This window comes from Haemorhous mexicanus, chromosome 6 (assembly GCF_027477595.1).
Source record: "Haemorhous mexicanus isolate bHaeMex1 chromosome 6, bHaeMex1.pri, whole genome shotgun sequence".
Classification (NCBI taxonomy): Eukaryota; Metazoa; Chordata; class Aves; order Passeriformes; family Fringillidae; genus Haemorhous; species Haemorhous mexicanus.
This window is the reverse complement of record NC_082346.1, coordinates 48,169,127-48,457,484: the sequence shown is the minus strand read 5'-3', so window position 1 is coordinate 48,457,484 and position 288,358 is coordinate 48,169,127. Positions and strand designations below refer to the sequence as shown.

At 38.0% G+C, this 288,358-nt stretch overlaps 5 protein-coding genes across 11 annotated transcripts; 2 read left to right on the top strand and 3 right to left on the bottom strand.

The window, feature by feature from the left end:
• Nucleotides 1–22,640: 22,640 nt before the first annotated feature.
• TTC8 (tetratricopeptide repeat domain 8) lies at nucleotides 22,641–63,262 on the bottom strand. 2 transcript variants are annotated; one of them, XM_059850118.1, is made up of 15 exons: nucleotides 63,060–63,262; nucleotides 57,283–57,312; nucleotides 54,232–54,352; nucleotides 49,950–50,013; nucleotides 49,669–49,828; nucleotides 48,211–48,300; nucleotides 44,449–44,493; nucleotides 37,980–38,065; nucleotides 35,833–35,920; nucleotides 32,204–32,314; nucleotides 29,555–29,694; nucleotides 28,167–28,341; nucleotides 26,769–26,891; nucleotides 24,869–24,952; nucleotides 22,641–23,231 (listed from the first exon to the last, which is right to left on the bottom strand). In XM_059850118.1, the coding sequence occupies exons 1-15, from the start codon at nucleotides 63,165–63,167 to the stop codon at nucleotides 23,115–23,117; spliced, it is 1,542 nt and encodes a 513-aa protein (XP_059706101.1). In that variant the 5' UTR covers nucleotides 63,168–63,262; the 3' UTR covers nucleotides 22,641–23,114. The 2 variants fall into 2 exon arrangements, with proteins under 2 accessions (XP_059706101.1, XP_059706103.1); XM_059850120.1 differs by lacking the exons at nucleotides 28,167–28,341; nucleotides 29,555–29,694.
• Nucleotides 63,263–74,755: 11,493 nt separating this feature from the next.
• On the top strand, nucleotides 74,756–166,407 carry EML5 (EMAP like 5). 2 transcript variants are annotated; one of them, XM_059850116.1, is made up of 42 exons: nucleotides 74,756–75,072; nucleotides 93,604–93,763; nucleotides 96,158–96,256; nucleotides 96,823–96,891; nucleotides 99,992–100,177; nucleotides 107,445–107,580; nucleotides 108,933–109,134; nucleotides 110,200–110,337; nucleotides 111,041–111,297; nucleotides 113,267–113,479; nucleotides 114,414–114,581; nucleotides 115,867–115,973; nucleotides 116,389–116,507; nucleotides 122,106–122,292; nucleotides 124,051–124,156; nucleotides 125,409–125,502; nucleotides 127,304–127,404; nucleotides 128,609–128,811; nucleotides 129,884–129,995; nucleotides 130,962–131,089; nucleotides 132,908–133,049; nucleotides 134,781–134,933; nucleotides 135,758–135,889; nucleotides 137,141–137,229; nucleotides 137,941–138,117; nucleotides 138,957–139,158; nucleotides 140,825–140,951; nucleotides 148,298–148,376; nucleotides 149,389–149,518; nucleotides 150,213–150,311; nucleotides 152,162–152,182; nucleotides 154,989–155,162; nucleotides 156,073–156,281; nucleotides 158,195–158,352; nucleotides 160,225–160,339; nucleotides 160,828–161,016; nucleotides 161,218–161,390; nucleotides 162,637–162,799; nucleotides 163,682–163,785; nucleotides 164,164–164,317; nucleotides 165,145–165,245; nucleotides 165,564–166,407. In XM_059850116.1, the coding sequence occupies exons 1-42, from the start codon at nucleotides 74,876–74,878 to the stop codon at nucleotides 165,598–165,600; spliced, it is 5,910 nt and encodes a 1,969-aa protein (XP_059706099.1). In that variant the 5' UTR covers nucleotides 74,756–74,875; the 3' UTR covers nucleotides 165,601–166,407. The 2 variants fall into 2 exon arrangements, with proteins under 2 accessions (XP_059706099.1, XP_059706100.1); XM_059850117.1 differs by lacking the exons at nucleotides 156,073–156,281; nucleotides 158,195–158,352; nucleotides 160,225–160,339; ... (5 more) ...; nucleotides 165,145–165,245; nucleotides 165,564–166,407 and having other exon boundaries at nucleotides 150,213–150,307; nucleotides 154,989–155,153.
• Nucleotides 166,408–174,184: 7,777 nt separating this feature from the next.
• ZC3H14 (zinc finger CCCH-type containing 14) lies at nucleotides 174,185–196,284 on the bottom strand. 3 transcript variants are annotated; one of them, XM_059850121.1, is made up of 17 exons: nucleotides 196,147–196,284; nucleotides 195,352–195,394; nucleotides 192,022–192,136; nucleotides 189,171–189,211; nucleotides 188,827–189,022; nucleotides 188,050–188,470; nucleotides 186,429–186,589; nucleotides 185,240–185,340; nucleotides 184,415–184,570; nucleotides 182,873–182,947; nucleotides 182,275–182,431; nucleotides 180,509–180,732; nucleotides 178,214–178,334; nucleotides 177,160–177,296; nucleotides 176,028–176,122; nucleotides 175,074–175,180; nucleotides 174,185–174,466 (listed from the first exon to the last, which is right to left on the bottom strand). In XM_059850121.1, the coding sequence occupies exons 1-17, from the start codon at nucleotides 196,180–196,182 to the stop codon at nucleotides 174,460–174,462; spliced, it is 2,193 nt and encodes a 730-aa protein (XP_059706104.1). In that variant the 5' UTR covers nucleotides 196,183–196,284; the 3' UTR covers nucleotides 174,185–174,459. The 3 variants fall into 3 exon arrangements, with proteins under 3 accessions (XP_059706104.1, XP_059706105.1, XP_059706106.1); XM_059850122.1 differs by lacking the exon at nucleotides 184,415–184,570; XM_059850123.1 differs by lacking the exon at nucleotides 195,352–195,394 and having other exon boundaries at nucleotides 196,147–196,234.
• A 4,795-nt stretch (nucleotides 196,285–201,079) lies between these two features.
• On the top strand, nucleotides 201,080–245,198 carry PTPN21 (protein tyrosine phosphatase non-receptor type 21). 2 transcript variants are annotated; one of them, XM_059850114.1, is made up of 20 exons: nucleotides 201,080–201,523; nucleotides 204,874–205,247; nucleotides 215,354–215,523; nucleotides 217,380–217,477; nucleotides 219,120–219,187; nucleotides 219,634–219,704; nucleotides 221,021–221,108; nucleotides 221,317–221,405; nucleotides 223,813–223,900; nucleotides 224,604–224,683; nucleotides 225,821–225,922; nucleotides 226,458–226,518; nucleotides 226,819–226,903; nucleotides 229,081–230,546; nucleotides 232,622–232,759; nucleotides 235,074–235,295; nucleotides 236,441–236,569; nucleotides 236,884–237,118; nucleotides 237,779–237,939; nucleotides 238,736–245,198. In XM_059850114.1, the coding sequence occupies exons 2-20, from the start codon at nucleotides 205,068–205,070 to the stop codon at nucleotides 238,862–238,864; spliced, it is 3,660 nt and encodes a 1,219-aa protein (XP_059706097.1). In that variant the 5' UTR covers nucleotides 201,080–201,523; nucleotides 204,874–205,067; the 3' UTR covers nucleotides 238,865–245,198. The 2 variants fall into 2 exon arrangements, with proteins under 2 accessions (XP_059706097.1, XP_059706098.1); XM_059850115.1 differs by lacking the exon at nucleotides 225,821–225,922 and having other exon boundaries at nucleotides 201,081–201,523.
• A 5,185-nt stretch (nucleotides 245,199–250,383) lies between these two features.
• On the bottom strand, nucleotides 250,384–282,386 carry SPATA7 (spermatogenesis associated 7). Of its 2 annotated transcripts, XM_059850112.1 has the most exons (12): nucleotides 282,265–282,386; nucleotides 273,096–273,182; nucleotides 272,313–272,405; nucleotides 271,378–271,425; nucleotides 265,791–265,924; nucleotides 258,606–259,075; nucleotides 257,488–257,554; nucleotides 256,949–257,019; nucleotides 256,093–256,146; nucleotides 254,727–254,804; nucleotides 253,284–253,341; nucleotides 250,384–252,929 (listed from the first exon to the last, which is right to left on the bottom strand). In XM_059850112.1, the coding sequence occupies exons 1-12, from the start codon at nucleotides 282,302–282,304 to the stop codon at nucleotides 252,432–252,434; spliced, it is 1,698 nt and encodes a 565-aa protein (XP_059706095.1). In that variant the 5' UTR covers nucleotides 282,305–282,386; the 3' UTR covers nucleotides 250,384–252,431. The 2 variants fall into 2 exon arrangements, with proteins under 2 accessions (XP_059706095.1, XP_059706096.1); XM_059850113.1 differs by lacking the exon at nucleotides 256,093–256,146.
• Nucleotides 282,387–288,358: the final 5,972 nt, after the last annotated feature.

Here is a 288,358-nt window from a genome sequence, read left to right as displayed (position 1 = left end):
GTGCAGAGCACTTGGATATCTTAACCCTGAACTGCTCTTACAGACTGCTTTGAAGACCAGCTATGAAAAGGTTTGGACAGACATAGTGTCCCCTATAAACATCAGAAACCCAGTCTTATCTTCTGATGGAAAGCAATGGGCTACAATCTGCCAGTCAGGCATGACAGCTCAGACCCATGCTACAATTACTAATTTTAAAAATTAAGTTATGGTGCTCTTGGCAAGTTACATATATTGCCATCTGTAGTAGCAGTTACATAAGTGGTGCCAGGATTTCTTTAGGAATTGAGAGCATTTTATTCTTTCCAACACCCAGAGAAACATTAAGGTGTTGCTAGCAGCTTTGTTGCTAATTACACTTACAACAAAAGAAAAATGAAATAAATAAGTATAGCATGAGATAATTACAAGGAATGTCAGATAAATAAGAGTACAATCAATAAACAAGTATTTCTAACAATTGTCTCTGTGGAAGCTGGAAACTCTGATTTTCTAATGGAGATACCAACTCAGTGATGCAGGTGCTGTGCCAGCTTGCAGATAAATGAGAAAGAAGGGTTTGGCAGATACTTGTCTGTGAGGTGCTGGGATTCAGTCCATCCAGAACCAAGCTGCAGCCATCTCTGGATAAAACATGGCATCTGGGTAAGAAGGAGCAGGAAATTGCACAGCTGTTTCAAGACAGCGTGGCAATCATTGCCCAAATTCAGGGACACAGTGTTGGCCGTGGTGCTTTAGAGGATGTCCCTTGGTCTCCCAGAGGTCCCAAGTTCTGTCTGCTGGCCCTGTGCAGGTGCTCCAGCCCACTGGCACCGTGTCCCAGGCCCAGGTAAGGAGGCAGGAGGGGTGAAATGCAAGTGCATGGTGGAAAGTGAAGACAGCCTGATCCTGTGGAGGTCCCTGACTGGGATGTGGGGGCAGCACAGACAACCAGCAGCACCAGCTGATAGCTTTTACCTGGGGAGAAAGAAGGGAGGGAGGAGGAGGAGGAAGAAAACTCATGGTACTGCATTTAAACGTGAGCCAAATGCTCACCCACAGTCATTTTCAGGCAGAAAATTTAGATGTGGTCTTCAGTTTTTTCTATTTGTACTACAGATGGTGAATATATTACCCAGCTTGTCCTATTTTTCAGCTGTAAAGTTGAAAAATAGTGACTGTAAGTTTTCTGCACGTGTTCCTGCCTTTGCAGAGACTCCTGTGCAGGTGTTAATTCTCCCCAAAACCTGAGCTGATTGGGAGCTACAGTCACACCCTTAGGGATGGAAAAAGTGAGGCATGTTGGAAAGTGGGAAGGTCACAATTTCAAAAACAACTCCATGTCCCTCCTGCTTCTTAATAACCCTTATTTTTTAAATCTTCTTTCTGTACAGAGGCTGATTCTACCTTGTTATTTGAACAGCTTCTGGTATCATCAAGTACAAATGTGGAACCCTTGGAATTAACGTTGTATAAATTCTTAAAAAAAATGTTCTTAATTAAAGACAAAAAGTTTTTTTTTCCTCTCTGTTTATATCTTAAGATCATGTCTCTGACATGTTTTATAATTAAAATATATATAGCAGAAACAATGATTAATTAGAAAAAATTACAGGTTTATGCCTTTCTGTATAAAACATTAAAAACTGTGCAATGAGCAAAGATGTTTCATAGTTCCAGAAATACAATTATATATTACTTCTTAATCTTCAGGTCAATCTGGAGCATTAATATGCTCAGTCAGAAAAGACAGTCAACCAAAGCAAACCTTAGCTCCCACCTTAACATTAAAACCTGAAAAAGAGTTGATTTAAAATAAGGAGGCACACCCTAGAGGTAAGTATGAAATGCCAGTTTCATATGGGACTGAATTTAAGATGATAATATCATGTGCAATACAATACAGAAAACACCATTAATAATAATTTTTTAAAAAAACCTTTTCTAAAGAGTGCTGCCCATTTTGTGTTTGTGCATATTTTAGGAAGGGATTCATTGTTCACAAAAGAAAAGCAGAGAAAATTTATTCCGGGTGTTCGTTGTTGAAAACATAGTACAGGATTCAAGGGAGACAAATATATGCTTTTTTGGTTGGCAGGGGCTTTTCTAATGTGTGATATGTGAGCCTTAGAGAATTGTTTATTTTAAGACAAGTCAAGGACTGAATCACAGGGAGTCACTTTTTATTTTGTTTGATTCACTTCTCTCTGGAGATTTGTCAGGGCAGGCAGGACTCCCGTTCTGTGCTGCTGCTGTGGCTGCTGCTGCCTCATTGCAAACTCATCCCACCCCCCAGCACCAGGCACCATGGCTGTGCCACAGGCCAGCCTGTGCCACTGCGCCCTCTCATTAATTCATGGAGCTGAAGTGTCTCTTTTCCAGACACCAGCTGTTTCTGGCAACTCCTCTGGGCCCCTTCAGGGATGGTGGGGATGGTGTCAGGCGCTTCCCCGTGTGTGTCCCTCTGCCCTCCCTGCAAAGAGAGGAGGAGAGGTGCTTCAGCCTTCTCCACCCCTCCTGCAACCACCCTCAGCCCTTTGCACACACCTCTGACACCCCACGTGTGTCCATCTCTGCTGCTGTGGAGCTGCAGCCAAGCCCCCTTTGGCCACAGCACTGTGGGCAGCACAAGAAATTCCTCTTGCTTCCAGATCCATACAGGCTTTCCTGGTGAAATCAAGCAGTGCTCATTGACCACAAGTTTCCTACAGACTCAGGGTGCCTGGCTCAGGTGGGGTTTGCATTCTTGGTTTGTCTGTTCCTGCTCTGGGCTTTGGGCTCTGGGAACAGCCCAGGGAGAATTGGCTGTGTTTGGAATTCCATGTCTCTGGTGGAGATGCAGCATTCAAGCATTAATTTGTTCTGCATGAATTTGCACAGGAGGCAGACACAGAGGTCAGATTCTGCCACGTTGAATCATGAGGGCCTCTTAGTTCTGCCTGCCTGCCTGCCTGCTGATCAAGGTTAATGAGAGCTGGCAAGCTCCAGAGGCCCAGTTACACTGCTTTGAAATCTTACAAAGGCAACACACAACACCAAGAGTAAAAGAGACTGCCTTGGTCTCACTGGAGCTACATTTGCTTGCCTCAGTTGTCAGTTTATCTATTAATAAACAGATAAACCTGTTGATGAAATAAACCACCTTTTGTATATCAGCATTGAAATAGGCTGAAACTGCATTTAAATAGGGAACAAAAGCATTTGACTAACTGCTGACTTGTGTTGCACTTTCTATATTGCACCTTCAAAATCTGCAGTGCAAAGAAAGTTTTAGAATTGAATCAAATCTCATTCTGCTGTGACTGACACCAGACACCCCTTGTGACATGAGGTCTTCAGAGATCAGTCTTCCCTTCACAATAGAGATGTAGCAAAAAAACCTGTAATTAAACAGAACTCTTGCTCCATCAAATAAGTTTACCCAGCAACTTCTGTGATTCAGTATGGCTCAAAAAGACAACCCTGTGCTTCACACCAGAGCTGAGCTCCTCAGAGTCTGCCTTGCTGAGCTGCAGCCCAGTGACCCAGCCCATACTGTCGCAATGACAGCAGCATCCAAGTTCAAGAGCCCCATAACCATTGCCTGTGCCCTGCACAGGCAGAAATCACGAGCCCCTAAGCTCTTGCTACTGAGGTTTTTTGATGTTCAGCCACTGCCCATGCCTAAAATACCTTCCTTGGTACGTGGCTGTGCATCTCCATGCTTATCTCACTTCTGCACTTGGATTAGAAATCAGAATCTCTTCAGTTTAATCCCCATGAACCACGGATCCACTGCCTGGCAGAGCTAGTACAGATAACTGCTGCCCTGAGGGCAGGATAAAATTTAGGTTGATTAAATTTCAAATCAGTAGCAGTTTTACTGAGTGAAGAATGGCGAGGAATCATCCACATTTTCTAGAGACTGTAACAGCAATTTTAGTATTGTCTGTGCTTTAAAAGAACAAGACCACTGCCTGTTCTGAAAAGGATGGCTCAGATGTTAAAGTCCAAGGTGGGTGCTGAGCTTTGAATACTGGGTTTGCATTGGAATGCCTTTCAAGGGTGAAAACCAGGTTTCTGTTACCCCTTCTCAACCTTTCTGTCTAGGAGGGTTCTCCTCCTCAGCCTGCTGTCTAGCAGGAATGCTGTTGGCAGGTGTTTCAGAGTCCCAGTGCACCGCAGCAGAGCCCACCTAGTAAAGCCAGCCAGGCCTTGCATCCAGAGGATGGGAAGATAGCAGCAAAAATACCATGTGGGAATTCCCAACAGAGTACCTGAGGGCCAGCTGCCCTCTCCCTGACACCAAGACAGGGCAAGAGGATAATCCTCTGGGCTTCATGAGGCTGCAAGGTTTATTTTCACCTGCTGGGCAGAAATAGCAGCACCAAGTGATTGCACAGTAGCGATGCTCTGGGGGAGAGTATTCATGCTGCTGGGTCAGCTGCTCGCCACTGACCTGCCCTCTCAGCCAGTGGGCTGCCTGTTGGCTCACAGACACTGATCTACAAGCAGGCATATGAACCCCAAACTATTTGATGTTGCAGCATTCACAGGCGCTGCCGTCACAGCAGAGGCTCTGCAGCAATGTCAGGCTACCGGGAGGGAGCAGGGTGCTGCTTTGCACTCCGTGTTAATGCTTTGCTTAAGCATAATCCAGCTGAAGGTCTTTTCAGTACAGCAGAGTTCAGCGGAGGTCTGGCTGAGGGTGCTGGCTCAGAGGGCACTAATGCAATTGTGTGATTCGTGCGCGTCTGCGCCCAGTGGGGACGGGCAGCAGGCACGGCCGCCGCCCCGGCGTCCCCGTGTCGCACCGAGGTGACCGCTCGGAGCAGGGAGGAGCCACTGCCCAAGGGCAAATAGTGAGTGCTACGATGGCACTCACCTTTGAAAGACAATCATGTGGAACAAGCGAGGCAATGTCTTGATAAATATTTATTTCAAGGAAACGTATTTGGCTTAATCCTTTTTCCACTGATGTTAATAAAAGTTATGCATTGACAAAAGGCACTGCAGCATTTGTAACGTATTTTGACATCTGTGGATGAAAGGTTCTAAATAATAGCTAAGGATTATGTATTCCTCAGTGGGAACATGAGTTAGCCTGCTGGACAAATTAATAAACACATTGTTACGTAAGTATGGCAAAATGCTGCTGATGCTTCTTTATTAAACTTGACATGCTGACAAAAGGAAGCTGAGGATTTGGTTCATTTTATTTTATTTTATTTTATTTTTAATTTTTTTTAAATCTGAATTTTCAAAACCTTGATACTTGTAGGGCTTGCTTGAAAAATCTTCAAGTAATTTCAGTTAAAAGGCATTACATTTCTGAATGGACACAACTATATTCAGCTCTGTTTCACAGGTAGAGAAATTGAGGCATGCAGGAGATCACTGAGACTTCAATGTCATGGGATCTGTGAACTACAGGCTGCACCCCTGGTCATTACAAGGTACAGAAAGTGATATTTCATTGTTTTAATCATGCAAAAATCTCAAAATGGTCTCACAAACAGAAAGAGACCTACCTGGTGTAAAAATGTCAGAAAGCAGATATTCTTCTGGTTTAGATATTTAGTAATGGCCAAGATTTACCATCACTCATCGTGGTGTATCTTATCTTTTACCCTAGGTATCACCATGAGTGCTGCAAGCATGGGAGATCCCCAGGGCCATTTTTGGCTGTGTGGGTGGGACACAGGCCCCTGGCTCAGGGGGTTTCACCATTAATCCCACCCAGCTGTGTTTGCCCTTGGAGACACTGTGCAGCATTGCTGGCACATGCTAGAGCCTGGGCTGGCACTCCAGCCCCACCACTGCAGCTCTGCTTAGTGCTGCTGTGATTAAGCCAAAGACCTTTCTTTCTCTCTTCTTTCACTGAGATCCCTGATCTGATCACAAGCATTTGTACAGTGGTCCTCACACTGGTACTTGGAAATCATTTAAATACCCCACGTGACCCCCAAACTGAAATCTCTAGCACCTAAAACTGATAACTGGTGATGACACATTTACCAGCATTAGACTGTGGTATATAAGAAATTAATGTTTGCTACTAAATGCTGGAGAGTCTAGTATTGAGTATTTATAACAAATCATGTTTGTTTGTATTTGTAAATATTATGATATATTTATAAAAAAATTAAATTAGAAATTTTCATGGAAGTGGTTCTTTTACTGGGTGCAGCCTACACCATTTCAGCAAAGGAAGCCCATAGCAATGACTAAGTGAAATTAGTTATCACCAAGTTCCAGAGCTTTTGTCTGAGTCTGTATTGTATTTTCTGCACTTTCAGCAACTCCAGAATTATTTTCCTGGACTTGGACAAAGTAAAGATTAAAAGATCAGTTTTCAGTGAGTGATAGTTCCCTTCAGAGCTGAAGAGGATTTGGAGTTTGTGTTTTGTCTTTTTTTTTTTTTTTTCCCTTCATTTTTCCTTCAAATTTAATGATCTGTAACTGAAAAAGTTTAGCACTCTACCTCCTGTTCTGTCCTGCTCTGCAAAGACTACTTTTGGTGTCCAGGCAGTAAGCTGTCAGCCTTTTCAAAGGGTTTTTTTTTTGGTTATAGCTTTATACAATGTGGATGCACTTTTGTGTACAAGGTCACCTTGCAGAAGGTGACAAAAAACCAGTCACATTAGAAAAGAGTGTCCTTGGGAAATAAAGTCTGTCTATGGTGCTCAGGGATCTGCTTGTTCCCTGTCTTTCTGAACTGTTTTATCCACTTAGATGACTCATGAGGACAAGGACTGTCTCATACCTAGCACAGGGAGTACCAGCCTCAGCTGAGTCAAGGGCTCTCCCATATTGAAAGCAATAATGTGCTGATGGAGCCTGCTAGCTGTGAAACAATAACTCTGAGATCAATCCAGCCGATAACTAATCTTCCTTTTCCTCTCTCAGATACAGATAATGCAGATTCTGCCTTCCATTGCTCCTCTGGCATTAGCAGGAAGATTTATTTAATACCACAGGAAATTAAGCCAAAGATGAGACTGAAATTCATTTCAGCATAGTGAAGACTTTGATACTTCTGCAAGTCTCTTATACTTAAGTCTTAAAGCACAAAGAAAGGGAGATGTCAGTGTCATGGGCTGGCACCTCCAGCTTGCACTGCATTTGCTTGGAGGTAAGGAAGTATAAAACCAAGGGTGGGATAAAAGTGGGCATTTCTGTATTGTCTCTTTACAGGAGAGGGAAGTGCCTTCCAAATGCACGTTGTCTTCATCTCACCATTGCAATCAGTGGTGTCAAGTGTGAAGAGAATGTCTGGCACAGCTGGAGATGCCTCCTGGGGGTCACAGCCTGTGAGTTGCTGCAGACAGCCGAGGCCCAGCTGCCTGGCTTTGTCTTGCCATTTGAACAGGTACTCCCTTTGGCGTGGGGTGTTCCTCTCTGGACCAAAAGCAGCCAAGAGCAGTGATTCCCTTCTCATGGTACAGCAGCTATTGTGCAGCTTGCTTCCCTGCGTCATACCCTCTTTATTCCTTTCCAAAATGACTGCAGACAGGAAGCAATTACTCAAGAAATACTGTCAGTAGGATAATCTCTGTGCTACTGACCTTCTCCCAGTCTTGGGAGACCTATCAAGCCTCCTGCTCGGCCCTGCCGAGCACAACATCAGCCAATGTGAGACCAGTCTCTTCTCTACCCAGCCCGTGATGCTCCTCTGCCATTATCACGGCTCTCCATTCCCCACATCGTGTCCTCCCGTCTCCCACCGCCCGTTTCCCAGCCCCATCCGCGCTCGCTGCTCGCCCCTCTCCCTCTCTCCGTTCCCGTCTCCCACCGCCCGTTTCCCAGCCCCATCCGCGCTCGCTGCTTTCCTGCTCTCCGTTCCCGGTGCCGCTCCCGCTCCGCCGCTGCCGCGGGCTGGGCTCAGCCTGGCGGCTCCGTGACCTTTGGAAAGCCTGGAGCGCCGAGTGTGCTCTGGGAACATGCTCCCCTCCACGTGTCAGCACAGCCACAGTCTCCCATAAACTTTTGACCCTTGCTTAGTCCTCTGCCATCCCTGGCAGAACCAAGGGCACGCTCATACGCCTGGGTTTAGTTACCGGCGTCTGGAGACTGCCAGGGAACAGTGTAGCAGCTCTGATTACACTCACATGGAAGAAAAATACTCTTAAGGCAATAGCTGCTATTTTCTTTTTTCTTTTTCTTTTTCTTTTTTTTTCCCTTAGGCTGTTTCTCTCTCTCTCTCTCTTTTTTTTTTCATTTTCCTTTAAAAAAAAAAAATTATTATCATTTTTTAATTTGTCATTCGGTTGCTACTGAGGAGCCAGGTGTGAAAGGCTCTATCCCTTGAGTAATACAGCATGGTGCTTCCTGAGCTGTGTAAGAAGTCTCTGTTATGGATAAAGGCAAGGAAGAGCATAGAAACAGAGAAAGGTGGTTGCAGTCCTTATAGGGGAGAGGATAAAAGGCAGAAGCAGCCTGTCCATATGTCTAACCTGGAGATTTAATGTCAGAAATTATGCCTTCCCTGAGTCCAGCCAAAGAAAAATGCCTCCCCAGTCGAAAGCTACACAGAACACTGTCCATGGCTTTGCTTCTACTAGTAAATAGATAAAAATTACTTTCCAGTGAGTTCCAGTGCAACCTTCATTGCTTCAGTCAGTGGTTTGCTTTTCCTATTTCCAGCACTGCAGTTGTGCTGTAAACAATTTATAAGCTTCAAAGCCTTGCTTAGAAAATATTTTCTAAGCATTATCCTTTCACAGAATATATTTGTAGCACAATCATTTTCTTAACAGTTCCTGTCACTTTATTACATCCACCTCAGTAAGTGACTCCTTGGAACAGCTTCTCACACCAATTTGAATAATCTCATGAAGTTTGGCTGTGCTCCTTTATCCTCCTCTCCTTGTTCCTTTTCCCTCTTTAACCAGAGCATTAATGGGGAGGCTGAAGCCAGGTAAGGTGTCTTTCTGCTTCCAAGTCTTTGACAGAGGATTGTGAGATACCCCTCCTGCAAACAGCAGTCTGAATACATGTCTCCCAGTAACAGAAACCTCTTTTAGTTGCTTCTTTCTTGGACTCTGGTACTGCATCCCTTAAAAGCTGCGGCTTCTTAGCTATTGTGAATGCTGCCCAGCAAAAATCATGGAGATATAAACACCCCTAGTGTGTGGAGATACAAGTAACCCTTCTTGGGGGAGACTAAACCAAGAAATGGCACCCATGCCTCTCCTCACCTGGATTTAAAGCCTAGGTGGCACCAGTCTCTCCTGTACTTGTGTCAGGAACAGCAAGCCATAGTTCCCTCAAACCCAATGGGATCTTGGTGTTCCCAAGGGGCTGCCATTTGCCATCAGTGAGAGAACAAGCTCAGATTTCATTTGAAACCAAATCTACAGGATGTTTCTTGCTATTACAGAAGGTAGAAATCTCCAGATTACCCAGAATATCACAGATCCAAACAGCTTTCTCTTCACAGTTGCTTGATTTTGAAGGTGAGACTAACTCAGGACTTTGTGTGCTTGACTTGGCAAAGCTCACCAGCTTGCACCAGCCTCAGCCTCTGAATATTTGCCTGCTTCACTTCAGGCATGTATCCCTGCAATGCAGATTATAGAGAGCACACACTGTAACTTATTTCTTCCCTCCTGGAAAAATATTTTCTTTTTGTATAGTGGAATGGCATCTAAATAAACATTTGTTGTATTTTTGTGTCATTCTGAAACACAGGTTGATTCTGCAGAAAGAATAGCACACAGCATTCAGTGTTTGAATTATCTATTTTACTCCATCCGGACTCCATAGCCTTGAAACAAATGTGACACATGACAGCATAAACTCACTTTGGGGAAATAAGACTAATTCTAGTTACTGGGTTGAACAAATGGTGTTTACAAAGTAATTGTTTGATTCTTTTAATTTCTTGTAATATCCTGTTCCGTGTATACTTGATATCCTATTTTTTAACAGAACAGGTGCCACAACTTTAATGATTGTGATATGGTATCTCATTACCCTAAAAAAAAAAAAAAATCAACAAAGAAGTTTGAAGCTTATTGTCAGCTTTCATGAGAGAACTTGCAGATAGAGCAGGAAAGCGCAGTCAGGTTCAGGAACCTGATGAGGAATACAGAGAAATGTTAAATAAATTATTACTTATGCATTATTAAAAATAAGTCACACTTCTATAGCTCCTCTCAGATAATGAACTCAAATCCATTTATTATTCATTTCACAACTCCATGTAGGTGAAGGAACTATGCCATGTTGGTTTTATGAGCAAAGAGCTGAGACTTTGAAATGTGACGTGTTTAAAAAGTACTTAATGCCAGGGAATTTTCCCCAGAGGACATTCCAACAGGTAAGTGAGGTAGGCAGGCTGGGTTGGTTTTCCAAGTTTTAGCTTCTGTAGCTGAGACCATGTGTCTGTCTGTCCTGGAGTTGGTTGGAGTCTGGTCCAGTGGGGTCTTCAGATTTGCTTAGTGGGGTACTGACCCAGCACCTCTAACTCCACGGGACAGGGCTGTCAAACTCATCATCCTGAAACTGGGAGTTGCCAAAAAGACATTTCACAGTGCAGTGCTGTGACTGGATGCTGAGGATTCCTGTTAGTATTGCTGAAACCTGAAAAATCATAGTGCTGCACAGTGGGGGCAAAAAAATGCCATAACACAAATGCTGATTTAACTCATGGATGGGGGAGCTGCAACTGCTGAGACTGGAAGCTGTTTTGCCATGTGCTGATGGGAAGCAGAAAGGTGGACTCGTCTGATCTGCTAGCACATGTTGAGGAAAACATTCAGCTGCTGCTGAATCAAATGGAAAATTAAAATCCTACCCCAAATGATTTTCTGACATGGTATATTCCCAGAAAAAGCAATGACATTTACTGGCACACTGACAGTAACATGAGCATTGCACATAACGCAACCAAGTGTTCTAGCAGAACTGAAGTCAACTGTGCAGCCCAGATTACTTCCACTTTTGTAGGCTGCACTGCAGAGTGCTGTGGGAAGCAGTATTTTGGGAAGCATAATGAGAAGATAATCTGAGCCCCGTGCATGCAGGAGAACGTGACTTGCCCTCCTTTCCCCTGCACTGCTTGGGTTTGCAAATGGCAGACATTTCCTTTTCCCAGCTCCCAGCTTTATTTTATATCTCATGGGCAATTGAATCAAGTTGCACTGTACCTGTGGTATCCTATGACTGTGCTCCTTATAGGGCAGTGGCAATCCTTCTGTGAAAAAACACATCTCAACCTCTGCTTACATCACTGCCCTGGCCCACATGGAGGTATTCTGTGGTTGGTACCTTCTGCATCTTCTCACTGCATCACACAGGGAGCAGCAGTGAGATCCTGAAGGCAGAGAATGCTATTTTTGGTTCTGCACTTTAACTGGGAGCTTTTCTTCCTTCTCCCAAAATTGTGTTTATTATCAGATCACGTTTCAAAGAGGCAATGAAATTCTGCATATAAAACACTTCCCCAGAAAGTTGTGGGCTTTCTTGATAAAGAAGCAGGTAGGAAGAACCTGTTCTATTTTAAATCTCTCTGTCAAATTATGTTGCTTCCTTCTCATGTTGCTGGTATTTAAGCTGTCCCAGAGGCTTGTTCTGGCTCTGTTCAGCAGGAGATGCACAGAAGTTGTCTCCAGCATTGGTCTGTGAGGGGCCCAGGAGGTGTCAGGGAGAAGATGATCGTGATGAATGCCCACCTTCTCCTGGGGCCAGCAGGAAATCTGAGATCCGGATGGGGACAACAGGTGATTTGCTATTCATCTAGCACTAGAAAAGCTGTCAGGACTCCAGTTGCTGATGGATGAAATTCCAGTTCTCACAAGGGGTTTCCTGTTTTCTGACCATAAGTTATAGCTGCACTAAATAAACAGTTTCCTTTCTCAAACCACTATCCTTTTCACAGGAAATTTTTTGTTGGCTATTGTTCTGCAGCCTTCTATTGACTTGAGGGTTATATATGCTGCAAAACCTACCCATAAAATGGATTGTATGAATCACAGAATCATCAAGGGTGGAAGATACCTTCAAGATCATTGAGTCCAACCATCAACACAGCACCACCATAATCACTCCTAAACCACATACCTAAATGCCACACCCAGAGGCCTCTTGAACACTTCCAGAGATGGTGACCTCACCACCTCCCTGGGCAACATATTCCAATACTTAACCGCCTTTAGTGACAATTTTTTTTTTCTTAGTATCTAAACTGAACCTCCCCTGGTGCAGCCTAAGGTGATTTCCTCTAGTTATTTCACTTGAAACATGGCAGAAGAAACTATCCCCCAACTCATACAACCTTCTTTCAGATAGTTATAGAGAGCAATAAGGTCTCCCCTGAGCCTCTTTTTCTCCCGCAAGGAATTGAGCCACTCCTCATAAAATATTTTCTAGACCCCTCACCAGCTCCAGTGCCCTTCTCTGGGCACACTCCCCAGCACCTCATTGTCTTGTTGTGCAGGGCCCAGAACTGCACACAGCAGTCCTCACTCAGACCCACTAGTGCCAAATACAGGGGAACAATCTCTGCCCTGCTGGCCACACCATTGCTGATACAGGTCAGGATGCCATTGGCCTTCTTGCCACCTGGGCACTGCTGGCTCATGCTCAGCTGCTCTTAACCAGAAACCCCAAGGCCCTTTCTGCTGAGCAGCTTTCAAGCCACTCTTCCCCCAGACTGTGGGGCTGCATGGGGTTGTTGTGACCCAAGTGCAGAGCCTGGCACTTTGGCTTATTGAATCTCACCTGCTGTCCTCAGCCCATCAATCCAGCCTCTATAAATCCCTCTGCAGAGCCTTCCTACCCCCCAGAAGATGAACACTCCTGTTCATCAACACCAATGTGGATTAGTGTCATCTGCAAACTGACTGAGGGTGCACTAGATCTTCTGTGGGAAAGAGTGTCAAAGGCTTTACTGAAACATCCACAGCCTTTCCCTCACCAACTGAGTGGGTCACCCTGTCGCAGGAGATCAGGTTGGTCGAGCAGGACCTGTCTTTCATAAATCCATACTGGCTGGACCTGATCCCTTGATTGTCCTGCACATGCCTTTGCGATGGCACTCAAGATGATCTGCTCCCTAACTTTCCCTGGCACTGCAGTCAGGCTGACAGGCCTGTAGTTCCCCAGATCCTCCTTCCACCCTTTTTATAGATGGGCATCACCTTTGCCAACTTCCAGTCAACTGAGGCTTCTCACAGTTGTTTTCTTTTTTTCACCAGGAGTGCTGGCAAATGATGGAAAGTGGCTTGGCAAGCTCTTTTGCCAGCTCCCTCACTCCTCTTTGTTGGATCCTGCCTGGGCCCATGGACTTGTGAGTGTCTTATTGGCATAGCAGGTCACTAACCCTTTCCTCCTGGATTATGGGAGCTTCACTCAGCTCCCCATCACTAACTTCCCCCAGGGCATCCTGAGGACAACCGGGTTTGTATTGAAGACTGGGGCAAGAAGGCATCAGTACCTCAGTGTTTCCCTCATCCCCTGACACTCTGCTATCCCCTGCATCCAGCAAAAAATAGAGAAGCCCCTCATCCATTTTTTTGCTGCCTATGTATTTGGAGAAACTTTGTTTTCTTGTCTTTAACAGACGTAGCCAAATTAAGTACCAATTTGGTTTTGGCCCTTCTAATTACCTCCCCAATAACCTCACAATAACCTTGTAGTCCCTCTCAGGTTACCTGCCTCTCCTTCCAGAGGTGATACACTCTCTTTATCTCTCTGAGCTCCAGCCAAAGTTCTCTGAAGACTTAATGAATATTCTGATATTCTTCATAACCTGGTGAACAGCCAACTCTTTTCTCTATGTGTACGTGGAAGAGCATGTAGAGAAGTGCCAAGTAATGGCCACATGAATAATTTCTTTGACACAAAACTATTTTGTTTCTTTACGAACTCTTGTATCCCTATGAAAGCAGAAGTTACCCAGGGAGCACATTTCCCCTCTGGGGCAGTATGCTCTTTTCCTCTATTTGTTTCTTATTTATTTTATCAGGCATTTATAATCACTTCTTAGGAGTTTTCTGACTCTACCAGCAAGTATTTTGCCATCCTGCACTACATATTTTTAGAGTGAACAAAAGCCTATATTTTTTGTATTTTGTAATAAAGATATGGCAAGAAAACATTTATGTTTTTTGAATAAATAATGAGAATGAGGTATGGGTCAGGAATTTGATTGTTGTTTGAGCAAGTGAAACGTGACATTAAGATTAGAAGGGAAATATTTGCTGAAAATAAGAAAAGGTTACCTCAACTTTTTGGAATTACAAGATGGTATTCAAAAGAGGTATTTTTATACCCACAAGGGAGCCATACAGGGTTTATGCAGATTTGACATTTTCTTCTTTCTTCTCTATTTGTATCTGGAGCCCAGGGTGAACAACCTCCTTTGTGTTTGCTCTTGTTAAATATCTTTGTCTGGGCAGCTGTTGATTCAGGCCCTGTGAATAAATAAAATGAAGAGGACCTCCTGCACGATTCAAAAATAAATGCTATTTTCTGAACCCCGACTTGCTATTTGCACTGTTAGCATTATCTTATTAGACAAATAAATGGCCTCATTTCCCTCCTCAAGAGCACATTAGTTTTGCACTTCCAAAAGCTGCAGCAAGTGAACTTTCCTGACATTAATGGGAGGTGACGGCAGGCGAGGGAAGATGTTGCCTTTGTCCAAGAGGAGGAGAAGCTCTGAGAGCTCAGTGTGCCTGCAGCACTCCAGCTTCATGCACAGATTTTATTCTCAGTGCTTGTGAGTGTTACTGAGGGAAATCAAAGACAAAATCCTGTAAGAATTCTGTCCTGTCACCCCCCTGCACACTGCCTCTCACCATTGTTTAGGGAGGACTATTCATGGGAAAACATCAGTGGTCACTGGGTGGAAGCATTGAAAAATGGGGTCGGCTGACAGAAAATGCATTCATTTATAATAATTATAGTAGCAGCAACAATTCCATTAGCCTTATTTTACATGTATGGAAATGGAGATGTAGAAAAGCACAATGTGCTGAAGCTGGGAGCACTAGCTGGGCCTCAGATGTCCATCCTCTCCTTTCTAGGTCTCTATCCTAATGACTAGACCAAATTCTGTGATCCCAACATGTGATTGCTCCCCAGTATTCTTTATCAAATATGACTAAAACTTGTTAGGGGAGCCTCACGCAGCTCTGCAAGGTTCAGGAGTCCCCAGTGACCCTCAGCAGTATTTGTGCCACCTCTTGAGAAGCATCATGCAGGTTGGATGAGCACTCCTCGCCTGGCAGCTCAGTGGCTGTGATTGCATCACTTAGCTCACAAGAGCCCTGTTTCACATCCCATTAGCATGTTCTAAGGCTACTGCACTGAACTCCACCCTGTACCGATGTTTTAGTTCCTTTTGAACAGTCCAACAGTAGGGAGGAGGGTGACAAAAAGGATACAATCTCAATAGGCCACAATGTAAGGAGACATGAGAGCTGTCAACCAGAAAGTGGAGTGGCATGGAAGAAGCCCTGTGAAAGTCATACATACCAATAAGCCCTGTGGAAAATACTGCCCCATGGCTGTAAATTTGAACCACATGTTGAAGCCCCAGGGTCTGCTGCTTATGTGAGCTGTGGGGGCTTCCTGGCTGGGCAGCTGCTCTGCTGCAGTGAACCTGCACTGTGGAGGAGATGGGGCTGGAAGGTGCCCAGATAGCAGGTCTCATGCTTAGCAGGGGTGATTTGACAGGGCTGCTGTGAACTCAGTGACAATTACTCTAAGCAACCTCTGTCCTCACCATACATTTTAGAAACTGAAGACATTTTCAGTGTTATAGAGTTTCCAGTGTGTTAGAACAGGAGGCAGTTCAGATAAATAGAAGTTAATGCTTCTCATGTTTACAGCTGTGGTCTTCTCAACCTCCAGAACACAGGAAAAGGACATCAGATTAAATACAGGTTATCAGGCTGAAAAATGATGACATTTCTGTTAATTAGCATGATCAATTAAATGAAATTTAATTTGCTTTCCAAATGTACCCAAAGGACAAAACCAAAGCCTCCAGATGACAAGCCCAGACAAAATGGATTGTTCTCATTTCTCCTCAAATAAATGGCAAATCTGAACAACTTCCAGAGTTGTTGGTAGTTTTGTTGCAAAGCTGGCCTTGGCATGGTGACAGCTCGAGCGGATGGAGATGAGGCCTGTCTGAGGAGTGCATTTCTTTGGGAAAAGCCAGGCTTATACATTCACTAGCTGGAAGAGAATATTCTGGGGTCATATTGACCAAATTGCCTGAAAACAGAACATGAAGTCACAGAGAGTGCAAGTGCAGCAAGGCAGGATGAACACATCCCAAGAGAAAAAATTAAACTAGGTCATAAAATTTGAGAAAAGAGGAGAAACTTATCATTCATTAGCAATTCCCAGGTTACTTGGCATCTTAGATCAAGCGTCTGGTTCAAGGATGGATTTCACAGAGACCAGAATGGTTCCCATTTTCAGGTCACTTTTAAAGAAAACTCAAATTTTGCAAGTATTACTCCAGAAACTGAAGGAATTTCTTACACTAGCTGCCTGTCATGTGTCAGCCTGGTGTAGCCACACATCTGGGCTGTAACTCCCAGGAGAGGGGGACAGCTCTCTTCTCTCCTCAGTGGCAGCAGTGTGCCAGCCAAGGGAAGTGGCAGCCTCCAAGCCACTGGGAGGCATGCCAAGAGTTGGGGTACCCACATCTCTTAACAACTTTATTTCAAGGGTAAGACAAGTCTTGAAACAAGATCCTGGGCTGTCTGTTGAGGTTTATATCATGTGTACCTTTAGCTGCTTAAGGTTTAATCAAAATGTGCCTTGAAGCTTATCCATGTAAGAGAGCAGATCTGACTGCAGCTGGGAGCACCACAGGGTGGTTGACTTTTTGCCTGGTGAGATGCACTCAGCCTGAGAGTGCTCGTGTTTCTCAGCAGCTATGAGGGGCTATTATATCTATGGTTTCTCTGCTGGAAGCAGTTTCGTCTTCTAAGTAGAGATGAAAACATTAGTACAAACTCCTGAAAACAGGATTGATGAAAGAAAATTGTTCTACTATATAGGTATAATCAAGTGATGGGAAGCACACCACTGGCACCTGCTATGGATATGCATGGAGAAAAGAGCATGAAAGAAGCCCTCATCTTTCCTGTATTTAGCTCCTTTGCTACTGTTAAAACAGATTTGCTATATTCACCAATCTGGTGATATGAACCCCTGAAGGGGTAGAAAAATGTTATGACCCCGTCTAGCACTGACATTCAAATATCCATGGTCACAAAGACAAGGATGGCACAGCTCTCAGGAGCATGGCACTCTGAGGATCCATTAAAGACAAATAGATTTGTGGTATGCTACAAATCTATTTGAAGCCTGTCAAACTACCTGCTGTGCTGCTCTGAACCTGAACTAAAGTGGGAATTCCAGAGGAGAAAGGAGAATTTATTTATAGTATGTACATCTTAGAATCCTACATAACAAGAGTGTTTTTCCTCAGGGTGCTTGAGCACAGACCTGCACGGATAAAGTTTGTCTGTTTGCACATTGTTATAAATGATATTGAGTTGCAACAGAACCTAATCTTGACAAAGTTGGCTATGTTGCTATGGGATAAACTCCAAGAGGCCCAAAGGTACCTTTTAGTATTACATGAAAATATTGTTTTCAATCTAAGTAACACTTTTCCAGCTTCCTCTTACTCTTTCTCATTTGAGAGATTTGTCCCTGAATCACCATGTTTTCCCAGAAATGACAGATATTTAGCCTGAAGGCATTTTGCTTACAACTTCTGTTACTTTACAATGTGTCATTGGCTTATGTTGCAGAACAGTAGTGCTGACCAAGATAACATGCTATGAAGTTACAGGTGATGATGTGACATGAGTATCCCAAGAAACAACTCTCTTTTCCCTTCAGAATCACCTGTCATTACTTAGACATTTTCCCAGGAATTTTAAGTTTTGATCTAACTGGAAAAGTGTCTATTCTGGTAGTGATTTTTTTTTTTTTTCATTTTAAAGGCTTTGGAGCATCTGGAGCTTCAGCTCAATTTGAGTCACTTTCTGAGATGGCTGAGTCTATTTTTTTCCCTTAAGAGGATGTTGTATTCTGGTAGACTGTATGAGACTTGTCACATAATGCCAGTGGTTTGAAAATTTGTGAAATTTGCTTGTAATTGTTTAAAAGTTCTGAGAAACGCATACACATTGGCTAATAAAGATTATAAGGACTGTCAGGGGTGTGGCTGAAAAGTGTAGAGAATATCAGTAATTTATAAGTAGCCACAATTTATTTGCTATTATATTATTTTTGCTAATATACATATACCCCTGCAAAACAGGATCTCCCATTCCACCCACACTTCCAAATGTCCTGTTAGACTGGGGTCTAAGGTACTCTTGGAGAATTATTTCCTTCACTGTCTACAGTAACTCCCTTACTTAAAAACACAGGCTATTTGTGGATGTCTTCCACATATGCAATAATGACAGCCATGTCTGCACTACTGAGATTTTTGATAAATGTGGTTGTCTGCTTATTAACCTACCTTCCCAGGATTTATATTGAATTTCAAATCTCACATTCATTCAGGTAGCTGCCATTGAATACCTTAATAAAGTAATGCTTAGTAGACAGCATGTTAAGCCTATCCATCAGACATTGCAGGACTGCAGGCAGAAGTCAGGGGCTTTCAAAGTTTTTCTACTGGACCTCCCCCATCAGTATCTCTGGAAGAACTAACCACTACATCCTTGAAAACTAGGAAAGATGTGTGCATCTGTTTTTTTCTACCAATTAAAAAGAGAGTCAGTGACCATATAATTTACAACACTGTGGTTTTATCTGAACCCTGAACTGTTGGTTTATGGCAATTCACAGGAATAAAAATAGACCAGGGCTGCTTTTAAATTGGCTTTTGGATGGTTTCTCATGTACCATTAGTCCAGTCTCTTGATGGATGACCCTTGGTTACCATGATCTAAATTTATTGCTGGAAAGGATAATTAGTTAATATGTGTAATGCCTTTAAAGGTGCTTGGTATTATTAAAGTATATCAACTTAGAAAAATATGGAACTGATAGTAGTATAAAATTATATCAAAACTAAATTGCAGAATCTTGCCAATTAGTTTATGGTTATGTAAACTGAATAAGCTGAAAATTAGATGAAACTGTTGGGGTGGTCTACTTGCTGGAACCAAGCTTCCTGGCTCTTAATGACTTTGCCCTTTCCATAGTGCTGAGCAAGGTTTGCATCCTGCTGTTTCTTCTTGTGTCTCATTTCTAATGGCTTCAAGAATAATCTTTGTCATGCTATAATTGGTTTCACTGGAAATACCTGTCAAAAAACAAGCAGGAAATGGGTGAAACTCCCACATTTGTAAGGGCTTATATAGTCTTATACACAATTAACAAAATGCACTATGTGTTGGGAAAAGTTTTTTACAATGAACTCATTGACTTGATTTTTTTTACGTATTTTATTCAGATTTAGGATCTAAATAGGAAATCTTATTCAGCTAAATCCTTATGACCTTTTAGTAAACTAAACACAAGGAGAAGCTGTGCAGTAAGCAATTGCTGTAAGTAATCAACAGAATGAAAGTACATATAGTACCTGTACAGCTCCTTCAGTTACTCAGCGTAATTCAGGGTATGTGTACTTGATAATTTTGCAACAGAAATTGCTTTCATGGTGTATCTTCCAGATTTAACCTGTTTACAGACACTTCTGAGTATATGCAGTTTCTGAGCACTCATTAACTCTAAAAACTTTGCTACTCAGGGAAACTAGTAACACCATCTTACCAGCACAGGAATTCAAATGTTACTGAAGAGTGACTGGAGATACAAGTCTGTAAATGACTTGAAGATCAAATTCTCTTAGCTTTTGCTTTATTCATCTTCTAAGGCACAAAGAGAAACTTAATTTTGTTCTCATTTGCAGAGAAAGGGGCATTTTTCATTCTACACTCGCCAAGTGCTCTCTTGTTCCCCCTGATGGTGGGATAGCAGTACAGTACTAATCTGTGACCCACTCTGAGTACCCAATGATTGAGGGTGTGTTAAGCCTGGAAAGACATAAATGAGCTTGAAAGCATCCATCAGAAAGAAGAGAAACATGTGGTAGGTAGTGAGAGCTACTAAATACAAAATCTTTCACAAAACCTCATGCTGATCCAGTAGGAAATGGCTACACAAGTACAAAATAAGTTCATTAGAAGAAGCTCCTAGCTTAAAAAGCTTGACTTATGTCATACCAGAGATAAGACTGAATGACCCAAAAATCTCTCCCTCTAGCCTACAAAGACAGGAAGCAATCAAAGAAAAAACCCACCAGCAGGAGCAATAACAAAATTGGATAATTATCCAGCCATACACTGACTGAACTGGCACCTAATGGCAAACTGTCTCTGTCCTGTACAACTTCTGAAGCTGCTTTTTGCAACCAAAACCATGCACACCCTTAAGTGTGAATTGTGATTAATTTCAGCCACGGTTTTGTGACTATAACAGCTGTGGCTATAACATCTGGCAGAAGTATCAAACTCCTTTAATAACCTAACCCTACATTATCACTCTTTAATTGGAATCATCTATTAGAAAGACCCCAGCAAGAGGGATGGTCATGAAGAAGGATAAAACTGATGGCAACAGCCATAAACTATACAGACCTTTCCTGCAGGGACACAGAAACTTCAAGACCCCCAGACATCTGCTTCGAGCTTCCTTCCAGGCAGCTTTGCTGTGGAAGAGCTTCCTTCCAGGCAGCACTGTAGATTAAAAAAAAATTGTGTATTTTTTAAACTGTATTCTCTTCTCTACTCTGAAGAGGCTTTGTAAATGCTGGCCAGACATACATGGAGCTGTGCTACAGGTTGGAGGAAAAATGGTTTCTGTGTTCCAGGAATGCTGCTTGCAATGCTGAGGTCACTGCGCTCGCCAGGAGGCTGCTGCAGGGATGAGCAGGGCTCCGGTGCGTTGCGCTGTGCGCTGCCGCCCCCGGTGAACCGCAGGCGCTTTGCCCCCGGGGCTGCCGGTTCATCTGTTTGCTGCGGCTCACACCGAATTAACACACAATGAAATCGAAAGATTCTTCCAGCATGAACGGCCTGCTGATTCATCTGTTGTTGCACTGCGCTGCTGCACTCATTACCACATTTGATTTCATTTGTACCGTGCTAATTGTGAAAAATATACTGTCAGACCCTTGCTTTGGGGCAGGAAAGATCAACAAAGCAAATTGCTGCTGCCTTTTAGGGCAATCAAAATACACCACCTAAGATAAACTTGGAATGGCTTTCAGAAGCTGCAGAGTAGGGAACTAAAAAGGTTTTAATCCTCGTTTAGACCTTTGTAATTTTTTTTGGTGGGGGGTGGGGGGGCTAAAGGTGAAGTTTTTTTAACATCTGACTTGCACAAGCATATTGTGTGAAGGATTCCTTAACACACAAAATCCTTTTCCCCTAGGATCTTCATACATTCCCCAATAAGAATGATGAATTTGGATCCATGTTGTAAGGGGCACTGTTTGCTAGAAGACAGTTACTCAGATCATTAACCTGAGCAGTGAACACAGTAAGTGCCATCTTATAAGTACCTATGAGAAACTACCAAGCAGCCACGATGGATTAAAAACCAGAGTTGCATTACTCATTTCTGTTCCAGTTCATATAGAAATAGGCTTATTTACTATGCAGTTTGAAAATTACTTTGAGTTAATAATATGACAGTCAAAAATTCCCAACAGTTGTGTTTAAACTGCTAAGACAATTTTCTTTCCTGGTACCTCTCTAAGTTTAGTAATGACAGCTGGAAAGACATAAATACCACAGATCAAAGGATGGAACTTTCCTCTAAATTCTTGCATTTTGGCAGCAAGTAAAATCTTAACTAATGAGAATTACTGGTAACTAAGATTCCCTTTTAAATAGATTGCGATGAATTTACCATAATATTAAATGAAAATGGACAAAATAAAATTCCATAAAAGATGCTGCATCTATTCAGCCAATAATGCTTTTGCACTTCACACCATGTGACAGCAATTAATGAGTGTTTCTGTCCCCTACAGAATGCTCTGTGGGGGAACCTGTGGGCACACTTCTCTAAGCTCCCAGCATCCACCTTCACCAGCTACAACCGTCGAAGATGAGGGTGGAGAAATAACAAATACTAAAAAAAAAGACATAAGGTTCATAAGCATGTTTAGGGTTGCCCCTAAAGCTAAACTATTCCCTTAAGATATCAGAGAAACATGAAAAGATTTCAAAGGTCTGTTTCAGGATGTGCCATTTCAGACTGCCTTAACATCCCACATTTCTTAAAGGTCTTTTAAAAGGTCAGGTTTGGAATTCATGCAAATTTATTCCTTTTAGCTAAAACACAAAGTATGACAGAAAGTCGTCATTTGTTGTTAGTAGTAGTATTCCTGTAGTTACATTGATCCAAATATTTATCTAGCAACAGTGTTTATGTGGTAGCACGTATAATCACCCCATCAATGCCTTGTTCTCAACTATTAGTTCTTAATTCTGCAAGTTTCTAAATGCCCTTCCCCCTCACTGAGATCCAGAATAAATTCCCTCCCGGGCAGAGAGGAACACATGCATTTATGTGATTTTGTACCAATTCTGTGGAGTCTTTCAAAATGTTAAGACTACCAACACAGATCTTCATGGAAATAAGAATGTAATTTAACTTACATACACAAATGAGACAAACCATACAAACTGAATTTATTTAACTCATACAGTACAATGAATATAAGAACTTTTGCTTTACATATGTATTTAAAATTCTTTTTAAGTATTTTCATTTTAAAACCTAACATTCAGTTAGAAAGTATACTATCAAAAGCCAGCTTGAAAACCAGTTAGGAAGTATTTTTACTCTGTTTCTTCACAGCCTGTCACATGGGAATGTTTAAAACTAAGTTTTTTCTGCATAAATGTCAGGAAGAAACCCCTTTTCTGTAATCTCTGCAAAGTTTTCTAGCTGCATTTGAATAAGTGTTATCTTTTAAGATGATAAGAAATTGAAAATCAATCTTTTCTTGCTACTCAAAGTAACACAAACTTTGCCACAGGATGCATAAAGTATAGTTCATCTACTTTGAGCTGGTGCTCTCAAAATGTGTATGGGACATTTGCTCTGGCTAGCTTCTTACATAATTAAAGATTTGCTCATCAGAGCATAGCAAAGTGCTCCTTTAACTGTTTGATGAGCTGCTGTGTATCAACATGGCCTGGAAATGCTTCTTCAGACTTCTGAGCCGCTGTGTAACTTCTCTGAAGATCTCCAACCTGTCAAAAGCACACAAACTGATTTAGAAAATCCAAGCACTGCAGTGTTTGTACTCTCTGCATTCTGTGCAGTACATTTCTGGTGCTTGCAAATTTTAAGCACAGCTGGTCCAAAGAGCGAACAGTCAGAGTAAGGACATTTGGAGGCAGGATTATGTCACACTTACATCAAGGGATGAGAAAGACAGAAATGTCATTTTAATGGATGCTTCAAGACATCAACTTAACATATTCCATTTCACCCAACTTCTTGGAGAATGGACAAGGTACACACCATGCCCAGTGCTTGAAGTATGAAGGAATAAAAAATAGAAGTTTTGCTTTTAAACTCCATAGAAGTGCTCTTGTATAAACAAGCAAAACACAACCCATCAGGCTCCTGTAAAATAAACAACTGTGCTTTCCTGCTTCCTCACAGAGACGCACAACAATGTTGGAGAACTAAAGGTGCTCCTCTGTTGCTTTTATAAGAAATTGTTCCCTGTTTAGAGAACTTCAATTTTTCCTAAATAGGCATCATTTTTTGGAAGGATTAAAAGGAAAGCATCTCAGAAAGTGGGTTCAGCAAAAAAGAACCCAAACATTTGGGAACACATCTAGTAAAAGTGATTACTCCTGAATGGGAAAGGAGGAGCTATGGACGGCCAGGAGGCCTTTTTTGCTCGTGCATCACTTAACACAGAGCTTCAGTGTGCCAAGAATTCTCTGAAGGAGAAAAAGCCAAAGTCCTGGCCAGAGAAGTCATGTTTTGTAAACCATGGCCTTACACTGAATTCAAGGATTGCATTACCCTGCTGCACCAACACCTGGCTGATGTGGCTGGCTGTCTTCTCCCATAACCTGTGAGAGTCCTTTGTGCACAATCTATGTAACAAGACATTTGCAGACTAGGATTTACTCCCCAAACAGTAAGTAAAAATGCAATTATTCAACACCCTCTTGTGTTTCACAATGGAGAGGATACACTTACAAATTAATGGGTTATTCTCTTCTAAATGTGTGTACTTCAGCATCTGTAGGAGTGGAGCTGCCCACACAACACAGAATGATAACAGAATCATGAAGGTGTAGGCACAAGCAAAGAAGCAATTTTTTTCTTGTGAAGAAACAACGAAAAAAATTTGTACAAGTTTCTCTTATTAGCAGGAATGCTGGACACTGTTAATACAGTGTCTTATTAGACACTCTGGATGAAATAGATTATTAACACAAAAAAATCAGAGGTTGTAATTCTGAATTACAGATTTTCCTTTTGAGATCAGTAAGATACTATCAGTAAAGGATATTCTTTCTATCATTACTAGTAAATCATATGATATTATTATACTTCACATTCTGAAAAAGCTTATGACTATAAAGACTGTAGATAGAATTGTTCATCTTCCAGGCATTTGGACAATTATAAAATTACTTCATAGCCACCTGGCCTCATTTTTTTCTCAAAAGCAAACATTGGAATGGCTGCTTTGACACACTTCTAGGTATTAAAATGCAAATGTAATTTAGCATTTTCTTTGAGTTTATGCACTCTGTATGCTTTTGTCTTATCTATCTGGAATTCTTAGTAATAACAATAAAAAACCAGCTGCCTCACCAAGGCTCAATTTTTAGATTACAAGAACGGGATAACGCATTACCTTCTCTGAGAGTATGGCAACATTGAAATGGGGCTCATACATGTGAGGTGCTAAAGATGAAGCAGTCTGCAGCAAAGCTCTTGCCTATACAGAGAAATGAAAAAAATAATATAGTGACATCTGGGAGGGAGAGTAACAAGAATCTAATTCATAATCCTTAAAAGAAATCATCCTATGTTTACTAAGTCATTACTAAGAAAGCCATTTTCAAAAAGGTTACATCAATAGTGTAGGCATAACAGAGCCAAATAACATTGAAATGAATAAAGACTTTTGGTTAAGTCAGAAAAAAAAATTATTGGGACATACTAAATTAAGCAATTCAAATTCAAACCCTGAGGACAATACATCACGTAAATTAAATAAAACTCATAGTATTTACAGAACACTCCACTGTATTTATCTGTTGTCTCTGACAGCTCTATCTTAAGGATCCCTGAAACCATAAATTTTATCATATAAATGACAGCTTTCACACTCAAACATCTAAATAAAATTAAGGGTTTTTTTCTCACTAGCAAAATAGAGGCATAAAAAGGTAAAACAAACTAAGTATTAGAGTCTATAGCTTCATGCTGTAAATCCAATGCAGAATTAAGGTCCACTTGTGAAATATTTTACTAAAAAAATGCAGAACTTAATGGGGAAAATTCCAAAATGTTTTAAAACAAAAGTAACTATAAACTGTGGCAAGACTGAGCTAGGAACTTATTGAAACTTCCTACATCTGAAAAATCTGAGTACATGCAACAGTACTTATGAAAGAACATTATGAAATAAAATCCAAGATAAGCAAAATATCATCCCCTTTTTATTCTTCTGTGCATATCTTTATTGCCAAAATTATCCCAATTTCTAATTATACATGTGATACAAGAAGAAAACTGAAAATTTTAAGCTAAAAACTAAAGTAGACAGGAAGCTATTCTAATGGAAAGACTATGCAGTGATAGTTATGAGCAACCACAACTTCCACAATTGAGGGTATGCTCTGCTAGGGAATCAAAAGTATAAAAATGTATTGGCTATGAAACTGAAACTAAACCCAAAGTTTATCTGTCACTGGAAACATCCAGTTCTAGGTTCATTTCAGTGTTTCCATGGTAATGGCTAGGTTATCTGAATTAAGGTAACTTCTGTCTAAGAAAATCTGCAGTTAAAAAAGGTATTTATTATTTATTTTAGCTCTATGATGTATACATGAATCCATCAAATTAGCTGGTTCTCATGAGGTGTAAAATAAGCCCACAGTAGTTCTGTCCAAAATTGTCCAAAAAACACATTTTAATTTTCTCTGCATGTGTCTAAAAATGGTCACATTTATTCCACCATGCATGTCAATTATATATCTAAGCAAAATACACTCAGTATACTCACAATAGGTAAGATAAACCACCAAGCTTATTGATGCAAATGTCTTTATCAAGAACCTGTTGGTTTCTGACAAAATTCTAATGTGATCTCCTTGCTAAAAAGCACCAGCTTTCAAGAGATAATCTGATTTCTCTTTCTGACACCCAACAAAAGTATGTTATCTACATTTCTAAACTGAATATACAGTCAAAGTTGTCTTTTAAGTGAAGATTTCAAAATCATGGGGTTTGCTTTTGCTTTGGGTATCAATTAAAAAAAAAAAACAAACATCTCAACAACTGCAAAGTTATTGGAAACCTTGCTTGTCTTTGATGACTCATTTGGATATGCCAAAGAATCAGCAGTTTAATGGGAGATGGCATGACAATGCAGAGCTTACACTGACACACGTATAACAGTCATCCACGTTCTCTGCCAAAGTAAGTTAGACATTCACATGATGCCTCCACCTCAGAGAAATGACATGTTTGTTAAATACAAAATGCCTAAATGAAGCATTCTCCTTAGGCTGGGATTCAGCACTGACCTGTTCAGTGTGACCTTTTCGCATTTCCAGCACAGCCAGGTTGTTGTAAGCTTCTGCGTAGTCGTTATTGTTGACTAACGTCAGCTTGAAACACTGGTAAGCCAGATTCAGGTCTCCTATGCCCTAAAAGAAAGACTTTGTTTTCATTTCTGAAAAGATTGGAAACTACATGCATCTGTTTTGGTTTTTGGAGTATCTTTTCACCCATAAGTACTACAATGGAATGCAAATTACAATAAAAACATGCTGATCAGAAACATGTGCTTTCTTCCCAGATCCTCTCATTTTTTCCTTATTCTTTCTCTAGACAGAATAATTTCTCTCTAGCAGAAACTTCCATGTTTCAAGTGATATTCACTTCAACTAATTTAACTTTTGGATGATTAAAGTGGCATCTAAAGATTATGCTATCTGCCACTGTCTATAGCAAGGTAAGAAAAGCTGAGATGTCTCCAGAGAGGAAGTCATCTTGCTTCTCTGTCTTTACACATATTTAAGTTAAGGAAGATTCACTCCTCAGATGAAACAGCTGAGTAATACTACTGTAGTGTTAAGACTGACACTGACACAGCATCAGGTTAAACATCAAAAGTGACAAACACTGAAAAATACAGGCACATCAGTTCAAATTTCAATCTTTAAGGCAGAATTAATTATTGTGTTTATCCTAGCTGCAGTACAAGACACAGTTGTGTGTCTTACTCAAATCATTATCAGCAATTGAAGACAACTCATGTTAGAAAACTCATGTCAAAAACTTTATTCAGCAAACTTATTCTGGGCATGTAGCTAAAGAGAAATCCAACACAACTTCTTGCAGAACATCTGCAAAAATAGGCAAGACTATAAGAAAACTTGTGTAGAAATTTAACAAAGTTTATCACACAACTACACAATATTTGTATAGCTGCCTTTAAGACAGAGGAAAATACCTTCTCAACTATGGCCTGCTTAGTGCTTTAGTATTGGCTACTTGGTGCTGAATGTGTGTTTTTACGACAAGAGAATCAGTCTAATTCTCCATGTAAAACAAATAACAGTTCCTAGAAAAATATCTTGAATTCTTTTTTTTTTTTAAATCAGATTAGCTTGTTTTGGAGCCAAGGCCTTCAAGGGCTGGTATATGTTGCAATCTTTCTAGAAAGATGGGAAGGTTAAAGACAGTGGGGAGTGAGCATTTTTTAGCAGGAGAAAGCCACATTCGGTAAAGTACAGAGTTTTTTCTTTTGCTGCTTCTTTCCCACTGAAGTGCAAATAAACATTCTATCTGTACTGGACTTTATCCTGTACACTATCAGGTTTTGTATTTCCAAGAAGGGAAATTACTCTTTCCTAGGTATTTTTTTACATTTTTAATAAATTTTACTTATTCAGAAAGATGGTTAATATTTTTCATACCACAGCCACGTGCCCCAGGTTGTACCAGACATCTGCTGTCTCCTCCTCATTTTCAGCCAAAAACAGTGCTCTTTCAAATGAAGATAGTGTCATATCATATTGCTGGGCATAGAAGCAACAGAGGCCCAGATTGTTAAAGAGCTGGCAGTTATAAACACCCATCTGCAGGAGCCGTCTAGATTGAAAGAAAACATTTGGTTTTGGTTTTTTTAAATATTAATTTCAATTAGGAGTTCTACTCTAAAAGACAAAGTTCTCTCCTTTCTCCCTATTCTGAGAGGGTATAAAAACCAAGTGTTACAGTCTTACACTTGTTAGTTTAATGAAGGACAGTGCAAGGTATTTTTCATTAGAATAACAACTGTGCAAAAGCCTGTGTAAATTAGTAACTTCTGCCTTCTTTACTGGATTACATGGTCTGACTTTACTGTAAGGCAGAGATGTACCAGACTTTGGGTTTCCTCTTTCCAATCCCTCCACATCAATCAAGCTGTAGTTTGTTGCAGTTACTTTATATAATTCTTAAGACTTCAAATTTTTGCTTGATTCCCATCCTTCAGTACTGCTCTAATTAGTAATAGTATATTTAGTGAATGTATATTAATCTTACACATCAAGCATAATTCAGATTTTGATTCACATTGATATTGTTTAATGTGTCTTTTAAAATGGAGATGTATTATAAAAGTTCTATTTATTCATATTTATAGGAATAAACAGAAATGCTATGAGGGCCAGGGAAAAAGAGGGCTGCTGTCTGCAGCATGACTGGGAGTTTCTGAACTTAAAGCACAAAGAGCACAAGTCCAACAGAAATGTGATGATAGTGCTCTTGCTGACTTAATCTGCTCTTAGGGAGGGAATGCCATGCTCCTTTACACTCTGACTGTAGTGAAATAAAAACCAAGCAGCAGTGTTAACACTATATTTTCACTGCTTTCAGTAAAACACGCAGGAAGCCCAGCCCGCATTCCAAGTCAGGGATTTTGTGGTCACAACACCTGGTCACTCCAGGTGGAGTAAGGGCTACAGAGGAAGTCCTTGTGCCTTCTGTATGCAATTGAAGTTGAGGGTAAGATCCACTGTTCTCAAACTTCCTCATGCTGTGAAAGAACTTTCCTTGTTTATTGGTTGAATGATAATCCATGTTGATACTTCTACATACTCCTCATCTAATGATTAGAAGTTTGTAGTGATGTACTTATCACCGTATAAAAAGATACAAAAGTTGGTAAACGGATTCTACGGTAATATTTGTCCAAATGCTCATTCATACTCCTATGTCAATCTGCTAATTAATTTTTTTCCTGCATTACAAAGATCAACCCTTTATATTACCTTCTCACATATTCTGTTCCCCCTCCCTCCCTCTCCATAAGTACAGATACCTGTAAAAGCGCAGAGCTATCTCAGGTTGGTCTGAATAAAAATGGTTACTGCCAATGCATGCAATGGCTTCCACGTGAGTATTGTCTTGTTTTAACACCTCTTTATAGTACTCTGCAGCCGAGGAGATATTGTTCATTTCCTATACAATTGGACAAAAATTCCAATTACTTCTACTTTTTATCACCTATTTTTAATGTGGAACTCATGAAAATGTTAATCTACTGAGTGCTTTATCTATGCCCTGTAGAGTACCCAACTGAGATTAATTATATATACACCTAAAGTTCTCTGATCGTACCATTCAACACCACTGTCTGGCATCTTCACAAGCAACACACATATCCATGAGAGGAATGCAGATTGATTTATTAATAATATCTTTACCTGAAATTAACTCTATGCCACAGCTACAAAAAGAAATTTATTTGGTTTTTATTTTTTAGAAAAAGAGACAGCCTGTTGTATTGAGTTTGGAAGTTGAAGGGGGACTACAGAGGTGGCTTCTGTGAGAAGCTTCCAGAACTTCCTCCACATCAACAGAGCCAATGTCAGCTGGCTCTGGAATGAACCCACCACTGTCCTCAAGGCTGAGCTCATCAGGGAAGGTAGTTAAAAATCTGTGATAACATATATTTTAAAAGGAAAAGAATGTTTTTGCACAGATGTAATTGTGACCAGGAAGAGAGGAGTGAGGATATGTGAGAGGAACAACTCTGCAGACACCAAGGTCAGTGCAGAAGGAGGGGCAGGAGCTGGTCCAGGCACCAGGGCTGAGATTCCCCTGCAGCCTGTGGTGAAGACCATGGTGAGGCAGCTGTGCCTGTGGCAAATCCATGCTGGAGCAGGCTCCTGGCAGGACCTGTGGCCCCATGAGGAGAGGAGCCCACACTGGATCAGGTTCACTGACAGGACTTGTGACCCTTGTGACCTGGGGGACCCGTGCTGGAGCAGCACCACGTGCAATAGACATTTGCCCCTTCTTGCACAATATCTTGTAACTCCTAGAACTGTGCAGACAGTTTCCAGCATGGTAACACAGAACAGACTGACTTCCCCAGACAATGTCTCAACTATTTTCAGTGTTTTTTAAATCAAGTCATTAATTGCTCTGAATACAAATGAGAATATAATTACATATGAAAATCTATTATGCGCCTTTGAAAACAGGAATTGTGAATTTACCAAAACTTGTACTACCTAGAGTATGACACTTAAGAGAACTGTATTGTATATAAACATATGCTTGGATGTGTGCTACTTGGAAGATGATTTAGGGTAGACTCACTGCTATAAATGACAGTGCACTGTTTCTGAGGGGTGCAAGGCCCTGAGAACCTATCCCCTACAAAAAAAAAAAAAAAAAAAATTAGAAGATCAAACTTGCTTCTGTGTTTATACAGGAATAATTTCTACCTGTGTGCTGTAGATACAATGTGCTCCCGACACAACTAAAGAATAAACCTTTATATAACCTCAACAGTGTATTCAGCCACAAAAAAAAAAAAAAAAAGGATTTATTGTGATTCAAGGCAAAGGTAATAAAGCAGTAAAGCAGTCTCTTTAAAAATTACGTAGTTTTTTTAACTAAAAATGCTCTACAACTCTTCGTCCTGTCAAAAGTTAGTGACTGAGAAGAAAAGCTCTGATTAAGATGTCTGAGACATATATTCCACCTGTGAGTCTATATAATGAAAGCAGCCCTATGCTGCAGTGCAAATCTTTGCTAATGAAGCTATAATCCTTCACTCCAGTGTCAGTGCAAAATTAGATCCTGTCCAATATATTCTGCTCTTTAATAATTCCTTAAAGGGTTATGCAATGTTATGTATGGTTCTGCTGAATAACATCTATATTAAAAACTATTCAACAATTCAGAAAGAAAAGCCTCCAAAAATTATGCAGCTGTTTTTTTCTTGCTGAAGGACAAAAAGGATTTAATATGAAAATGGATTAAGGCTTAGGGGTTAGATGAGAATGACAAGAACAGGATAGAATGCCAAGCATGAATACAAACACACAGAAAAACCACATTACTTTGTTTTCAATATTTGTTCTGGAATAGCACTTTACCAACTTTCAGTGCAAAAACAATATGAAATACACCATTTGACATGAAAAGACACAATTTTAAAATACAAAATACATGGTTACCATGCTAAGGTGAAACTGCTTTAATCCTACTTAATACAACATTTACTTCCTAAGTAAGAAACATTCACATTCTAACTGCTCTCAGAGCATTAAGAGACCAATGACAACACATAGTGCTGATAAAAACAACACAGACAAATAAATTATTTTGCTGTTTAATTTTGCTGGTTGATGACTTGAGCAGTTTTAGTATGATGAAATATATATAAACTAGCAAGGACAACATCTGGACAACTTAACTTAATATGGACTTGCTTCTGCATGCCAAGGGCAAATGGGATCTCACTGGTATGACTAATTGCTGAAACAAATAAGCCTGCAGGGCTCCCCTGACATTACCTTGTTACCTTTGTGGAAAGTTACCTGTTTTGCACTAGTGACACTGAAAATCAGCACAGTTGGTTTTTGATGACCTTAGTTATATTCAACTATTGCCTCTTTTCTTGCTCAAGCAGCTACATTTGGCTCCTATAAGGATTGCATAGTTGGGTGCATACCTCATAGATTCTGGCAATTCCACAAATAAGAGTCACTTCTCCAGGAAATCGCTCTAACCCTTGCTTGAAAAGGTTCAAAGCTGTTACTGGCTGATCCAAGCGCAAATACACCTAAGCAAATAAAAAGTGTATATAGATGTCAAATGTCTGACTTTTATACATGTTCTGCTGTTTAACAAGGGAGATAAATAAAAGGGATGACACTTCCATTTACACAGGAAACCATTAGTTGAGATGATGAATAATACAGGGAAAATAATGGAGTTAATACTGAATAAATCTGTGTAATGAAGATAAAATACGCTACTTATGATAATTAAATTTACCTATACATGATTAATTTGAATATTACTAATTTAAAATATCCTGTTATTTATTATCATGTATAATACAGTTTGACACTGAGGTGAAGGCATCATGTTGAATTAAAAAAAAAAGATCACCCTGTTTAATGTATTTTCAAAAACTTGTGTTTTGGCTTGAAAGAACAGGATCTTCAGGTTGATAATGCTGGAATATCAAAATGTTTTACTTAGTTGAATAAGACTGCACTGCACAGAGCAGTGACACTTTCAAGTTTCCTTACTATTCAACCAACCTCCCCTGTCACAAACAAAAAATCCTATGGAAAGAGGGCAGTTTTGCCTCTGTGAGTTTGGCTTCTGTGTTGATTGTGAAAATGTGCAATGTGGATAATTGTGTGAGAACTGGACATTCAGTTGGAACTGGACATGTCCAGTGTTGATAGGGACCACCTCAGCAGCTGTCTGAGAGTACGACTGTAAAGCCCTCCTGCTGTGGCGTATGGTAAACACAGCTACAGCAAAGGGAAAATCCCTGCACACATGCTTTGGGAAACTAGATGGCTAGAATGATTTATCTATGTCCCACTGAGTGGAGAAGGATTTTGTTGGAGAAATAGTATATTAATCAGTGCTAATATTTGACACTACTAAAGAAGAGAAAGAATCTGTGACTGTTATCCTGATACAACCTTTTTGTGATGAAATGTAAAACAAATATCAGTGTTAGCTGAACACCTGAGAAACCTCCAATTTGTACTTTTGCCCTTAAACTTCAAGGACTTCTGACTGCCAACAATTACAACTGTACATTGTTTTTTTGCAATCTCATAGATATATACTGCTGTAGACATTTGCAAAGAATGACCACTCAATGACATTCTTAATTATCAAAGAGCTGACAACTGTGAGTGTCTTCCAAGAAAGGGACTGCCATTCTAAGTTGGTCATTGGCAAAATGTTAAAATACAGGCATTTTTTATATTCGTTCTGCTAATTTACTCACATTTCCTGCATTAGGCTAGAAAATTAATGTCTTCTTCAGAAAACCTATAAAAGAGCAAGGGTTTTGGAGGGCATGGTACTTAGTAGACTAGAACTGCACTAACTACATTATTAACCATGAATGATGCATCCAATTTAAAAAATGGACAGTGTGAAACTCCCCTAGATATGCCCCTTTTTTATATTTTTATCTTTATGAAGTATGTTTTCTGAGCATTAATGACTTAAATCTGCTCTATCTATTGCTTTATCTAGAGGCTGACTCGAAAGATGCACTCACTTCAGATGCTAAAACCACACAGCCACAGTACTCTACTGTGTAATTCCCATATCCAGTGTGATATCACATTAACATCTCTGTAGACAGTAAAGCTGCTCTCTAAATAAGTGGCAAAAGAAATTTAAAAGCAAGTGGGGCAATTTCCATCTATTCACAGTTGCTTTGGGGAGACCTACTCTTTAGAAGCACTACAGCTAATTATGGTCTATATGCTAAAAGCAGAATAGCTCCATTCTCTTTTTGGTCTCCTGCTTGTCTCTTGTAAAAATATCCCATTTCTAGCTCTTCTAGTCATGAAATACTTTGTAACTTCACAGCAGGTCCTGACTGCTTTAAAGATTCTTACTTTTTTTTTTTCTTCTTTTGGTCTTTCATATTTTTGTAAACTACATTTCAAGGGAGAGATAACTTTCAAGAAAATATTAAAAACCCAGATAGCTGTTGCAATGATGATTATAAACAAAACTAACTAGTGTTATAGTATCAGTTTATTTCCACAGAACTTTATGCAATCTTATTATTTTTTAATGGCTGCTTAACTCAAGCCTGATTTTTTCAATTCTGTTAATTTGAGCCATATCTCTGTGTCTTACTCTATTGCCTGTCACTGACAGTCACTAAATTATGCTGTGCAATGTTTTATACTTGAGCAAGCTGGTCTATAGAGTGGGAGGTGGAAGTTCAAATGCAGCTCCTGCCTGAGCTAGTACTGATGTATGGGGATGCAAATCTCCTGTAATGAATCACTGTTTGTTAATCCAATTACTCTGCCAATTGAATAATTCTGTGTAGTTCATGGAGCGAGTCCAGAGAAGAGCCAGCAAGATGATTAGGGGATGGAACACCTCTCCTGGGAGGAAAGGCTGAGAGAGTTCAGTCAGCCAGGAGAACAGAAGGATGTGGGGTCACCTAATTGCAGCCTTCCAGTACTTGACAGGACCCTACAAGAAAGCTGAGGAGGGACTTTTTACAGGGCCATGTAGTGACAGCTCAAGGGGAATGGCTTTGACCTGAAAGTTTGTATGTTTATATTACATACTAAGATGACATTCTTCACTATGAGCGCAGTGAGGCATGGGAACAGGTTGCCCAGAGAAGCTGTGGGTGCCCCATCCATGACAGTGTTCAAGGCCAGGTTGGATAGGGCTCTGAGCAACCTGGTCTAGTGGAAGGCACCCCTGTCCATGGGGGAGAGAGGGGGTATTGGAACTGGATGATCTTTGGCATCCCTTCCAACCCAAACTATTTTGTGATCCTATGTATTTTGCAGAATGACTTGTGATAGAGACAGGAAAATTAATAAACTTCAATGACCTTCAAACACAGTACTGAAGACATGGCTCTAGATAGCAATGATGATCATTTAAATACAAAATATAAATTGCTCAGGAAATGTAAAGCACATATGAATATCTGAATTATCCACTAGCAGTGATGACTTTTGGACAGGCCTGTGACAACCAGCTTAAGGGGAACTGATAAAGAGCAACTAGTTTCATGTCCTTCTAGGGCATGATGAAGAAAAATGCAATTTTAGTTTCTCACAGGCCACCTTTTCTTGTATGTCTTAGAAAACGTTTTGAATCGAACGTGTATCCTGGTAAACAAGTAGTTCTGAGACTCAGCTGTGCCACTTGTTCTTTTAAAGCTTTTAATGCCTTTATTTTGACAGAACATTCCCTGTTTCAAGGTCTCTGATTGCTTCCTTTAAGCTCACTTTGTTTTGATTTTGCTTGTGAAACTAGGATTTTGAGCTTTGCTCTTTATTTACAGATTTATTGCATTTGTTTCCTAGGAGACCATATATCGCCACATTGTTCTTCATACTGGAACTCCAATAATTTTTTGAGCTACCTCATCCTCATTGGAATTTAGAACAAAGAATCCAGTAACACAGAACATTTTTTAAAATCTTGTTTCTGAAATCTGGGAGCTCTAAAACAATTTTGTAAACTATCGACTTCCACTGCAACTGTTAGCATGTATTGCCTCAGGCACGGAGACGACACACTTTTAAACACAATGATGTATCTATGACTTACTTTTGCCAAGTACAAGAAGGTATCAACCATGTCCTGCTGTTTAAGGGCTGACTTAAATTGCTTTTCAGCTTCACGATATAATCCCAACCTAAAGAGACAACAGATACAAATAGAAGGTACTTGTTTACTGGGGTTTTTAAAGAATTTTTTTTTAAGTTTATTAAGTAATGAAGCAGTTCAAACTAAACCAAACATGAACTGCCTGAAAGCACATTTTATGACCGCATATTTGTGTGCACGTTAACAAAAACATAAACATGTCATTATTTAAAGATAACAAAACAACCATTCAAAACTATAAAAAAGAAAAATCCATGAAATTTGGCCCCCTCTTATACATGCAGCCTTCTGGAATGGCTGAATGGCAAATAATGAAGTACTTGTATCCACAGGAATTCCTCCTGCTCTTAAAACAGACAGTAGAAAATGAGCAATTAATGTCTCAACTCTACCCAAACTGTTTCAGACCAGAATTTCCCCACCCATGGCAAAGATCACACAGATAATCTCTGCTGTGAATGAACATCACAGGAGTCTATTTCATCTCTGAGGCATTTATTTTGCATAATTACAGTCAAATGTTTTGCACTAATCTATAAAAGCTACATAACTACAAATTAAGAGGACTGTGCAATTTTAACAACAGAAAACGGTACACTTTCTCATACATAAATTGCTTTTTGTTTCCTTTAGCCAAAGAGCACATACTTGCTGAAGAAACACAAAACACAAACAGAATAAGCCAGCTAAAAAAAAGAAGCACAGCCAATGGGGACATAAGGTAGTTTGGGATCCTGGAAGTCCACGTACCTGCTTGGATGCATTAGGCTGTATAACATGATTCTTAAAAATCCTGAAAGTAATGAATGACCTCTAAGCTCATGTGTTGGGTTTACATGAGAAGGTTTTGGCAGCTGGCAGATTCAGGAATGGCTTCTATGAGAAGCTGACATGTCTCTGATGTGCAACAGAGCCAATACCAAAGGGCTCCAAGATGGAATCATGGCTGGCCAAGGCTGAGCCCACCCACGATAGTGGTAGTGCCTCCATAATCAGCATAGGAATAATGTAACATGCAGGGACAATACATTTAAGGAGGAGGAAAAAACAGTACAATGGTAGGCAGAGAGAGGAGTAAGAATTTGTTGGAAGAGCTCTACATACACCAAGGTCAGGGCAGAAGGAGCAGGAGGAGGTGCTCCAGAAGTTCCTCTGCAACCCTTGGTGAAGACCCTGGCGAGGCAGCTGTGCCCCTGCCCTGCAGACCATGGAGGACGAAGAGGACACAGAGATCCACCTGCAGCCTGTGAAGGAACCCATGCTGGAGCAGGTGGATGCCCAAAGGGGGCTGTGATCCCACAGGATGCCCATGCTGGAACATAGTCCTGGCAAGACCTGTGGCCCCGTGGAGAAATGACTCCACACTGGAGAAGGTCTACTAGCAGGACTTGTGACCCTGGGGAGGACTCATGCTGGAGAAGGAAGAGTGTGAGATGTCCTTCCCCCAGGGAGGAAGGAGCAGCAGAGACAAACTGACTGCAACCTCCATTCCCTGTCCCCCTGTGTTGCTGGGAAGGGAGGAGGTAGAAGAAAGAGAGAGTGGAGTTGAGCCCAGGAAGAAGGATGGGTAGTTGTTTTAAGAATTGCTAATATTTCTCATTATCCTACTCTGATTTGATGCTTGTGTATGGGGTGCCAGCTTTAGGCCTCAGCATATTTTTAACTGGTACTTCTTGGGCAATGTAATTCTGGCAGAAAGTGTCTAAAATGAATATTTTACTCTGTATTATTTCATCAATCTGAAGCCCTCATTGACAGCCTATTTCTCAAACTAATACTGTAATATTTATTTTATGTGGTCTGTTTTAACAATAGTTCTTTGCATTTATTGACCAACTTTTCAAATAAGTACTTTAAAATCTATTAACAAAGGCGAAATTGCAACTAATTCAGTTACTCACTATGGATGCCTTTATCTCAAGCAGTGGTCTCCTTGTACATTAAAGGAGATTTAACTATAAGCACAGCACTTTCCTACAAAACACTTTCTGAGCTATTTCTCAGTGTTCAGCATTGCCCAACACACTCAGCAGTACAGGTCCTGCACTCACAATCACTCACCACAAAAGAAATGAACAATGGCTTACCTATAGTAGCACTTTCCAATTTGGACCTTCCACCACCAGTCCTTGAACTGTGCGTACTCAGTGGCAAGGGCTGCCAAATCTAGAGCCTTCCAAAATAAACCCATCATCTTAAAATTAATGTTTACACAAAGAAAACACAGTAAAGATGTTTGTAAAGAGAAAATGTTGAGCAAAAGTCCAATTAGCTTGAGGTGGAGGCACTGCTTTTTGTTTATTACTTTTACAGTTCAGTCCATAAAATAGCTGTAAGCATTATTTGTCCCTATAAAAATAAGCAATCCAAACAGTTTCTTCTAAATCAAAGAGAAAAGAGAAAATTAATTTGATCAGACTCCTGCAGTGCCTCTTCAGAATACACTATTTGTTTAAGCACAAACACTTTTTCCAAGCTTCCCATCCTTTTTCAGTACAAGTTGTTAAAACCAAGTAAAGATAAAGGAAAGAAATAAAAGAAGAAATAAGTGAGTTTGAAATACTGCAGAAATTTTCATCTCATTGCTAATACCAGGTTGCCATCACTTCTGGAAACTTTCAAATGTGTACAATAAGAAATATTTCTTCCTTTAAAAAGTTCATAATGTAAACAATTATTTTATTACAGGAAAAACAGAGAAATATCCTAAGAAACAGACATCTGTTGAAGATGGTGGAGGTCTAAAATCTCTTTTGTCTGGTATACTGAAAAAGCAGGTAAACTAATCAATGTTGTCTGATCAGCCACCACAGCCAGAATCTATGGCCTTTCACGTTTTAGCTAGAATTTCAACACCTCTGGTAAAACAAATATATGTCTTTCCTGTACCACAACCAACTATAGAAACAATAGTGTTTTGTTTTTTTTTTTAATTTCATGTTATCTCAGAACATATCAAAGCCATGTTATGTTTGTTATATTTTCAGGATATCATCAGAAGGGTAAAAAGCTTTAGCACAGTGTTTTTATAACAAAGAACCAACCTTTCTTGCCTGCTCTACTTGTAAACATTTTGCAGACCACAGAAAACAGGAACAAGTTGTCTATTAGGAACAATATGTAAAAGTTCTGTGCACTAGTCACTCAGTAGCAGAGAAACAAATAATTCCAGGAAAAATTAATCTGAATATTGAAATGCTGTAAGAGCCCAATTTAGTGACATCTACGCCTATGCTGGGTTCCTGTTCTTTCTGCTAGCAAAATGAGTCTGCAAGCAGTCAGTGGGTTTAGGTCTGACATAATGGAGAAAAGTCAGTGGAGATACGACAATTTAGACAAGTTGCTCTCCTTTGGCTTTGTGAGAGTGAAAGAATAATTTGTTTTCTGTTGCAATTCAAGATAAGTAGTTGCATCAGTACTGTCCCTAAGATAAAGAGACCACTGTCATCCTTCCCTGCCTCTGTGACAGGAGAGAGAAAACTCAGGTAAACCTACAACTCTGAATTCATTGTTTCTTCAAGTTAGGTGGAATCCTTGAAGGCCTTAGATGGCAGCTCTTATCTTGGTTGCCCTTTGTTTCTCAATTTCTTTGCAAATTGCCCAGCAGGGCCTTTGGATGCTACAACTATAATGAGGAAAAAGCTTGCTTCAAGACAGAAATGATCTGGGTACCCTTCTGGACAGATTCATCCTTTCATAGGAAGGTACATAAACAATTTTGTCCCATTTCTGGAAAATCTGCAAAAGTAATTGATCTTAAAACATTGGCTACTTCTGTTGCATTTACAGATGTATAAACAATGTGGGCAATTGTCAAATACCACACTTGCTTCTAATGCAGCAGGAGCAGCCACTTCAGAGGAGTAAGGATCATACTGCCAATACCATGCTCCAAAGAGCTTCCTTCAGAGTTCTCTGATGGGAAAGGCTCAAGAAGGAGGACTGAGTTTCAGAAAATGATCCCTTCTGCAGCTACACGTTCAGGTTTCTTTCTGGAACCCTAACTGCTTCTGATAACTATTTTATGCAAGGCTAACAATTTTGGCTGTGACTGGAAAATGGGAACTAAGACTGCTTTAGGCTTAGTAGACAGTAACATCAGCAGTTTTTTTTTTGTTGGAGCAGATCCTGAACTCTTCCTGGGGTCTTCTACTAGCACCAAGAAACACAGCATGACTTCATTTTGAAGTTAGCTTATGAAATTTAATCCTGTTTTTATATTTTCCACTTAATGAAAAAGGAAAGGAATAGGAAGATTCTGTTTCTGATACTATATAAATGATTTCAACAACTTCAATCAAAAAATCCTACCAAAGTTACAAATACTTAGAAGTGCTTCCCTGAGAAGGCTTTGTGCATACAAATAGTTAAAAACTTTTGCTGGTATTACAAAAAAAATCTTTTGACAATGTGGCCCTTGAAATATTAGTAAATAGATTAAAATAGTATTTTAACAGTAAAACCTTTCAACTTGCCATGTCAATACAAACTGCTAGCATATTTAAATTTCAATTTGCTGCAAACTTTGAGTTTTTAATTGTACAGTTTGACTACAAAACAATGTTCAATCTGCACAACATGTTAATTTAAAATCAGCAGTGGTGATATGCCTGTCCTGCACTCCTGTGTGTTGCTGGACACTGGTGTAGTCATGTTAATAACTGAAAGGGAAAAAAAGGATGGATTTGAAATTGGCAGCTATTAATATGCCCTTTTAAGGATTTTTGATTGCAATATGTATATCAGTTCAAAACCTACACTGCTTGTCCTGAAAGTTTTATTAAACTTTAGGATATAACTCATCATCTGGACCTACTGATGAGCTGAAGTTGTTACTGTCTAGAGCACTTAGCATACTCAAGAATACAGAGCCCATTTCGACAACAGTCTTAACCCTGAGAAGCTTTTCAGAACAAATTTATTTTACTCACAGTTCTTATGTTTGTGAAAATAAAAATGTTAAAAAAACCCTGATACTTGGTGGATTTTTGGTTTCTTTTTAAAAAAAGGTTTTTTTAAAGAATGAAAATTAGTGCAGATTTTTAAATTGTATTTAGCATGGTTCTGAGTTTCTTTTTTTTTACCATTACTTTCCTTAGCTAAACTGTATTATAACTAAGACTTCCAAATTATCTACCAGCTGTAACACAGTATTAAACAGCCTGTAGGCTTGTGGAAATTTACTATTATATTGCAAAATTAAATTGGTAAATGTACAGTTGTATGAAACAGCAATTTCATTCAGAGTATTGTATGCACCTAGAAATTAGATAGATGGAAACAATAGTGAGCATCTGCTGCTTCTTTCATGTGCTGTTGAATGGCAGTAATTTTCCCAGCAACAATTATTGACTAAAGTCTTATTTGTAGACAAATCAACACCAGATAGTCTATAAAATAGCTGAGGAAATTACATTAGTCATAGTCAATGTAGCACAACTTATTTTGGTGAGTGTAGTCTGGATTTCTATATTTTGTAGATCTAACATAATTCCATTTTAAAAAAATTTCTATCAGAGAGTATAAACACAAAGTATTGAGAAGAACTGAGGAAAAATGAGAGGCTGTGACTTCTGGCCACAAGTATATATTGTACAATCTTTGTCCTTCTTCAGGACAAAGTGTTTTGTCATCATTACCCACCTGTGAAAAAAGGCAAAATACAATGTCATGGTCTACTGAAAAAAGTAGCAGCTGAACTGTTTCTGGACAAGTCTTTGAAACTGCCCTGCTCTTACAGCATTTAGCCCATAAAGTGGCTTTTAGAAATAGCTCAAGGAGTACAGAAAGTCAGTTATTAAGTACATGTGTTCAAAAGAAAACAAGTCAAGAACAATAATGGATACAGAAATAGTATTTACTTCTGACAAGTGTTTAATTTTTCATTACATAAGACAAAAGACTTTTGAAGATATTTTCAAGTGCTGAAAAGCTCACTGCTTCTCTTTTCTTCTTGCATCCACACATTTCTGATAATTGATAGATTACAGATATATTTAGTTTCAATTTGAACCAATTTCCTCGCACTATTTATCCAGTTGAATGCACACTGATTAATGGCATTTCTCAACTGAAATTGCTGAGTCTTTTTTTTTCTTTCTATATACTGGTTGAATATGAAACAGAAGATAAATAATAAAACTGTCTTTGTTTCTCAAATAATGCAAATGAGAACAGTACAGACTGTTCCAGTTTAGCACAGTGACAAGGAAAGGCTATTGTCAATACTGCTATGTGTTTTATTTTCAAAACTGCAGGAAGCAGTATTCTATCCATGCAGAAAGCCCAAAGTAAAGACTTTTCAAACTTAAGTCAATTTCCCAGGCTTCCAAGCCTTTCAAGTGCTTTCATCTCATCTCAGGGAGAAAAGTGTTGGGTTTTAAGAATGTCCACTATCACACAGCAGCAGGAAAGACAAAGATGTGAGAGATGTCAGTGAAAGTTCTAACAAGTGATGTAGCAAGAGCCAGATAAACTTAAAAAAGTTAACATATGTGCTGTTTCTCTGATGAACCCTGTGTGACCAAATTATTTTCAGGAAGATGTAAGATACTGAATTTGTGAAATGCCATTGCTAGGAGAGGTGAATAAACAGTGATGCAGCCACATTTTAGCAGACATTAAAGTGTTTCTTTTTTTTTTTTAAGAAAAATTAATGCAGATGAGTTTCAAAAGGAAGGGAGAACAGTTTGGAGAATAGAGTTATATTGCAAATGGTGTAGAAAGCACATAAGAAAAGAGTCAGTGAAAGCAAATGAGAGAAAGCAAATGAGAGAAATCAAATTGAGCAGCTAAAAAATATCTTTTCAGAGATATACATTACATTATAAAGACACCTCATTTTGTGATGTGTGAATTCAATTCCCAACAACAGTTTCTTCCAATAAGATGCAATCATTAACCAAGCACTGATCTCTCATTACACAGTAATGGTGGCCATTAAGCTGACACCTCTTTGCTTGCAAGTATTTATTCAAATGGCTCAGGTGGGTAAAAAAATATAGACAGAACTCTTCCTGCAAGACAGTGATTTGGGATTCTCAGCAAGGATTTCAAAATACATGCAGTACAGTGCAGAAACATCTTCCATTTTTACTGCAGTTCTTGAAAAAATTACTTGCATTATGTGAATCTATGTGTAGCCTACATATGCTGCATGTCATTAAAGTGTAGACACATGTAGCATCATATCAAGTGCCCCTTTTATTCTTAGGGAACTGGATTTTCAGCAACAAACACAAATTCTCAGTTACTAGTGGGCTAAAACCCAGGTACCTCCTTCATATTCAGTATGGGATTATGTAAATATTAATTTCCATTTCTCCCTGGCATTTCTGACACTTGCACTTACTGTTTCAATGATATTTGGATTAATAGTGCATTACAATTCAATCCTCTTGAAAGAATGCTGTGCAATAAATTGACAGTGTACAACTTTAATCGTTTGATACTAGATTAAAAAGCTTCATATAGCAGTACATTTGGAAATTATTAGGAGCTATGTCAACAACAGCAAAATATTTTTGGTGTTTGTTATTGATTAACTCAAGAGTTTAACTCCAGATCTGATTGCACACCAGCTAGTCATGTTGCAGAAAGTTCAATAACTATTTAGTCAACTATGCATTATTGACATAAACATCTTTCAAAAAAACTTGAGCATTTTGATTCCATTTCAACTGGGTGCACATATCTAAGATAGCAATGAAATATACTGACACTTTATTAATTCCACAAAGAGATCCTTTCCCTGGGTGAACTGCCAAAAAACCTCTGCAACAGTTATCTCTCTCTGAAAGCTTAAACAACATGTACCCAAACTTGACCTTTCCTATTCAGTGCAGTAACATAAGAACCACAGAAGAAAAATTTTGGATAGGTTAAGAGGGAAACTATAATTAGGAAGATATTTGAAGAATAAATGTTACAGACAATCGTATGGACAATATAATCTTTCTCTTGATATCACAAAACACCTCATCATTATAGATTTACGTTTCTAGAAAGAGTATCCAAAATCCTATTGATATTTCATTTTTATGTAGTTTCACCAAATACATTTTCTTTTTATCCACCCAAATGCATAAGCAATCATCTCAGGAGTAAAAAATGTCAAGTGATGTTCAACAATACGTGTTTTGTCAGGTATTTTCACCTTCCTCTGTTAATGGACAGTCTTTTGTAACTTATACTCAAGCCTCAGGACTCTAAACTTTCTAGGCAGTTCAGCTACCACTCAGGCTCCAATAAATTCCATTAACATGAATTCATTAGATTCAGAGACCTTGTCATATTGATCGCTGAGGGACCCAATTTTAAGAATTAGAATGTTTCACTTCTCAAAAAAAGTACCAATCCATATCTTGGTATTTGCTAATTATCATTCCTGACTATCACCCTATCACCCCCGTAAGAAAGGATTTCTCCCTCTTAAACAATTATTAATGCTTTACTTCTGTACTTGTGATGTTCTACCTGAACCCTTAGCAGAATTCTGACAGAAATAATTGAATAATACATAATAAAATCTGAAAAAGGAACATAGGAGTTACTTACATTTTTTATGTCATTTTCATGGTGAAAGATATATTCAAACAATGCCTGCCAGAAGAATATTTAAAACATTGTCACATTTGAAGAGAAAATTTGATAATATTCCTTCAGAGGAATACAGAATCTTGATATGCTAAGCAGAAATTAATTCTTTGGGAAAACAATCACATTCACACATAACAAATGCTGACATTTATATTTATTTAAGACTCCAATAGACAAAAACTATAGATGTGCTATATTGTCATGACAGGAAAGCATCTTAATTCCTAATTTGTTCCAAAAGATTAGTGGAATTGCTTCTTATCTTTGGTGCTTAACTTCACTTTAAAATAGAAAAGGCAGCTGTAACCTGAAAGTGAATATATATTTGAGAATCTGGTACAATTTTAGTGACTTCGTAACTGTAAAATCAACCAGTGATCTAAAAAAAGCTTTTTGCTTTATTTTGAATGGACTCTCAGGTGCTTATGTAGTGGTAAACCTAATTAAATTAAACACAGGTTTATTAAGAATGCAAGCAGAGCAAACTTTGCCTTTGGAGAAAAAATTTGTTAAGCTCTACAATATTTTGGGATCTACAAAGGAAAAAAAAATTTTAAAAATTGTTTGTAAATGATAAATAAATGCTAATAATACTATGCTTCTGAAACAAGCCATCATAACAACAAAGTTTAAAGAAGTCATATTCATCAACTGTGCTGTGGTTAACTGTTTGTACGGCCACAACAATTACCCAGCAAAATAACTGCAGCTTTGTTTCCTCCTGGATAAAGCTAATTAAGTCATAGTACCTTGTAGTTGTTCTGCACTAGAATATTAGATGAGTATATATCAGGTAATGGGGTTGGCATTTTCAGTGAATAAAATGACATTGAAAGATACTGGATAACTAAATAGAGACTGAAAGCCTCTGTTCCCAAAAATGTATTATGGGTGCTAGTAACTCAAGGTGCAATTGAGTTGAACCTTGACCTTCTGCATCCAAATCCCAGGTCTTAATTGCTTCAAAAGAACAGAACATTTTTCTGAATTCATTTAATTAATTCTAAAACACCAGAAGAAAATATTGCCCCATGAGGAAAAAAATACAGAAGACCTCAGCCTCCTAAGGGCTTTCAAGACCCTTCTGCCAGATTTTCTTAGACAAAATTATTAAAATATTTACCTTCAGGAAACTAGAGAATTACTAATGAATTGTCATATCTTGTGAGGAAAATAAACTACAACCTATTTTTCTTCTAGTTTTGGTCAGAAAAGACTCCAAACAGATGATTAAAGGACATTAAAGGATTATAAATAGTAACACATTTATATAAGGAGCTTAGAATAGGTAGATAAGAAAAGAATAGACAATTAAGAAGTTGTGGAACATTTTCTCCTCTAGTTCAATAACAGAGAAGCATTCGGCAAAAGTGTGCAAATCTAAAGTGACAAGAAAGATGTTTTCTTGCACGGCTGGCATGAGGAATTTACTGCTGTTATGCACAGACTCTGACCTTCAAAAGGATTTAAGTGGCTGAACATTCACTTGGATAAAAATATCTAGAGTTATCTTAATAAGTCTATTAAAAATCCACAAGCTAAAAAAGATAAAACTTTCTGTTTCATGCCAGAAAACAGTTGCTAACTGGGATTTACCAGAGGCTTTTTCTGGTGACAGGTGATACCTTATACATCTACTATGGTGTTGCCTGGGATAGTCTTTAACATGGTTAATGTTAGTCAAAGAGAAGCCACATTTCCGTATACTTCAAAACATTGGAAAACCTCAGACAGATAATTTAACCTTAAAAAAGACACAGTGAGACCACTTTTCAAACACATAAAGAGGCAGTATGTAGGAGGTATTCATATACAAACATGAATAGACTGGCTAATGCTGTGAATTCAATAGCTGCAGGGTTTATCACCTTTATGCACTGGGAGAGGTAACAGCTCAAAAGTTTTGAAACTTTAATCAATTATTCTTAATGGAGAGTGCAGTCTGCATTGTCACCTCCTGCTTTAGCTTTAGCCTTACTGCTCTGTTTAAAAAAAATGTTATAAATCCATGTAACTCTGAATTTAAACTTAGATCTAACATTCTGTGTGAAATGTTAATGTCGTAATGTATTAGCTTCATAATACTGACAAGTACACTTGCTGCCTATGGATGTTTCTATGACTGTTGATTTACATTTTTTGGCTTAAGCTTCTTTTCATATGAAACTAAAGGAAGACAAATCTGCCACAGAAAATGCTAATTAAAACCCAAAATTGTTAAAAATATGAATCTTTCTCATTCCTGAGAGCCGTTGTTGAGAATATTTCCTCTGAAAGCTAACCTACTACTTAATTAGCATGCAGTTAGCAATCACAATTAAAAGCTAGCTGTCTTCAAGGAGAAGAACTAAGCTTAGTTTATATGGATGTGTCTTGTGCTTCTTAATCCTTCCCTGGTTTCTTACATTCCCTCTGTTTTCTAGACTGTAATGGATTTATAAAAATGTGTCTGCTGGCTGATTGCCGGCAAGGACATAATTGGACAAAAGCATGCAGTATTTTTTCAGCACTGATAATGAACTGATTTGTAACTGCCCTCAGATGTTGGTCTGGAAGTCTTTGATTGCCTCACCAGACTAGAACTACTATATTTGATATCTATTCTTATGCCTAGTTTGGTTAATAGGCCAAGGGACCATGATGCAAGCAGTGGGGGAAGGACATGGTGCAATTACATAAGATTTATTTCCTTTGAAAACCACACTAAAATGCAATGCCCTACATCAGTCTAGATCAGGCTTCAATAAGCAAAGAAATTTCCTGGTTGCTTATGAAAAACTGCTAACCAAAGTTTTGGACTGGAAGAGCTATTTCCACCAGCACATTATCAGATACTGCCAGTTTTCTTAACAGTGTTCACCATTATGTTTCCCAAAATAGACTAAATTCATACTGGTTTGTTCACCTTTAGGCTAAGAGCCAAATATAACTCCCTAGAGTGTGTTTGATACCTTGTGCTCCCTAGAGATAATTCGTTGTGCAAAATGAGCTGTTGGACTCAGCCCAACAGTTGTTTTTTATGAACACACTATACACAGAAAACACATTCAACCATACAGCTAACTGGTTGTGTTGGGGAAAGATTCAACTGAAAGGCAAGATAAATCTCACAACTTCCAACTCCCTGCCACTCGGAGCTGAACCTGTAAGTTGGGTGGATAACCCGCAAAAACATGCTCTATTGTCAGATAGTTTCATTGACCATCAATCAGATGATCTTAACTGAAAATGAAGAAGTATTCTGAACAAAGAATGGTACCTTTTACATAAAAAGTTTAAACTCATGCCATAAAAGCAAAGAAAAAATCCAAACACTGTGAACATTTTTAAGCCAGGATTGCCACCTACTTGTACACAGACCCACATTTCCAGACATTAAGGAAGGTTCTGCTGGTTTTTTGCTCCTGGCTTCTTTTTGCTTCTTTTAGGTGGCCTTCATCACTCCTAGATGTACAGCTCAAAATTATTTACCAGTGGAACATTTTTTCCTATAAGAATGTTTTTACTAGATTATACTTTCACCATAACCTCTTTAGACATAGCTTCAATTTCAAGTCTGGTAAACACTGTCAAAAGGTGAGTAATACACTATTTTTCTGGAGTTAATATCTAAACCACTGTTCATCATTGTTTTTATCCCAAATCCCATGTACAGTTAATCAGAATGACACCAGAAAACAAGAAAAAGATATCACAACACTAACCAAAATTGTTACATACCTTTGCCAGTTTGGGTTTCTGAGCATATTTTGTTAAATTCAGTCGAGACAGATTTATGAAAGGGCCATCTGGATTTGTTATCATTGAAGCCTGAAGGGGAAAAAGAAGCTTTTTAAGTGGGAAGATCCCCTACAGTTTTCCTGAAGATTTTCAAAATATTATTAGTATACAAAAAACCACCAAAATTCCAAACAAAACATTTGAAGATTCACTGCTCTACTGTGCAGTACCAACTCTTCATTTTTATTCTCCGTCTATCCCCACTATTTCCATACACTGCCTAAGCATGTAGCTTGGAAGTTGGGATACATAACCAAAAAAATCTTCAAAAAATACTTAGGAAGATTAGTTCTTACCTGCAGTAGTGAGAGGATGCCACATTTTGCCATTAATGTGATTTTATTATGTATTACATACTCATGCTGGTTGCAGTTTATTAATTATGCCAATGAAATGGAATAAATTAGTATAAACTATTCTCCTTATCTTTTGAAGGGACAGACACTGAATGCTTATCAATTGTTTTGTAGTAGACACTTATGGTGAAATCATGTCACAGTCTTTACAGAGTCTTCCATTAATAAAAACTTGTCTCAAGGAGCCTGTGAATTTGGGATTTGTCGGAACACCGGAAATTCCTCTGGCTGCCCTGGAGGACTCGAGACCCTGACATGGGGCTTGGAGACCATGGCACGGAGTCAAAAACACCTGTGCCTTTGATTTTAGTCCAGGGAAAAAAAAACCAACCAACTTTGTATGAAGATGTACAAGCCACAAGGGTTTGAAGAGAATGGTAGTGAATTTATCACTGGGTGAAAATGTAGAATTTTGGGGATTTTAGAACGGGGGTTCAGGAGGCAAGATGAAGCATGTCCAGTCTTTCTTCTTCTTCTTCTTAGCCCCCATCTTCTGCTGTGATGGTGGCACTTTTTGGATTGGTTTAGAGTAGAGACAAACTGCCTAACATAGGTGATAGGTATTGGAAAATTATTGCAAATAAAGTACACGTTTTTAGTATAAAAAGATAACACCGCGGTCAGTGTGCCTCAACCTAACTTGCCAGACAGACCTCAGCGGGTCAGAGAAAGAATGTTATAGATAAGAAAAAATAAACAGCCTTGAGAATGAGAGCCAAGGAATTCTGTCTTCTTCTTCGGTCTTGGGGCTGGGAAAAAGAGACTCTCTAACAGCTCAGGGTCATCTTGACACCAGAGACCCTGTCAGGAAATTATATGAATATTGGTGAACTTGTGAATTTATATACATTATTTTACATAACCAGACTTGCACAAGAAGTTATATTTTCAAACTCTATTTTGAAAAAAAATTAAAAAATTAAAAACACTCGCCTCCTTCAAACTTGAGTTTAGAGGCAGCTTTTAAGTAAACTACAGTGTCAGTGCACCAGATATTGTGACCAAGAAATCTTCACTCTGGGAAGAGAGGTAAGCAACTCACCGTGCCCGGCCTGACATATCCCCCGGAGGCACTGGTGATGGGCCGAGCTGTGAGAGCTGTTCGAGGCGTTCGTATCGCCTGCTCCATGGTACTGGGCCGTCCGCTCTGCGTGCTGGGTCTCACAAATCCTGTGATGGGCCTTCCTGACTGAGTTACAGGCCTGAAGATGTCAAGTACATTATCCTTACGTTAGGTGGTATATATTGATAGAGAATTTAAACAGTTATAGCCAAAGCATTTCATTTTCAGAATGATTATTTAAAAAATAAACTATCACATACCTAACAGCTGGGCTGGGGCCTCCACCTTGGCCAGTTCCAGGAAGTTTCAAAGATGTTCCTGGTCCTATAAAATAAAAGCATTTCTCATTTCACTTTGAGATATTACTCCCTTGTCCAGAGAACTTCAAACATGATTGTGTTTCATGATAAATAGTAAGCCAGAAATTTCTTTATTCAAACCGAGGGGACAAAGAAGACAAACCCCACATATTGCATTCAGTAGAATAATTTGAAAGACTAATAATTGAAAGACTCTTGCAAGAAACCTGCCAAACAATGAATGTTGTTTGGCAATTTTTCTTTCTTTCACCCTCTCCATCCTCTTCCCCATCCCACCTGGGGGGAGCGAACAAGTGCCTGTGTGGATGCCTACTGTGACTGACCCAAACAATTGTCAAGAACATCTTAGAAACACCACACAGTGCTAAAGGTAAAAGGTTACTGACTTGAAATGGTATATTTTCTCTCTGGCACCTAGACTTGAGTAAGTTAATCTAAACCTTCACCTACAGAGCAGATGGAGAATGTTATCTCATGGCATTAGACCCTGGTAAGATCCCCACCTACAATTTATAGCACTGTATAGTGTGAACTCATCCATACCCAAAGGTCATCAATGAAAACACAACCAACTTGAGCCCAGATGAACTGATGAAGGGTTCCCCTTTTCACATATTTCTGTTTTGACAGTGGATCATTAAGAATTACAAGATCCTGCAGGTAGATTTTCATTCACTGGCATTTGATTGGGCAGTTCTTCTAATCTGCTAAGTGAATGCCTATGAGATGGTTTTAAACACTCGGTTAAAAGCAATATATGACATCTATACCTTGCAGTCTCTTCACTGCTTGTTACTATGTATAGAAAGAAATGAGATTTAAGTTGACACAGACAATTACTGACAAATCACTGTTACTCATCTACGCATTTTCTATACACTTATGAACTGCTTTTATTGCAAATATTTCCAAGAACTGAAGATAAACTGGTAGGTAGACAGTTTCCTTCCTTCTTTTTTCCCCAAAATTGTAAGCAGCCACCTGACTACAGCTGTATTTAAAGTCAAATAATACAAAAGAAGTTATTGACCATGATCTCCTTGGTAAAACCAACTAAATATGCAATTGATGCTAAAATAAATACAAAAACCTAGGATTCTCTCTCTTTTCACTGGACACCCTCGGGATGTCTATTGCTTACTTGCCTTCTATAGTCCTGTGAATCTTGACGCTTTTACTCCATAAAGGAAAGTTCACTCAGCAGAGTTTCTAACATGGTAACTAGGGCACTCTTCAGTGAAATGGGGAAAGTGGCTTTCAACTTTTTAGGCTAGCAGACAAATGTATTACTCTTCCACTTTCTGAACTATTTTTAAAACTATTGCTGTAATATAAAAGAGGCAAGACATTAAAACTCCTTTTTTCAGACATGCTTTTTAATAACTACAATTGTTTTGAGTTTTTGGTGTACTGGGAGAATGCTTACAGTTCCTTTGACCTCACACCAGGCAACTCAGTCCTTACTTGGAGAATTCCCAAGCCAACTAGCTATGAATAGATGTAAAAGGCTACAGCAGTGCAAGTTGCCACTAGAAGTGTCAGAATTTAAGAGTGAAATTCCAGTAGTTAGTGATGACTGCAGATAACTCCTTTAACTCCCCAGTTAATGAAATAGCTGTGATTATCCATAATGCCAATTAGTACAACTTTCTGAAAAATATGCTGTCAAGGTAACACTTTTAAACAAGATTAGAATATTACCTGAGAAAATTAATGGTGTTAATAGTCCAAAAGTAACACAATGGATTTTCTGTAAAACAGTGCTCTAGGATATTTTGGTTAATAAACAAGATTGATGGAAAATTACCACAGCAAAATTATAAGAAGAAAGATATCATTACATATGTGTGAAGAGGAACCACAGAAAAGTATTTTTTCCCATGGATCCTACACACTTTAGTAATTATTTAATAACTCACAACTGACAGCAAAGTCATTTTTAAGAGTTTAATCTGGAAACTAAGATAAGGGCAGATGTAAAACTGAAATGGATATGTAATTGACGCAGAAGGATTTAAACTGCTTAGTAGGCAAAGTATAGACAATTCCAATTGTAATATGAGAGTGTAATATGTAATATCACACAGTTTTATGTTTGTGAACTATGACTTTAGTGGAGGAGGATATTCTGAAAGATGCACCACAGCAAAAGACCCGAGTCAAGACCAACTATGGCTAACACACTTTAACAGCAAAAGGAAAAGCCCACAGTCAATCAGCACCCATTTTTATTAAGTCATGTGTACAAGTGGAGTAATCACAGAACCAAAGAATGGAGGAGGTTTGAAGTGACCTCTGGAGGTCATATGGTCCATGATGTTTAAGCAGGGACACCTGAAGCCAAGGACCCGGTTGCCCAGGACCCTACACAGATGGATTCTGGATAGCTCTAAGGAGGTAGACTCTACAGTCTCTGTAGGGAGCCTGTGCCAGTTCTCAGTCACCCTCACAGTTAAAAATAAATGTTTCCTCATGTTCAGAAGAAACCTTCTGAGCTTGTTTGTGCCCACTGCCTCTGATCCTGTCACTAGACGCCACTGATTCTGTCATCCTTGCACTCTGTTTAGCGATTTTGATGCTTACCTTCTATGCAAGCGTGTAACATTAGAACACCTCAGATGTATAAAGAAAGTAAAATCAAGGCGTAGAAGAAAAATATGTTTTCTTTGTGTTAGTGGATCATTGTCTGGTTTGGTGACTACAAAAGACAAGTGGATAACTAGAAAGGTTTAAGAAAATACTTTCAAGACTCAACTCAAAAATTAAAAGATATAGCTCAGAATGAGATTGTTTAGCTTAACAAAGAAAAATCAATGGATGATTTAATAACAGATTTAACTACTAACTTGGGAAATATACCTTTGAAAATAACTTTATATCAGGCATAAAATGCTCAAAAAGAAGCAACAGGTGGAGTTATAGTTAATAATTCCCACTAAAGATATGGCACACTGATAAAAGCTATTAAATGTAATAATTTACAAAAGACTGCAGGGAGTTCTTTATCTTTGGAAAGTTCTTGTACTTTCTGAAAAATTATATACTAGCACAGGCACACCTAGCAGATTTGAAGCATGAATAGCAAAGGCTTATCTCAATTATATAGAAGTGCAAGCTACACTATTGTAATAATTTTCTTTGGTTTTGAAATCTGTGACACACTATCCAGAAAGTCACCTTTTTTTCAGTTTCAACATAGCATGAATATATTTTTCCAGAATGCCTTATTTCTAAATAGCATTAATCAAATTATTTTTCTTGGAAGATAATCTCTACCACATGGGGCACAAAATCAAATTAAACTCCAGATTTTATTACTATGGTATTTTCAGACAGATATCCATAATTAGTTGATCACAATGCATAAACACATCTCCAGTACTGCTTGACCGTGACTAAGCATGTAATGAAAATTTTAAAAAGTGTAAGAAGATAGAAAGATAGACAAGAAAAGCTTTTAACACTTCAATTGTCAATTTCGTCTATGTCCAGTTCTTCCCTTGAATTCCTTGACACAGTACATGGTTGAGAGCCATGCTTAATAAGTTACATAAAAATTTCCATGTGAATTGTACTAAAGAAACAGAGAAAAATACAAATACTGCCAAAAAAGTAGTGCAAGACAGCTAATTATTGTCCACTTGAAAGGGAATTGATGAAGCTGAAAAATAATTGCATAGAAGGAACAATGACAGAGCTGAAGAACTACTCTGTGAAGGAAGAGAAAAATGAAGTAGAGAAAAGCAGAAGAAAGAAAATCAGTTCAGATAATGTTTGCAGGACATGATACCAAAAGGTGTATCTGACTGTTGTCTACACTACAGGCATATGGATAAAATTCACAGTACACCAAGGGCAGATTTTTTCTCTAGTTTAGAACAATGCCTAAAGAAGCCAGAAAGGAGTAACCAGTAAAAAAATACTGATGGAAAAAGCAATTGATCACTTGTATGCTCACTACATTTCCTCAAATGTAGAGGAAAAGCTGACAAAACACGATTGAGCACAGTCTGAACTTTTGTCTGACAGGCCTAAGTACTACACCAAGAACTCATGGTGAATCTCGACATTGCCATGCAACCATAAAACAATCTAAAATGCTTTTTTTACAAATATCAACTGCTGTATCAGGTCACCTCAGTTTGTACTATTCTAGATGGCATAAGAGATGGTCAGAAGAGCTCTTGTTGAGTCAATGTATTTAAGTGAAAGTCAATCTTACGTGCAACTTGAGCAATGGCATTTTCATCCAGGAGGATCTCTGCGATTCCTTCTTGATCCAGATCAATTTCATCCACATACACCATTTCTGTCAAAGCTCGTGTTTTCAGGTTCCAGGCAGCCTGAATAAGGATAAGTAAAAAGTAAAATGTCTTCAAGACATTAAGTAAATAATCTAATCAGCAATTTTATCCTTTCTTTATTATTCACTTCACAGCTTTATAAGGCTTGAATAAGGAAGGTAATGACTTTAAACAGCTGAGTATATCTATTTGTCTGATGGAGGTATAAAAGGGGACGAAGTTCATTGTTCAAAGCAAAGTAAAACACTGTAAATATATACCCCAGGCACTTCAGATTATGAGAGTATTGGAATTCATTTTAGTGACCTGAATTGACAAATTGCTACATTGGATGTCTTGGAGGATAATCTGAGCAGAGTGGAAACAGAAGCATAACTCTAGCCTATGTGACAAGCTCTGTGTAGACTGTGAAGACACCTAATCAGTGGGGAGAAAAAAGAAAACAAGAAAAATCAATAGCAGCCATCTAGAAATACCAACAAAGTAAGTGCAGGTCCAACCACTTTGATAATTTGATATGCTTGTAATGTACTCATAGAACTGGCATGATACAGGAAGTCACAAGACCAATCCCTGATCTTCCATCAGATATTGAACAGATAATCATAAATTTTCCAGAGTAAAAATCAGTGCCAAAATAACTAGATTTGCTTCCTTTCTAACATGGAGTACAGCAATCTGGTGGAAAAGCATATTTAATACTGGCTAAGGAGACCTTTCAAAATAGAAACAGACTATCTTAATAGAAACAAAAGTCAAACACATGGAAATGTTTGCTCCTTAAGGAAGAGGTATGAGAAGATCTGAAACTCATGCTTATTTAATAATATAAGTAATCAGTTAATGAGACACTTCTCATTCACCCTGTCTTTTCCTCTAGACTTTCCTTCCTTCTATGCAAATCTGTGCCAATCAAAAAGAAAGTGTATCTCAAGATGCTGAAATATTCAACTATTCTTTTAAAAAGTGCTTTCTTCCAAGCAGAAGGAGACTTCAGCCAAGCTGATTCAACCACAATTAGAAATTTTTGTTCAAGAATGTAGAAAAGGGAATTCAGCAGGATGATCTGAATCTAGGCCAGACAGTCACAACCCATATCTATTTTATTTTCTTTTAGTTTATTCTTATGTAGTAGGATGACAGCCTTTAATTAATTATGAAATTTCTGTTAGATGTTCAACACCTTTAAGAGTTTTTCATTATTCTATGAAGTATTTTGTTTGCTGAATTTTTAATACCTTGATGCTACTCTGTTCTTTTCAAAGACATGTATATCTGCAGTCAACGTGACCATGTCTACACGGGGAGTATTCTCCAATTAGAGCTCTTGCATAGCCAAGCACAGGCTAATTTCTAACTAGAAGTAAGAAAATCTGCCCATAGTAATGATCTTTTCCTGGAAATTGGAAGTAGGAACTCCTCTACACTAATTGCTAAAACTGAGGTCAGTTCTTTACAAAGATGTAAGTGTAATACAGTTGTGATTGTGATTTTTCCACTAACTAACATGTGAAAATGTGTTTTTAAAACAAACATGTCTCTTTGTCATTACTGGACAAATATCTGTCATAAAAAATTGATTCCTTAGGCATCTCTTCCAGTGTAAAGCTCCTAGTCCCAGGCTTCACAGCCAACAAAAAAATTCATAAATCACACAGTATTCCTTAATTAAACATCTGTTTGTAGATTACAGATTATCTGCTTTCTCTTTGTGGGACTAATAATTTTGGTTTGTGATAAGCCCCATGTCTGGAGCTTATGGAGATAAACTGCATTTTTATGAAACAGCCTTTATATGGTAGGAAAAAGAAAGGGAAGCTCATTTCAGACAACCCACATATTCATAACATAACAAATTCAGCTTGCTTAACTCATAATCAGAACAAAATTCACAATACCTGATAGCAATTAAAGAGGTACAGAAATGTGATGATACAGTACATAAGTATACAGTACACAGCATAAGTCTAAACTCCAGAGAGGGAAGTGACAAAGTGTTTTTCACTCAGTTTATGAGAAGTTTGTAACCGAATCAACAATTTTCTTATTGTTCCTGAAAAGTCCAAAAACCAAATTAAAAATATAAACTTTGTTTTCTCTGAACATGGTAATATACTTTTCCAAGAGCTTGTATTCTCCAATAATCCTTTCTATTATAATAAATTTTATTCCATACACAATGAAAACCCCAGAACACAACTACATTGTGAAGGGTAATAATTACACTCAAGAAGATATCCAGCAGTGTTTCAGTGAAACCATTCTCTATGTAAACAACTTGCATGAATTCATGGAGTGTAATTAAGGACCTGTAAAATATGTTATGGAGCTGTATTTAAACCTGCCATTTCACATTGCATTTAATCTCTTTTGACTGTAGGCTGGAGCCAAAAGATGCCATCACCTGCCCAATACTATTCTTGCCATTGCAACAATCGAGAGCTAATGTGGGCAGAGGGAAAATTAATTAATTACTCTCAGTGCTCCATCACTTATGCAAATCATCATCATGCACCTACACTCTGCACAAGGTAGGCAGTGAGCCTGAGCTGCAAGAGCAGGAAGAGCATGGGTAAGAGCCCACCATTACATGCATTAAATAAAACATGAAAGTGAGCCCTAAGAGCACAAACATTGTTCTGTCTGTGAATACATGTTGTTTTCTTCCTAATCTCATCTGCAGATAAAGGTCGTTCAGTTCAAGGTAGATTCAATTTAGCTTCTAGAAAGCACTGAACTGCTGAAAAAAGATGTAGGAAAAATAGAAGAGAAATAAAATTCTATCAAATATAAAAGCTGCCTGTTCAAAATATCAAAAATCTTCCCCTTATCAAAAGTAATGCCCTACCAATAGCAACAACAACAAAAAAGCTATTGAGGACTTAACTACAAAACAAGTATTATTCAGTGTATCAGAAATTCTTCCCAATGACTGCATCTAATGATTGTATTTATGGAAAGAACTTTACCTGAAACACAGTGTATTCAGAATCAAGCTCCTGAAAAGAGAGAAAATAGAAAGTAAGGAATGGAAATGCCAAACAATAAAAACGACAACACAAGCGTATTTATACTCTGTGATGACCTCATTTTGCACAAACATTTTCTCTCTGACACATATATCTAAATTTTCATTTTATTACATTATCTCAATTTACACACGTTATGAAGGTAATCAATGTTTTGCACAATGAAAGTAAATTTGCAGTAAGTGTATCTTTCTGATACCTTTGCTTTCTTGCTTCTACTGAATCTAGCCAAATCTTAGATTAACATGCAATCATTATGAAGCTGAAAAATTATAGATTAAAACAAAATAAACTTGGAAAATGCATGTACATCTCCTAAAAATTAACCAGATTATCACACCATGATCTTTAGCATGCCTACTTAATAAAATCCATTTTTGCACACTTCTTTAGCTGCTGCTGGTGATCACAATGATACCACTCAAGAAGACAAAATAAAATTTTGTGGCTTTTTCATGGTACTTTTATGATGAAAATGGTGTATTCGTTGCACTTGTACAGTAATATTGCAAGTGTAATAAATGTCAAATTAACAGCCTATTTCACTACCCAAAAAAAACCAAAAGAAAAACTACCAGATGGAGTTTACTGTAAGTGAAAAAGCTGGAATTTGCATCTACTTAAAAACTTCTGCTAAAATTGAGTAAATACTGACAGGAAAAAAAGTAGGTTTATCACAAATTAATGTGTAATTATCATGTTTACATAATATCTAAACTACCCTTCACTTCCAGGGACTGGGTATGAGTTTTTCCAAATGTATTACTTTAGCTTTGGACTAGGAAGGTGGGAGATAAATGTTACTTTCTCTAGATCACTATGAGTCTTTTGTAGTGTCAGATCCTTTCTGTTTCTAGAGGTAGTGAAAAATTTCTTGCATATCTGACATTGTGTAAATCTATCACAGTTAAACCAACTGCATCGGCCTGAATACACAACTTTCAAGTAATTGAGATTATAAAGGGACTTCTGAAGGTCTCTAGTCCAAAGCCCTCAAAGCAAGGTCAGCTATGAGGTCAGCTGAGGCTGCTCAAAGTCTTGTCCAATTGGCCTCCTGTACTTCCCTGCACCATTGCAAGTGGTCCCTGGCTCCATTTTCTTGATAACCTCCTTGAATGTATCAGAGGCTGCTATTAGATCACACCAATGTCTTCTCCCAGCTCGAGCACTGCCCTGCTGCTGGCTTGCTTTGCAGCCAAGATGCAAAGCTGGCTTCTGGTCCACCAGGAGAATGGCAATGTCAAGATCAACCCTCTGTAGTATGAAGCATGGTCTTCTTTCAATTTGAACCTTTTTACTCAGTAAATTCTATGATAGCAGGGACCTGGAATACAGGTGAAGGACATCTTGCTTCTGTAATGTACTGGAATTTGTGGCCTTTAAAGGATTGTATTTGGAGCCCAAAAGTTGTTCACTGGTGTTAGAATGCATAATACATCTTACACATTGAGTATTCTCTGGAACAAAATATTAATTCAGGGATTAATCTCAGTTTACTGTCATGTACCTGGGCCTGACTAAGGCACTGAAACTGGCTTTACATTTCAGTTGAATGATTCAATGAACTACTTCAATTCTTTTATGTAGAGAAGTTGTTTTCTAAATAAAAGAAACTATTCAGCTTTCTAAGTAATAAAGGACATTGAGATATTTCAGCTTACATTTTGTTCACCCCATTGTGTCTTAGTATTACAGCACATACAAAGATGGTTTTAAGAACAGCAGGCGGTCTTCCATACCATATGTGCTACAGTAACTAATGAGGACAAGTTCAGAATATTGTATCAACACCAATACAAAAACACCTTGATGTTACAGATGTGTATCTTACTTTAGGCACTCTTCATTACTTTAAAAAAATATTTTAAAAATCAAACAAATTTGCTTATGTAGGAGCACTTATATTACTATAAAATACAGAAATTACATCCCTCGTCATTTTGGCAAAAAAGTAGAGTTGATCAATAATACTAAAACCACTGCACTCTCATAATTGTAGTTGAGAGTATGCATTGTTCATACATACTAACATATTGTTTCAATTTTCAACAAGAAATAACTCTAGATTTTAAATAACTCTCAAGCAGGTAACAGGATCCTCAGATTAAACAAAAGTATGGAATAACAAAAATTACATTAGAATATAGCATACTTTAACATGGGTGGATCCAGCAGTTGCTACACATGCAAGAAATCCACAGGAACTAGATTTCAAATAAAGAGTTCTTTGAGAGGATTAACAAACAGCATTGCCCTGTAAGCTTGTCTCTCAAAACAAAAGCTCAAATTTATTATTCATTTACACATATAAAGCTCTCTTGAAAGTCAAAAGATTGTAAAACCAATGAAGGAACTATTTAATCCAGATCCCTAAATCCACTGAGGGCACTTTAATATTAAAATGCAAAGTCAGTTTATTTGAATATCGATACTTAGAATAATTAAATTTTTTGATGCTTATAGCCTGGAAGAGGGAATTTATTACATACCTTATATTATAATAAGTCTTCTGTCTACAATTAGTTTCAGGTGAGTATAATTTAATACATGCAAAATATTAAAATTATTATATTCGGAAAATGCTCTTCAAATGATTAAGAACAGAAACACAGAAAAAAATCCCCAGACCTTTACCCAGGAACAATGACTTCACTTTAAGTGTGAAGTATTTTCATGCATAAACTTACAGTCTCTTCCACCAGTAAGTGATTTCAGTTGAAGATGCTTTTCCAAATCAAGTTCAATGCCCATAAACATAACTGTGATAACTTTATTATGACCTTACAAAAACAAGTATGCAAATTGTAGCAGCTAAAGGTTCAACATGGAAGAAAAAAGGATGAATGAATAAAAGCAAATCCACATAGCAGACCATTAATCAAGTTAAAGGAAGGACATCCACTATATGTCTATAAATTATACCGACAATTTATTTTCTATTGTTAAACTAGAGCAGGCCTCATACATGGGTTCTGTTTATTGCCTTGAATCCTACATATGGAACACAAAGAGTAATCAGATTAGGTGACTAATCAGGATGATCAACAGAGACAGTCCTGGATTGTATTTCCTCTAGGTCATGCTATTACTATAAACACAGAAGACAAGGCCTGTTTGCTTACAATAGGAAATAATTAAAGTGAACACCAGTATTTTACGTGTTTCTATGACCAAATGCCAGTCACACAAAATACAGTTTTTCTTTATCCCCAGATAACATAGATGTGAATTCCACCAATACCATTTATATTTCTAATTCTTAAATGAAGAAATGCACAGCATATTTTATAGAAAAAAAATTCAATCTTCCATAAGATGCAACCCAGTAGCAGCTAATTATTCTTCTATCACAATGTTATTTTTTAAGAACTCTTCAGGAAAACTTCATTGATTTTAAAACATTTCAATTTTGTTGTTGTGCCCTTTAAGAATTCAAGATTTATAACGGCACAGGATTTGATACTGCTATGTAAGAAAATTTCTGATTCATGCCTAGTTAGCTAAAAGGTCAACAAAGTACTTAAAAAACCTCCTAGGGCTTACTGCATCTGGTGACAGGGTTCAAAGAGAGTTCTGCACCAATTAAGATAGCCTCTAAATGTATGCACATGTGACTATTGACTGGATCATCAGCAGACTTATTTTTAAGATCTTTATATCATCATTTGCCATGTTCTTAAAGGAGAACTTGTCATTATACTTGTGATGCAAACATATCCTGACTACTAAGCTGTATGTACAGGGAGTGGTAAATCAAGAAATAGGTCAAGATATACTGGTCAGGAAAATTCCTTACTACATTTTTAAGTGTGGTGGCAAAAATGCACCTACTTCTAAGGCTATTGTAAAAAGCTGGTTTCAGCAGCCCATAGCTCTAGGACACTGCTGCAGATGCAATGGAGCAGGAATGGTGCTATCACTTAGCAGACAAGATGGAAAAAAAGAGCAGGCTTTCACACAGGAAAGACCATCTCTTTCAGGCATGAAAACACTCTCCAGTTGGGCAGTGTTAGTCTCTTCCTTCACTTACCTGCTGTTACATTACATGTCTTAGAAGGGAGAAGGCCAGTTGCCTGAGCATGAAAAAGCTGTAAGACCTGTAAGAGTCACTGTTAAACTCAACCTGGGCATGTCTTTAAATGACACCAGCTCCTGTAGCTTAAATTATATCCTAATGCATGCTGTTCAAAGAAGTGAGTCCCTGAACAGTGACAGAGGCTACTGTTGCCACAAGATCCCTCTTTGCCTGGTTGCAGAGGTTGGGAAGCACATGCTTAGCAGAATATGGGACAAGAGGATAAGAACAGATGGCACAGTGATTAAAGGCACTGACTATGCCTCATGCTGCACAGCAGCTCACTTAATCCAAACTTTCTGCAAGTGTTGTCATTTGTCTGTCTGCTTTCCTGGTGCCCAACATGACATACAATACCATTTTATACTTGAGCTTAAGCACAGAGTAGAAACACAGTTGTCTTTACATTCCCATGTTGAGATCACAGATTAAAAAAATGTTTTGCTCATTAAAAACTTTATAAATTAAGAGCAATGGAAGAATCATGATCTTTACAACTTTTATTTACTATTATCTGTGTTATTTCAGGAGTTTCTTTCACAAATCAAGTGCTGTTCTTCCATATGCACAGATCACATATATAAAGACCCAATAATGTAAATACATATAAAAAATACAGCACTAGCATGGAACTAATACTGAGTCCCATTCAGGGGTCAGGAATAATGTTCTTGGAATACTTTCTCCACTAAAAATTTCTCTGCTGATGGCTCCTTGGTGGTGCCTCAGAGTATAAAACATAAAAAAAGGATCTTTTAAATATCTATCCTAAATCAGTTCAAACAATTACTGTGCTTTATATTTACACTATTGTGTGACCATGCAGCTTTCTTGAAAGACTTGTCCTTTGTGATAAAAAGACCTGCATTCAAGATTCTTAAAACATCTGTCTATAGGATGCTTTGAGACTTACAAATTTACTGAAAAGTGTTTAAGATGAAGAATGTTCAATTACTGTTTTTAAAATATGGCATAAAATTTTTACATGTTTGTAAACATTAATCCAGAAACAACTTTCCCAAATCCTTTGCTCTTACAGAAGAGTGGGAAAATATGTAGGTATTGAAAAACATGTCCTACGTTTCCAGAGACTCTGCAGCTGGAAAAAAGCAGAGAGAGGTATGCAAATGCCTCCTGTCCCAAGGTAGGGCTTGTAGGTGAGCTAAGCTAAAATGGTATCTCTTAATCTTATGTGATTCGGTCCATACAGCAGCTATGGTATCTAAGCATCAGAGCAGACCTTATTTTTAATCTCAGCTTTTCTCTCTTTAACTCCGCAGAATCTTGAGAGCGTTAAAGTTCCCGTTTGGACGAGCCCGGCCGCCCCAGCTGTCACGGCAGCTCTCCGGCAGTACCCGCAGCACCGCTCCCCCTCCCAGCGCCGGGGCCGCTCCCCCGGGGCGTGTCTGAGGAGGAGCCGCAGCGCCGGCTCCGGGACCGGGGGGGCGCGGAGGGGCGGCGCTGCCCGGCCTCCTGCTCCGGGAGCGGCGCGGCCCAGCGCTCGCTGCCTCGCTGCTGGGGTCGCACCCGGCCCCTCCGGCGGCTGCAGCAGGCACAGCGGGCTCCCGCGGTGCCGAGGCAGCCGGGACGCGGCCGCTGCCGCCCCTCACCGCCGCCTCCCGCCACGGCCCGGCCCCGCTACCTGCTCGCCGGGCGGCCTCTCCAGCAGCTGCGAGCAGACATCCGCGCACTCCCGGAACTTCCTCCGCCTGAAGTAGCTCCAGGCCTGGAACAGCGGCTCCAGCCCCATCTCGCCGGCGGGAGTACCGCGGGAGCTCCGGCCGGGCCCCGGCGCCTCCCGCCGCGTTGCCGCCGAGCGGGGCCGCGCTGGTGCCGCCGGGCCCCGCCTCGGCCGGCTGGGGCGGAGCGCCGGGGCCGCGGGGGAGGCGGCTCTGGGCGGCCTCCGGGGCCCTGCCGCTCCCGGCCAGCTGCTCCGCGACCCCGGGCACGGAGTGCGGCCCCGCTCTTGGCCGAGCCCTTCCCTGCCAGCGCCTCTCCCTGCCTGCGCTTATTACATTGGTGACTGAAAGCTGAGTTTGATCTGTGATAGTGGGATCAGTAGACTTCCAATAACCCCACTGTTCTTGACTCTTGTCATTTTCTGTCTTGTTATCTAGAGGAGTTAGAATAAATGCCTGAACCAGAATAATACAGTTCACTAATCCATATTTGGGTAAAATGTCCTTGAGAGTCATGGAGTCCTGGCTGAGAAAAGTACAGATTGCTGTGAACAACACTTTTCAGTCTTGCAGGCTCTGTCAGTTCCTTTAGTTCATTAGTTTTTGCAGGGAAATTATCAGACCGAGATATTTAGAGATTTAAAAATAAGAATATAATTGTTCCTAGGTTATATATGCTATAAAATGGTGATTGCAACCATCAACTGAAGTAAAATTAAAAATGCCTAGGGATGCTTGGACCAGTAATGGCATTTGTGGTGTGAAAATCTTTGAGGGATGAAAACTAACAATATTGCTAAAATCATATTGTTGCCATTTAAAGAGATCATTCTAGTTTTATTGCTTTTGTCTCACCTAAACTACCAATTCGTCCAAGATGCATGAAATTTATACCTAGGCTAGCAAGATCAATGTCAGGTGAAAAGATGGAGAAGCAGAAGTGGCAGTCCCAGGACTACCACTTATTAAAATATGGGATTAAGTGGCTTGAACTGAAGTAGCAGTTACAGAGAGCTTTGCTTTGGTTGTCCTGTGAGCGGTGCACAGGTCTATTGGGTCTGCATGGCAAGGCTTTGGGTGAGAGCCCATATGAGTGGCTTCTGTGACAAGCTGCTGGACGCTTCCCCTATGTCCAGTTGGCCAAGGCCAATGATGGTAGCACCTCTGGGGTAACAGTTTAAAAAGGGGAGAAAAAGCCTGCACAACTGCAGCTCAAGTCAGGACTGAGAATATGTGAAACAGCTATGAAGGCATCAAGGTCAGTAAAGAAGAAGGGGAAGCAGTGCTGCAGGCACCAGAGCAGAGATCCTGCGGCCTGTGGTGAAGACCATGGTGAGGCAGCTGTGCCTCTGCAGCCCATGGGGGAGCAGAGGTTGCTGAAGGAAGCAGGTGGCTGCTCAAAGGAAGCTGTGACCTCTTGGAAAGGTCACACTCTTCCAAAGTAACATGGGCAGATACTGCTGTGTAGGTTCTCAGCAAAAGGAAGGGGAAGATGGTTCTGCAGCAATTTTTGTTTGTTACACTGCTGGGAAGGGTATTCATTGCACTTAGTGATCAAGCTGAACTAATGTTGTCCTGTGGTAGCAATTAGGTCAAGATGCATCTTCAGCTTTTGTACAATGAGATTTTGCAGTGTTGCAAATGACAAGAAAATCAATTTTCCTTCTTTCCAACCACCCCCTGCAAGGTGTTTTTGTTCTCTGTTTGGTTGCAGATAAGGAGGGTTTTTTTCAGTTTCTACATGCTATATGAAGCCAGAAAATTTTTCTCTGGTATTGGCACACAGGTCATCCTATGCATATCATCTCTGAAGTCTAGTAATACTGCTTTTCATTTCTTGTGTGGTAGAATATTCTGAGCTTTCTAATATGGGGATTCTTATTTATATTGATCATTGAAATCCCCAGATTTGAACTTTTAACCAGGATTTTCTCCAAATATTAATCTCTGTCGGTGGCCACGTTCCACTTCTCTAATTTACTAAAATCCTGGTATACAACACAAGAGAGTCCCTGTAGCTGTCTTTGTGTTCTCTGCAGATCCCTGTATGTCAGTTCCCCCACAGTGTAACTGCATGGAAGCTAAACAGCCAGGAATTATATTCAGGCCCTTCTGGAACAAGCTGCTCCAGTGTGGCCCCCCATGGGGTCACAACATGAACCTGTTCCAGCTTCTTTCTCCATGAGGCCACAGGTCCTGCAAGGAGCCTGTTCCATCACAGGTTTGTCATGTGGCTGGAAGTGTTATCTATCACAAGATAGCTTTTCAGTGGCTAATTTTTTGGGTAGTTCAACAAAATTAATTTGGGGAATTACACCTGAGATGTACCTGATTTGTAGGAGAAGAACAAATTGTAATTTTTCTGTTTAACATTGACAGAAAAGAAAACCAGAATTTGACAATAGCAGCATCCTGAGAGAGATTGTCTAGGTGGAAAAAACGTTTTGCCATGCAAAATGTTACAAGTAGCGTCTGATTGAGTGATATTATGAAAGATGGAATTTGCCTGGCTTTAGTGCAATATAGGCTTGTCTGCATTTTTTTTACCAAAAGTTTTGTAGCCTAGTGGTTAGTCCTTTCCATTACCTTAGATAAAAATGCTTAATTGATCATAATAGTCAAATGTTCTCCAACTGTAGTGAATTCCTCCATGTTTATTGAGTCAGTGCTATATTGGGACAGTGATAGGTGTGTGACATAAGTACACAAATCACTAGGGTTTATTAAAGAAAAGTCATGTGCTTGTCTTGTATAACTATGCACATTCATTGTATTAGAGATGACCTGACCTTAGGTGGGATGTCATCATCTGTGAATGGACAGGAAATTTAGTGGTGCTGCTTTATTTGCAGCTTGAGTATTGTGATGATATCACTGTCACATAGGTAATTTGAACCTCAGCTTCATTTATTTGAACCAAGAGCAAAAAATTCAGAAGTAGGGGTCAGTTCCTCTTCTGTCTATTATTTATTCTTAATTTGAAAGCTAGTTGTCCCTGAGATAGGCTGCAATGAAAGCTCTCACTATAGTTATTTATAGATGAAAATATAAGGGAGCTCTACTGAACAGAATGAGTTATTATATATCTTTATTCAGAAAACACATGGGTTTGTATAATTGCTTTTTAAAAACATAGGTTTTGTGACAACTATAACTGGATTTTAGTCATGTTTCAATTAACTGTTCAATACCTTGTCATGATTAAATGTTGCTTAGAGATTTAAATCTGCTTCATATTTTCACTTTTTATTTGAATAGTTTTTTCCTTTTTTGCCAAGGACACTTTAAACTGATACTGAATACTGGCTCTGAATGGATAGATGTCTTCAATGTTTTTAGTCTTTACACACTCCTCTAGAATAAATGATTGAGATGCCTAAAATGCTTTGCATTTTCCAGATGTTTTTATAACTTTTCTTTGCCAGTCTCATAATATTTAAACTCTGAGTTTAAATGTATCTCATATATCATGAGATACATTAATTAGCTTCTTACAAAGTATGCACAGAAGAGAGTAGGACAGGACCCATCAACACTTAATATACCTTTAATTTTAAAAACATAAATGCTATGGGTTGACTTTGTCTCCCATGACTGTAAGTCTTCCATGGGAGTCTTCTGTGCACTAATCAATCATACTTATTTCTTGAATAAGTAATGATAACACTCAGCCTTATCTCTCCTCATGAATGTGCATTCTTACAATAAAACCAGAAATCGAACCTAAAAATAGATCCTAAAATTCAGTTGATATCTTGAAATTCTTAGGTAGTTCTGAGGAGAAATGTCCTGTATCCCTTAGTAGCTAACTCATTTAGATGCAGGCCACTGCTTCTGTCAGTTACTCATCTCTCTTGAGATAGAAGATTACAGAACAAAGATGTACTTTGCAGCTCAATACAATTAACAAGGGCTTGAAAACTAATATTGAAGTTGTGACACATCTACCTGCAGATTACCTCAGCTGGAAATGTCTTGCTCACCTTTGAGTAAGAGTTGGCATATTGAAAGTTAACTTGCAAAAAAGGTTCATTCTGATGAATCAGATACCTTTGGTATCAGGAGAATTGAGAACAACAGAGCATAGAGCAGGTTTTGTTTTGTGTTCTTTGAAGGACCCCAAACAGGACTGCAGATCAGTCCATGCCTGGGGAAGGCACACAGATGTTGCAGAAGGGTACAAAGAGGAAGTTCTCTCTATGTGTGCTATTTTCAGCCGGGACTTTGACATCTCAAGCTGAGTTCACATATTTGCTTGTAGAACCCATTTCTTGCTGACGGTAGAAAATTAGGAGATGTCATGCAAATGAAATTGCATTAAGAGTAGAGTTTTGTTCTGACGCATGGATTCACTGTCTGGAAAAGTAATTTGTAGTAACAGCTTGAGGTTTCATTCTGTGGCCAGCCAAGACAACAACATGCATCAGTAGCAATTATTGCAATCATAAATAAGAATTCTGCTGTTTCTTTCTTACCATACATGATAACCATAACATGGTTACCATGGTCTAGCTGAAAAAGGACCATCCAGCAGTTGATAACAGAAATGAGGTGGCAATAATGTTCAGGTCCTAAACATCAACCTTCCTTCATCGGACTCTGTTTTTTATACATTGACTGAAGCCAGTCTTTGTAATCACACCCACCCCTCCTTCAGTGTACAAGATGAATGGGATGCTTTTCAAGTGAGATTATTTCCTTTCTTTTTTACCTGTAGTGCTTCATATGAGGCACTATTTCTTGTTTGATGCAGATGCTCTGTATGCTGTGCTGAATATAGATTGGTGTTCATAACACTAGAAGAAATCAATGCAGCTATAAAAACCCAAGCAGTGGCCTATGAAAAGGCTGGCATATTATTTCCATTGAAAGACAGGTTGCAAAAAATTGCAAAGGATCCACTGACTAACTGGATGAGCTTAAAAATACTTGGACTTTACTATTTTTCTTCCTTTTCAAGTTTAGAGCAGCTAGACGAATACACTTATTTGCAGTGGATCCCAAATATCAAAGTAGGAAACCTGGTAATAATATTAACTTAGCAGTCATACCTGGAAATCTTGATATAAATAGTTTTGGCCATACATATCTGTACATATAAATGCAGTGGGGAGAGAATACAGATCTCCTGTTACTCAGCCTACTATATATTAATTACAATGCCATTCCAGCATCATCATTTGTTATATACCTGTTAGCTCCCACAAAAAAGAAAAAAATTAGGTGCCCTACAAATCTACTTTCTTCCTTTTAGGAGTCTTAGTCTGTTTTATTATTAATTTAACATTTTTAGAGCAAAAATGTGGAGAAAATATCTATTTTGAGGATGAGTGGAGTTTTATGAGGAGTGGCTGTTTTATAAAGTCTTTATATAGGCTTGTGCACAGTGGGTTATGCTAGAAAATTATATCATGTAACAGTTTATGGCCCCTATTTTCTTTTACAAATGGAAGCACTTGAAAAGACCTATTTGCTGTCCTAAAAGTAGGTTTACTTTACTTCAGTTGGCAGACTGACAGAAGTGCAGTGTGACTCTATTCCAGTCCTTAACTGATCTGTTCCAGAGCTTAGCTATATCTGGTAGTATGAAGTCATAAAATGAAATTAATTAATTCAAGGTCTGCATTCCACTGCTTAATAGTATTATGTTACTTTTTAAGTTTCTCACCATTATGAATGTTTATACTGTTACTTTATTTAATGTTTAAATATTTTATTTCCTTCAGTTCTTCTGAAAGTTTGAATCATTGCTAGTAAATTATGTCATATTTGATAAACCTGCAGTATTGTATGTTGATGCTATGTATATGCTATATGGACCTATGGTTATGAGGTTTCATGATTCCTTTTGACAGCTTAGCTTTTTGAGACCTTTTGCAAAGTCAGTACTGTGCACTATATTTTGAAAACCTTGTCAACTACTGTGTAAAAGGAGGTCAGCTCGACCCCATAATTTTAATCTAATAATTATCATCAGCTAGCTGAAATTCTGATCCATTCCCCAAACAGTATTAACAACATGTTTGGGGGTTGATCATCCTACACTATCCTAGTTGTAAAGAAAGGATTTAAAACAGGTATAAAAGTTATGATCATGTGCAAAGGTGTTGCTTCACATTGGTTTTGATCATATCATAAAATGGAGCCTATGATAGCTGTCACATAAGTAGAATTTAAAGTAAATTGCATTCTATATTTAGTCATTAGTCAACAGTTGAAATTGATTTTAAGAGTTCAGAATCAGATTTTTATCATAAGTCTATTGATAGAAAATGCCTTGGGATTTAACTACCATCCCTTTATGTGCTGCATTTAAACCTTGTGCTGCATGTAAACCTTTAAACCTTGTTGAGGTTGTCCTATGCTATGTCAAGTGCTGATCTTGGTACAAGTTCTTCTAATAACCTAGAGGAATAATTTCAGTACACACATAATTTTACCTAAAATGCACACTGAAAAAAGCTGTTTAGACCCAATCTGTGTGTGTGTTGATTAGACCCATGATGTGTAAACACAGTGCCATTTCTGAAAGAAACTGAGTGCTCCACTGAGGGGCATCAGAATGCATCTTGGTGTCAGTTTGTTGGCAGTCAGAAACACAGTAGTTTTTTCATTATCTGCAGACTAAAAAGAAGTTTCAGCTGATGTTATTTACTGATGTACTTGCATCACTTCCAAATGTCCAGAAATTATTGCTTTCTATACTAATTGTGGATTAATTTAATTTCAGTAATGTTTCTATCTTATTTATCCCTTTGTCAGACCTAAGTTGGGAAACCATCACCTGATGAAATTTCTAAATAAATTTTCTCTGAATAAATGTATTGTGGCCTTAGTTGCTGTCTGTATTGTGACATGTTCATTGTATTTTCAAAAGGTTGCCTCTTTCTTCCAGTGCCTAGCATGAATGTTTTCCAAATTAATACAATTCCTATAATTACCAAGGTGTAATTTAACTTGCAGAAACAGAAAAAATAATGTCTGTAAGATTTAAATTTATACACATATAATTATTATATTTCAATGCCAACCATTATATAGAGTTCATCAATCAGTACCAAAAGAAAACATGTATATGTAGTTACCAAGTTTATAATGGAACTTGCATTTAAAATGGTTACAGAATTGGATGATGCTTTGACAAAGCCCATGATTTTAAAAAGCAGTTGCATTTTTCTCTTCAAAGCATGTCAGCTACACCATTTTGAAATTGTCAGAATTTTTGGAAGTACAGTACAATGTGCTCATGGCTTATTGCTCTTTAGCTCATCATTTTCCAACACCTTGTTATAAAGGATCCTCCTTATATGACCATACCCTGTACATTTCCCATCCTGCATTTCCCAGACTCTTCTGTGTTGAGATGAGATGTGAAGAAATTAGTAACTTTTTCTGTGCTATTTTCTTATCCTTAATTAATTCCCTCGCTTTTTGATGATGCAGTAGACCTACTGATTATGTCAAGCCTTCTTGTTTCTAATGTTATTCTTACAAAAATATCTCTGTTGTTAATTTAATAAAATATCTTAGTTCTTTAAAACTTTTATTAATTGACATCTGGTATGTTGCTGGCATGGTATAAAATACCTCATTGCACTTTCATTTTCTGAAGGAGAATTAACTCATCTAGTGTTTGAGCTTGCAATACTGTCTTTTTTTGTCAACTTCTTATTTTTATCCAATAGTGAGCAGGCCTCTGTGATCCTACATGTTTGCTTTAGTGCTGTTAAATGGTATCAGGTAATTCTTATTACTCTCTCTTAAGTAGGTTTCTTAGTTTTGAAGAATATTATTTTCAGACATTGTGTTCCCATAATAGACTGGGACCTTTTAATCTCCAAGAATGTTGAAATTAATGTTGTCACTGTTTTCATCACTTTCATATTATATAATTATTACTTGAACCAGCTACTCTGTATTACTTAGGATTTAACAGTGAATAATCCCTCATTTTGTGTGCTCTGGAATTAGCGGTTCCAGGAGCATTTGTTTAAGAAATCACTTCTCTAAGCCTTGTTACATTTAGCAGAACACAAGATACATTGTAAATATATTTGCAATATGCTAAAAAGTATGTTTTCTTATAGGTATGCACGGTGAGACATAAAAATGCCACTTATGGGATTTCATTTAGGGAGGTGATGTACCTGTGTCACTGTATACTAACGAAACATCATTTGCAGTGATGTGTATGTAGGAATTATATAGAACATAATAAGAAAAATATAAACCCCACCACAGGCAGCTAAGGCAAAACAGCCAAACTCTTGTGAAATGCCTTGCTGGAAGAACATGAAATGTCTTATTTATCTAAAAGGTCATTTGTTTCCTCGTACAGTGATAGCGGCAATAAGGCATACCTGACCCTGCCATTGGCTCAGCCGTCAGACCATGGTGTTGATAACACCAAGGTCGTGGGCTTAAATCCTGTATGGGCCATCCATATAAGAGCTGGACTCGGTGACCCTTGTGGGTCCCTTCCAACGCAGAATGCCCTGTGCAATCTGTGACATTTCCTTTCCCTGCGAACCCCGCCAGGAGGCCCGGTGCGCTCTGCCAGCCGTGATCAGCACCTCGGACAGCGCCGTGCCCGTCCCGCTGGCTCGGCCGCGCGTCCCGGGCTGCGGCTCGGGAGCGGGGGATGCTCCCTGCTCCAGAACAGCTCGGAAAGGTCTGGCCGTGCTCACTTTCTGCAGCTACCGAGAAGGAGAAACGGCAGCGTCTGGTGTCTGAGTTCTAGGGTAAATGAACAACGCTTACAAGGATGCCACACTGATGGAGGGATACGGCGGGGCCTTGTGGCTCCCAAAGCCTTGAGTGCCCGCTGTGAGTGAGTGATATGGGTGGAGACATCCAGAGGCCAAGGGAATGATGTGTATCCGAGTGGGAACGCTGGACAGAGCAAAGAGAGAGGAAGAGGTTGTTACACTAGGCTGCTTCCCATTCCTGTCAAGAATAGATAGATGCCAAGTGCATAAAATTCCACTTGCATCCCTTGTGCATCAGCATAAGGTTAATAAACTATGAGAATGAATAGTTTTCCTCTTGTAATTTTCTCTCAGGCATTGGCCCATTTTAGAGATGGTAGTAAATTCCTTAAAAATCTAAAGAAAATGCTGGCTGTTAGTGTGGGGCATGTGATGTGCAGCTGTTGCCCTCCTCACACTGCATGTATGTAGTTTTTCTGAGTATGGATGTGGGTTCTTCTGTTGATTACACACTATATGTTCTGCAACTTCCAGTTAGAGACAGTGTTGTTACATATTAAATTTTCTTCCTGATTGCTGGTTTTTGTTTTTTTTTTTTTCTCTCTCTTCAGTTTTAGTTTTGGATCAGGTGACTGAAAACAGCCTATTTACTTTCCCCTACCAAATACTCTCTTGTTCTATTTTCTGAGTTGCAAGTAAGACAATGAGATTAACAAATTTAGTTTCACTGAAGTTAGTACTGCACATTAGTACTGATCTCAGGAAAATCAGAATTTCACTTTAAGTAATAATCTAAGAAAAATATGTGTTTATAAATTAGAAGAAAGTAAAGACTATAACTATAATTACGGGGTTTGTACATTCATATTTAAATATATGTTATATAGGCAGTAAATAGAAAAGGAATATATTCTTAACTTATACCATAAAAATACTCCCACTTTCAAATGAGCTTTTGCAACATCAGAAGTAAAATACATCAGATGCCTATGCATGCTGATAATCAATCCAATTTCCAGAATGAGATTAGGCATCATTATAGACTTTTTCTCTAAGCACCTTTCCCATGGGATAGCAGCACAGAGCAGCCATGTAGAGTTAACATCTGATTAGAAAGACTAATACATTTGGCAGTTCTAAGACAAGCTAGTTGGGAATTGTCCAGTCCATTTCTCTGGCTACTTACCCCTCCTGAAACTTCCAGGGAAACCATGGCTCCCCAAGTTCCAAGGTGCTCCAGCTGTTTAGGAAGCAAAGGAGAAGGAGAAAAAACTGCTTATGATTTTCTGAGAGTAAGATTTGCTTCAGTTAATATATATTTTAGTCCTGATTAGGGATTTAAGTCCTTTTCTTTAATTTGTAAAATTGTATGTTTCATGGAAGGGTAAGCTTCCTTGTGTGTAAGTTTCAGGCTACATGAATTTCTCTGCAAATTTCTCTTCCATGCTGTGTTGTCTTCATTAAAGGTGTGGGACTGAAAGCTGCATCTGAGCCTGATGTCACAAACACTGTCATTGTAAGAGCTTGAGAAAAATATTGTCTCAGTGTTTTACATTGTGAAACTATGTTAATATAGAGGTAATCGACTGGAATGCTTACATGCATGCATTTTTGCAAAAGAATTATTTTTTTCTAAAACAATGAAATATTAATAAATAAAATATTAAAGTTTATGCGAGAGAGATTTAAGAGAAAAAACTCCCTCTAATTAAAATAAAAATAAAGTAACACAGAAAAATGTCTCCAGTACAAACTAACTAGTTAAGAGTTAATTTTGTGGGAGAACAGTCAATATGAGCAATAATATAGTAAAAGAGCAAAAGAAGATAAAGAAACGTAGATTTAACAATAAATCCTAATAAACTAAATGCACTTGGAAAGCCAAACCTGTGCTGAAAGTAATAGGGAAAATATTTGGTTTATTTTATATTGTCAAACCGGACAGTACCCATGAGCTTTTAGAACAGAATTCAACTCTATAGCACAAAGCTGTTGGCATGATCATGTCCTGTGCATTTATTTAGCCAGCACGGTGCCCTATAGAGTGACAAAGCTGGGGGGGAGCACATTTTTCTGACCAAAACTCTGGACGTGGCGAGGGGGTTCCCGGGCGCTGCTGCCTCATGCGGCACGGAGAAGTCGCTTCCACGTCGGTGAGGTCGGAAAGCGGTGACTTTGCCATGACAAACGCTTTGAGAACTGAGGCTGAAAAGTTCTGTATGGGGAAATTAGGGCTTGAAGGGGAAGTCATTTTTGTGCGGTGCATGACTCAGGCGGTGGGCTGAAAGGGTTAACTAATCGTCATTAAAAATTACAGTTGGCATTTTCTTCTCGGATGGCAGGGAGCTGGCGTGCCGCCGGTCCCCAGTGAGAGCGGGGGGTGGCTTGCACGCACGGCCGAGAAGGGGCTGGGACTTCCAGCCCCAGCGGCTGCCGAGAGCCGGCGGCGGTGCGTCGGGGGAAAGGCAAGGGACGGAGACGTTCCCCGAAGGGACAGTAAAAACAAAAATCCCCCTCAGCTTGGGGAAAGGGGAGAAGACAGAGCCTTGCTTGAGAAGGGAAAAAAGAAAAAAAAAAAAAGAAAAGGTAAATATAGAAAAGCCCCGAGACACGGCACAACGCGCCGTGGTGAAGCGCCCTCCCTCCCGCCCGCTCGCAGCCACCGCTTGGTGGCCGGTCCCCGCTCGATCTCCGCTCGGTCCCCGCGTCGCCCCCGCCGCCCGCGCCCCCCGCCGCCCGCCGGGCCCGCCTGGCCGCTGACGGCGCCGCCCTCGGCGCAGGCGCATCCGGGGCGCGGGGGGGCCGGAGCGGCGCCGCGCCCTCGCTCCGCGTCCCGGGCGGTGTCTCAGCGCAGCCATGTCTGGCGGCGCGGGGCGGCGAGGCGCGCTCGGGCGGCGGCGCCCTCTGTGAGGCGGCGGCGGACGAGCGGCGGCGGCAGGCATCCATGTCGGCGGGCAGGGATTAGCGCGGCGGGCACCCAGCCGAGCGGAGGGGGCGGCCGGCCCGTCGCCCCCTTCCCGCGGGGTCTCCGGCGGGAGCGAGCCGTACCCGGCTGGCGGGGGCGGGTGGACATGGCTGACCGGAGCGCGCCGAGCTGCCACCTGCGGCTGGAGTGGGTCTACGGCTACCGGGGTCATCAGTGCCGCAACAACCTCTACTACACGGCCGCCAAAGAGATCGTCTACTTCGTGGCGGGGGTCGGCGTGGTCTACAGCCCCCGGGAGCACCGGCAGAAATTCTACCTGGGGCACCAGGACGACATCATCAGGTACCGCTGGCGCCGCGCTCATCCCGCCGCGGGCTCCGACCCGCTCCGGCCGTCCCAGCCCCGCAGCCCGGCTCGTCCCCCGCTCGCTCCTCCCTTCCCCCTGGAGCGGGGCGCGAGTGTCCCCCAGCCGCCGCCTGCCCCAGGTGCCGTCCCGGGCAGCGCCGGTGATGCGCGTCTTGTCGGTGCTGTGCGGATCCGGGGGTCGGACCGAAATACATCAAGGACAATCAGCGCTTCCTCACCGCCCCCCCCCCCCCCCGCCCCCCCCGCCGGGCTTCGCCGTGGGTAGAAACAGCCTGGAAATGGTTTTTAGCTGTCGGATTTAATCAGCCGTGTTGTGTGTCCCCCACTGCCGCCGGTGTGCGGTGCCGAAACTCGTACGGGCGCCTGTCCCCGGCGCGGCAGCCCGAGGGTCGCCGCTCGGTCCCCGGCCGCCCCTGAAAGTCAAAGGGCCGGCGGGAGGAGAAGCATTAATCGCGTGTGTTCCCGGAGCACTTGGGCTGCGGAGGAGGTTAATCTGGAGCAGGTAGACCTTTGTCTGGTGTTTAAAAGGCGACGATTACATGGGGAATTAGTGGCCTGCCTGTAACTCACGCAACTTTTAGGGTAATCTTAAAAGAACAGCCCTTCTTGAGAAGTTGCGGCTTCTTCTACAGCTCAGTATTTCATTTGACAGGGAATGTTACCAGGTGCAGCGTCCATTAAAAAAATTAATTACAAACTGATGTTGCAAAATAAGTGTGCTGGTATGATTTCTTATATGTCTTTCCACTCCAAGGATGCTTTTGTAAGCCTAGTGGTGTTGTGAGATCAGTAAGAGAATTTGAGTAGTATGAAGGGCAGATGTGAGCCTGAGTCATCAATCTTTTCCCTTACAGTAGGTGTCATTGCAGATGGATTTTAAATTCTGATTTCCTTTGGTCTTCCTGTTGGGGTAAGAGCTGTCAGTAGATACTTTTGTAGGTCTTTTGTATGTTTAATAGCACAAAATTTGTTTTTATGATGCTTAGTGCTCCAAGGCATACCTCTGTATGTGTTACTCATGAGTAACAGGTATTGCCTGTAGAGAGCAGAATAGATGCCATGTCTTTCATTTAAGCTTTTAGACACACTAGAAAACTTGGTCATGACGGCCACTTTTCCCCTTTGTTTAAATCTTTTGGAAGGAATTTAAATAGCTTTGAAGTATGGCTGTGAATGTTCCTAAGAAGGGTGTCACTTCCACAGTACATTTCTCCTTGGTGCTAGATATGTGTAGTCATTGTAGCATGGTAGAGTGTCGTACCAGGGGTGTTGAGTCAGGAGTTTGAATCACTATTATTTGCATTGCTTAATATTTTAACATTCTCACTTAAATCCAGGAAAAACTGTTTTCTTAAGAACTGCTAGCCACCTGTGATGTCAGGTGCTGCAGGAAATCCAGATCTGCACCTTGCTATTGTGCTACGGAAGCGGTGGCTCCTGCTCGTTCTAAGGTCACAGCAGTGTAATATTACACATTTAATACCATCTCTTCAGGAGGACTTCCGAGTGACACTGTTTGTTTCAGTAGTACTTCTTGTAGCAGAAAAAATAAATGGTTTGAGCTATGACCCGGCAAGTTTTTTGTTTGCATGTGGTAACAGTTTCTTGCTCAGTCTCTCTCAGTTTTGGTACAGTGTGTTACACTTGGCTAAAATGTGACAGAATTGTTTAGAATAGTACTAAACAAAAAAACCCCACAGAACCCAACAAACAAACAAACAAAAATCTGCTCTAAGTCATCTAACTGGAGAGAAAGTGTGTCTGGTTTGTGTATGTACTTTGATTTGAACGATAACATGGCCCATTCAAATATAGCAGTTTCTTCTGCTCTGAATTGTATTGATGCAAGAATATAACTCTAAGTAGGATAAGTATGCAGTTAGAATTTTGCATGGTTCTTAAATGCAAAAGCTATACAGAAATATTAGTATGCATAAAGAGGAATGCTTGATTTAAAAGCAGTGTGGCTATTTCTAATAGTACAATTAGACTTGCATTGATAAGTCCTTCACTTCCTTCATTTCTCTAAAATGCAACGTGGTACCATTTAAATGCCCTCTCACACTTTTTATGACTAAACTTGGGTATCTAAACATGTTCTTAATATTTAAAGGAGACATAGGAAGGTCAAATATTTAAAAAAACAAACAAACAAAAAAAACAACAACAAAACCCAAAGCCCAAAAAGCAAGTGCAAAAATTGGATTATATAATATAGTAATCAGTGTTACTAAATTTTCTCTCTGAAGAAAAACTCAACTGTTGTATTGGAAAAGAATGGATATATTTTGTGCTTTAACAGTCTCAGCAAGTACTGTGCATGCTGACATATTTGGGATTTTTTAGTGAAAGCAATGGGAGGATTAAGTGTCTTTTTACAAGTATGGGATCTAATTTGTGAAAGCAGTTCTGGAGTCTGAAAATCTTATGTATTTAAAGAATCAAACTTTCATGAGCCTAGCTCCATAGCTACAAGGACTAAGCATAAATATTGCTCACTACATGGTGATATTATTAGTACTCTTCATTATGAGAACTTTTATATTGCCAGCATTCTTTAGATGACATTGTAATTGTAAACATCAATCAGGAGGGAGGAACTGCAGTTCTTAAGTTAGAGACCATTTCTTTAGTAGTAGAAAACAGTATTGGAGTAATGGACAGTCATAGGACATTTTCCATTGGAAAATTCTAACACTAGCAGTTAGTTTTTGTTCTGCTTTGAAGTTTTACCTGCTTTTGTTAAATGAAACCCTGTAAACACACTGTAAGATTTTTTAATATGAGTAGGTGTTTTAACATGATTTGTTTTCAGTATGAGTGTCTAATCTTAATTTTAATCATGGTGTCCACACCCCAAACTCCTCAGCCTCAGTTAACTGTGTACTAAAAGTAAGAGAGCTCTCTTTCAGTGTTTTGTCCCTCAGACCCTCAGATCTATTGAAAACTCTTTTGGACTTGAAGAGGATAATTAGGATCATTTCAAACATCTTTTTGGTCTATTTTGGTGGTTTGGTTGGTTGGTTGGTTTGTTTGTTTGTTTGTTTGTTTTAATTTGAACAATCTCAGTTGTAATCCATTTTTAAAAGAACTTTTCTTGCTTGCTGTTGAGCTTTTGCTTTTTATGGATTTTTTTAATCTCATCTGAGAATTATTTTCCAGAAATCAACTCGCTATTCTGGAGGATACAGTTACATGTTTTCAATCTTGTTTGTCTCCCATTTCTTACTCATTTGCATATTTTTATGGTTGAGGTCGAGGAATGTGTGCAAACACTTGTGGAAAGTATCAGCTGCAGAAATGCTTTAGAAATTTGCATCTTTCAGGAGTGCAGTTAACTGAGTTTCTCATATTTTTCAGGAGTAAATAAGGAGAAAGATCTTGTACATGAAATCTCAGGTGACTGGCTTTGATCTGTTGCCAGCCGCCTAACTTGGATGTCTGCTGTGTTTGTGGAAAAGTTCCCCTGTCCAGCCATGGCTGTGTATGTGTAGGCAATACTAATACTGAATGAAAATGCAAGTTATTCCTACACAGCTACTGGTTTCAAGTGTGTGTTCTCTAGGATTTCATGCATCACCAAACTAGCTTGTGATCTGTAGAATGGTTTGCTTTCTGGTAGCTGAGGAAGAAACAGTATCTTGGTGTATTCAGGTTAGGTTTTGTTCTCTCCATAATTTTATTGGTTTAGAGGATCATGGGATTTTTAATGCTGGCTGATCTTCCCATTTCAGAGACACCCAAGGGGGATTGTATTTAAATCTGATCTGAATCAAGATTTCAGATGATGCCCCCTCAGAGTTTTAACTTGTCATAGTGTAAAACTCATGCTCACGTTGAGGCTCCTTATTTATCTGGGCTAGCTAAAGCATATTTATGTATTTTTTTTTTTTTATATGAGAAGATTGGAAATCCTGAACTTATCCACCTTTTAAAATGGCTTTCTACTGGCAAAAGCCTTTGATGTCACTAGAATAATTCTCTATGCTGATGTGCTCCATGGAGACCACTGACATGCTCCAAGGTGACTTGTAGAATAATTTTTCCTTTTGATGCATTTTTTGCTCCTTTTCCCTTTCCCTTTTCCCTTTTCCCTTTTCCCTTTTCCCTTTTCCCTTTTCCCTTTTCCCTTTTCCCTTTTCCCTTTTCCCTTTTCCCTTTCCCCCTTCCTTTCCCCCTTCCTTTCCCCCTTCCTTTCCCCCTTCCTTTCCCCCTTCCTTTCCCCCTTCCTTTCCCCCTTCCTTTCCCCCTTCCTTTCCCCCTTCCTTTCCCCCTTCCTTTCCCCCTTCCTTTTTTTCTGTACTTCTAACCCTGTGACCATCTTTTTTTTTTTTTTTTTTGCTTCAAAGTACTGGAATGTTACTGGGAATTAATTTTTCATCTGACATTGATGATGCTATTGAAAAATAAAACCAAAACATAAGGTTAAACCAGTGCATCTTTTAGAGACCTTTAGTAGACTTGGGAAAATTTTATATTCTGCTTTCCATGAGGTCTGTTCTTGATTTCAAACTTTAGCACTTATTTGAAATTCTCCTTTTGCAACATTATCTTTATGCTGACACAAAACAACCACACAACTGTGCCAGCCACAGAAAGAAGAATTATGTTTCTCTGACAGAAGGAAACAAATGAGGAAGAGTTGTTATCTGTCCTACTTTTTAAATATCCATTATGTGAGCTAGCTGGTAAATAATAGTGCTTTTGTATATTCTTCCTAGAACTTAATCACTGTGACTATTTGATTAAGATGTCTGTGGTACATTTAGGTTTTATTGCTTTAGGTAGTAGCTGGCACATTTTATGCTAATAAGAACTCTTGAATCTCTGCTGATAATGGCATTTATGGCTCTGCTTTCAGCATCTCTAAGCTGTGTCAAAGAAGTTAATTTCCCTTCTTGTCTGAAGTCTGTATATTTTTCCTTGTCTTGGACTAAGTTGGGGAAAAGAAATCATGTATCATTTGCCCCAGGACTCATGCAGTGTTCTGCTTTTAGAGTAAACATAACTTAAACAATTATTCAGAAAACATTGAAATTCTTTACCATTAGGAGTTCTAGTACCAGAAACTAGCCAATACCGTATTTCAAAGACAGAGGAGAAATAAATGGTTGTACTTTCTGCTTAGTTAAAACTTGGTGGTTTTCCCCTTTGTACCCCTCTGTATCCAAGACTGTAGAGAGGTAAATTGCATGTTTACAGAGAGCAGAGGTATATGCAAGACAGGTAGAAAGAATGGCAAAACATTTGTCTCTGTTCTCACAGAGACAGGGTTTGGCTGATTCCTACAAATTAATTTGCTTGTTTAAATCATGGCTTTTCTTAAGGCAATTTTCCTTGTTGCTGTGAACTCTAGGGATTACCTGAACTTTGTTTCCCAAGGAAAAAAAATAAGCAGCCAAACCTCAGGCCACTAAACTGTGATCATTTCAGGCACTTGATTTAAGACTGTCATCTTTTAATATTTCAAATTTCAACTCAATCTCCTTCCTGAGATACTATGATTTTGTTCTTGTATTCCAAGGCAAAATAAACCATTTCATTTTAGTGTCAACATTTCTTAGCTTCTAGTGTGAATCAAAACCACTAAAATCATCTCTTCTCTCTGGTGTTAGTGCTGTCTGCCAACTCTGATTTATCTATTTGTTGTCACACTCTGAGTGTTAGTCTAACCATCAACATCTAAGGAATTGTTGGACTCTGTCAGCTGCTTTCTAAGACTGCTCCTAGATAATGCTCTCTGGGAGGCAGGTCCTGCCTTCCTCTGTGTGCCTGTCAGCTGTGGTTTGCAAGCAGAAATTCTAGCAGTGCAGTGATTAGTCACATCCTAGTTTTGAATGGCAGCAGATCTTTTCTTCCCCCTCCCTTTTCATTAACTATGCAGTGTTATGACTTTGGATGACCTGCTGTTGGACTTTTTTTAGTAAAGATGCTGTGAATTTCTACCATCTCATTGTATCATTCTGCCTCTCTTTGATCCCTTTTCATTAGATTCTAGTAATTAAAAAAAATTATGAACAAAAGAGACTATTTTCTCAGAAAAAGAGCCAAACAGGTTTCACAAGAACATAGAGGGAAGTTATTTTCTTTCCATGTTTTGTGTTCCCCCTGTAGTCTGACACCTTAAGAGTTCTCAAGAAACCTCAACAAACAGTTGAAGCAATTGAATGTTGGGGTATCTGCTGTCAGGTTTATTGTCTTGTTCTTGTCTGGAATAAATGGTGTATATTTCTGACCTAACTCCAGATGACAGTCAAGCACAAATATTAAGGAATGGATACTAAGCACAGCTACAGAATTTTGTCAGGTGAAATTCTGTTAATTGGTTTGGCAGCAGATCTGTGAATTTTCACTAGGAATTTAATGATTAGTTGTGTATTTTGGATTTCAGGGAATGTAACAGAATGAATACTAGGTTACCACATAAGGAAAAATTTCTAATTATTATGTGTAACATCTTATGTCTTTTGAATTGTGAACGTGACAAAGGAAAAAAGCTTAAGCATGTTCTGGTGAAGAATTCTTTGTATGGACTTGAATTCTATACAGTCCCTATCTTCCTTTGTAGAAAAGAACTTTGTTGTTTATTCATTTGCAGAAAGGCAATCTCCCAAACTATTTCAATAATTATAGCCATTGAAGAAGGCCAGTCATCCCCTATTGTAGCCTCTAATAACTGGAGGGAAACAGGAGTAAAATCCATTTTATAGTTATGCTTCAAATGTGAAATGGATCATGCATAGAAACACCTCAAAATGTAGCTTGTCTAATACTTAGGAAACATACAAGGTGCACACAGCTTGGATTATTAGGTATGGTGTTGGGAAACCAGTTTTTGTTCTCAAGTCCCAAGGAAGGTCTTTGGTAGGAGTATTTCCCCTTGACTCAGTGCTGGTGAGGCTGCCCCTGGAGTACTGTGTGCCATTCTGGGCTCCTCAGGACAAGAGACATGAGGAACTGCTAAAGAGAATCCATTGAAGGACTAAAGATGATTAAGGATCTTGGCCAGCTCTCCTGATGAGAGGCTGGGAGAGCTGGGGCCATTTGGCCCAGACAGGAGAAGGCTCAGAGTGCATCTGATCCATGTATATAATAAACAGCTGAAGCGAGAGTGTGAAGAAGATAGGTGGATCCAAACTCTTTTCAGTGGTGCTCAGTGACAAGTCAAGTGACTTTCCAACCAAAAATAAATCCTGTAGACCCATGCTGAGCAGTAGGAGTTTCCAGAATTGGCGGTTGAGTTTGAAAGCTTCGGTGTTTTGACTACAAACATTATTTATTACTTTCTTCCCATGGGCAAATTCAAATAAAAATCATTTTATATAAATATAATTAAGGAAATAATTTTTCAGATTATTTTTTCTTTAAGAAAATTAGATATGAATTATAGATCATGGGGTTTGGTATGCAATAGAATGTTTACTGTGAAATTAAATACCTTTCATAGTATTTTCTGTAACAAAGAATGAGCTTTGGGTGTGTGCTGGTAGGCTCCTGCTGAAATGTGGCACCTGGGGTTCATTCTCCATTTGCACTTGATGAGGAAACCACATTCTTGCTTCGAAGGATGAAAGCAATGTAATGCTGAAGTCATGTGATGTGCCATTCTGAGAGGTCAAATACAGGCACCCAAATCACTTGAGCAGGTTAAATCACCAAGCCATTGTACTTTGTTAATAAGCCATTAAGGCATTTTTGTTTTCGGAATATATTTTGAGGAAATGATTTCTCTTTTTCCCCAGAAAGTTTCTATTTCCAGCTGAAAAATCATGTATTCTCCTTAGCTTATTCTTTGGGCCTATGTGGTGTCATGTTTTATTTGTTTATACTAAAGATAACTCAATTAACTCACTTTACCATTTCCAGATGATCTTTTTGAGCATACTCAGTTTATTTCCCTCCATGAAAGAAGCCATTACTTAAAACCTAAATTGTGCCATAATTAAACTAAGCACTCCTCCTATAAGCCTCTAGCTTCAGTATCTTTTGTCTATCAGTCAAAATGGCATTTTTTACAGCAGAAGCAATTGCTGGGACAGGGTGAGATGATTACCCTGCTGACCATTTTATACTGTGGTTAACGAGGGCAAAGTCCCAGTTAAGCTCTTTCCAGCTTTTCATGCTAAGTGGTCTCAAATTGTCAAATGTTTACAAGTCTGAAGGGAAGATTTGGGTGCATATCTTAAACAGATCAGGGGGAGAGATGAAAGACAATTATGTGCCTTCTCCCTCAGGAAAACCAAGTTTTCTCAGTAGTTCTAGACATGGTCTGGAACATGTTATACTGTCTGAAAGATGTTTTTTGAGGGATTTAGTGTTGAAACTTCATTAATTTATTTTTTTTTACCTACAGTTTTGTACATCATCTTTAAAAAAATATTTTTCTTGGATTTGGTTTGATAAAATGAAAATATTTTAGGAATACAGAATAAAAACATTCCTGGATTCAGTTCGAAGTGAGACTAGAATAAGCCTCTTGTTTAATACACCTGCGTACCATTGAAAACTTTACTTTTCCTAATTAAAACTACACAAATAGAAATACCAAAAATATCCAACCAGATTTGAACATTTAAAACATACTAGAAGTTGATTAAAGTAGATCAACCCAGCAAGGAGCTAGGCTTAGGAGCTTGCTTTCATGCATTGTGCTTTTCATAGCCAGCAGTCACATCACCTTCTGATCTGATTCTGTCAGCACTCACAGGCAAGGTCAGGTCAGGTCAATACTCAGATGGGAAAATGTCTTGGTGCTGTAGAAAATGCTTCTCTTGATTTGGTGGTTGGGTCTTTTTCTCAGAACTATTGCAACAACATGAGGCTCTAGGACAATGTCTGAGAAGAACAGGAAATGTACCCAAAAGCTTAATAATGTTTGATTCCTAAAAATTTTGGAGTATTTCTGCAGAAATGTTGAGGTCTGCCCTAATCTTTTAGGGCAGTAACTTAGCATGTTTCAATAATTTTGAACTCTGGATTTTTTTATCCCTCTCTAATTTTTTAGATTGCAAACCGTAGTGTACATGTTCTGTATGACATATCAAAAAAATTGGTTTAGACTTTACTGTAATTAATAACGCAAAAATTGTAGGCTTTTTAAAAAAGATGTGTGGTTGAAACAGAACTTGAAATAATTGCAGAAAGATGTTTCTAGTTTTATGCCATCTACATTTTGGGGTTTTTGAAGTTTAAACTGACACTGACATTAAGCTAAAAAATCCATAGAATTTAGTCATACCTTTTATAATATATCAAGGGTTTTTTTTATTTCAAGATCTAGTTTACCTAGTTTTTCAAAATATTATTACACGACTTAGATAGTTGTATTTGTGATTTAAGGCAACACTTGTTTAGCATTAAAGACTTTAAAGCAAAAGTAATTTGTTATTCATAAAAGTGGCAAAGGTGTCTAATCCGTACTGATAAAGATTAGGCATATGCTCACATTAAAATTTAGATTTGTTAAGATACACCTAAATTATAATGCTGTTATATTATGATCAAGGAAATTGGTTTATTCACAATATTTTTTTTACTTGACATGAACTATTGGTTTTGCTACATTTACATGGTAAGCAAAGCTACTGGGCACTTGAAATACCTTGAAAAGAAAAATAAAGCTGTAATTTTCCTTGAACTTAGGTAGCAGAGTGTAAAAGCTCCCATAACCATCCCAATAATTTGCTTGAATGTTTGACCTAGATGGTGTTGAATGTTCTCTTCAAAATACATGTACTGAAGATATTTTGCCCAATGAGATTCTGGTGTGGTATGAATTTCCCCTGGTGTAACAGTGAAGCACTTTACAGAATGTTATAGATACATACAAATCACCTTCATTAGAGCACAGATTGCTCTGATTACTCCACTGGCTACAAAAGACTTCCACTTCTGCAAGCAATACCCAGTATCATTATTTGCACTGCTGTTAGCTATTACATAGTAATAGTAATAGCTGGTAGCTATTACCATAGTAATAGGTAAATGCAGTGCTTTGAAAATGCAGTGCTTGGTTTGCACAAAAAAGGTCAGAATCAGCCAAGATTGCCTTAACTCTTGGGAGCAAAAGCTAGGATTGAATTTTTAAGTCAGGTTTATGATGCCTATCTTTTGTATTGCAAAAGATAGAATCCACAAAGGATTCCAGTGTGTGCACCATCTGATAACATCACTGCTACTCTGCATTTAAAGCAAGATGTCTTTGTGAGACCACTTCAGTTAGAAAAGCAGTGTTCCTTGTTATTTTACCTAGCTGCTAGAGGACATCTGCATCATTAAATCTCCAAAGAAATACTATAGCTTTTCTTCAGAAAAGCTGTCCACAGCCTAGTTGCAAAAGACTTTCCTTTAACTGGGAATCCTCATTACTGTTGAGAGGCTTCCTGCTGGACTCCTTTTCTTTTGAATAAGTTCTGTAAGGTGGTGCCTGATGGTTATTTTTCTATGAAAGCCCTGGGTATTCAGATATTACTTCAGAAAATACAGTGAACAATCCTTCCAACCATTTTTCAGAGGTTTCTAATTTCATTTCACTGCTTGATCTTCCAAGCTTTTTCAGAGGAATTCCTTTGTAGTGCCTATTGCTTTGGGCTGCAGACAGGATGGATCAAGACTCATAACTGTATGCAAAGGTCAGTTTGATTACTTTGCTTTAAAAGAACATGTCACTTAAGCAAAAAACCCCAAAAGTTCCAAAAAACACCCCAAAACCCATCCCAAAACTGAATCTTCTAGTCCAACAGCAGCATCCAGCTTGTAATTGCTCAAATATTCATGGGGTCATCTTTGATAAGATGACCCCATGAATATTTGGGGTCCCCATGAATATTTGGGATCCCATGAATATTTGGGACCCCATGAATATTTGGGGTCCCTTTTCCCTTTTTTGGGATTTGAATTTAAGAATTGGAAGAAATGTGTCCAGAGAGTGAGTGGCATAACTGAAGAGAATAATGTCGGTGTGAACAAAATGATCAGCTCTAGAGTACCTGCAGTAGTGCTTCCACTGATGGTTTAGCCACCTTGGTGACAGGTTACATTTAGGGAAATATTCCATTTGCCTTTTACAGTGTTGACTGTAGAAACTATTACACCTTAAACTTTCTTTGGCTTCATATGAAGTACATTGGTAAGATATTTGGCATGAAATTAAATGTAAATAAAATGCTTGATTCAGGGGAAAAATTCAAGTGAAAGAAAAGAAACTAAACTGAGGCAAAGGACCAGACCTAATAATAAAGAAAATGTTTCCAAGCTGAAAATTACATTTAGAAATTGCTCATAGTTACATTAAAGTCATTGTGTTCTCACAATGTTCATACATTTCACTCCTGATTACTTAATGTATTTTTTACTTTACCCCAACTGAGAATGAAATTTGTAGATATGACATATTTTTATGACAATGTTCTAAAAGAGTGTTTTACTACTTTGATTCTTTCTATTTATGTGGTACATTTCTTGTGACTAAATCTAGTTGGATATTTTAAAAATAACAGTGACCATTCAATTTTCTGAACCATAGGGTAACTTATTTCAAGAGCAAAGCTCCTGTAATTGTCAGACTGTGATAAAGATGCATGCAAATATTATATATACATGCCACTGGGGGAAAAAACCCCAAAATGTATTTAAATGTAAAATTCACTTTAAAGAAACTATGCATTTTAGTTGTGGTGGTGAGATGACTCCATTTTATCAAGACAGCTTGCATGCAGAATGAGTGGATTAATTCTATGTTTTGGTTAGCTGACAGCAGTATAAACCTTCTCCTGACTTTTAGAACTATGCTAATCCCTGTTGCCTGCTTATAATCCCTCTACAAGAGCAAGCAAGGTGAATGATGCTTTAGCTTAGATCAAGACAAGGCATCTGACAGCATTTGGAAATTGCCTGAACATTTTTTGTGGTGTGTGTGACATTTTAAGTGAAAAAGCCCTCTGGACTACTTGGGGAAATAAAAGAAATATTTGAAGGACTGGTAAATGTTTTGTTTGGGTTCTATTTTTAGATCAAGGTTGCATGTTAGATGATATTTGTGTTTTTTAGTTACAGGTTCCTCTTTTGCTTGCTGTTTTTTCAATTGCTGTTTCTTCTGCCATATAAATTAATACCACAAAAATAAATAGTCTTTAAAAAATTATTCAGTGATAATTTATAAATAATCATGATTTTGTCTTTTGCAGGTTACATCTGTTTATGAGTATTACATTATGTTACATTCCTCATTAGGATTAGTCAATGGATCAGTATTCTTGAGCAACTTTCAAGCAGAAGATTTGTATTTTCTTGAAAGTGTTACACATGAATGCTCTTTATCCATCTTCTCCTTTTTATTGGTTTTCAGTAATTAGGTTTGTGAGCCTACATGGGTGACATCTTTCATTGCCTACCAACTACACGTTGACTTCTGAGTCCCTTTAATAGTCTCTAGATTTCCTGTGCTTCTTTCCTGTTTTATTTCTGGTTCTGGTACCTGTGGGGGTTTTGTTTGTTTTAGGAGATGGTCTTTGGTGTAAATACTTTTGTGGCCTCTATAGCATATTTATAGTTTTTTTCTAAACAAGAGTTCAGATGTTGTCCCAATTTTAAGTGGTATCCTGGTTCCTTTCACTTTTCTGGTGCCAAGTTAGATGCACCCAGAAGAAGTTAGATGGTCAATTTGTGATGAGTGTTAGAGATATCCTTGACTTTTTTCTGTAGGAAAACACCTCTGTCAAACACCTGCAGAACACCTGTAGGCCTGATACACCAGATTTCTTCAGGAGTTCTTGAGAATATCTGCAGTGTCCAGGGCTGGCAAGATATTTCTGCTGTAAAGCTTCTTTGGTTGGTAAGGAAGTACAGCCAGTTGAAGCACAGAATGAATGTTGTGCTTATCTCAGCTTTTTTCAGTAGCAGCTCTGCCACTGCCTTCTTCCCACCAGTCCTTACATTAAGCCAGATGAAAAGAAGGGGAGTATCTTTATCGTCAATCAGTTTTCTAGAGATGGTGACTTACCAGAAAGCTGAAGCCAATCCCTTTCTCAGCAGTGGAGGATATGACAATGGAAGACAAAAATGGACATCTTCATATAGGAGCATATAGTTCACAGAATATTTTAATCAGTTCTCACATTTGATGATTTGGGAACTTTGCCTCAATGTTGCTTTAGTCACTCTCTGACTTTTTCCTTCTCTTTGAAGTAAATCTGGCTTTTTATTTTTGCCCCCTCCTTGGAATTCAGGAACAAATAGAAGCCCAAAGCAATCTTTAGGAGTCTCTGGGTGTTTATAAATGTTTCTTGTTAATCTAAAACCATTCAGATCCAAAAGAAGAAAATATGGATTGTAGTGAGATAAACTGCAGCTGGGAATGACCAACATACAGTTTGAGTTCACTGTCCCTGTCTCCACTTCAGCCTCTCTTACTTTGAAGTTGGATGCTTGTGCAATTTAAGGAAGCTTCAGAAAGCTCTATTTGACATTATTGGCTCTGGGGCAGTAACTACATGGAAGGCTGGTAGTGGTGCTCCATGATGAGCACTGCTTTGTTCTGTCTATGGAAAATAAGTGTGCTCTGACTTGATCTGTTTAAACTTGGATGAGAGATGTTTGCTGATTGCAGCTCTTTCTGCTTTAAGATCTTAAATAGTATGACAGAAATGGTTTGTAGCTTCCCCTGTTATTCTTTCTGGAAAATGTGGATAAATTGCAGCAAATAAGAAAATATTCTTGAGTTTGTGTAAAATGTCTGTAAACATACCATGAAAATATTTTGCTTTATTTAAGCATAGAAACAATTTCACACTTGAAATTAGCTCTTAATTAATAGATGTCTGAGATGCTGTTATTTTACTGCAGTATTCTTTTGTGCATTTTTACTGGTGCCCTAGTTTTATGAAGCTCAGGAGTAGTCACATGAATATATTCTTGGATTTTCATCCAATATTGTTGCTAAGGAAACATCATCTTTAATACTGTATCCTTGTCTGCAGCTTGTCTGTATTAATCAATGCCTGCTAATGCTCAGCACAAACCAAGGAAAGATGGAAAAGAATCTTAATTTCTTTTATTATCAAGTAATTTATTATTGACTATTCTCCTTCAGGATCCCCTGGTGCTTCAAGCCTCACACAAATTGGAGGGTCTTGTCCATGTCTCTAGTCTCATTCCATGCAAACACAACATGGACAGGTTTTATTTTTTTTCATTGGCTGCCATTAGTATTTAATATAATAATCTAATATTGGTCTTGTACAGTGCATGGGTTGAGGAATGTTGGGGAATGCTTATATATTGCTCTGAAAGGGAGAAGGAACCTTTCCTGAATGCATTAAAAAGAGGAGCTTGAATGCACTAAAGTGAGAAACACATGCCTTTTCAGTAGGCTGTTAAAACTCTACTACTGCTTTTCAGCCCAGTTTGAGTGTCTGGCTAGGGAAAGACCTGTCACTCAGACATAGTGGTGGAAACCTCAGTTCACTACAAGTCCAGCTATTTGGTTTGTTGCAATAGTTACAGACAAGTTTTTTTAATTTTCTATTTCTGAACTCTTCTGAGAAGTGCCAAGTTCTAGAGTCAATTTAAAAATTCATTTGACTTAGCACTTTGTTAGCTCAATACCTGCTTTTTTTCATTATAAAGTTTGCCTTTTGGACATGTTCTTACATATGTTACATGTTGCTACATTAGATCTAACATCTGTTATGGAAGAGCCCAGGTCAGAAAGGCCAGAGGCAGACAAGAAGGCCTGAGGAACTTCTCATTAGGAATATCTGTTTCCTTTTCTGGACAAGCAGCAGCAGCATCTCATTCATCAGCTTAGTCATCCTTCAAGGACAAGGAAAGAAATCAAGCTCCAGTTTACAGTCTAGCAGTGTGGGCTAGCACAGTTCCAGCAGTCCAACCTGGTTAGGTCATACCAGCTCTCATCACCAGGATAGTAAAGGGAATTCTCTCCTTCTGAGTGCTGTAAAGGGAATATTTGTCCTTTTCTTCTGAGTGCAGAGCTTCTCATGCCACTGAGCAACCTCTCTCTCCCTAAGAAAAAAAATGCAAGAGAAAATTTGTGAGGGAAAGGACCTAAGCCCACAAGTCCCACACTAAGAGATTTGAAAGCTGCCTTTAGAGCTGAACCATACTCATACTTTCCTGCCTGATCTCAGGAACTGAGTGGGTGAATGGCAAGCAGCTATTGCAGATACCATCCCAATAGTTGTATGATTTTGACACCTCAGTGGAGGTGTGTTGAAGGTCATACCCAGAGTATCCAAAGAGAGCTTGAACTCATTGTTTGATCCTGTTAGCTGCATCACACCACAGGTTCCTATGGTCTGTGTATGGAAAGTATTTATTGTTATTTATTTCTGGGCACCCGTTCCAGTTAAGCTCTTTCTGTCTGCATAGGAAGCTATTTAAAGTGTTTTGTTCAGGACTGTTCTAGCAGTGAGCGTTCTCAAGTATGAGACTTGTATTGATGCTTCTACTCTAGAGCTTAGATCAAGATACTGAGTTTTTGTATTGATTGCTGTGCTTATAGGGATTGCTTGATCACTCACAGTCCAATGAAAGAACTGAAAAGAGTCATCATATTGTGTAAAATTGGAATCTAATCCTTGACTTTTCACGAGGACCCAAAATTTTCAAATCCGTAATTCTGCATGGTTCCCCTTGGGATTAATACTAGCCAAGACTTGATTATTAAGGAAAAACATTGTCTTATCATTCATGTCTCATATCAAAATAATGTAAATATGTGTAGTAGTTACTTTGGTTAGTGTTGGTAACAGAAATAGTAGTCCCTTGACTTTTTCCATGTTTCTCTTTTTAATCTGCTTTGATAGCCTGTGAGATGGAATACCTACAGGTAATACTTTAATTTGTCCTTCACTCCTTGGTCTCTAAGAAAAGATGTGGAAAGGTATTTTTAAATAGGTGTTTCTTCAGCCACTGCTAACAGCTTTGCTAAATAGTTTCCCTGAAGCTCACCATATTTGCATTTTTTAAGGAGCTTCTGTCTTAAAATATTTGTTATACATTTATTTTCTTCTTCTTTCAATGAATGTCTAGAAAAGTTATTAGCAGTTTACTATATCCCTTATCAAGGCAGAATTTGAGTTCAGTTGTTTAAGCCAGTATTTTGTATTGTGATGTAGAAAGAACTAATACTGTGATTCTGCTGCTATTAGTTGTTATGTGCCATTTATTAATTACAAATAGAGGAAATCTTCTCTAAATTCACCTAATATTCTTTGAATGAAATTAGTTGGAATGCTTGGGCTGAGGACAACGTTCTCCTTTCCCTTGACAGGGCCTTTAGTGTTGTCCCTTCCATCTCTGGTGTCTTGTTCCTCTAAAGACTCTGAGCTTCAGTTAAAAATATACAGAACTAATTTTTGCTTGCTATAAATTGTTCTGTCAGGTGTGGTGTGGGGGTGCTTTTGCATGTATGTGTGTCCATAAACATACAGTGAGTGTTTTGTTGTACTTGTGGTGTGGTTTTTGCTTGTCTAAAAATGCATCTTATAGCACAGATCAGGACAGGATTGAAGAGGTGGGTGAACTGCTGGGTTTTTCCTATTTTCCTCTTAGTTTCTGCCTCTTTTGTCTTGCTTATTCTTTTCACTTCCTTTTCCAAATTTCTTTATTGTCCATTTGGTCTAATTCCTCCCTTTCTGTGGTGTCATTCTAAAAAAATAGATCATTTTGGATGCAGCATTTTCTCTCCCTCCAGATGCTTTTCCTTTGTCCTGTGAGTACACCATCTGCCTTTGTGTGCTCTGGGAGATGTGCAGGTGTTAGTCAGGATTAGGTGGCAGAACTGAATTGAAATGTGGTTAAGTTTTGCTGCCAGCTCCTTTCTGCAATGTTTTTTAGTTGTGAAGTTGCTCTGTCAAATAAATGAGAAGGGAAGAACTAAATAAACAACTCTAGAAGTGCTGTGAAGCAAAGTGGGGAACTATTGGTTACTTTTTCCTGGTGCTGAGGGTAACAGGGAGCAGCCAAGAGCAGAAAGTCCCATAGCAAAATGGAAAGGTTCAGGGCTTTTTACCTTTTCACCCTTGAAGTTAGGAATTCTGCTCAGTTTTGCATGTGGATTTCATCAAGCAATATCAACAAACTGAAGTGCTATTTTAAAACAGAAAAATATGGAAGTGTATTGTGTACTGTATTTAACTTCATAAAATATTAAGTGTCTTCTAATGTGGTTTCCTCTTGCTCTTTCTCTATATAGAAAATGCGTACATCTTTTGAATCAGAAGATTTTTCTGGTAATTTCCTGGTTAGCTTTAACCTTGCTGTTTTTGTTTATATTTATAGATTTCCCTGTCTCCACCCTTTGAACTTTACTCATCAAGACCTGTGTTCAAGTTAAAGGTCATCTTACCTTTGCAAAGTGCTCAACCTTTCTCCCTCTCAAATAATTTTAGAGAAGATAAATATACTTACTGTCTGTTGTTAGTGATTCTGTCCACCAGTCTCTCAAGATCATTCATTACCCTGGCATTTATCAGGCTAGGAAATATTTTAGCCAAATTAAACAGCCAGCTTTGGAAATCATGTCTTCCTGACTTCTGTGTGGTATTTCTACATCATTCTGGACTGCTGTACCTACTATATGTGGAGTGTGATTAAGTAGTTTGTCTGGGTTTCTGTTAGAATATATTCTTACTTTTCTGTTTTATGAAATCTGAGTCCTCAGACCCCATGTTCTCCCATACAGCTTGCTGGGATAAACAAAACAAATATCTTGCTGACTAGGATGTTTTCTAGCTTGGTCCCAGATTTAGCAAAACAGTGCTGATGAACCTCAAGTGCACTCTGAAAGACTGAAATACAAGCTATAATAAAATTCTGTACAGTACTAGAAATGTGGAGGGTTAATAATTATTCAAACCCAGCTATTCCTGATTGTTCTATATTAAAATGAAGACATTTAAGATAATCTTAATTGCTCTGAAGTTCAGTCACCTGAAGTGCAGTCATTGCCTCTAGTCCAAGCTAGTCGTGCTTTGGGTGTCTGTGCAATCAGCAGAGAGACAGCTCCAGAAAGCTGTCCTCCCATAAAAAGGACAACAAATGCTGTGTGGAATAAAGAACTTCTGGAGATGTGCATCTCTCTGCGTTGATGATTGATGTGTAGATAGTTAAACACCAACTTCTGTTTTCCATTGTTTGTGGTTTTGAGTTTTAAGAAATACAAAGAAAGGAAAAGAGGTATTTCTCTCAGTGCATGAAAATCTGGCCAAATGTAGTAAACACTTTTGGAACAGAGGATTATTGACTATTTTACAGTTGATTTAAATGTAGAAGGCTTTTGAAGGCTAAATTCAAGAAAGATGTTGGGATGTACTATATTTAGAATTTCACAGCTACTGTGGAATCTGTGATACAAAATGACTTTTTATTATCTAGTATAGGAAAATATTGTAAAAGAATTTTTAAGGAAAAAAAATAATGCAACTAACTGGGCAAATAGCAAAGTTTCATGCAGAAATATTTTATATCCTTTCTTTCTTTTGGCAGCCTTGCTTTGCACCCCGAACGTGTGTTGGTGGCAACAGGTCAAGTTGGGAAGGAGCCATACATCTGTGTGTGGGATTCATACACTGTGCAAACTGTATCTGTCCTGAAAGACATTCACACACATGGCATAGCTTGCTTGGCCTTTGATTTAGATGGTCAGGTATGTAATTAATATTCTTTTTTCAAACACTCGATTAAATTGTTTATCTATTAGAAATCTTGTCACATAGTTTTTCTTTAAAAAAGGCAGTTTATTGTCTCAGGTTCTATCTGCTTATCCTCAAGTTGAGGAAGATCAAGTTGCATTTTAATGAATGCCAAATATTTAGATTTGGCAAGAAAATGATAACTTCAAAAGCTTTTTGAATGGAGATGAGGTGGTAGGGAGGTTCTCGTGGTCTTGAGCCACAGTTCAGAGTTAGACCAAATGACTGGAGACAGTGGACTTCCCCTGTGCAGGGGCATGTCTTGTGCCCTGAGTGTGGTAGTCCTGTTGTGTTACTCACCTTGTACTCCTTCAGGCAGTATCCCCTTCTCTGCCATGGATTTTGCATGCACTGGTGCCTCCCCATGTTTTGATTGTTTGTTCAGACTCATGTATCCCATATCTCAAAGTCAAGAAAAAGGTTTCATTGGATTATAATTTTGTTGCTTTTGAACATTTTCTGAGTAGTAAATTGGTTCTCAGAGCTTCTACCTATGAGGGAGATTGTTTTACCAGACACTAGCTCCTCTGAGTAAAGAGGCTTTCTTGACTGATGTATTGGAAATGGAAAATGTAATGGTTATATTTACATGTTAGGTAGCAGCTGAAAAGGTATTAGCTGAGAAAATCCTTTCTGGAGATGTGCTTTCCTGGTCTGTGAAACACTTCTTTCCTTCCCACTCAGCCTTGCAATGTGATACTCAGATTTGGCTGTACCCTCAGCTCCTTTTGCTTGCTAAAATGGTCAATGTCTGTTAGTTACTGCTGTTTCCTCAGTGAGGATGTATTGTAGAGACCATTAGGAGAATATCAAATGGAGCTGTGTTGAACACAAGAGGAAAGCCTACCTGTAGCTTGTTTCTGTTAAAACATGTAATTGTTGTAGAAAAGTTCTGAGCCTGTTGAAATGACCTCTCACTGTTTGGGCAGTCAGCTTCTTTCTAGAACATAAATTCTACTTCACAGCAATCTTTTCTCTTCATTGGTCTTGTTGTGTAAACTTGTGTCACACCCTCACGTGAATGGTCTTCATAATTTAAGGTTAAGATACATCAAATTAGGATTGAAATACCCTGATTTTTCAAAGATGGAATAGAAAGGTTAGGTTTTGTAGTATTATTAAATAGGACGCATGGATAGAAATTTTATTTAACTTGTTTATTTTTCTTCTCATAATCCTAGAGTTTTTCAGACAGTAAAGGAATTGTGTTATTTGAAATAGGTTTCTGTCTTTGGGGAAAAAGATTATGATTCAAGTTTGGAGTTTGTTTTTGCTTTTATAAACTCACTTAAATAATCTATGTAGAAATTGAAGCTAAATTTATATTAGTGTTTGTAAGTTCTAACTGCTGAAGAGTGAAAAAAGCTTTGCCCAAAAGATTTGAAAAAATTTCATTTATCAACATAAAGATGGCACAATTTATGCAAAAATGGAACAAAAATACTCATTTTCTTTAAAAATTAAGCCAAATCACTCAGCTTTTTTTTTTTTTAATAATTCAATCCTGTTAGTCTTTCTATTGAGAATTTCTATAGGAAAAATAGCATTTTGATTGGTTAACAGATACAATATGAGTGGCTGATTTAGTCAAACATTTGTGTCAAGAAATCTGAGCAAGGTGTCTTCACAGTCAAGACAAGACAGGCTACAAAGCACAGGAAGATCTCGAAATTTTATTTTTCTTGATTTTTTGGAATAATCTTTTTATCCATCCTAGTTTTACAGTGTAAATGGCTTCAAGCTCTTTCTGAATAATAAAGACTTCATAAAATTATGTTTAGGGCCTTTTTAATTCTGGTTTGAGAAATGAGTAAATATTTCTTTCCAAATCCTATGTGTCTTGAAGAATCAAGCAAAAGACTTTTGAAGCATTTAATTGTTTTTGATCTTTTGTTTGTTTTCAAGGAGATTGAAGAAAATATTTTTTCTTTGTGTCTCTTGAACTTAGAAAATAAATCCTAAATTCTGCAAGTTACATGTAATTAAAGGTAAACACATACAGTTTCATTAAGTTCAGTGATTATTCCTTTTTTGCAAATGTCTCCTGACCACAGCTTGCCATGTGTGCTATATAAAACTATATATATATATATATATATTAAACTTTATAAATCAGAAATATGTTGTTATCTAAGAAGATCTTTATGGTCATGATGTTGTACCTGAAAAGGTCCATCTATGTAAGCTTTGGTGTAAGATACAGCCTATGTTTTCTTCTATATCAAAATAGAGCTATTGCTTCTATCTCAAATATGTTACACATTTTTTTGATACTCATTCAAAATAATGACTTTAGATTTCATTAATATACTGAGTTATTTTTATTTGTTTAATTTGGACACTTTTAGCGTTTGGTCTCGGTTGGTTTGGATTCGAAAAACACAGTTTGTGTATGGGACTGGAGAAAAGGAAAATTGTTATCAATGGCTCCTGGCCATACAGACAGAGTAAGTACAACTAAATAGTCTGAGCATCAGAGTCATTTTAGTTTGTTAAACCATGTCTGTATATATGTACTAGACCTGTGTCTGAAAAAAACCCACTTGGTTTTAGAAACTGAATTTGCCTGAAGTTTGATATGCATAAAGACCTGAAGACATTTAAGATGTGTGCATTTATTTCTAGAATAAAATGTGTAACTCAATATTTATTTGTATATGGTTTGTTGGGACTGAAAACATGTAGGAGAAGTGCATAATTAATGCACTTCTTAGACCCTAATCCCCATATGGGAAATCAAAATGCAAATAATTGCCTAAATTTTTCTAGTCTGTAAATGAACCTTAATGTTGTTTTATCATATGTTTTAATTACTCTAGGGGGAAAAAAAGGCAGAACTATATTGGGTATATATTTAAATTCCAGTGTGGAATGAGAGGATAAAAATTTTTTTCCAATAGATCCATTTAAAGCATTTCAGACTCCCTGTTAATTTGCTAGAAGTTTTTACTGCTTTAACTGTCATGTGCTAGAAAGGCTGTCTCTGCTAACATCCTTTGGGTTTTTTGTGCAGATATTTGATATTTCTTGGGATTTATACCAGCCAAACAAGCTCGTCAGCTGTGGTGTAAAACACATCAAGGTAATGAAATAACTCTTCATTTATAAAATATTTAAGCTGCAATAATGTATGCTCTATAAAATGCATAAAAATAGAATCTAAAAGGAATATAGAATGATAATATGGAATGTCTTGTGTAAGAACAATATTAGTTCTTAGAATCACACCTGACTACACTAGATACGTTAAAAGATCTGTACAGTGAAAAACAGACCCTCTCTGCTCCAAGACTTCATGCCCTGACAGAAGTAATGTGGTAGGAATGAAACAGTTGTCAGTAGCATTGTGTGTAATGACTGTAATATAATTTAAAATTTAGGTTCTCTAAAACACTCTGTTTGAAATTCAGAGTGGTATAAGACAGGATATACACTTTTAAAGTGACTCTAGATACTCAAGTTTCTGAATCTTGGACAATGAATGAATGAATTGCTGCACTACAGAGGTGAAATGAATTGAAAAACCATTTCTTGCCATTTAGAGAGGGTATGATGAGACAGTGGAAGAGAAAGGAAGAGAAGCAGCATTTTTTTCCTTTTAATTATTTTCCCCGCTTGTGTTCATACCTTTGTAATTTGGAGCATTCTGTACCTGTTACAGGATTCATAATTTGGACAATTCATGTATTTTTCAAGCATGCTCTATTTGATCCATGTAGCAAATTCTGTGCAGAAAGAACTTTTTTTTCAGGTGTAACTTTGTCAGCAGGATTATCAATGATTAGGAACTGTGTTTCACATCAGTCAAACCTCACTGTCTTCTCCCATGCACGGTTTTCTGTGTTACCACATCACAGCAGTAGATGGCAGCTTGAAAGTTCTGTATTACTGTTTTGTGGAGGTTCCCATGGTGGGGAAAATATGTTGCTTTTTATACAATGAACTAGTAGAGTAATATGTGCTAATGGCCTATAGGAAAAAGTCTTAAATCTCTTGGCTAGATTGCATGTCTGATTTGGCATGCAAGTGTTTAGCATGTCAATGACAGAATTCCATGAATTTGTTTAATAATGATCTTTTTTTTCTACTTCTCTAAGAGGACCTTTATGCCAATAGTAAGCTAATATTTGCCAGCAGTGATTTTGTATATTTAAGATGGCTTTATGATGTCAAAACACATCTATTTAGATAAGCAAAAGTTTGAGCAACTTTTAAAGCTCTACAAAGCCTTTCTAAATAGAAGCATTATTTTAAAAATAACTGCTGTTTCCTCTGGGAAACCAGCATGGAAAATCAGAATTCTAAGAGGTATTTAGGCGTTTGGATCAGGCAAGAGATTGTTGTTGATGTGTGTGGTTTTTTTAAACCACACCTTCTTGTTCTTTCAGATATCAAGAATTACTTTCATGTTCTTAATACTATTGTATTTTTCTCAGATGATATTTTATGCAAATTTTAATAGTACTTAATCAAGTTATGTAGATAATTCCATGTGAACTGATATTGAGGAATTTTCTTAGATACATCACCCACTTTCACATTGCAGCTAGGTGTTTAATTTATGCAGTGACTGTGTAGTTGCTTCTCAAGCAACAACGGGGTCTATGTCTTGAAATCGGTTCTTTAGTTCAAAAAACATACTGTCATATAAATTAAAACCTACGTAGGGGGTTTCACCCCAGCCAGCAGCTAAGCCTCAAGCAGGTGCTCCCTTACTGCACCACTAGCAGGACTAGGGAGAGAATTGAAGGGTAAAAGCTGGAAAGCTCATGGGTTGAGGTAAGGACAGTTTAATAGAGAAAGCAAAACCTGCACATGCCAGCAAATACTCCCCCTCAAATACTCCCCCCACTTCTTCCCCTCACTTTGCTCTGAGCATGATGCCATTTGATCTGGAACAAGCCTTTGGTCAGTTGGGGTCACCTGTCCCAGCCGTGTCTCTTCCCAACCTCCCATGCACCCCCAGCTCCTCACCAGTGTTGCAGTAGGTAAGCAGAAGAGCCCCTGGCTGTGCAAGCCCTGCTCAGCAGTAACAAAACCATCTCTGTATTATCAACACTGTGTTCAGCCAAATCCAAAACATAGCTCCATACCAGACATTGTGAAGAAAATTAAGTATCCCAGCCCAAACCAGCACAGCTAGTCAAGATGCTGGGCTTTGTCTAATCAGTACTGGTAATTTCTGCTTATTTCTGAATTACAGTATTGCAGGTACAAAATCTATTCATGGTAACATCTTACATTATCCCATAATTATTGAAGTCTGTTCAGAATTTTGAATTGATTATTGATAACAGTGCCTTGCTGTGAGATACAGTTCCCTAAACACATATGCAGGAAACTCTGTATGCTGAGACAATGTAAGAGTAACCTGCCAGTAGTGATGCTTTCATGTTTTACATTGGATTACTTCAGCAGCTTCACTTTCCAGTGCACATTTACATGTTTGGACAGGAGGGTTTGAAAGCAAGTGCTTCTTGTTTGCAGAGATCTCAGAAACTACAGTGTTTGTCTGGAGACTTAGCTGGCAAGTATCGTTTTCTGACAAGAGATTTTGCCAGTCTTTAATGCAGGATTCATTGGTAGATGTTGGGTGACCTAGGAGGAAATTCACACTTGTAGGATTGCTGCAATTACACACAAATGGTTTATTAGAAAGTTCTTAAAAATCTCTGCCTCAGATGGCTACTCTGTGTGATCCATGGTTCTGATGAGAAATACATCTGCAAAAAAACCAGCTGCCTTCAAACAGAGCAAATAGAGTCTTATCAGAAATCACATGCTTAGGTGGCATCTTTAAATGTATAAAATAACATAAAGTACAAATGCACCATTGTGAGCATAAAAGTCTTACATCAAAGAAAGATAAGAGAATTCTATTATGAAATGCTTTTTGAAAATAACTGAAAATACAACTGACTTACAAATTACTATTTGAAAGAATTTTAGTTTCATTTAATACCGATATCCCAAAATTCCTTCCCAACTACTCTGTTACGATGATTTTATGGGAAGATAAAGTTGGTTAATAACATAAAACACTGTTAAACTGGAGAACAAAGGCATGGAAAAGGAGGTGAATGGTGATGCCTTTTGCAGGCAAGGTACTTCTCTTTCAGATGTACATATTAAATTATAAGGTATTAGCAAAATAGCCATTTCTAAATCACTTCATGTTGCAGTTCTGGAGCTTGTGTGGCAATTCCTTGACACCAAAACGTGGTGTCTTTGGCAAGACCGGTGATCTCCAGACTATCCTGTGCCTGGCCTGTGCAAGGGATGAGGTGACGTATTCGGGCGCGCTGAACGGAGATATTTATGTGTGGAAGGGAATCAACCTCGTCAGGACAATACAAGGAGCCCATGCTGTAAGTAGCCCTTTCTAAATTAATACTGAATGTTAAATAGATTTCTGGAAAGCCAGAAAGAGCAATGTGAGGTCACCTTGCCTGTGCTCCTAAATGGTTTCAATGATACTCAGGATGTCACACTGGAATATTTTTTTGGAACAGTATACAGATTTGAAAAGTGAAGACATGGCAGTGAAAGTTTAAGAAAAATTTTACAAAGTGCTTGGTAATATCTTCTTTTAATTGAAATGTTTAATATGAATATAAAGTGGTTATAATTTTGCTATTCAGGTTTTAATTACATTTTTCCATGTTATTTTAAAGCATATGGATTTGTGATTAAAATAGGCAGCAAAAAAACCCACTTTTTGGTTTGCATTCTGATTTGTGCATGCTAAACTGTGAAAATTCTCATTACCTCTCATTTGGTAATATGCAGTATTTGACTTCTAATTGTCCAAGTATCACTTAAAAACAAAGCCAACCAGGTTCTGGCTGGTTTAACTTATGAAGCATGAAACTGCTAAGGTCAGTTTATGAAGATATATGATTTGCTGGTTGAATGTTAATTTTTGTTTTGAAAAGCATTGTACCTTCTTGATAATATTTGAAGTTCCAATCTTAGCACTTTAACAAAAAACAAGCATATGAGTTCTGATATTGCAGCTTCAAAATTCTAGATATAAATTAATAACAGTTAATGATTCTTGCTTGTAAGGATGTGTTTGTTTTAACTGGCCTGTTGGGCTGGGTGGCCTGATGTTTGTAAATGAAGTAGAAGAGTCACTCTTTGATTCAATCAGGTGGAGTGGAGGGGATGAAGTGATGAATGTTATGTGTGTGGGAGAGGTTGCAGTCATTTGTGGTAGAGCAGACTCTTGGTTTACCTAAGATTCAGAAATACACATTCAGGATGATTGCAGCTTGTTGAATGAACTAATAATTCAAAAGTGATTGGAGTGCTTATTCTGTAAGTTGTATAATGACACTGTCTGGTTATGAACAAAGATAAAGTTATGAAGAACATCTGTGTGTGAAATGTATCCCAGACTATATTTTACATTTGAGATTTCTTTATCTGCAAAGAAGTGTATGTATATATAAACAAAAAAAATTATAGATAAACCCAGACAATCATACTGTCCTGTATGCATCTGTGGAAATATAAAATGTGTTCAAGAGGGCCCACATTATGAATCAGGAAGTATGAGGGGGTATTTACAGTGTGGAGTTATTCTTTCTCTATAACTTCAGATCTGGTTTCAGTCTTCATAATAAGTGTTCAATAGTGTTCTGTTCTTTTCCTGGGATGATTGGACATTGCATATGCAGACCTCAATTCCCAGAGGAAAGAGTGTACTTAGTCTCCTGCTGAAAACTGATGCCAAAATATTCTCTGTTGGTGCTGTAGGAAACAGCTGTCCTGCATATTAATATACTTGTTACATGGACTATTTAGACTTGAAACAGTTTATTTCTCAGAATAATGCAGTGCTTTTCAGCTGTTTAAGTATGAAATGACAGCTGATAAACGTAAGATGATGAGAGCTTGTTGCTCCATTCCATTATGTGCTGTGTCAGTTCTGAGTTGACCATAAGATCAAATTTGAAGTGCAGTAACATCCTTATCTTCAGTAACATCAATGGACAGAGCTCAGGTGACCTTGGAGTAGGTCTCATCTAGCCTTCTATTTTTGGCTCTGTCATCTAGGCTCAATGGAATTGTACTTTGCAGTTCTGAAAATTAAGTAGGAACACTAGTTCATGTCTTTGAAATTCATTTTTACAAGAGATTAGAGTCACTACAAATCTCACGGATTTTAGGGGAAAAAAAACCCAATAAAATATGGAAACTTCTTTCCAACAAAATGAAGCCTTGTTTTTCAATTGAAAATTACTTTAAAGGATAATATTGACAGACTACTCTAAGCCAAACATATGGAAACTTAGAATGACAGTATCTCTTCAGCCATACTAAAATATTATCATGATATTTTGTGGCTACTTAATTTAATAAATTAATGTACTTAATTTTATAAAGGATAAATTATGTCCTTCTTGTCCAAAGGAAATGCAAGTGTAAACAACAAGATTTATGGTGTATGTCTGTTGTTGAAGGGACTGTGCACTGTAGGAGGGAATTGTTACAAATTTCTCTTCAGTGTGCTAGTGTTGGAATTGTCATCCCTGAATACCTGTTCATCATCCTGCATCATTACTCCTCAACAGGTGTGACATAAACTGTAACCTCACTGAAGGAAGATGTCTCATTATTTTCACAAATACCATTCTTTTCTTGCAGCATAACCAGCAGATATTTGAGATACTGGAAAACAGTTTCTAAAGCATGTTAGTGATGTGGAGAAATAGTCCAGCCACAGATTTATTAAGTTATTATTAAGACATTGTCTGCATAAATATAGAAAACCTGTTATTTTCAAAGGTTGGTTCTTTTTGTTGTGGTTTCCTTAGCTGAAAAAACATTTTTCCTTTTAAGAATAATTCCATGTGAAAAATAAGGCATGGTCTCCCAGTATGAGCAACCAAGGAAACAGCAACTTTTAACACTAACAAGCAAAATAAGAATTCTTAATTCAGACAGATTATCTGTTTTCTATCATAGCATTACTAACAGAGAGGAAAGTCAAGTCTCCTGCAGATTTCCATCTGAATTTGAGTAGAAACAAAAAGTTGAAAGCACATAAGTTAAGAGTTGGAAGAGGATTAGGGAGTTCACTTAAAATAGAAATAGGAATGAAAAGTAGGAAAAGATGGAAATAAGCAGGGTTTAGGAGTAAAGGCACAGAGTTCATGTGCAGGGGACAATGGATAACAATGGGAAACTTCAATTCTAGATTTGCCTCCTAAATAATAATCTTAGTAATGAAAATTTTAAAGGGGAGAAAGAAAACAATAACATGAAAACATGTGTAAATTAACTGGCAATGGTAATGCTCCATGAGGTTACTTGTAGGTGATGGATCTGGCTTTGGAAAGTTAATAAATACCTTGACTAATAAAAAATAAAATTAATAGTTGTCTCATTTGTGTACCAGTGCAAAGAACCGATTATAGAAACTTCCACTTACCATCTCATGTGTTTTAAATTCAAGGTATTCCATGACTATTAAGATATGTACGAGATGTTACTTGGATATTAAAACAAAATTGTATGCTTAGTGAAAACATTGTATGTTTTAAAGGTTCTTGTGTGCTATGCTTTTGCCTTGCATAGTAAATGTACATAAGACGCTTTCTCAGCAGATGAATAATTAATTTTGAGATAGTCTTTCAGAGGTACACATTAAAGTTGTGTGGATTGATGTCAGAAACTGAGGTTAAATAACAAGCTTGAGGTTAAATAACAGGCACTCTGTTAAAACCATTGCACGCCTATGTCAGTGTGCTGGATACTAATTAAATATAGATGGAAGCAATATAATGAACTTAAATGAATGGTTTTAAACTGGTATCATGTACCAACACCATGACCATTAAGTCATGCAGTATTTTCTCCTGCTGCTTAGACTAGTCATTGGTTTCAAAGGAAACTGTCCACTTCTAGCCAATGGGAGGTATATGGACAAGTATTTTAATTTTTTATAGTAATATGCACATTTTTAAGTTGTTTTCTGGATGATTTGTTGGACAGGAGGATCACATTTCCCAGCAGTGTCTCTCCTCTGCAAACTCACTGACACCCATCTTAAATGTTTACAGTCTGTTTCCTTACTGTGCAGTATGTGTTGGGAGAGCCAATGTGTCGGGGTGAGTGCCAAGCATGGGTGTGGCTTTTCATTTCTGTGTCCTGTAGTGTACCTGGGAGTGAAAAGGAGGCACTGCAGTTGTTTTTGTGTTGGCATAGTGTCTCTGTTCTCCATGTTGCTCAGTAGTAGTCAGTTGCTCCTAAGTTTCCGTATGATCTTCCAAGCTTGGTCCTAATTATAGCTAGCAGCAGTCATCGTGTGTTTTAGGAATTGCATAGTCAGAGTTAGAGGGGTGGATTTTATACAAACAACTGCATTTAGATAAACTGACACTTGTTTTTTGCACGCTGGGGGCAAGATAGGTCCAGCAACAGTAAAAAACCATAAACGGCTTCAGTATTGGAAAATTCTTGGATTCAAGTTGTGGCTAAGTATTCTGGCAGGAGGAATCATCTTTGTCAAATTCTTCTGTACTTCTCCAGCTTTCCACTACAAATTCTTGTAGATCTGGGCATTTATTTTTTTATTTGCTCTCATTCAACGACTTTTTTTTCTCAAATTTGAGGGAACACAGATGTGATACCAGCTGGTTATGTTGGAAAAGCAGGAAATATTCAGCATTCTGAGAAAATGTTGATAGATTTGAGATGATATTTCCAGAATTTTCACGTTCATTAGGAAGTGAATGAAGAATTTGTAAAAGAAGAATGCAGTCTGTATGCCAAGCTTTGTAAGTTTCAAGATGGAAGTCTTTGATTTACACCTTTTATTTTCATTCAGAAGCACAGTCTTTGTGGCTCACATTCCATTGGATCTAACAAAGTCAGTGCAATTGTTTGCCTTTCATTACTGCTAGAGGGGTTTTAAACATCAAGAAATAAATTATGTTGATTACAACTTCAGGCTGAAGGATTAAAGAAGCACGAAGACTGCAAAGTTGATTTGCATTAACAATCTTGTCAGTTTTTAAAAGGAAGGATTTAGTGGAGGATTTACTGGCCAAGCTGCCCCAGTAAAGAATCTGTCTTTTCCCCTTTAAGTATGAGCCTAACAATTATATGAAATGTGGCAAAGCTCAGATTTTCCATTAGATATTACAGTCCCTATTAATGAGGGGCATTTCTATAGTTTTCATCTCGTTCTCTTATTCCAGTGGCACAAAGACTGCAATGAGAGTGTCCTATTGCATTTCAAGAGATTGAGCAAGCACATCTGCCAAATCTCCTTGACAACCACTATGTCCTTTTCAAGATAAGGATATTCTGTGGAATGGAAAACAGATTAATGCTGGATCCACTTGATTTTATCTTCAGAGCATTCCGCCAGCTCCTACATTGCCAAATGTCTGATTATATTTTTTAATGCTGACTAATTAAATAATGGATTTTGGAAAGAGTTAATTAGAGAAAAGAAAATAATTATATTATCAAGATTGCATTCCAAAAAGAGCTTTAGAAGACTTAAACTTGGACAGAATTCAGCATAAGCTACAAAATGAGCTGAAATTCCTCTAGACTTATATTTATTCCATGGCACCTAGAATAATGGAATCACTAAGGTTGGAAAAGGCCTCCAAGATTAGAGTCCAGTTGTTAACCTGGCACTGCTACGTTCACCACTAAGCCCTACCCACAACTGTCACATTCCACCTGTTTTTGAACACTTCCAGGGATTATTCCTCTAGGACTTCCCTGGGCAGCCTGTTCCAATACCTGGCAACCTTTTTAGTGAAGAAATGTTTGCTAATATCCAATCTAAACCTTCTCTGGTGCAGCTTGAGGCCATTTCCTCTCATTCTGTCACTTTTTACCTGGAAGAAGAGACCAACCCCCACCTAGCTACAGCCTCCTATCAAGCAGTTATAGGGAGTGATAAGGTCTCCCCTGAAACTCCTTTTCTCCAGGCTAAACACTCCCAGCTCCCTCAGCTGCTCCTCATAAGACTTCTGCTCACAATAGTAAAGGTTAATGCAGTAAAACAGATAGACACACGTGGAGAAAAACAAATACAGTTTGTGCTGTATTTTCAAAAATCTCTAGGCTCCTAAAGAAACAGAAGATTTTCAAGATGTTAGAGATAATGGGAATTAGACTTTTAATCTGCTTATGACTTAAAAATTACACTATTTGCTCTTTATACACCTACTGCTCCTGAACTTGTGGCTTGTCATAAAAGTCTCTTTCTTGAGAGTGGACATGACATGCCAAAAAAGTTGAAGTTCTGGTCACCCAAGTCTTTCAGTTTTCATTGTCATTTGACATTCCAGTAGGCTTCTTTTTTTTTGTGAAAGCTGAGAGATTTCTTTTTTTGTAACATGAAAAATTGTATCCTTGTTACCTGATGCTAGAGAAGCAAACACAATCCATATTTCATTAGGACCAGTCCATGATGATATTTTTTCTTAGTTATAATTTAAGAAGAAAAAGCATATTGGTAGGAGATAATAGTCATGAGTACTCCAGAATTCTCACAAGTCACATTGTATCCTAATTTGTTCTGCGAGTGTACAGCTCTTCTTTCCCCCAAGAGCCAATCTCTCCTTTGCAGATTGCTTTGATCTTTGCAGTTAATGGGCTTCATTACTATAAAATCTAGACCCTATCGAAAGAACTGTTAGAATTTTACCTTTACTTCTTTACAAAACTGAAATTTCAGACCAATATTTTAGAAGATGTGTATATTATTGGCTGGTCTGCTTTCTTTTGGACAGGAATTAGAGGCAGATTTTCACTTTCATTGTTTCTAATGCTCTCTTGTTTACTTTTCTCATAGCTGAATATTATATACTTAAAATAAATATAAAAAAATGTTTAAACTTCTCAAAGGCTTATCAGCTAAAGTTGCCTTTTCAGTAGCTTTGCTTACTGAAATGTGTGAGTTATTTCTGAACATAAGGCTAGTGAGTTGGGTAGGTAATTAAAAAAACAATAGTGTGTATGCCATTTAGACATGTATCATGTTAAATCAAATATAGTGGCTATGTGGCTATAGTATCTTTATTTTAATAGTATATGTATCATCTTTGCCTCTTTGTTATCCTGAAGAAAACATGTATCAAGTGAGTTGAAGAAAATGGATTAGGTTTTGTTTCCTGATGTTTGCCTTTAAAATAATAATCTCTATTAAGTTTTCAATGGTGTAGTGTGATCACTGTGTTTCTTAAGTTTTATTTCTAGTTTTAAATCAGTCTTCCTTGGTTTAAAAAATAAAAAAATCCCAGATGTTTTTTGCATTGTTGTATAGCAGCTGGGTACTAGCAGCAAAGGCCCTAAAGCAAGCCGAATAGAGATCATGGGAAATCTTCATGCTGACATTTATTAGAGTTGGCCCTGGTCCTAAGGCAAGAGAATATGAAACTAAGCCCTTCCTAGGGATGAGAAGCAGAATCACCATGATGAAGATCATCAGCAGGAAAGCATTCTTGCAGCAATTCACTTTGTTTCTCACGTGTTGTTAATTCTGCTTTTTTGGAGTTTGTTTCCATTTCTGACTTTCTCGTATTTGAAACTTGTATTAGTTGCATACTGGTTTTCTCCAATCTGTGTATGTTGTTAAAAGTGATTTTCTTCTCTCTTTAGGCAGGAATTTTCAGCATGAATGCCTGTGAAGAGGGGTTTGCCACTGGTGGCAGGGATGGCTGCGTTCGCTTGTGGGACTTAAATTTTAAACCAATTACTGTGATTGATCTCAGGGAAACAGACCAGGGGTATAAAGGTAAAGAGAAATTTGTTGCTGCCATTATACCAATAAGATAGGAAATTTATCAGTTTTGAACAAGAAAAGACTTTAAAACCCAAAGTGTTGTTTTATGTACGTTACCATGAGCTATTTGCTAGAAATGGAATAGATCATGCCTACTAGTATGAAGGTCACAGTTACTTTTACAAACAGTACATATGATGAGGATGTAGACACAGATTTAATGTTTTAATGCATATTGTTTCTAGACCACAGCAGTTTTTAACAAGGAACAGTAATGCTTTAAGAGAACTTGAGGCAGTGATATCTACAGTGTCAAAAAATGGAGTAAAAAAATTTCATTTGCTAGTTATCCAAATATTCATTAAAACTATTTGGATGTTATCTACAGTTTTGTGAAACTTAGAAGAGTGCTTACTTGTAATTATGACTTCAGTTACAGTTCATGTCATGCTAAAACTTTACATGGAGTGTTTCAGATACTGTTGCTGTAATGATTTAGAATAAGAATACAAACAGGAACTGAAGCACTAGTGCCACTTACAATATTGCTTTTGTTGGCATTTGGTTTTCTTAACCCCCAGTCACTTTTATTTTCTAATATCTTGCCAAGAATTTGAAAATGTGTTAGAATGTCTGATAGCAATGAGATACTCAGGGTCAATACATAACTGATTACAAGTGAAGTCTTTGTATGGTGTAATTGACATGGCATTCCCACCACGACTGTGAAGTATTGCAGCAAGATGGAACACATTTCATTTTAAATATGCCCTGCAGTAGAGTAGCTCTGTTAAATTTAAATTTACTCAGCTGCTGCATCTCAATTTTGATGCATGTAGCTGAAAGCTGTTTCATTCAGTTTCATTCTTTCAGACTTATTCTCACGTCCAGTTGCCTCCTGTACTTCTGATGTAACAGACTCTTGCCGTAAACTTTTGGCTTATCAAATGCCCATGACAGAGCAAGCAGTTTTAAAAAAAAAATCTTATATTGAATAAAATGAGTTTTCTGACTCTTTTCCCTCTACTCTTTTTTTTTTTTTTAAATATATACTTCTGAGGTTGTCTCTATGGCCTGTCCTCTTGCTCATTTTCTTAACTGTATTTTCTGCTACTTCACTATCTTACATCTTGGTGGAGCCTATATATATCCTCCAAGTAGTCATGAAAAAGTTTATGTTCTGAGGGCAAGTATGCCACTATCTATGAAATAGATAAAAAGAGTAAAAGAAGTAAATCCAGGAATAAGAGAAGGGATATTGGGACTTCTTGACATTTTCTTGCTTTTATGCTTTGTCTTTTGCTAGTTTACCTTTGTTTTACAAGTTCTGAGGATGTATCTCTCAGTAACAATCTCTTCTGCAGGTCTCTCTGTAAGAAGTGTTTGCTGGAGAGGAGACCATATACTCGTTGGGACACAAGATAGTGAAATTTTTGAAATTGTGGTGCATGAGCGTAACAAGCCTTTCCTGATAATGCAGGGGCACTGTGAAGGAGAGCTCTGGGCTTTGGCTGTCCATCCTACAAAACCCCTGGCCATGACTGGAAGCGATGATCGATCAGTCAGGTTAAATTTTGTTTCTTTGTTAAACTGCATACAGTTTTAGGCAATCAACTCATTTTGTAGGTAACCTGATTGAAATGTATGCATTTTAAAGTTAGTAAAATGTGGCATTGATGTACTCCTACAGTTAAGTTATGCAGGAAATGAGTGCTCTCCAGTAATAAAATACAGTGGAAGAATGCATATCCTAAAACCCCCCGTATATATGAAATTTGAAAACTTGTTTAGGCTAACATTGAGCACTCATAGACAAGTATCTTTTAAGTCTTTCCTTTTCAGGAGTTATGTTAAGCATGCACAGCTTGTGATGAAAAAAGACTGTGATAAAAACTTGCACATTTTACTCTTACCATATTTACTTTTCCAAATCCTACAAATTAACTTTTAATGTGTGAATTTCATCAAATCCAGTCCATGCATTGTAAACAGAATATAAATGCTCAGAAAGCCCACCAAATTACTCCCTCTTACATATTCATCTCTATTTTTTTTGGATCAAAACTCCCTTTTCTTTCTTATAAGTAAACGTGTTAGCATTTTTGTTAAATATCCTAAGTGCAACGCAGTTAAGCAAATCAAGAATTCTATTATTATTATTATTATTACTCTCAAATTCCAGATATGATTGTAAATAATAGATAATCTACCTTGTTGTAAAAAACTCACATATTTGAATATTATTAGTTATAAGGACTTTTTAATAGGAAAAGTTGTTTATACTGATCAAAGTCTTTAATTGTTATTTAATGTTTCTGGCTAAAATGATTAGTGGAATTTTTGCAGGAGTGATCTAAAAGTATTGTCATATGTTATAATTTTTTATATTCAGAAAATCAAAATCAATCTCTCCCCACATTTTCTCATTAGAGATATTCCTACTTTTTGAAATATAAAAGTATTTTTTGCTGTATGCATAATTCACACCTATGTCTTGGATTTTCCTTGTGGAAAAATATTTTAAAATAGGGACACTGCCATGTCCAGCGCTGTGCAGAAATTGAGGGCTTCATCTTCTCTGTGACAAAGGTGCACACCCATTTTACATGAGCAATAATGACTTTATTTTAGAATCTGGAGTTTAATAGACCATGCTCTGATTGCCCGGTGCAACATGGAGGAGCCCATTCGCTGTGCCGCCGTCAGCACCGATGGAATCCATCTTGCTCTTGGAATGAAGGATGGCTCTTTCACTGTGCTTCGAGTCAGGTGTGGTACAAAACTTCAATGTAGATATGTTATTAATGTTTTGATCTCTTGTGGACATGCATGTGGTCTCTTGTGCTTTTGTTTTAAATTGTGGAGGGTGCTTTGATTTTTTTAAATGTGTGCTACATATGTTCGTGCTGTTCTATAACAACCCATTTGAAAAAGTGTACTGGTCTATTTGCAGAGAGTGGCAGTGCTCTAGGAAATGTTTTGCTTTAGGTTTTATATTTATGAATTATCCTTGAATTACTAACAAATAAATTTTCATTACTTTGTAAATTGCTCCCATGTGTTGGAATTCTGCTCTCAGCACATCTTGCATACAAAACAAGTCCTGCCTTGTGCTGCTGTGATCCCACAGTTTTAAAGGAAAAATGAGATTTGTGTCTCATGTCAGTGAAGTTTCCTTCCATGGGTGAATAAAGATCTCATAATCTACTTGATAAAATTTACTTGTGGACCCAGCTTGAGCATCTCCTTTTGTTCACTGTCCTTCAGCCCAGTGAAGCACCTTCTTGTGTCACCGTTTCCTTCTTTTTTTTTCTCCATGAAGCCCTAACCAAGTCTAAGAACAGCAGTGTTGTGTTTACACACAGCATAGTAAAGTTCAATATATAATTTCACAATCTTGTTCGCTTTTTAGACTGGGAACTTGACAGTGTGCTGAGACTTTACTTATGACATGCTTTCTTTCATACTACAGAGATATGACTGAGGTTGTTCATATCAAAGACAGGAAAGAAGCTATTCATGAACTCAAATATTCTCCAGATGGGAATTTCCTAGCTGTTGGCTCCAATGACAGCTCTGTGGATATATATGGTGTTGTTCAGCGATATAAGAAAGTTGGGGAATGTATTGGCTCCTTAAGCTTCATCACACATATGGATTGGTCTTCAGACAGTAAATACTTACAGACCAATGATGGCAATGGAAAGAGACTTTTTTACAGAATGCCAGGTAAGGTTCTGGGTTGCCTTCGTGCTGTTTGGTACTTATAACGGAAATAACATATAGTGGTTTTGTAAAAAAAAAAAACCAAATGTAAATCCTGGTTCCAAGTATGGAGGTATAGATGAAGGGTTTTATGAGTTCATAAGATTATTTGCCACATTTGAGTAAGTACAGCATTTTTCTGGCAAAGTTCCTGAAATATTTGTATTCTTATATGTTTAGTCTTCTTTCCAATGTACGTTTTTATACTATAGATGCTGCCTTAGAATTTATTTTGTTTCTCAAAAATAAATTTTTGCTCCCACTTTTTTTAGAAGAATTAAAATGCAGCATTTAAATTAAATTTTGCGATAGCATAACAGCTTTGTTCTTATAGAGCTTGGATATTAAATAAATTAATATTTTATTGCACTGAATGGTTTTTAAAATGTGTGGAATAATAGGTATGTTGCGGCTCAGAAGAGGCATTTGGTTGTCTAAAACGATGCGGCAGATTGAGAAATTCAACTTAAAAGAGCTTTTACAGTGAGGAACTTTGTGATAACCCTATTATTGCAAGTGTTTTCAAGACAGTTTTCTTTAAAACTTGACTGAAGTGTCCCAGAGTCTTGAAATTATTTCTATTAAGGTAGTTCCCTCTGTAGAGGACATGTGCACATAGTGCTATCTTAAACCTTGAAATTTAAGCAGTCCTTTTTATAATATGCCAATGGCAGTATTTATCACAAGGCTCGGCTTCTGTCTGTTGCATACACTATTTACATAATATTCTGTATTCTTCCCACTCATCTTTGTGGTATTTTTATTTGTAGTAACTGTGTATTATCACCACTTTTTATATTGTTCCTTCATTCTTATACAGATTTATAAAGATTTATGGTTTGCACTATACATTATTCACAGATTCTTGGAGCTTTTTGTGATTCTCTGCTGAAGCATCCCATTCATTCTATGCACAACTTTGATTCTGTGCACTGAATGCAACAGAAGATGTGTAAGAAAAGATAGTGAGAATTTAATTAGACAGTAACAGACAGAGGAGGAGCAATTTGAAGTTGTAAGATAGCTTTCAGCTTGGAGTTTCTTCATATGTTAGAATGTGGGATTGTGAAACCTTGTTTATAAAAAAAACTTACTCAAAGTCAGTAGAGTTAGTGGAATCTCCCCTACATTTTAAAGTAATGATCAAATTGTGTAACACTTGAAATTCCACAATGAATTAAGGAACTTACGGTTGTCTGGCACAAGACCTGCAGGGCTTAGGTATGGATATAAACAGTGTTGTTAATCATAGTTTACATGGATTAGTGATTGAAAGGCTGAGAAGTGGATTGTTGTCCTGCTTACCTTCTGCAGGTGTGTGTTCAGTCTGACTCAGCTTTCACTTTTGCTTGCACTGTTCTTGCAATTCCTCTAGCCCCTGGCTTCTGGCCTTTCCAGAAGACAAAGCACGCATTTGATGGGCCTTTGGTCTGACTCAGTTCCTCAGCTCTTACCTTGTGGGATTGGATCAATTTCATTAGAGATAGAGCTGGTGTGAAATAATGGAACAAGGATCTAAGCACAAAATAGGTGGCTTTAGTAATTTGCAGTGGCCAGATATGAGTTCTTCAGTTCTTGCTCTAAATAATCCAAGTTTCTACAATCATTCAGCAACAGAATTTTTTATGAACTATATCTTAGAATGATTAAATGTATTTTTGATAAACATGTAAAAATAACAGCCTCAAGTAGATACCAAGAAATAATAAAAACTATAAAGTACCAAACCTATGATCTTCTGTTAAATAGTCTTGAGAAGTCTTCTTACTGATACTGTTGGTCATAATAGGCAGTCCTAGATTAGAACCATTTCAGAAGTAGGTTTTTAATTCTGTTGTACTTGGTTTCAGTTTTTAGAGACTTTTTAAAAATGTTGCATTCCTTAAAATTGCATGAGTGAATACTGAGAAATGTCTCTTTATTTTTTGCTTAGGTGGAAAAGAAGTAACAAACAAGGAAGAATTGAAAGGCATTCAGTGGGCATCATGGACCTGTGTTTCTGGCCTTGAAGTAAATGGAATCTGGCCCAAATATTCTGATATAAATGATATAAATTCTGTGGATGCGAATTTTATTGGTCAAGTTATGGTTACAGCTGATGATTATGGAATAGTAAAGCTCTTTCGATACCCATGTCTAAGAAAAGGTAGTGCCTTTTAAATTCAATTATATGCATATTTTTAAATTGGGACTATTCAAGAAAATGTATTAGAAGACTGCAAAATTAAATGGCATTTAATATCACTTTGTTCAAAAAAAGTTTGAAAAAATGGGGGAATACCAGTCTTTAAAAACAGCACCCAAAACATTCATTTAAATACATAAATGTTGAGGACATATCCTAAGACCTATCCACGCAGGACTAGCCAGCATTAAAACTGAATGGTGTGTAGAATGAAGTTCTTCAAACAGCTCTGAAACAATGAAGCCTTTCTGATCTAAAAAGATTACTTATAATGGAGTGCTGTTAGAACCTTAATTTCAGTAACTCATCCAATGATTGTCTTGTGGTTATGTAGCCATGAAAGTGTTGACTGGATGTAGCTGTACTGCTACCACCAGTTTGACTGCTAAACATGGGAGGAGATTAATTGCTAGAAGTGCTTAGCACTGACATTGTACATTGGGAACCGGTGCTACAAGCATGTATATTTATAAGGGGGTGTTTTCACAGACTTAAATCCACATGATTTAAATAACTGTCCTTTTTCAAAGTAGAAGTAATAATTTTACTTTGTAAAAAGTAAAATAAAATTAATACAGTGAAATTTTTTAAATCTCTGGTACGCCTCATACAGCGTTATCATATGTCTTCTGTTCTTGTGTTTGACTTGATTAAGTTATTATATTTTGGAACCTGAACTAACAAATGTATCTTACACACACATTAAAATTTGTGAAAACTGCAAAAATTGTTGCAATTGATTAAAATACCAGTAGAAATTAGAATATGTTTATTAAACACTACTTTTTCTATGGGTTCTTTAATATGATTTTCGAAGGTGCTTCTGAAACATTTATTTCACAAATATTGAGTGATATTTTTATTATTTTAATTTTTTTTTAAATTCTTGTTCTAGGAGCAAAGTTTAAAAAATATCTTGGTCATTCTGCTCACGTGACGAACGTCAGATGGTCGCACGATCACCAGTGGGTTGTCTCCATCGGGGGAGCTGATCATTCTGTCTTTCAGTGGAAGTTTGTCCCCGACCGCAAGTTGAAGGACACTCTTCATATAGCACCCCAAGGTAAGGAACTAACTGAAAAAAACACAACAGAAGGCTAAAAGAGAAGGAAAATTCTTTGGTGACGGTATTGAAATAAGTACTTAAAATTTTCAGTCTGCACAATTACAACAGTTGTTGTTCTTTAAACTTTGGAGGTGCATGAATCACCTGATAGAGTTGCCAGTACCTCTAATCCTTGCCAATACCCTGTTGTCTTGGTTTGGCATTAATTGATCTTTGGCCAATGGTCAGACCATCACATCTGTGTGTTCAGGCTAGCAGGGGTATGAAAAGCCTTCACTGCTGTGACTCTTTTACAAAGAAAAATTTTAAAAGTTCAAACACAGATATGAATTTCTGAATTTTGTATATATCACCCTTTACTGAATTGACAACAGCTGCATGCTCAGGTGTCACTGGAAAAATATGGTTTTATACTAATTTGTTTAAAATTTTGAAGTATTTAGATGATAATTAAAGTATTATAACTGATAATTTTATTTTTTTTTTAAAGCAGAATATAGATGTTCAGTGTTTGGGAAAAAAATGAAGATCATGTTTCCACTAGTGACTAATTAAACAGTTATTCTCATGAGTTTCCTAAAATCAAAACAGCTAACTCACTGTGTCCCTTGGAAATTCCTAAAGGAATTTAGAGAATCCTCTGGGGAAATGAGAATATAGAGTTACAACAAAATAGGCTGTTTCACCATTTAATTGCTCAGATCAATGAATATGTATCAGTGTGGATTTAGCAAACAGGTGAATAAATACAGATGCAGTGCTGACCTTCTCAGTGACAAACGCACAGGGAAACAATAATATGCTCTTCCCACATGTCAAACTTTTCATGACTATCCTTTTTCTCTGCAGTCACAATAAATTTTTCCTCTTTCTTCCCGTCTATAATTTTTTGCCTCCCCCTAACCTACTTGAAAAATTTCTGCTTGCGTCAGTGGCTCACTTTAACATAAGTTTCTTGTTGGACCATTTGTTAATTTTTTGCAAGTCTTAGTTTCTGCTTTATACTCATTATTTAATTATCTTCTTTATACTTTCCTCCTAACAATAAAGCCCATGAAATTATTTATTTAATGAAAACTATCTCACTCCAGCACCCAAAATTATCATATTTATGGCTTATTTCCTCTGTAGCAGCAGAACAGTTCCTGTCAATTATTAGCATTCTATGTTGTAGTTAATGTAAGCATTGTTTATCAAATCAGAAACTTTAAGCAGTTAGTTTTAACTTTCTGGCTTGTAATTTAGGTTGCTTAATTTTTTATTTCTGTTTTCTTGGTGACAGAGAGTCTGGTTGATTCTAATAGTGATGAATCAGATTCAGATCAGTCTGATGTTCCAGAGCTGGACTCTGAAATTGAACAAGAGACACAGATCACCTATCGTCGACAGGTAAAGATTTTAGTTTTAATGGCAGTTGGAAGCTTCCTAGGGTTTAAGTTGGTCATTTATGAAGACTGTTGAAATCTCAGAACTGGGGAGACTGCACAGGAACTGACCAAAACCTTTAGAATTTTTGTTACCTGATGCATTCAAAAGAACAAGCTTATTAAAATATAATGATTAATTAATAATTGCAACTAAGATATTAATTAATATGAATATTAACAGATATAAATATTATTACATGTAATCTAGATTGCAATTTACAACCAAGTTGCACTATATAGTCACCAGCTACAGGTATTGGAGGGTTTTTTTCAGTTATGTCAGAATAACATTTTCATGAGTGATAACAGCAGCTGAATTCTGAGAAACATGTTTTTCAAACGAGTCTTTTAATTTTTAAGTATGCTTTTTCTTAAAGGTTTACAAAGAAGATCTACCTCAACTTAAAGAGCAATGCAAAGAAAAAAGAAAAAGTGCAGCTTCTAAGAGACGTGAGCGAGCCCCAGGGAACAGTATAAGACTACACTTTGTTCATGGGTATGCAAACTAGCATTCTTTTTAAAATATACAAGCAGACTGATTTTGTGGACTGGTGTTTAATCATCTGATTAAAGACTTTCATGCCTGTTGCTTTATGATTTGCTTTTTTTTATATATCTGTAGAAATAAATTGACATTAAATAAATAGAAAGCTTTGATGCCAGCATACTAATTCTACACATGAATTCTGAAGTGAATTTGCACTCAAACTTTAGCTGGTAGTTATTGCTTGAATGCAAGTGACTAAATAAAGTATTCAGTAATCTCACTCATATTTTCAGTATCTGGAAAGCAGTACTTCTCTTTGGTGCATGATTTTGATAGCTAGAACAGAAACTTTGTGTATTTGAAGATGGCTGGGTTCTGGACAAAGTGGTGCTTCTAGCAATGATTTATTAAAAAAAAAAAAGTATAAGATGTTTGTACCTAGTCTGAAACAATTTACATGTTCCTTTCTTAATTTAGAAATTACATGTAATTCTTAATAGGTCTTGTAAGTTTGTTAAAAATGAGTTTATTCTTTTTTTGTTGCTATTTTGAGTAGCAGAATGACTTTTGGATGCATCCTTGAAATCTTACGATTTCATCTTTAGGATTAGTAGTTTCCCATAATTCTTCATAAGTAAAGAATTTTATCAGAAAAAAGTTGTGGTGTTTTAAAGCAAACTGGTACTAGATGTCACTACATTAGAATAATGATTAGAAATATAAATTCTCTTGATATGAAGCAAAACCAAAGTGTTTATTCAAGTGAGACGTTGCAAGTTAAGTTTTCCTTTCAAAAGATAAGTCTTTGCAGGAATACAGCTTCTTTTCAGATATAACTAAATGCAGAGAGAAGTTATTGATACTGTCTTTATAATGGCACTTAAACAATTGTAGTAGGCTCCACATGCAATGCTTAATAAATTAATTGGCTAAGAATAGTTAATATTCAAATCAGAAATTTTGTCTGCAGACGACATATAGTAGCTCTGAAAATTACGACAACTGGGAAGCTTGGTACAGAGCTGGGTTTTTTTATTTCTCCTTTTGGTGCTCCCGAATTCTCAGTTGAAGATTTTTATATCAGTATAGAGAATGCATTAAGGTGGGTAGCTGCTGTATGTAGTCTTTAAAAGTTGGTCTAAGAATAAAACCAAATGATCCTCAAGAAGATGTAGCACAAGCAAGGGCCCTGGATCTTTGGTATTATTGTTATTTCCTTCACAACAGAAGTGAAGCTTGACCAGAATATCCAGGAATGACCAGAAGTAGAATGTCCTGTTGAGTTCTGTCTGGTTACCCTATGGGCATCAAGGAAACTAATGAAGAATCCATGCTGAACAACAGATTTTTCTCAATGTCCAGGCTGTTAACTTTAAAGTGACCCACATCCAAGTGAGTAATAGGCATATTCTCTGATTCAGGAAGTCTGCTTTGCTTCATCTTTCTTTAGCTGCAATGGAAATGTCTTGGATGTTCCTTGAAAATGTGAGAAGTGGTGCTTTTTTTAAATTAGGGGAATCAGAAGCTTTTTCCTTTCTTTGGTTTTGAGCTTGTTGATGTTGTGTTTTGAATTTGTCAACTGCTGTGAAAGACGAACTTTTAAAAATCTCTTGATAACCTTTAAGAAATCTCTTAAACCTCTGGTTACTTCCTGTTTTGGAAGGTAATAAAATTCAGAGTATGTGAGCCAGCTTCTGACTAACATGGATGAGGAAAGAACTTCTATTAAGAGGTTCAACTGTGCCTTTCTCTAAGAGATCTGGTTCAGTCATGATCAGTAACACTTTGTTAAATCGGTGTACAAATTTGGCCTCTTTTTGATTATTCCTGTATTTTAATTCTGCCATGTATTTGGCAGGGTGGTTGTTCAGAAACATGAACTATTCAGAAGAACCTTTTTCTTGGACTCGATGCTTATTATGCTTTCTTTTTGCTGGCAGGAAATAAGGATGCACATGTAATACTCATGCCCTGTATTCTCTCAGAGCTATGCTGTTGATTTCACAAGAATGATTTTTTATATTTTTTAATATTTGTAGAATCATAGAATGATTTTTCAGTATTCAAAGTATTTAAGCACAATCTAGTTTGAATTTCAGGATATTTAATAAACTAACCTTACCACAAGATCAAATTTGGTAGCAGTTTCAAGATGACATGGGAATGCTCTGAGAGGAGAGCCTTATAACATCTTGCATGGATTTCTAAAAGTACCTACAAATAGCATCTGAAGGGAATAGCCTATGAGTGGTCCTCTTGAGAAAAGTACTGCTATGCAGAATATTTTTAAAAAAAATTAAGTCTCCACCTTTGTTCTAAAGACTCTTCTTAATCATGTTCATTTTGACATTTGGTTCTTCTACAGATTTTGGGGGAGGCTTGGGTTACATGTGGAAGCTTCCCACATATATTTTGAAGAGTAACAAGCAAATTTTGAAACTTTTACAGCATTAGACAAGCAATGGACATTGACTCTTTTCCCAGAGAGGACAGTACTTGTGAAGTTTCCTGTTAGCTGGATATAGATGTGTAACTTGCAAATGTGGGTAGGGTTCAGCTTCAGGTTACAGAATTCACAGTGATGTGCCCATAGGGAAATGGTTTTATGTGTATATCTAAACTTCCATCACAGTCATTGGAGATTCAGTCAGTAATCAGTGGAGTACAAGGAGGGATTTGGCTCAGGTAAAATGAAAGGCTGATGGTTGGCCAGCTGAGCAGCCCTGCAGGCTCAAAGGGCTCTGTTGACTACAACAGTGTTGATTAAAATGTAGGAGTTAATGTATCTAATAAACATGTGAACACCTATGTTTACATGTCTCAATCTCAAATTGAATGCAGCCCCTGCTATTCATGACGTTGGTAATGGTTTCTTTTCCCTGTGTAACACTTAGGAAGCTCCATCTTCTTCTGATAGTTACTGTCACATTAACTTGAGTCAATCCTGGATAAATAACTACGGCAGAATGCATTCTTATTTTCATTGTGCCTTGTTATAGATTATTCAGTAGCTACAATACAGAGCTTGCTTTCATTATTATTCAATTTATAGTTGCTAATAAAGATGCCTTGTAAATTTCTTTGGTTTGTTTTCTGCATGTGAATAAATTATTTCTCTTAATGCTTTTTCAGAGATTAGCTAGTAATGTCAGTTCTAAATTGGTTTAATAATATAGAGTTGTAAGTATTTTGGAACAGTGTAGAATATTCTTAGAGAATGATCTACATTGAAATATGCTTCTTTTCATTGCTGTTTAACCTAGGCCCATCACTTTCCCTCTGGTGAAAAGTACCTTTATTGTCAAGGAGTTAGTAAACTGGCCTATGGGAAAGACCAAATGTGTTTAATGTGGTGACAGTCTTTGTTGGCACTACTTGATATTTTGGCAAAATATGTTGTATTTTAATTGTAAACAATTGATTGTACTAATTTTTGTAATAACTAGAGGAAATTAACTAAAATTCACTTCTGTCAGAAGAAGTTAACTGTTTTCCTGCATCCTAGATACATTTTGGGTATTTTGAGTAGTCCTGTGATACATGGCAGTAATGTACTCAGTTCCACTAGGTTTAATTTAGGGAATATAGGCAATTGTTACGATGAGCTGGGAAAATTCTGAGTTTCTGGGTTGTGTGTAGGAGGACCTGAAACCCTTTTGCTGTCTTCACACCTTTTACATTTATAGGTGACTGCTAAGCTTGCAAGAAATTCCTCAATGTCCAGTATTTCTTTCAGCATGCATATTTTCACAGATATTAGGGTTTTGTTTGGTTTTTTGTTTGTTTGTGTTTTTAATATTCTCCTTTAGAGTGAATATTTTTTCTATTACTTTGTGCTTGCAAAGAAAATCTAGTATGTTTAGCAGAGTTCAGTGCATAGTGAAGCACAGGAAAATGATATCTGAGCAACAATAGGTTCAGGTATCTTCTTTGGCACTGTGCCTGCCTTTATAATCCCTGCCCCTCACTGAGTGTTGCCATGTCCTTAAAATGGTGATGTTACATACTGTGATAGGTTATTTTTGTTTCCTTTCTTCATAGTTTCTGTAGGTCATTTTATATTCTGTTCCTTAAAAACCTAGTGGCTGTACATCTAAGAAGGCTGCAAGCAGACAGCGCTCTGTGTTAGGCAGAGATCAGCTTCCAAACATGGGCACATGCTGCTCCAGGGGAAGGTTGTTAGTGAAGGGTGTGGGTGGAGGGAGAGCAGAACAGGACTGAAGAGCCTGCAGTTGTATTCTGAGTCTAGGCTGTTGGTCACTTTGAGAAGACCAGGGAGCAGAGATATAGCTGAGACTCAGATCAAATCTGAGGAGAGATTCAGGTAGAGACCTTGAAGGGACAGTAACTCAGCAGACACTGAAAAGTTGCTGGACTAGGACCAAATCTGAAGTTAAGAATCTGCTTGTGAATACCAATCTAAAGAGTGAATTGAAGAGAGCCTTATTTAAAAGCTTTATTTCTGTGCTATCACAATTTTTGCTGGTTTAAGAAGTTCACTTCTCTTTTTTTGTGATTTAATGAGACCCAGCTTTGGACTTCCCACTATGGCAGACAGTACAAAGCTGGGAGGAGAGGCTGGCAGACCCAATGGCTGTGCTGCCATCTGGAGGGACCTGAACAGTTTAGAGAACTGGGCAGGAAGGAATTTAATGATCTTCCAAAAGTTTGAGAAGCAAGTTCATGAAATACAATATTCTTCTTCTGGGGAGCGGTGGACCTGGATTTTCTGCTGGTCTGTTTAAAAACTGTGTGGTGATCTTAGTAATTTTTCTCTAATCACATACAATGACATAAATACCATTGTGTGTGATGTAGGTGAGCCAGCTGAAATACATTCTATTCAAATCTGTTCCAAGAATGTGCTCTGTTGTTTTCCAGCGATGCACAGACCTAGCGTTTGCAAACATGGAGCCATGGTGTTCGGAATATTCATTAAACTGGTTGATCAGCTGCTTTACAGATTCATTACTTCCCCAGTGCATATGGTTGCACTTTGTACATAAGGAAAGATGGATGTAATTTCTTGATCTTAGTCACACCTAGGAAGAAGTGAGTGTACTGAGATAGTGTATACAGACCTTAGTTGGGAATTGGCCTGCTTGTGCCAGTTCCTGTATCACTGTGAAAGCAGAAACGTCTCCCTTCAGAAAAAGAAACTGTTCTATTAAAAAAAAGCTTTTTTTTTTCTCTTATCAAGTTTCCAGTAACTGTCATGTTTTGCTGCCTGAATTTTGAGCAGTAGGAAATAGTCAAAACTAATACTTTGGACATTCTCTACTTTACTTAACTACATGTCGCAACTTTTCCATGTGGTCTGAAAAAATTACTAGCTATTACTTTGTCTTCTAAACTAGCTGTGGAAAGCAACAATTAAGTGCCACTTTTAAACTAGTGCTTGTAGTACTAATGGCTAAATAGTAAATTAGATAGATAAATTGACGTTCCTTTAAGAATGGGAAAGCATATTCATAATTTTAAAACCCCAAAACAGTAATTGGTAAGTAACGTGAGTTTTACAAGCACAAAATTCACCAGCATAACTTTATGTCAGTTTCAGTATACATGTTTGTGGCTTTGGTGAACAAACCTTTTTTGTTGACTCAGGTACAGGGGTTACGACTGCCGGAGCAATCTGTTTTACACGCAGACGGGTGAAATCGTGTACCACGTGGCAGCAGTGGGAGTGGTGTACAACCGGCAGCAGAACACGCAGCGCTTCTACCTGGGCCACGACGATGACATCCTTTGCCTTGCTATCCATCCCTTAAAGGACTATGTGGCAACAGGCCAGGTAGCGTTCATCTTTGTCTGCAATAACAATCTGAAGTTGTTGCTACTGAGTTTAGAAAGGTCTTGGGGGAAGAGCATCCCCCAAGATGTCTACATTTACAGTCTACAGTCTACATTTATTCAGATGAAGGACTGCATTTCTGTTGCAGATGGGATAGTGGTAAAAAACTGACACAGAAGTGGTTTTTACATTTATGTGTATTATGGTAAGAGTATATTCTCCATAGTTTTTCTGAACATCATTTAAAACAAAGAATAGATTAATATTTTTTTATTCGGCATTACGTTGCAGCTTCTTGATAACAGGTGGAGGAAATGTGCAGATAAAATATATTTTTTTATCATCTCCATTGTGAAGTTATCTATATTAGCATTGCATTCATTTACTGTTTTACAGTATGAAGTGAGCAGTTGTTGTTACACTCTGGCATTCCATTTTAATGCATTATGTTTTTCATTATCACCTTTACAAAAGCTGTGTACTGATTGTGCATACAACAAAGGGATGGATGTTGCTTGAGTTCATTTTTAATACTAATAGTAGTTAATTTTATCTTTTGCCAGATAGTTCTTTTGGATAAATTATTTTCACTCATGTTTTCAAACAAACAATTCTTCCAGTAAATATTTATACATTAGGACTTGAAGGTTTGAGCTGATATTTCATGGTTTTTATTAATGCTTATCGTTTTTATCATTGTTGCTCTTGTAATGGTATAATAAACTGGAAAACATGTGAACTGAATTTTTTACTAGATATAAACTTTTGTTTACTTTGCTCCTGATTTCTATAAAAATGTTGAGATTAACGTAACTGTGGGTCAATTAAGAAATTAGCCCTTAATATAAGAATTGATTTAATTTTGGAGTAGTAAAGGCTGTGAATAAAAATGTCCCTTAATTTACAATAACTTCTGCTGTCAGAGAAAGATACACTCCATTATATACTGTTTTATACATACACATTGCATATTGTTGTATACTGTGTTACATGAGGAAACTAGGTAATGCAGTAATCAAATTCCTTATACCACCCTGGCTCAGATCTTCCTGACAGTAGATGTTCTGAAAAGCTTTATGAATATTTCATGTTAAGTTTGTGACAAAACCAGAAATAGATCCTAGTTTTTTCTGAGCCTTAAATGCAAGAGAGTTTTGTTCTGGTTTTGCAACCCTTTTATTTGTGCAGTGTGGTGCAAAACCCTTGGAATAGCAAATAATCTTTTAAGTGCTGACTAATAGTGCTTTTGTACATAGTTGAAAAGAATAAGCTGTATTCCATTTCTTCCCAGGTGTGTTGCCTACACTAGAGCATCTTTGTGCCACAGGTATCAGTGTATTAGAATCTGCCTTGTAATGACACCAGAGAGAAGCAGAAGTCACCTTGATTTCTGAAACGTAGAGAAGCTGACATACTAGCAATAAAAATAGCCTTTTATTTTTAGACAGGGAATGATTGATGAAAAATTGATGGAATAAATATGCTACAGTGCAATCAATGAAGGGCTTTTTTTCTACCCCACCCCCACAGGAGGACTTTAGTTAATTGTGATTAATGTGCCTAAGTCAGCTGGGAAATGGTTTTTGGGAAGCAGCAAAAGGAATAATATTCTGCTAGCCAGACAAAATAATACTAGGAAAATTCTATCACTGTAATTTATTTTCAAATACTTTTTGAGGTATTCTTAATACTTTTTAAAGAGCTGTGTAAAATAACTGAGAAATGAAAAAAAATGGCTATGAATATGTCTATTTTCAGGTTGGTCGAGATTCCTCAATACACATTTGGGATACAGAAACAATAAAGCCACTCTCAGTATTAAAGGGCTATCACCAGTATGGTGTTTGTGCTGTTGATTTTTCAGGTAATAAGTATTTATTTATTTATTTATTTACACTTTTCCTTTCTGTGTGAAAAGACAAGATAATCAGTTCTGCTGAGAAGCTGGGGGTTCCTTTACACTGCAAATTTTGTATTAGAAATATTCTCCAGTGTTCAGTGTCAAATGAGAGATGCTGTCTTATAAGGAACATTCATTAGAAAAACCTCATTTGGAGTCTTGCACAGAGGAAATGCAAGAACAGCTACTGTCCTGTTTAACAGCTGAGCTGAGCACCTCAGACTTTGTTTTGGATGCACAAGGCAGGTGCACAGGTCTGGAGTTTTGTGTCTGCTTTTCAACTGTGTAAGAAGCTTTTTTTGAGCAAATTGATCAGGTGTGCATTTTTTTCTTCATTAAATGAAATCCTGAAAGCCATGTGGAAAGCACACTGATACATTCAGGAAGTCCAGTCAGGGAGTTCTGGTCAGAAACACAGGCTTTGTCTCCACCTTAAGCTAACATAAGACTATCAGTTAAATCCCTTGAGATTTTTACACCCCCTACATTGAATTCCTGTACCAATATTAAATTTCCTCTGCTCCAATAGCTTCTACTCATTCTTTAACTGTTTGTATTTCCTGGATAAAATTTCTGAACTCACAGCAGTGATGTATGATCACAAAGATGAATGGTTTGAGGCTTTTGATGCCTCTTACTTTGGTTTCTCCTTTTTCAAGATATGAATCTCATTTCTCAAATTCTGGCATGGATATATAGCAATTCCAAAAATGGATACATGTCAGAAAGTCACTGATCTAGAGTGAGCACAGACAGCTTGTTTATTGAAGGTTTATGTGGAACCTGTGTCAAAACTTTTCCAAGACTTCATGGTATTACTAAGTTTAAGGGCATTTTGCAGATTTCATGGTGTGGCTTCAGTGCTTTCCTGTTCAAAAATGAACAGAGATTTTCAGAGTGAACATAAAATTTTCACAAGAACAGCCTGTAGTGAATGTTTTTGTGCAACTGTGTCAGCAGCTAACAGAACAAGGGATTTAATGTGAACAGAGAGCTTGTAAGTTCAAATTTAAGACAGGATAATTTGAAGTGCTACACTTCATCCCAGTTTAAAAGCAAATAGAAGAAAAAGCATGCCTCTAAAAACATCATAAGCTTATTTACTTGTTTGTACATTCTTATAATGTTTGTGAAGTTATAATATTTTTAATATGGTTTCTTATTATTACAACATAGTTATCTATCTACTCTCTTAATAATAAATGTATTATTCTAGCGGATGGGAAACGGTTGGCTTCTGTTGGAATAGATGATAATCACACTGTTGTACTCTGGGATTGGAAGAAAGGAGAAAAGCTTTCAGCAGTAAGGTAGGAATTTAACTACATTTTAAAATCTGTACCTAGATTTACTATCAAATGTCACTAAGAAAAATATATTCATTAAAAATATGAGTTCTCTAATAAATTAGCATTTTCTGTTGCATAAGTGATGCAGGCAATAACGTTTATGTCATGTTAAAAACTTTCTGTGGAAGAAGTAAATGAAAGTCTGCTAGTCAACAAGAACTATTACAGTGACTGCTCAACTGGTGAAGAAAGATGGCATAGAAGACATTGCTGTGTTCTGAAATATTTTCTTTAAAACTCTTTGCACTTGTGTTTGCCCTCCTAAAGATGGTGATATATTGTTTGCTCAGATCTTTTTCATCAGAGGTCACACTTTTCTTGGAATAGTCATTTGCAGTTGTTTTGCAGAGTTCTTTTTTCTTCGGGGTTCTTTCCTTTTTCTTTCTGGGTCTTGACCAGCCTAATCTGACTTTGAAGTCAGCTCTGCTTTGAACAGGAAACTGGTCTAAGTAACATCCAAAGGTTAAATATTTTGGAAGATTCTTTGTGTGTGTGCAGGTTATTTAATACATGTTTATTAAATAATTTTAATCTACAAGATAGAATCCTTTTTTTAATTTTGAGTCATGTTATTTAAACCTTTTACTTTTTTTCCTGCTTTAAATAAAGCAGTAGTGTGAGTGGGTTTTGTCCCATTCTGTCTGGATTCAGTGCTTATACTCTAAACATTGTTCTAGGTAGATTTTAAAAAGATTTATTACTCTCTGCAGTACAGTTTAAAAAGTGTCAGCTTCCCTTTCATCCATCATTGCTCTTTAATTTAATTGACTCTCATTTTATTTTTAAACACATGTTGAATTTCTTATCCACTAAAGAATGAAAATTCTGAATAGATGATGTAGTTAAAGAAGGGTACTCCATTCCCAGTTACTTGACAAAAGCCCAGGTAGCTTGGCTTGGCTCCTCTGAAGACATTTATCTGCCTTTCACCTATTTTTTTTTCCAATTCTCCCACCCACAAATCAAAGGAATTTATTAGAATTTTTGAGAGCAGCATTTGATGATGACTGTGAGTTTGGAAAGAAACTGTTTCATGCATTCAGCCAATAGTTCATCTAGTGAAAGGACAGAAAATAAAAGATTATTGTCACTTTTAAACAAGGAGCAAAAATTAGGGACTGGGGCCTCTTCTGCATTTTAAATAAAGAAAAATAATCTATAAGCATTGCTTTGCATAGGTGGCAAACATAGTTGAAAGCTGCTTTTCAAACTGCAGGACTGAAGCAAAGCATTTGTTTTATAGAAGAATAGTAAGAAATTCAAAGCTCAAGAGGTTTTAATGTTTTTAGAACTAACTGTAATTTCCATCAAAGATGTAATAGCAGCATAATTTTTTTTCTAACAAAAACAGAAAAATCAGCTAAATGGTGAATGACAATGGCAGTTTGTTTTCAAGATAAACAAACTTAAGATTTTTGACTTTACACCTTTAAATGTCATTATGAGCTATCAAAGATCTAAATGCCATATACACATATGTAGTGCAAATACATTTTCTTTTGCAAAGAAAACGCCTCCTTGTGTCTCTTTGAAGTAACATACTTACCTGCCTTGGAAACTGAAAGGTAATGAAAATTGAACAGGACTCAGTATGTTGCTTCTTTAGTTTTTTACTTTTTCATTATAAACGGTTAGTAATGATATGGAAGTAAATGTTAGCAAGATAGAGCAGGTATACATAAAAATAAAAAATCCTTCCCAACCCTATTTAAACATATTAAGAATTAAAGTTGTATTTAAATGATTTTGCTTTGCATTTCAGGGGAAGCAAGGATAAGATTTTTGTTGTTAAGATTAATCCCTACATGCCTGATAAATTGATTACAGTTGGAATCAAACACATGAAATTCTGGCGGAGAGCAGGTAAGAACACTTTGCAGAATTAGAGCATATTCTGTTTCTGACAGTATATTGCATCTCTTGCTGTATGTTTTGTGCATGAAAGGCAAATGTTTTGTTTGTCTATCTCTTAGTTAGTGTTGCCCTAGCAGTAATAATGTTAATTGGTATCATGGCAGTGGTGGAAATTCTTTTTAAGATCAATCTGCCATGGAGCTTGAGCTACGTAAGAAGAAAAGACTCTGCGTTTTCTAAAGTCTGTTTTTATATCTAGTAATGATAAAAAAATTTTACAGTGCTGCTCTAAAATCATAGAACAGTTTTTGGAAGAAGAATCTTTATGCCACATATGCTGTAAAAAGGCATAAATAATATTAAGGTATAAATAATATTAAGGTTATAAAAAATTTGCATACAAAATTAAGACAAAGTACTTGAAGAGGACACATCTGCCAGTTGAGAGCTCTTTGTCTAGATACCTCTATTGATCTTGAGAATCGAAAACCAAGGTTTATTCTGCTTGAGAAATTTTGAACAGTGAAAAACCCATTCCCTGATACTTGTGTGAATGTTTCACACCTCAATTCATATATAAAGACACATGTGCTACAGAAGACTCGCTTATCTGCTAAGAATGTTCGAATTATTCATGCAGAATTTATGTACTTGAACTCCATGAGTCCTGATAATGATTAGTTGTGTAGAGAAAACTGTGGGATGAAAAAAATTACACTGTTTTTCTCAGTTATAGCTCCAACACAAATTAACCAAGATGGCCTGAGACCAAGGTGTTGATGTCTATGTATATTATTAATTTTCAGAACTGAGCTTGCTATCTATACAAAGAAAAAAGTGTCTCAGAATACTTACTAAAAGAGCTACTATAAAGTCTTTAGAAAGAAATCTTAACTATGATAAAAGCTTGAAGATTATTATTTTGAAGAAAAAAAGTAGCTTAGTTAAAAGTAAAGCTGGGTCTTTTGGGTTTTGTTTTTTTTTTGGTTGGTTGGGTTGGGTTGGTTTTTTTTTTTTGGTTGGTTTTGGTTTTCATTGTAGTGAAAGTTGACAAATAATAAAAATTTATTTGTGAGATCTCTTCTCAAACTCATTTTTTTGGGGAGCATGGGTGGACTAAAAGAAAAGAACTTGTTGCTCTGGGTATGGTTATATAGTTCTTGTACTGTAGCTCCAAGCAGATGTCTAATGACTTGTTTTTGGTCTGAACCAGGAGGAGGACTAATTGGGAGAAAGGGCTGCATAGGTGCATTGGGAAGAACTGACACAATGATGTGTGCAGTGTATGGCTGGACAGAAGAGATGGCCTTCTCTGGAACCTCCACGGGGGATGTGTGTATTTGGAGAGATGTGTTTCTCATAAAAACTGTCAAAGCACATGATGGTCCTGTGTTCAGCATGCACGCATTGGAAAAAGTAAATAAACTGCTCATTGCTTTTTTTATGTCTGGACAAAAAAGTCTATGATAAAGCCAAACCTTTCCCAGACTCAGGAATGTATGTTCTTATTTTCATTACAGAAAAGCCTTGTGTGGCCCAGATTCAAAATAGTGTTTTATGCATTAGTGCAAAATAGTGTTTATGCAGTCTCTTATTCTTGTGATGTAGCATGCTGTTTTTCAAACCCTTGTGGTCAGTGACATCTTATTCAGTAATTTTCATAAGGAATTGATTTAAGCATCAGTATGTCCAATGGAATATGTGAGCTTGTGAGAGAGGAAGATCATACTTGTTCTATTTTGTAGGGTAATTACTGTCTACCAATAGATAAATTCAATCTGTAAGTCATTAAGTACTTTCTCCAGATTCATGGCTTCTTTTTAGCCCAGGAAAGCCTTTAAGCATGGATGAGTGTTCCAGTTAGATTACTTTTGTCTTTAATATTATGTATATGTTGGTGTTTTGCTGTGTTAGACCAAGTCACTCCACCTCCCAATATCTGCATATCAGAAAAGAAGCATTGGACAACTTGTATTATTCATACTAGAAGAACTGAGTGCTCCAAAGGAGAGAACTAATGATTTCAGTATTAACCATACCTGTTGCTTCTTTAAATACCTGTGTATATTTTTTAAAGACAGAATGGCACAAATGCTCATGTATTTCCAAAATATAAACACTAATCAAATATTTGCAGTACTAAGTCTTGTTTTGAGTAATGAGAAGAAGTGCCAAGGGGATATGGAGGCTAAATATCAAGGAAAAACACTGTAATGTGTTGGTTCTTATTTTTCTAGAATGGTAGAAGCATATAGGTTAGAACTTCTAAATCCAGCCCGTGTATATGCACTGTACAGAACTGTGCTGCCTTCATCAGGAGGAGAAATCACTCATTCTGTTGCTCCTGTTCTTTTCATCTCTAACATCTGTAGCTCTGTGCATTACAGTGTTGTATAGAGTCCATTTTCAGTATTGGCAGAAATCACTGAAAAAGTAAGGAAAGGTAATAATCAAATATAACTAGTGATCTTTATTTCTTTTCCCCCAGGGATTTGTCACTGGAGGAAAGGATGGGGTGGTGGCTCTCTGGGATGATACCTTTGAACGTTGTCTCAAAACCTATGCCATCAAAAGGGCTGCTCTGGCTCCTGGATCCAAAGGTAACAGAGACTTTATCCTATGCTTTGTTCTATTTTTAAAGTACTTTCTTTAGAAATCTTTGCAAAATTTCCTCAGTAAGAGGGAATCCACATTTGACATAATGATAACTAAAATAATTTTTTTTAAAGCTTTATTGATTCTAAATAAGTAATTTTTCTGTTGGGACTGGAATTGTGTGTTGTAGAGTGCATGTTGTTTGTACATTTGGTGGGTTCAGGTCATAATATTTAGTTTATTATTTGCCTAAATTAGTTGATCTAGCTGGAAGTTTTTTATCATGCAGGTGTTTGCTTGCTTTGTTTTGTTTTTATTAAAGTGGTAAGCAAAAAGCCTCTTATATTTCTGATCATGAAGTATCTTACCTGATCTTTTTTGTTTTGGAGAAAGGAAGGAATTCAGAATTGTGGTTAGTTTTGTAAGGTATTAGTAGTTAATTTTCTGTAAATGCATGTGTCTTTTGAAATAATTAAAGAACATTTTCATTCCTATTTTTCCCATTTCTACCACTTGTTCTTGATCTTAATGCTAATTTACAGTTCCCTGTATTTTCCTTCTGGATAGTTTTTCTCTTCCATCTCCTTCCCTTAAAATTATGTTTGCTGTGTTCCAAAGTGGATGATTTGATTTTCACACGTGATGAATGTAAATACTCATTAATGAAAACATTGTACTCCAGAGTGTCTCATTCTCATAGCTTGTTTACAAGAAGCTAGAATTGGAGGTACCAATTGGAGGCAATATAGTGGTATAGTTGATAACCACCATGCACAGAGTCAGGCACATTAAACTTCTTGATGTATTGCTGATTCCTCACAAATGAATCCAGATGTGTTGTTTCATGCAGGAGTGTTTTCTACAGTAAGAGAGTAGATTTTTCTACAGTGAGAATGTAATGTGCCTAAGTGTGAAAAATCCTCTTTAAGCCATAATTGAGAATCCTATCTTCTAACATTTTAATGTTCTAGGTCTCCTCTTGGAAGATAATCCTTCTATACGTGCCATATCGTTAGGACATGGTCATATTCTAGTGGGCACAAAGAACGGTGAAATATTGGAGGTGGATAAAAGTGGACCAATAACTCTGCTGGTTCAGGTATGTGTTAAATAGCAGTCCAATATGTCATACCACTAACATGATTTTATTTCTTGTGCAGTAAGAAGCACTTTAACTACAAATGAAGTTAGTGGGTTGCTATCACTTTTAGTTAGACTAGACCAGTATGACTCCTTGATGAGCAAGATAGAACACAGACTTTCCTTACTAATTTGTTCAATGGGTTTATCCTTCCAAACAGACCAAGATCATAGATTTTGAAAAAATCTATGATCTTGAAAAAATAAGAAAAGTGTCTGAAATAGTGGATCCTCCTCCAAATTCCATATTAACTTCTCTTGAGTACTAAATAAAAGTTGTATCCTTGTAGTTTGTTTTGAGATTTTACTTGTAATTATGGGAAAAAAAATTGCCATACCGAACAACTGTATTTTTTAAAGCTTGACTAGTAAACAGATTTTTACATTGCATCAACATAGTATTTTCTTTCATAGTTAAAATGTTTTAAAAAAAAGTGCTTAAAAAAAAGACTGGACATGGCACTTGATGCTATAGTCTAGCTGAGGGGTAAGGGCATAGGTTGGACTCAACGATCTTTGAGGTCTCTTCCAACCTTATTATTCTGTGATTCTGTGTTAAGTAAAAATCTCTGGACTCTCTCCTTTCTGAGTGGCCAGTGCAATACACAAAGAACTGTATTTTAAAAAAGAAAATATGAGAATATTAGGTAAAGAAAAAACCTAGTTCACAGAATAGTTTGGCCTGGAAGGGACTTTAAAGGTCATCTTGTCCAAACTCCCTGCAGTAAGCAAGGACATCTTCAAATAGAGCAGATTGTTCAGAGCCCCATCCAATCTGACCTTGGATGTTTCTGGGCGTGGGGCATCTGCAGCATCTCAGGGCAAGCACTTCCAGTTTTACTGCCCTCATCATAAAAAATTGGTTTATTCTATCTAGTCTGAATCTACCCTCTCCTACTTTAAACCCATTACCCCTTGTCCTGTCACTATAAACCTTACAAAAAAGTGTCCCCATATTTCTCATAAGCCCCCTTTAAGAGGCTGCAACAAAACCTCTCTTCTCTTCTCTAGACTGAGCACCACCTCCTCTCTCAGCCTGACTTCATAGGAGAGGTGCTCCAGCCCTTTGACCCTTTCTGTGGCCCTCTTCTGGAGCCATTCCAACAGATCCATGTTCTCTTGTGCTGAGGACTCCGGAGACAGACACAGTACTGGAGTCTGACCAGAGTGGAATAGAGGGGCAGAATCACCTCCCTTGAGCTGCTGCTCACGTTTCTTTTGGTGCAGCCCAGGATCCAGTTTGCTTTCTGGGTTGCAAGTGCACAGTGCCCGCTCATGTCCAGTTTGTTGTCCACCAAAACCTCAAAGTTCTCATCAGGGCTGCTCTAAGTCCATTCTCTGCCCAGCCTGTGTTTGTGCTTGGGGTTGCCCTGACCCACATGCAGGACCTTGCATGTGGCCTTGTTGAGCTTCATGGCGTGGGTCCAGCTGCCAGCCTGCCCAGGCCCCTCTGGATGGGATGCCCTCCCTCCAGCTGCTGGGCACACCACTCAGTCTAGTGCCATCTGCAAACTTGCTGAGGGAGCACTCAGTCCCACTGTCCATGGCATTGACATGTGTGTGAGGATTATTTTGCAGAAGCTTTCTGTAGTACAAATTACTATAATTTTGCACAAGTAGCAGAGTGATTTTTTTTAGGCGTTCTGTGTTTTTATTCAGATATTTATTATCCTCTAAATAATGCATATTCTTTCTCTTTTTTTTTTACTTTCATAAATGTATTGTTTCATATTGCAATTTAAAATAAAAATAAATCTGATTCATTGTGTTTTTTCAGGGTCACATGGAGGGGGAAGTTTGGGGTCTAGCTACTCATCCTCATTTACCTATTTGTGCCACTGTAAGTGATGACAAAACCTTAAGAATATGGGATTTATCTCCTAGCCATTGTATGTTAGCTGTTCGCAAGTTGAAAAAGGGTAAGATGCTTAGTATGAAAAAATATTTACTGATGAAATTGACATTTACAAGCGTATGAATATTTTGAAAGCAGGACTTGAAAGCATAATAAATTCCTTTCTTTGCATAATGCTATGTTCAGTAGTTATATTGCCCTCAAGCTAATGAATCTGCAGAGAAAATTCTGTGTAGTGCTGTTCTGAAGATTATTTGCAATTGTAACCTATTTAAGTCAGTGAATTAATAAGAAAGTTTGAGTCAATTACAAAAATGCTGTGTTGCTTATAATATTACAAGGCTTGTTTGAAACTTTGATTCTAGAATTTTTTTGGAAGAAATCCTAGAAGAAATGTTGTAATTTTCTTTGTGAATGTTTGAAGGATCTGCAATGTCAAGAAAAGGGAAATCATAAAATTTTTACTTGTTATTTAGGATATAAATAAAATCTATTTTGACAGATGGAAAATCTGTTTAAAGTGACATCATATAAGGTGATTTTTTTCAGGATTAGATGAGACCAGCTCTGACAAGCTTCTAATTCTATGTATGCTTTGCTAGATAAAGGAATACAGTTGGCTTTATCTGTTTGGCATTCAGCAATGCAGTTTGATTCAAACATAATGGGAGCTTAATTGAGGGTTATTTAGATTGACAAAGTAAATGTGGAAGAATTACGAGCTCACATAAACAAGGATTAAACAAGAAAGTTTCTAGTTGGTGAACTCTGCTCAAGTCTTAAAGCTGATATTTCTTAATATGTTTAAGAGTACGTTTGGCAAAAAAAGCCTCTGATGACTATTTGCTGATGAGACAAATTTTGAGATGCTTTGGCAATCTTAAAAAGTTCCTGTGTACTGTACAGAAAAAGATGTATGCTTCTTCAGGCTGAGTAATGGAATTTAAATAAAACTTGTTAATGATAAAAGGCAGATCCAGTGGCTGTAAGAAAAATGTCTGCATAGGTCAGGAGTAACTTAAAGAGCAGAAGGCTCGGGATGTTGTTGAATGACAATTACATGTGATAGTGAGGTATTTTCCCCAAGACATAGTGCAGTATTCATGTAAATTACAGGACAAAAATCAGGATATTTTTGGTGTGCAGTTCTCATCTTTTTTCAGCTGAATACAATTAAACTAAAAGTTGAGAATGGAGAAAGGAGCTATGGGATAACGAGTGCAAAGTCTTGTGGTGAAGTCATCTAAGTAAAGGATTGCTGTCTACAGGTTAATCAGAGGAACAAATAGTAGGGGAAAATATATATGTTAACAGAAAATTCTGGCATGAAAATACATCTATATAAGTTGACCTTGCATAAATTTAAATTGGAAATTAAACTGTTTTTCAAACAACACTGACATGTTTAATGGAGGGATTCTATGACTTAGTGTCTTATTGTTTGTGATAGCAAATGACTGAATTCTGTGAATCCAGAGGGTCTTTTCCAGCTGTGTTCTCCTTATCAGAGCAAATGGTAAGAAACAGGCAGCACCTGATACAAGGAAAAAGATCAAGTTAGAAATATACAGACAATAGTGATTAATCTGTATTACTAATGTAGAGCAGATATCAATTAATATGCAAATTCTAAGATTCTGGGCCTGGGTACCTGTTCATTATTTTGGCATCTGGAAAACTTCCTTGGAAGTTTTCTAGGATAAGAGTAGCTTTCCTTTACTAATGGAAAAATAGATCTGAAAGAAGGATAATGCACTGTAAAGGTATCTGAATGCAATTTCTTTATTTCTCATAGGAGGCAGATGTTGCTGCTTTTCTCCTGATGGAAAAGCATTAGCTGTTGGTCTCAATGATGGAAGTTTTTTGATAGTTAATGCAGATACCCTGGAGGATTTGGTCTCTTTCCAGCACAGGAAAGATGTTATTTCAGAAATCAGATTTTCTCCTGGTGAGTGATTTCTTTTTTTAAATGAAAATTTTAATACCAAGGTTGTTCAAGTAAGACTTATCACATTTAAGAAATAAAAGTAGTGAAGATCTGTAGTAAAAAATGATTTTTAGATGTAAAAAATAGGTCAGTAAAACCAGTACTAACATTTTGGAAGACCATGGTGTGAAGTCCTGTGTTGCTTGTTTAAGGATGAGATTATTGGAATATGTTTGCCTATTGTGACCTCCTGAGTACAACAGCCAGTTTGAAATTGTGAATATCCAGCAGCTCCCTAGGGTTGTACTTTATGACCTGCATAAGTTTGGCACATGACTGATGTTACTCTTATCTAATAAAAATACTTGAAACTGATGTCAGAAACCTCTTGCAATATTTTTTTTCTTATTTTTCCCCTTAGCATTCTCAGTGAGGCTAGGTTTTTTTTCCAACATTATAGCTCATATTTTAGGAACTCAAAATGCATAGCCTACTTTAGTTAAAATACTCATCTGTTGGAGAAATTTGATGCAAATTACTGATACCAATTCCCATACAACATTAGTTTCTGGTTCCCTAAGCCTTATCATCCTCTGAATACCATAAATGCTTAAAATTTCAGCAAATGGTTTTTATTGTTTGGAAATGTATGATACCATAGTTTTATGTTTCATGCTGATTATGTGATAGGAAAATCAGTTTGTCAGAGAATATGTATAGATTAGCAAGCTGATGTCAAAGACTTCTAAGTTGCATATGGCTAAATTCCAGAATTTACTTGTGTTTAATACAAAGAGCACTGAAATTTTTTGAAAATATTTTGTGTTTGTACTGATGTGTTTTAGGGGCTGGAAAGTACTTAGCTGTGGCATCCTGTGACAACTTTGTGGATATTTACAACGTAATGAGCAGTAAAAGAGTAGGAATCTGCAAGGGAGCCTCCAGCTATATCACACACATGGACTGGGACATAAGAGGTAAGCATCATTCATTTAAAAATATAGTGGAAGGTTGATTACATTATAGACTAATTAAGAACATGTATAGTATGGATTTGTGGTATCACTGGCAGATTTGGTTCTTCAGCTTATGAATATGCTCTCACAGCATCTGAATAAATATTAAACCCCTGATTTTTACTGCCACATACATATTTAGAAGTTGTGCAATTTGAAGTAAAATGGTTTGTCTCTATTTATTGGTTTGTTTGGATTTTTAAAAAAATTATTCCTGTTTATCATTTGACTTCACAAGGGCAGTTAGTGATAGAACAAGGAAGAAGGGCCTTAAGCTGAAGGAGGGTATGTTTAGATTAGATTTTAGGAAGAAATTCTTTACTGTAAGTGTGGTGAAGCACTGGAAACAGCTGCTCAGAGAGGTTGAGAATGCCCCATCCCTGAAGGTGGTCAAGGCCAGGCTGGATGGGACTCTGAGCAACCTGGTCTAGTGGCAGGGGGTGGAACTAGATGGTCTCAAAGGTCCCTTCCAACCCCAAACATTCTGTGATTCTATGTTTCTACTCCTTTAATAATATACTGCACACCGTGGTTGTATCTACAGCTCGGGAATACAAATCCTTGTCACACATAGCAGAAAGACTGGATTTCCTGTGTTCCAGGGTATTAATATATGATTAGTTAAAATACTAAATTTAGTCCCATTTCATTAAAAAGCAAGGCTGTGCAATCTATTTGTTCATGTTCTTATTCCTCTATATAATCACTTTTGAAAGAGTGTATAAGTTAGCTTCCTTTGAGGATTTTGAAAAGGAAGAGGACAGAAACATTGGTGAGAATTTCCCTCAGCAATGAAGTAGTATAAAAGTGTAAAGAATTCACCTGCTTGGGATCAGCTGGTGGCCAGGCAGAACTGTGCTTCTCCATCCCAAAAGCACATGCATCAACGGCCAGTAATCATAAACAAGCTTTGAATTACATTTTGTCTACCATCTGATGGGACAGCCATAGTAAGGAGAGAAAAGTGATGCATTAGTACAGTTTTCAAAGAGACGAGAAAGGGTTGTGAATTTAAGGGGTCAAAGCACTTGGATTTCCTTAGATGACCATACTTCCAGATCCATTACTTATGTATGCAGTTTTTTCCCATAGAAACAAATAATTAATGCAATGCTGTTAGCAATAAAAAATTCAAGCTAACCTTTATTTTTTCCTTCTGTAAAATGCAATCTTCTATGTTAACCTACAAGATCTATGTCATATGTTTTATAGGAAAACTTTTGCAAGTCAACACTGGTGCTAAAGAGCAGCTGTTTTTTGAAGCCCCTCGGGGGAAAAAACAGACTATCCCAAGTTTGGAGGTGAGGAACTGTACTGCCTTCTTAACTTGCTTGCAAATTAGAGTTATGATGCACCCATAAGAGGAAAAGATGTATAAAACTGTAATTTTAAACTTTTTAGATAATATAATATGTAGGGGATTTCACATTTTTCTCTTCTATTAAGAAACAGACATTTGGCTGATTTAGTATTGAAAATCTCACTAGTCTTCTGTGTGTCTCTTCTGGTACCTGAACACCTTTGCAAACCTATTGCAGATTACTTAGGCCTAACCTTGCTGTGGAAAACCTCATGTTTGTCTTTATAGAACAATGAAATACAGTTTACATAATGCCTATAGGCAAGAATATTACATTGTAGTTGTTTGTTTTCTCAGATATAGAGTATTGTCATGGGGCAGAGAGTAAAAATGTATTATTTCCAAATTATATTTTCCATCGTATCGAAAGGCGGTGTTGGAAAACATAATTTGTTTTCTTTAGCCTGAAAGGGCAGCTAAGGTAAAAATTTTCAAAATACTTCTTTAAGTTTTGGAATTGAAAGTTCATAGAGGTAAAATTACAGGTCTCAAATGAAATTCCGGATGGTAAAAAAATAAGTGATTAATATATTAAAATATATCTTTTAGATGTGCTATATCTTTCAGTGCAAGGAATTTTTCTTGAAATAATTAGATATGGAAGAAAAATGCCTAAGAACTATTTTCTGTCTCAAATGTGTTGGTTTTGTAGGTAGAAAAGATTGGCTGGGCATCATGGACAAGTGTTTTGGGCTCTTGCTGTGAAGGGATCTGGCCAATAATTGGTGAAGTCACAGATGTAACTGCTTCTTGCCTCACTAGTGATAGTAAAGTATTAGCCACAGGAGATGATTTTGGATTTGTGAAGCTGTTTCGATACCCTGCTAAAGTAAGTAATTTTTAGCTGTTTATGGAAAGTATTTATTAATAAATCTGCCTTTTCAAAACTGTGAAAATTCATCACTCAGAAGAAAATAATGCTTTTAGATTTTTTTCATTTTGATCAAAGAAAGCATTTAGTATTACATTGCAGTTTGCAGTGCATTAAACTTCCAATGAGTAAGAATGAACATTCCAGGTCAGACTCTAGAGCCATCTCATGCAATGTCCTGTGGCAAATTAATAGGAACAACTTTAAGAATGAGAATACTTTGGAAGACAATGAACATGTCTTTTTCACCTACATTGCATTCATGATTTTAAGGACCTCCGTTCTGTCCAATATTAGTAACTTTTTTTCTAAGATGAAGGCCTTTAATAGTATTTAATCACACATCATAGAAAAGCCATTCCAGAAGCACCATTGTGTTTTTACTGCTCTTCAAGTAATGCTAGTTTTCCTATATGTTTGGTGGTAAATATGTCTTCAGTTTTGGAATGTTGCCATCCTGAGGCAACAGTGCCCAAGTACTGACTCAAATATTCTATGTGAATTTTATTCCAACTCAGATTATTGTCTCTCTTAGAAAAAGTGATTCAGTGTTTATTGCTGGAATATGTTTATAGAGTAAGTCTTTCATGCTTGATATGAAGATTAGGTTAACATTTCATGAAGTTGCTATGGGAGGGGCACTTGGCAAATGATGTGTTAAAATCATATGAAATACAAAACAGCTGAAGCATGAGCTGTAAGGAAGTTAAGATGATGTCATTGTGCTGGCAACATATTTCAGTTTTGTCCAGCAGAGTGGGTAAATTTGATCTTTGCCTTCTTTTTCCCCTCTTCAGGGAAAGTTTGGAAAATTTAAGAGGTATGTTGCTCACAGCACCCATGTGACAAATGTGCGTTGGACGTACGATGACAGTTTGTTGGTCACCGTTGGGGGAGCAGACACCTCCCTAATGCTGTGGACTTATGAGATGGAAGGGCATCGGGACAGCAGGCAGTGTGACAGTGAGGAGTCTGATCTAGATTCTGAAGAAGATGGAGGTCAGTAGTAATTTATACAGCTGGCTGGATTGTGCTATTTCAAGAAGACTTTATTAGTGGAAAACTGAAAATTTAGAAATAATTTATGGTTTGTTTCTATCTTAAGTAGCAAATGCTCTTCAAAAATGTTAAATAAAATTTGGTTTTGGGGAAAGGACTGATAAACTGCTGTGAAGAAAATGATAATGAAATGTTTGAGTTACTGCTTTGAGTCAGAGTACATAAAGAGACTCTTGATATTTTCTAAATGAAAAATATTAAGTATCAATTATACATAGCTACCCAAAATCTATGTTTAAAATAAAATCATCACAGTTGGAATTTGGTCACTAATTCTTAAGAAATGATATTGAAATCTGTATAATGTGAGTTCATAGTTATCTTGGTGTTGTAGCATCTGCTTCCCATAACATGGAGACATAGGACACTGAAGTAGACTGATGTTTATGTACCTATTTCAAGGTCACAATATCAGTAGTTATAAAGTGTTAATTCTGTTCTGTATGCTGGTTTTTCCATACTTATGTTTTCCTTTTCATGTTATAATTCCAACGGTTTATGGCCTCCAGATTTGTTTTCTTTTCTCCCAAGTGTGTTTTTTCCTCCTTGTCAATTTCTCACTGTTCAAGGATTTTTAAACTATCACTGCTACTCATTAAATAGTTCTGTGTAATAAATTAACTTCAGCTGTCACTAAAATGAGCTAAATGACCAAAGAAACACATTAAATATTAAAGACGTATTAAAGATTCATTGGAAAAGAATTTTTTATCACTGTCTTTCTTCTCAAAAGTACTGAAGAATACACAGAGTAATTTAATTGCCTACAGGAGGACTTGTCAGCCTTTAAATTTCTTAGTCAAAAATTGCCATCTTCAAAGTTTCTGTTCAGTCTCTGCTTGAGACCTGTTAGAACATCTTAGGCCTATAATCTTCTCTAGCTTCTGCTGCTGTACACAGAACCCTCTTAAGCTGTGAGTTCAAAACTACTCTAAAAGAGAGCAGGGTATGGGAATATTTGCAAGAAAAGAGATTGACATCTTTCTCCACAAAAGTTTCTCTAGGTTGGGTTCTCTTAATTTCAGTTAGAGGTAAGAAGTATTCACCATCACATTGTTGGCATTAGTAGTTTTGATCTTTGAAAAAACAAAATAATGGAGAGTCCCTGTCACAAGTTAGCTTTTCCAACATGTTTATTTTTCTAAAGTGAACATCATCCTGGTGTGTCTTGCTGGCCCTAAGCATTGTGTAGGAACCTTGGGCAGACCTATGGATCCCATGGTAATGGATGGATCCTGAAATTGAGAACAACCAGGCACTGAATCTTGCAGGTCTTAAGAGCAGGTGTCAGGTAGTGAGGTTCTTTGTTAGTGGTTGTAGTTAAGGCCAACCAAGCAGAAATGGGGTAGCTTTTAAAGTCTCTTGACTCATTAATAATTTTTTTCCACAAAGATCTTGTAGGGAATTCTTTTTCTTTAAATGTCTTTTATTAACAATGTTCATGATTCCCAGCTACTTTCTTTCTATTGTGTATTTATATTACTAATAATCCATCCTGTAATTGTTTTTGTAATCTAGTACATTGTTGAAATCTGCACAAACTAAGATTAAATTGTTGGTTTTGTACCTTATTTTGTTTTGATACTCTTCCCTCTGGTTTTGTTAGGTTATGACAGTGATGTGACAAGGGAAAATGAAATTAATTACACCATCAAAGCCTTATCAACAAACATTAGACCAATGTTTGGAATTAAGCCTCATCTGCAACAAAAGGAGCCAACCTTAGATGAAAGGTAATTACTAAATTACAATTCTAGCTAAGAAATCAACCTGTAAAGACAATAGTAGAACAAAATTATATTGGATATGTATAAAAAGAATCTAAATACTTCTTTGAAGAAAAATAATAAAAGGCGACCCAAAGGATTAGGCTGTACCTATTTTCAGTGAGCACAAAATACTAAAAACTATTTATGCATATTTTTATGTGTGGAGAGTTCCTTGAGATGATTGAGTTATTTGCTGGTGTTTAATAATATGGTTTTTTTGGAACTGAAATACTGACTGGTAGTTAGTATAGGCATGAGCCTGTATGATTGTTTTTGTGAAGGACAGCTCTCAGGTTTTTGCTTCTGCCAACAAACTGCTCTGATGAATTAAATTAAATTCTAAATGCTCCTTGCATTGCTTCAGTTTCCACTTAATTTCTACCTTTCTTTGAAAAATTCTGTCCACAGTGGTTCTGCAGTTTTTGTTAATGAATCTTGGAAAATGGAGTTGGTTGCTTGGCAGTGTTGGTTTTAGACCTTGATTCACTGTTGTACTCTTTAGAAGAGAACAGGGTAGGGAGTAGACTACAGTAAACCCAGAAAATAAAGTAAATGCAAAGTAACAGAAACAATTTATAACCTCTAGAACATTATCTGTTGTAGAATCTGCAGCTGAGCGTGGGGTCCTGAAAGTTGTTTGTTGTCCACCACATTGATGAGGACAGTATATGTGAGGGAAAAGGAAGGAGGGATTCCTAAGACAGCAATTGGGAAATGCTAATACTAAAGATGGGGAAGTGAGGAAAACAGCAGGGTAGGAGGGGGTGTAGGGATCTGGGGAAAGGGGAGAGAAGGAAGTTTTGCAGGAATGTGAGGAGTTCTGTGGCAATGCTCCTCCTTTCCACAGTGAAGCTGGACAGGTCTGTGATACTCTTGTTGAGAAGTGCAGTGTGACTTTGGTGGGAGTTTCATATCATCTTTTGTTTTTAATTTGTGTTGCTGTAGGAGAGAGTGGGATGCCTGTGTATAAAGCTGTGGTTCCCTGTCTTGCATTTATAAGAAATGGTCTTTCTCCTTTCTAATTAGATGTATTTGATGTGGAAATCAAAAAGAAATAATGTGCATGGCATGAAAGCTTTGATTAAAGATTTTTTTTTTTAAGTGAAATTGTAAGCCTCTTGTGTTTCTTTCAAAAGCTGTGTCTGGAAGCTGAGTGAATTGTGTTTTTAAGTTTCAGATAAATTACTAAGGGAATTAATTCTGTAGTAAGGTAATTAAATTGTGATTCAGAATGCAAAAAAAGATGATGAAAGAATTCCATTACCTGCATTGTTTAAAAGCTTGGGCCCCTAAAACTTCAAAGACATTTTTTTTGTGAAGAATAAAACCAGACTATGGTTACTGTATGTATTTTGACTTCTGTTCTGATGTTAATATTGTATAAGATTGGTAAATGTTTTAGAAATGCTTTAGTCTACTGTCATGGATACTAATTTTTATTTTGTTTTGATTACTCTCTATTTTTGCTTCCTATGAAGGCAGGGGGTAGTAAGGTAAGTTTGTGTACTTGAAGTCCAGGATTAATGCATTTTAATAACTTCAGCTGCTTGGAAAAGAAGTTACAATTTGCAACAGAAGTGAAAGATTTACCTCTTTATTGTTAAGTAGTAGCATGTTAATAGGTAGAAAAGGGTTAAGGGACAAAACATAAGTGCAGCTCTCACTCTGAGCTGATGTGAGTGAACACGAGAGTGTTCTAGGAGGAGGTGGTCAAAGCTCATCCTCCTTTCCTCAGCACTTTGTGGGGGCTTAGGAACAGACTTCACTGAGCCAGAGATCTTGCCCAGGTGCTTGTGGCTGCCTGCAGCACCCACCTGGAGCTCCAGCCTGGAGCAGTGCAGTGAGCACCTTGCAAGGTGCCTGAGGTGGCTCTGTGAGCAGCACCATGCCACAGCTAATGAAGCTTCAGGGGTGAAGGGAGCACTCCTGCCTTGGCTGCAGCATTTTCCCAGTGCTCCTGTGCTGCTCGAGGATCTGAGCTGCTGCATCCACCTGGTGCTCATACAGCAGCCTCTGGTGTAGGTGCCTGCATTAGGTTATGAACTTCTGCACCTGCTCTGTTTAGAATATGTGCACATGCAGAGACATGCTGTTAAATGCAGCATGCAGCACAGCAAATCCTGAGGCTGTCAGGCCACCCTTCAGACTTGCAGACTGAGCTGCCTCCATGACTGGAACACCAGATTTCACTCCGATTCTTTTGGTCTAAGGTTTGCTTGCAGTGTTAACTGCCAGCTCTGCTAATGATATTGTATTCTCTAGCAGTGAAATTACCATGCTATATCATTGAAATTGCAATACTTACTTTAACTTCTACTGGAGACACAAAATGGCACTGCTGTGAGGCAGCACTTAGGTTGGTAATTTGAATTATTTATCATTTCTGAATAATAATGTTTATAGGTAATATTTTTATGTAGAAATTTGTGTACTGTGTGTCTCATTTGGTTGTACAATAACATTATGGATACTCAGCAGCACCAAATACATTTGAAAACTGTTTCTATCCTTTACTAAGAGTTCTTTCCTAGTATGTTTTTGTGCTAGTTAAATTACTCAGAAAAAAGTCTATCCTGGTTGATTTTGAAAATGCTCTGACTCTGCTACTCCCTGAATTGCACAGCACTGAAGTTTGGGAGATGCCTCTGGAGAATAATGCTCCATTCTTACTCTGTTCTTGTACTCCCTGAAGTTGGCTGTTTGTGGCTGTGAAAGGGGCAGTGCTGTGATTAATGTACCTTACAGGCAGATGGCTGTACCAAGAGACCTCAAATTAAACAAACAGGAATTTCAATTAAAATTTTTCACTGTTTTACTGTGAAAAATATCTGGAGGTATTTGAATTTCATACTCCTGGAAGAACTGCATGCTATTGACTGCAATACCTGTTCAAGCTGCATTTGGATTTTATTGTGAGAGAGATTTAGCTGTTTCCTATATGAATAAATAGTGCATCAGTCTTGCACTGAAAAATAAAGTTAAAACTAATTGGAAGACATCCAGTAAAATCCATTGTTTAGAGTATGGGAAAAAAAAATCAGTCTGTAAATTGGTGAGTTGCAACATTGTGTTCTTAATTTTCAGGATTTTTTTTCCTAAATTATTCCCTAAATTATTTTGCTTAACTTACAAGTGAGAAAAACTAACTAGTGTTCACCTAGTGAAGTTGTTTAGTGGCTCTTTAAAAAAGAGCTTATCAAGCCAGTGGAAGTGTACCAGCTAATCAAACCCTTGGAAAGTGCCCATGCATACTACTAATATTAGGAAATAATCTGTACATGCCCATATGTTTTAATTATTAATGTTGGTTTTTTGCTAGCCAAATTATAGGAGTATTCCATCATACATGACTGAGGAAAACTACCCAGTGCAAAGTATCTTCAATCAACATAAACTGAATTAAGTAGTCATGAAAAAGTAGTACATATCAGCAGTGCTCAGTACCCCACACGTTCTGGTTAGCTGAGATAATTTTATTTTAGTATAAATGAATGTATTTTTGTGACTAAACTTGAATATCTGTCTTTAATAGTGAGTTGACTGTTCCATCCATCAGCTTATTTCAGGAAGTTAAACCTGCACAACCTTTCTTTGAGTTATTCAGGTGTTGAGTTTGCTGACTCTGAACACTAGTATGGTTCAGAGTAGTAGAACACAGTATGGTTTGGTATAGTTCAGCGGGTTTGTTTTCTTTTTTTCTGCTTCTGCTTTTTTCTCTATTTACAGTAGAGTTATCACAAACAATTATATTTTCATGCCAATACATGTTCATAATTCCCATTTAAGTGAATGGGAGTTTTCTATACAGATAATAGATTTATGTAGTCTATGAAGTGAATAATCCCTTTGTAAAAAGAAGTATAGAAACCAGGAAGTCAGCAATAATTACCTGTATGAATAATTCACTGGCACCTAACTTTTAGCCAAACTTGTATGAGTAATCCTTTTCTCTTTCCCATCTGCTGCTGAAAAGAGGTTCCAGGTAATGCTTTTATTTTCCTCTCTAGTCCATCTTTTACTGCCACCTCCCATTTTCCTTAAAAAGCCATCTGTCATGTTGGGTGCCATACCATGCACCTATCACTTCTCAGAATATTGCTGTATGAAAAATCTGAAATTTATATATATGCATTGTAGTTCTGTTTCATACAATGAGCCAGGTGCTGTTTTACCTACCAATATGAACTCCAACTCCATGAACTATTATGCTCTCCTATGTTTCACAAGTAGTATTCTTCAGTAACATTTATTACATTACAAAGATTAGCACTTTTTCCAGCACCCTAGTGGACAACTGTTTTACAAGTGGTGATTTGACAGTCTCACCTGATGTGCCAAGGCAGATATGTTTCTGAATTATTTGAGCATCAGATTCCCTGTATCTGCATTATCTGGCTCTTACTGCTCACAGAACACAGGAAATAATTATAAGTCATTTTTGTCCAGAAGCAGTTCTTAAAAACTACCAGCCTTCATTATCTTCTAATGGAAACCAGACCTCTGTGAAGTTTCACAAATGACTTTGAAGAACTTGCCAAGAGTAAATGGAAAGAAGTCCTCCTTACTTTTAAAATTCATTCTCTACTTCATGCTTGCCAACACCTCTTGGGGAGGGCAGAGCAAGGCACTTCATGCTGAAGAGTAGTGCAAAATCAGTTGCTGAGTTCTCTGCAAGTCCCCCTAAGTATGAAGTGCAGCTTTGGTGCCCCACACAGGAAGGGACTTTTTTTCCTTTGTACCAACTACTGTAATTTGCTCTATCAAGTCATGCCCAAAATAATACTTGTATTTTTAAAACAGAAACACTGTTATAAATTACCACAGAACTAAAAGAATTGGTGGTAATTTAGGTATGCTATATAACAGAAAATCATTCCTTGTTCTGTTAATAACTTTAGATACTCAGTGACAGTGAGGAAAATATGGAATGAAATACATCATACAAAAATGGGTAGTAATATTTAAGCTATGTCTAAAACTGTGAACAAGGTACTTTTTTGTTTCAGAAACTACTTCAAAATGCTTGTACTTGATTTTTGTGGTTTCATAACAAGAAATATTAAAATACATATACCAGATATATATTAATTTTGAAAATAAAGTGCCAATATTGAGATATTTATTTCCCTTATGATAGATGGCTGGAACTGTCCTTCCCCATGCTAAAGCTGACCCTATCCATACCTGAATTCACCCCAACACGTTATTCATGCTCTCTTTCTCATCTTTTCCACACAGTTTTTGAGCATGCAGCAAGTTGTGCATGCAGGTATATGACCACTGTTTGTTACATATGCCATTAGTCACTTTGCTGCACATTACACAGCAAATTAAAAATATTTTCATCTCTCACACCTTTAAAAAAGGACTTGGAAAATGTATTCTCATATCCTTCAGCATTCCTGTTTTTTCTAAATCCTGGAGTTGTTATCTTGAAACTTAATTGGGAAGAGAGTCCATATGTGCTTGTAATTTGCATTCCAGTTCCACTGCTCTGGATCAATATATAGAATTACCCTTTCCTGGATAGATACTTAGAGAAATTGTTTAGGTGACCTGGGAGATAATGCAGCTGAGTAAAAGTTCTCAAGTTTTGCTGGCCAATATACATTCACTTTATTCTGTGGTGTGGTAGTGTATGAATGTACTCTCATGATCACTTATGGATGATATCAACCAGTGTTTATTTGTATTTGTAGAGCCTTTAAGTATAGATGGTCTTTTCAAGCAGTTGTAAAATGTGAGATTGTTTTACCTCTTCTCCCTTTCTATCACAAGGGATTTACAGACAGCAAATGCTAAAAAAGTTGCCACATTTTAGAACCAAGCAGCAGAGAAATATTCAGTTCCAGTAAAGTAATCCTCTATAAGAATCATGTCCTTTCAGTTTTTACTGCGTTCATCAAACTTCAAATATGTTCTTCTGGTATATTTAATTTTTCTGCATTTTTTTCCTTCCAACTCATTTTTCCCTCTGTGTTTCAGGGACATAGGTTAATTAGGGCCAGGGTAGGAGAAGAGGAAAGAGATGAGGTTTAGTGCTCTGTGTCAAATATGAGGCTGACAAGTGGAAGAAGGGCTTTTTATGCTGTGTTTTGGTAATTTCTAGAGGAATAGTAATGAGGCTGTTGCAGAATTGTCCATGACAAATGAGAAATTAAAAACATAAAGTCTTTTGAAACATTCTGGAGTGATCTGTTTTGTTCTAAAGTTAGGCAGGAACAATGAAGAAATAAATCCAAGAAAATGGTATTTTATTTGAATAACTGAAAAAATGCTTTTCACCTGTCCTTCAAACTACACAGTGTACAAACAAATAATATTCTTTTATTCTGAGGAAATACAGTTATTATTTTGAATCAAAGTCATCACTCAAGAGCAGAGATGAAATTAGAAGTACTTCATACTAAAAAGGAATATGAAAGCAACCTGTTGCTTCATGTTTGATATTAGTGTATTACACTGCCTACTGGATCAAATAATCTGGATATCACTGAATTTATACATGGAATTTATTTTAAAATGAATTGTTCCTCTTAAAGATCTAGCTATGAGGATTGTTATCACAGCCACAGATTCTGTATCTATGCGATCAATAATCAGTGCTCCTGCAAATTACTAGGAATAGTTGCATATATTTAATAAATAAAGCTTATTTGTTGGTGTTTCTTTGTATAGGTACAGTTGAATGTAATGGGAGAGATGTTATGGATATTTGTTAAACATATCTAATTGAGAGTTCTTAGATAAATCTGGGCTATTCAGAGCAGTGGAACATAGGTTGTGGCTGTTACTCCTGCATTTGCATGGTCTTGGTTTTCTTCCATGTGAGCTTTGACCAACATCACATTTCACACATCACTGATGTAGGAGTGAATGGGCAGGTGCACCTGGAGTTCTTTACAAACTATTACAAAAATAGGAAAACTTAGGGGTCTGCTGAAGGCATGTGGGAACTGGCATTATTAGATTAATCAGGTAAGCCTCTCTTCAGTAAAATTGCTGCAGAGAAGATGAAAGTTCCTTAAAAACATAGCTTGAAAAAGCAAACAACATTTTAAAAGTGCTCAGTTATTTTAAAACAAGCTCTTGCATTAACCCCATGGATTGTTGAAGAATTAGAGAGCCTCGCATGCTGAACAAAGGATTTTTAGGTTTTGTCCTTCTCCTTTGACAGAGGTATTTATTTTGAAGATGAGTATGAGTAGGACAGGCTGTAAGATTTCCCAAACATTAGCAGGTTGGAAGGTTGCTGTTAGCATGGAATGGGTGACGGACAGCCTTCTCTTATTCACAGTTCTTTGTTTCAGACCACCAGTTAGTAGGGCATTGCCACAGCCGGAGAAACTTCAGACAAATAATGTGGGGAAAAAAAAGAGACCCATAGAGGTAAGAAAAATGGTGCTCTTCTCTTCTTCCTTCAGGATTTTGTTTTGCCTGAAACTGACACACCTATGAACACATTAAATTCTAAATGTATCAAAGGCTGGAAATACTGAATAGTAGGTACAGAGTAGAAAAAGTGGGAGAGAATTTTAGAATAAAAGACTATATTTCTTTTTCTTGCAAATAAAATGGAATATAACTCAATTCTTAGTATGCATGAAACGTTAGGACTGGCTGTAGAAAGCAGGATGCCTTGTATAGATAACTGGATTGTTAAAGGGTGTATTGTTGCTAATAAAACTAAGCATTTTTTAATTCCAGTCATCTTAGAATTTATTTTATACCTTCAGTTTAAGTTCATCACTGATAGAAGTTTTAAAAGTAATTTTTAAAATTCTATTAATGATAAGTTTAGCTTCGGCACCTGTTTTTTCATTACATGGGAATTGCAGATAAATATACCAATTTTTGGTTAATCTGAAGTGAAAATTTCATCTAACCTTGGAAAATGCAGTTCTTTACCAACCCATATATTGTTGATTCTGGAAAATATTTGGCGTAGCATAATAAGCAGCTTTTTTGACATCAGTGCTCTAGAAGTTTCAGCCTGTAATTTGGGTTTTTAGTTGCTAGCTGGAATTAAATTGTGGACCAGTGTTTGTCATTATTTGTTTCTTAGTGTCTTCTGCATTAAAAGAACTTTATTCTTCACTGCATTTTATTTATTTATGTTCATGTGTATGAGTATCTCTTCCAGTGTATATATATGTCTGTGTGTATTATGTGCACATTCTGCAGCATCCCCCTGAGAGGTGAAAAGGGTGACACAGCTGTGTGTGGCAAGAATGAGCAGCTGTGTAAACTGACAGGGGAGGCAGGAGCCCAGTTTCTGTTGCCTTGACATGTCAATTACTACATAAGGACATAATTAAAAAAATAAAATCCTACAGAGGAATGTGACGTTCATAACTGCTTTAAGGTTTGGTAAATCTACTGATGTGAATATCTTTTTTAGGACCTAATTTTGGAGCTGGTCTTTGGGTATCGAGGCAAGGACTGCAGAAACAACGTGCACTATTTGAACGATGGTGCTGATGTAATTTATCACACTGCATCTATTGGCATCTTGTATAATGTGGCAACAGGTAGGAGAAAACCCACTGGAGGGAAAATGTTTCTTTGCACACATGGAGTAGCAGTTTATAAAGTAATTAATATACTTTAAGTATTGTAAAGTAAATTGAAAAAATGTAATTTGTTCCTAAAATTTCAATCTGTAGAGAATATTCATAATAGCTGCGTAAGCAAACAAGTGTACTGAAATGTTCCTGGAGGCTGAGCTTTAAAGGAAGTGAAGATTTGGGTTTTTTGCTATTAGCTTTCTGAAATTTGTGTGTTGAAATGATCACAGAAACTAAAAAGAGCTGAACAATGGGGTAATGGTAATTTAATTTTTTTTTCCTAAGAATAAGTTAATATTTTTATTTGGTTTACTTTTCAGTCATCTGTATTGCATGCATTCTTTCACAATTACCCAGTTAGTTTAGATAACTTAGACCTTTAAAAAGGTACACACTGTAATTTCCTTCTGAGATAGTTAAGCAACTTCATGGGGAAAACTTGAGGGAATGTTTGGAGTTACCGAGTGCTGTGTCTTGAAGTCCAGATAAAGAATTAGTAGTTTCAGCTTTCTGGTTTTAAGCTTCAAAATGCAACATGATCACAATGCTGTTTTCTAACAAATGCTATACAATTTTCAAACATTAGTCATGTCTATGTGTGTATAAATGCTTTAAATAAAGTTGAACTAGGGTTTGATTTTTTTTTTCTCATTTTTAGGCTCTCAGTCATTTTACCAGGAACACAATGATGATATTTTGTGCCTCACTGTGAATCAGCACCCCAAGTTTACCAACATAGTGGCAACTGGCCAAGTAGGTATGTTTGTATTTTTGTAAAAAGAATTAACAGCATGCAATCAGGACCTTGTAAACTCATGATAAATCATAAAAATATTTGATTATGCTATCTCCGTTTGTATGAGTGTTACTCAGTTACCTGTCCTCTTTATATATTTCTTTGAGTGTAATTGAATAAAGTTGACAAAAAATATTGAGGCATGAAAGATTAAACTTATCTTTTGCTTGGAGTATTATCAAAACTATTTTTTTCAGAAATCTTAAGCCCCATTAAATTAGTCTGGTTATATTGAACTATCAGCTGCTGTTGGACCTTCCAAAGAGTCATTGCCCTTCCAAAGAAGCTGAATAGAGCTAACCTTCATTTCTTAAAATACATGTCAGTCTTATGTAGGTTTTACCTCATCAGGTAGATTTATAATACCTACTTGGTGGTTGGATATGATATAGTTGTAATATTCTAGGCAGAACCAAAACCCTAATGGTGTTCCCTACAGATAAACTGAGATTTAGAAGGAAAACATATATACATTTCATAGTGACATTAAGATCTATGGTCTAACCAGGTTAAAAAAAAAAAAGAAAAAAACACCCATATTTTGCATTGGCATAGCTGGAAGAAATTGATGTTTCTAGATTTTGTAGAAGTAATTTTTGTAGCCCTACAATCTGGCTGTAGTTCTCATATCTTCCGTTGGTTCTCAGAAGATTCAAACCCACATTATTCTCTTCAGGGCATAGAATGCAAAAAAACCCCTTATTTGATTTCAGCCAAAATAGCTTTTTATTTCTTTTAGGTTTGTTTTAGAAGTTGGATATATCTAAAATCAGTTCTGCAGAGTTTATTACCTGCTTTCCTGTGTCTTTTGGATTTTTAGGTGCCTGTTTCATTAAAATTGACTCGTAGCCTCTTAGCTAAAATAGATTCCTTTCTTGGGGAGTTTCTTGTCTCACATCATTTAAAACAAAATTTTAATGGAAATTATTTTAATGGAAAAAATCATCAGCAGATATTTGTCTATGGTTTGAACATTTGCAGGAATTACAAACCTTTTATTGCCTTTAAGAATTTGCTTTTCCATCATATTTCTTAATCTGGTCCTGTTTGCCTTTCTGTAGTGGAGGAATGTGAAAATTTTTCTTCTACAGTGTTCAGCTTACCCAAGACAAAACACAGGACTTAATTCTTTTTTTATTTTCATAATAATTTCTACATCATCTAGCTGTAGGACAATTATGAACTATTTTGTAATGTGGATTAAGGCATACCAATCAGAGGCAGATGACACTTAAAAATTGCATATACTTTTAAGCAGAAAATTAAAAATAAGCTGGAAGTGAAATATCTTAAAACAGCACTTATTTTCTGATTTTGAAGTGATGTGGAGGAGTTATATACTCTATAAAGAACTGCTGCTACATTTCCTACTGATGGTTGGCACAAATAGTGTCACCATCATGGTTTAAAAAGATTTATTGAATCTTCAGGTACTCACATGCTACTTCTTAGCATTTTTTCTCACTTATTTTGTTAAAATATCAGTGACATGAAAAAATATGTTTTTCATTTCAAAAATATTTATTTTGGCTGAGAGCGACCCAACATAAAAACTGGATTTTTGTGTTGTAGCTCAAAATGGAAATCAAAAGATATTAATTTATTCAATATATTCATTCTATGATTTATTTCTGATGGGACCTCCTTTTATCAGTAATTATTCATCTTCAACAGCAGTATTGGTGCTGCTGCAATGCAAAAAGATGACATCAAGGTGTGTGTTAAGAAATTACCCTGAATGTGGCATATATTTTCTTTAGCACTTATCTTATTTCTAATCTAATTATTTTTCTGCTGCTTTTCCATTACAGGAGACTCAGCAGATATGTCAGGTAAGGGAAACAAAATTTTAACATCTTCAGGTGTAGTTAGTCTATCTAGTAGCCATCTGCAGCTTTACAGAGCCATAAGTGATGTGAATTCATTTTTAGTTTACTAAACCCCGTGTGTCAATCATATTACTGTCAGCACTGAATAAAAGTCAAAACAGCTCAGCATACTGTAAATATATAAAAATTTAAAATGTTAGAACACAGTTGAAAACTATTCTTATTGAAGCAAATTCTCTTCTTGCTGCTTAGTGATTAGTGAGTTCCAATGCATACTGCTGCTGTAGCATTCCTGGGTATGCTTGCCAGTTTTGTAGACATGTTGGGGCTGACAACATTTGGATGAGACCTTCAATTGAGTGTCGTTTTAAACATGTATTTCTAAAGTAAACTCTATTGAGGAGGCCTAGGTGACTGAGTGAAAAAACGAATCACCTTTCACATTTATGTACAATTGCCATGCAGTTATTACCATTGATCCAAAATGCTTTTTATGATGCTAGTTTAATTTTTCCTCTATCATTTTGGGTCTTTGACATTTTGACAGTCTTGACTGAGATATTTTTATTAATATGCTTTTTTTTCAACTGTAATTGCAAAAACTCATCACCATCATGTGCGAATGAATTCATTGTTGAGCAGCCATAATTGTCTTATGAAGAATCTTCAGGGATGCATAAATGTGGTCATGTGTAATAGAAAGTGTAATAATCTTCATGTGGATCTAAAGCCTATTCTGTAAGAACAAATGTACATTGACATCTTTAATGTGTGTTGACTTCTCTTAAATATGGCCAGTGGTGCTTGCTCTAAGGATGGGAGGAAGAATATAGGTACCTTTGCCCACACTTCTAGCCTGTATTTTAAAAAAAACAATGATATTTATATGAAAGAACATCTATAGTCTATATGATGTTCACCATCTCTATGGTGGCTGGACACTTTCCCTGTCTCACATGCCTTCTTCCTACTGCAACTTCAGTTTGAGCTTGTGTATATTACTAAATTCTGTTGTCACTGCCTGAAATGAGCACTCTTAACTTTTTTCTTCTTTCTGGAACCATTAGTCTGGAATCCAAGCTGCTTCCTGCTTTCATTAGAAAACTGAATAATTTTACTCAAAATTTATTGATGCCTTTTGGCATCCTTGCCAACAACTTTTGCTTTTCTAGTTCCAATTTTCAGTCGTCTACAGTGATGCAGGTGTTCTTGTAGCAGCAATGTTTGTACTAGGCTGGAATGGCAAAGTTGTTTAATGACTGGGTGTAGATTCCACCTTACTGAAGATTTTCTTCTGTCCTGCCAGCCCATGGTATTGTTATCTAACTGCTCCCAGAAGGAGATGATGTCTTAGAACATCTCTCTTGTGAAAATGTTGAGTACACATGCAGGATTCAGTGTCAGGACAGAGACTTTCAGAAGGACTCCATCACACAGGAGGATCTAAGAGTCCATGTTCTCCGTCTTGCAGATCTTGCTCTGAATGATTTTCTCAGTTCTTGTTCTGGAAAACTTGGTGAGAATTTCTGTCTGCCACCCAAAAGAAACATTTTGGCCAAGGTTATAGGGCAGGTGCACTATTCAAGGGTAGTACAGAGTTTTACCAAGAGGAGGGCTGAAGGGTGAAAAAGTTCAGATACATAATAAAGCTTTCCCTTCCCTCAGCTTCCCATAAGAACAGCAAGGAGTTTGCTGACAATTTTTGGGAAGTGCTAGTTGCTGTCAACTCCTGCCCTTTCTGTTTTAATGGCATGACCATACTATGCTGTGGTACCTCTCAAAAGGTAATGATGAGATCTTATTGCTGCCGTGAGAGGAAATTCAAATGGGAAATAAAAGAAGTGAGGAAGTATGTTCTGAAGACTGTTTCAGTACAGCTGTGGAATTGTGCTCAAAAACGGAGTTTCATGAGGCTGAAATTTTGCCTAAGTCCTTGTGCCTACTGTTTCCCATCACATGCATGCCTTTGAGGGCCTAGATTTATCTATTAGAAACACAAAGCATGAATCCAAAACAGAATTTAGTTTGTGTTAATCTGGATCTATGACAAGAACAAGTAACCTTAGGACTCTGCAAGCAAATTTATTAGAGATCAGAAGGGAAGAAGTTTGAGAATCTTACTGTGCTGGAAACGCCTTAGATGCTGCTCAGAGATTGTAAACTATATGTGGATGGCAAGATCTTTTGAGAAGGCATTGCATTTAGGAAAAAACCAGCTGTCATCACATTAGAGATAATCACATACATTAGTAGCATGGAATGACATTTTTTACTGCAGATCTTGCAGTCTAAACAATGCAGACGATCTGGCTGATGTTCTCCTAAGAGGGCAAGCATTTCAGACAGGTGGCCTTTTGTAGAAAGGAGATTTTGGCCCTGCACTATAAACCGATTTCTCTGTAGCCATCAGTTGTCCAAAAGTGCCATGGAGAAGTCACATTCTTGATGAGCAGTTTTATTTATGAAGGTTTTTGAGTTAGCATGCTGCTCTATGTTTTAGTAAGAGAAAAACAGGAGAAGACAGTTTTCACTTTTAGAACTTCTGCTGTGCTTCACAAGTCCCATAACAAGTTAAGTAACAAATTAATACCTCTGGTAATGTAATGTGGCAACTTGTTCATCCTACCTAATGATCCTGTTTGTCATAAATTTTTTTCCAAATGGAGGCCAAAATCTCTTTTCTTTCCTTTTTTTCCCCTCATCTGATCACAGCACTTTTGTCTTATAAAAGAATATTAACTGCTTCAATCAGTAAATCATTACACATTTTCAAAATGACTGCTAATGGCACGTTTCTATCTTTGTGTAGCTACAGCTCCATCTATTCACGTGTGGGATGCAATGAACAAGCAGACGCTGTCGGTGCTGCGGTGCTACCATTCCAAGGGCGTTTGCTCCGTCAGTTTCAGTGCCACTGGCAAACTGCTGCTGTCCGTAGGGCTGGATCCCGAACACACCATTACCATTTGGAAGTGGCAGGAAGGTAGGAAAGAGACTGGTTTTGTAGAAGGGGTTTACGTTGTTAGAGATATGTTGGCTTGAGTCAAGAGCAGGTGTAACTTTAAAGCATCAGCTGATCAAAAATTATTACAATAAATGCTGTGCACTAGGCTCTGTACAAGATGTAAAATAGATGTGTTTACCCATTCTAGTGACTGCTGAATAGATCTCCTTTGAAACTATTGTGTAAAGATAAGATAGTTCACTGATTTCCAGTAAGAATAATGTAGGGATTTCTTTTCTTAAAAATTGTCATCATCATCATTATTATTATTATTATTACTATTATTATTACTTTATTCTTCTCTAAAGTGGTTACTGACTAGGTTGTCATACTCCTGAAATTATTCCCAAAAGTTGCAAATTGCAGAAATAGGGTGCCAGGGTAATTCCTCTATGCATCTTATGTAACTGTTGCCTTAAGCTATGCTACATCTTTTCAGATCTGTATTTCTGATTTAGGCTAAAGAGATTTCAGCTCCTTTCCTTGTCTCCTTTCTGCCTGACAAAGCCTTGCCCAGATTATGGATCTGATTCTCTAGTCTTAGAGGTTTACTTCCTCTCTCTTTGGGAATTGCTGTTGATAACCAGTGACTCTCAGAATTTTAAATATCAGCTATTAAGTTAATAACAAGTGATCTTTCGTAGCTTGTCTGATAGATCCTGTGGGGGTGGATGCAGTGTCAGATGTGTATTTATACAATCCTCAGTAGGATGAAGGATGTGTGTTCAGAACATGCCTGTGTTCATCTTAAGGGTCGATGCACATTCAGAATGGCAGCTGAGGATCCCAACTGAGGAATCTTCACATGGGTCAAAATTATTCTAACATTTTTAACCAGAAATGTGCATTTTTCTCAGCAAGGTCAAAATGTCCATTTTCTTTCTGCCAGGTGCCAAAATTGCCAGCCGAGCTGGTCATAACCAGCGTATATTTGTAGCAGAATTCAGGCCAGATTCAGATACACAGTTTGTTTCTGTGGGAGTAAAACATGTAAGGTTCTGGACACTGGCTGGAAGAGCTCTCCTCAGTAAAAAAGGGCTGCTGAGCTCCATAGAAGATGCCCGCATGCAGACGATGCTTTCTGTAGCTTTTGGAGCGGTATGTACTTCAACAAACCACCTGAAAATGCATAAAACCAAACTCTCTTTACCCTTCTGCCTTTATTCAGTTCAGTAAGACTTTTATAACCTGCTAATCAGTATATAAATTATTTTACTAAACTCAGTTTAGCATTCCTAATACTTACCTGCTAGTTAGAACTAGTACCAGCTTTCTTTGGAGTAGAAAAGACTATGGGTTTGTGTGTTTTCTGGAAAAACAAGCACAGATGCCTTGAACTGATAACACACTGCTTGTTATTTAATTCAGGCAAAACAAAACTGAGTCTAGACTGCAAGAACCAAACAGTAGAAATGAGGCTGATTTTATGCCCACCTGAAAGTGATTGCTTTGCCATTTCTCTGGGGTACTGCTCATGGGTGATCAGAGAGCAGCGTTGTCCTGGGGCATTCATTAATGTCAGATGCTGTTTGGCAACTGCATTAGGGGTTTCTTTTTGCTTTGGGGGTTTTTGGACAGATACAGGCCATCTTGCTAAGTGCTACAGCACTGCTGGGTCTGGAGTTGCTCTGCATGAGCAGTACTCAAATCTTCAGCTGGGAAGAAAGCCACAGATACCTTTTGTGAAGTGGTCCATTTCTCTGATTGCCTGCATTGACCATCTGACTGTTTGGTCCAGACTGAATTTACACTGATTTTGATTTTTGAAACTCTAACTGGGCTGTGGTTGCCTTTTTTTGCTACAGTATCTCTTTTACACAGAGGTGTCTCTGTGATTTATATGAAGGTCTTAAAGACCATGAAGATATTTTCCAAATGATAACTGTTATTGCTTCCCAGCCCAGGCATTAGTCGGGGGTTTGGGAAACCTCTGTAAACTTTCTTAGGAAGAGACAGGTTCTTAGTGTGAGAATCAGCTGTATGCTGTGTGGCCTGAAGTTTGGTGTGAGGTTTGAGGATGCAGAGCTTCCAGGGCTTTTCTGAAAAGCTGCAAAGTGAATAAAGTCAAACCTGGGGTGTTTTCCATACTTCTGTAGGGAGCAGTTCTGGGAGTGCCCTTCTTGATTTTGTGTCAGGAGGAGCTCGTTCAGCTCTTCCTAAGCAGAAGATGGAAACATCCCAACAATAATGCTGTGAGGACTGTCTGAGGATCTGCTTTCATCTTCATTTCCAGTCCTCTTTTACTTTATTAGAGCCACACACGCACCCTTAAAAAAGTGTGTAGAGCATCAACCCACTTCAGTCAAGGAAAGTGTGCCACATGAGCACATGTGTACTGATACTCTGGAAACGTGGTAATACTACACATGATACTGAATTTGAGGATTCAAAACCAGTTTTGCTCAATAACCAGTTTCTGTTGGAATGCTAATAAATAGCACTTTAGTTTCAAAGGTAATTACATTTATTTTTATTACCTTTCAAGAGCAGGAAGCAGAAGTAAAGAACAGGCAGCTTTTGATTCTAATTCAAAATGTTTTCTTCCTGAACTAAAGGTTACTGTGATTGTGTGAGTCTCTTCACCTAAACTCAATAGTTACTGCAAGCACAATGTATATAGCAAGGGGGTGCAAATTGCCTGCTTGTGTGCTTCTGTAGGATGTCAGTGCTTACTGTGGTATTCTACTATTTTTGCCACATGTTGCACACCTGATAGGCTGAAAGCATAGATAACCATATGACTGAAGCTAAAGTCATTGCATTTTTTTCTTGCAAAAAGAAATGCAGTGATTTTCTTCAAGATACAGGAAAGCATCTTTCAGACTTCAAGAAGGAGTATGGTAGCTCAGTGTTTCCTCTCTGGAGGTCCTTATTGCCTCTTCCACAGTTTCCTCTTCTGCAGCAGCAAACAAAAGCAATTTGGCCTCTAAATGCAAATGGTGTTTATTTCTGACTGTTTTTCTTCTGCCTTACTCAGAATCAGATGATGAGTATGTTTTTCCCCTTTTCAGAATAACTTGACATTTACAGGTACTATCAGTGGAGATGTTTGTGTTTGGAAAGATCATGTGTTGATACGAATTGTGGCCAAGGCTCACAATGGACCTGTTTTCACCATGTACACCACACTAAGGGATGGTTTGATTGTTACAGGAGGCAAAGAAAGGCCGTGAGTCTTCTTTTTTCTTTTTTTTCTGCATGCATGTTTACTCTTTAAAAGTGGTTTGGATTCATCCCATCAATTATATTTGAGACATTAAAGGTAGAAGAGTAGTCCCTTTCAGATCCTTGATAGGTATTAAGAAAAAGAGCAGCCACCACCTCCAAAGCTCAGGTAACCCCATATGAGCTTCAACTCAGCTATTTTTCCCATGTATTATAAGAGAAAGCATTTAGTCTGAAATTTAGAATCATGGAATGGTTAGGGTTGGAAGGGGCCTTATAGATTTTCTAGCTCCAACACCCATTTGGCTTTAAGCACTAGAAAGTTACCTAGTCCTTGTGGGTTGTACTGAAGATGTACTGAGGTTGTTAACCCAAGGGATTTGCATAGATGTGATTGAATACATGAATGATAAATTTTCTAGCACTATGATGCTCAACTTCTTTCAAAGGAAAGATCTGCTTACTTATGATGGCAGAGGCAAGCTGTCTTTTCTCAAATCTAAGGTACAGCAAGATTCTTTGTTCCTGGGGTTGCAAGCAAAATATCTCCTCAAGCATTTTAATATTTTGGATGCCTTCCTAGTGATCAGAAAATGCTTCAGCTGTAATACACTCCATCTGATGACATGATAGTGCCACATTTGCCAGGACACAGGCCACTTGTCTTTTCAGACTGAACAGAAAACTTACTTACTTCTGTGCTTGAAATATTTCCTTCTACTATTTATAAACGTTGTTGTGATTTTATTTGGAGGATGTTCTCTCTACCACTTAGCTTCAGAAGCTCTTAATCATTGGTATTTGGCCTGAAACAAATAGTATTGAATAACAATAAGAACCCAGAATTCATCTCCTGTGGGAAAATGAAGTATTGACAGTATGCAAAACAAATTTTCATTTAGGAAGACTGCATGCTTTTTTCTGCCTTAGTTGCAGTTCACCAGCCTGTTTTGGTAAAATCTTCTTGCTGAGTATAATGATCAATCATATGTCAAAACAGTGCTAGTGGGAAGCAAAGAATATATTATTGCAAGGAGTATCAATTTATAATTCATTATAGTTCTTTTATTATTATTATTGATAATAATAATAATAATAATAGTACAAATCAGTAATTGTGATTAAACATTCTGAAGTTCTTAGTAAGATTATTCAGTAATCAAAGCTGTAACACAAGCGGCTGGATATTGTGGAACATTGTTTTTCTGTTAGGGGAGGATGAAGACAGATAAGACACGTCCCAGCTCAACTAGAGATGCCAGATTTATCACTGTTTCAATAAACATGATCTTCTTTTTAGAAACTTTTTTTAAATTTTAATGTGTTCTATACTGAAATATCAGGGGTTTTTTTTGCAAGTGGGAGGGAAATACTTGGTGTTTGCATAATTAATACCTATTAGCTGTTTGGCTTTTCTGCTGTATCTGCGTAATTTATTTTACAGCAGTGAAAATAGTGACATTTTCACAGAAGTGAAAATATTCTGTTATTTATTTCACAGAAGTAAAATACATTCATTTTCTGTTTCTTTCAACTCTAATTTGAAAATCTCTGCCTCTCTGACAATAAGATAACTGCTTAACTGTTCTGACTAGATTCCCTCAGAGCTACTCATTCAGACTAAGCTGAGCAGCACCCTTCTTTCAACTTGTTCTGTAAAGTAGAACAGTGAGGACTTGGGATTTTTTTTTTTTTTTGCTGGGCTGTGAGGCTCAGCATGTTAACATCAGCTGTTCAGGCAAGCAGAATCTTAAACAATTTAAAACCTACTAAAATGTCTTGTGTACAGTACATTAAATAATGTAGTTCTTTCATCTATTAATTGTCCTTTTTGTGGCAGCTGTTGTAGTCATGGTTCTTCCTGATGTCTTCACAGTTCAAAGGAAGGAGGAGCAGTCAAGCTGTGGGACCAGGAGCTGAAACGGTGTCGTGCCTTCCGGCTGGAGACAGGCCAGATGACAGACTGCGTGCGCTCTGTTTGCAGAGGCAAGGTAAACAAAGCTGCCTGACTGGAAAACGCAGCTCATCATTTGTGGCTGATTGCTGAATATCAAATCAATTAGTTCTGCTTTCTCTCCTAGCTTGTATTTGAAATTAAAGGCTAAGCTAGAAGGTGTCTGCAACTGGTATTGCGGCAGAAAAACATGTAGTTTGTGAGATCTCAGTCTTTCTTAGGATAATATTCCATATATATTTTTATTGAAGACTAATTAAGGATTTATTTTTTTATTTTCTTTTCACACTTTGATATCAAATATCAAATGACAAGCAGCAACTTAGCCAGCATCATGATATCTACAGAGCTTTGTACTTTAATAACTCAGAGGAGTCTAAAAAATAATTTTTGTTTGATTATTTAATAACTTGACCTAAGCAAACTTTCTTGACAGAACTATAGCTCTAGATAATGTTTTAATGACTGTTCATCATGAGAGGTTAATGTATTTTATCAGAGATAATTCTTTCACTATTGTTTAAGGGCAAAATTCTTGTTGGGACAAGAAATGCTGAAATAATTGAAGTTGGAGAGAAAAATGCTGCATGTAACATTCTAATTAATGGTCATATGGATGGGCCCATCTGGGGCCTAGCAACACATCCATCCAGAGACTTTTTCCTTTCTGCTGCAGAAGATGGCACAGTAAGACTCTGGGATATTGCTGAAAAGGTATGTGTTAGAGAATACTTGTTTAGAGAAAAAAAAAAATAGACTTGTGATGGTGTTGCAGACTTGAAACTTGTTTTTTATTGTATTCTGAAAATAATCCATGTAATGCTGTTAGCAAGTTAACAAGCTATTAGGATAAATTGCTTTTAAACTATGGACAAATAGTAACAGTTACTGTTCTGGGTTTTTATTTCTTCACAGAAGATGCTGAACAAAGTCAGCTTAGGACATGCAGCTCGTACTGTTTGTTACAGCCCGGAAGGTGATATGGTAGCTATTGGCATGAAGAATGGAGAGTTTATTATCCTGCTTGTGACCTCTCTAAAAATTTGGGGGAAGAAAAGGGACAGAAGATCAGCAATTCAAGATATCAGGTCAGAAAATGTTATTCCTGGTCTATTGTAGTATGCTAGAAATCTCTAATATTTTGCTTTTAAAAAATACAGCTCTGTGTTCTGGGAAACATTGCAATGATATTGCAGAGAGCTGGAATCAATGAGTGAACTGTGGAGTTTGTGTGATTATACCAGGAACAAAACAGAAAGAGGAGGAGGTACATGGAGATAAGAGATGGCATCAAAGCAGCAGGGGGTGTGGACCCCAGTGAGCAGTGGGGTTCCCCAGGGGTGGGTGGGCACTGTTGGGCATCCTGGTGGCAGCAGGGACAGGGGGATGGAGTCCCTCAGCAGGTTTGCCAGTGACACCGAGGGTGTGGTGTGGTCCACATGCTTGAGGGAAGGGACTCCTAGGAGGTAAAATGAGATCAGACACTTGGAGATGAAGACTGGATTGTGAGAGATAATGAAAATGCCAGTCTGTCAGTTTGCCCTTTGTTAGCATTTGTTAGACAGGAGTAAGAAGTAAAATTTTGTTTCTGTTTCCTGAGTGAAGGAACAGACTGTTTTTTCTGTGAGATAAATTGGTTCTAATCAGCTAAGGAAAGTTTTGGAGAGCAAAGTGTGATGGGAGAGAAATACAAGCAAAGGGAGACCTTGCAGAAGAGCTCTGCTAGGAGTTATGGGAGTTGGAAAGCTGTCCCAAGGTATGTGTCAGAGACAACAGAAATAAGGAAACTTCTCCAGTAACACAGAAGTGGCTGTGAGGGACTTGTTCAGCTCAGGAAGCTACTGAGTTTCAAGGCTAGAAAGGAAAACTGGAAGAAAGAACCAGTGTGCAGAGATACATTGGGGAAACAAAAGGTTGAATTTACATCTTTTTATTCAGTACATTTCATCTAGAAGTTCTGGCATTTCTTCAGTTAGAGCACTTCAGTTTTCCAGCTTTTAACCTTGCAAGTATAGCATAAGGGAGTCAGAGTATCATCAGAGGGATGTCACAAGTTGTTAGACCATGAGGGGGTCACGAAATCAGATAATGAACAGAGTTTTTCAAGAGATGTTACCAGTTCACTTAATCTGTACCAAAATTGTTGCCACCTTCTGCTTGATATGCACTCCCTAAAAATTTAATTTCAAATGTTATTTTGCTTAGCAGACTGAATACTTGCATCCCTCCAGTTCTGGATAGCAGACACTTGAAATGCAAATTTCTGCACTTCTCAAATATTATAATCTGTTTCAAGTGCCAACCTGTGTTCATGCAACCCTTTTATCTGTTCAGGTTTAGCCCAGATTCTCGTTACCTAGCAGTTGGTTCCAGTGAGAATGCAGTGGATTTTTATGATCTGACTTTGGGTCCCACACTAAATCGAATCAGCTATTGCAAGGATATCCCAAGTTTTGTGATCCAGATGGACTTCTCTGCTGACAGCTCTTATCTCCAGGTATCAGTCATTAATTGTTCAAGGGGCTGAATGGGAAACATGCTGGTGACAGATACTCTGCAAATATTCTCCTTTGACAACTTCTAAGTTTTGTAGCTGAGTGTTGGAGTGTGTTGCTGACATCAGACTTACTTTGCTGTAGTGGTAAGTGGATGCCTTTAGTTTTGAATCGTTTTCCTGGAGATCAAATACAGAAAAGGAGCAAAGAAATGAGAGAGATATTTCAAACCTCCTGTGATGTGTCTCCCTGCCTTTTTACCTCTGATGCTAATGGGCTGTCTTAAAAGAGAAAGGAGTACAGTCTGTCAGTTCTGCAGGGCCTGGGGATCTATAAATTTTTTGTCTCTCTGACCAGCATGATGGCATTGCAGGTCCTTTTAGTGCTAGACTTTGTGAAGCAGCACCAAAATCATGGTGTTGCAACTGCCAACTATAGGTGGGCTGAAGACATTTCTAAAAATAAAAAAAAAAGTAAATACAAAATGCTTTCTATATTTTATTTGCATCTGAAAGGAGAAATAAGCTTCTCTCCTTATCAAATCAATATATTTACAGCCCAAAAGGGACACCTGTGTGTCAGTTTTTAGAAATAGGACTTTATGTTGCCTTATTTGATGCACTAACACATATGTACAGAATGTGAGTTGTTTCAGTTATTTTTTACTAATTAGACATTTAAATGTTAAGATCTCTTGTGCTTTCTTACTATTGCTTTATGCTTGTATAGATTTTTCAACTCATTGACTAAATTTTCTTGATAGCTGTTACTCTATGGAGTAAAAAGTAACTGTCACAAAAATGCTTTTCAAAGCCCTCTGGAATTGTATTTTCATCTTTTGAAACAAGTTAATGTATTGTAAATTCTCTGTGGTCACCTCAAAGGTCTCTACGGGGTCTTACAAGAGGCAAGTGTATGAAGTGCCTTCAGGAAAGCAGCTTGTGGACCAGGCTGTGATTGACAGAATAACGTGGGCTACTTGGACAAGGTAAAGGATTCATGTATTTACACCTGTTTAAACACCTGGAACTTCCAGGAGAAGCATCTACTATTTAAAAGTATATTTAATCCCTTTAGTCAGATATTTTCTTTTAACACACCCATCTGCTCTGGCAGCATCTCCCCTAAATGCAGCACAGCAAAAGGCAGTACAGAGCAGATTCCCTCAGTACACAATTAGGGGATGATAAAAAAATTAATTACAGAATAAAAACTATATAAGGTGTGCATGTGTGAAAATAAAATGTAAACATTGCATTTTTGTAGAACCAGTTAGAATATGAGATCTGATTCCTATTACCTGACTCTTTTTTTTTTTTTTTTTTTGCTGTGGTTTTCAAAAGAATTTCTTGATCTTCTGTTTCAGTGTTCTAGGGGATGAAGTAATTGGAATCTGGTCCAGGCATGCTGAAAAAGCTGATGTGAACTGTGCTTGTGTCTCTCACTCGGGAATCAATCTTGTAACAGGCGATGATTTTGGCATGGTCAAACTGTTTGACTTTCCATGTCCTGAAAAATTTGTAAGAACTTGTTTTTGCGTGGTTACAACAAGTACTGTTGATTTTAGGATCTTGTCATGTTTCTCTAGAAGACATATGATGGAAATATTTTCTTCTCTAAATTTGTATCTTTTTAGTACCTCCTTAGCTCCATGGTCTCTTGGCATGCTCCACATCAGAGTTCTCCTACCATTTTGTGCAGGAGCTCTTGCTATAACCCCTTGAAGGTGTTAATATTGTCTACCAGTCTGCTTTAACATAGTTCTGCCTAATGAAAAATCTCAAAGCCCTTAGTAATTTCCACATCTCTGATCCATTTGACAGATGAGGAAGATAGATGGTGATTTTAGTCCCATCTGTGGATCTTCAGGGATAAAGTTTACAGATTTTTCACTAACACTGTTGAATTGTTTCACTGCTTTTTATAATTTTAATTTACAATGGGTTTTTTTGTTTGTTTTCACTGTTAGTTTTCAGGATTTGAGACTGCACAGGGTAGACTGCTCACGCAGTTGCAATGAAAATAATTGGTTTACAGTGTCAGGAATTTTACACAAAACTTGGAAGTTAGTCATGTGACAAGATGTAATTAATATTATTGTGTTAGCTTGAGCATTCTTTCCAATTTGCAAGTGCTCTCTTATTGGCTGGCAGTGTAATCTGCATTGCAGCTCAATAGAGCTTCTCCTTCAGGAGATCTTTCACATTTGATAACTATATACCTTTTGAACATTATAAACATGTGATGCAATAAAAAGGTAGATAAAAGTATGCATGCCTTTTCTGATTTAGGAGGGTACAGAATATTTAGACTCTCTCATTCTGTTGTTGTCTGGGGTTTTTTTCAGGCAAAACACAAACGCTTTTTAGGTCACTCTGCCCACTTAACGAACATTCGATTCACAAGTGGAGACAGATACGTGGTCAGTGCTGGAGGGGACGACTGCAGGTAGGTGCTCCTGCCATTTCTGCCACAATCTGCCCAGCACTGCACATGGACAGCCCACAGCAGTGCAAAACTCAAGTTCAGCTTCAGCCTTTTGTCCATGTGCTTGCTTTCCTGTTGGTACACAGAGAAAGACATATTTGTGACTAAATAAATATCCCAAATGTTACTGTGAACAGCTAATATTTAATAACTTTAAATGTTCACATGAAAATTCAGAACATACTTTTAATGGGAATTTCTTTTGGCTGTGTTAGCCATTTCTTTTAACAACAGTGTAGTCTTCTAAATCTCATCTTTAATATCTTTTTGAAAACACAGCTTATTTGTTTGGAAGTGTGTGCATATGCCTCACTGAGAGAGACACGGAGACTTGCAAAGAGGAAACTGCATGAAGCACCAGGCATGAAACACCCAGGATTGCAACGTGACATTCTACAGTGCCCTGCATGCGTAAGAAATGACCCAAGACACAGAGCAATCTGTCTCTGACAGACAGGACCTGGAGTCTGCCAGAAGGATGGACACACTGAGGCTGCTAGTTTTGCTTCAGTGTCAGATAATCTGGGTTTGTATTCCACTCACTGCCAGATGTTGAAAACAAAATATGTGGATGAAAGGAAAAAGTGAATTGTTAATCAATGTACAGTTTCACAGCAAGTTCTTGGGGTTTTAATCAAGAGATGCTATTTCTGACCTAGTGCTGTACATTGATCTATTTTGAGCATGAATGTTTTTCCTTTAAGTTTTGAGATCTAAATAGCATAGATAAAAAGAGTATTCCATATTTTATTACTGAGAGAGACCATATATTAACACTTAAATATATAGTATTTTAATAAATGTTTAATTATTATAATAGAAATTATATTTCTATGGCTGGTCAAAAGGAAACATCATATCTGATGAAGCAGAAAATAATAGAGTTGATTCCTTATGACTGAAATATTTCTGTATTTAGAGGCCTGGGTCACAGTCATGTCTGGTGAAAGCCGTTGGATATGCATGATCTTCATGGCTAATTTAGTGTTTTTGTTGCACTTAAACATTAAATTAGTTCTATGAGCAAAAATAGATTTGCTCACTTTGCGAGTGCCTTGCCCACTACCTAAAAGTCTAACTCCAGTTTTTGCCTTGTGAATAAAAGTATTCTCAGTGGAAGAGAGATTATTGCTGTGTTGCTTGACTGGGCTGTGAGCCTGTCTGCTGGAAATGAGGACCAGGGTGAGGATTTTGTAGTCTTCTTGTTGACAAAGTTTGGGATGTCAGCAGTGGCAAAAATAGAATTTCAGAGCAATATGACTTGATTTTATTTTCTCAGCATCATAGGGGAGATTCAGAGAGAACTTTCCAAGCATTATATTTTATACATTTGAACTTTTTAATAGAGTTAGGACTAGCTGGGAGATGTCTCTATTCAGATTTCTCTTCTGACTGTAAAACATGTCTGATCATCTGCTTCTTTGAATGGACCTGCTGTCACCTCGAGCATTTATTCTATCCTGCAACATAACTGAGATTCTAAGTTGGAGAAACATTTCAGTGATAATAAAATCCTGAACAAAGCTGTGTTTTGGGTACAAGTGAGGAAGGTTTCATCAGCTGTTTGTCTAAATCATGCCATAGAGAAACATTACAGATAGTTAATTTTCATGCAATATAGCAGGGATCAAAAATCACTAATTATCAGCACTGCTCCCATTGTTGCATTCTGCTGTGAACAGAAAGCTCTCTTTCTGTGTAAGCCAGCATTGCTTTGACAGTGGCACTTGTTTAGGTCAGTCAAGAGGCTTTGGTGTTTTTCATCTCTTGCATTTTCTTATGCCAGATGAAAAAGAAATAAACCTCATCTCTTCTTGTAATCATCTTGTGTGCGTGTTGGTTACAGAGGGAATGGGAGGCCTTGCAGGTAGAAGAGAAAAAGGAGAACAGTTACAGAGCCAAACTTTTGAGCTCTCCTTGTTATGTGCTATACAAAGCCTAGTTACCCAACTGTCTCAGCTAATATATTTTATTTATCAATCTATAAGGAATATTTATTTTAAAGAAGTTGATGAACTAAACAGTTATCAGGTTTCTCAGCATGGTGGTTCTTAGCAAAGTCTTGCCAGTCATGCAGCTGCTATTCTACAGGAGCAAAACTCTGAGGGTTTGGTCATGAGTGTACAGGGAGATTTTGGCAGTTATGTTTTTGAGTTTAGGTGAATTGCATATCAGAATTGTGATTAGACCTGATGTATCTCATAACCTTGTTTCCTGTCTGTCTGTTGTACATGAAAATTAGTCTCTGGTGTTTATATCTTCTCTTTACCAGAGAAGTGGTTTGCAGTGTGCTCTTTTATGGCTGTGATTCCATCCCTTATTAAACACATCTGTGCAGGACTTTCAGTAAGATTTGTCCTGCCTCCGTTTTAAAGTTGCCTTTTGTTGGATCAAGATGGATGACTTTTAAGAGCTCACTCATAGTCTGGACTACTTGGACTGCCAGATCAAAGTCCATATTTTTCTGTCTCTGAGTTTTCCCCACAAAATCCTAGGCTCTGTGAGCTCTTCTGTAGGCCTTCACACAGTGAAGGAGGTATGTGGGTCAAGAGGGTTTGTTCCTTGAATCCCTGTCACTGATCCTCTTCTCCCTCCCTCCCTCCCTCTATGCCCTTCATGAATGCTGTGCCTCTCCACTGAAAATTTGTCCATTGGTGCTTTTCCCCTGAGGAATCCCAAAGGCCACACCAGAGCTGAAGGATGAGCAGAAAGGGGTGGGAGGGACCGGGCTGATGGCTGCAGCCTCCAGGTCTCCCTGCTTCCTCACTCTCTTCCAAACCTCACCTGCTGTAAAGGGCTGGCATGGGAGCTGGAAGCTGAGGAGCTCTTTAAAAGCTAAACAGCCAGCATTGTCCCTCCTCCTACAGCCTGTATTGGTAGCCAGTGTTTTCCCTGGTGAAACTGCTCTGTGGTTTGCCAGGTAAAAATGGGGCAGCCGGCTGGGAATGATCACAAATGTTGAGGAGAAGAGTGAGCAGAGCCTCAGTCGCAGTTTGGAGCATAATGTAGCTGTGATTCTCGGCTGAAGGGAAGGGCTGTCTGTCAGCATGGTCCCAGCTGGCAGCTTTATGGTGTTTTTGGTCTTTTTGTCTGTGATGGTGCTTGCTACTGTGCCTCATTTGCTGTTTACATTAAATGCTACTGTAGTAACTTGCTAATTGTTGCCACCCATGCTTGAAGCATGTGTACATGGGGACAGGCTGCCTGTTCTGATAGGCAGTGGGAGCTCGAGGCTGGATGCTCCTCAGAGAAGTCAGAGGAGGACAAAACCCTGTAGGATAGGTCAGGGAAGAAGCTGGAATGTGGAAGGGCTAGTGACAGCCTTTCATCTGGAAGCATCAGAGAGAACTGAGAGCAGGAGGGCTTTGCCTGAAGCTGGAGAAAACCTCTTCTGCACCAGGGAAGGGGAGGGAAAAGGTCTTTGTATAATTTAATAACTTACAGTGGATGATTTTTCACTGTAGCTTGTCTTTTTGGTTAGCAACAAACATACATCTTTGGAATCTTTAGTCAGCAATATTTTTGGTAATAAAAGAAATTAACTGGAGAAGTGAGTAAAAATAAAATAACATTTCAGTTCATTTCAAAATAAATAAATATGCCCTTGAAAGCTAACTAACATAATTAGAAAAAAAAGAGAATAAGGAAAATCCAGCTCCTAGGAGCAAGGAAATATAAAAAATAAACACATTTAGAACTGAAAGTTGCCATAGTGCAGTCAGGTTAATGCTAACCTGGACTTGTGCCATCAGAAAGCAGGTCCATTGCAGGTGCGACATCTCCTCAGTCTAAAACAAGATCAAAACAAAGGACTTCAGTACCAAGAGCAGGACTTTGATAGTATTCAGGAGTGGCTTAGTTTAAAACCATGACCCAGTTCTCTCAGCTGCTGCCTGAAGCACCTGAGCCCCCTGTTTGAGCTGCCAGTTTGCCATGAGACCCAGAGCCCTTGAGCCGCCCCGAGCACGGCCAGGCAGCACCTCCCCAGCCCGGGCTGGATGTGCGGGGCAAGGTGTAAGAGTGTCACCAGCAAAAGATCTTGGCTTCAAATACACCATTTCATTGGGCAAGGGTCATGTTCCCTGTTTCATTATCAGTGTCAGGGATGTGACCAGCCTTAATCCTGAAAGTGTTTTTTTTTTAAATTCTGTTAACATAAGCTATAGAGAGATGTCATCATGTCAATGTGCTGGACAAAGTGGAGCATCCTGTAGACTCTACAGAAGGGGAAGTAAGACTGCAAATCACAAAATGAATTGCCACATCAGTGATGTAAACACCCCTAGCTGCATTGCATTTGTGTGCTTTTTTTGTTCTGACTGGTTTTTTATGCTTCCTTGCAACTGGCTCTGTTTTTCTAAAAATTTTAGTAGCATTTGATTTCTCCTCATGTGGATAGATCCATGTGCTTGCCAAAGCCTGCTGTCATTCTTCATGCCATTCACTGTTGGGTGATTGCACCAAGCCCATTTATTTTGTTGGCCCTGCCTTCTGCTCTTCACTTACCTTTGACTTCAGACTTAAACTCTACATATCTCCTTTTAGAAATACAAACAGAATAGTGTCTAGATTTAGGTGTCTAATATGCATAAAAGCCACAATAGGTTTCCTTGCCAAAATCATTTGCATCTAAGAAGTCTTAGACGGTTTTCTCAGTCTGTTTGATGCTAGAACAGGTAAATACTCACCATACTTTTCTCAGTTGACTATCAGTAAACCAGTCAAAACCTCGGTACCTTGATCTGTTTCTTTGTTAAGTGTGAGATCAGCAATCCAACCCCTTTGGAAAGGAAGTAGAAAAAAGCATGGAATGTGTGTTCTCCTCTCCACCCCTCTGTTTAAAACAAAACAACAAAAGGTGTAAGGTCTTAGCATGATGACACCAGGCAATCCATCTAATTTCCATAATGCTTATCATTTCCTCTGCTTTTTGGAATTATGGAACATAGGGTGGAAGAAGGAGTAACAGGAAACCAGTAAACAAACATGGAGAAAAGGCAGAAAAAAGGAAAGCAGAGAAAGGAGCACTCAAAAATAGGCAAAGGTGAGACAAAAGAACTGACATGGGTGGTGGTGAGTGGCAAACATCTTATTTCAGGTGGGAAGCATTCAGTGGCTGCTTGGGAAGTGTAAGGACTGGACAGCAGCAGAGTGCTCAAGGAAAGGCTGCAGGCAACTTTGGTTGCTCTGTTTTTGGGAAGATGCAGCCACTCCCACTCACTTCTGTCTCCACTCCTGTACCTGTGGGCACCTGTTCAGAGCTGAGGTGCAGCAGCAAACTGCAGGTTACCCACAGCTGCAGTGGATGCAGTGGAATAAAGAAAGTGCTATAAAGACAGATGTGCTCTCTAGTACTGAGAGCTCAGGCAAAAGAGTTGAAGGATGTATTTTAAAAGGCTACTTATCTTTCCACCTAAACCAAACATGGATTGTTTTAATAGGCCTCTTCTGGAAATGTTATTCAAACAAAAAATATTAAACCAAAGAAACATACTTCAGAAAACTCCTCTTAAACAAGCTGTGACAATTACTGCCTCTCATTTCTTTCCTATTCAGCAGTTCTTGATTCTGTTCCCAGGCATTCACAACACTTAAAATGACAGACATGAAAGCTGTGGGCTCTGCATTTAACTCAAGGTGTGACAGCCAGAGTAATCTGCAGCGGGTGGTTCAGATCCTACTTGAGCCAAATTTTCCTTCAGCGATTCTATGCCATTGGCCTTCAACTATATAGGTAGTCAGGTGAATGTAATTAGACCCAACAAACACATCTGAGTATATGAATCAGCATATATCAGAGAAAGAAATCAGTATAAAATTCTTGATTTTATCCCATAGTAAACCATTACTAAAAAGGGAAATAATTATAGTAAACTTTATGTAAAAAACAATCCAAACCCTTTATAGGTGCTGGTTAGACAACTGGACTTGTAGCAACTCTTTGTAAGAAACACAAAATTTGTGCATGAATAACAGGACTGATCCTTTTCCATTTGGAAGAGGGCAGTTGAGTTTGGGAATTTGGGACAATAGGATGTTCCTATTGCTTGGTATGTTTGGATTTCTCTTCCAGAAGCCAACATAGCTGTTTCCTTAGTTTCTGTTGCTGTTTGTGGGATACCTTCAAGACCGTACAAAGTGATTTTGCCCTTTGCAGCACGTATCTCAGTTTGGGCACTGATGTCATGTGAGAGCTTATAGAAAAACAGAAAGAAACCAAAACCTCAGATGTTTTTTAATGCTATCCCCCAAAGCATTGTCACGTTTTTTACAGTGATGAGAAGGTCCGTATGACTCGCACTGCTTGTAAAGGAAAGCAGGTTGTATCCACTTAACTGCTAAGTGGCACCCACATAATGGCTGTGTGAAACCAGAGGGTTAAGGCCAGTTGTGCTTTACCAGTTTTCTAAGATGAAGGGACAATTGCCACTGTCCCATTGTGTGTGGTGCTCATAAAGCTGGTGCTGCCTTCAGCTGCTCTCAGTGGGGCTGAGGAAGAAGATGAGGCCATAAGAATAAAATGTAAATTATTGCAATGAGCGTTGCATTGATGGGTTCTGAAAAAGGGCTGTAGTAGAGAGGTATTTTAGTTTCAGTCCTCTGCCAGATTGTAAGCCTTTAGGGTAAAAAAAGACATGTTTATGTAATATCCTCCATTATTTCTTCATTAGCTTTGGCTCTTATTACTCTGTCTCCTTCCTGCAGAAGCCCCTGTCCCAGCTCCCCTCTCCCAGCCACCAAATGAGTTTATTTTTCCAATGTAGTAGCTGAGAGGCCCAACTTTAACCACAGATTTGCTATTACTGTGGTCATTTGTAGTGACCAAAGCCAATCCCAAGCATTCTGTTGCTGAAATTTAATTTTCTATTTACTTAATTGCAAATTCTTGAGATGGAGGATAAGGGGGGGGTGGATCTTTCCATGCAATGGAGCTGGAAGTGGTACTGCCATAACACCATGATTTTTTCAACCACCAGTTTCACCCAGGACATGTGTGACACTGTATTCTTTTGGAATACAGTAAATATCCTTTCTAAAGGAACTCCAGGCATGAACACAGACACACATTGCATGAAATAAAAATGGTTTCCTGTACTTTTGTGAAACGTTGGTGCTGTTGGATAGTACTTTACACATTTCTGGTCTGTTTTTCCTTTTCTTGCTACTATGTACCCTGGTGTTGTGGTTTCAGGTGCAAAATAGCTTGATTTTTTTTTTTTTTAAGCAGTATCTGGTAATTAGCTTAATTTCTGCTTTTTAGTTCAGTTAAAGGTATACAGAATAAAGTAAGGGAAAAGCTGCATTACGGATTTGTGAAGCAAGCAAAGGCATTTTTAATGTAAAATTCCATATTAGAATACACTCCAGCCCAAAATGATAACTTGAAAATATAACAAAATAAATGCATTAGAACCATTTTTTTTTTAATGCAGATTTAGCTTTGTAGCTTGGTTTGTTCACTGTTTTTAGCAGAGGAAAAACTTTTCTCACACTGAACACTGTGGGTTGGTGACAGCCCAGCACAGCAGTGGAAATGCAGCAATGGAGATAGTCCTGGTCTTCTGCTGCCCTTACAAATTCTTGTCTCCTCATCTCACATGGAAAATAGCTTCATGGTGGCAGCTATTTCTCCAAGGGACAGCTAATGAAGGCATTGGGAAATTCTGTAGAAAAATAATGCTCTTTGCAATCTTTCATCTGGAAACATATTCCAGCAGTGCTCTGTGCAACACCAGAGCACATCCTCTCCTCTCCTCTTCTCTCCAGTCCCCTGTCAGGTCACCTTACAAAAATATTTTACTGTAGTTCTTTAAGCTTAAAATGCAGTTGTCTGTTCAGATTTGTTGTTTCATTATGGAGTGTGTCGGATAATCCCTCTTGCTTTAATAAGAAAAAAAAAAGAAAAAAACAAGTATTTTAAACTAGTCCAAAGGTATGGTCATATATTATATGGATCATGGGTTTAAGTGTACTCCATTTTGATTTCCACCATGAACATCTAATTCCTGTAACAATGTTGTATGTTTATTTAAAGTATATATATATATAAATTGTCAGATTTTTTGCATTAATTAAGATTTTTTAAAATTTGAATATGAACTTTGAGTACTTTATTTAAAAAAATTAAAAATACTTTTCCTGGAGTGTTAAGTTTCAGAATTCAAGACTATATTTGTCAAATTTAAGTTTAAAATATGTAGCTATCATTGTTTTCTGATATTGAATGTAAATATTTGTAAAAAGAAATTCTTTTGTATATTTTTGTGAAAATGTAGTTCCCCAAAATATAAAAAAAAAGATTTAATAAAAAAGTGCATTTATGTTACTGTTAACACTTTTCATCATTTTAATATCACTTAACTGTATTTATGGGCATGTGTATGCTTTTTTTTTTTTTTTTTTTTTGCCATACAAGTCACAGGAACTTTCTAGAAGGAGAAAACCACAGTGTGCTCAGTAGGAAAAAAGAATTCCTTAGAAGTTCAGCAGTACTTTCTTTCTTCTGGGTATAAATGGTGACATCTCAGAGTATCTATTTTCAAGTGAAGTGGCAATTCATAGGCTTTTTAAGTGGAGAACAGTATCAGTAATTCTTTAATTGTTCTGGCTTATGAAGCTGCTTGTTTCTCTTGTCTTTTTGTCCCCATTTTAAAAAGCAGAAGGACTGTGACAACCACTGCACTGAACAACACCCAGAGGACAAAACATTTGTCTTTACCCAGTCCCTGGGTGCTGGGACAGCAGTGCAGCCATGTGCACTGTACCAAACACTTGGACAAAAAGTACTTCCAGTATGATCCCAACACAGGAATAAGCTTTCTAAGTCCTCCTGCTGCCATACTTTATTCCTCAACACACCAACCCTTAAACAAGGAACATGACCCAAACAGAACACAAAATGTGCTTTGAAGGTTTTTAATGGAACTTAAAGTAGAATTTTTCTTACACAGATGTTTTTTTCTTACAGCGTAAAAAAAATGTAAAATTGTCCAAACTTACAAACTTGGAAAATTAGAGACATTTCAAGTATGCAATCAACCTCGTTTTATGAAAACAATGTATATTCAAAGTCCAAAATGTATGAGTCTTTCCTAGCATCCTGTGTCCTGGTGGTTGATCCTCCTGTCCTCTACTGTCCGGAGGAGGCAAAGCTCAGTCCCAGGTTGTATCATATTCATTCACTGAGGAGGAAGAAAAAAACAATTCCATAAGAGCAATTCTACCCCTCTGTACAGATGATTTGAGAACTGCTCTGTTCCCTACCCCTGTAATGGTTAAAACCTTTGCAGAGGGAATTGGATCATTAAATCACATGAGCCTTATGGCAGGCCCATAGCTGCAGCTTTGGGAAGTCTGCTACTGGTTTATGGAATCACAGGTAGATGACAGGAAGGAGCTGCTCTGCCAGAAACACTCAAAGAAAACAGCTGAACCTACTGTGGAAAAGACAGCTTAGACATAAGATAAAACAATGGTAAAAGGATTTTCAGCTTTATTCAAATACAACTCAGAAAACACCACCTGTCCAGGTCAGGATTCCAGTGCCAGCTCTGTCTCAGCTGCAGGGCACTTGTTTATCAGGCTTGTATCACATCAGGTCATGTTTATACAACTACTACCAAACAACAGCACAGGGCTGTCTTTAAAAGAAAGCTGCCCGTAAGGGGTATCTTTCTTCACACGTCTTTGTTGATCCTCACACACACATTACTGCTGTGAGTAAAACTACATTAGTAATGTCATAACATACCTTTTATTTTTCTGGGTTAGGTTTAAAGTATTTCTCACCTGGCTTGAGTTCGAGTCCATTTCAAGGCGTGGCGTGGAGGTACAGCAACAGTGGGATGGTAGAAAGTGCAGTCTGGTCTTGTACACTGTGTATTAAACCTACAATGCTAAAACCAAAAGTATTTCAGAAGAGGCTGCTCAGTGCTGGCTGGCTGAACTCCTTCACATGCTGAGCTGCACTATGACCCTGGTATTGCTGTGTGACACATCTCACCTGCAACTGAGCCAACACCCGCCTCCACCAGTGCAACCAGCTCAACCCAGTGACAAACAATCCTTTTCAAGAAGGACCAACTATGAATTTCATGCTCCAAAACTGCCATTGCACTGACTGGTGGAAATTCCTTTGCTTGCAAGAGTTTACAGAGTTCAGCTTGAATTGATCTCTGTGTACAAGCTGGGAGCATGACACAGCATTACCTGAAGAGGGAGAAAAGCCAGAGTATCTGGCTAATAGTATCTGAGCATGGGTATTTTGGCATTATTAGGGCTGGAAAAAGCACTACACTTGCTGGCATTAGATGCAGGGACACAATTCTATAGAAGTACCCAAACAATAGACTCCTGTAGTATAAAGATTACATTAATAAATTTTAGGGTAACTGGGCAATCTTTAAAGTTGTATGTTGCAGCTATGTGAAGGAAGAGTCAAGAGTCTTAAGACATATTCCTTCCCAAAAGGCTCCTCTCTGCCCCCAGCATCCTGGCTGGGTATATTTTAAAGAGATATGGCCTGTTTGAAACTCCCCAGCAGCATTTGGTAGAAAGGTTACTTAAAAGTATAATTTTCCCAATTCCTTAAGTCACTACTTCTGTGTATTCTGCTTACAAGGCAAAGTTAAAATGTGAACAGTAAAAGCAAAAAGAGCTAAATCCTAGTAACATTTCCTGTCCCAAAGTAGCATGTTTTAAGTCTCTTTCTAGAAAAGAAGGAAGATAGGAGATGTATCTTACTTTTGGGTGGTAAAATGGACACTCCATTTTCTTACAAGCTGGAAAAAACTTGCACAGTGGACTACTGGAGGGTATGGACAATGTGGGCACGGGTGCTAATAGTAGAAACAAAAAGAACAGGAAGTGAGTCCGGATCAGAATATATTGCCTTTTTAAGACAGCTCCACACAACCTTAAATGTATCAATTTTTCTGCTAGAATTTCCATTTTATAATACACCAAAATTCAGCAAGAAATATAGACAGCATTTCCCAATGCAGTAGGTAGATCCTGGAGTAAAACAAGGCTATCAGGTAATCATTTAACTTGGTTCTTCACCATTTCAGGACAGGAAGTACCATGGTCAAGGCAAAACTTCCAACAAATTACACAGAGATTCTGGTAGGCAGAGAATCTCAGATGTTAAATTTAGACAGCAGGAAGCCTGTTAAGAGTTTTAACTGACCAGACTGATAAGCACAGGCACTGCACTTTCCAGAAATACGGAGGAGCTGCTGGAAATGATACAGGAGACAAGTACATTGTACTTGGGGTCTGGCAAGGTAACAAAACTGCATTAACTGTGACTAGGGGCTAAATTACTTCCAAAAGATCATGCAGTAAAGGCCCTGCACCTCGGCATTGATTCAAAGGCTCAGCAACACCAACCCATATCAAACACAGCTACTGCCTTCACCGAGTAACCTCACCCCAAAAGTCATCTCATCACTACACCAACTTCATTCCTACACTGCCATCAAAGAAAAAAATGTTCAAAGGCAGGAGCCTCCGTTTTCAGTGTGTGTCACAAGCCCTTGGTACAACATGCATCCAATTTAAGAAAAAAATCTGAGCAAAACTGCACTGCTGGCTAATCCCTTCAGAGAAACAGACAACTTGTGCAAGTCACCACTTTGGCCTTGCACAGCCTTCATATGGACTCCTGCATAAGAGATTGGAGGATTTTTCTGGTAATAATTTTTGCAGTAACACTGGATTGCTATTCCTCATCTTGCATTAACAGTTGTAAGAAAATTAGCAAAACTAAAGCAAACAAAAAATTTTTTAATCACTGTCAGTTTCTGTTTCCAAAAATACTGTTGTCCCTTTAGCCCTTTCATTAAAAGCTCAGAAAACAAGAAGATGTGCTCACCTGGTTTAGGAGATGGATGGGGGGTTCGTCGACTGGCGTGAGTGTAAGGACAGTCTGGCTTAGTGCACTTCGCATCATATTTACAGTTTGGATGGATGAACAGACATTTATCAGCAAATTTGCAGTTAGGAAAAGCTCTGAGGGAAAAGAAATTGAGTCAAAAGCTCATACTTGGAGCAAAATCCCCAAACATCTGTTGCACACGAAAGCCAGAGTATCACAGAAAGCCAGAGGTGCAGCAGGGCTGGGGAAGGCTCAGGGTACTTCCTTCCCAAGCAGGGCACACAGTATAGTGCACGAGCTGTGCACCCACAAACCTGCACTCAGCTGCCCTTCCTGCAGACCCTCCCTCCATGCAGTGAACAGCTGAACCACCACACTCTCAGGGCAGCTTGGTCCCAAACTCCTTGGTGCAAGCCAGGACATGTCCCTCCTACTATGCGGCACAGAGTGGCAAAGGCAATGTGAAATCAGACCTTCCCCAGAGAGGGGTGCAGTGTCCCCTGGTAACATGGTTTTCTCTGAAGAGTTTTATTTTGAATTTAGTTACACCAGATTTTGTAAGATAATTCAAATGTCCAATTGAAATTACCCTATCTGGTAAGAGTTACCTCAAAACAGACACTGTTCCTGCTTATGGAAGAGAAGTCAAAGGCACAGGAACGTTCAAGAGTTCGCCTTCTCTTTCAAATTTAAAACTCATAATCACTGCATTACTACTTAAGATAACCTAACCTTCAAAAGCACTCTATCAGCTGGCAGAAGAGGGCCTATTCTTTTAAGATACTAATTTGCATCTTTAAGCAACTCAGGAACACCAGCCTGTACTCTAAACTAAAGCTTTCTTCTGCAAGGATGCAGCAGCCATCCCGGTGTTCTGATGCTTGTGAGAGGGGTGGAAAACAGAAGGAATAACAGCGTGATAATCTAGCTCTGATCCTGCCCTGAAAGGTTTGTGCTGCCTTGGAATATTTACTGACACAAAGCAGAAGTTTGCAGCACTGGAATGAAAATCAAAATAGCATGTCAAGTGGATGAGCTCTGTACTACTCACTTGCAAGGTAGTGTGGGGTGATGGTACAAACATTCATCTCCATTTTTACAGGCAGGCCAGTACTTGCAGCGCTCCAGCACCTTCTCCTGCTTTTGTAGCATAGTTAAGTCTTCCATTTCCACTGGATGGTAAGAAAGAAGAAAAAAATCAACCCCAAGCTGGGACCTTTATGATTCTATATGCAACTGGGTGTAAACAATCTAACAATCAAAATTCACTGTACTTCTATTGTCTCTTAATCAAAAAAGTTATGACAGTAAAAGTTTATGTGCATCATATTTTCTGAAGAAAATTTCCAAAACTATAAAGTAGAAAGTCATAATACTAGACTGACAGCTGCCTTTTGGCAGCTTCATCATAAAAGATCAAATTGCACTGTTTACAAGCAAAATAATTTTCTTTTTCAATCTGAATTTTGATTTAAAGACTTGGACAGACAGGCAATGATCCCAACTGAACCTGAGTTATGACTGTTCTGCTGAGCCATGAGTTAATTATAGCCACGTTTTTTCTACAAGATATTTTTTACTCTAGGAAATTATTTCAAGGGGTGAAAGCTAAAAATCAATTCTTATGATCATCAGATTTATTATTATGGGGGCATATACTGAAGAAGAACCACTTCTATATAATTGTTAAGACACTTCAGTTACCTGAACCCTGACTTTAATCCAAAAAGTATTTTAAGAAATTCTAAGCTTCACTACCATTACAGGAACATGGGACTTTGACTTTCTCTTATTTAAATTGCTTATAAAACTTTATTCTCCAAATTCAGACAATTGCACATATGTTGCTGTTGTCTTAGTTTCCCAAATCTGCCTAAACCTTTGGCTTTTCAAAGTTTTCCAGCACTGCCTAGACTTCTTTCTCTGATCCTACTGATGACACAAATTGTTCCAGCTTCATTCCATCCTTAGCCTCATTTATGCCTTCTCCTTGCAACCCACCAAAGCCAAATAATGCCATCCTGTTGTAGGACCACATTGGCTCGTGCAGACCACTTCCACATGGATCTGATTGTGTGTGAGCTTCAGTGCCATTCCTGCTACTTCACAGGAATCCTTAACAGAGCTAGCACTGTACTGGCAACACTCTCCTCTACTAAACAGCTTTGGTGAGGAGTCTGAGGCTACACACAGCAAAGCATGGATTTGCAAGGAAGTACTCTAACAACTGTTTCTCTGTGCTAGTAAAGTGCATGGATACACAACATTCCCTAAATCTTTAAGACTGCCTGATGGGTGCAGTACTTCTGCAGCCAGGGAACTGAAAGGACATGGACTTAAAAGATCTTTTGCTACGGTGCTCTCATAATTGCATTACACATTTACAACTGGATCCATGCAATTAAAGGGTTCTCAGTACACCATCAAATAGTATTCTTTATTTAGTTCAGAAATTTGGATACACTGCTACTACAGAAAATAACAATCCTTATTTTCTTAAGAAAGCTAAATAAAAAACATGAATCCAAGCACAGCCCTCAGGCTGTTTTCAACAGGCCTATGACAAAACAATAACCTTTGTGTTTTTCATCATCATGTCAGCATTCTAAACAACTCAAACATGTGGTTCAGCAAGCAACTTCCCATGTTATTCAATGAAATATAGAAAGAGAATATAGAAACCTTCACGTAAAATCATGCACTGTTAAGTTCTGCTTTCAGGTGCTAGCCACTGGACTCTACCAACACCTTACACTACCAGGCTCCTTCTGGTGTCACAACCCTTAACAGAAACATTAATACCACCTGACATATTTTTAAAAGTTCAAGGCATGTCAGTGTGTTAACTGTAACATCACCTGTCCATCAGCACAGGGACAAATTATAACAGGTCAACCAGAAAGGCAGATTTCTGGCAATGAACACCAACTACATTTGCAAAAAACCAAAAAGAACAAAACAACAACAAAAAAGCCAACCAAAAAAAAAAAAAACCCAACCCAAAAAGAAAAAAAAAAAAAAAAACAGAACACAAAAAAAAAAAAACAACAACAAAAAAAACCCCAACACCCCAAACAAACAAACAAAAACCATCTAAAAAAAACCAATCAAATTTTAATACTAAGATGTGTGGAGAACTACCATGTGCCATATTGTTCTAGTATACCAAGACAAAGGTTTCTGAAGAGATGGTCAAACTGAACTCCCAGATTTCATTTCTCTAAAGAATGCTCTAATTTGAAGAATAAACACCACCACTTTAGTTTCTTAAGAATGATATATCCAGGAGGTGTAGCCATGCTTAAGCAGCACAGCAAGGTAAGATCCTGTGGGTCAGTATAATTACCATCACAGTTCTCCAGCTGCCTGGTTACAATCTGCATCTGCTGTGCTCGAAGACCTTTCAATCCTTTGCCAGCACACATGTGCTGGGCAACTGGCTTTAATCCTTCCATTAGACATATGTCTTCCTCTTCCTGATCAGAGAGGTATCCTGGTGGACTGGGCACGCCATCCAGTGTCACAATGAACTTGGGACTAGCAGGTTTCTCTGGCTGTGCAAGCTGGTCTCTATCAAACAAAGAAATGTAGTAAATTTACATTGTCTGACTCAAGAGGTTTGAGTGAACGTGAGCTGTGGTCGTGACTGAAAGTAGTACAAGCTAATCAATGGAGAGTCAAGCAGTAACAGACCTCCTTTTAGCAATTACTGGTACTGCAGTCCAGTTAACAGTTAGACTTCTAGTCTCCCTTGAGGCACTAATAAGAACTACAGCTCTCAGGTACAAGTTCAGCTTGTTGCATTCTGCTCAACAGACAGATTCAAAAGCTGTGGATCCAAAAACTATTTATAAACAGTCAATCCAGTGGAATTTGCAGTTTTGAGGCAGAAAATGAGAGCCAACATCATTCTTGGAATTACAAACCTTTTAACACACCGAACATGTGTCTCCTCAAAATTACTGAAAACACATTATGAAACAAGTGGTGTAAAAGTTTTTAGAACTAGGATGAGAGAATTGCAATAATGATACTAATAACTCTGACACTCAGCCAGACTAAAAGGTTAGACACAGATAGCCTAGTGTCCTGTATCTGACCGTAGTCAGCATGGACAAGAAGGAGCATTAAAACAGGGAACACATACATTTTCTCCAGCCTTTCACCACCCCATCCATTTCACCTGAGGGATTTCCTGAATGACAAATGATTCTAAGTATTTGGAGAACTGTGGAGTTCTTATCTTAGACAAACAGCAATGGGATAAACTTTGCTTCCTTATGAAGTGAGGCTAAAAGCAACCACACTGTAGAATGCCTTTAAGAGGACAGAAACCAGAACACGAAAACCATCATGAACTAGAACTTTCAGACTGAAGCAGTCAGAAACTGACTCTTCACATACAAAAATTTACCTCTCTCCTACAGCACAGTCACAGCTTTCAACTGTGATACTGTCAGGTTATCCTTTCAGGTTTGTTTGTTCACTGCTGGTTTTGTTTTCAATTAACACAGGCTGCTGAAAGCCACTCACAGAAAGGAAACACCAGAAAATTCTCAAGCACAGCAGCCCAGGTGATGAAGTTCAGAATGGTTCAAACTTGTAACAGGTAGGACTATTTGTTACCTGGAACTTTGTTTGAAGCTGACATGAACTTTAAGCTTCTCCTAGTCAAACTCTCCAGTAAGGAGCCTTAAATCATTGTCCAGGATTCACCACACTCAATACTACGTTAAAAGATGTTTCTTAAGAAATGTAATCCAAGGGTGAAACAGGTATAACACTAAAGGCAATTTAAGCAAAATGATTATTACTTGACTAAGATTTCAGAGATCAGAAGAAAAGAACAGTACTTTTCAGTTCCTTCTTCTTTCTTGCAAATCAAAGACTTGCTCAAGCTACGGTTGACCCTAGGATTATTTTCCTAGAGAAGGATTCCTGTGAGGCTTTTTGCCCCTGCTTCTTTTCTTCTGCTATTCAAAGTCAGTCCATTTTGCATGATTTCACACCTCCTGACTGAACTGACAAAGCACAAGTCTGACCAAATGGCTCCATCTAAACCACAAGCAAGCAATTTGACTAGCAACTGTCCTAAATGCAGTAGCTTTTCACCGTGTCTGTATTAGACGTCCTGAGTGAACTCGCACTGCCTCTGTACCCTTCTTTCCCAGTTGCTGATTCTGCAGCGCCATCTCCTCTGATAACCTGGGCTTCTTCAGGATAAACGACCGAGTATCTGAGTGGACCAGAGACTCTGGGTCACAGTAATCTGCATTGGGAGAAAAATTACATAGAAAAGAGTAAAATAAGGCGGCACTTGTACTCTTAACTTATAGAATACTTCTACTATCAATTTACATGGTCACTAAGCTAATTTTACTTTGTTTTAATTTCTTCCTAGTAGTTTCCAGTAAACGTTTTTACTTCCCTGTTAATTCCACAGAGGTGGCTCAATAGAAGCCATAAGCCATATTAGGTCAGATTAAGAAATTTTATAAGTGAAATGGCTATGCTGAAACAGCATAGAGGGGGTGCAACCCCCCCTCCTCCTCCAAATCTCTCATCCTCTGAACTAATGTAATGCATTCATTTCTTAAAGATGTAGAAACTAGATAATTGTAGAAATCAGTATAATTAATTGAAACGGAGTATCTTAACATTCATTGGCCATTAATATTAGATTAGAAAAAAAAAGATCACAAGACTTAACCCTGAGACACTTGCAAGGCATCTTCAATCACAGGATCAATCTGAAGCCGACAAGAGAGCTCCTTTTGTTCAATTCCTACAAAAACAGCAGTAAGAAGCATATTTTACAGCATGTCAACATGAAACTATAATTCGAGAACTAAGGCACACTCTCTAATTCTTTTGATTAAAAAAATCAACAACAAAAACATTCACACTTTTAGTATTTTTTAAAGCCCTTCTTATTACTATGAACCCTTTTCTCAGTGTTTCAGGAACAGTAACATGGCAAAATCTAAGTACTGTAGGACACTGCTCGTTCCCATAATCGCTGCTCAGTACAAATGAGGTCTGTGGGCACAGCAACTGATGAAGGCCAAGTTCCTCCTCCTCATTTGTAGAGGAGCTGGCCAGTCAGAGAACACACACAGAGGAAAGCAACTAACAAGGAACTACTTTGCAGTCTTAAAAGAGCTGAAGCAAATCAGAACAGCATTGTTCTACATTTGAGACACGGTTGAAAAAAATTATTCTTGCTTTCTGTAGATTTCCTAAGCAAGCTATCATTTCCATTTCAATGGCAAATGAGTGAAAATATTTAGCATAATTCTTTTCTGTGCATTAATTCAAAGGCTGATAAAGCTTTTTCTCACATACTTTACAGATACAATTTCAACTACTTTAGGGTGGTAGAAAGATTCCAAATACATCCACATTAGGAATAAGCAACTGCAAAAATCTTTTTAAAATAATGAATGTTTACCCTTCCTTTACAATGACCATAGGATGGCGTAACAAAAATATTACTCAAAACCAAATTTTATTCATTATCCAAATATCTAAACACATAGCAAGTATAAACTAAGTACTTGTTATGGGAATATTTTTTCTCCTGCCTTTCTTTTATGATTCCTTGTGACAAACAAAGACAATCCCCCATTCTCTATAAGAAAACCATGCTGAAAAGGCACTTTGACTGCCTTTTAATATTATGCCCTTTAGGAGATTCAAAACAGATGTAAAAGCCAAAGCTGACACAGTTAGCCTGGTATCAGCTGTCCTGTAAGAGCAAATAGAGTATACTAATATTTAAACTGAAAAATAAAACACTATAACCATTTGTGTGGAAACCATGTGTTGAAAGAATATTTTAATACTTCATATACTGGAAAATTGTTCTAAATACTCTAGAGTATCTTCACTCTCACTTAAGCTTTGTGACAGAATTACTCCTACAAGATACTAAGGAAAATATGCAAAGGATGGGGAAAAGAGAAGCTATCCAAATATAAGTGCTTATGCAAAATTATTCTTCAGTGACATGCCACAAAGCTGCAACATTCTTTGCTTACTGATTGATTCCTCTGAGGCTGTCTGTGTGTGTGTTTGGATACATGAATCTATCTGACAGCCATGCTTTTGAAAGCTGCATGGTCTTCAGGGCAGTTCTGCATGCAACTTCTGATGCAGACTTAAAAATTAAAAGCATTCCTTTCCTTTTCTCTGCTCAGCTTGTAAAATTATATTCCCTAGTATAAATTCTTGAAGAGTATTATCAGATGACCTTGAATTTCTTCAACTGTCTGCTCCTTTGACTCTTCTACTTGAAGCTGAGAACTCAGAACAGGCAGTCTGTTTTGCACATGAATTACTTCTAACTGTGATTCTTCTGGGCTAATTCGAGTTCTTGGTGCAACTGGAACAGTCTGTTTCTGTGGAACTTTAAATAGAGAAACAATGGCAAATCATTTACATACTACCCAATCACACAACAGTACTGTTTTTAGAAATATTGTGCTAAAATAACTCACAAATTCCTACACACACAAAAAAAAAATCCCAAGCATCTGTCTCCACAAAAAGCATCTTTAGCTACCTGTAAAATTCTTATTGTTCAAGTGTATTTGTGCATGTGCACAGAGCACCCTGACTGGCACCTACTTGTAAGACAAAACAGCATGAGAAGGATTAGAGTGACAACAGCAAAATACTCATTCATCCACTTCTACATATAATTAATGTGGTACTTTCTGATAGTTTTGAAATCACTTTTCATTCCATCTTTCATATAAATAATCATGGATCATCAATATGTTTCTTCATATGATGCTAGGTACCCTTTGCTGAAGTGCTTGCAAATAGAATACAAAAAAATGGCAGCAAATTCATAGAATCACTTAGGTTCAAAAAGACCCTCTCCCTCATTTATGTTTTCATAATTCATCACTGAACATCAATGTAATGAAACTGGACACAGTAAATCCCTCAAGTATAAATGACTTGCTATTTAACATTCTGTCTTATCTCTAAGCGATTTCTTTAGCTTGGATTTATACAAGAGAATTTGGAAGTATTACAGATTAACGCAAGCAAAATCAATGCTAATTACCAGTGGAATAATTGGTTGTTTTTGTAACTGATTCCTGTGCTTCAGAGATTGCTTTCAGTATTAAATTCTTATTGGCCTGTTTTGAAGGCGGCAATGAAGGTCTAAAGGAAAGACAAAAAAAAATTAATTGTACATGGATTGCACAGCAACCGTATCCATGTTAAAGACAGTTGTTTCCTGTTAACACAGGAATAATATTAACAGAAACCATCATCTACAATTATTTTATCCAAAACAGCTTTCAGTTAATCTATTCTCTTGGTGGATGGAGATCCACAAAATGCTCTAAAAAATGGAAGCCCAGATGTGTGATTTCACCTCTCAAGCTGCTGTAAAACCATGCTACATATGAAAGGCACTCTCTGCCATTATTTTCTTCCCACCTCTGCCCACCACTTCTCTCTTGCTATGTTTGTGCTGGCACCAATAATTTCGCAGCCACCCTGAGAAATATGATCCAGCTGCATAATTAGAATGACTCTACCAAAAACATATTATTTGCAAAAAAAGGCTTTCTGCTTGTGTTTAACATCAGCAATAAGGAAGCTTAAATCAGACCAATGTGCTGTGATACTGAAGGTAAATTAAATACAGTGTATTAGCTTAAAATAAATCTTATACAAGCTAGCACTGTAGGTCAGTAGAACCATCTCTTCTCTAGTTTATATGTTATCACTCTATTGTTAAAAATCAGATACAAAAGATGTGTATTTTGGCTAATGCGTGACACTTGGACAGAATTAGGGAGCAGAAAAAAAGGAAAAACCTCTGAAGACTGTTTGAAAAGGTGAAATCACTTTAAAGAAGAACAACTGATAACTGGTTTGAAAACAATTCCTGAAAATAAATCAAATTACTGAAAAAATATTTTACCACAATAAATACCTGGTCTGAAACATGTCAACATTAATGTTCTTTTGCAAATAAGCTTCACCCAAATAATGTAAAAATTCACACTCCATTGCATCTTACATGCAATAACAAAAAGAAGTTACAAAATCAAAGGCAAAAGGGTGGCATAAACAGGCATCTCATCCACAAAATTGTGAGATAGTACAAAAAATATTCAAATTGTTCACTAAAATTTGTCAGCCAAATTTCAAAAGTGCAAACTGATTTTCCCGACTTCCAAAGTTTTCAATCATTATATTAATTCTTGAAAACTCAGAAACACTGAGATCTTCAGTACCTTCTTTCTGGCTTTGCAGGTACAGACACACTGCTGGAGATGCTTCCTGTTCGCAATCCATAGTCTTCCTCTTCCTCTTCATCTTCTCCATCATTACAGAACTTTTTCACTTTGACTACCGAGCTTACAATGGGCAGCCGTCTCTTCCTGGAGCTTTCCTCCTACAACGTACAAAGCAGGCAAAACAGCTCATTTAGCATTAACCATGTATCAGTAAGCCAGCAAAGAAAGCACTGCAATCCCACCTGGAGCCAGGAGAGGGAGAACTTCCATTCCAGTTGGACAAGTGACTGCTCTGGATAATATGAAAATCAGACACATTTACAGTGAAACATCTCACTGGAAATGTAACTGTAAACAATACTAAGGAAAAAAATAAGAAAAAAAATCTCTCAAGTACAGAAAAATTATCCAACGCCTACAGAAAACCAGGCTTTTCAAAGAATTTTATAGTATTCTTCAAGATGGGTATGTTGAAAGACTGAGAGAGAAAAGTAAAATCAGCATAAATTACTTTCTTCCTCTGTATCAACTCTAATTTCAGATAGGTGTAAGGATTCACTTCTAGCAAGGAAACAACATATTTCAAAGAATGCTAATTCTTTGAAATTCACAGTCCGGATGGTCCAGTTTAGATAGTGCAAGGTCCCTGTTGTTTCTTCTGGACATTATTCATGAAACAGTAACAGAAGAAAAGTAACACAAGACCTTTTTTGAACATTTCCAAGGAGAGATGTTCCTGACATTCATCAGTGATTTATGTACATTAAATAAATCATTATATTCTCATTTGCACTTCACTATTCTCAAAAACTAAGACACCAGCATGTATCTTTGTACAGCATTCTAGATTTCCCAAAAAAATCATCATCCTTTATAGAGAATTAAGTAGTGGCAAAGACAGAGAACTTTATGAGCTGCAATAAACACAGATGCACTTGCAATACAAGGTATGTAAAAGCCTTGCTTCATTACAAAATTAGCAGCCATAATTATCTTCATTCCTCTCAAAAAAGGCTCTTCATTCATATGGATAGTCTATCAGGTAGGACTGCCACTCTGCCTGGCTTATTTTGGCCTCCAAAGTACTTAGGGCAGCAATCATCTTTTAGTTTGTCCTTGTCCAACATCCATCCCAAAGAATTCCTAACTGACATGGTTCCAAATAGAACAGTAACAATAATCCTCATCATCATCAATGCATCTGGGCTAATAAACAGCATGCCAAAAATCCTGATTTATAGGACTGTGTAAAGCTGGGGGAATACACAGCACTTAGGGAAAAGCATGCTGATTCAATGATCTTAAGATCAGAATTGTAATTTCTGATTCATCATATGCAGCTCAATAATGTGCTAACCTGTTAGTCCAAGTCAATATGACATGAAGATGTATATGGCAATTAACTCTGAGATGCAATAAGCTCTCAGATAATGATGTCAAATTACGCAATCTGTTTTTACCAGTGGACTCAAAGGACGAAATCTCAAACCTACTGGTACCAGTGACAGAAGTCTTCTGATTTCTCTGAGGTCAAGATTTTACTGAAGCAATAGCAATTACATAGCAATTTAGGTTCCTAGGAAGAATAAACTTTTGCACTAGTTTAGGTTGTACCAACCTCACTGCCCACTTTATCAGCACCGAGTTTGGAGGTGGGTCTGTGACCTTCTGCTAAGCTGCCAAATGCTTCTGGATTGCACAGCTGGCCTGTTTCCAAAGACCTGCAGCCTTGTGTGTCTAACTGGCGGCTCCCCTGCATGCTGCCCTGTTGTGACAATCTGGGCACGTGAACGCTGCCATCTGCACCCCTGACAGCTGGTGGCCGGTAGATCTCGGCGGAGGGACGAGAGGAACTGTAAGTTACAGTCACAATAGGTTTCTTCCGAGACAAAGGATTCTCCTGCACAAAGTTTAGGTCTTCATCAATTAGATCATCTGGTTCAGGTTTAATGTCAATTACAGCTTCAGAAGGTGACAATTCCCTCAAAGGCTTGACCGTTGACGTTAAGCGGGATGCAGAACCATCTTCACAAGACTGCCTGATAAAAAAAGAAATCACCAACTATTATCTGCAAGTCAAGTCCTAGAAAATGAGAATTCTCTTTTAATCAAAGCCAGGAGGGAAGAATCATTAAGGTATTACTGTTTATACAAATTTAACACACTGATATTTTTCAGTTTGGTTAATTCTTCTAAGCCCTAATCTAATCTTTAAGCTATGATGCTTAAAGAACTGAATTCTGATTTAATGTTTTTTGTACAACAAATTGTAGCAATGCTTTACTCTTCAAAAGTACTTGTATCTTTCCAAGTGTCAGTATTCTTTCGAATGGCTACCACACTGACACAACTACTGATGTCTGAAGGTGTGTTAGGAAGTAGCCAGCAGCCTTACCTGGAAGCAGTGTTCCTCTGCTCCTGTGAGCTGGTTGAAACTCTGGAGTCATTTCTTTCAGTCCGAGTGCTTGACACAGCAAGAGGCGGCAAGATATCCTCTCGCCTCCTCTCATCACTCACACAGGAACTGCTTTTGCTGGAAGGCAGGTTGCTCTCAAAGATATTCGATTCTGAAGATTTTACGCTGGTTGGTTCTGTGGAGACAGGTACCTTTCACTTTTACATTAAACCACATAAACAAAAAATTAACAAAACAGACAAGATATTTTTACAACTCAGACATATAACACTACACAAAAAAAATAAGCCTCCCTTCACTCAAAATTTAATTTTCTTACTTACCAGTAGTCACAGATCGCAGCTTATCCAAAACACCATGGAGCCTGAAATAGACAGCAGACAGGGAAGGAAGCAAAAGAGAAAAAGGAGAAATAAAAAAGTTCAACTTACATTCAGACTAATTAAGACAGAGATATCTCTCTAGAGATAGATTGAAACTAATCATTTTTCAGAAACCCATTGCCTTTTCACCCTTAAGTCTTTACTTTCCATCAACCAGAGTTTAACCTCAAAAGGGAGGCTTAAAGTACCTTGCCTCCATGTCTTGCACATGCAGGCAGAGTATTCATCACATCATCTACTTTTGGCATTTAGCTGTTTACATAATCAAAGCCAATACTATCCACATTTCACTACAAACAATGGAGTTAAGGATCAACAAGATTGATTCAAAAAACCTAAATTAGAAGCCTAAAGCATAGCCTAAAATTTTACTTTATATACAAAACTTTAATTTGGTGAGCAAAAATATCTCAGTGAAGCATGAAATTTGCCCTTTGCCTGTGAAAAAGGCATTAAGCTGAAGTAACACAGAAAATTATGTGGCTTTAATACAATAAGGCTGCTCAAAAATAAACACATATTACAGAGAGAAGAAAGAAAAAAAAACACCAACACTCAAACTCATATCTTGGAATTCAAACCTGATAATGGGCAAGTCCATAATTTTGGCTGAATATTAGAAATGAGCTAAGGGACAAGAACATATTGGAAAGATTGCATGTGAATATAATGAAGGCTTATACTTGTTCTCCTTGTGAGCTTTCACTAGAACACTCGTCAGCTGAGCTCTGGGGATGCAGATCAGTTTTCACACTGACCTCAGAATAACTGATATGACACTTGGTTCAGAGTAACAAGTGGTGGCCAACCAGCAGGATTGCCAGGTTTGTCACAATTGCTGCAAAACTTTTGTCAGAAGGCCCAAAATTACCAACTACAGAGACAAACCAAGGAAGGCAGATCTTGCTGAGTACTGCATTTAACCAACATTTAAGAACACATACATTATGCATTAGAAGAAGTAAAAGCATATAAAACTCCTAGCTACAATGCTATATAATAATTTTCCACCAGCCCCCTTACAGCTTATTCACAGGTTTCATCTTGTCTTGTTTTCCATCCTTCTTTTAACCAATACCTATTTTGGTACCTGATAGAACACTCGTAACATTGAGTTTGTATTTATATATACGTGTGTGTGTGTGTGTGTGTGTATGTGTACACATATATATATAATGAGAATACTGACTTAGGGTTAAAACAGTCACCATGTTTAAAATTTCAGCAGGTGTCAAAACCAGCTGGTGGTATAATACGTCCATATAGTCAATACATAATTTAAAATATAAATATATAAAATTATCTTGATTTGATGAATTTGCTTTCTCTACATATTTATTATTTTTTCAATAAAGTTTTCATTTCATTTACAAAGCCCTGAAAGTGTTTTCTGCTACACTGTTTTTTACTGTATATCAGGATTCGGTCAAAACCACAGTACAGGAGCTATATCCTCATCCACTTGTAAACTTCACTAATTGGTCTGATTCCCAAAACTACTAAGAGAAAGACAACAGCATGATTTCCTGATACACTGAAACCCAAAAGCTTCACCTAGGCAGGACACAAGAGGCAGCAAAGAAATGCCTGTGCAGTTTTCAAAAAAGAGGTCCATGCTTAATTGTACTCTTCTATTATATTTTTGACAAATGCCAGGAGAAAAATGAAACCTGTCTAAGTAAAATCAAACTATATCCACACAATTTAACCTGCAAATCCATCAGTTTAAATAGCTAATACAGTGAATTGTAATAGCTGGAACTTTTTTTCATTTTTTTGTCAGTATTTACTATTTCATAACATAGCCAACTTCTAAAATGTTTCTTTCTGCTATTCAATAACAAAAAAGCTCCTAGGAAATAATTACATAGAAGAAATATTGGAAGTGAATGTAAACTGTCAGTATGAAAATGTCAAAAAAAGTAAACTGAAAAAGAGAAAAAATGGTAGTATTTTTCTCATCTATACAAAATAAAATAATGTTCTTTAAAGCTCTATTAGGTAGGAGATTCAGAAATAAGATTAAGTTGAAAAAGACACAACTCTGAAAACAACAAAATCTCTAAGAGTTAAGTGTCTGAAATGTGGATTTACTACAGGTTTCTACTGTAAAACAAATTCAGTATTAGAAAATGCATGAGAAATATAATGGCTAAATTTGTCATGCAGCATGGAATAAATGAATCTACATTGTCAGAAGCTGACAGCAGAGTTGAAGTCTTGCTAACTTGTCCTGTTCATAATAATTTTGAGGTTCTACTTTTCATTTTTGGAGTTGGGGGTGGTAATAAATAAATAGCCTGAGAGGTGGGAATACCTAAGCATTTGGTGCTAAGCCTTGTCAAAGACAGTACACAGAATTAGATCCACTGCTCATCTGCCCTGATATAGTAATTCCCATGCACAGCAACCTAAAGCACTGTTAGCATAAAAGCAAACAGATTGGTCCTTCACACCTAACTGCAGTGAACAATGCTCTCATGTTCACAGGGGCTTTTGCAGGAATAATATAAGTCAACATACAGCCCCCACTTATCTGAGCACTTTATTTACAAATCTGACTGGCTTATAAACAAATACGTCCTCCAGTTCTTTGCCATCTGTCACCTCAAAAGCCTAACTGCTGACAGACTAAAACTAATGTACTTATTAGACATGCAAAGCAGAAGTTTTTATTAATGCAAATTACATAAAGGGAAGATAAATAACTTTTTTTAAATGTCAGGCGTCACTTAATAGAAAGCAGTCCTGCACTACTGATAAAAGTGTGACAAGTAGCTTACAAACATACCAGACAGTAAACCTGACAGTATTGTTTCCAAGGAAAAGGGAAAGGTCTTCTGTCATCTGCTCTTGACTCTTCTTATTGGCCACCATAACCATAATATAATCAGGGAGCTCTTCATCTAATAGAAAGAGAAATACATTGTTTTAAAGTATAATAAATCATAGAAGACATAGCAAACATCTTTTTTTTTCTCTTACTATAAAGACTGTGCAGGCAGAGGATTAGGTAAGCAAATTAACAAAGACTTCCATTTCCTCTGAGGCTCAATACAAGTCTCATCTACAAGCAAGGAATAAAAGATCCTCAGCTTCACAAGAACACAAGCTGAAGATCAGTGTATTTAAAAGGGGAGTAAAGAGAATGGAAAGAAGGACAAAATAAAAGAAAGCCACTCTGCTGCCTATATTCTTTTTCTTGAATACTAGCAAACATCTACAATATTCATCACCTCAAATACTGCCAAATACAGCAACTTATCCTTGTTAAATTTCCTTAGTTACAAAAATTAAACAAACAAATAAATAAAATATATTTCTGATATGTGCACTGAACAAATCAAAACTGTATCAACTTCCAGATTTTCTACCTACAAAAATAAAACAAATCCCAGCAACCTCCTGACTGAATTTCTATTCTGCAATGCATGCAATTTCACACACAGAGAAACCCATTCCCTTGCATAAAGGTACTCCCACTCCTCAGAATGTATAGGAAGGTGCTTAGAGCCCAACATTACCACATTAAGGGTTTGGGGAGTTTGGTGTTTGGCATTTTGCTCTGGCCTAGCTCTGGCCTCTGCTGAAGGACTGACTGGCCCAATTGTTGCTCAAAGGCATTAGTTGTGCTTCTTGAGCACTGACTTCAATTTAGTTTAATCAAACATCTGATGTTCTCCAATGCCACTCCATGGCATGACATGAACATAAAAAATAGTAAGTGCAAACAGCTGGGAAATATCTCACATTATGAATCTGAATCAAGGTACTGATACAGCTGTGCTTATTTAATCAAGCTAAGATAGTACACAACACTAAAAAGACCTAAAAAATGAAAAACACATATCAAAATCCAAATGAAAGCAATTGCCTTTCTTCTACACCTATGTACACTGTAAATAAGTTCTCTCTCCCCTAGACTACAAAAATACCATTCACACATTGTACCTACACTACCACTACTCAACTGGCCGAACATAACCCATTCCGAACTTAAACCCTCATTTCTTTTTGGTGGCTTTTTGTTTGTTTCAGTTTTTGTTGTTGCTGCTTTGTGTTTGGGTTTCTTTTTCACTGCAAACTACAAGCTGCACAAGATGGACCAATGTTCAGACCTAGGACCTTAGAAGGAATTTTATTTATCAGCCCGGCTTTGAAACATGATAAGCTCTTGGTTAACATATGATAAAGTAAAGAAGATATTTTAAGTACAGATAAAAGCATAAGTTAGCACAATTACCTGTAACAGTATGATAGACGAAGGAAAGAAACTTTCTTAGTAACTGTAGAAACTTTCTTAGTAACTTAGTTGGCTTATGCCAACTTAAACTGCATGTGGAACTACAGCCTTTTGAAAAATTTCCTAGCTGATGAATAAGTAACTGACTTCATCTTGCTTCAAATATATGAATATTTCCCTTGTAAGCTCTACACAACAAGTTAGTTTCAAAATACATTCTTGTAAAAAAGTTTTCAAGAAAAAAGAATTAGCAGTTATAGAAAGAAAAGTTCTTGTGCAGAGGCTAGAATGAGGGAGAACCAATTTTTTTCTAGTTACCTGAAAGAAGAAATGGAGTGTTTTTGAAAGAGATTACTTTAAAAGTTGTCCAAAATACTCTAGTCAAGAAAAGAAACCTGAAAAATCACAGAAATTTGGAAATGGTCGTTTAAAAAGAAAAAAGAGGCCAAGGCAAGACAGACTTAGCAATAAAGAATACAAAGTTATTTAAAGTTCAGAAGCTGACTGAGAAGAAACTGCATACACTGTCTGGTGATCCTGGGCATACAGGAAACCTGTCCTCTAAATACAGAGACAGAAGGCAAACAAAGAAAGAACAGTCATAGCTGGAATCAAAGATGGCTAGTATTCTACCAGCATCTTAGTATTAGAGACAAGAAAGACTTTTATTTCAGAAAAACAGGAAAAAGCATAGAATCAAGGACTGAGAAACTGAAACCGGGAATGATGGTAAAACCCCCAAACAACCAACCAACACAAAATGAGTTACTTAAAAAGACAACCTGTGAGACGGTGAAAAAGATGATTTTACAATTAAAAAGTTCTAAACATGGCTCCTAGGCAACAACTGAGTTCAGAATGTCAGCTCATAGGTAACTCCCTTCTATGGAGCCAATACATTTTTCCATAAATACAATGCCTCCCTTGAAATAGGAAAGAAGATGAATTTGGGCTCAAACAAACTTTGAACTTGGCCCTGCAACTCACAGGATCACTAAATTATGCTTTCAATTCCTTTTCTTCACCTGAAATCCAAGAAGCATCACAGACAACAACAATGCAGTTTCAGGACTGAGGTATTTGGTTTCCAACAGAATGCTGTGTTAAGTTACCAACTTCTACTGCTGCAGAAAAGAGCTAGTCTGAAGTGCAATACCCATTTCTTCCTGGGTTCAGAAAAAACAAACAAATCCATAAACCACAGATGTTCCCATGGCTCACCCTCCTGCCACAAACCAAAATAAAATCTCACCCTGCCTCCAAGATTCAGATATATGTACTTCACCATCATTAGCTCATGTAGCTCTTTCATTTTATAGGTTTGTCCCACATAATGTTTCTGACCTGGCCTTTTAATTTCCTAAGCCACTCACGCATCTTTGTCCTCTCTCCTAATTTTGACAGATGCCTCACCCTGAATTCAAGAGCTGTTAAAAATATGCCTAAGAAAGGCTGATTCCATATCAGAGTGGTCACAGCTAACTGCTGCTGTATTTCCAAGGCTCTTACTTTATATAATGTTTCTCCTAATGCTTTAAAGAAATTTCCTTAGATATTCACATCATAGTTTGTTTTTCTTTCAAATCCCTTGCCACCATTTCTAAAGGGGAAGACTATTAGACTGATTTCTTAGCTGTTTTCTTTTAGTTCTTCATATACAGACGTTCACATACTGCTTCCTCTTATGCTTACTATAATATTTTGTGAAGTATATCTCTTTCTTTTTTAATAGTCCAGCACTTCAGGTATTTCTTCTCATGCTTACAGCTTCTGTATGCAATAACACAGGTAACAGTATGTTCCATTAGCTAAGCTGGGTTTTTTCCTACATAACAAAAATGATCTAGAGAAGATTGCTGAACACATGGCAAAACTTACCAACATAAGCCCCCAGCTCCTGCAACTTTCCTTTTATAGCACCCTAAAAAATAATGAAATATTATTTAAGGGATGGATCAACAAAGTATTTCTAACTGCAAAGAGGTGGGAGACTTAGCAAAGTTTCTCTCATTTACTGTTTGACCACAATGATTTAACACGTTAAACTTCTCCTACTCTCAGGATAGGAACGTTCTAATAGCGAGGGGCTGACAGCAGACTAACGGAATCTCACTGTCTCTACCGTATTTCCGATAGACCCGTTCCTGCGCTACCACCCAACTTCCAAGTCCCACCTGTCCTTTTTAAAGCAGAGACCACGCGGACTCATAAGGTGCAAAGAAAACGAATCTAAGATAGTTTGATAAAAGGCAATTCCTAGCTCAACAGGGAAACAGAAACCTGCCGGGATTTCCAAACTGTGACCCGCGCGTGGGAGCGGCTGACAGGCCCTGCCGGTACCGGGGGCTCCCACCCGGCCAAACTGCGCGCCCCCCGGGCAGCCCCCGGGCCGGGCGGGCTCTGCAGGGCGACAGTGGCAGCCCCGGGACACAGACGGCACCTGGCAGCTGCCCGTGGGGGAGAGGGATGCCCCGACTCAGCTTCCCACAAAAACGACTCTCCTGCTCCCGCCCTCCCCGGGAAGTTCCGAGGCCGAAGGACCCCGCCGCCGGCTGCTGTGGCGGGGGGGCCGGCCGGAGCCCGGTGCCTCAGCCGCCGGCTGGGCCTGCCCCTACATGCGGGACCGGCCTCCTGCCGCGGGGGGAGGGAGCGACCCGGCTGCTTCTGTCTCACCCGGATCTTGCGGCTGATCTCGGTGCCGATCTCCATGGCCGCGCCGAGCCTCCCCCGTCCCGGCCCGTCCCCCGCGGCCCCGGGCCCGGCTCCCACCGCCGCCCGCGCGGGTACCGAGCGCCGCTCGGGCTCAGCGCGCGGTCTCCGCCGGCACCGCCCCCTGCCGGGCGGCGGCCGCACCGCCACAGCGAGCGGGACCCTGGGGCCGAGGGAGGAGCGGCGGGCGGGCGCGTGGCTGAGGGACGCGGGCCGCACGGCCTGCTCCAGGCGCCCGATAGGGAACCGCCTAACTCTGCATGCCAGAACTACAACTGCGGGGTTATTTCAGTATTAATGCTCTTTCTCGGGAACTACACAAATTGAATACTCGCCTATCTGTTAAAAAAAAAAAAAAAATTATGATACAGCTGTACACAAAGTATTCAAGTAACTTTTAATGCCACACTACAGCTATATAGGTTTCCTGGTGCCCCCCACAACCTCTTTGTCACCTCCTTTTCTCATCAGGGTAGGAGAGAAAAAATACAAGAAAAAGCTTCATGTGTTGAGAACACGATCAGGAGACCTCACTCACTGATCACTGTCATGGATAAAACAGAGTTGGGGAAACTAGTTTAATTAACAATGAAATCAGAGTAGGATAATGAGAAATAAACCCAAATCTTAAAACACCTTCCCCACACCCCTTCCTTCTTCCTGGGTTTAATTTTATTCCTGATTCCCTGCCTGTCTCCCCCCAACACCAGGGAATGGAGGTTACAATCAGCTCATCACCTCTTTTCTCTGACGCTGTTTCCTTCTCCCCTGCTCCCAGCAGAAACAGTCTGCCACACAGACTGCATACTCACTGCGGCAGTGTGAATCCTCTTCACGGGCTGCAGTTCCTCACAAACTGCCTTGCCACAGGTCCCTTCCATGGGCTACAGTCAGTCAGACCTTCATGAACAGGCTGCCCCAGTGTGGGTCCCCACAGGGTCACTAGTCCCAGGGGCAAACCTGCTCCAGCGTGGGCTCATCTCTCACAAGGCCACGGGGTCCTGCTGGGAGCCAGCCCCAGCACGGGCTTCCCACACATCCACAGTCTCCAGGCATCCATGTGTTCCAGCGTGGGGTCTTCCGTGGCCTGCAGGTGGATCTCTGCTCCCCTGCTGACCTGCACAGGCTGGAGGGGCACGGCCGCCTCACCATGGTCTTCACCACAGGCTGCAGGGGAATCTTAGCTCCAGTCTCTGGAGCAGCTCCTGCCCCTCCTTCTGCACTGACCTTGACTCCTGCAGAGCTGTTCCTATAGTGTATTTTCATTCCTCTCTCGGCCTGAAATTTGCTTGTGTGCAATAACTTTTCTACCCTTCTTAAAAATGCCATCCCAGAGGCGCTACCAGGGCCAGTGATGGGCTTGGCCTTGGCCAGCAGAGGGTCCATCCTGGAGCTGGCTGGCATTTTCCTTATCAGACACGGAGGAAGCTTCCAGCAGCTTCTCACAGAAGTCACCCCTGTAGCCCCCTCCTCTGCCAAAACTGGTCACACACACCCAGTACAAGCATCTAACACAGTACAAACATCTCTTACTGCTACAAGGATTAGTTGCAGAGGGAGGAAGAATGATGTGATGACAATAGTAAGCATAATAGTAAGCAAAAAAGAAGTAATGTTTGAGGCAAACAATTTATCTTTTGCACCAATGCCCTGGATTCACTTCAGCTGGTTTAATGAATAGTCATATTATAGAAAGCCCAGCCTACAGATAAAGGGTCTTTTCCAATAAATGCCACTGATTAAAATAAACTCCAGGCATTGTAGTTAACAGCTGTATTAATCCCTTTCTGCATCACTGTTCCTAATATAAATCAAACATCATACAGAGATAGCTTAGACTAATTATTGCTAATGATCTGAGCTGTTTGCCTGACTCCGCTTATAATATATTGGTGTTACAGTGAGAGAGAACCAATAACAAATCAGTTTAATTACATTCCATTTTAACCTTTAAGAGACACATTTTGCTTTCTTAAGATTTCAATTATGTTGTACTGTGTTGTAGTATTGGAAAAAGAAAAATAATTATTAAAAATAATTGCAGTACAGAAACAAGAATTAAGTTTATTTCATAAGTGAAGGACATACTTTAGAAAATGCTACTGTGTTTGAAAAAACATTGTGAATAATAGCAGGAGCTCATTTTGTCACGTTCAGCACTACATTCTGAGTAGGAAAACTGACTGTTTTCTTCTAATAGGAAAAATCTATAAATTAATTAGTTACTTAGAACATGTTTAACACTTTACAGTGCCTTCTAAGTAAAAATGAATCTTGTACACATGAAATTGCAGGCCTCAAGCATGTAATAGACATATGGTGTGGTCATTTTTCTAGCACTCCTCTCTACTACCATCAATAATATATAATGATGCATAAAGACCCAGCCATCTCTTCCTTTCTCGCAAATAAGAAATAGAATGATGAAAAAACAGGAAGGCTTCAGAGCCAAAACATGATGAATAAAGTGAATTTGTTTAGAGAACAGCTTTCAGATTTAGAATTGGAGGTATTCTGACTTTTCAGTTCATGACATTACTATTTTGCATGGTGTAAGTTAAGATATTTTTCCACATGACTTCTTGATTGTTTCAGCACTGTGGGAAAGCCCCTTTAACTAGCAGTTTCCGAGTTATTCTGCCTGTTATTTTATCACAGATGGGTAACTTTCCACTAGGCTGAGAAGTATATACTTGCATATCACTTTTCTGCCTGGAGGGTGCCTGATTCTTCCTCCTGTTTGGCTTGCTTCCAACTTTCTGTTTTACCTTTAGTCAATACAAAGACCAGACAATTCCTGTGGAATTGAAATAAGGTGAATATTTGCATCAGCTTCCACTGATTGGCTGATACATTCAAACTGCAATCACAAATTTAAACGAAGGTGAAAAAAAAACCAAACCAAAACAACCCTCCAAAAATCTGTCTCAGAAGAGAAGATGTCTCCCTCTTTCTGAGAAAAAAAAAAAAAAAGGTTTATCCCTGTTCCACTATGGGCAGGCCATATTCAACCCAGTCGACAGAAACTTTCCCTTGTACCTATAGAACAAAGGGTGCAAAATTCAGCTCTGGGATATTATCAATTTCCTCACATAAACTTCAAAAACAGAATAAAGAGTTCGGCAAAGATGAGGTCAAGAACCATGAATGTTGTGAGTGTTGGCCGGGGCTTAAAGGGGGAAGCAGAAGCTCAGTCCTGTGCCCTCAGGTAATCACTCTACATCTTACCGATGTGTCTTTACCAGAGTCCATCACATGGTCATGGATGCCTTTGTCTCTGTCCCTTTTATGAGGGTTGATAGTTGGAGCAAAGCAAGTAACATAGAGGTGGTGAGATAAAAAAAAATGAGGTGGGGTAATCTGGAGAAAGTGTGGAAAACACAAAGTTTGGGCACAAACTGGGGTTATAAGAAGGAGAAAGCAGATTTAAAAAATTATTTGTGAATACAAATGTGATGAGCTTCAAAAGGAGATGTAAGCTGCAAAGGAACATATTGACAATGTCATAGCTGTCTCTTTTCAGATGAGGTGTTGTCTTTAATGTAAATGAAAATAAGGAAAATGCAGCAAGAACTAACTATGGAAAGCAAGGAAAGTCTAATAAATGCAATTTCTAGGCAGGGAATCAGGCAGGAAAAGGGTGTGATGAAGAATTAGAATAGGAAATGTGACAGATGAGAGAATTGAGAATTTGTTTCCAGTGTGAATTGTTTAGAAATAGGCGGGGTTGCCTCTGTAAGCCTGAATTTTCATGGCTTGGATTTTTCATACATTGTATCAGTCAGTTTTTTCCAGCAAGTAACTGCAGTTCTGTCCTCCAGCAGACACCTTTAGAAAAGAATATCTCTTTAGGCTAGTTCAAGCTTAGTTTATTTTACTCAGCAGAAGATTCCCCCAACTAAGGTTTTATACATTGCTTATGGACTGCTCACCATAATTATGACTGATGTATGGAGGGGAATAAAAAAGAGATATTCTGATCTCAGGGAAGATGATTGTGTCTAGAAGGAATATCTCAGAAAAATTCATTCTAGTACAAAATTACCCATATATTTCAGCTGAGATTAGTGTCCTCGTGAGCAACTTGCTGTTTGCATAGTTGACATGCAGGTTAAACCTGCTCAGACAGTAGCATGTTTGTGCACTTCACATTACCAAAACACTTTCTAGGTTTTACAGTTATTAGTCAGCGTTCACATACTCACTTACCTTTTTCCTCATACCTGACTGGTTCTGAGTTTGTATAAATTTTTGTCCAGTTCACTCAATGTGGAGAGCCAGTATTCCAAATTGCACACAATTGTTGATTTCACATGCACACAAACACATTGAGGTCTTCATATACTTGTGAGACTGGAGCACAGCCCCTCTTATGTGTTTGCATCAGTTAAACACTATAAATATGTCTGATTTTATATGCATTTAAAGCTTGCTATGACAGTTGTTATTAAGGGTATAATTTCTACTGACATCTTTGCGAGTTTTTAAGTCCAGACAGGCTGAAAGATCAGCCTTTAGTCTGCATTTTTTTCTGTGTATCTCACAAACAGCTGAAACTTTGCAAGGACATAAATGTGCGTGCATAGGTCATTTGGTAAAGCACATAGGGATTAAACCTTGAAAACATTTCCAAGCTGCATGAAAACAAGACCAACAGAATTTTGGTAAGATATTTGCCTTAATTGGAAAGGCTTAAAATAAATGATCATATGATTAAAAAAAGCAAGGATTGCCTGCTATTTGTTGTAACCCCTATTTCTGTAGTGCCCCTGTAGCCAGAGAAGCAGCTGTTCATTGCTGACATTCTCCCTGCCAGGCATTCCAACTCTCTGAGGTAATGGGCTACAAGCATACGGGCCTTCGCTTTAATTCTTTCAGCGTATCCTTCCGCATGGATAGAGCGAGGGGAACGCCTCCAGGAAAAGAAATTAAATGCACACACACAGAGGCACACAGGGACGGCCGATTCGAAAATATTTCTGAGAACGCAATTTGCGCTCATGCGGCACAGCGTCACATGAAAGAGGCCGCCTGAAGAGCTGGCTGGCACAGGTTTATTTTGTTGTATTTTCTTCCACCCCCCAGCTCTTTACCCAGTGGAATGATATCCAGAGCAAGTTTTTTGAGACAGGAAGTGAGGAATGTTTTCACTATGAGTGATCTGAGAAGAAGGTGGGTTAGCCGAGATAGCAGCTGTTTCGGACGAGAGGAACACAGTAAGTCAGTTCCCGAGGAATACAGATGAGATGGCTCCGGGAGAAGAAGCCTTGGAGCGCTCGGGGTTTTTTTCGGCTACACGTATGTGAAAGGAGACCCGGTGTCTTTGGATCGCTGTGCAAAGGTAAGGGGAAAACAGCGGGCACAGTAAACACATAGCGGGTGATCCTCTCTGCTGTGTACTGTAAGGCTGAGGAGTTTCAACCACTTACGTTTTGAAAAGTAAATGGTTGTGGGACTGTGCTTCTGGAAGTGGGCTAAGTTTGAGATATGCACTTACTGCTGCTCTCAGTCCGAGAGTCATGTCAAAGATTAACTGGTAAAACAAGGAGAGGGTGGAGTATTTTGATTACTTTTTTGGCTGTCCAAATATCTCTGAAATAAAAATATATGTATTTCAAGAATGTGAAGTAATAGGAGCCCTTTTTCACCATGATATATTGCTGTTTTATTAAAAAAAAAAAAAAAAAGAAAGTAAAGTCAAATGCAAATAATTGAGGGGGGAGTAGGAGGTGAAGGTAAAGGAGAAAGATACCACAGTGCTCAGTAATCACACATTAGTCATGGCCATGTTGCTGAAATTCTAATATAGCATTTTTGAAGCTACAGGTTGCTGTTGAAGTATAAAGGTACAAAGTTTGCCCACTAAAGACATTGTTAGCTATTGCACGAAAATTCCAGGCTTGGTAAATAAAGGCTTGTTATTGTAAAGGTCATCAGTTGGATTTGTAACTCCTGGCACAATGTAGCCATGAGTTTTTTTGCTAAAGTAGCCTAAAACAATGCAGGTAGCTCTGAATTTAAAGTAATGCAGTAGGCAAATTTGAGAGCACCTAGGACTGCAGAATGCACAGCTGCTGAATAAAACCAGCACAGCAATGTTTGCAAGAACTACACATGGCTAGCAGTAGAAGATACTGAATGATACCCTGTTGTTATTCAGCAGACTTGCCTTAATTTTACAATATTTATTATATGTTAGGAATCTTTTTTTAGTTGGTCTTTTGTGACATGGTCTGGAAGTTAATTATTTTAGTTTTTCTTGTTATAGATGGGTTTCAGAAGTCATGAAGATTATGTCAGGCATACAAAAATCAAATAATTTAGGGTAAATGCTCAGTGGAGCATTCAGTGTAAACAACAGATCATAACCTGGAGAATGTTCCTGGCTGGCACATTCTGAAAATTCAGCTCTAAACTTCCTTCCTATGTTTGCATTGCTACCTGTTTGCATAGTGAAATAACTGAGAGTCTGAGGCTGCCTCATGTCAGCATTAGATGGTTTGGAAATTTCACCTGTCAGGTTAGCATCTGGTTAGTGATTTTTTTCTTTTTTTTTTTTTTTCCATGATCTTAAAGTATTTTTCTAACCCTTGATATGGACATAAATATTAAAACACTTCTGCATTTCTGACTGTAGCTTTCAGAGAGGAGTAAATTGGTTTCTCTCATTGCTGTAGCACCAAAGAAGACACCTAACTGTGCAAAGAATGTATTGGAAAATGGACCTCGGGGAGAGGAGCTAAGGTCAGCCAGCTAAAAGTTACTCTCTCTGGAATAAACCCAGTGCAAGTTTCTGCTGGCAGTGGACAGGGGACTAAAAGCTTCTGTCTGTAGAGCATTCCCTGCATGCTGTTCAAGCAGGGCTGGATTTGGAGGATCAAAGTGCAGAGGGAGTAATAACTTGAGGATTCCCTCTGTATCCCTAAATTTTTCAGAGAAACCTGTTGCTATTTGTTGTTACTTATTCTACAGCTACACCCAAACCCAAATGTGTTGGTGTTTGGGTGAGGATTGTTTTCTCATTCGGCTAAGATTTTAGGTGGTAGCTGTTGAGGATGGTGATTGTGTAGAATGGTAGAACTGCTTCAAGATTAACACAAACGAGGTCATGATATATGCTTCTGGTCATTCTTTGGAGTAGGGTTGCAAAGATGTCATTGAGAAAAAATGCTGTGCCACCTCGTTTTTCTCCCCATTGTAGGCCTTTCATGTCCTTCCACCTTCCTTTCTTCTTTGCAGTGCTGCTGGCTGGGGAGCAGGGAGTATGATATGGGGTTTTTAGCCTAAAGAGTTTGTGGTTATGTTGGATAAGTTTCTAGGTGGGTATATCAACGTCCGAGGAGAGTGTGGTATCTGTTTGTTTCCAGCTATACCTTTGAGTTTAAAAGCAGGTGTGCTAGGAAGACTGCTTCTTCTGGTTCCTCCATTCCAAAGAAATGCATATCCTCGAGTTCCTCCTGGCTGGTCATCCTGAGACTCCTCAGAAATCAAATTCTGCCTTTTAATATATGCTACTAATATATGCCAGCCTGGGAAAAAAAAATCAAGAAGAAAAGTAGGCGTTTGTTTTCTTTCCCCTTCCGTCGGGGCGGCCCTGCCGCTAGAGGTGCAGGGGCAGAGCTCCTGCCCGCGGCCGGAGGCAGCAGCGCGGCGGGGGCCGGGCGGCGCTGCCCTGCCCGGGCGCCGCTCCGGGGGCGCTCCCGCCGCCGCCCCGCACAGCCCAGCCCAGCCCAGGCAGAGCAACCTCGCCGAGGGAATGGCATCCCCGACCCAGAGCAGCGGCGTGCGACGGGGAGATTTCTAAGGAACCTTCCAGCCCAGGCCTTTCCGTGACTCTGTGACAAATTTCACAGACTGGGGTGCGTGAGCTAAGAAAACACTTGGAAAAGGAGGAAGGCAAAGCATGGAATAGAGTTGACCGGAGAAGAGACGTGAAGGTGTTTGCAAAAAGTGGGGACATGGGTGGCTACCTATAGTCTGGATGAGAGTATGTTTTTCAAGGAAAAATTAGAAAATAAATGGTTCTCAGAATTTGCATATTCTCTTGGTGAGGCAAAGCATAACCTGAAGCATCATACAGCAGTTTAGCATAAGGAATAATGGTACGACTTGCTGTAATCCATGGAAGATTAAAGGAATTGCACTTTAATTGTCTGGTAGGAAATGGCTAAGGTGTGAGTTTTAGGGCCTCCTTTGCCTTTCTTTTTTTCCCCTTTATCATTTATGGGGCTTGGTTTTGTGTTCAATCCAACAGCAGATAGTGGCTGAGGCTGCAGAAGGCTCTGAAAAACGAGCCAGGTTGCTGGATTTGCTCTTAAAGAAAATGTCTTTTTTCATATTACAAATACCTTAGGCAACTCAGATTTCATAAACATATTTTATTTAAATACCAATTTAGTTTATAAATACTCATTTTAAGACACTGCAGTCACGCTTGATTAAGATTCATTATTCACTTTTGAGTTTAAAAAAAAGAGATCAACTTGCCAAAACCTAATGTCATTTGTGGAAAAACCAGAAACTCTGGTACTTATTTCATTATTTGAATACATAACAGCCCTGCATTTTGGAGAGGTAGACTGATTATTTAGATTTAGAAAAAAATATACATGTTATTTTTCCCATGTTACCATTCCCTTTTCAGTCAAAATATTCTGATTCTTGTATTTCTTCTCTTTCGTTCCTCACTAGGACTCCAGTGGATGTCTCTTCTCCTTGTCTCTTGGTGGAAAACTTGCTTGGCTTTAATGGATACTGCTGCTGCTGGTTGATCTCTGGAGACTTTACAGCTCCTTACCTTTTGAGAGAAGGTGCCTTCTGGTCACCTCTCAAGGTCTCAGTGGTAGTAGCTCTTTATTACTGGCCATCTCTGGGGGAAAAAGAAGATGCCTCTACCTTTTGGGTTAAAATTGAAAAGAACTCGACGTTACACAGTATCCAGCAAGAGTTGCTTGGTGGCTCGTATCCAGCTGCTCAACAATGAATTTGTGGAGTTCACACTGTCAGTGGAAAGCACAGGCCAAGAAAGTCTGGAAGCAGTGGCTCAGAGGCTTGAATTGCGGGAGGTAAGTGAGTCGTCAAGTGAAGGCGTAATTTTAGTTTTTGGTGCTAGATGACCTATGTGGTAACTCCTTGCCATGGAGGGTGATCAGCTACTGGAAGAGCTATCCTGTCTTCCCATTGTTTCTTCACCTTCTGGTCTTTATGGGGACTTGGATTGCTCCTAATCAGTTGCTAAACTTGTTACAGAATTTAGGGAATGTCCAAGGGGAGGAAATGTGAGAAGTATCAGTGAATAAAAGCTTAGAATGCAGCAAAAACAAAGCAAAAGTTTTTTGAGCATGACATTGCTGAAAATTCTACTTAAAAAAAAAACCACAGAGGAAGAAAATAATTTCTACCTAAGCAACATGGTTAAAAACTACAGCAAGACTTCAGTCATAAGACAGCGTTTTATTTGTGTGTGTGTATTTTTTTTTCTGATGGATTAGTGCTGTAAAAAGAATCTAAAGCACAAAATGTGATAAGTGTACCAGTTACCAACTGTTTGTCTTGCTTGTTTACATACCACAAATATATTTGCAGACATTGTCTTGGAGCTCATACTTAGTCATACAGATTGAGCGCTGGCCTTATGGTGAGACTTGGTTTGTGCTAGTTGAATATGTAAATATCTGTTCAACCTGCTTTTCCCCAAAAATCTCCTTACTTGGTATTTTGAAGGATTCTTTTGGAACTGAAATTTGGTCTTCCACACATTTAGTGATTTATTTCTACATCTTCTGTGTTGAGTGAATTCCTTCTGAAATGCTAAGCTTTGAAATGTTAATAGAAATCTACATAGATGACCAACATATGAACCAATGTCATTACTTTCATATGAACCAATGTCATTATTTTAAAAAATTGTTGAGCACAGGTGGTTTGAATGCAGTATTTGGATGCTCTCAGTCCTGGGTGAACTGACATTTCCCCTAGAGTCTGAAAGGTTTAGTTTAGTTGATTTTGGAGTCATTGAACAATGACAGCATGTGCACTTCTGTGGGGCAGGAGAGAGAAACTAGTGATACAAGTCTAGGGTTGCTAACATTGTTCTGAAAAGCACCCTTTTGTTCTGTTATGTGGTCTGCCATAGAATGACCTTTTGATTATGGAATTCAAATAAAGGATGAAAACCCTGGATTTAGGTAACCAAAATATGAGTAATTGTGAAAATAATTAGTAATAAATATTTGCATTTGTAACTATGATCTTTTGAAATATTATCTTTTTATTGTCAAGCATTGGCAACTGTTGGTAACTTTGCTCAAATATTGAGCAAACATATTTAGAACTCAATCCTGCAAACATTATTACTTTACAAAGCATGCATTACTGTAAGATTCCTCAGTGGGAAATGTTATATATAGTAATTTATTTTCAAAAATGCTTTTTATTCTTTCTGTTTAAAGAATAATAAAAAATGAAATAGACATGAAGCCATAAGAGTTTGTTTATTGTGGTTGTTTTCACTTGCAATATGCATTCTTGTAGAGTCTCCAAGTATTTTTTAGTGTACAGTTATTTTGGAAAATACAATTCTTTGCAAGGGTATGCCTTCTTTTTTTAATCTTTCTTGTTCTAACAAAAAGAGAATCTAGCTATGCTTGTAGCCTTAGTGTTTCCTTAGAACACATCAGATATCAAATATTTAGAATTCAGTTATTGTTGTGTGAATGGAGTTTGTCAATTTTATCTGTCTACTTTCAGATGTAACTTCTTAGTCATAGAAAGTGTAGAATTTTTACTGTTTGCAAAATGCAAAGTCTTTGTCTTCCTGAATGATGACTACTAGCTTCTATTGAACCAGTCACAGAGTGCTGGAAATGCAGTTTTTCCAGCTATTCTTCATTATCTCGTTCTTTGGAACCACTCCTAAATATCTTTTTAAAAACAAGGCAAAAAAAAAAAAAAAAAAAAAAAAAAGGGAGCAAGAGATGCAAGAGATGTAATTCCCTCGATTAAGGGTCATATATCAGAATAAGGGAGTTGACAGTACACTACTGAACTCTGAGCAGATTCCTTCAGTCATGCATTCTTGCATGGATTATTTTGGCAGGAAAATGTGTTGCAATAAAAGGGAATGGAAAACAGGGATATAAATTACTTTCCAGAGCTTGCATTCAGAAAAGGTTGTTCTGCCTTTAAATAGTCAGATTTGCCAAGCAGATACTGGGTCACTCCTGATGGCTTGCTTAGTAGAAAGTTTTCAGAAAGAAAAATGTGTTCAGCACTTTCATTAAACCCGCAAAAACAACTTTAGTCTTTGATACAGTAAGATACAAAGTATTTCTCTAGAAAGTTGCCTATTTTTAGTTCTCTGAGCAGCCTTAAAGCATGAAGCTGAATTCTAAGTGTTCAACATGAAAGTATGACTGTTGATTTAAATACTGAGACTGGGGACCATTCTCACATCCAAGGTATCAGTTTCAGATTACTGTATATGGCCTACAAGCCAGGACAAGCAGTTCCCAAGCATCTTCAAAACAGTTCACTGCATGAGGCATTAGGGGAATCTCTACCATTTTTTTACACATTCAGTGGTAACATTTGTAACCTCTTTCTCTCTGGTGTAGTTTGGAATTCTGAATTTGGACAGTTGACCTGAACTATTTTTAATGGTGTGCCATCTTTTAAGATATTTGTTTTAACAGATCTTTATCTAAGCGAGTAACCTTCAAATTATGCATTGCATGGCTAAACACTGTTTTTCTTTTGATTTTCCAATTAGTACTTCTCAATTTCCAAGTTGTATACTAGTATGAATACATAGTTAGCATTTAGGAAGATTTACATATGTTGGCAATTTAATTTTTTTACAGAATGGTAAACGTTTTAGAAAAGTGAAATGAATTCATTAAACTGAGTATCTTCTGGTATTCCTAGAATGTGACTCATCTGGCAGGAGTATGTAATCCAGCTCTCTTAAACTGAGGAACTGGGGAAAGAAGCCAAAGGGAATAGTGAACATAAGTTACTTACCTTTGTAGAACAGTCTGTCTTTTATCCCATGAAAGAACTATAACCAAACATGATTTATGCAAAAAGGTGGTACAGAAAACCATTCTGGAATCACAAGTTTTGAAAATATGCCGAGATCTCTGCTGGTTAACTACCTTAAAAAGTATGTGCAACAGTGCTAATCTTGCATCTAAGGCATGAGTATGCAAATTAAATCCTTGAAAATATAGAGATTTTTTAAAACATTGTAATATAGCTACAAGGTACATTAGTACATTAGCTAGCTAGGTTTCGCAGGAGATGTTATAACTGGTGTCTTTCTTTTGTTGATTTGTTGTTGTTGTTGTTGTTTTCTAAACAGCACAGCACTTCTAAACCAGAGAGAAGAGGCAAATTCTGCTACTGTGTACAAGTAGAGTCTGACTTAACTGCAGATATGTGGTAGAGTACAAGAATAAGAACCAATGGCAGGGAACTTCTGTGGAGTGTATGTGTTGTGCATATGGAAGTTCCTGTGTTTGTTTCGGATATGCAGAGGAAAAGGAACCAAGGTTATCTGGATCCTGAATAACTTCAAAGTTCTGAAACATGCCTTGGAAATGCTTGAACTATGCTGTAAAACTTTGCTCTGCATTCCAAAACATCAGTTCTTTTTTGGAGAAAACACAAAAAAATACCTTTAATTCATTGTGGTCGTTTCTTAAATGTGTTTTGCATATGAAAAGAGTGTTTTTAAAATCAGGCCAAGTGCAACCATAAATATTCTTATGTCTGTATGTATCAGTAACCATATTGACTGACAAATAAGAGTCGGGATGCATCTTGACAGAGGGATCATGAACATAATTATGTTTATATCTTGTGTAAAAGTCTGACAACATTTTAGCTGATGCTTGTAGAAATAAGAGAAGCAGTGCTTGTAGTTGAACTTCTGTGGTTGCCTCTCTCAACCAAATTTTCCTTATTATTAGGAAAGGAGAAATTGACATGGAGGAATGTGTATGAGAATGCCAGTCTTCCATGTGTAATCTGATAAGTTTAAAAGATGCTGCTTTATTGAAAAGCAAATTTGAATCCATCTAAAATAAATATTAATTATAAGAGTATGATAATTGTAATTTAGGAACGAAGGTAAATTGAAGGATAGAGCAGTTAGGCAAAAATCAGTAACTGCCTCAGTTCAACTCTTGTAGCTCTTCCTTCCTCTGAAGAAAAAAGGATATACATCCTGGTAAAGGGTTTGAATTCAGTCTTACACTGAGAAGCACAAAATAGAGGTTTTTCCATGAAAACAATAGTGGCAATGAGGAAGCCCTGCTCCTGATTTCTTTAGCATTTTTATAAAGTTAAGTCAGAATTTAATACCGCTTAATTGCATTTTGTTTACCATCATGTCAGTGAATTGCTGTACAATTTTATACCAATTTTGACAGAAGAGGTTTTCTTTACTTCTGAAGCAAAGGCATTAGCTTATTGTTTAGTATTTTAGGCTTCAACTTTTTTCCCTTTAGTAAAGCAATCAGAACTTAAGCCTCTGATGAATGGGAACATGATACTTCTTCTAGTGTCAGTGATGTGTAAGGTGAAGTTAAAAGTAGTGAGTTCATCCTTCTCAGAGCCTTGAACACTGGTAGGAAAAAGTAACATGATTTTTTTCAAAAAAAGTATATTTCTGCATTTCTGGATCATGTTGATAACTGGCCTATCTCTGCCAGAGGTTAAATATATAATATATCTTGGACATAATATTTTCTGTGCAATATGAAGGTGTGGATCTTTAGCTTGTAAATTAGTCAGCTTACCTTTGTCAAAGGTCCTGATGAGTAGAATCTTCCTTGCCTGTTAGAGGATTGCTTATTCAAGATATTTGAAGGGTGTGAAACACAGTACATTGTGATTTGCACAGTGTTTCATTCAAATAAATTAGAATACATCAGATTACCTTGCAACATATTGATTTGCTTATTTATTTCTTATCCCTTCTGTTTTGCTTTAAACTACAGTTGGCAATTTGTTTAAATAGCATTTGTGAAATCCATATTAGAGTAGTTAGGAGAAAATAATTTTGAGAGTGTTGGAAAAAAAAGTTTCCATTATGAAAGAACTAAGATTTAAGAATAAATTGTCTCTTTGTTCATATAGCTACTCTGCTAAATATTCCTTCCTGCCGCTACAGTTGAAGAGCTTGTCAGTGCTAGAACAACAAAAAAAGTATAGGCAAAAGTACCTACAGTAACTAGCTTCACCATGGGGGTAAAGGGAGGGATTTATGTCAGTGATCCTCCTATTTCTGTAAGAAGAATTGGTCATGGTAGTAAATAGATAAGTGCAACTTTCTACTTGGTGGCTGGTACATGATGGGAGGTTTTTTTCTCCACCACTTCCAGGAAGTCTTGGATATTGTACACTGGCCAGTCCAGGCTGCTCCAAGTCCTTTCTCAGCTTGAGATTGGGAAGTTTTGTGGAGGAGGTTGTCTCTTGTGATAAGAATGGAGTTTCTGGAGAATTTTCAAAGCCTGTTGTCTCCTACTGTAGCTCTTGACAGTGGGTGTCGGGAAAAACTTCCATTTGGTATCTGCCAGTTGTGCTTAGTACAAGATTATTGACCCAGTTCTCCTGCATGTGGTTTATTTCAACTGTGCTATCCTGATAACAGGAGCTGTTCTGTATCCAAGCATATAATAAAGCTAGATGTGGTGGAGCCCTTGGGCTAACTGGGATTTAATGAGTTTGACTGCAGTGCTTATCCTTCAATAAGAAAAGGTGTTTTCAGCATTCTGATCAGGGAAGTCTTACAGTTTGTTTTATTTGTATGTACCAATGTAAAAGAGGAAAAGCCTGAAAATATATTTTGACTGTATTCTTCTGCTACTGTTTAATCTTTTCTGATTTTTTGCCTAAGATCTTAGGATGGGAATTCCTCAGGTACCCTTGAGGGAGGTAGCCAAATGCATTAATTAGAAGGCACTGTATTAACCACTAGAAAACAATTTTCCTTTCCAGCCTCTTTGTAATCTATGACATATTTTGTAAGATTTTTAGTACAGGATATGGAAATTAACTGGAAAATTGAGTGGTCCTACCCTCTGCTCAGGAGGATCAAGTGCTCCAGGGGTTGCCTGGGTTTACCACCCAGTTGCCTCCAAAGATAGACATTTGACACCTCTTTGGGCTATCTGTTCCAGTGTTTGGCTAGTCTTGTTGTGAAATTTTTTTCCTGATCTAATTGGAATTTCCCACATTGCAGTTTGTCCCCAGTGCTTCTCATACTTGCCGTGGTTACTTCCAAGAAGACTCTGTCTCTATCTTCTCTGTCTGTTTCCTGCTCTTAGGCAATTGAAGTCCACAGTAAGATTCTATTTGTCTCTCCTCAGGCTGATCAGCCCCACTTCTCTGACTTTCGTTGTACATCATGCCAGAGGATCTAATACAGTCACCTGCAGTAATGTAGTTTTGTGGCACTCATACCTGGTGAAACTCCTCTGCTTCGCTTAGGAAGTATCGATGACTTCAATGATGAAGTCACTCCCACCAGCTTGTGAGCTGTAAATACTGCATGGGGTTTTTGGTACTTTTGTGTTCTTGATAGCTCTTGAAATTTTAGGCAAAAATATTTACTCTCTCTAGTGTCAGAAAGCAAGTAGGTAGAAATTAACTGTGCAGAAATTATATGTTCCTTTTATTTCTATTTGATTTTCTTCAGAGAGGTTGGGTCATGAATAAGTCACTAAAATAAACGAACCTCAAAGTAGTGTTAATCTTAACAGCTTAACATATTTTAAGAATTATGTCATGACATTCTTTTTAGCACTGGATGTTGTCCTGAGCTGCTAATAATAAAATGTTTTAGCAATGAATAAAAGTGGGTTCTATTTTAATCAGTGCGAATATTCCAGGGTGCATAAGCTCCTCTGAAAACTCACAGGATCAAATTCTGCCCTTGAAGTGAAGTGGAAGGTTTGCATAGAAGTCAGAAGACCAGCTTTGGTCTGTAGTATTTTGCATGGCTTGTTTAAAGATATGCTGGATTCCAGAGGATATTTTAAAATGTGGAAACATTTTTTTTTAGTCTGTTATGCTCAGGTGTGTGTAGGCAAGAAAAAGTGGTCGGTGTTTCCAAGAAATAGATCTACTCAAGTGATCATCATGCCTTAAAAGTAGTCTATGCATTCAGTTTAAATTAAGGGTGTAGAACCAGGAGTATTTTACATCTGAGAGTTTGAAAGAGTGGCAGTGTTTGTGGTCTCTTTGCCTCACCTCTGTTATACATCTGTGCTGAAGTTTAAGTACACCAAGGCTGCAAGTGAGTTTATTCAAACAATCACTGTACTTGTTTTTGGGTGTATTTTCAGTTGGTTTACAAATGTGCTTGTGTGATATGATTTATAGAAATCTTTCAGCTGTAGCTCTTACCCTTTGCTTTCAGTCTCTGCCATGGCCATTGCCCTTGTCCAGAATGTTGTGGTTCCACATTTTAGTGCTCAGCCTGAGGCTGATGTGGTTGTCCTGTCAGAGAATTGGGCTGGGTCAGACCAGAATGTCAGCATCATGGTCTGACTTTGGTTCCTGTGACTGCATGCATGCTGTTAACAGTCTTGGGATGAAAGAGAAACACACCTTTTTACACACATTCCTTTCCTTACTCAGTCTGCAGGAAGGATTAAGGAGGAGTCAGTCATTCAGTACATTTTATCCTTTTTAGCATGTGATATTGCAGTGAACATGATCTTTCTTTTGTAATGGTCTTTCTGTCGTACTGCTCTGGGTTTTTTTTTCCATAGCACCTTATGGAATTTAAGATACTGTCTTCACAATATCCTTGTGGTGTGGTGGCCTAATGATTGGGGGATTGAAGAATAGAAATAAAATGTTGTTTAAGGTATCAGCAAACTTTGTGTGCCTGGACTGGGAAATGACAAATGTGTTGTTTATATTATTTATATTCAAAGCCATAATTCTTTTTTCCTCTTGAAACTCGAAATATTAATGACTTTCTAAATTTGACTCTTGGCTTTCAGACTTTAGAAGTCATGAGCACACAGTGTCCACCTGAGAAAAATTTGGTTTGTAGGATTTGCTTTACAGAGAACCCTCTTTCTGATTTGGGAATAGTCTGGTTTTATATTGTGATTTTTAAACTCTCCCATTCTGCACTTGCTCTAGATACCTTCCTCTATACAGAAAAAACTGCTTTTTTCTTCAATGAAGTGTTCTAATTCAATTGACTTTCTGTACTATAGGCTGTATTTTTATCAGAGGGCCAGAGTTGTTTTAAAATTTATAGAAAGGTTAACTAGGCAGATTTTGTCTGATTTTTTTATCTTATTAATACTAATTTTGCAAATACATTGTAGCTAGCACTAATTTTAACTTCAAGAAATTTCTTTAAACTGTGGGGTTAAAAAGCCCCCAAACACCAAAACCACCAATAATCACTTAACACTGTGTTTATGCCCATTTAGAGAGGAGCAAAGTACTTTTTGCCAGTATGCAATGCCAAAGGAACACTATGCCTTAGAACTGGCTCTAATTTCCTATTTTTGCTAATATCCCAGACAAAATGGTTTTATGAAATAGATAGTTTTATTAATTTAATGCTGCACCTTATGTGCCTCGAATTACTTGATGGTCTGTGCTGATATGAAGCACTGGTTCAGTCCCATGAAGTTTGGGATGGGGTGTATGTGCCCGTGCTGTGGTTGTTGCACACACAGTCAGCCTGTCAGAGCTGTAAGGAAAATCTGGAATCCCATGAGTGGACTCTTCATCCTGTTTAGACTGGAAACTAAGATGTGTGTATAAGAATTTTCAAATGTGTATACGGGCTAGTTTTTGCAGGAATGTACTGAAGTGGCCTTTTTCTCCTAAGAGCTGTAGCTCCCCAGTGAATTTCAAATCTGTTCTCCACAATATCAAAATGCTAGAGCTTTTGAGAAAACAACAGTAAATACTTTTTTTTTACTAGGGAGACAATTTTTCCATGAGATGTTCACAGAAAGTATTGATTTAGAGAAATGATAAATATTCCCTCTTCTTTATAAAACTCCATCCTTAAAAGCTTTTTTTTGTGTAAATTTAAAATGTCTGAAAATATGGAAGGAAAAATATTGGATTAAAGGTGTTGGCATTTCTACAATTTCAGTACATTAAAGTTTATGTAGCAAGGACTTGGAGAATTTTCATATAAGTAACTACAGACTTACCTTATACAATTACCGAAGAATTTGTAATTTTTTAACACTCATCTCTCTCCTTTGGTTAAAACACTTCTAATTACTGTGTCTGGTTTGGCTATGATAATGATGTGACTATTTTCCAGTCCATATCTGTTTGCTGGTCCAGAACTGAACAAAATAAGTACTGTGGGAGCAGATTTTAGTCAGTTTAAACATAGTGGAGAAATTTAAATTTTTGTGGGTGACTCTGCAGTATGGATTTAGAACTGTACTGTGGAGCAAGAGAAAAATACTCTGATCCAGACTCCTTCTGGGAGAGGATCTAATAAAAATGAGGTTGTGTTGCTCAAGATGCTGTCCAGTGGGATTTTGACCTTCCAGGGGTGACTTCCTGAGCCTCTCTAGGTGGTCTGTTCCAGTACATGCTGTATTTTGTGTTTTGGCTTGGTCAGGAGTGGCCTACTCAGGCAAGATATCTTCCTGCTCTGCTGTATCTGCTCCTTTTCCTGCTCATGCAGTGAGCCATGCATATGCGTAATGAGCTCAGCTTTTACTGGGCAGCTGTCCTGTGCTCTTTTGTCCTTCAGCATCCCCTGTGATCCTGCCTACCAGGTCCCCAGAGGAGCCAAGCTTTGCCCTACTGCTGTCCCATGTCATTTTCCATTTGCCTTCCCCGCTTCCCTTAGATTTCCTGTCACACATGCCTACTGCTAGCATCTGTGAATGGCCACAACAGAGTTATGAATTATGAACTGTTTCCAAATAAAAGAGTAGTTCTGGTACAGTTTTAGGTGGGGGACCTTATGTACCTGAGTTGGTTATCTGGATGTAATGTCTGCTTTTTATGGTAAATGTCTCTGCAGTTCCTGAAGTTTTCAATAACCTTACTCAGTGCTTTAAAACATTTATTTCTAAGTAGCAAGACTTTCATGCAGTATATTTTATCTAATATCACAATATTAACTTTTTTCATAATTGAAATACCTCTTTTTCAGATTACATATTTCAGTCTCTGGTATTATAATAAGCAGAATCAGCGCAGATGGGTAGATTTGGACAAGCCTCTGAAAAAGCAGCTGGACAAATATGCCTTGGAGCCAACTGTGTATTTTGGAGTAGTGTTCTATGTGCCTACTGTTTCTCAGCTTCAGCAGGAGATTACCAGGTAAACCTCATAGTAAAAACTCCTATGTGTTTATAAATTTGCTCTCAGCATTCTGAAATGTATAGTTTATTTAAAAGTTGTCTGCTTTCCACTCCTCTACCTTAATAGAAATGAAAACTATTTTAGGCAGAATTTATGTTCAAACTATATGCTAATTTATCTTTGGAATAATTAAATATGTGATAAACTAAGCATGCAACTAACTTTTTTGTGATCTTAGGAATTTGCTGAAACCTGTTTTAAGTAACAGGCATAACTGCATGGTCAGTCTTTTGATTGTTTTAGTCTCTTCTTGGACTTTTGAATTTGTTTTGAGTTTGCTTGACTTTTAAATTTGTTTGTTTGGTTTTGGTTTTTGTATTGAAGATCCATATGTTGCTTTCATGGACATCTATCCTGCACAAAGCACTTGCAGATTTTCTTAAGCTATGCTTTCTTTGTTTTGCTTTCAGTACTTTCTGTTCTTTTAGTACAATACATTGGCAAGCTACAGGCTACTTTGGCTAATATGGATGTTAGTTCTGGTATTATGTGTATGTTTCTACTGTGAAACTGGGGAACATCACATAATTTTTCCTGACTGCAGGAGGAAAAGTAAAATTGAGCATAGATACTAGCCAGCTATTCCTATGGGCCTGTATATTGGCTTCTAATGGTTTAATGTGTATAGTTCTGATTTAATGATTTTTTTTAATTGGAAATTGGGTACAAAACCCATAGCTGGATTACAAACATGTATTGTTATTTCAAAAGTATGTGCTTGTATTAACTAACCCATTTAAGCTAAAAACTTTAAGTTGGCCCTGCTTTGAGTGGGGAGTTGTAGCAGATGATCACTCAGAGGTCCTTTTCATCTTAATTTAATCTGTGGTTACATGAAACTGTCTCTGTTCCTAAAATACCCTGCCAGACACCTTTCCTGCTAATTGTGATGTGAAAGATTTTCAGGGTCACCAGGTACAGACCTCTTGGTGCAGACACTGGTGCTGTTGTGCTCAGTGCTTGGCAGCTTTAGTTTTTAGACTTATGTATAATTTCTGAAGGATTTTTTTTTAAACTCTAAAGTTTTGTGCTATTTCTTGGTAATTTTAGTGGCTCAAAAATCAGAATTACAGCACATACTTCCATGTCCTCAGTATTAATAACCTTACTTCACCAGAGTTAACATACAATTTGAGGAAGAAGTTTTTGAAACTAGACTTATAGAAGACAAATGTCCTCTGTGACCAAGTTGGTGTAGCTGTACTGGCAATTTTGAGGTGTTTTGGGCTCCAGATAGAAAGTTCTGTAGGTGGCTGAAAGGGACAGAAGAATTCAGGCACATAGTGGCTCAGACTGTGGACAAACAGTACAGGTAGTAGTGGCTGCATGTACGAGAGATGATGCAGGAAAGGCATAAATTAAAAGAAAAAAAAGATGCCTTGAAAGTGAGAACAAAATGTACTCATCAGTTGTAATGCAGAAATGAAAATCCCTGCTGGGACTGAGGGAATGTACATTGTTAGATCTATTGGAAGAGAATGCAGCAACCCAGTAGCAGTTTAATGAATGTTGTAAAGAGGCAATAACAACAATTTTAAGGAAGGAAGAGGAAAAAAACAGAAAAGAGGGTTTGGTAGTAGATAGAAATTGTAGAGGTTCTTTAAGATTACTGATTCTAGAATCATATATGAAAGCTAAGGGAGGCAGAAGTTTTAAAAGGCCTTGAATTAGTCCAAATGATGAGGAATACTACCCTCTACTCAGATTGGGGAATGCAGAGAGGAGTAGGAAATGCAGGCATTGTCTTCTACTCTCTCTTAAAAATTAAGAAGCCCATGTTAGCTTTTTTTTTCTAAATTTTTTTTTCCCTATAGGTATCAGTATTACTTGCAATTAAAGAAAGATATCTTGGAGGGCAACATTCCTTGCACACTGGAACAAGCAATACATCTGGCTGGTTTGGCAGTTCAGGGTAAGTAAGAAATTGTACCAACTAGCTAATGTTACATCAGAAACTTTAGTGATATATTTTTTATTGCCTGTTTTCTTTATGTCATTCAGGAGACCCAGTTCATGAAGTTATGAAAGGGGCTTGCTCCTTAGGACTTTGCCATATGGGCTGAGGCGAGCAGTGGTTGAATCACTGGCCCTGAACTTCTCTGCAGTCCTCAGAGGTGTACCTGGGAATCTAACATGTAGTTCAGGAGCTGGATTTGAATTAGATATTGGAGTTCCTTTGGGGGCAAAAGCTTCAGTTGTCTGCCTACATCAACAGACCCTTCCTCTGTTTCTGTTAATGAAGACTCTTTATTCTGACATATCTTCATAAATAAACAACTTTGAATGTACTTATATTTCCACTGTTTATCCAAAATTTCCCATCACATAAGATTATTTCAAGTTAGTGTGCAAGACTGTTAGCAGTTCTTGTGTTCAAATCACTCCTGAAAACACGTTTCTGTGATACCTGGATGAAAAGGTGGCTTATTTTTTCCTAGCTAGGGTCAGATGGGATAGAGTATACACCAGTCCTGAGGCTGTCTGCACTGATCATGTTCCATGTTCCTTGCAACGTGCTTGTCTGATACTAAATCTCTCAAAAGTTTGTAATAGCAACAGCTGTGTTTGTATATTGTTATTTGTATATCATTCACAGTGAATGCCACTTCAGTACATCTAACAGCAATTGTAAAACTGCCAAAATTGAACAGGATTTAAAATCGCTGGCAGTATATACAACATATATACAAAGATTTTAAAAAAAATTTTATTTAGTTATATACATTGGTTGTATCACAATAAAGATGGTTATTATGTTTTCTTGAAAATATGGTTACCAGTGGAGTAGGATAAATGGTATTAATACCTTGTTTATATAACAGTGAATCTGTTTAATCCAAGCCATGTTCTAATGGCCTTCAACAAAAAAATCTTGTTTTGTTATCTGTATGTATTTGGACAGTGTAAATGTCTCTCTGCTCAAGTGGGTTGTTTACAGAAATCTTTCAATATAACCTCCTTTCCAGATGGAAAATATCCTTTTAGCTTTCACCTTCATTTCTTATTCCTGTATAAAAGATGAGCTGTATATGTTGATAACACAGTGAAAAAAACTCAAAAAAGCACAGGTTCTAAATTGATATGCTCCAATGACTGAAGTAGCTTATACCAGGTAGGTTAGTAATTTTAGCAGGTGAATGAGCAGAAGCAGTGCTTGCTGTTTCAAGTCAACTGGTTTCAAGAATGATCTGTATTTAAAATCAGTAGAATAGGTTAATTCTAAACACTGCTTTATCTCAAGAGCTGTATTGGTGGAGTGTGTCAGAGGTGCTCTCCTTTTATGGGAATAACTTCCATATTAAGTATTTTATCATTTCTTCTTCTCAATCCACAAGGAGTGTTACCAATCATTCTGAACAAGGTAAAAAGATGGGAGTTTTTTACCTTTTCTCTTTATAAGCATTAGTAATAGGTTGGTTTGTTCTGTTGTTTTGCTTTATGTTTGTAGTTCAGTAGGATGGAGATTTGCTGCTTGGAGATCCTGCTGCAATTAATTAGGTTTTGAATCATTTTGTTGAAAGTGTTTGAATCCAAGATTTTTTTTATTTTTTTAGCGGATTTTGGAGACTATGATCAGTATGAATCTCAGGAGTTTCTACAAAGATTTGCTTTGTTTCCAGTGGTAAGTACTAATTTTAAATTGGTGCATTTAAATTACTAAATTGACAAATTTAAATCCTTCTTAAAATTGGTAAATGCAGATAATTTTTAGGAAACTTCTATGATGCATTTTTCTTACTGCTCCCTAGGCCGTCAAATTTAACTAAAGGGTTTTTTTGAGATTGGAGTGAGAAATGACACTTTATATTACACAGAAACAAAGATGTAGTGAGATCTTTTCAATTTTATTTTATATTACACTGAAAAGAAGATTCAGGTACAAATGGGAGAGTAAGTAAAACCACTTCAAAACAGTGTTTATGCTTTTGGGGTTTATTTGTGCATATTACAGCATCTAAGTTCCAAGGCTAGAGTCAAGGGTTGATTTGCACGTGTAAAGAGATTATAACCATTTCATTTTGTAGAATTTTTTTGCATTTCATTCCACAAATGCTATTTTACCTTAAGGGTTGGCTACAAGAAGAAAAAATATTGGAAGAAGCAACACAGAAAGTTGCCTTGCTACATCAGAAGTACAGGTAACATGTCTAAAGCTCTTCAATGCTTAATTTCAGTCTTCAGTAGCTTCTGTAGCTCAGAAAGTTGTGAATCTTGAAATGCAGTTGGACTAATTTCACTTCCCATTTAAATGAGTCTTTTCTCTAGTTCATCTGTATTAAAGTTACAAGGGCTTTTGCTGAGTGAAAATGAAAAAGAGAACAAAATATTTAGTAAAATAAATTAGAGGATTCAGCTTGAAAAGAATATGGGACACAATTAAATAGTGTGACTTCACCTGTATCATGTTTCTGACTCTTGTTCATGTGAAGTTCTGACCCCAGTAAGGATGTTTCTTGATAAACAACATTGGGAGGCATTAAAGGCAGGAGAAATGCAGAGACAGTAACAGTGCCAGAATGCTTATGACCTTAGGTAGAAGGGGGCTAAGGTGCAATATTCCAGGGCAAAAGAAAGTTGTGTTCTCTGTATCAGTTCATTCGTGAAAATTGTTTGTGACTATGTGAGTAATACTGAGTATTTTCCCCTGTATTGTTTTAAAACAACACTTTTAAAATTGCAGTTGCACTTATCTTTGAAGTGCACTTGTAACAAGATTGCGTGGCTCCAGTTCAGCAAAGAAAACTTAATCTTCATGACAATAGGAAAACGTGAAGAAATTGGGAGATTTATGATTAAAAAAGTATTGAGAGTCATAAAAATCAGCATGACAGGATTTTTCAGGTAGAAATAATGTCTTTTATGAGTTAACTGAGGTATGTTGGTGGGTAGGTAAACACAAGATTTTAAGCTCTGTGATATTGCTGCAAGTCTGTGAGAAAGTGGTCTTTGTCCGTTGGTCTAATTATAAAGAATTCTACCTTTACCTACAGATCTTGTCCTCAGGCTTTCAAAGTATTACTGTAAAATTGTCATCATTTAGAAGATGAAACTGTCTTTTCTGAAATGAAAAATGCAACTTCCTATTTCCCCTATAGCAATATAGAAGACATTCATGTCTTGAACATGTGTGCCTCTGGTAAAGTGAGGAGATGTGGAGACAGTGCTGGATTTGATCAAGAATGTGATAATTGTCTGCCATTAGTAGAGATGGTAATATTGACTAGTCTTTGTTGCCATTTACCCCTAAAGATGCCAGAGAGAAAGAAGTTATTAGAATCAAAGTGTAAAGGCTGAGCCAAATGTATCAGTCATTAACACAGATAGAAATGGGATGATTTGATGGCTGCCTGGGTGTCCTGGGGATGATTTTCGAGCTTTGACAGTGTCCTTCAGAGTAGAAAAAAGATGACTTTTTTTTATTGGCAGTATTAGCTGATTGTTGTTTTATTTGTAGAGGCCTTACTCCTCCTGATGCAGAAATGTTATATATGCAAGAAGTGGAAAGAATGGAGGGCTATGGTGAAGAGACTTATCCTGCAAAGGTAAATGAGGTTTTGGTCTTGTCTAATTACCCATTTTTCCCTGCTTAGAGTGGCTTTTATTTACTTCCTGCCGAAAGTAAATAAAACCCAAACCCCAAACCACCCATAATTTTCTGCTCCAGAATTTATAAAAGCAGTTGTTTCTCAGGTAACTTTGCTTTTGAAAACTTTTTCCTTTACTTGCGTAATTTTTTGTAACCTTTTACAGGACAGCCAAGGAAGTGACATATTCATTGGAGCATGTCTTGATGGCATCTTTGTGAAACACAAAAATGGTCGTCCTCCTGTTGTATTTAGGTTAGTATTATTCTTCCATAAAACATCTTAGTGAACTTCACATTTTGGGTCTGTTTCTCACAAGCATCAATGACTTTTAGATACGATTTGTATTTATGCATTTGATAAACCTGAACATAGTCTTGTAGTCATCATACTACAGAGAATACTGAAGCCAGTGAAAATTTCTCAATGCAGTAACTTCAGAATGAATCTCTTTAAGACAGATTAATTCTAAGACATGAATATTTAATATACAGTTGCATTGCAAAATATTTATTGAATCAAAAAGGAGCAATTCTCTGCACAGAGGGCATCTTAAATCCTGAGACTGTCACATCAATTCATATAGAAATATTCACTTGTGAAATTGTCCAGAAGTTCCTTTCAGATATTATATGTGGAGAGTTACATGATAATGTTTTATTATTTTGGATTAATACATTGTTTTAGTTTATTATTGAATGTTCTTATGAATTGTAGACAGAGCTCTGACATACCTAAACACTTAAAATTCAGTCTTCACATGAAATGGCTTCCCACTGACCTTAAGATATGTTGCTTGGGCATCTTTGGGTAGAATTCAGAATAAATTAAAAAAAAAAACATTTTGAGATTTTTTTTATAAAATGAGTCTCAGCAATTTAGTTTTTATTAAAGCAAGTAAGGGTTTATTCTTAGTGAACTTCAATATTCTACAATTGAATTTTTGACTGAATATGAAGAGAAATCTTGAAGTCCTGTGGTCCAGCAGTTACTGATACTTCACTACTGGTGATTTTCTGGGGTTATAGAAAGTAGCCAGCTTTGCTTCTTTCTGTCAGTAGTTTTGTTTAACAGGATTTAGAATTTACTACTGCTGTGTGTCCTTCAGAAAAATTTCTGTCTCAGCTGTGATAGGAGAGCTGATGCTGAGCTCTTTTTGATTGTCTGGTGTCATCAAAGTGCCCTGTTCTGCTTTCCTACAGCATTAAACAACAGCTGTACTTACCAAACACACAGGCAGAGGAATAAAGCTTTGTGCATGCATTTCACATAAATTCTCAAGGAATTGTGCATGCAGTGTCTGTAAACATAGGAAAAAAGTTGCACATTGGGAAGCATCAGAAATTATTTATATTCCAATTTCACAATCCAGTTTTCTGCTCTTTTGCTTGTTTGTTGTATGACTATGGGCAATTCCATCATGGATAGCAATATCATGTTATTTGGGTGGCAATAAAGCATAGACAAATGACCCATTAGTATGATTTACAAAGACTGGATTATGCTTGAGATTGGTTCAGGTAATTTCATAGTTGTGCCCACAAAGGCTTATGAACCAAGGCCTTAAATTTGAGGGATTTTTGTTCTACATCAGAATGGGACATTAATGCTTCTCTACCTCATATACATGGGGCAATAGCTGTGGAAAATGCTAACAGACACCTCTGTGTAATGAAAATGGGAGTCATATAAACACCTTTAGAGACAGCCCTATATGCAGGTCATGCTTTTTCCATTTGTTTGTGTACTGTAGAATATTCTTTTAATAAATATATGATACAGGCATTATTTACGCTAGCATAATACTAATGGTTCAAATTTGTATTTAAAAAGAAGATGAATAAATATATTTTGTGCAATCTAAATTTTTTTCATCTGTCAATGTGTAAGAGTTCTAGAAAATATGCATAATAATGCCTTAAAGGCTTTGTTTGGTGGAGGTTTAATTTTTTTTTCCCTGGAATGTAGGGTTTGCTTCTAGGCAGATGGCACGTTATAATTTACTGATGACTAAATTTGTATAAGTTTGATTTTTTTTTTCAATAATTGGAAGAATTTCAAATGGAAGCCAAGTAATCATCTTACTGTACATATTGTACATCTTCCCAAGAGTTAGTCACATACATGTTTTCTTTTCAGCAGCCATTAATGGTATGGAAGTGATGGTCTACAACTTGTTCAGATAGATTAATAAACTTTTTCATAGAATCACAAAATAGTATTTAACAAAATTATAAACTTATAGCATATACTGTCTTGGGAGGGACCCATCAGGACCATGTTGTCCAACTCCTGGCCCTGCACAGGACATGCCAGGAGTCACACCCTGTGTCCTAGAGCATTGTTCAAATGCTTCTTGAGCTCTGTCAGGCTATTGCTGTGCTCACTTCCCTGGGGAGTCTGTTCCTGTGCCCAGCCACCCTCTGGGTGAAAGCACTTTTTCCTGATATCCAACCTAAACCTCCCCTGACTCAGCTGTAGGGCATTCCCTCAGTCCAGTCACTGGTCAGGGGATGGGAAAGATCAGTGTCTGCCTCTCCTCTTCCCCTCATGGGGATATTCTTTATCCACATTCTTGATGGTGGTTCTGGTTTGCAGTTGCATTTTTTGAGGTTTGAAAATCAGAGCTTGTCCAGTCATATCCTGTCCCTTTTGTCTGCAGGTGGCATGATATTGCCAACATGTCCCACAATAAATCCTTTTTCGCATTAGAATTGGCAAACAAAGAAGAGACAATTCAGTTCCAAACTGTGAGTACATTTTTATTTTTTTCACTAAGTCATCAGTAAATAAAAACAAATTAAGACTGATAATTTAACTCAAAGGTTAAAACCTACTATCTATATATTTAGCAGCTTTGAGCTGGAAGAGTGAGTCAAATGTAATAACGCTGTCTTTGGCCAGCTTTCCATGGGAAGGCATTAAAAATTGGACCTTTTATGTTGAGTACATTGAAGTATTTGGTTATGTGGTCATAAAAATTTTCATCCATTCCAGTAAAATTTCTAGCATGTTTTTTTGACTTGAATCAGTGGCAATTAAAGATAGATATAGCCTTAGAGCTTTGCTGGAGTGGGCCATGGCATTCCTTGCAGAATTCATTTTATTCAGAATCTACCAGTTGCTTTTGTCAAAAGGCAGCTGTTGACAATCTTATGGTGATCTTAACTGTAATTGTGTTACAGCTGAAAAGTGTCTTGAGCAAAAGGCTTCTACTTTCAAATTTCCTAAGTCTAAGAAAATTGATAGACTAGAGTGTATATTTGAATCTGCAAAGTAGAGTTTTAGGGAAAACCTGGTGACATTAATAAAGTTACAGTTAAAAAATTTAAAGTTAAAATTAAATCGGTCAATGGTAATTTAATCTTAAAAATTTCAGTGGCTTGTCTGAAAGCAAGTGAAGGGTATGAATGTTTGACTTAATGCAAATATTGGGTTTTGTTTTTTTGGCAGGAAGATATGGAAACAGCAAAATATGTGTGGAGGATGTGTGTGGCTAGACACAAATTTTACAGACTAAATAAATGCAGCCTGTAAGTAGAATACATTAGCAGAACTCTTGGTGCCCTTGCAGCTTCCATTGGGAAGTGAAATCTCCCACTCCCTGTGTAAAGTCTTTACTGTCCATTTTAGATGACTTGGGTTCATTTTCTTAATCTTTTTTGAGAAAATAGTCACCACCAGTTTTTGAAGTACTTACTGCCTTATAACAGAAGACAATATTAAGTGCTGAAATCTTACCATAAATAATAATGTTTGGCCTTTGCTCTGGATCACAGTGCTGTGAGAGACTTCAGTTGCTTTGGGGTCTAATATTGCTATAGCTTGTGAGCTACTGGAACCAGCAGGGTTTTGGCCTGTGTTTGGGTGAACTGCTCTGAAAGGACACTAGAGGCTTTAAAAGGGCGGGCACTGTATGTGAAGCACTCCTGAAATGTGCTGGATTGACAGCTAAGAGGTATGTGGTTCTTTAGATATCCATGGAATCTGTATAGCTCAAGTAGCACCAGTGCAGAGCAAATTTAATACAATTCATCAAATTAAATTTAAATGGGCTGGTCTCCAACTTGTAAATCAATGGCTGGAATTTGAGCTACTTTACTGGAACAGCTTTCTTTCAGTTAAGTTTCTTCAGTCAAAGAATAGAGAATTAGACACAGTGAATAGTCTATAATTGGAAATGCATGATTCCCATATGTTTCACTTCTCTTCCTGTATGAGAAGATAGATGTTTATATCTGGCTGAGGCCAGTGAAAAGATAATTAAGTATTTTGTGCCACAGGTGACTCATTAGCGTGTTTAATGCTAATTTATTTGAGAAGTAAGATAAATTTGAAATAGAGTAAACCTCATACCTCAAAGCTTGTAAACTTGTCTGTCTTTTGAGAGTGATAAGAAGCATTGGTAGAAGTAGTGTGTTCATGGGACTTGTGCATTTCTGTCTAAATAATGTCAGATCTGTAGTTCCGTATTAAATGTCTGTCTCTAGGATTACCTATTATAACCACAATGTGGTTTTCCATCAGGTTAAGTCCTCAAAAAAACTTTTCTGGTTATTTCTTCACTTAAGATTTCTTGTCATCTGGTCCTGTAGCTGAAAACTGTCTTTTGCATGCCTGTATCAACTTCAAGGGTTTTTTTCCTAAATCTGTACATACCTTGTCTTTAGAGACTCCTTGGACTCTCCACCTGAGGAGGGCTCTCAGAAATCTTCCCTCATTCTTTCCCTTCCACGCTTTCCAATCCTTTCTCGTCCTTCACTTCCCAAAGGGTGAGCTTAAAAACATCTTTCTCACTAAAAAATACCTGTTCCTGCATTTGTATCATGCTGTCTTTTGACTTGCCTTGCTGTGAGATGCAGAGCACAGGGTGGGGGGAAGAGGAGCTTAAGACTTCTGAACTTTATGTCCTGGAGCCAATCGAACAAATTATGAAAATTCATTACCATTAGATCAGTATTAGAACACATAAATGCTAATGCGTTATAGTAATGCTTTACAGATCCTGTAACATCTGTAATGTTACAGTCCCCAAAAAGTTTAATGTCTGACTTTTAGAACAGGCAACTGTAGAACAGGAGATTAACTGAAATATTTTGATCTTGGGTTTTTGATTTTGGTTTCTGATGGTGGCTAATGCACAGAGCTCTTTCCTTTTGAGGCTCGTGTGGAAGACTAACACAGGCCTGGCTCCTGAAAATGTGATTTAAGAGTGATTTTTAATTGAACTTGGGAGTGCTTTCTGATTTTTGAAATAGGTCATGCTATTTTTAAGAATAATTTCTTGTCATTAAATTCCTTCTGTAGCCAAACTCAGCCAGTTACAGTGAATCCTGTTAGAAGACGATCTTCATCCAGGATGTCCATGGTAAGGAAAGCAAATAGATTTAAGTTTGCATTTTTATCGACTTCAGGTGACTTTGAATCAAATATTACTGCCCTTCAGTGAAATGAAATGAGCAGTGAAAAAGATGAGTCTAGTATGTGAGGAACTGTTTCTAACTTGTAGGAAGAGCTGCTATGTAATATCTAAATAGTGAAATTAAAAAAATTGCAGTGAAAAATATTTTAAACACTTCTGGTTTCAGTTTGAACACTAAAACTTCAATAATTATTTTTAAAATGAATAATCAGTTTTTAAGTAACAGTAAGATATTTACTTTCTTAGCCCAAGCCTCAGCCTTATATGATGCCTCCACCACCTCAGCTGCATTACAATGGTCATTATAGTGAACCATATGCAACTTCCCAAGGTAAGCTCATTAAATCTATGGCCACACTACAAAATTTTCAAAAGTAAAAACTTAATTTATATGTGTAGCTACTTTAGCTATAGCGAATAAATTAGTAGGTAAACACCAGGTAGGCTTGTACTAGAACAGTCATTGAAGTGCTTGCTGCTACTCTAGACACTCTAGGCTAATGTGAAATACCTGTATTCAGTCATGGAGTTACAGAATTGTTTGGGTTGGAAAGGACCTTTAGGATCACCAAGTTCCAGCCATCAACACAGTACTCTCAAATCCATCACTAAACCATGTCCCCAGGTGTCACATCTACAGGTCTGTTAAATATCTCCAGGGATGGTGACTCCACCTCTTCCCTGGACAAGCCTGTTCCAATGCTTCACCACTCTTTCCAAGAAGAAATTTCCTAATATCCAATCTAAACCTCCCCGATGCAACTTCCCTGAGGCCATTCTTCTTGTCCTGCCGCTTGTTACCTGGGAGGACAAACACAGCTCAGTGCAACCTCCTTTCAGATAGCTGTAGAGAGCAGTAAGGTTCTCCCTGAGCCTCTTTTTGTCCAGGTTAAACAACCCCAGTTTCCTCCACTGTTCCTCCTCCATATCCTCTCCTATGGGAGATGAACAATTCTAGTTAGGATAGCATGTACAGCAACTGTAGACTGAGGTGTCTTGTGTGAGTTTAAGCTGACCATTGCTTTTCTTGGTCCTTGTATCAAACTGGTCTGTTATGGCATTGTGAGATCCTTGTCAATATTGGTCTTAATAGCTGCAAAGAGATTGCCCCAAGACAATTCACACAACAAAAAATTAAAAAAAACAATTAAATTCAGAATGCAGGAAGAGAGACATTTGTCTAAGTTGTCTTTACCCTTTGAATTCCTCAACTACAAAGTGTTGAGGAATTCAAAGGGTAAAGAAGTTTGCAGATTATGGACTTGGTATATATTTGATTGAAACAAAGAAATAAAAAACCCCAAGCAAACCCTAACTAATATCTCAAGCAATCTAGACTCCTTATCTTAGCACTTTACAGCGGAGTCATGGCTGCTTACTCTCATTATTTTGATTGTTACACATTGTGCCTTTAATTAACAAAGTTGCTGCCCCGAAGGGCTGAATCTAATCTTATGCAAAGTCTCCTCAAGTTTGATAGGAACTTTCTAGACCTACAAATCTGCTGGATAAATAGTACCATAAAAGGCCAGCTCACTGGGAAGGGAATAAGCACATTTTCTATCAAAACAGAGTTAGACAGATCTGAATGAAATACAGGTATTCAGGTACATTCAGAATGTAACTGAATTCTTTGCAGTCTAGTATTGTAAATACCTTCAAGCTGGGTGCTTGCTATGACAAGTGTTCCATTTTTGAGCATTTTTTCATAAAACAATTTTTGGTTTTCAGCGAATTCATTAACGTATGTGTGGCAATTATTTTGGTGAAGCCAAACAGTTAAATCATGAAGGCATCATCAGCAGTGACTGAATCTGGAGTCTGGCAAATTGAACATCCAATGAAGTAGTAATTAAAATGATTAAATATGTCTTGGATGTATAAAGAGTTGGAACATTTTCTTTACAGTGTATATATATACATGTGAACAATATATGGTGGTAGTTTAAACTGCCTCCAAAATTTCTGGAGAAAAGTTAATTTTTTTTGAGGTCTTGTTGTGCTATATCCACATATGTCCTGAAGGAGTAGAAGAGAGAAGAGCAAGGGGTTTTGTTTGCTTGTTATGGGGCTGTTCTCAGGGTTTTGGTGGTATTTTTGTTTTGGTTTGGTTTTTTGTTGTGGTTTTTTTTCTTTCTTTGCTGTTCAAACTGATTACATTAGTGCAAATCCTAGTGTAGACATTAATTTTTTCAGTGGTGTGGCTTAAGGTTGATATGGACTTTGTTTATTTTGGACTGAAACTTAGGAAGCCTATCCGTGTTTTCTCATAGGGATTTGTATGACTGAAATAAATATAATACATTATTCTGGTGTATATACTGTGGGTATCAACAACAACTGAAAAGCTGGGATTTTGGTTTGGGTTTTTTTCCTTCCCATTTCAATACATAGCTAAAAATAACGGAGGTTTTAAAAATCTCAAACATTGCCTTAGCTACATCTTAATAGAGGATAACTTTGTTTGATGTCCTGGACATAAAGATTGTTCTTAAACTTTGCTTTCAGATAACCTCTTTGTGAGCAATCAGAACGGATACTACTGTCATTCTCAGACTAGCTTGGATAGAGCCCCTCACGACTACAGCGGTCGGATCCGCAATGGGAGTGTCTATAGTGCGCACAGCACAAACTCCTTGAACAATCCACAGCATTACTTGCAGCCATCCCCCATGTCCTCTAACCCAAGCATTACTGGAAGTGATGTGCTCAGAACTGATTATGTCCCATCACACAGACATAGTGCACTAATACCTCCTTCTTATCGTCCCACGCCAGACTATGAGACTGTGATGAGACAGCTCAATAGGGGGATGGTGCACACAGATAGGCAGAGTCATTCAATGAGAAATCTTAACATCAGCAACACATATGCTTACAGCAGGCCTGATGCCTTAGTTTACAGTCAGCCTGAAATTCGAGAACATGCCCACTTTGCTGCCCCACAGTCCAACCATTATCCATTTAACCTGAACTACAGCTTCCACAGCCAATCCCCCTACCCCTATCCTGCTGAAAAGCGCCCAGTTGTTGGGGCAGTCAGTGTGCCTGAGCTGACAAATGTGCAGCTCCAGTCTCAGGATTACCCAGCACCCAATATAATGAAGACTCAAGTCTATCGACCGCCTCCCCCGTACCCGTACCCCAGGCCTGCAAACAGTACTCCAGACCTTTCCCGGCACATCTACATCAGCAGCAGCAACCCAGATCTCATCACGAGGCGAGTGCACCACTCTGTCCAGACGTTTCAGGAAGACAGCCTGCCTGTGGCTCATTCTCTTCAGGAGGTCAGTGAACCTCTGACATTGGCACGCCATGCTCAGCTGCAGAAAAGGAACAGTATTGAAATAGCAGGCTTGGCTCCCAGCTTTGAAGGAATAAGAATTAAAGAGAGGACTATGTCAGCTTCTGCAGCAGATGTGGCTCTTCCAAGAGTTATCTCAGAAGGATCGCAGCCCAACATTCTGATGGAGAGAACGAAGCAAAAAGAAGGTGAGCAAGAAGAATGCATGAACTGTGATCACAAGAAAACCCTTTCAGATGCCACTATGCTGATTCACAGTAGTGAGGAAGAAGAAGAATTTGAAGAAGAGAATAAGGCCAGTACAAGTCTCTCTCCTCTCCCTGAAGATCAAACCCAGCTTTCATCTGTTATGGGAGGTTATTCTCATGATTCAGTACTAAACTACCCTTATAGCTCAGTTGCTTCATCTGCTGGCCCTTTGCATATTCTTGAGCCTAAATTACATATCACAGAGGCAGAAAAGAGAATGAAAGATATGAGCCCTGTTCATTTGCTAGTAGAAAGCCAGGTACAGAGAAGAGGGGAAGGACTGCTTACTCCATCTATGTCAGAATCTGATCTTACAACATCAGGGAGATACAGAGTAAGGAAAGATTCGGTAAAGAAGAGACCTGTGTCTGATCTTTTGTCTGGGAAGAAGAATATTGTGGAAGGCCTTCCCCCTCTAGGTGTAAGTGTATACTATTTGTCTTGTTTTGGGTTGTCTGTAGCAGTTGATTTTTGTTTTTGTTTGAGGTTGGGGTTCTTTTAGTCAGTCTGAGATGCTTTTAAAATATTTGAATTAAAGCTACCTTAAGCTTGACCTTTATATTTCTGCATTTCCCTGATTAACTTTGCTTAGCTATCTTTTATCCCCTCCTCTGCCGTGTCTGAGTTCTGTTTGTTTAGTCTACCCACACAAATGCATCTGTGCAGTGTCCATCCATCTGAAAACCTTACCTGGCTAGGAACTTTAGAAGGAGCTAATTTAAAATCAGTTCTAGATCCCTATTCTGCCCTACTTCTTATCTGGAGCAGAAGCAACTCTTTCCATTCAACTTTCTTATCTTTCTCTCACTGAAAAATGATATATAGTTGAAAAGTTTACTTTAAAAAAAAATTGTTTACCTGCTTCTTCTGACCTTAGAGGGAACTTGACACCTTAAGGAATAAATTCTTTCCTTGCATTTTCTTCTTCATGCCTTCCTTTTTTTCATATCCTTTCCCATTTGCCTTCTTTTCAAGCTGTTTTTATCTCACTGAAGGTATTTCTTTCTCTCCATATCTCTTTCTCCTACTCCAATCTTAGAACACTGTAAATCGTGGAAAACTGCAACTTTCACCTTTCCCATAATTCCCACTTCATAGAAACATCAAGGTCTGTGTGGAATGCATAATTTCACTGACACTCCTTAGTGCCCACTTTGCTTTAAAATTTTGTTCAGTTTTATGTAGTGGCAGATTTCAGGTGCTAATAGAGGAAAACCATTTTTTATTATTATTTTGCCTTTTAAAATTGATTGATACCTGAGTTAGTGTCAAATAGCTTTCTGCATAAATTAAACTGTAAGGGAACTGCTATATAACTTGTACTGCTACGGTAACAGCAGATACCGCAAAAACTAACCTGTGCAAAAGCTATGTATTGAAATAGCTACTATTTATTCTCCAAAAGATACATTTTCAGACAGTAATGTGTCTACCAAAATCATACCCTGCTTTTCCTTTTGACCTTAGTTATGACATTTTCCTGTCAACCTTTAAATTAAATTAATATTACAACTTTTTCATTGGAAGTGTTTGCAACATAGTTTCTGGTTCAGAAACATTTAAGTGTTGTTGCATAATACAGAACATCACCTTTCTGCATTCACAATTGAGGTGAATATCCCAGTTACAAAGCTGGCCCCAACCAATGCTTGCACATTTTGCTTTTCAATGAACTTTTATTGTTGTGTTTGTGTTCATTTCACTTTTAAATGCAGTCTCATCCTCCTAGCTTTGTCTTCCAATTTGTTACCAACATTTAACTTTTGAAAACATTGATTATCATTCAAGCAGCATATGTGCTCATATTTTGAGTGTATTTTTGTTAACAATTAAACTTAGCAATTGCAGGAATGATGAAGTTTCCTCTTACCGTTTTTAAAAGAATAATTTGAATTGATTCTTTCATAGAAATCCCCCTTTCATTTTTTGCATCAAATAATGGATGGTAATTCCATAATTTAGATTCATGGCCCAGTCCAAGGCTCAAATCTGTCTGCAGTTCTGTGTTCATGTTTTGTATGTCAAGTTTGTGCAACCTTAGTAAAACATTTAACTGTATCCAAATATCTTAAAGGTATATGGTCATTGCCTGATTGTAGGGAAGAAAAGTGCCTGCAATCTGAATAGTCTAGTAAGGAATCATTGTTATGTATTTTTGGGTTTGGGAAATGATCCCTGGCCTGTTCAAGAATGTTAAGTATCTGCAGTTGCCACCTCACACCCTCGGTGGTGAGCTTTGTAGAGAACAATATCTGTCATTCTCATGCAGTTTCATTAACCTGTCTGGAATGAAGACAGACCTGTGTTGTGTCCTTGGAGGAATGTAGTCCCACCACCCTAATCTCTCACTGCAGTGCTTATCAAAGAAAAAGGTCAGAGCTGTTCACAGAAGGGGCCAGACAAGTATCTGTTGCTTAGTTGAACTCATCTGGTTTCTGCTTTATAACTTCATCAGATATTTAAGAATAATTACAAGTTTTAACTTTTCTTTTGCAGGGTATGAAAAAGAATAAAAATGATGCAAAAAAAATGGGGCCTCTGAAGCTAGCTGCTCTAAATGGACTGGCATTGACTAGAATGCCTCTGCCAGATGAGGGGAAGGAAGAATCAACGAGAGCAACAAATGATGAACGAGTATGTTGAAGTTTTTAATCCTTGATTTACACAAGCAATTTTTCAAAATTACATGATTATGAATGGTACATTTTATTGACTGTAAAATGCTTCATATTAAGGCAACTCAAATGCTGAGAAGGGAAACAAAATAAAAAGATTCCAGATTGACTAGTCATTGCTAGAAGTACTGGGTGTAACTCAGATTTTTCTTTAACATGACAGTGATTCAGCTATAGTTTACCCTTCAAACATACAGAAAGTGATTTAACTACTACCTACTGATATATTTTTGTACAACTCATCCTGTTTTCTCTCTTAGGTTTGGTTTTTCCAGAGTGAAAAGGTGTGAAATTTAAAATTCTGAGTGTGAGACTGATTTTATTTGCAATTATTAGAAATTCATATGTTGTTTAGAGTAAGTTTTGCAGTTAAATTGCATCCCCAGAATACAACTTATGCAGATTGTATTTATCTGTTTTGTTCAGGTAGAGCCCATAAAATAGTGATGGAACTTGTTTGATCTGCTGAAATTTTTAACTCAGTAAAGGATGTCAGATCAATGAGAGGACATCAGGTTCTAGAGTTTGAGGATCATTCTTTGAGAAATATAAGACTCCATCCAGCTTGTGTCAGGATAAAAAGCATGAGTAAATCTGCTTCAGCCTGTATCATTAAAGAAGTGCAGGAAAGTGAAATACAGTCAATATTCAGGCTGTGACAGGCTATGAAGAACAGTGCTGCCATCACACATCTGACCAGGAAGCAACTAGATACACCAAATTCCATAGTGATTATTGCCCATTCTGCAACCAGTGGTCTCTATGGAATCTGATTCTGAGCATAGTTGGGCATCCTCAGCTCAGTTTTGTTTCTAGTGACTAGGGATCAAATCTAAGGATTAGAACCTGAAGGAATAGTCCTTCTCTCACCAGGTGCAGTTTAAATGAACAGACCAAGAAAATTAGTTGCAAATCACTCAGTAATAAATGTGTTGAACTATTGCTAAATATGTGTTGAACATTGCTTAAAATGCTAAGGGACAAAAATTGTGTTACTGAGATACAGGTTTAGAATCCTGTGCTGGTTATTTCCTCTTGCCTAGAGCCATCATCTCTTTCTGGGTGACCTTTACTGGATTCAGCTGTGTTTATATTTGTCTAGCTCTGCCCAAAGTGTTGTGGCAAAGAAGAAACCATGAAGTCAAGTTATGACAAAGTCATGTCACTACACTTTCTCTTCAGGCAGAGGTAGAATGAATGCCGTGAAACAGGAGTAGTTCCTAAAACAGCTGAGAGGAGGCAATGCAAAGTAGGCATGTGACATAAAAGGAAGCCCAGAGTGCAGGTATTTTAGAAGATAAGTTTAGTGTTGATTCAGTGCCTATTTCATTGCTCAGCTTTATGCTATTGTCAGTTTAAATATGTGAGTTTAGCCTAAATATAATAAATGAGTTTGTGCAGTTGATGTATTGTTGTGCAAATTGCATATGAGGGAAGTTTACACCTTCCTCTGTAACATTTGGCTTACTTACTTGATATAAGACACTTCTATGACCTGATACCACAGAGCAGTTGCTGTAAGAATCTGGGGACATGTGACATAGATGAAATTTTCTGGCTGAAATCTTACATATTATTCCTCCTTATTGTTGGCACAGCGATGCAGAAATTCCAGAAGTGTCTTATGATTTAGAAACAACTTGGTTTCAAAAGAATTAAGGGGAGGAGGGAGTAGTTTATGAAATAAAAAAGATTGAATTATACTATTAGAAAAAATTATGGGTCTATACTTTAACTGCAGCAAGTTTCTAAGGCAGCTTTCCTGCTGTAAGCAGAATTTAGTTTTTCTCCATCCAAACAACTAAGTTTGTGAGGTTTTTTATTATTATTTTGGGTTTTATTCTAAGGTTAAAGGAGACCTTTCAAATGATGTCATCTAGCTGCTATATTGAGCAGGTGGATCAAAGGTTGAAGCAGTGTGCAGTATGGCATAGCTCTCTGGTTTGCCTATTTTTTTCTCCCTAGATGGGCTGTTTTTACAGAAACTGTGAAGTAATTTTTCCTTTACCAGCAGTATCCAAATAAATCTTTGTGACCTAGTGAAGTATAACAGGCTGCTTAGTTTTCACTTGAACAAAATTCCTGCTGGTTAGGATTGCCTCTAATTTATTCTGGTATGCTTGTGGAAACGTTAATAGCTGGAACAGCATTGAAGAAGTATGGAGGAGAAGAAAATACATACATTTCATCCTTCATGAGTTCTCTGTTTAAACAGACGATTTAATTTAAGCTCAGAATGTGACTTTGCAGGCTGTCTGTGTCCTGTGTTGCAGTGCAGAGCCCTGGAGCAGCGGCTGGAGCAGGGGATGGTGTTCACGGAGTACGAGCGCATCCAGAAGAAAAGGCTGCTGGATGGCGAGTGCTCCATAGCTCGGCTGCCGGAGAACGCCGAGAGGAACCGCTTCCAGGACGTCCTTCCTTATGATGATACCAGAGTGGAGCTGGTCCCAACCAAAGAAAATAACACAGGTTACATCAATGCATCTCATATCAAGGTGAGAGAAATGCTCTCGGAGAAAAATTTCCTAGTTCACGTGCTAAGTGAAAATGCATTTGGCTATCAATTTTTGTTTGGTGAGATCAGTGACAATCCCTCCGTGTCTCTCTCTCTTTCTTTTCTTCTCCAGAGGTTTCTTTGGGGAAAGCAGGAACCTGTTTTGCTAATCACCTAGAATAAAGGAGGGTTAATTATTCAAGGGATCTTCTGCATTTTGCCTCTGTGTTGATTTGATCTACTGTTACTTTTCTTTGTTCCCCCTGTGGGGATTGCTGCTAACAGAAGGCATGTCCATTTTGCCCAGAGCTAAGGAGGCAAATAGGTTTAAAGCAAACTGGGATCTCCGCAATGACTGTGATGTTTCTGAGCTGCAGTGACAATCATTGTTTCTTCCTTTTCTCTACTCTCAGACTGTATCCACAATGGGCAGTAAGCTGGCTCCTAGCTTAAGCTTTTTTGGATGGTTAGAGCCAGAGCCAGGGGGAAATTGGCTTTTTCAAAACCTTCTGCTGCCTTCTTTCCCCCTCCTTAACTCTTTAAGCTCTGTTTAAAAGAATTTGAAGAGTGTCTTCAAGAACCCAGTTCATTTTTCAGTACATTTATCTGCTCTAAATGCGACTACAGTTGGCTTCATGCTTTTTCTGAAAAGAGTTGAGATTGTCAAAGCAGCACTTGTGTTGCTGTCTTTTTTTAATAAATCTGTTTGTATACTGATATGGTATCATAGTTTCTCTGCTTTCTTCACAAATGTTGACCCTTCTCAAGCAAGATAATATTTTTTCAGGATATAACAACTAGTGCTGTAATAATATTTACATCACCAGAATATGAAAGCTTCTCTAAACTTGAATTTGCTAAAATACCTTAAATTCACAAAGGAGAAAAACAATTTTGTTTTCTCAGTTTTACATGATGCTTATGATATAAAATACATTTTTTTAGCTCTGAGTCTGTACAATTGTGTCTCTTCTCCATCTAATGTGACAAGATGCAGCTAAAAAATGGGGGAGATGTGACTCACAATGGGCTCCTACTTCTGTGGTGCTGCAGTCTTTTTTCATTTTGTGCAGCTTCAAATGTCTGATGTTAGAACTGGAGAGAGGGTTTCCAGTAATTACTAATCTAATGTCTTTGTTTTTACAGATCTCTGTTGGCGGCATAGAGTGGGATTACATTGCTACGCAGGGCCCTTTGCAAAACACATGTCAGGATTTCTGGCAGATGATCTGGGAACAAGGGATTGCCATCATAGCTATGGTGACGGCAGAGGAAGTGAGTATAAATTGAGTCAGGTTCCTCTCAGAAATTCCACAATGATTTTTTTATAATCTGTTAGAGGAGGGGGATGTTTGCTCTAACAACTAGACCGATTGAAGATAAGTTTCTAGTGACCCCTTTCTGTCTTGATTCCTTCGGCAGAAAAATGGATTTGCAAACTCTTTCTGCTGAAAACTTGGTTTTCCCAGTAAGAGGCTGTAACATGCTAGTACTGCTTAGTAGAGGAGAGATACAGTTGTTACTACAGGAACATTAGTTATGTATGAATGTTCTTAGGTTTCTTGTTAAGCAAGTGTTCTGCTTTTAAGGAAAGTGGGAGAGAAAAAAGCTTCAGATACTGGCCACGTCTTGGTTCAAGGCACAACACTGTGACATATGGAAGATTTAAGATTACCACGCGATTCCGTACCGACTCAGGCTGCTATGCAACTACAGGTTTGAAGATTAAACATCTTCTCACAGGACAGGAGAGAACGGTTTGGCATTTGCAGTACACTGACTGGCCAGAGCATGGCTGTCCAGAAGATTTAAAGGGATTTTTATGTAAGTTGTATTTAATAGCTTTGTTTTGGGGTGTGGTTTGTGGCGTTCTATTAATACCTTCTGAAATGGCTGCTATATATGAAGTAACTTTTGACAAGTAAGACAAGCGTTCCATTGTAAAACGTTTCTTCACACCAGCAAGAGACACTGAATTATATTTTTTGCAGGAATATACCGGTTTATTAAAATGACTCCTTCTGTCTAAAGCAAATAATTTACCAGAAGTCCATATAGAATAAAACACAATTGCATTGCATACTAGACATTTGAGTATGTTGCAACAGTAGCTGTCTTTAGTAGGAATAGGAGAACAAGGTAAGGAAATCCTTACAAAAGCTAGATGATCCTTGTAGATCTGCATTGCTATGGTTGGGGTCTGACTTCTTCATCTAATGTGACAAGATGCAGCTAAGAAATGGGGCCGATATAACTCACAATGGGCTCCTATTTCTGAGGTGTTGCAGTCTTTTCATTTTGTGCATCTTCAAATGGCTGATGTTAGAACTGGGGAGAGGGTTTGTGATTTGTACAATGTATCCTTTTTCTCTGGCATGTCCACTGTTAAATTGCTACTTTCTGGTGGTCATACGGCATAATAGCATGTGGCTTATGTGGCTTCATCTCCTGAATGAACGATTCTTGTCCTGTTGAACGCGGCAGCGTACCTGGAGGAGATACAGTCGGTGCGGCGCCACACCAACAGCACGGCGGAGCCCAGGAGCGCCAACCCCCCGCTGCTGGTGCACTGCAGCGCGGGCGTGGGGCGCACCGGTGTGGTCATACTGGCAGAGATCATGATCGCCTGCTTGGAACACAATGAGGTCAGCTCTTCTTCTTCTTGGGCTTTGAATCATGTTAGGTACTGGAGGAGGCAATAATCTGCCTAGAATGTGTTATGGCTGTTCATTACAGCTGTGCTTGAAATGGCTCTTGGGAATTCAACAGAAGTTAATGATCTTCTAGAGCTGCCCACATGCACATCAGGCACTGGAATACTTATTTGGATTCTTGATTCCCTAAGATGTTGAGTCATTGAGTGGAGCAAGGTATGCACTAGGCCACTGAGCATATTTCAGGATTTCATCCTGACTTTACTGCTCTTTGCCTTTATTAGAATTGATAATAAAGAGCATGCTTTGTAGCCAGTCTCTGTGCTTATTATTTTGTTCCTAAGTGCAGTGTATTTGCAGTATCACTCTCAGTAGAGGACAAAGTGCTAGTTTAATAGAATAAAATCAGTCCTATCGACTTCTAGCCAGAAGTGGACAGCTGTAAAATGTTCATTAATAATATAATATGTCAACTGAAACTCAACAAACTTATTAGTTCATTGTGCATCCCTCTCCTAATACTTTAACAGACTTTTTCAGCCATTAGATTTGTGAAGCCCAACACCCCATGAGATAGGTAACTTTACCATTATGCATATTTCCCAGATGATCAGTGGTGTATCTCAGTCCATACTGCAAGCAGGGGCAATGAATTGTCAGAGCTGAAATCACAACAGCTGACTCTGTCCTTAGATCACTAAGGTACTGCTCTGAACCTCTTGCTGGGAAAATGCAAGCCAGTTTCCTTGCTCACCAGTCACTTGTAATGTTTATTCCCTTCTTCCAGATGCTGGACATCCCACGAGTGCTGGATATGTTGAGGCAGCAGAGAATGATGATGGTGCAGACCCTTTCGCAGTACACTTTCGTCTATGGAGTTCTCATTCAGTTTCTCAAAAGTTCTAGACTTATCTAACCCCTTCCACTTTCTAAGAGACCCTGCAAGAGTTGACAGAAAGAAAATTGGAGTTGTCCAGACCTGCTCTCACCGGTGTTTTCCTCATTTGATGAATCCCAGAGTTACCATTTAGGGCTGCCATGGGACTGTTAAATGCGAGTCAGTGTAACAGTCTCTGCACAGCAGGATCTTCGCTGGACTGAATTCTTCCCGCGTTCAGCCACAGTCACATTAAGGAATGATTTTACTTGTACTGGTCTGTGGTACTTGCACATGTTCTTTAGAGTGGTGTTACTCTGAGAAAAAGAAGCATCTTATAGAATGGAGGTATATAGTACAATTTTACTGACATTATGTTTTGAAACATAATTGTTGACTGTGCAAAAGCTAAAATCTGTAGGTGCACATGGGGTCAGAAACCTGTCCCTTGGGAATGTCAAGGTCTTATGCAGTTTGATTCTGCTTTCAATTTTATATTTAGAACAATACATCTATATTATTTAAAATGAACATTTGGTTTCCTCTGGCTTACTTAGCAAAATTAGCTGCTCTTAAAGGTATTTTAAGCTGTTGCTTTAAGAACAGTTATTTTTATATTCTGGATTTTTAAATTTAAAAGAAAACAAATGAGAACAACTTTTTAAACATAACAATATTTTCAGAGGAGAAGACTGACAGTGTTTGAACCAACTTTTCAAAAATCATGCAGAAAGTCCTAGGGAAACTGTTGGTAGTTAGCTGTAGTGCCACGTACTAGAACAGACAAGTGAAAGATAATGGTAACTGTTGATAACTTTCATTTGAGAGGAGGCATGTTTACCTGCAATGGGCAGGAGAAAAATATTTCAAGTATCTGTGAGGTTATTGGAAACAAATGGATGAGAGAAAGTACATATTCAGTATTATTCATATATTTAGAGGACAGTTTGATTTTACTGGCTGAAATCAAAGTGGATGCAAATGTTTTAAGCACTTTTTTTGCTCTGTTATTTATGTAGCTAAATATAGAGACTATAATCATGCATTGTTTCATTTGGTAATATACCATTACTAACCTGTTATTTTAAGAAGAGCTTTTTAAGTTGATGAAGTGAGAGAACCAAAATGGGAGTAGGAAGGTGCAGAGTGGTGATGTGGAAATGATTGTCTGAAGCGTAATGGAGGAGGTGTGGCAGCTATGATTGCTGGTTTACACAGTGCAAAGATGACCTTAAAAAAATGGTAATGTTCCCAGCCAAGAAAGCCAGTAAAGCACTGGAAGTTTCTGTAGAATCCTCCAGATGATTTTGTTAGTGCTAGGGCAATTTTTGCTAATGCTGTGCAGCGTTGCAATGAAGAACAATTGAGAAATTGCAGAAAAAGAGCTCTTAGAGGAAGCACTGGAGGCGGGGGTAATTTAGTGGCTGTGTAAGTGGCTGAGTCAGTGGCTGTGGCATGGACCTGAAGTAGGCAGGTATAGCCTACTGGTCAAATGATGATATCCCTAAATAATCCTCTGTGGTTTTCAGTGGGGACAGTGTGGTTTTAGCTGCCTTTCCAAGTGTTTTGAGATGCTGAGTTGAAAATCCCTATACCAAATTGAGCTATATTTTTTTGATATCTGGTTTAATTAAAAAAAAAACTAACCTGTATAGTAGACCAGTCTGCAGGCATGGTTAAGTGTACATTTCCCTTGGTACCTGCTTAGTGAAATGAAATTATACTAAAAGTCAGGTTTATTAGTGCTGAAATTGTTGTTTTTCTGAGCTCTAACAAGGGTTTGAAACTATTGAACCCCCTTCAAAACAGTTGTTATGTCCCAGAACATGAATTAAGAATTATAAATAGGTTGCCTCAATTTCCTTTGTAATAAGCTGCTTCCATGAAGTTAAACATATGGTCCAAATGACATTGAGATAATATGTCATTTTATACAAAAGATATTTCTTTTAGGTACACAATATTGATCTGGTGCTTTCAAGTCTGCTTGGAAGCAGTCTGATTTGTTGTACTCTCAGTATAAATCAGATGGAATATTTCAGACTAGGGAAAAGAAATGTTGTTCTTATATAGAATGCCTAGGAAGTGTTAATTGCCAGACATAAAACTGGAAGTCCAGAGGAAACCAGTTGCTGAAGACAGATTCTTTATACATAAACCTTGCAAACATACCAATTTGACATATCTATGTTGACAGAAGTATTGAAAGAAGCAAACACGGTTAGTGATTTTTAACGTACTTGGTTTTAAAAACATTGTTAATTTTTGCCACAGTTCACTTCTCTCTGCAGAAATGTTATGGAATGGGAGGGCAGGCTCTAAAATGTAGCTTGTACCTTTTCCATTTCTTAACTTTGCGCTGTGATCTTCATCACCTGATGCAGTTTTAATGACACGATGGACAGCCAGAACCTCAAGCAGCAGTTTCTGAGACAGAACATCAGCTGTGAGGCATTAAAAGGAACAGTAATAACAAGCAATTTAATCCAGTGTTTATGGGATTATCTGAGGTGGGTGAGGAAATGTTTGCGTTTTGGCTTATTTTTCTGTTTAGCTAAAAGAAGTTGTGTTCACTTTGAGAGGTGGTTCTGCTCAAACCTGGTAGTCACAGTCTTGGTTTTCTCAGTGTATCACTGCTACCTCCTCCCCTTCAGCTTCCAGTTCTGTCCATCAGCAGTCTGTTTTTGCAGTGATAGACTTGACCTTATTAGACTTGACTTTATGTGAGTTTTTCTACTGAACACCGTAAGATTGCTTTTGTTTGTAAGCATATGGCTCTGAATGGGCATTGAAAATGAGCAGTTTCTCTTCTAGATACCAAATGAAATTAAACTTCACAACCCTCTTAAAAAAATTATTTTTAAACCATTGTTTAGATTTTCAGTTAACTTATAATAGACAAATCAGTTTTTAGCACTTTTGTTCTGAGCCTTGGAAAGGGATGCATTTTTACATGTAGTTGTGCTGGGTGCTTCATGAAGTTTTGGATGTTATAACAATATCCACTGTCCAAATCCAGTCACAGTGTGAGCCAGAGGTGGATGTATTTGTCAAAAAACTTAAAATTTCTCTAAAAGCCTGTCCAATTTTGCCAAATGTATATCTGTTTTTGTAGAGGTGAAATTAGATGATTAAGCAAGATTTGAACAGAGTTTGTTTAGTAAGAAAAGTTGTATGAAGAATTCTTGCAGCAAATGGCAAAGATGATGCTGATCTCTAGGGATGTCAGAGCTCTCAGGGACAAATAAAGGTGCTATATACTGTCAGGAGACAGATTTGATGGTCTTTTGTTGACTAGGTAGAAGATGCTTTCTAGGAACAAATTATATGAAGAGACAGGAGAAGAACATACAAACTGAAGTAAGGACATCTGCATACTTGGTTTCTTTCTTGGTTGCTCTGATGAGAGATTATTTTTTTGGCCAGTGAATCTTTGTAGTCTTGGGCTAAAACCTCTTCTCTAAGAAGCTGCCAGAGCCCTGTCCAATACAAAGATGTCACTGACTTAGCTGGGTTAGCTTTAGGCTGCAGTCCCTCCTGGCCCTGTTTGGTGAGGGAGGAGCTCTGAGGTGCTCAGGGGAGTTTTGCACAGCCTCTGCAGCCTGCACAGCAGTGCTCTCCTTTTCTGCTGTCCCCCAGGAAGAGCAGGAAAAGTTTTATGCCTTATATTTGGAATACCTTTCACACAAGGTGCAGGATGCTATGGTTTATTTGTAGAAATACTTTGAATTAAAAGAAGATGACCAAGGCAGTGTTCCTGTATTTCCATGGATGAAAAGCTGCTCTAAGTTATCACCAACATTTAGAAAAAAAGTAAAATACAGTAATAACAAATAATGGTAAAATAAATTTTTACTGAAGTGGAAAAGATTCTTGACATTTCACATTTGGCTTCTCTTGGAATCCTGTGTATCTCTTTTTGAAGTGGGCAACACTTGGAGCAATTTTCTCCAAAATGGCTCCTTTAAATTTAATACGTAAGACTGAGGCTGCTGCTCCAGCTGCTGCTGCATATTTTGTGTTGGAGCAGCTGTTAAAGTTGAGTGGCTCATAGATTTTGATGGCTTCTGGACCAAACATGGAAACTTCAGGGTTGTTTATCATAGCTGTGTCATGAAACCTCAGTTTTAATATCAATAGCATTACTAAATCCCTGGGATTTAAAAACATCACTCTATTTCAATCGTTCAAATTATCAGTTTAAAAGAATCAGTGCTTCAGTTGCTAAGAACTCAGTGCTTTAGTGTTTAGGGTTGGTTTTTTCCTGGTAGTACAAAGTCGTGGAAAGCCAGAGTCCAGCCCTGCAAGATGCAAATTTCCTGCAGTTCTTCATGATTCTGTAGGAATTAACATGGGCTTACTGCCAATGAAAGCTTGAGCCCTTGAAGCATGAATACACATATCTGCTTTAAATTTAAATACAGATTACAAGAACTATCCAAAAGAATGCAGCAGGAATGTGCATACAGGAAAGTACAGCATGCAAAGGAAAAGTAGATGAGAGTTCAAAAGAAATTCTCTTGTGCAAGTACAAAATTTTGGACATAGAGAGGGAGGATGTGAGGCGTTGCAGAAGGCATTTGGAGGAGGATTTGGAATGCTTTGTATCCAAAGTAGAGCTGCTAGCAGGGTTTGAGTCATATGGTATGTTTTTCATGGCATGGTAGGGTAAGTGAATGTAGTCATAGGTGTTATTTTTACTGGCTTTTTAAAATGTGATTTTTTTAAACTCCAAATACTTTTCAGAGGCTCTGTTATTTTTACATATCTTCCTTTCCAAATGTATTGAATGCAATCTGTCAGCTTAATTTCTGTTTACTTATTAAAGGTCAGATTTTTCAAACTACAGTTTCTGGTTTTACAGATACAAAATGCAGGGGGAATAGGCATACTTGCAATTTTGCAGTGATAATTTCTAATGGATGCAGGTGAGATGATTCAAAATTCTAACTATGTTTTGAATGAAGCCAGGTGTTTACAGTTGGTGTGAGTTGCACCAAGTTAAGGCTGGGCTAACTATGAGACTCTTGAAATGTGGAATTTACCATGTTCTTAGTTCTGTTGCAGTGCAGCATTTGCAACGCAGTGACATTAAAACACTGTAACACTGTGCTAAGGTAAGGGGAAAAAAAATCTTAAACTGCTGTTGCAAATGAGTCTGTAAAAGGAGAAATTAAAGAAAAAAAATTCTTAGTATGATCTTGCTTGGGACCAGCTAACTTGGTGCACTCTGTTGGCATCACATGTTACTTTAAGGTCTAACTGGGCTGAAAAAAAAAGGATTTGTTAACTTCAATGAGCATTTCAAAAAGCTGTTGCTAAATAGCCTTTGGTTCTATTCTTTGCTATTTTCCACATCATGCTGTGTTCAGTGGTGAAGAATAACCTCCAGGGTGTTTGTTTTGTTGAAGTCTATTCTTCAGCTTTAATTAGGAACGAAGATAGAAATCGAATGTAAAGACTCTAATGAGCAGAGTTTACAACAGATCCAGCCTGTGGCAAGTCAAAGAGCAAAACTGCAGATACTGTAATGCTCTTTTGGTTCAGATATGCAGCAATCAAAACTACCAAATTATTAATTTTATGAGCAGTTTCAGAAGGTGCCTAACTTTTACAAAGGGAATTAAATGCTGTTTTTCCATTTGGAAATACTTAGATAAAATTAGGAGGCTTTCTTTTAATACTTTCATACTTTAAAGACATTGCAAATGCCATTAATTTTTAGAATGGTAGGAAATTTGATGGAGAACACCTCTGTAAAATCCCTCTGTCTGTCACCTTGCTCATGCTGGATAATTCTGACAGACAAGGTGTGTATGCTCTTTACAAAGATACTTGCTTAAGTTGCTTTGAAATACCCAAGTTATCTGTCCTCTGTGGCTTTTCAGGGGGCACTTGGATGGAAATTTAAGAGGCTTTACCTGGCAAATCAGCAAGTATGTACACTCCTGCACACTGCTGAAATCTCCATTCATTAAAAGCAAATGGGTGTTTGAAATCCCATCAGCAGTTTTGTAGGATTGAGTCCTTAGTGGCAGAGGAGCACAGGATCTGGCTCCATTTCCTTCAGTTTTCACTTGAGCCAGTATGCAAGGGTTTAAATGGGACTTTGTTTAAAAGTAGCAAACATGAAGTATTATTTTCTAGTACTAAGCTAGTGGTTAACATGTTTATTTTTTGCTGTCTTGCCACCAATACTGTAAAAATGTATAATCGAACCAGCTTTAATTCTTGTAAAACTGAAATTGGTTTGTAAAACAATGTATAAATTGTGTTTCATAGACAGAAAAGCTTGTATTACTGAATGTAATATATGTGAAATGAATATATTATAGTCTATTTTTGCCATGGAAATAAATATTTGAAGCAATTATGAGTTTTTATAGTTCCATTATTAAAGGAAAAATATAAGAACTTACTGTTCACGTGTAACCCTAAGCTGGGACTTTGCCTTTAGTTCACAAAGGTGTGATCCCTCTTCTAATGTGCTGCAAGTACTGGCTATAAAATTTGTGTCAAGTAGTAATAGGTGTCATCTTTTTGGCAGGAAAATCTTCTACCTGCTGCTCTGTAATATTTTTTCACAGTGTTTTGCATTTTCTAAAGCTGTTTTTGGTACTGAACTTCCAGTTTCCCTCTAACATTTAAGTGTAGGAGGGATTAAAAAGTTTTGAAAGTTGGAGAACCCTTTCCACAAGCATGTGAGAGAAGAAACAGTTGATTGTATGCTTATTATGGCTGGAGCTGCTGCCAACAGCAAGCACTGAAGTTATTTTCATTCTAGAAGTGGCATTGAGTTAAAAAGGGAGGTGATGCAGCAGCTTGCTCTATACACCTGGTACAGCATGAGGCTTTGTGAGGTGAATACAAGAATTGCACACTGGACATTATAGCTTCACACTGGACAAGTGCATTTCCCTTGTCTTTGCTAAATGTCTAGGGTGTTGTCCACCTAGCTCCATCTGAAACAATCCAGCTTTTAGCTAAATTTTGTCTTCTAGGTGCACTCAGTTTGAAGGCATTAATCAGCTTAAGGCAAGACAGTTACAAACCATACACCTGTACTTGCCAGAGCGGTTCCCAAGTCCTGGGCAATGTCCTGTGTCATGCTCATTGTAAGCAAAGCTCTTTTATTAGACATGGATTCAAAATCAGAAGAGGAAAATGAGACTTCCTGGGACCTGAGGATGAGTGCTGTGACTGCCTCATAGTGAAGCATTCAGCAGTTTCATCACACTTATTTATACTGATTTTAGACCTCTGGCAAAGGTATCTTCAGAAACCTAAATTTCCTCTAAATCCAGATGGTGTTAAACTGCAGTTGTTATTTTCCAGCCACTGTAAAATCCCCATTAGAGACTTCTGGTAGTCAGAGTTGGTTGACAGGGACGTGACTTGATGCTTGGATTTGGCACATCTGGCACTTCAGAAGCTTTCTTGGGCAAGAGCTCCAGGACTTGCTACAAGAGAAGCTGATGAGAGAAGTTTCTAGAAGAGCACCTGAAGAGCAATAGGAATCCAAATGACAGGTATCAGATGCTTTGGTGTTAGGAGGGCTGCCATTGTGAGTTTAGCATTTTCGGTGCATACATGCCATCAAGCTGGAAGTACAACGCTCCATTTGAACCTGTTTTCAGGACAAAAGGTCAGCCTAATCCCTCTGCACAGGGCTGGTGTTTAAATAATGACAAATAACCCAAACTGAGAGTAATGGACATTTTGGAAATGCTTCACAAATACTACAGGTTGAATTTCCTGATATTTGGGAAGGTAACTTTGGCCCAGCCTACCACTCATGTGCCCTCCAGCACTGTTACTGGAGTGTGCCTGAGACTGCACCACAGGTGTCTCATGGCAGGGCTGTGCTCCCACCTGCCAGCTGCTTCCTCAGCTACAGGGAGGAACAAGGAGCTGGCTGGGGAGATGTGCTCAGGAATCCTTTGGGGAGATCAGATAGCACTGTAAAGTGAATTGAACAGACACTCTGCGCTGTTCAAATAGTGAGGAGGAGCTATGGAGAAAACACACCCTAGGGAAAGCAATAGCAAGGGCCTTTAAAGACTGATGCTTAGGCTGGAACTCCCTGTATAAGGCTACAGGCTGTCAGGATGGGATGGGAGTAGCCATTATGCAAGCTTGTGTCTGGGGAAGGGAAAACCAAGATGAAAGTTCAGGAGCTCTTCTGTCTTTCTCGTACAATCCACTGGTATCTTAGATGGTTGTGCCCAGCTTTTGGGAAGCCTCATAGCCAGCTTCCAAACCTGTGCTATCTGTGTGATCTCTGGTTTCACTTGTGTCAAACACTGGGAAAAAGCAGGATGCCTAATGCCTCTGAGCTGAATTTCTGATTGGAGAGGCTGCACCTCTGAGGTCCTGCAAGGAATTCTCAGGCTGACAGGAGAGCTGATGGCCTTTAACACGTTGCTTCACTTCTTTGGCATGTGAGCATGCTTATGAGTGAGAGAAATGGATACTGGGAAGAGCTGGGGTCACCTCATAGATGTGTTACTCATCTGCAACCAGTCTCTGGCTGCTGTGAGATGAAAGCTATGCTGCAGCCCTCACTCAGATACTGTAAGGGGAGTCCTACGGGCTTGCTGAATTCTTGGGATAACTGCAGAGAGCTCTGCACCTCGTGCTACAGATCACGCTGCCTGTCCTCTACGAGAATGGGACAGCACAGCCCTGTTGCCTGCCAGCCTGAGGCTCTGTTGGAGTCTCTCTCTCAGGTTTCAGAGGCCTCCCTACTCCATTTATGTAGCCTTTCCTTGCCCTTCTCAAGGTTCGATTTCATTCCCCCAATGCTGGAAGGATTGCAGAGGAACCTGTGTGTGTGGAAGCCTGTGATCTACAAGAGCAGCAAGGGCACAGCAGCAGCCTGTGCTGGTGCCTGTGGGGATGTCTGGCATTCCTCCAGCCTAAAACATGGTGCTGGGTTGAGAGCCTGTGCTTTTTGCAGGCCAATGTCATGGCTTCAAAGATGAATGCAAATGAAGTTTTGTGTGTTGTCACCTGGCTGTTGGGCACACCTCCTGGCCTTTGCTGTCAGCTGGAATTAGCTTAGTGGGCAAGCCAAAAGGTACCATTAGGAACCCAGCTCTTCTGGAGACTTCCTACAGAGAACAGAAAGTCCATGCACAGCACTTCATCCTTAATTTTGGTACCCTTCACTTGAATTAACAATTCTTGTTGCTACTCCTCAATTGCCTGACACACTGGATTTCTCCTAGGCTCTAAAATGGAGATAATCTATGGGCAGGTGTTCTACAGCTCAGATGATTTGTCGAGCCAGTGGCAACTGCTGTTTCTTCTTTTTCCCTTCCCAGTGATGCTTCATCCCTGTGACATGTTCAACTTCCGCTGGCCCACGACCTGCTACAGGTTTTGAAACTGGATCCCTTGACTGGCTCTGACCCATGCTAGGGCAATGGCTGGGGCAGATTAATTTACTGCTCACCTGTTTGCATATCACTCGCTTTACTAGTGGAATACAAACTGAAGGTGGTTGTTTCTGAATGAAGCAGATTTCACTAAAGGAAACAGGAAGATTGGATTACTTTTATCTGGTTTGGTTGTCTTGGAAAGTGAGAAAGGATTTTTGTTAAAATCGCTGGTTGCTGTTCTGTTCCTTGTAATCTGTGTACAGACCAGGTGTCAGCTCTTGAGAACAGCAGGGAAAGTGCCTGGGAAGTGCCAGAGAAAAAAATGATGGCTTTGGAGACATCAGACAGCTGCATATCAATGTATGGTCCTGTCTTGGATGGTCAAAAATTAAAGTGGGATACTGGACTTTCCCATAGCTTTCTGAAGTAGACCTTGAGTTCCAATTTTGTATTTTTTTCCCCTTTGCATAAATGTTTAGGTCTCAAATACAAGCACTATGACACAAAGGTGGTATTAGGCATTAGGTACACATTGAAAGGTAAAATACATTTGAAGGCCAGTGTTAAGAAGTGGCACCTGAATCTCTACACTGCACCTGTGCTCTAGTCAATAATAGGTCTCACTTTAAATGATGGAATCAGTAACAATTTCCCTTTTGCCAGTCCTTTCTTCCTGTATTCTCTTTAACATTCATTCTCCATTGCTATTTCTACTTGCTATTGTCCATTGTTCATTCTCACTGCTATTCCAGGCTGTGGCCTGGGGCTGCTGCCTCTCCCAGGTGCTCAGACACCAGAACAGTAGTTGTGCATTAAAGGACATTATTAGAGCATCTTGTTGGTTAGAAACTGTGCTGTCACCACAATGGAACAGCCCACCTTAGGGGCTACAAATGAAACTCCTGGGCCCAATTTTTATTTATGCTGATGTTCTAGTTCTCTTACACATAAACATTGCACAAAATATTGCTGAGGAAACAAGTAGCTCTTTTTTCCTCATTGTCCAATGGAGTCATTTGTACTTGAATTGTGAAATGCTGTCAGTTAAGCTGCATCATTCTTAGAACTACTCTTGCATAGCTATAAATGATGAAGTGTATAGAAAGGCAGAGAAACAAAATTGTGAGGGCATTCTGCAGCTAAGCCTAAATGAAAACTCTGTAGGAGATTTAAACACTGGCTGGATCAAGGATAAAAGGACAGCTTGAAGCTAGTTGTTTTCTGGTCAGCCCTAAGACATATAAGCACCTTTTTTCTTTGATCCCATTAATCTTTACTTCAAATGACCAAAAGCCCCACTTTGCTTTGCAAATAAACAGAATCCTACCTTTGAAAAAAAGAGCAGTGATGACAAAACTGTAGCTTTAAAGATAAGAGGCCGTTTTGTTACAGCGAAGTAACACTAGCAGGCTTTTGTCTATTTGAAAAAACACTGATGTTATGATGTATGTACTCGTGGCCCACATGAATCTGGGCACAAAAAGTCTAAAAGTCTTTACACTGCAGATCACTGCTACAGGCTGCTCCTAGATTTGTTACATCTGAAGGATTCAGACATGTAATGGTGTGTGACTGCCTTGTTCTGCTACTGCTTGTGCCAAGACTTGAGTGTAACACAAAGTAAAATGTGATGAGAGAAAAAAATTCAAACCCAACCAACTAAAACCCTCAAAAAAATCCCCAAACCTTGGAATGTTGGTTAATCTTATCAGTGATGTTGGTCCGGCTTGCATATCAAGGTCTTTAAACAACTTACGTTTTAAGCACCATCTTAAAAGTAAATGTGAATAGAAGAGAGAAAGTTTTAAATCCCAGACAGCCTGAATTTGCTCCTGGATCTGCAGATAAACTGATTTTATATAGGTAACATTTATCTAGAATATTTTTTCCCTACTATCTTATAGGAATGCCTCTACAATGAGAGAAACCAGTTCTGTGGAGTGGACTCACTGCTCCAGTTGCTGGATGCTGGGGTATGTAATTCTCTGGTTCTTTAACAGACATTTCACTGTGGATCCAGTAAACGTTCACACTTACAGTTTAGGCAGACAGGTGCTTTCTTTGTGAAAGGTCTGTCTTCATCAATTTATTTCCTCTTTTAAGTTGCTGTCACCCAGAAAAAAAGTTACTCGGAAAAAAATGTCATTGATGTTGAGACAGTTCATCGACAGGAAATATGGTCAAGATTTTTATTTATTTTTATGTTACTTGTACTTATGTTACAGGAAACGAGTATGCCATTACTTGTGCCTATCTGTGAAGTTCACTGCTGTAGTGTTTTCCTACAGTATTTTTTAATTTACAGAATTTGAATGTGAAATTCTTACTAATCTTTAATCAGACTCATGCAGACCAGAAGCCAAAGTGACATTTTTTATGATGTACAAGTCACAAGCGTAGCGATAGGAAGGGAAAAAACTCTAAATTCCTATTATTGACCAAAAATGGAGAACTTGGAGTGGAGGGCCCGAAGAATGGGTGCAGTCCTGGCTGAGGAGCAAAGAGGCTTTATACTTGAATGCATCTAACCATGCTCTTTAGTTTTTGAACCAGTTCCTGTGGGGCAGAATTCTTTGTAAAGTGGAAACAAGTTTCCTAGGGCATCCTTTCTGTTCAGCTACCTTGGGTAAGGAATAGAGATGGAGTTCCCTTGAGGATGGGAGGAGGTCTGTGATCACTTGTGATTGAGGACAAGCCCTCCCTGCACTGCACTGACTCAGCCCTGTGGTCCCATATTTTCAACAAGACAGGCTCTGATGGGAGGATGTAGAAGTCCTCACATTATCTCACCTGCTTTTCAGTGAGCCAGAGCACTCATGCTGCAGGCCAGGCTTACAAGGCAGCCAACTGGTGCCCATCTGCCCAGCCACATGTATCTGGCTAAAATAAACTCTGGTCTCCTGTCATTGTCAACAAGTGCAATTTATTATTGTGGACAAGGCACCCAGGAAAGTGCCTTTTGCTTTTTTTGGGAATTGCATTCGGCGTGGCAGTGCTGGTTGTGCCAGACATGTTTTTCTCTGACTGCCTTCCTCTAGCTGTTTTTTGACATTTGCTTTTTGTCTACAAGTTTACGCTTCATAAGAGAAGCAGTGGTCTGTGTCTATTGGAGCTCTTTTAAGCTGCAATGGGTTCTCTGGCCAACAGTCACAGACTTTGGTTGATGCTCACGAGGCACAGGGGAGACAGGTGGTGGCAGTTGTTTTGTAAGAACTGGTACAGCTTGGGCTTGTCCTTGGAGGAAGAGGGTTAGAAACTGACCCTAGGAGATATCAGAGGACAGGCTTTATCCAGGTTCCTAAGACCTCTCCTAGTTCCTCATCTACAGCAAGACAATGTATCCTGTCAGCATTTCCTCAGAACCTGTTACCTGCTACAGCAATAGCTGTACTCTGATTAAACAATGACACTTGGGTTGATTTTGTACATTGCATGTACTAACTTCAATTTAAACTTAAACCACCACCACCTCTTTTCCATGTGCTGTACAAGGTGCCTGATGTGTCTTCTTCTACACAGGCCTAGTCATCAAACAGTAAGCAATTCAATCCTTTTCCAAAACCAAAGCCTGATGCAGAATGCTATGCCATGGCTATCATCAGTGCAAGAAATTGAACTTAGCAGTCACATTCAGTAAAGAACTGAAAATAAAAAACTGCAGTCATTAATCAACATAGATCTGTTAAAATTTGGATTTTCTTCTTGTGAAATAGTTTGATTTTTCATTGGTGGGCTTCTGCAAATGGTAACAGTACACTACACGGTGGAACTGCTTGTCCATTCTGGAAGAGGACATTATTTGATGTTAAGTTTATGTTAAGTTGTTGAATTCTTGCAGACTACAACATCTCAGATCTTTATAGCAGGACCACAACTGCACTATCAATTAATTTATTTAAATAAAAAAAATTTCATAACTTATTATTAAAGCTCTAAAAATATAAATCTAGTTTTAATATTCTCAAGTTTGTTTTGAGTTATACAATTATGGGCAAAATACAAAAAATTCTTCTGGTAACTGATCCTTAACTGACTCTTTACCCTTTAAGATCTAATTTACACAGAGATTAATGTCCAATTAATAGTATCCTGCTACAGAGATCTTAGCAGTATTTAAACAGAAATAACTCAAAATAAACCTAACAATTTACTATTGGTTGATAAATGGCAGTTCACCACAGAAAGAGCTCTATCCTTGTCTAACAGGTAAGTTTTGGTTATAGTTATGAATACCTAGGTGAAATGTGAAGGGCCCCTGCAAAGTTTTCATCAAGTTCATCAAGTTCCTTACTGACTTCGAAATCACTGTCACAAACAAACAAATTTGAAGCTGCCTCACGGGTGGGTGAAGTGTCCAGGTGTTCTTCAAATACCACACCACGGAAATCAGGCTCTTTCCCAGCACCCATCATTTCTGTGGTTTCTTCTGAGAAGTCCTCCTTGCCCCGTGTCTCCCTTGACCTTTTGCTCCGGGACAGTGATCCACATTTGTTTGGTTTCTTTAATGACAAGTCCCTGGTCTCAAAGAATTCTTCATTTTTTGTAGCTTTCCTCAGCCTGTGATCTTTACACAGGCTAAACTCGAGCTCTTCTCTGGTATCACACTCCTGCTGCTCCACTGGACCTGAGGCTTCCTGACCTGCATGGACTGGCTCTGTGTCGCTGTCCTGGTTGCAGCCAAGGTCTGATTTCAGCACATCCAACATCTGGCGCATTTTGCCCTAAGGGGTGAAGGAGGAAAAGGCTGACACTTCTCCAGCCCCATGGCACCTGAGCACTGCTCACACAGGGCTTAACTCTGACATAAGGAAAGGGAGGCTCCTTGCAATCAAGTGACTAAATGAAACACTGACTGTCACCAAACTGAATTGACTGTTATCCATTCTTTGTCACTGTACCTGTGACCCCTGATCTGCCGTGACCCATGAGTGAGCAGATCTCATTTATGGAGAAAGAGAGGCTCCCCACTGAGTATTCTGGTTACCTTTACCCTGCAATATACCTGTGCATTTGCCCTGCTCTTTGGAAATGTCACCTTAATCATATGCAGAGACTACTGTAAGGGCAGCACAAACCTCATCAAGGTGGTTCTTATTTTCTTCTATATGGCACTCAAACAGTTGATCCAGAACCCTGTAAATAAAAATCAAATTATTTCACAGGAGGAAAACCGACTTTTACCAGATGTACATAACCTAATGACTGTCTGGTTTATTTCCATTTCTTAGCTGAATGACACTTCTACGACTGTTTCAATTCCACTCTGTCACAAAGAGAGCTACCTGAAGTCAGCAACCCACTGCACACATGCTCAGCAGGCAGACTTGGCTTTGGGCAGGACATGGCAGTTGTGCGGTGACTTGCAGTACAGCTATGTGTGTGTTTGACCTGGTGTGCCTATGTGCTGCAATCCAGTGGTAACTCTACTGGCATGTACTGGCATGCTGAAGCATCCAAAATCTCTTGAATGCACCACAGTGGCTGCTATACACAAGAATAAATAAAGAGAAGGAATAAAATCCAACTTCAGTACAAAAAAAATTCAGAGAAAAGACCTCAGTCCTGAGACCTCTCTTCCATTTCTTAGGCTGAGTGAGAAAAAAAATTCTGTAAAGAAAGTGTTCTGTGACAACTAAAAGTACACAGTAAGTGGAACAGAATTCTAGAAAGTCAAGTGAAATTACCTACCTTATGTGCCAAATTATTAAAAAAAAGTGTAAGAAGGGTTCTAGTGGAAGAAAAAATTACTGTAAAAGAGCCAGAGGTAGACTGCTCTCAAAATTTCTTAAAAAGTAATTTTTTTACTGGGTGTATTTAATATTCTTATTGACAGCCTTGACGTAAGAAGAAAAAAATAAGAGCACATAGAATAGCAAACCCAGCTGGGAACATTATCAACCCAAAGAAACATCAGAATATTATGAAATTAGACTGCCTTGAATGCTGAATTTCAAAAATGGGTTAAGATTCTGTATAGATATTCAGTGTATGTATAGAAATACTGCAATTTTTTTTTGCATAAATTGAGAGTTCTTTATTAGAAAGAACCAGTATCATATTGAAAAAAAATTCTGATTTAGCAGTTGGTGAACCTTTATCTGCAAGAGAATGTAACCATTGCAACCCAGCTGAAGACTGAATTCATACTGGAACTGGAAGGACAGAAGGGGGACAAAGGACCTGTTGTGTAAAAGATTAGTAACTCAGTTTATTTAGCAAAACAGATGTTGCGGACTAAAATGAGTTTTTAGTATTTTTCCACCGAGGGTTCCAGGTCAGTTTTTGACAGAAGCTTTTATCTTATGGTACATAGCAGCAGATCAAAGTCAATGACCCAAAGGTATTTCCTAGTTCCCCTTTCTTACATAAAGCAAAAAAGAAGAGGAAACAAAACAAAAACAAGGCTAATTGTGTATATGTGTGTATAAAGAAATTATTACTAATCACTACTTCCCTTACTTATGGAGTCCATGGGTTTCTGACATAGCATTACAAAATTGAAAACAGCTGTAACCTACCTGCTAGAAAATATGCCAAGTCTAAGAATTTCATTTGTTACTTCTTCAATGAAAGTTAAATACAAAAGCTCCTCTTCTCTGCAGGGAGAATAGAAACCCCAATGTTAAATGCTCTACCATAGAAACACATATGACATATTTTAATAGGTTTCATCACCTTCACTGGAAAGGCCATTAAGAAGATTTTATAGTTCTTGTATCAGCAATTATGTTTCAGAAAAGGTGAGGCTATCACAACAAACTAAACCTTTTGTTCAATCTGGATAATAAAAAACTGCAAAATATGAGACTGTTAGAAAGGTGGTCACGGTGCTTTGTCTTTATGCTAACTTTCTGTTGTGGTATAAATTAGCACAGAGATCCAGAGGGAATCAGTGAATCTTGGCAAGAGTTCAGAACCTGCATTGCACTCAAGAAAGGGGAGCTAACTGGGAAAAAAAAGTGAACAACTGCAGTTTGATGCTCTGAGTATAGGCTTCCAAAGGAGCTTCTAGAGAATCTGACTGCAGCTGAAAATTGCTGGTCCTAAATGGAAGCTGAAAATGATTTAACTACTTATTTGGCAGCAACTCATTTCAACACATCTCCTCAATGGATAAAGTCTTAGTGTGAGATGTGACTTTCACCTCTTATCTCTATTTTAGTACCTCTAAAAGAGTTGTTGATGCCAATTACTCTAAATTAGACACTCTCAAAAAGTCTGGAGTTCTGCTTGAAAGACAACATGAAAGAAAACCCCAAAAGAAAATATTTCAGTGCTGCTTCTCTTTCACAGCATCTTTCCAAGTCTCCCAAAGCATCCAATCAAACTCTACTGAGTCATTCTCCAGTCTTAATAAACAGAAAATAAAAGATGGAATACATCTTGCACGATTTTCATTACATAAAATTTGTTATTGTGCCTAAAGATTATAATTTTGGTTCCCTCTATAGTCAAGGAAGTTACCTAAAGCTGGTATTTGAGACCTCTATTATAAGCCTTAAGTTAGGCATGTACAAGGCTGTCCTAAAGCACAAAGAATTAAATGACTTTTCCAAGGCCACTTGATGAAGCTTTTTAGTGTTTCTCAATATAACTCAAAACTCTTCTAATTTTCATCAAATTTCAGTACAGAAATGTGGTAAGAATGCCTTTCAATTTGGTGCTTCATTTGCCAATATTTGCTTCAGAGATTACAGACCTAAAAAGAAATGGAAACAAACTATAGGCACTGCACAATCTTCTCAAGTTAAAATGAATTTTCTTTGTTTTTTGATTCACATAAAATTTTTTAAGTATTTTATTTTTCAAGTTCATCAGTTTTGAGGAAAGCCTTCTAGTCTGATGTTGTAAATGAGAAGAAAAATGGTTTAAAAGCATACTTACTCAGCATCGTCAGTTCTCTTTGGTGAAGACTTCTGAGGACACCATGATGTCTCTCTAATCACAAAATCAGAGGGCAAGAAAAAAACATTCTAAACCCCTTTTATACTACCTTACATATAATTTTCTTCTGGAGCCATTATATGATTCCCTTTCACAAAAAACCCCACCATAACACCCCTAAACCCTGCTCCAGTAGACAAAATCCCCTGCTGGCACTGAAACCTGAAAGACTACAGTTCAAGTGTATTACACCACCTCCCCTGATGCAGTGCTCAGAAGACCTTGGTGCTACTTCAGATGCTATTCATTCTCTGTTATCCATAAGAATGCTTTTAAACTCATTTTTTCTCCTCAGATAAAAATGCCTTTGTATGAAAAGGCCAGAGAGAAAATCAGCAAGTCACATGTGACACTTAGGTCAGCAATGAGGAGAATCAGCTTGGAGCCCTTGGGCTCTGGTCTGATTTCCAACACTGCTCTTGTATTACAGCTATCCCAGTATTAGGTTTTCAGAAAAAGATGTGGGAAATGCTCCTGCAATGCAGTTTTTAGTTATAATACTATACAGTCTGTGAGCTCAGATGTACAGCACTAATAACTGTATTAATGTCTCATCAGTCAATTCTGACAAAAATACTCATATTTTTCAGAGTTCTCTTTCTTAATTGGCTTCCCAGTGGAACTTATCACAAGAAAAGAATGAATTTTGAAGTTGGGAAAGGCCATTGATATAAAAAACCCAATAAAAGTTCTGTGAAAAGACATAAAGAGAAATGCTAGTGAAGACTTATGGCCTAAGGACCAGCTGTATAGAAAGGAACATTTCAAATATTCCCCGCTGCTGTAAATCAGGCACCTTGGGTCGGAGTGTTGAAAACCATCTACTCCTCTCTCAGGCTCATCCAAAGCATATCTTATATCTTCAGCCTACAACACAGAAACAAAAATCTTTATTATCAGTGCAAATACACAGCGAATTTTGCCATTAAAATGAATCTAATAACTCTCTGTGATTAAGCAGCCCTAGAAATTCCATATATTTTCTGAGAAACTGGGTAAACAGACAAATGGGACACGTTCTGCTGGAAAGTCATGTACCAATTATCTATGGCCTTAGCAGATATTTGATAGTGCATTTACAATAAATAAAATAAAATTAAAGAGAAACAATAAATAAAATAAAATTAAAGAGATCTCTTCATGTGCCTCAGTGTTTTTTCTTATAGTTTCCACTCACTGTTCTGAAATTCTCTCTCCTCTATAGAACTAACTCATGTCATGGCAATAGAGAGAAGAACATCTAAATCAGCTGCTCACTGCTGCGGCAGTGATGAAGTGTATTACCCCACAGGGATGGTGGTGGGAAGAGTACCCAGGTGACAGATACATTATTACCTTTGATTTGATCTTCTGCTTTTCACCTGTAACTTTTCTCACAGGCACTTGGTCTGCAGATGAAAAGCTACAAAATTTAGAGAGGTATTAGATTCCCAAGTAGACTACTTTCAAAAAATTCAGGATGAGAATAGCAGTGCCACTATGGAAATGTCTCATCAACCTCAACAGAATGTAGTACTGAACAGTTCAGAAAATTTCTGCCAGACAGGTGATCCAAATGAGTTATTTAGCTGCATATTAGCAGGGGATAACTGAATTATTTAAAATAATTGCTCAGAATTAAGAATGGAGATGATCCTAAAATTAAAAGTGCACCAGGAAAATAGACAACCCACAGCCAGAAAATCAACAGCTGCAATACAGAGCCAAAGCTATCATAATTCCAGTCTTAGGAAATTCCTAGTTTATTCCACCTGCACGTCCAACTCCAGACAAAACTGGAGTTGGACATGCAGGCATGGAGGACACAGAAGGGAAAAGATTCCTCTTTACAAGGTAGTATCAGCAGAAACAAAACTAAATCAGAACTGTTCAACTTGCTAAGAAGTTCAATGCAAATGGACACTAATTTTGTTTAAAATAATTTATACAGGGTATATACAAAGGTATTTAAATTTAAAAAAAACAATGAAGAGCTGCAATCAAGAGTTAAAAAAGGATGTGTGCACGATATCTTAATTAACAGACTGGAAAGCATGAGACTACAGGGGCAATAGTGAGAACTACTTGCATGCTTATATTGGTTAATTCTTTACAAGACAGAACTATACATCAGAGAGCATAGGGAAGAGAGAGGGAATGATTCTCCCAGGCAGATGTGAAATTCCACAGATTGAATTTAGTGGCACTTTGTATCCAATCTGTATAAATTAAAACAGTTGTTCCAGAAAGAAGACAGGAAAATACACCGATGAAAAAAGGAAAATCACATTATTTTCTAGCTTTTGCTAAGGTGTATCCAGAATAATTACTCTAGTAGTTAGTTCTAGTAAGGCATCAGTATAATTATTCTGGTTTTATACAAATGTAATGAGAGCAAAACATCTCGCCTTTATGAAGATGTTATGATAACATCTAAATTCCAGAACTTCAAAATAAAGCTTCGATCTCTGTACCTGCTTATATCAGTCTGTGTTTGAGCTTCCACAAGCTGTATTTTGCGGCGATTTTTCTTCCTCCTCTGAGCAGGAGTGTAAAACCTGTACTCTGACAGGGAAGGTTTAGCATCTGATATTAAGGTGCGTGGAGTGAAAGGTTTCTGGCTCTTAGTGAAGCATTCCGAGTGCCTCTCTAGAAGGTCCCCGCCGCTGGCATGGGGGTGGTATCCTTGGCACCTCTGGGAACAACCAATGCTCACAAAACTCTCGATGGAGTGACTGCGGAGGAGTGCAGAGCGTCTGCCTGGTGCCCGGGACACACAGACACAGGAGTAAGATGCCCCAGCTGTGTTCCGAGAATGTCTCCTGCAGCATTTCCCTGGACTGGAGTGAACCAAGCAATCCTCGCCATAAGAAGATGGTGCTCCTGATAGGTACTGTGCCTGCCCAGCAGAGGCTGAGACACCATCTTCTGTTTCCAAGAGACTCTAGGTAAAAATAAAACAACATTTGATTCCTTTGCAAGTTACCTGCTTTGCTTCTGATGGTACTCCCAGCTATTACTGGGAGCTACCCAGCTGGTAACTGGGAGTTACCAACTTGGAATTATTTTCTAAGTAAAAACTTTCAATTTTTGTAAAATCAAACTGGCTTCACAGCGGCCTCAGTGCTAACAGATTTTAAAACCTAGTCACTGGAAATAAGAGAGTAATAAGGAAATTGTTTACTTCAGTAGCAAAACACTGGTGCTCTGTTACAGAATACTGATGGCTACATCAAACCAAGAGTTTAATCAATAAATTTTTAGAAGTCAGAAATGATTCCACTGAGTCAAATAATCTGGACATGCTCTGTTCATACCACCTGGGCAAGCTAAGGCAGACATTACCCATAATTATCCCATGCTGAAAAATTCAAGATTATTCTGGAATTGTATTATGACGCTGTGCCAAAGACAAACAAGACAGAAACACAACTAAACTCAAGTGATATTTTAAGGTGGAGTTTCTGGTTGGTTTGGCAATTTTTTTGTTTGTTGTGTTAAATTAGAATGAACAATAAAATAGAAATTTTATTTCAGTCATAGAGTTTCAAAAAACTTGCAATATCAAAGCATAAATACCTGGACAGGGTATGCACACTCGTAATTTTGCTTTACAATGTGTCTGAAACACCTTATGGAAACAGCTCTTGTATTTTCTTTTCCTACCTAGGATACAGTCACCCACCGAATATTCTGTCAATCAGTGAAAATCATGTATGGCATTTTACAATCTCCATGGGCAGGCATGCTGCAGAACTGGAAGATTAAACCAGAAGCCTATCTGCAAACAAAATTTTGCATAAACCAGTTTATTGCACACACAGATGTAACTATTTATGAAATTAAACAACTGTATGATGCAGAAGAGATGACTCCCACTGTGTATTCTCTAACTATCTAGCACCACAACTCCCAGAGACAGAGCTTACAGCGCAACAGTGAGGGAGACAAGCTGAGGATAGTGTTATTCTGGAAAATCTCACTGCTGTACCATGCAATCAGCAAGGCAAAACAACAGCTGAATTATAACATCTGAGAAAATCCAATTCAAAACCAACAGCTAACTTTCTAAAATTACTATCATACTTTCCTAACTCTGGGGCAGTTCATATAGGTCCACATCATCAGCAACACAGGTTCGTAAGATTTTAGGAGAAAGTATACAAGTAGATGTGTTTCCAAAGAAGAAAATTAAATTTCTAAGCCATTTGAGGTTTTTAACAAACTTGAAGTTTAGTTCAGATAAGCTAACACAGAAATTAACTTCTCCATGTACCTCCACCACCTGAACAAGGAACAGGAAGACAAAGAGACACCAGTACAGACCATAAGCTCTGCAGTGACAAAGGGAAGAAGAGGAAGATGATTTCCATATGTGTTTTATTCATTGGTATTATACTTCTATCAACCAAATAAAAACTACAAAGCAGAAGCATTACATTGCTGAAGTTACTGAAGGAACGCCTTAGAAAGGGTGGATGCACCATGGTAGGACCAACACATGTGCTGTGACATGTACATTTATTTATGACATCAACCATAATGCCAGTTGAGAAGGTTCACAGACTCACCGAGGAGCCTACACTGATCTCATGATTAAGCTATTTGGAAACTACTTTGAGAGAGTAAGACAAACACAGATCTAGTGCATTTCCAGTGGGGCTGCATTGCCTCAGCACAATATAAACCTTGAAAAAATCCTCAAGAACACTTAACTTTTTGAAAATAATCAACTGATTAAGATTTGGATTGAAGGCTGGATGTGTGATTTTCCCCACCAGGAAGTGACAATGGTCTGAATGTCAACAAAAGTCACAAAAATAATTGTAAAATAAAGTGTCTGTGGGGATTCTGCAAAATAATCAATACTTGTCCTGAGACTTCTGAAGTCTCCTACTGGGGTGGGCACGGAGAGAAAAATTCCCAGTGACCAAAACTGGAAATCTTTATACATTTATTGAAAATTCATGACATTCTAACCTACAAATAGATAGTGTAAGATAATAATATATCACTAGCAAACCAGTAAGATATAGTGTAATATATTAACCTATATAATTGGTAGCATATCTTGTAAATATACACAGATTTTCTATTCTAACTTTCAACCCTAAAAAAGGTGTTTTTAAAAATTCTTAGCAATAGACTTTTACTGTATAAATGCTCCAGTTTCTCTGTTATTGCTTAGGATCTATGCTCTTTCATTCTTTTTCCTTTCAAACAAAATATTTTAAATTAAAGCTCAATTATGATGAATACACATTTTCTGGCAAGCAGCAAATGCTATTTACAGGAATATTAAAAAATTCAGGTATTTCATTGTGAAAATTAAGTCACAGATCACACTGCCATCATACCATATATTTCCTTCATTACAATTTTCTCTCACATCAGTAAGATCTATCTTAACTATTCCAGGACCCCGAAATATCCAGAGTTGCTGGTGCCTAATGCAAAGTTTGATTTTACTTAGCTGAGGCAAAATAAGCTCTTCTTGATGGTGTCTCATGTGAGTCAACTGTATTTTACTACTACAGCATAATTAAATGCTGAACTGATAACATGCAGTTACAATGCCAAACAAATGCCTGTGTTAGCAAGCAGAATAATGAGGCTTACCAGTGTGATTGTTTGCATATAAAGTAGTTGCAGTGGTAGCTCAGCACTATAGAAAACAGATAAGACTGGAAAGTTTCAGCATCCACCTATATAGATAAAAGCTAATTCCATACTCTTCAGTGTATATTATAAACAGCTTAATTCTTGTAAATGCTTTACTCTCAGTGACTAAAGCAGTTCATTGAGCTGCAATATAAATTGTACTGTAGAAGGATTTGTGAGCATATGAGGACTGGTTCCCTGCATTATGCAAAATAATTATTAAGAAAATATACAAAGTTATATTAGCCAATTATTTATCTACACCTTATGAAAATAACATGTTCTTTTCTCAGAAGCAGTTGAGTTGATACAAAATGAGACAAGGTTGACATGGAAATATCCTAAATTTAAGCACTCCTTATGTATGAGGATATTGTATTTGCAGGGAATGCCCTGACGAAGGCAGGAATGATGCATCTGACTCCATCTTATCAGAAGGCTAATTTATGACTTTATGATACTATATTATATTAAAGAATACTATACTATACTAAAGGATACAGAAAGGATACTTACTGAATGCTAAAAAGATAATAATGAAAACTCCTGACTCTTTCCAGAGTCTCAACACAGCTTGACTCCAATTGGCCAAAGAGTCAAAACAACTCACACCAGAATCCAATCAGGCAATCACCTTTGGGTAAACAATCTCCAAACACATGCTACACATGAGCACAACACAGGAGAAGCAAATGAGATCACAATTGTTTTCCTTTTCTCTGAGGCCTCTCAGCTTCTCAGGAGAAAAATCCTGGGCAAAGGAATTTTTTCAGAGACTGTGAATTCCACATGAGGAAGCTTAGGGCAGTTTTCTTCTCCTTCTCAAATATTTCATTTGTAGGATGGACCAAGTAGCTCTTAACTAGAGAGAATTGCAACCCAAAACTGCATCTGTGTCAGCTGTGAGATGTACTCAGTCAAAAACTGAGAAAAGAATGTCTTTCAAAGCCCTTATCCTGAGGCAAAACTTTACTACTCAAACAGGGAGAAGTACACTCCACACAGACAAAGAAACAATATCATGAACAAGGAACTATGTCACTTCAAAAGATTTTAGGGAGTTTCAGGGAACGCTGTTTGTCTGCAATTTGTCTCTTATTCAGAAAATGATCCTCTGTTGCAAAAAAAAAGGTAAGAAAGTGTACTCACTTTCTGCTCTGTTTTCTATTAAAAACATCAGATGTTTAAGTAGGAAACAAAAAAAAAGACAAAAAACATGCCTACAACTAGCAAATTTATTAAAATATATTTACTTTTATTCTTCAAATAAAATTTTTTAAAAATTCCATTATAGTATCCGAACTTTAGCTATTAGAACTATCAAGAACTATAACTAATGTAATTTGGAGTAAAAAATCCTGATTTATATCTTGCTTATCAATATATGTTTCTATTCTGTTAATTCAACCAAGTATAATCTGTTTTGAAAGATACAAATCTACTCAATGATACATTTCAGCAGCTCCCTTAAAAAGTTTCATAAAGTATGTATTTATACTTCAATTTTATTAGTCACAAAACTGGGGTAAACTGAGAGTACTTTGCAGCAAGCATGTAGAGAGAGGACCTCTGAATTTTCATGGACTCTGTGGAACAGAAAATTCAGTAAAATGAGACCAAAGCATACTGCTGTCATCTGACAGGCAATAGTAGTAACACAGAGAAAGAATCCAAATTTCTCTATAAGTTACTTTTAATTTCTACAAGAAGTTTAGTTTTCCAGCTCAATAGCCACTAAGTATCAGTTGCCTTATAAAAACCAAACCTTGAAAAGAAAGATTGCTAAATACTTTTTCACATAAAAGGTCCAAGGCAGCTCTCACTGGGGTCACTGAAATTACAATAAGATTAGTTTAATCTTGAAATTAACTTGTTCTTGTCTGAAAAGGTCTTCCAATAGAATAGTACCATTATAAAATGAGATCAAGAGATGCCTTATGAACCTTTGCAGCTTCTGTCAGGATACAGAAGCTGCAAATTTGCAATAAATGAGGGTATGATTCTTTTAACTTGAGAAAGCCATTTAAATATTGCTCTAAGTAGGCTGAGCACCTGCTCTCTGCTGTCTGGATAGAGAAAAACTCTCCTATAGGAAGTGACAAGCTGCCTTTAAGAAAATTCCTACAAACGTGAACAAATTGGACCTTCTATAAATATATTCAATTTGTATCCTGATATCACTATTTTTCAAAACTATGGTCCTGGTACACTCTTTCATTTTGTGCATGTGTGTGTGGGTGTCAATTCTTTAATGTAGTAGGTTCCTACTTTTATCAAATACTGAGTGCATTAATTCAAACAACCAGCACAAGAGGTGATTGTCACTATGAAGCCTGAAAGGAAATTTGAATATTCCTAATGAAAACAACTTTCTTTGATACTCAGAAGGTTCTTCTGCTTCGTTTAGTCACTGACATCTCCCATTATGACAGAACTAATTTAAGCACAATACATGTTCAGACTGCTGGTATCATAAGAGTGTAATAAATCTTTAAATATAAAGCATTTCAGTAGGCATTCCACACAGCCACATGTGTGTTGCATACAAAATTAACAAGAGACTAGAACCAGTTAATGGTGTTTCCCAATCTATATTTCATATGCACAAGCACATGGCCACAACTTTCATTCTCCAGAAAAAAAAAATCAATCTCAAAAAAAACAGGCTGAAAGGGATCTTGAAAGATATCAAGGCAAAGGCACACTTCAAATGCAAACGGTTAAAATAGAAAATTTAACCTCCTGTGAAGCAGCCTTCCTTCAACTGACTTTTGGCATGGATTAATTTATTTTAAAAAATTCATTAGCAGCCAGAAATGCCTATTAATAGGATTACTTGGACACACGATATGAAATACCAAGTCTTGTTCAAACCAGAGCTTTTACTCATGGCCAGCTCAATTCAGGCACAATTTCAGAAAATCTTATTTTGAAAAAGGAAAAAAGCTGCACTTTGTTATAGTGCATCCCTTCATTTTAAAGCTGGGAGTTCATGCAGTAATTAGAGACACGTGTTACTTGGTTTTGCAATGAAACAATTTAAGGGACTTTGCCTGCCCCAAGTTTGCAAAAAAGTAACATGGAAGGAAAAAATTGTATTAATAAAAATAAAATTTAGATTTAAAATATCACATTTTCTGCCTTTTCTTATTCATGCCTGTGCTTTCATCCATAACTAGGAGCCATGTATTGAATTTCAAAGCATTATTTCTCTGCACTGCAATAAGGTCACACTCAGGCTGCCTGCTACAAAAATCAGTCACACAGAAAGAAACTGACTTTCTGTACTACTTGGAAATGTCCTCTAGCTTTACAGATAGTTAAACAATGGAGCTTATGCTGTTAGAATCACAGAGTTAAATTGTTATTCTGTTTCAAGATGCAATTGCTCATTTACAGTGATGAACAAAAATGTAATTTATTGGGCTATTTACCTATTTATTTATTAGTTAGAAATAGACACCACATAGCTTGATGAAATTCCAGCCAAACTAAGTGAGCCTATGCATATAAGCAGAATATATATATACATAATGGTATATTTTGGTCTAAGCATTATTTCTGCTTTCAAGAAATGCAACTGAATGATTTAATATACTGTTAGATAAAATGTATTATAAACTAGGACTTTTCATTAAGAAAAAAAATTGAAGATTCCTGATTCTTCTGCTTGGGAGGGTAGAGGTAACAGAGCTCTGCCTTAGGAAATGGTACAAAACTCTGGAGTGACAGAGGACAGGAATTTCAGCTGAGGCGAAAGCAAGAGAATTCAAGGGTAATTAGAGCTTGTATTTACTGCAAGCACTCTTCATCCAGATACCTGACATCTTTGTCAGAAGGTCAAGACACATTCAGTGTTGGGCACATGCCAGGAAGACCCTCATCTACTTTCTGCTGCTTGAAAGATGCCAGCCCTCACTGCTGCACAGCAGTGATCAGCTGTTACTATGGGAGGCAAGAATATGATAGTATCCACTAAAGAGAATTAAAATACATACCTTTCTAAAAGAGGATGGCAGCAGCCTTCCTCTGTCTCTTGGACGGGATGGAGAGGCAGCTTCACACACACTTAACCTGTCTCTACACCTGGCTATCTTCTTTTTCAGTTTCTCTCTTCTTTGCTGGTCAGCAACTTAGGGAAGAGACAAAGTTAGTCAGATCCAAACTGAAATATTCTTTGTTTCCCTAAGTAATTTAAAAGCACTGTAGAGATTTCCAATTGCTCAGTAAAGTCAGACTATTGAGATACATTCCACTTCCAACACACAGCAGTTATAAAATTTACATCTACTCTTAAAAGAAAAATTATTAATAGAGTATACTGGTAGCTGAAGCTGTGCCTTAACTTTCCTGAAATTTTCTTACCTCACAACAAACACCAGCATACAAGACTTCCAAGATCAGGATTGCTAACAGAGCATTTTGCTCAAGAAGTTACAAGCTTTCTATCAGTTTTTTACAACTAGAACTCCTTTGATTATACTCTCATTCAGTACTTCACAAAAACCCCTATGTTTATTAGCAAATTTGACATGTAAAAAAATCCACACTTACAACATGGAATTTCCTAAATACAGAAATACAGGGCAGAACAAGCAAATTTTTCTTAAGAAAAAATGAAGGCCAGCTCTGAGAGGGCTACTGTCAGATCCAGAGTGGGGCATTTTTATCAGTCCACACTGGTCTGCAGTCCAAGACCTCACCTGCAGTGCAGAAAGTTGAGTCAGGTATCTATGTCATCACATAAAGCAGATCAAAGACAGGTAAATTTTCTTGTATGAGTTTGCCATCAGTCACCTAAATCTTACACAATACAGTCCAAAGTTTTGGCAGATTATGAGCAGCCAGGTTTCACAGATGAAACACAAAATCATTTAGGTTGGAAAAAACCTCCAAGAGTGAGTCCAACCTTTGACCAATCACCACCTCACCAACTGAATCACAGCACCAAGTGCCACATCGAGTTGTTTCTTAAACACTTCCAGAGGTGGTGACTCCACCACCTTCCTGGGCAGGCCATTCCTAAGCTTAACAACCCTTTCCATGTAGAAATTCTTCCTGATGTCCATCCTAAATCTCCCCTGGCACGGCTTAAGACTGTGTCCTCTTGTCCTGTTGCTGGTTGCCTGGCAGAAGAGGCTGACCATCACCTGGCTACAGCCTGCTTTCAGGCAGTTGTAGAGAGTGACAAGGTTTCTCCTGAGCCTCCTTTTCTCCAGGCTAAACACCCCCAGCTCCCTCACACACTCCTCACAAGACTTGTGCTCCAGACCCCTCACCAGCCTTGTTGCCCTTGTCTGGATACACTCCAGCACCTCGATGTCTTGACATGAGGGGCCCAGAACTGGACAAAACACTCAAAATTTGCAAAGCTGAAAAATCAAAATGAGGCTGATGGAAAAGTTAATAATTTCATTCCCAAATATGGAAAAATTAAGCAAACACATCTTTGAAGTCTGTATACCAAATGAAAATTTTCTCATTCACTTAACACATATCCAAGTGTATGATAGAGACACACAAAGGCCTTTGAGGATTTCTTCTCTGGTTTCATAATATATTTATATCATACTCTGGGAGACCCCAATCTGCACATGCACTACTATATTTAATGCATGGAAATGTAAAAAACTTCAGGGATTAGTATGGTACATTCTTCTACACAGCTGAGACCTATAGCAATCTGAGGACGTTTAATCAACCTTTAAAATGCATTCATCTGTGTACCCTACATACATATTACTCTCAGGGAAATATTTAAGTAAGTGTATTCATTGCATTTATACATTTTAGCCCCCTTTTAAGAGGGAATTTAATCTTTCAGATGTGAAATCCTTGCTCTCATTACTCAGGAAACTCCCTCTTTCCTTTCTTTTAATTCTTACAATTGATATGTAAAATATAGAGTAATTTTTTTGGCTGCTAATTTATCCATCATACGCTATTAGAGTACTTCCAATGAGACTGCTTAAATTACTGGGAAAAAATTAGCTAAAGTTAACAAATGCTACATTATACAACTCTGAATTAAAAATATACATTTTAACAGAATTATAAAATATACTGTACCATTAAATAATTAAAATGCAATATTTTTCTTTCTCTACTGAATTATTGTGTCTGTTCTAAATTACTATTATTTCTGTGTTTATCTTAAATGTTACAGAGAAGCACTCAAAAATTAGCTACAGGTTAGACATTTCATCTGTTAGAGATAAATAATTACTTATTCTGGGCCAATACAGCCTGCCTGTATGTGCACATCCATGGAGGCTTTAAAAACTCACATCTTGCCTACTGCTCAGGTAAAATGGTGATGGCTGATTGAACAACTATCTAGAGAAACAATGGGTGAATGAGAACCTTACAAAGCAAAAATGCAATACATACAGAAGTATGGGTAAGGGTGAGTAGATGTCTGAAACAGCAAATTCCTTACACTCAGGTGCTTAGGTGAAACGTGGGTTTGCCTACGACAACAGAATCTTTAACATTTTACTGCATGTTCCACCTGCACACCATGCCTTAACAGGAGTGTCTGGGCAAAGTGCAAAGCAGTGTGAATATTACTGCATAACAGAATTCCCATGTTGTCCTTATTCTGATCTTTACAGGAGAAACTCTGAAATTTGACATACAAGAATGCCCTTACTACTGGCATTCAAAGCTGTTAAAAAAACCTCCTCCAGGACTGGTTCTGTGACTTTTCACCCAAAGCATGGCTTATGCCCAAGAATAAAGAATGAAAGAACGGTAATGATTCCAGCTAAGGCTATCTCAAGATATCAGAATGACCCACTAGGACTACCACCCCCTGCATGGGAAATGGGGAGTCCATGCCTCACACCTGTCATATGGTGAGCTAAGCTCAGCTAATCCATTAAGCATGTTCCAAAATCTATAAAGTCACCTGTGTACTGAAAGGCAGCACAGACATGCAAAACACAATGTCAGAAAACTCCAGCAGTATACACAACTTATTGCCAATTCAGGAATTTTCAGGCTAGATCTGTGGTAAAAGCTAGGAGTTTTGAAACCAGCAAAGTAAGAAAGAGAGAAATACTTCTAAAAAAGAGTTACTGTAGATGTAAACAGCTGGAGGTAAGTTAGGATAGCTGTGAGGCAGTCAGCAAGTAACACAAATGCAGAAACAGACATGCTGCCCTACCTCTCCTTAGTTCACATCCTCTATCCAGGCAAGGACTGGAGAATCCAGTCTTACGCTTTGACTTCAGCCAGATAGAAAACTTGCTGGGAACTCTGAGGCACTAATTACAGTATTACAACTGAGAGGAGCTGAAGATACTTAAGGCTGTCATACATAACCACTTGTGTTGCAGTGCAAATATATTAAACACAGAAAGAAAGAGACCAGCATTCAAGAGACATCCAATTTCAGAAGAGAGATTTAGCTTTTAATAACTAGCTTTTTCATAATGTAAAGTGTAAAAAGTGTAAAGATATAAGTGTTCATGGGAAAAATTAAGATTTAAATACAGAATTACATAACATATGTATTTCTTGATATTTTTGCTAGAACTTAACCCCTTTAAAGGTTAGAAAACCAACACTACTATCAGTCTGAATTGCTGTCTCTCCCTGCCCTCTCCCCAAGAATTCAAGTTCCACCAGGCTAGAATACATCTATGGTGGGTAACTTCTCAGAATATTTGTTTTCCTTCTTCTTCTCCCCCTGCCCCAGTATCATAGAGACCTGCATTCCTAAGCACACTAATCACGGAGTTCAAGCTGTACTATCAATATGCTTTGTGGAAAAACCTCTAAACATATGGGTTGAAAAGTTAGTACTGTTAGAAACCAGGCATGTGTAGCAGCAGCTGTCTTACTTGGCATAGCCTTTGTCAAGTTTTCTGGCACAAGTTTCACAACCACAGGCTTCTAATGGCCACTGGTATCAATCAACATGCTTGGACTAATTCTGAACATAGAAGTTTCACATTTCAAGAAGTTTCACATTCTAACAACTATTTTAAGTCAGTAAGCCTGATCTAATACACAGGAACATGCTCACTGCTAGCCCAGGGGCATGGCACCTTGCCTGCTTTGCTGCCAGCTAAGATACCAGGAAAAGAACAGTGGAAACTAAATCCACTTTAAGGACAGAACACATTCAGTTGGCCAGGGAGAACGCCAACTACAGTATCATGTTTAATTCTTAAATGCTAATGACTGATTCATGGCAACAACCCCAAAGGGAAATACTCACCTGCTATTCTAGCAGTACATGAAGCACATTTTCAGGAGGTATTTTTTAACACTATCTGCAGGAATTCTGTTTTGTAACTCTATTCTATTAATAAATCTTATAATTTTCAACTAAATTTACCCCCTTGCCTAAATCTTGAAATAGAGGGGGAACAGAAACTTCATTTGGAATGCAATAACTACACAAAGAACACAAAGAGAAAAAAGTAATAATATGCTTCAGTTGAAACAATGACATGCTCCTGAGAGAACTACTCACAGCAAACTAGTATGAGAATAAAGATGCAAACCCCTCATCCTCAGTAACACTAGAGATACTGCTGATAATCAACTATATTGAAGCTAAAATTGTGCCTGGCTAAATCACGTGTCTCATCTTGAGCAAGAAAGAAGATATTGTTTTGAAAGTATCCTAAAACCCCTTTTCCACTACTTTTCTTCCTCAGCATATTTGCAACATTCTTCCTGTCTGAGCTATTGGCTGTCATCTCCATGTAATCTGTTTCAAAAAACAACAGAGGAAGAAAAATGATGCTCCAGTGGTTTACCAGAGACTCCACAAATGGTACCTTGCACTGAGCTCAACACCTGAACGTGTCACGCTTGGTTGCAAGGTCATTGCAGTACAGAAATTTGTATTTCTTGATGAACAATGAATAGAACCGCAGGGAAAAAATGCAGTCACTCTAATTTTAGGTATGAAATAAAACTGAAATAATTTTAAATTTCATTATGAAAACCTAGAATTTATAAGGATAGTGCAGAAACTGAACAAGATATGCCTGGCTAGTCTTAACTTTAAATACCGAGAAGTCAGCGAGACCAAAAATGATGAATTTGAAGGAAGGTGTTTCCCATGGAATTACCTCTTTAATAACTGCAAAACTTTCAGCTTAAATGGCAGAGTTTCTTATTATTTGTAAAAGAATCTCAGTCAGATGGAATAGCATATAAAGTAATGCAGGTCAGAAAAAGATATCAGTTGCATGCACACATTGAGCAGTGAGAGAAATCCTCAAAGGCTTTTGTTAAGAAAGGTCCAGGATTTTGTCTATGCATTTGTACCATTTACTAAAGATTATCCTATCTCTTGCAGTTGAGACACTTTTGCCATCGACAAATGAACTGTCCTGCTAAGCACAGCTAATCACTGACAGCCCAGATCCATGTCTCCAGCATTCCATTGATGCAGATTCAATGTATTTCAAAGTAGCTGAAGAAGGATGTGAAAGCTGAATAAACAAGCAGACATACGAATGCTCAGTTAAGGGTTATATACTATTATTACTCTTTGCTGGCTCTTTTGCCAAGTTAGTTTTACAGAAGCATTTGCAGAATCAACATATAACAAGTACTTACGCTTGATGCTGGCCAACCTACTTTTAGGCAAAGAACAGTCTACAGCTGCTGAAAATAAGAAAAACACCAAATGTGAGTGATTCAATATTTATTTAGTATATGTGATAGCTGGAAAAATGTAGTAATAAACCAACACAGAACAAAGACTAATTTAATTCTTTATTTTAAAACATGCTAGTTACTGCATACCTAAAGTATCAGGTAGTCATTAATATGGTCATAGGATTTGAGATAAAACTCTCTGGGTAAAACACATATTTAATGGAAGCATCATCACTTAAACGAAGACTCCTTTTTAAAAGGTTTCTGTACATTTTGTTCTGATAGCATTTACCTGCATACCTGATACTGAGTATGTCATGAGACATAACACTGTGAGTATTGTATTTGTGAGGATGGACTCTGTCAGTAACATGAATTTCTCATTTGCAAACACACAGGGCAATTTTCACAGTACTTAGAACTCACTATTACTATACATTGCAAGATGAACAAAAGATTATTAAGTTTTTGAAATAAAAATAATAAAAGAAAGACATTGTGATCTGAGTTTAAGCAGAAATGTTCTGCCTTCATTCCTAAAATAATTTCTGTATGTTTGCTGTTATGACTATCACTATGACTTTCAGTTCAGCCTATTGTTTCATAATTCATTTTTTAATCAAAAGCAGAATTAAGCCAATACAGCACAAAGTGCTCTAAAATTTAGGTAGGATCTTTGCTAACATTTAAGGAAAATGTTTTCATACAAAACTTCCCATCTCAGTAATACAGAAGTATTATTAAGTAGAAACCACGTCTCCTTGCTGACACACATTTGAGTAAGAGCGAGCAATTTTCTACAATCCAGTTCATCCCTTCTTGGTATGAGCCTATTCTGAGAGACGGAGCTAAATTTAGGGGGAGACAGTTCATTCATACATGCACATTTTTACCTTTGGCTGAAAGAACTCTGTTATAATGAACCACCATGTGATCTCTGATCAGGTATTGGCTAGCTAGATTTCGAGAGGAGCCAATGCAGAAAGCTATAAGATTAAAATACATTTGAGCATTAGAAAGGCAAGCAAAAGAGTACTACAATTTTAAACAGTTATTAACTGCAATTCAAAGTCACAAACTTTAAGACACTGTTTGTTTAACTTCTTTGCTCAAAGGCAGTATTTTTTTTACCAGATACTATCACATGAAATCATCCTGCCTCCTTTTTCTTTCCCCAATGAGACATTAATTCAATAAATAGCTGCAAAAGTAGCTGAAATTGTACTATGAAAATGTTAACATGGAAACTTCCTGTTCTTCACTCTATGTTCTTTTGAAAAAAGAAAAGGTATCTGAGGTGTCAGGACAGCACAGAATCACAAACTAGCCCATGTAAGCTACTGGCTCTAAAGGAACATGTTTAACCTCAGGGGTTCTTTAATGTGGTAAACATAAATATATAAAAGGATATTACAGCTAATAGAGATGGGATATTTGTTTATATATTTGTTTATATATTTGTTCATCTTGCTACCAATTTATAGCCAGCAGTACAGTTAAAGCAAAACTAACTCCTTGAAAGTATTTTCAGTAACGCATACTAAATATAAGTACTATTAAACTTCTCCAAATAAGCTTGATGCAGAAGTTTTAAGAAAAATATTTTAAGCACAAAATCAATGAATTTACATAAAAGGAACCAAGTCGACCTTCTGATGAAAGTACACGTCACTTACCATTACTTTTATTACTTAAGTGTCCTTTAAATGGACTTGCTGGACCACATCTGGGAATGACAAGAGCTGAGCATTCATTCATTCTAGCTAAACATGAAACAAAAACCAAAGTTAGAGAAAAATCCCCACACATATTTTTATAGACAAGATAAAGTCTTTCTCCAAAGAATGCAAGAATTGTTCTAATGGATTTCTTCAAATTTTTCTTCAATCATTTTATAATCACTGAACTACAAGTGTAGTTAAATAATTTAATCTAAACACCAAGATACAATGATAGTGTTCTCAGTGGTTCAGTGAGCTAAACAGCAGAACAGACCATCAGAACACTTTCGTCTGAACTTAACACTGGTCATTAAACTGTACAGAGATACAGTCACAATTCTGCTTCTATGCTAACCTCCAATTTGTTTCAAAGTTCATGGCACTCTGATAGACTGGGAACTCCATAGACAAGTGGAGATGTCAAAAAAAACTTAAACAACCAGCTGTTCTGAAAAATGAGAAAATGTGGATTAGAAGATCTGCATCTCCTCTTTGAAAACCACTGGCTGTCATGCAACCTAAGATTTAAAAATTGGCTTTAGAAAAAGTTTGTTTTAGAAGAAATCTGGACAGGAGATATGTTAGGACTACAAATATTAGTGTATACAGAGCATTGCTTTAATGCATCCAAGGTATATAAAATGTAAACCAAAACAAACAGGATTTTTTTTAACAGGGTAAGTATACCAACCACACTTACTTAACATTAATTCTAAAACTGTACAGACAAGTTCTACAAATTTAATACTATTAACTATCAAGGTCCATGTGGTTTTCCCATCCCCATTGTACTTCTCAGCTGTCAGTTCAGGAGTCTGCAACCACCATGCAGGTGAAGTGGGTAAATCAACTGCTCTACTGCTCCTGTTGACCTCTGGCTTTCCCCCTTTCAGCCCATGAAAAAGCACACTGGACCTACCCAGTATGAGCAGGAATCTCCTGCCAGTGACCTCAGCTGGGGGGATAAAGGCAGACACCTTGACAAACCGTGGGGGGGTGCAGGGAGCCATGGTGACAGCCATGCCACACATGGTAACAGCTCCCCATCCCACCTCTCATGACTTACCTCCTGCATGCCCAGCACCTGGCTGTCCAGGGCTTCCTTTTCATTTCCCACTGTTATATAACAACTGGAAAAATACTATTGCAATTACATATATAACTACTATAGTATATATCTCTGTTTTCAAGTTCAACAGCATGTTGCACAAGATGGTTAACATGGTGTCTTAAATATTAATTAGTAGAGATTGCAGCAAAACAAACCATTCATTTAATGGTGTTTTAACATTATTTACCAAAGGCCTTATAAAAAAGCCAGACTGTACTAAATTTTGAATGACGGTGACTAGTATAGGAGGCCATAAAAATATCTTAAGAAAAAAAAGAAAATTAAAATAATTTTCCCCTGTTGTGAAATAGCACTAAATCTGGATCAACAGATTCAACCTTTCTTACAAAGCACAGAAAATACCATGGCAATATTGAATAACTTTCATACTTTGAAAAGCCAGCCTTTATACAGTACAGGCTTCTGTGGATTTACAGTATTAGCTGTGGTGTTTGCAATAACAGCACTCTCACTCCTTTTGCTGTGAAGTTGCCAGATCAGCAGTTGAAAAAGGACAACAAAAAAAAAAAGACGAAAATGCTCTTGGAGATTTTTTCAACAGTATCCTGCAATTGTTTTAACTTTATACTGTTATCTTTAAAGCCAAAGAACAACACTCCTGCTCATCTGTATCAATTTCAAATGCCTCATTCCCCTTATGGTACAATTCTTCCTTATCTCTGTTTGTGATTTGAACTGAGATACATAGGGACAAACAATAAATTATTTTTCAAATATTAAAATTCCAAACATACAGCAAGAGTTTATTAGATTTATTAGATTCAGTTTGTTTCCACAATGACTGCAAACCTTTTCCAATAAAGCATTTATTTCCTGTTAAAATATTTTATTTCTCTACCATACATTACTACATACAAGTGGTATTCACAGTCTAGCTGGATCCACCCTGAAACTCATGATTTCCAGAATTTACAACATGCAGGTGTTGGAAGAATGAAGTCTTTGGGAGGACTTGAATGTTAGATTATAAATTTCAGTTGATAGAATTCTCTCTAGTGAAAAAAACCTGCATGCATATATACCTGCAATGTGGATTACAGCAGACAACTGAGAATCAAAAGTGTTTCAATCACAATTGCTCTAATAACCTAAATATTCTACTGCTTTCTGTGCTTCAGAGCTAGGCTATAATTCCAGAGGGAAGCATTTATGGTAATGCTAGGTAAATGCTTACAGTACCACCTCTAACTCACCCTTATGTGACAGAATCCTGAAGGGATTCTGAAGGGCAAGCACGATCACTTAAAAAAAACAGAAACTGCTCTCTCTTCAAGTAAGCTAAATGACTTTGTCCCGTGTTAAACACCATCAGGGACACTCAGCAACCTGTTGCTTTTTCTGTCTTCAGCTGGAGACAACTGTTCAGCACTGCAGGAAGACTGGGCTTTACAAGATTCACTTGCTCTGCATCACCAGCAGATGGCACAGTGGAAATTCTACCGGGACAACTGTCCGCTGGTTTAGACCCTTACAATTCATTTGTACCCGGCTTGTACCCGGGGAAGGAGCAGGGAGGATAAAAGAAGCATCAGTATTTCACAGACGAAAAAAACTGTCAAAAAGTGTCAGTCGGGAAAAATAAAAAATATTTCTGTGCCCTCTATTTTGACTAAGGACATACAGACAGCACAGAAATCACTCTCCTTATGAAGAAGCCTGTTGCTAATGTCAGAGAAGAAACTGGAGAATTTGGTATGTGCAGGCTCCTTCTGCCTTGCTGAAGGTAGAAAGTGCTAATGGTCAAAAGACAATTACCATTTCAGGCTGTCATTTGACTTGAACGAGTATTTGGATTCCAGCTGTATTTTCAGTTATTTACACAACAGCAGAAACAAACTGAAGGCTTAGATATGTTGAAGAGAATTTTAAAGGAGAACGTGGGATTTTCAGTAATTTACAGCTAATCAAATATAAACCAAACAATGGGAGGATAACTATGAAAATTTCTTTGATATATGACACATGTAACTACCTGATCTAAATGTAAATTTCCTTATAGACATAAGTGGACTGTCCTCACTGAATATAAAATCAGGATTTTCATATTGAGTCTTCTCCTAAAGTACAGACAGCAAACAAATTGAATACTTCTAAAAATTTATTTGATCTTTTAGCTCCTTCTATGACACTAAGCAACAATGAAGAAAAACCAAAAAAGCTTTCTCTAATTTTTTTTCCAGCTGGTATCTAACGTAAGTAATAACTACACTATTCCAAAGAAAATTGAAAGCTATTTTATTTAAATTCTATTTTTATTTTAATTTAAAATGCATCCCATCTTAATTTCTGTGTTTACAGTATTAAAAGTTATAGAAATTGGTGGTTTACTTTGTTTCCTAGTTGTTAGTGGCAGAATTTATAGAAATGATTTTTCTACAAAGCCATTTCAGATTTGAAAGATGAATACATACTGGAAAGAAGCCCAGTTTTTCATTACCGTGTTCTCCCAGAAAAGATTTTAAACATAAGTATTAGACTTACTATTTTTACAAAAAGCATGTACTTCAGTCCTAGCAAATGAAAATTAAATAAATAATTAATCTATCACGCTACTCTTACCCATCAAGACTGGCTACTTAAAAGATAATCCATAAAAATACAGAGACCTTAGGGGGGATATTGAATATAGGCATCTAAATCCAGCACTACAAGACAGCAAACCTCAACTAGAGACCTGTGAACACTAATTTCCAAAAGACAGCTCCCACACCTTAGCCTGGGTTCAAACTACCCTCAGCTCCAGGTAGATTTAGACCTCAGGTCTCCCCAGCTGTTCCAGAAGAATATGCATATCACTGTCAATATTGACCCTTTTGTGCAGCAGTTTGGTTTTGGGGGCTCCAGGACTCTTGCATTCCTAGCTCTACAGTGGCTTCCTCTCAGCTGGCAATGCAAAACACCTCTGCCTCTAACAGACTAGAATTGCATCATTTGCAAGGGATTTGGGCATTTGATCCCTCTGAGCTGATAAGGACCCAAGCTGACTAATGCTTTGCAAAGACTCTGGCCACTGCACTGATTTTATAAAGGTTTGCTATTCTTGCTTCTTTCACTGCCAGCTCTTTTTCTTCCTTTTTTTCTTCCCTAATATCTCAATGCTCTAAACCAGAAATAGTTAAAGAGACACCTTTGCACAAGTGGATAATTCAGGCAACAACATGCAGATGGTTTGTGCTGTGAATTTCATACACGTCAAGGATGTCTACCACTGCCACCCTTATTCTACCAATCAGTTTTATGACCCCTTCAGTGGGCTTCCTGCTATGGATTAACTCTTCTACCTCTATACAACTAACAGTACACAACACTAATGCTGTACACATGCCGAGGAAAGAAAAAAACTGGTTTAAATAATCTCTGTGAGATCCGAAATGACTTCAAGCAGTGATGGAAACTCCTTAAAGAATCTTATCTAATATGTCTGACAAGGTCATACTTGAAGGAACTGAATTATGACCTGAAATACATGTTCCCTGCCTTTTGGTACAAGGAGAATTTTCAAACCAGAGTATCCATTAATTCTTTATGCTACAGAAATTTTTGTATTTGTATATATGAATACAACACAGAGGAAAGATGATAGCTCACAGAACATTAAAAGATTAACCTACTTATGAAAATCCACATTGGATTTAAATTTTATTTAAATAAGAAACTATTTTTTCTATTTTTAACTGTTTTCCCTTCGTATTAGCACGATATACTTAAAAAAACCCCCATATTCTATTAGTAGTACTACTAATGAGGCCAGCTCTCCTGTTCATGTAGCTTACCTCTTGTACCATCCCCCCTAAACTCCTTTCAATATCCCCAATTTGCTGCCTCTTCCTTACCTGTGGCCATTCCTCCCCTCAAACACTCCCTACCTGCTCAGCTGTGGCTGACCAGGTGCTATAGGAACTACAATTACTCATCTAGTTTAAGCTTCTCTGGTTGCTTATCCTTGGATGCCTAGTTCTTACCCTCTACTTACATATCTGGGAATGAACACAGAACAGAATGAATTGCTCTAAAAAATGTCTATTAATTTGTTGAGTTTTTTCCTACCCAGCCACTGGGTAATACTAATGCTCTTAGTTCTTACTCTCAGATGGGTGAAGCTGGTAAACAGCTGCAGACCTGGACAGACAAAAAGGCCAGCAGAGAGCAGTGACCCACCCACAGATTCCCCCTCTAGGTGAAGAACACAGCGGCAAACATGGCAAGTCTCCACTACTTTTCTGCAGCATCTATGCAATCATGAGAGGCCTTCAAACATGGCTTTAGATTTAGCCACTTACTGAATGCAGATACTACTCAATTTTATTTGCAAGTTACAGTGAGGCAAAACAAGCATGTCATAATCACGCCTGTATTTTCTTTCCTGTTCATGCAAGAGAAACAAAAGCCTCTTGGACTCCTTTCTGGTTTCGCTGATAACAAAACTCTTATCAATCCTGGGAATATAAAGTCTCACATGTGAAGTCATCTTTAAAATAATCACATTTAAGACTTGTTATTAAATAGCAGAATTCACCAGTGGAAAGAACAGTCATTATTATCTAAACTTCCTAAAGCAAAACCCAATGAACAGAGAGATCCAAGAAATCACACGACTCCAATTTTGAAATAAAGTCCCAAATTTTCCATCTGAATTTTCCATGGGATCATTTGTGTCACAGGCAAAATATGACGAAAATGATGCAACCCCTGACAAGCACAACACATAACCTCCTAAGCCATTAATTAGATGGGTGCTATTTATACACTTACTATGCTGGATTACACAAAAGCTCTTCTTTAACATACTCTCAATGCCTAAGAGTTAGGTCTTCCAGACCTTTAGAATTAATAATCTTATAGTATTCTGTATTAATTAAAACCATGCAACCAAAATTGTATTTCGGTTTTAAGAGACAAGCCCTCCTCTGAAAAATTTAAGGAACCTAATGAAATAGTACAGTAGCCTTGAGTCATATCTGATTACATAACTCTGGAAAAATATTTGTTAAAATTTTTCTAGCTATAGGCTTCAGCAAGGGAAGTTCTGGACACAAACTATTGCTCTATTCATACTCCAAAAGCAGAAACAAACAGCTGTGTGTGTCAGTGGCACATTTTGTGGTATGAACCGCAGGCAAAAGAAAATGAATTTATGTCAGTTTGCTACAACTACCTGGAAGGAGGCTGTGATGAGGTGGGTATCAGACTCTTCTCCCAGTCCCAATTTACAATTTACTGAGTGAAGATTTTAATTTGGTAAATTAAATTAATTTGGTAAATTTAATAAAAAGTTAAGAACACTGAATAACATTTCCCAATGTCAGTTAAAATTATTGTGATTCAAATAAAACTTGTAAATGTCCTTCTTTCTTTGAAGATATAACTAGATAATTTTCCATCTTTCTTGTTGGTCAAAGAAAATTTCAGCTTCTAAAAACTGGTGCTACTAAACAAATAATTTAGTAAATTTAATAAACTGTTTGTTCAAGTCATAAATGAAGGAATAATTAAAAAAAAAAAAAAAAGTAGTACACAGTCTCTCTGTTAAGACCCTCTCAGCTCCAGTCAGATTAATGCAAGGACTTCCCACAATGCAGGAAAAATCAAAATAAGATGATGTTGTCTACAAACACTTGAAGCATTAAAATTTTGTTTTAAAATCCTGGAAGCCTGTGCAAACTGCCTAAACCTAACAGCAGCAATGATGAGTTCCCCACACACTCCCACTTTATGCTGTAAGATAAAAGTGGCCCAAATGTGTGTCATTGATAAACAGTAAGTGCACGATGCTGTTAGGTATTGCTGCTCCTGAACACACACCTGAACAGCAATGGGCATTAAACAGCCCAATGCAGAGGACTGGATTTAAGCAACAAAGCTGGTTTAAAATTACAGTATTCAGATTATTTGAGGTCATACTACAAATCTGTGAGTATATTAACTGGCTCTTGAAAATACAGCAGTAAATAACTTCAAGGTTTATACCTGGAATTAGGGAAAAACATAGCAGATTAATTCTTTGGTATTTCTAGGAGGGTAAAAAAATCTCAGCCTTATTTGAACTTTGATAAGACCTACATGAAAATCCTATATACTCTGATATATTAAAATATATATATATTTTCTCAGTATTTTCACTAGGCAAAGCAAGGCCTGATACAAACAAGTGCCAAATTTTGGTTCTTTCTTTAAAATGATGAGGCAAAGACTGAACAAGAAACTTTGAACGGTATACAACTAGGACACGGAGTAGTGTATCCCACTTTCTCTGTATTAACATTTTAGATACAACTCTTTTGAGAAACCATAAATATGATGGGTTCTCCTCCTTTCATGAACTGCAAGTAACCCAGTGGCTGTTCTGTCAAGTTTGCTCAGGCACACAGATTTCCAGCTCAGCTCAGTGTATTAGTCTCTCTGTCTGTGCTAATCCTTGCCGTCTGTAAGGATCCTTCCTGCGTGCCCGAGAACCCCCACACTGGACTGTTCAGCCACACAATTCTGCCTCAATGTAACCTCCTATGCAGACAATGCAATGGCCTCCCAATTTAACAGACATATAGTAATTCTTCCCTACTTTTGAACTTTTTTTGCTAAACAGAAGTCATTCAAGTAAAGCTTGCTGCACCCTGAATGAAATTTAGATCTTGAATCCTACTTTCTCCCTTTTTACAGTCAGCAATGGGCATGCTTTCTGATTGTCTGTAAAAGTATTTTGACAAACGTAAGAATAGTCAGAAAAAGGATGTATTTGTCATAAAACTTCCTTCACACTACATAAGAGAGCATAAAAATTGGGTGTACAAGATACTAGTTTTTGCTCTGAATTTCATATTCCCATATGGGTGGGAATTTATGTTCAAACTGTACTTTGATATCAGACATCTTCTGAAGTGGCATCTGTCACTGTCTCCAAAGATTGGAACTGACACTGAGATGCAACACAACAGCCTAATGTTATCTCAAATGGCTCTGATTTTATGCAGTGAGGTATGATCTTGACATTAAAATGCACCACTGAATAATTCCTATCATTGTTTTACATTATGCATGTAATCAAGTTTATATTTGAAAATATTTTAGGTATTTTCCAAAAGCCACAGTTGGCTCATGCAAGCATTTTTGCATGTTTGCACCTTTTTTTATCATGAATGACAAGCGCCCCTAGGACTATTCATAGGAACAGGGCATCGGTGCTGCCCACGGATGGATAAACGTGGGTAAGGAATCACTTTTATAAGACCTTTAAAACTTCCGAGTCTTTTATTTTTTAACTACACTTGCATTAAATTCCCACCAAACCAAACACTTTGATCTACAGCTAAACGCCGTGGGATGCTGTACACACGGGGTACAATCCATTATAACCCATGACTAACAGCTTTGGAGAAGACGAAAGTTAACTAAGAAAAGAAGCTGGCCCAGAAATCGGTCTCGCAAAGGCGGCCGATGCCGGCAGCCTGAAGCGCTGCCACAGCAGCACTCGGTGCCGGTACAGTAAGGAGGCACCGTGCTGTGACGGCTGCAGGACGCACAATTCCAGGCCCCGACTCTCGGAGGATTACAGCCCGTCCTGGGCTGTACGTGGCCCGTTCCAGAGCCGCGGCACTCGGCTCCTTCCACCGCCGCCCGCCGGCTCCCCGCGCGGCACGGACGGGCCGGCACGGCTCGGGGCGGCCGCGTGGGCAGCAGCGAGGCGCGACACCCCCCACCCCCCCCGAGCCCCGCGGCCGGAGCCACGGCGGCTCGGGCGGACCCCCGAGCTCCGTGGGACCCCGCGGGCTCCTCGCCGGCTCCGTGGGCTCCGTGCCCGTTCACACACGCCAGCGGGGAAGGCGGAGGCCCCGCCTGCCCGCAGCCCCGGGCGATTCGGACCGCGCCCCGCACCCCCACGGCCGGCGGGGACGGTGGGGGCCGGAAGGCAACGCGTCCCCCGGGCTGCTGCAGCCACCGCCCTGCCGCGGCCAGCGCTCCCCGCTCCTCCCGCAGCCGCCCCCGAGCCCCCCGCACCTTGGCTCCGCCTGCTGCCGGCCTGCATCCTCAGCCCCATGCTCCCGGCCGGGCCCGAGGGGGCGGCGCCGGCCGGGCTCGGCGGCTGCGGCGGTTCGTCCCGCGCGGGGGGCGGGCGGGGCTGGCCGGGGCCCGCTCGGCGTTGCCATGGCGGCGGGCGCGCGGCGGGCGGCGCGGGGCCCTGGGCCGGGCCGGGGAGGGGCCGCCGGGCCTCGGGCCCGAAACCCCTGCCAGAGGGGGCGGTGCCGTCCGTGAACCGGCCCTCGTTACATAAGCCTCCTTCTTGTAACTTGACGAGAAGTTGAAGAATAATGAATAACCGGGAGAACTTTACGGCAAATTGCTGATATTTGAGGGAACGAGTGACAAAACGAGAGCCTATAGCGTTGCCAGTGCGTTACACTGGAGAAATTAATCTCAATGTCTTTGAAAACGAACTGCGACTTAAAAATGAACCACAAAATAACCTTTTGAAAAGCAGCCTTTGATCCCATCACTGATTAATGTGTGCTTGCTCATGTGCTGGATTTGAACTTTGTGAAGAAGCAATAGGGTGATATTTACAGTTTGTCTGACAGGTTGCTCTTTTCCCTAATTAGGGAAATCTCTGAAGGCTTTTGTACTTGTGTGAAGATTTTTCTCACTGACCGGCCAGGGGTACTGCAGTCCCTTCCATAGCCTAACACATCACAAAATCACGTTGTCCCAGATGGAGGGACATTTCCCTTTACTATCTAGAAATGGGCATTAATTATAGGCTAAATACAATGTTTTATATGATGTGCTACACTTCCTTACATGCTAGAAAAATTCACTTGAATATAGCTCAAAATCATAGCAAAATCAAGGGAATGTTACTTGAAAACAACTTTTCTTCCTTATTTCTGCCTCTGTCAATGCTCCCACTTGGTTTCCCCAACATACATGCCTGATGAAACCAGTAGTTTATCTACCCCAGTACTTTGTGTAGACACTACCAAATACTTCAAAAAACTCTTCAGTAGTATTCTGACAATTGAATGTTGTGATGTCCCTTTTAATTTTAGATATAGCAGTTATGAAGTACTCCTTTGATGTAGCCTTAGTTTCTGTGATTCATATTGTAGTTATCATTTTGGCAGTCTGTTTTCTGTTAAATCATCCTTAAATGTAGTTGGTGTCAAATTTGTCTGGGAGAGGTCAGGGAAGGAAATCTATACCTTGGAAACTCATCAATTCTCCATCTTCTGGTGGCCCTCTGTCTTTCTGACTGCTTTTTATATAAAAGCGTCAGTTGCCGTGGCATTTCTAGTACTGTCAACCATAAGGTCACAAGCACCTCACCTTCTTGTCAAATCAAAATAATTGTATAGCATTTTGTCATTTTCCTTTATGACATAGACCTTGAGGTCAATGTCTTGGAAAACATCTGCCAGGAAAAGTATACAAAACAAAAAAACACAATCCAAGAGTGTGTGTGGGGATTTTTTTTGTTTGTTAGCTCTTGTTCATTTTTTGTGGTTTTATTTTTTGTTTTGTTTTATTTTGTTTATTTTTGTAGTTTTTTTTCTCTGAAGCAGATTGTGTGTGAAATTGAAGACCTGGGGAAAGGGCTTCAGGAAATTATTTACCATTGTTCTTGTGTTTCAGGGCCTCTGGTTTATACTTTGATACAATTCAGATTGTTAAATCTGTAGATTTTAAAGGTTGAGATAGTCTTTGAACAGTTTCCATTTTAGATACCTTAAGATACTGGAGAGAATGAAACTAAGTGTACCAGATTCTCACCTCTATGTGGTTGGCCATAATACTCTCTACTACAGAGATCATGTCACAGAAAACACTTGTCTCTGCTTTTTCAAAAACAAAACAAGACAAAATAAACCTGCTTATAATTCTTTCTAGACTTTTAAAGACTTTTTTTGTTTGTTTCTTTTTCTGAATATCAGTTTCCAAAATCCTCAGTTTGTTGTACTCAACATACAGTGTTAGGCTGTTCTGTACAAACCCATATGACAGATTTCTCATAGTCTCTTCCTTATTGTTCCTATGCTTTTTTCCACCACATAGATAATTAAAACACATAAATGTAAGTAGGCATTTTTAGAAATATCCCCCTGGTTTCTAGGCAACACTGAGGGAATGTAGAGATTTCCATTTTTTCCCTTTCAGTCAGCAGTCACAGCATCATAGAGATATCCCATCTCTGAAATTTTTGACCACCAGTGGCAGCCCATCCCAAAGCTTTATGTAGTTCTAATTGGTCTCACCTATGGGCCTGAAGTGGCTTTTGGTCCCCTTTGGTCTGTGAGAGTGTATCTATTTTGAGTGTAATTAAAAAGTGATGCAATTTTATAATGGTGTGCACATGAAGTCCCATGACATGCATTAAAGAACAACAAAAAAACCCCACCTTAACAAAAATGGAATCAGTTCTGGATTTTGATCTGCTAAAAAAAGTACAGAAACAAGTTACACAGATCACTGCAGAGATCTTACCATTGTTGAAGAGTAACATGTCAAAACCTGTAAGATTTGTCCTTTCCCAATCTGAAAACAGGACACGTGGCAATCACTGTTGTTGTTTGTCAGCAGAAGGGATTTTCCCCTTTCCCTTCAGATGCATTACAACAGAACATGGTTTTAAAATGTGCCTTCACTGGGAGGGAAGGAAAGCACCAGGAATATGAGATTCACATTTGCAAGTGTAGGTGGGCATCTGTCCCCACCCTGGCATGGACTTAGGGAACAATTGCCTTCTTATCTACTGCTTCTGCCCTCTGTATCTAGTGTAGACACCTAACTGCTGTAAAAATGTTCAGTTCATATATTCACCAGCAAACCCACACAAAGAGAAATATGTCCAAAAAAAGGGAAATACCCCATAAGATGTCCACTTTCTTTTGTATGCTTAGCCCAGACAAGTTTCCATTCCTCTGGAAAAGATGGTGTGTCTGGCAGGACCTCAAACAGTTACCTGCCTATTTGGGACAGAGATCTGTTCATAATGTCACAACTTTGCTTTTGTAGGATTTGTCTTTCTTGGCAAAATAGTTTGTGTGTACCCTGGAAAATTAATCTGTAGTTCTTTGGAGAGTCCTCCTCTTTCAAGCCATTGATTTTCATTTATGCTTGCTTTTCCTTACAGCAGTCAAATGAGCTTACATATGCAGGCAGGAATGAGCCCAAGGACCAGATCTCCACACTCTATTCAGAGTGTTCTAGAACAGTCCCAAATTCATCACAATATGTACTTTATCATGGAAATAAATCTCCTGGGTTTACTTGAGTACTTATTTGGCACAAGTGCCCTATCTCAGTGCAGATTGTCACCTGCCCGTGGCTCTGCGTGTCAGTGTTCCAAATCCCTTGTTGCAGCTCTCAGAGGGCTGTCACTGAGTTGCAGCAATTCCCACCTGGCACATTCAGACCACCAACCTTGAAGTCTGTTCCCCTACAACTATGTGGAAATAAAAACATTTACCTGAAAGATTAGAGAACATGGTACTTTCTAAATGCATTTAAACAGACTGGCTGAGCAGTTTTCTTTTGCTACCTACTTAGGAAATTCTTGTGTTGAAACAACTTAAGTAGTTTTCAGACAGCTGGTGTGAGGGAAAAAATGGATTTAATAGCTACTGAAATATGTTGTTTGCTTGTTTGGTTTGTTTTGGATTTTTTTAAAGGATTACTTTTCCAGGAGGAATGGTAGGTTCTTTTCTGCCTTTTGTTTGCTGCATGTTCTTTGGTCATATGGTCCTTCAAGTTATTTAAAGTCATGTACAGTCTTGAAATATCATTGCAGCTTTCTAAATGATGGAGAGTTATGTGTTTTGGCAGGGCTGCAGACTCCTTCGCTTTTTTCATGGCAATGCATTTAGTTGTTTTGTTGTCTGTATGGCAGCAGTAATTGTAGATTGTTGTAAAGCTAGGGCTCCAGTGGGAACGATGATGCAAAAAAAAACTTCAGAGGAGATGATCCAAAACTATAGTTTTTAATACCTTGTGATTTAGAATGCAATAAGGGAGCTAGCCTAAAATAGGAGTGCAGCTATAGGAATATGTAATGATACAAAGTTTCTATGAACACAGTATTAAACTTCCATAAAATTTATCAGCTTAGAATGAAAAGTCTCCTCTGCAGCATATATAGAATAACTGCTACAAAAACTATTTTAGGAAGCTGCTGTGCAGATGTACACTATACAACTATTCTTTCTCTTTAGATCTATACAGAGTTTTATAATGCGTCTATACTGTCAGACAAGTCTATTTTTAGATGTGTCAAAGAAGAAACCTGCATAAATGAGATGTTATTCTCAGCTGTAATGTAATATCTTGTAGCTGGGGTGACTCAGGATCTGCTTATTTTTCTCCTTATATTGTGTAATTTTCTGTTTATCTGCTGTTCCCATGCAAGTTTGCAGATGGAAGGCTTCTAGGTGAAAAACTGTCCTTTAGTAGGGCTGACTGCTGAGGGCTGTTCTTTTCTCATTACTTTAATTAATTGAAGTATTAAAGAATGTAGACTGGAATAACTAATGAGAAATATTGGAATTTTAAAGGGAAAAAAGCCCATGTAAATGTCATAGTTCTGTTGTCTAGACCAAAAGAAATTATTTTTTTTTCCAATTGATTTACCTACTGTGATACATAGAAATGCTTACTCATACTCATTAATGAGAGACAGAATGATTTTTTTAAAAAATATTTCAGTGAAGATCAGAAACTTATTACCTAGACATATATAAATGATACAACTCCAGTAAATTCAGTGAAGCTATTCCTGCTTAGGCTGAATGGATCATTTGTGTCTACCTAGCCCATGTCAGGCAGACAGAAGAATGTCATTGTGGCATTTTGTATGCCACAAAATGCCACAATGTAGTAGAAAGTGGCCCCTCCACTTTCTACTACAGCATCCTCAGGCTTACCTGGCAATGTATTAATCCATGCATATGCTTGAATAAATGTGATCCTCTGTGCTAAAGAGTTCTTTCAGCTTTGTCAAGGTCAAGAAGAGAAATTCTCAAGGGTATCTTCAGAATTTTTTACAAAAGGAGACACAGATAAACTATGATTTTCCAAATCCCTTTGATACATTTTCAATATCTGCATGAGTGTGAAAAACAATTTTAGTAGAAATGGACTTAAATTCCTGCTCAGAAGAGTTTGGAGGTATTATTTATCCTTAAAAAGGTACTGTAATGTTTACACATTAACTTCATTAAAGCCTGTGTGTTTATACAAACTGGAAGAAGAAGGAAACAGGTTGAGAAAATAGCTGGCATGCAAAATTTCATAAGTAATAGGAATTTTGGTCATATTAACCACTTTTAGTTATGTGTGAAAGAAAGCAATAGCCAAGAAAATGGCCAGAATCAAAATGGAGTCTGTGGAGTTCAACTACTGCAATGAAATGCTTTGGGTAATTTTTCTGTGGAATAATTTTATTAATACTTAGGAAAAAATCTTTGGAAGAATTACTGTAAGTACTTTCTGTAATATTCTTTAGGACTCCCTTTCATCTAAAAGTTATGTTCCGAGGAAAACATCTACTACACACTAAACTTACATGATTTTACTGACATCATAAAATTTCAGGAATATCCAATGTTCCCATTTAGAAAGAACCTGAAATGTACCAGTTTAAAATCTGATACACACCCTTTTTTGCCCCTCTGTCCATTAACATATTAAATGCATCAGAAAAGAAAGGAGCTGCAGTTTGATGGATGTTTCACAGGCCCAAGGGCCAGGATGCTCAGGGTCTATTTATAGCTTTGTCAGTGACACGTGTGACCTTGTGTGCAGCAATTTGGGTGTCTCAGTAGGCTGCAGTCCGAATCACCTTAATTCATAGTTGCTAGTAAAATTGGAGGCATCTAGAGTTAGTGCATTTGTCTGCATTTTTGGTACGTGCCTTTTTGCACTATGCTTATGATCAATAGGAACAGAAATTACATCTATCCTTTCAATAATAAATATCAGAGCTGCAGATTACATTATATGGATGAGACCTATACACAGAATAATATTTATCCCTAAGATAATGTCACAGAAGCCAGTAGGGCCTGTGATTTTTAATATTAAACATGAATATCTGTAGTGGAGT

What these genes read in the sequence shown, in the direction of transcription:
- SPATA7 (XM_059850112.1), bottom strand. Translation starts at nt 282,304, where the DNA reads ATGGGGCTGAGGATGCAGGCCGGCAGCAGGCGGAGCCAAG. An exon ending in CTTAAGTAATAAAAGTAATG is followed by an intron (nt 272,406 to 273,095) that starts GTAAGTGACGTG and finishes TTAATCTTATAG; the next exon opens with CTTTCTGCATTGGCTCCTCT. An exon ending in TTTCAACACTCCGACCCAAG is followed by an intron (nt 256,147 to 256,948) that starts GTGCCTGATTTA and finishes TTTTGTGATTAG; the next exon opens with AGAGACATCATGGTGTCCTC.
- ZC3H14 (XM_059850121.1), bottom strand. Translation starts at nt 196,182, where the DNA reads ATGGAGATCGGCACCGAGATCAGCCGCAAGATCCGG. An exon ending in GGAGCTGGGGGCTTATGTTG is followed by an intron (nt 192,137 to 195,351) that starts GTAAGTTTTGCC and finishes TCTTTCTATTAG; the next exon opens with ATGAAGAGCTCCCTGATTAT. An exon ending in GCTGCGATCTGTGACTACTG is followed by an intron (nt 189,023 to 189,170) that starts GTAAGTAAGAAA and finishes CTGTCTCCACAG; the next exon opens with AACCAACCAGCGTAAAATCT.
- PTPN21 (XM_059850114.1), top strand. Translation starts at nt 205,068, where the DNA reads ATGCCTCTACCTTTTGGGTTAAAATTGAAAAGAACTCGACGTTACACA. An exon ending in CTTCAGCAGGAGATTACCAG is followed by an intron (nt 215,524 to 217,379) that starts GTAAACCTCATA and finishes TTTTCCCTATAG; the next exon opens with GTATCAGTATTACTTGCAAT. An exon ending in GGCTGGTTTGGCAGTTCAGG is followed by an intron (nt 217,478 to 219,119) that starts GTAAGTAAGAAA and finishes TTATTTTTTTAG; the next exon opens with CGGATTTTGGAGACTATGAT.
- EML5 (XM_059850116.1), top strand. Translation starts at nt 74,876, where the DNA reads ATGGCTGACCGGAGCGCGCCGAGCTGCCACCTGCGGCTGGAGTGGGTC. An exon ending in GAAAAGCTTTCAGCAGTAAG is followed by an intron (nt 125,503 to 127,303) that starts GTAGGAATTTAA and finishes TTTGCATTTCAG; the next exon opens with GGGAAGCAAGGATAAGATTT. An exon ending in GAGCCAACCTTAGATGAAAG is followed by an intron (nt 140,952 to 148,297) that starts GTAATTACTAAA and finishes TCTTTGTTTCAG; the next exon opens with ACCACCAGTTAGTAGGGCAT.
- TTC8 (XM_059850118.1), bottom strand. Translation starts at nt 63,167, where the DNA reads ATGGGGCTGGAGCCGCTGTTCCAGGCCTGGAGCTACTTCAGGCGGAGG. An exon ending in ACCTGGGGCACGTGGCTGTG is followed by an intron (nt 26,892 to 28,166) that starts GTATGAAAAATA and finishes TCTTTCTTTTAG; the next exon opens with GGCATAGGAGACCTGAATCT. An exon ending in TTGCCATACTCTCAGAGAAG is followed by an intron (nt 23,232 to 24,868) that starts GTAATGCGTTAT and finishes TGCTTTTGACAG; the next exon opens with GTTGGAGATCTTCAGAGAAG.